Raw genomic sequence first — 269,951 nt, 5'->3', positions numbered from 1 at the left:
TTTTAGAGTTGCATTTTGGGGTTTTGTTTTCAAGGATGTTGAACATGATGGTGATGAATGTGGAATGTTCATAATATTCCAATAATCATGCGTGTTCTGGATTTTCTGGAATTAACTGTCACACCAGCTGGTTTATTCATTTATTCATGTTAAAAAAAAAAAAGTGTTTTTGATGCTAGTTATTATTAATAGAGAAACTGGAAACCAAAAGGTTATGGATTTTGTGAGTATAAGGATGAAGAATTAAAGAAAATGTGAATCTTTTGATATTGATAGAAAGCTGATGGAACTCTAGCACCGAAAAGATGGATGGAGGTGTGATAAGAAGCCACTGTTACGGATGAGGATAAGGCACAAATGAAGGGGAGAAGGGTGGTGATGGAAGATGATGTGGGAAAAATATAGTGTTGAGAGACCATGATAAAATTATGTTCCTTACTTAATCCAATGGTTAAAAACTAACTTTCCCATATGGTGGGAAAAGTTAGCCTTTCCCAGGCTAAACGGCACCGTTGAGTAGAGAGACCCACCGAGTAAGGGAACATGGGATACGAGAAAGTGGTTTGAAAGTAACAAGAAAATTGTCGAGCTAGTACCGTGTGTAGATTCTTTCGGTGTTTTTAATAAAAAAAATATAACAAATATTGTTTGTTTTGTTATTATAAGAAAAAAATGAAAAACAAATATGTTTTCTCTCACAATTTGTTTGGTTAAAGAGAAATATAAAAGAGCTTGTCTCCCGAGAATTTAGTTGAGAGTTTCTCTCTTCAACCTCGAGAAATTTGGTTCGAGATCTAGCACCCAGAGGAAAGAGAAATATAAAAGCGATAAGCGATAATATGTAAATAGAGATACTTACATCGTCTTCATCCAAAAGAAAAAAATTGTTTACATCATTGCAATTGTAGAACCGTTAGATTTGGCGTATTCTGAATATGCGTTTTCTTGACGCGGTCATGCAATTGAAAGACTTTCTATCGTAAAATTCAGAAGTTGGTATTTGTAGCTTCAATATAAACGTGATATTTTTCCGTAGGTTTGTTTTTTACTGTGATTTCAAAACGCGCATCCAAACAAGTCTTTAGTGAGAATTTTTTTTCTTTACATCCAATAAATTTGGATTAGTAAATGAATATTTGAGTGGTAGAAATTGTAAATATGTGAAAATTATAATAATTTACGGATTTAATTAACCTCTACAATTTCTTTCATTAAAGGATTTATTGGTAATTTTGGGGTGAAACTTGAATTATTTGGGGTGTGAGTAGTATTTGTCAAATATTTATTTCCAAAACATCTATTAAATTAATGAAAAATCATTTATTTTGTTTAATCTCTTGCGTATTAAAACAAAATATAGAGATTTTAAAATCATGGGTTGTAAATTTCGAAAACTGATTAACTAAAATTACATTATTACTATTTCACAACTTGAGTCATTAGATTGTTTGACCCGTCCTTCCCTCAAAAAAAAAAGATTGTTTGACCCGTCCTTTAAAAAATTGTTTGACCCGTATTATTTCAAAGACCAAGATACTGATTTTAATCTATTTTTGTAAAAAAAAACTATTTATTATTTAAAATACAGTGTAATTTTTTTGAGGGAAAAATACAATGTAATTAGATTTTCAGTTTTTTGTATTTCTATTTTTTATTTAATCTACTTTTTATTTTGCTAAAAAAAAAACAATATAATTAGATTCGTCAACTTGCCTTTGAGACTACATCCTAGTCAAAATATTACCTAAACAATTTTTTTTCCTAGTTTGACTTAAATGCATTTTTTGTATTCATGTTTGGGTCAAGTTAGAATTTTGATCTCCTCACTTTCAATTGTACAATTTTGGTCTTCTATTTCATAAATTTTGGTCAACCTATAATTTTGGTCATCCAATTTGATGACGTGGCAATAAATTATTCACTCAGGTCCTTGTATCATTTCAATCAATCTTTTTTTGTTGACTTTCTATGTTTGATCACAACTCAATTTAACACCCAATTTTTAAAGATTTTTTCGCAATTACGTCATTCATTTTCATGTTATGTCACCTAATTTATTGTCTCATCATCAAATTGAATGTCATGATTTAATCAAATCTTTTAAAATGGGAGATCGAAATTTTGCAGTTAGAAATGAGGGAACCAAAATTATGATTTTGCTAAAATAGAGGGATAAAAATTACAATTAAACCTTTAGTTATAATCAGCTTTCCACTAGATTGTCCTCGTGAGCTAAACTCAGTTGGTATAGACAATGCATAAAAATATGCAAGGTCTGGGGTTCGAACCCCGGCCACTACAAAAAAAAGCTTTCCACTTTCCACTAGGTTATGGATCGAAACCAAATTATTGTTTTAAAAGGTAATCATACTATGAGTTGTCTCAAATTTTAACCAATAGTTAAATATTTTTAAATTCAGAAGTTAGTCTTTCCAGAAGGCAATGAATATTTCAATCGGGGATAAACTATCTATGTCGAAGAAATTTGGTAGCATGGCTTTTAAGAACTTATATCAGTTCCATATATAGAAAACAAGGTTGATAATTCATTATGCTCTAATGACAAAGTTGTTTAAGGCTACATATTTTTATCGTGGTGATTTTTTGAATGCCCATATCGGTCATAATCCTTCTTATTTTTGGTGAAGTTTATGGTCTACACCAGCTATACCGAAGGAATGTGATAGATGGCCTATTTGTAATGAATTATACGTTTCAATATGCAAAGGGTCTTAGTTACGTGATGGGACCATTCACGACTATAGAGGAACTGAATGTGAATCAATAGAACAAGGAGTTGATAAATGTGGTCATCCATGACTATAGAGTTTGGAAAGAAACAACTTCAAAAAATTATTCGGAGTGTCATTTGATGATGAATGATTTAATTGATAATAATGAATCAAGGGAGGATGGTAGCTGATTGTTTGTATGGAAATTGGAGATTTTATCAAGAGTGAGTTTGTTTCTAAGTTTAAAATCACAATCCCGTGAATATTATTCCTTGAAACATTATCATATCATATGGGGGTTCTGCCCAGTTAGATGGGGGAGGAGAATATTCTGAAGAATCTTGATTTTATAAGGACGGAATCTAAAAAAATAAATATTTATAAGGGTAAACTCGAAAATGACATATATTACGAGGGTAAAACACTATTAACCCTTTAAATAAAAAACAACTACCACTTCCAGGTGGAAATTTCTCTTCTCTCACACAAACTCTCTCTCTCATTCTTAATTGAAAGGTAATCTCTTGACTCTTTTTTATTTTTGATTTCAAATGAATTTTGTTGTTGTTTTCGGTCTAAATTATGTGTTACATGGCCAAAGAGTTTCTAAGAGCAGGGAGCAACATATTAGTTTTCTCAATAGCAATTGTGGATAAATTATTGGATTTTCAATATGTTTCAGCTACAATGGTTTGTTTATTTTATGTTATGTATCACTCCACATTGCATGTATATCACTGTCATGTATGTCGAATTTATGTTATGGATTCATCATCAATGATTCATTTTTTCGTTAAAGTTTCCCTTAATTCCTTTTATTCGATTTAATGAATTTTTAGATAAAATGTGGAGAAGAATAATAAAAGTTGATTGCGGTGTAATATGATTGATAATTGTTTCATAGTAATTTGATAAAATGTTGGTTTATTGTTTGACTTAATTCATTTGATTTGAGATTTCTCACCTATGTTGGTCAATTTGATATGTAGACTAGGATCTTATATTTAGGAATGTGCTAGTTTGTAATTGTTGAAGTATTGATTTATTTATTTTTGAAAGAGTAATTGTTGAAGTATTGATGATTTGCACTTAAATTAACATTTTGCAATAAAAATTTAAGGTCTTGTTCTAACTTCTTTGAATGTTTCTCTTCATGAGTTTGGTAAATGAACATTACTTGAGGTGGTCCAAGTTGGTAAGAAAAAGTGGTCCAAGTTGGACCAATACTTGAGGTGGTCCAAACTAAAATCACCCTTACTCCTATTATTCTAACATCTTATGTTGAAATTAAAAATTCATATGATAAGAGAGAAGAGTCATGTTGAATATTTTAGTTACTCCCTTCGTTCTTATATATAAACACTTTTTACATCTAATAAAAGGGTACTTGTTGGAAATTTAGGTCTTAGTTAAAACAGATTTCATAAAACATGTTCAACAATCATGAATCAATAGCGGAAGCAAACAAAACATTGAACATGATTATGAACGGATCTACGACATGTTTGATTTATCAAGATATTAAGAAATAGGGTATTAGGAATACCTGGATAAAGCTTTCATAACAACCCTCCTTCAACATCAACCGTAAATCAAGAGAGGAGGTGATAATCTGAAACACAACAAGGATTAGCGGCGGCTGATTTGGTTCTTCCTCAACCGGTATCTTTATGCCTCAAGTTCTCTTCAGATGGGGATAAGAAGAATGTTTGCCATGTACGGTATATTGGGGACCATAGCCTCTTTTATATTGGATGGCCATTAGGGTTTCCCATTATTCCGTTAATGGGCCATCCAGACATCCACTCATTGAGTCCATATCAACTAATTAAATATTTATTTAATTATCCAATTAGAAATCTAATAGTCTTATTACTTAATTTGATCACTAATTAACTAAGGCCCACAAATGATAAATAGCTAATATAATTATTGTTACGATATTTGCCCACATAATATTATTGGAATATAATAAATAATAAAATATTCCAACAATCTCCCACTTGGGCTACATATCTTAATAATTATATCAGAATTCTTTAGGCGCGCATCCGAATGCTATTTATCTTTAGATTTCAACCTTACAATCTGGTCCACCTCATACATTAATAATGGGACCACCGCGGCTGTCGTCACTGACATATAACGTAACGGAACCCCGACGACCACCATATCGATGCACTTGATGACATAGATTGATATGGATGAGTGGCATGGAAATTTCATGTAATGTGATCTCTAAATCATGCATATTTCCAACTGATCCAACTGAAAACTTTAGTGAGATCAAACTGAAGTTTGCAAAATATTTGCACAAAATGATACAGTAATGGTTATAATAAACATAACCTCATGAACTTTACTTCTGCAGAAAATCATAGCATAAGGTCTGTATCAATAACAAAACAAAAGTATAGAACATAAAATAAAGGAGACTCCCACTAATCCAAGACATCCTTAATGACAAAAACCATATGAAAAGACCTTAGGTGTCATGTCTTTGATTAGTGGTATAGCTAGCATAAAGTTTGTCTCTACATGCATGTTCTATCATTCAACAACAATAATCTATAAGGCAATAAACTTTATAAAGGTTGTTGAATAACTATAAGACTGAATTATGTCATTATATAACTTGAGTGGTCTTTCAATACCTTTAACAATATGCAACCAAGTGACATAAATACTTACAGTAATTTCCTGAATCAGGATGTGTATTATATACAGACATCCAAAAGCCAGAGTCTGACATACTAATGATCTCCAAATTGTCAGATTTCTAATGTGAGCATAAGCTCTCTTGTTCTCTTTAATAATCCTTATGGTTGCCTTTTTAACAATTCAAACTTTGAATTGCTCAAGTATCTGCCAAAACAATCTTATTATATCCGCTATTTCCAAATGCGTATAATAAAATCATATATAAGAATCCTATAGGCAAAGCTTAGGAAAATACTTAAATTTCTGAATTCATATACTTCTTAATGGGCAATATTTGAGACTGAAAAGTCTCTCTCGGTGATTGAGGTCATCCAATAATTATGTCATTTCATTTTCAACTTTATTGATATAACTCTTTTGTGATATCCGAATAATACCTTGAGAAGAATCTCTAAGTATTGAAATTCCTAATACAAAAGAGGTGTCCCCAGGATCTTTCATCACTAACTTTTGTTAGAGATTTCCTTGGTTTCACATAACAAACATATATCATAGTTGACCAAATAAAATAAAATTGACATATTAAACTAGGAATATAAACTTACTCCCACTGAACTTGCTAAATCCATAATTCTCCATAATATTATCTCAAAACCAAATGAGACAATTACTTTATGAGAATTTGTGGTAACACTAAAGAGACAAATTTCTTAACATATAAGTGGATCATGACTTTGCAAATCATTTACTCTGTATCAATTGACACAAAAGTTTTATTCGGCTGCACCATATTGTATCATTAATGTCACCATTAAGAAACACTATATTTAAATCCATCTTATGCAGCTCCATAATTATAATAAGCAAATTAGTATCATGACTGTCTTAATAGAGTCTTTCAAATATACTAAATAGAATTTCTCTTTTCAGTCAATTCTTAATGACACTAGAATCCCTAGTTCTTGAGGGTGTTGAGTTTGATCTATATGAAATAGTTTCTTAACTTGATTGAGAGGAAGAACAATAATGTCCTCATGAGGATCCAAATATACTATAATAATAGTAACTATATGAATTAGTTTAGAACTAATTCTTCCTCATTTAATTTTGTTCTATTACCATATCTCTCCCCCAAACTCAATATCCTCAAGAAAACTTAACAATTTATGTCTCAAAATTTTCTTAATTTGTGGGACGAAAACTTATAGTATTTAAAACCTTAAACAATATAGAATGTCACAAGTCATAACTGAATTGACTCTAATAATAGAACTTAAAAGACACATTGAATCATCATAAAATAAAAAACTTAAAATATCTTGATTCATTCAAAGAGAGAAATTAAAAAAAAAAAAAAAATCCAAGCAATGATTCACCAAATAGTCTTTTAAATACAAAAAAAAATAATCCATTAATGACAATCTAAAAATAGTTCAAAAAATAAATAAAGCAATCTTTATCGACTTTGTCCATTCTAAATTGATATATCTTTCAACATCATCAGACATAAGTCAGTCAAGACTACTTTTCTTTATTTGCCCTTACCTTTTTTTTTTTTTTTGAATGAACACTATTTTATTTTCTCTTGCTTCAACTTTTCTTTATTTGCACACTTTATGAATTGATCATTTAAATGATCATTTCTAACTGAAATAGTTATAAACTTAATTGTGCAAAGAGAATACTAAATACTGAATTCTCGAACAAGTCATATGATAGTCGAAATTACTGAATTTTCGAACAAGTCATAGATAGTCGAAATTATAGTGTCTTAGCAAGATTAAATATTTACATAATGTGCTTCTTACATTTTCTTTGCCTAATAATCTTCATGAAATACCCACTCTCCAATGAGAGCTTGTCTTTCTCTATATTGCTTTAAAAGTACCTTAGTTTAAGCAAAGAAAATATGACAAAAATTTTGTCATCTTAAATAACACCTCTAATCTATATGATATTTCAGCTTTATGATCACATATGACCTATTTGAGAGTTGGTGTATACTCACTTGTCAAACTTGATTCTCACATTAGATACTGAATTTGTGAGAGAATGTGAGTTTCACCACCCTTATCTAAGGTCTAGATCCAAGGATAATGTTAATATTATTCTTTAATTCCTAAAAGTTAGAACTTTTAAGATTTAAAAAATTTAACTTAAATTAACAAATACATTAAACTATATTAGCTTAAAGAGAACAAGAGTAGCAAAAGTACTCACCAAAATATACCTAGTGCACCATCAATATCAAGTCTTTAAACAATAATATCAATTGCTAGTGGTATTTTACAGGAATGATCAAACAATGACAATTTACTTTAACAAAGAATAAATTCTTATAATTGTCATATGTTTATCATAATATATGTGAATGTAAACTCTTAAATATTTAAATAAGTTTACACTAACACAATATCATCACACATGTCAATAAAATACTAAAGAAACGTGCTTCTTTATTTGTAAATAAAAGACCTTAACAAGATACCAAGCGCACCATTAAAACACAATCTTTGGATTGCTAAGAATTAACTGCAAGCGGTACTCTCAATGCAATGATCAAATATTGGTGATAAGTCCTGTCAAATAATAGTCACCTTTGGGCATCCTATTACCCACATGGATAATTACGTTATAATCACCACATATTTACCCTCGCAAGTGCACAATTATCCGGCCAAGTTGCGCCGTCCTTGGGGCCGAACAACAACTCGCATGAATAATTTTACACTACATCTTTTGTAAGCTTAATTGAAATCAATTTACACAACAGAGGTTACTTGGGTAACATTATTGTTTCAACTGACTCAACTAATTTTACTAGACAATTTTAATATATATTAAATGGGGTGATAAATCCTGTCAAATAATAGTCACCTTCGAGTATCCTATTATTCACATGGAAAATTACTTTATAATCACCACACATTTACTATCATATGTATGTAACTATCCGGTCAAGTTGTGCCTTCCTTGGGGCCGACGACAACTCACATGGATAACTACGCCTTTTGTAAGTTCAGTTGAATCAAATCTACGCAACAGAGGTTACTTTGGCAACATGTTGTTTCAACCAAAACAACCGCAATTACTAGACATTTCACAGTAAATTAAATGGGAATGGTCTTAAATTTACAAGACACTACTGACATAATGTAGGCCAAATTAGTTCTTTATGTTGTTGTGTAACTATTAGGCCACTCAACAGCCCTTAAGTGTGAAGACAAATTCACAATAATTGAAGAGAAGATGCAAGTCTCAAAAAAACAACCACACCAATGTATGTATAACAATACATTTACAGATATCACAAAAAAAGACAACAACAACCATAGCATGAAATATTTTCAAAATGCATGATAAGAAAATATTATTGTAGAAAACTTGATAACAATAAACTCAAATATGATAATCATGCTATAACCAAATATTCAATTTCAAGCCAAATGAAAATTGAATCTTTATATTCCAAAAACATTCATGCTATAATTGATTCACAAATATAAACTGAATGATTCTTTAAACAAAATAAAACATAACTCTAGCATAAATATTTCCTAAATAAAGGAAACAAACTTTATATGTCTATAAATAAACAAATAAAATTAGAATTATTATTTCCCAAATTTAAAAAATCAAATTCTCACTTTCTGTACTAAAAAAAATTTCTTCATACTATTTTGAGATTTATTATTAAAAGGCAACATATATATCACAAATATATTTTAACTCTTTATTTGCCTACTTCTCAAAATAAACTTTATGTACAAAATCTTTGTGAATCAACTCTAATTTCAAATATAAATTAAACTGCAAGATATGATAAAAAATGAAAAATTATTTTGACCAAAAGATTTAATATAGAATTAAATCATCAAATTCACGATAAAATATCCAAATATTTATCAGTGCCATATTCAAATCCTTATTTCATTTTGGAAACCGACAATCAAATGCAAATAAAGCCAAGAGCAAACACAATTGATTTCACAAATTCGAAATATGCAAAATGCTTACTTCTAAAAACTTCAAGTATGTGAATTCAATTTCATCAATGTATCCTGCTTTCGAAAGCTGCAGCAAACCAAATTCATATCCAAAAAAAATAGCTCACAAAATTACATGCATTTGAATTGAAATATTCATGCTGAAAGAATACTTCTTCCCAAATCCAAATATTCACCCTGAAGGAATATTCCCAAAAAATGTATATATACAACCTAGAGGATGGAATATACTTATGAAACAAGAAAGAAAGAAGAGAAAAACATTTGCTGTCAAAATTGTATCCACAAAACATGAAGAATACAAAATTATCGATTTCAATCTGTTTATGATTCCAAAAGAAAAAAAAATTGGATCAACCCTTGAGAGACTATTTCCTTTCAATTTAAACTATTCACCGAGGTCATTGCAAATTTATACGCCACCAATGAAGCGGCCAAATTAGAGGCGAAATAGGTACAGACTTATAGTGAATAATCAATTAAAAAAAAATTGGAAACAAGTCAAACCAATGAGATCCAAAGTGTAATATACAAAAGGATTGCCAGATTGCAAAAAAAAAAAAAAGATTGAACTGGATCGATGACTGATACCGAACCAAATTTTAAATTATGGTTCAAACAAAATTGGAAAAGAACATAAAATACATTCAACAACCAATTTCAACCAAAATTACATTAGGGTCACAAAGTTTCAAGCAACACAGTAGCATGATAAATAATAGTGATAACAATCAAGTTTACTATTCCATACCGATTGAAGCCATAATCGATAAGTAATTGAGTGCAAAAATTTAAATCAAAAGGTGGAGGATTCGATTACCGAAATTAAAAAAAAAACATATTTCTTAAGCCGTAAACGTAACCGAAAAGCTCCAAATTATAATTAGGTCAAAGCAACAAAATTTTGAAAATCAATCAATCCCAATAAATCAAACATGAAGTGGCTCTGATACCACTTGTTGGAAATTTAGGTCTTAGTTAAAACAGATTTCATAAAACATGTTCAACAATCATGAATCAATAGCGGAAGCAAACAAAACATTGAACATGATTATGAACGGATCTACGACATGTTTGATTTATCAAGATATTAAGAAATAGGGTATTAGGAATACCTGGATAAAGCTTTCATAACAACCCTCCTTCAACATCAACCGTAAATCAAGAGAGGAGGTGATAATCTGAAACACAACAAGGATTAGCGGCGGCTGATTTGGTTCTTCCTCAACCGGTATCTTTATGCCTCAAGTTCTCTTCAGATGGGGAGAAGAAGAATGTTTGCCATGTACGGTATATTGGGGACCATAGCCTCTTTTATATTGGATGGCCATTAGGGTTTCCCATTATTCCGTTAATGGGCCATCCAGACATCCACTCATTGAGTCCATATCAACTAATTAAATATTTATTTAATTATCCAATTAGAAATCTAATAGTCTTATTACTTAATTTGATCACTAATCAACTAAGGCCCACAAATGATAAATAGCTAATATAATTATTGTTACGATATTTGCCCACATAATATTATTGGAATATAATAAATAATAAAATATTCCAACAACTTAGATATATGGACGGAAGGAGTATTATGCTATGTGGTAAGTGAAGCGGATTAATCTCTTTATATGCAGGTGGACTTAGAATCTCAACTCTATAACTCCACTATTACGTCATGCTATATTGACCGCACAAACATTAATTAATATTCACTACTATTTTCTTTGGCACACAAGATATAAACTTCCAGACAATTGTATTTTTATACATGCAATGGCAAATTTTGCAATTCCCTCGTTAAGTCTCGGCCCGAGTCTAGACTGATGAGCCCCAAAAGTAGGAGCAATTAATGGTGTGATTTAAAGAAGAAAAATAGAACCAATTGGGAGAATCATCAACATTCATCTTATTGATGTTGGAGTCTTGGACATACATGTTTTGTCACACCATATTCCATGTTTTATTTCATTATAAAATAAATTCATTTCTCTTTTGTACCAAAAAAAAAATAAAATAAATTCATTTCAAATCGAACTTATATTGTGAATGCATTTATTGATCTTTCATTTCTTCATTTTGTTTTTTCGCGTCATTAAATAAGAATATTTTGAGTCCTCAAACCCAAATTGTTCTTATAGTAGCCATTATAAATAATATTTGGGTTTTGTTGATATTTAGTCGATTCAACAATTAAGTTAATTAGATCAGTCACTAATATGATCTTAAGTTTCTACACCTTTGAGTGGAAAGTGCCTCCAATTCTTGAAGTCGTTTGACATCCTTCTCCTTGTGGATGGTTTAAAGTTAACATTGATGAGGTTGTTGCTTCTTAAAAAAAAAAAAACATTGATGAGATTGTCAAGGGTGTCGTTGGTTTAGCGGGTGAGGGTGTGAATTTTTTGGGATAAAAGTCGTACGTTTATAGGGTGTTTTATATTGGAATTTCTAATGCTTTCAATGCATAGGTTGAGTTTTAGTGACTTTGATGGGTGGAAATGATTGGTTAGGGCATTATGCTTATTAGGGGAATGACATCCCAGTGTGGATGTTCTAAATGGTTATGACATAGACACACATTTATATTACCAAAATATCTCTATGTAATCATATATTTTACTATTTATTTATAAAAAAGGAAAATGTTAACTTGTGCCTTCAAGGCACAAGTTAATGAGTCAAATGTAGAATTTTTTTATTGGAATTCGTGTATTGCATTTAATTTGTTAATATTTAATTGGTTGAATGCACAAATATTAATGAAATATTTCTATTTTAGGATTGTTTAACATGTGCCCTTAGGGCACAAGTTAACATGACCCTATAAAAAAACAATATAGGTTCTAAGATGCCATGTAAGATTAAATAACATATTGTGTAGAATACATGTTGTGTTCGTTATTTCTAATTGATTCCATGATAATATAATCCAACATTATTTCTTACCTTTAATTCCAATATGTAATTTGTAGGGTTACAAGGGGAGTCTAAAAGATTATTTACAATAGGTTGAGAGTAACCACTTAGGGTCCGTTTGGTTCGAGAGTTTTGGAGGGGAGGGGAGGGAAGATTTTTAATTTGAAGTGTTTGGTTCAATTTTTAGAAGGGGAGGGGAGGGGAGCAAATTTTATTGCACTGCCAAAATTATCCTTATATTAATTTAAAATCTCAATATTATCCTTGTAACAACATTTATTATTATTAGGTTATATTATTTTGAAACAACTTTTACTGTTATTAGGTTATAAGTTATATTATCTTGTAACAACTTTTATTTCATATTGTTAACAATTTTTCTTGTAACAACTTTTTATTACTACCTGTAATTGTAATAACCCTATTACTAATCCATTATTCCATCGTCTACATTGTGTTGTTATCGATTACATCGTTATTGTTTCGTTACTTTATTATCCTTATTTAATTAAGTTTAAGGGTAAAACGGTAAAATAATTTTAAAATCCCTCCCCTCCCCTTGTGAACCAAACACACTTTTAATTAAAATATCTCCCGTCCCCTCCGTTAAAATTCCTCCCCTCCCCTCCTAATTCTCGAACCAAACGGACCCTTAAGGGAGTTAGATATCACACTTTAACCTAAAACTTTTATAACAATGAGCTTATAGTCATCTCATTTATAAAACGGTTAACCTTCATTTTATTTTTCTTCCAAATAATGTAAGGCTTTTAACTCACACTTGCTACACGACACCATCATTCTTCAAGGTTCCAACGAGAGAATTATTCTCCATCTTACTCACCACATAAGCAAAGTCTAATGGTGTGAAAAATAAGAGCTTGGCTATTAGAACACATAATTCAACATATACACTCAACATCATACATTATACTTCCTCCGTTTCAAAATGAGTATCGTTTTAGGTGTTTACACACATATTAAGAAATGCAATGATTAAAAGAAAGAGAATGGTTATTTTACCAAATTATCCTTATTAACTATTGGTTAGTTTTAAAAGTAATACTTTGGAAGTAGTGTGCTGAGTATTAATTGGAGGGTACAATTGAAAAGAAAAAGTTATTATTGCATTGGAAACTGAAAGTGACATTCATTTTGAAACAAATTTTTTTGGCTAAAACGACACTCATTTTGAAACGGAGGGAGTATAAAATGTGGGCCACACAACACAATCATTTCTTGGCACAGACCTCGAGGAGAGGAGGAAATGATAACAAAGCAACAAACCTTATAAAATAAGGGTAACACTTTGGTGACTTTGAGTTCGATGACTTTGTTGACTTTGTCTATATCTCTCTCCTAACCGATCATTATCTCTTATGAAAATAACTTATTTTAATCATTCATCTATCATCCTCTCTCATCTAAAATACACTAAAATCATCAAAGTTACCGAAATACAAAGTCACTCAAGTACTCCCTCCGGTCCTTATTATAAGAAAAAAATAATTTTTTAGGTTCATTGTATAAGTAATGTATCTAGCCTATATTTATAACCAGGTACATTAATTATTATATGAACTAAAAAAGTCAATTGTTTCTTATAATAAGGACCGGAGGAAGTATTTCCCATAAAATAGGGTGTTGAAGTTAGTCACTCTGTTTCTCTCAAAAAAAAAAAAGTTAGTCACTCTGTTGGAATAACTTCTCAAAGAAAATAAATGAAGTGTTTTATTTATGCATTGTATCTAACACAATATAAAGTATGATTCATATGTGCGGTATAATAAATAATCGATTAGAAAGAAAGAAAAAAAAAGTCAAAAACCGTATGTACACATAGATTTTGTTTACGAGTTCGGAGGTGAACAGAGAGAAGAGTTTTAGAAAGAAAAAAAAAATAGAATGAATAAATGGAAGAAATATAAGACATTGAGATGAAAGAGCTTTGCTGTTCATTTTTCTTTATAATACAAAGAGAAATGATAAGTGAACACAAAAATTGTATCAGATGAGAGTTTTGAGAGGTTTTAGAGGATTTATATAAATTTTTCAAATTTAGTCTATGATGTAATAATATTCTTAATTTGTTTTTGAAAGAATAATATTCTTAAAATTAAAAATATATTAATTATAATCATTAATTTATCATTCTCTGAAAAAATACAATTTCAAAAAATGTCAAATGTTTCTCTATTTTTCCCCATATTTTTATCTCGGAAGCTCTCCCTTCCATTCATCTCCAAACTCCAAGTCAAACCATACTCTGATATCAGATTTTGTACCTATAAATATTTTCCAAAATATAAATATATTTTATTTTCAAAAACTACCCAAGAATCATCCCCCCAAAATGACCTAACAAATTGGTTTATTTTCAAATACCACCCAAAAATCACCCATTAGAGATATCCTACCATGTACTTCAATTTGAGGAATTTGTTTATAGTTTAAAAAATTCATGACTAAATTTCTTATTGTCATAATTTTTAGTATCATATACTCCCTCTGTTTCTTTTTTAAGTGTGTTTTTAGAAAATTAACATCAAATTAGCTATGTGTATTTTTGCACATTTTCTTTCTATTATACCCTCATTTTAATCCACCAATAAATTCCTATTTTTTTTACACACACTTTATCTTTCCAATAAATTTAATATGTTATCTTTCTCTCGTAACAAACAAGTGTCAATTATTATCTTTTTCTCCAACAAATTCCAATTTTTTTGCGCGCTCTCTCTCTCTCGTAACAAACAATTGTCAATTTTCTAAATATTGTGCACATCCTTTTAATTATTTTAAGTCAATATAAAAATTATGCAAATTTCACATTAATCAAAAGTTAAGAAAAAATTAACTTTCTTCCAACTCCTTTAAACATCATGGAGTCTTCCACATTTTCTTCCTTTTGAACATCTTGGAACCATTTTTTGTAACAAAATTTTGGTTAAATTTGAAGACAATAAGAAACAAACTTTGTTTAAAAAAAAGAAAACAAACAAACTTTGTTTAAAAAAAAACAAATTTTAATTTTTCAAATAGATAAGGTTGACATGACAAATCAAAATTCAGACATCTTCTCTGGGTACTCTATTGGGGTGCAAGACTCAATGACTGTTTCTCATCTTCAGTTTGCAGATGACACGCTTCTTGTGGGAGTTAAAAGTTGGGCAAATGTTCGTGCTTTGCGGGCTGTCCTTCTTCTTTTTGAGGCGATGTCAGGGCTAAAAGTGAACTTCCACAAAAGTCTGTTGGTGGGGGTGAATGTTTCAGAGTCTTGGTTGAACGAAGCAGCGGCTATGCTTGGTTGTAAAGTAGGAAAGGTTCCTTTTTTGTATTTGGGTCTATCGATTGGTGGTGATCCGAGGCGTTTGTTGTTTTGGGAGCCGGTGGTGGACAAAGTTAAAAAGAGACTATCAGGGTGGAGTAGTAAATTTCTATCTTTTGGTGGTCGTCTGGTTCTCCTTAAGGCTGTCCTGTCCTCTCTTCCTGTCTATGCCCTTTCCTTCTTCAGAGCTCCATCAGGTATAATTTCTACCCTTGAATCTTTATTTAAAAACTTTTTTTGGGGTGGGAGTGAGGATCATAGAAAAATTTCTTGGGTTGGTTGGAACAATATTTGTGCTTCTAAAATTAATGGTGGTTTGGGGGTGAGGAGGTTGAGGGAGTTTAATGTTTCTCTGTTAGGAAAATGGTGTTGGAGGCTTCTAGTCGATAAAGGTAGTTTGTGGTATAGGGTGTTGCTAGCGCGTTATGGTGAGGAGGATGGGAGGTTGGCGGTTGGGGGCCGGAGTGCTTCTTCGTGGTGGAAGGAGGTAGCGAGTATTCGGGATGGGTTAGGTGAAGTAGGTGAAGGATGGTTTAGGGACAATGTTGATCGTGAGGTTGGCGATGGGGTTGACACGTCATTTTGGGTGGATCCGTGGTTGGGAGGTACACCTTTGAGCGTTCGATTTGGGCGTTTGTTCAACTTAGCTGTCAATAAATCTATTTCGGTGGCAGATATGTGTGAGTTAGGATGGGACGAAGGGGGGGAGGCGTGGCAATGGCGCAGGAGGTTGTGGGCCTGGGAGGAGGAGTTGTTAGGGGAGTGTAGGATTTTATTGTCTGACATTTCCTTGCAGCATAATTCTTCAGATCGGTGGGTGTGGAGACTTGATCCACCGAACGGTTATTCAGTTAGCGGTGTTTACCAAATGCTCACCAGTCAACCGGACCAGTCATCAGAAGTTTTATCGGATTTAATTTGGCACAAACAGGTGCCCTTGAAGGTCTCTATTTTTGCGTGGAGACTCCTTCGGAATAGACTACCGACAAAGGACAATCTGTGCGTGCGTCGTGTTATTCATCATGATAATCAACATTGTGTAATTGGTTGCGGCGACTTTGAGACTGCGCATCATTTGTTTAGCTCTTGTCCTTTTTTTTCTGCCTTGTGGGGGCTAATTCGGTCGTGGCTAGGGATAGCTACCGCCGAGCCTTTATGTTTGCCAGATCACTTTTATCAGTTTGTGTACTCCGCAGGTGTATCTCGTTCTGTTCGCTCTTTCTTGCAACTTATTTGGTTGTGCTCTATGTGGGTTATGTGGAATGAAAGAAACATCAGGGTATTCAAAAATAGGGACCAAACTGTTCACCAAGTGGTAGAGAAAATCAAATTACAGTCTTTTTGGTGGATGAAGGCTTCTAATGTTTCGATCCGTAATAATTTTCATATGTGGTGGTCGAGCCCTTTTGTTTGTTTGGGTATTGGCTAGTTTGTTTCTGTTTGTCTAACTAATGTATTTGTAATTGTATACTGTTGAGTTCTTTCTAGCACATCTTGTGCTTGAAATTTCTCTTTGTGTTTTAATATATATTCCATTTTCGCTTGTTCAAAAAAAAATTCAGACATCTAAAAAGACAAAAAAAGAACGAGAGAGGTGTTATAGTATTTTTTTTCTTCCTTGTATATTAAATATTTTTTCTGCTGCTATCTGTCTTACTTCACAAGAAAACAAATATTGAAAAAGGAGAGTCATTCTTCAAAGAAAAGAACATTCGTCGTTTTCGTCTTCACGGTACGCTCTCTTTTCTTCATACATACTTAGGGTTCATCACATTATTCAATTATTCCTATTCCAAGCTTTTTAATTCTTAAACCTTCAAATTTAATTAATCTAATTTTATTATTACATTATAATTACTGATTAGTGTTCTTCAATTTGCAGATTGAACCGTTGATTCCAAACAATGTCATTACTGTATTCTTTCAATTTCTGAGCTCTTAGTTTGTTTAACAATGTCTGCTATTAGGTTTTCTCATGTAAAATCTCTTCGTAGTTCAATCAAGGGTTTTTCCAATTTCAATGTCCAAAATGTTCAAAATTATCACTCTAACCCTAATGGGTCATTGAATCTTGCAAGAATTTCAATTTTTTGTACTGATTTATCGAGCCGTCGTTATTCAAAAAATGGGTCTAAGTCACCTAAGATGTTTGCTCAGACTCAGTTTAGAAATTTGGGTTCTTTATCAGGTCATAGGGGTTTCAAATTCAATGCTGCATTTGAAACCCAAGGGTTTAATTCACCTAGGGTATGTTTCAGTGTTGTTAATGTTCCTTTTGTTTCTAATTCGACGATGACTAATGGGTTGAGTTCCCGAATGTATTCATCGGGTCTGGGAGGGGAAGGAAGTAAGAATGGTGAAACAGAAGTGGGTGTTGGGACTGGTGTGAGTGATGTGAAGGGTGGGGGTGGTGATTCGGTTGTTTCGGGTGATTTGGTTGATAGGATGAAAGATACATGGAAGAGTGTTGTTGAGGCAGTTTCATATGCTGGTGATAAGGTTAAGGAAGGTTCTGATGGTGTTACTCCATATGCTCAACAGTTTCTTGATTCACATCCTTATCTTAACATGGTGGTCGTTCCGGTTGGTGGTACTTTAACTGCTACTCTAGTAGGTTGGTTCATCTTGCCGAGGATTTTGAGGAAATTTCACAAATATGGAATGCAAAGTCCGGTTGCTCTGCTTCAAGGAAACTTGTCAGGGGAGCCAATTCCTTATGAAAAAAGCTTTTGGGGTGCTATGGAATACCCAGTGCGATATTTGGTTACCTTTTTGGCATTCTCACAAATGTTAGTGTATTATTTATATAATTAAAGATATTATTGATCCTGTTTTTATCTCTTTTTGTATTATGTGTTTAGGGTTTTAAATAGTTGTCGAGGTAACGGGTGTGGTCGCGTCAGAATCTTTGATATTATGGAGAATTGCAGCCGATGCGACCTCAATCGCGGTCGCATTGTGGCAACATAAAAAAATTATGTTGCGGCCCATATCCAAACCTTTATTTAAAACCGTGTGTGTATCATTTTTTGACTACATGTTCGATTGTGTGAAAGTTGATTTTATTTAATGCAGTGCTGTAATGGTAGCTCCAACAGCTATAGCTTCGCAATACCTTGCACCCACTTGGAGGGGTGCAGTGATTCTTTCATTTGTATGGTTTTTGCATAGATGGAAAACAAATGTTTTTGCACGGACTTTGTCGAGTCAAAGTGTACTTGGACTTGATAGGGAGAAAATGCTTGCTCTAGACAAAATCTCGTCTATTGGTCTATTTGTGATTGGTATAATGGCTTTGGCTGAGGCTTGTGGTGTGGCTGTGCAATCTATTGTTACAGTTGGTGGTGTAGGAGGTAAGTAGTAAATTTATTGACTATTGTTAGTTTGATTTTACATTCTTAAAACTTTTTGGTATTTTCCTTTTACTAGACTTTTGGTTTTCTACAATGTTGACGGAGGTATGAAAACTGTGTTAAGATTATATGTTCTAAGAAATAAAAGTTTCTTATAAGTATATCAATCTGGTTGAAAGTTGACACTATTAGATTCTAGAAACTGCGTGACAAGTTCCAGTTTGCTTATATTAAAGAGCAGTTCCAGTTTGCTTATATTAAGCATCAAATCTGTCCCTATGAGCTTAGCTCATTTGGTAAGGGATAATGCACAATATGTGCAAGGGCCGAGGTTCGAACCCAGACACCCCACTTATTCATCTTTAAGGTGAATTTCTCTAGCCACTAGGCTACTTGACCCAAAAAAAAAAAAAAAGCATCAAATCTGATAAGTTAAGATTGTTTTGTAATCCTTTGGTGCATTCTATCTTTGAGAAATATTTAGTGTTTCCTATTGAAGGATCGAATGAGAATGTGCTGGTCATGCTTTGATCTTAAAATGTCTTGAGTTGGGACTAAATATTGTATAACTTGGTTTCATGAAAATGTTGCCTCAATCTTTGAAGAGATAGATAGTTCTAGAGCTGTAAAAGTTATAATATCAGTTATAAGAAAAATAAAGGAATAAAACACAGTATTTTCATGTGTTCCAATTGGTGACTGAGACATGTGAAGTTCCAGTTCGTGAGTCTTACACTAACACATGTGAAGATCTCTCTGAGTTTTGCTCATTTATTTATAAACTTTTTATCCTGTTGCTTATTTATTTTTATGCTTATAAAATAAGGGATGGAAAATTTTCATGGTTTTTTATTTCTATCTTTATACAGGAGTTGCTACTGCTTTTGCTGCCAGAGACGTACTTGGCAATGTGTTTAGCGGTTTATCCATGCAGTTTTCTAAGCCCTTCTCAATTGGAGATACGATAAAAGTATGTTGATTTAATAGATGCAAATTAGTGATCGTTACCGGTTTACTTTTTACAAGAAATATGATTTTTTGAACCATGGATTCGCCATTTGTTTTACACATCTATGCCTTATTTGCAGTTATGTTGCAATTATGTTTTTTAGGGAAGAATGGCAATTATTTGTTTACATCTAGGGGTAACAATCATATTATACTCATTATTTGTGCGCATGTAGTGCATATATAGATATTGCATGTACATTCAAGGGTAGAATCAGGGTTAAAACATTTGAGGGGCCAAAATTAGAACAACGTTAAATAAGGGTTTTTTTAATGAAGTAAAATAAAATTTGGAGGACACCAACAAATGTATTACTACGAGATGAGACTATCAGACTGTCACTGATATGCAAAGAGAATTCTATGAAATTCGAAAATTCTGGAATATTTGGTGAGTTCTATGCTTCAATAAAGATGTGATATTTCTTGAATGTGTCTGAGAAATTGTGCAAACTGCAGGCTGGATCGATAGAAGGTCAAGTGGTGGAAATTGGTCTTACTAGCACATCATTGCTGAGTCCTGAGAAGTTCCCAGTCATTGTGCCGAACTCATTTTTTTCTAGCCAGGTAGGCCTTCCTTTTCCCCTTTTTTTTTTTTTTTGTTTTTTGAGGGATTCTGTACAGGCTCACTTTCCTGCAGTCGCTTCAGCAAAACAGAGAAGTAGGTCCCACAATTTAGAAGTAGTCAGTCCTACTTTATTGCTTTGCTTCTTTCTTTCTCTGACTGCATACATGCATTGAGTTTGAGAGAGCCATATCTGTTCTGAACACTCAAACATTCCAAATCAATCATGATTTTCGTTGGTACAAATTTATCATACAAAAATAGAAAATACAACTCGTTGCAAAATTCCCACTGCATGTCTGTTGTGTATTTAGACCAAGAGTATTCTCATGCCTCACTGAGTTATTATTCTGTTGTTTGATTTTCCAAGAAATAGTTTGAGCAGGCTTCTTATAATCTTGTACTTAAATCTATGTATAAATCTGTTGTTCTATCTTACTAGATTGCAGGAGTCCTGTTCTCCTTGGTGTTTTTTAAATCATAATTTTTATGTTAGTAAATAGATAAAATGAATACATTATGGAAGAAACAAGTGTTGTGTGTGTATGTATATCAACCAATATGTTTGTTACTTCTTATTTAGTGGAATAACAATGGTCAAATGATTCAACAATGCATTACCATTCGACTGGGAAAAAAAACAATGCATTACTATGTTATGCTCCTTCATGGTCTGATTTTGATTCTGTCTTTACATTTGTCTCTGAACGTTCTTTTCATCAGTTTTCAAACTGAGGCCTTATTTGATTGGCTTACTTGATTGCACATGTATTTTAAATTCATTTATTTGGGGTTTGAAATTTGAATATATCTGTGAGGAAACTTCTCCAGAGGATATGTAAATTTTGAAGCTGATAGCTCAAATTTACAACCGATGCATAAGTTGTTGCCTTATAATCTCAATAATATTTTCCTTGCTTATGCTGTTGATCTTATGATTATGACAACTTGCTGTTTCAGTCATCATGGTTACAACTTACAACCCTCTTTTCCATGCTAACTTTGTAGGCAATTGTGAACAAGTCCCGTGCCGATTATCGTGCCATTCTTACCAAAATCCCTCTTCAAATTGAGGATTTAAGTAAGATTCCCCATATATCGAATGATATTAAAGGCATGTTAACATCAAATGCAAAAGTTTTCTTAGGAAAAGATGTTCCCTGCTGTTTCTTGTCACGCATAGAAAGTAAATATGCAGAACTGACTCTTGGATACAACCTCAAGAACATGGTACACCACTCATCTGAGTCTGAATTAATTTTTATCCATATTATGCTTGCTTCACACTAAACGACTCAATGATTCATTTGTTTTTAAAATGCTTTGGGAATAATTATTCTCGAATTACTTTATGAAAGATTTGATGTACAAGCATATTGATATTTGAAACGCCAACCTATTACCTCCGGCGTGTGCTAGTCAGAAAGTAAACAACAGAGATATAATTTTCTATCAATTTTCTTTGCTTCATCCTTTATTGCATTTGTTTGGCTTTCCTGCTTGTTATTTTTTTCTATTGAAAAGGAGTATGCAAAAGATATCTCACTGTCTCTTAATTGGAATCATCAATTCAGATGATAATATAGTTTATCTAATTGAAAAGCATCACGTAGAAGTAATGGCACTGCCAAGTAGCCAAGAAGGTATAGAAGCATAGCGGTTTAGACATATATATAGAAAACTATTAGAAGCACAATATGGAGGGTTAAAGTTTATATTTTTAGTATGTTGTTTTGTTTTTTTTTGTTTGACAAACTCTCGATGTTTCATGTTGCATCGCGAGTTTGAGGGGAAGCATTAGATAGTAAGTTATTGGGCCCTTTAGATTTCTATTGGGACCTATGTTATTGAAACCCTAGTTGTCATTGTTCTTTTCCCTGAAACCCTAGATTTTTAACATGATAGAAAATAGTCCAATAATTAGAGGTTGAGGGAGACCATGGAAATAATAGACTAAACCATTTAAAAAAAATTAGAGGTAAATAGTCTATTTTAGGACCTAATTTCACCATATTTGGTTGTACATCTTTTTAACTCTCTTGTTTTTCTTATATTATTCTTTCTTTCAGCGCAAAGATGAGTTCTACTCTGCAGAACAAGATATTCTCCTGCAAGCAGTTCAAATCATTAAGAATCATGGTGTTGCTCTTGGAAGCACATGGAATGACACTAAGTAACATACTCAACACAAGGATAATTTTTAGGATGCTTGATTTCAAGACGTGATAAGCTTTAGTTTTAAAATGTACAAAGTCTGGAACTACACTAACTAGGCATCATTTGCAGCCAAAGCAATTTTCTAACGTCAGTTGGATCTGTGTAGTCAGATATCATTTGGCTTCAGATTTTTTATTTTGATTTATTGAATGATATAAAAAGTTATACATTTATGAGCAAGTTATATGAGCCACAAAGTCTAACAAATGAGTTAAAGTTGAAGGAAGTTCAGGAAGCCTTTGAATGTTTGTGGTAGTTGATACATAGAAGGTACACACACCAAACTATAGTATATGCAAGTTTTATTCAAGTATCAAATTATATCTCACCATTTTATTTCAATGTAAATCATAATGTCAAAGATGAAGAAATATGATTAAGTGAGTCTAAAATTTGTTCACACTTTCAACACATATAACCATTATTGTTTGGATTTTTCGAAACTTATTAATTTGCCAAATGCAGTAGGGAGAAGAATGTCCTAACGTGAAAATAATAGAAGTTTATAACCTCTTCAACTACATATCTGTTTCCTGATTCCATCCTTGAGAAACTGGACAAATGCTGCTATGTAATGATCGTGATGCAGCTTCAAGTTTCCAACAATTGCAGCAGCTTGTCTTGTTTTTACTTTGTTGCTTGTCCAAGTGAAGTGATTTCATTTCTAGTGAATGTTCCATCTTCATTTCTTTTAACTTCAATAGCCAAACCCTTTTCCACCAAAAGCCTTGCATTAAGATGCTGATCAACAATGAATGGTAACACAACAAGGTTGTTTCCAAATTGCAATGTTTCAATTGCTGAAACCCATCCAGAATGAAACAATGATCCACCAATATATGAATGTGATAATATCTCTTGCGGTATCCATCCCATGCAAACAAGTCCTCTATCACTTCTCCTTCATTGAAACCAATAGGTAGAAAATCATCATCATTAAGCTATTTCAAGTTCCATAAGCTATTTCAAAAACTTGTTCCTTGCTCAATTTGCATTCACTTCCAAACCCTACAAAAACAACCGATTTTGCTGCTTGCTGATCAAGCCACTCAAACATCATAGTCTCTGATCTTGATCCTATTATTGATCCCAATCCATCAAAAATTCCTCTTTGTGGCATCTCCACAGCCAACAAACCTATAGGAATCACAGGCTTCCCAACTAGTTTCTTGTATAGATTCAGATATTCACTTTCAATCTCATAGCAACTGCAACATATTACAACTTTAGCAGCATCAATTACCTTGACAAGCCTGTCAATACCACTATGCTCGGAAGCATTGTTTTGATGGACATTCTTAAAAAATGCAACTGCCTCATTTCTTGTATAAGCAACTGATGATAGAAACGTCACCTATTGGGTGGCGATGTTAAACTCACTGGCAAGAAGCGAGCATTCGTTGTATTACTTGGTGGTCCAAGGAATACTAATGTTGCGGTCGACACAACAAAATATTATATTAGCTTTACATGAAACTCTTCTGCAATATCTACTATCCAATGAGGATTAATAATCACATATTATCCAATTAGGTAACCTTTTGGATACTAATTGTTTCACTGGATTTTCGAGTTTATATATGCTTGTTCTAAGTATTGAATCTTATCAAATGGAATGTCCATAATTGCTTCAGCACCTTCTGGCAAGAGATGTTTGTTTAATGACTGTAATGGAATTTCTACTACATCTTAAAAGTTTTTCTCGACCATCTAATCATATCTCATCATAGTGTCACTTTGTGTGAGATATAATTAGATGATAATGTAACATTTTACACTAGTGATAGTACATATATTTATTTGTGTCCCAAAAAAGATAGTACCTATTTATTAAACTCAGTTTAATTATATCAAAAGTTGTTGATTGAAAATGAATGAAAAGGAATTATACTTCAAAAGTGATAAATAATTGCTTCTATTTCAATTTCATTTTAATGACAGAATTAAGGCTGATTTATCAAACAATAGATCAAATTCTGAAATTGTTAAACTAAAGTGGTTAATGAGTTTCAATTAAAGATGAATTATTCGAAAGAATATAAGTTCAAACCATGGTTGTAACGATTTTTGTTCAGACTTTACTTATTTCTTCACCAAGCTTCAAATGACTAGAGTCACCAAATTCCTTTTTTATATGAAAGTGGAAAAAAAGGAACACGAGAAAAGAAAACCAGTCCCTCAAAAAGACACTCTGAAAGCATCCGTAAGCATAACTGTGGAAAGACAATAGAGAGGTTCATGAACAATGACCAAAGGTTTCTCCCATTTGCTCCAAGTTTTGCTAAAATATTTGCACATTGATTCCCTTCGCAAGGAATACGATGCAAGGTAATGTTCCAGTCTTTCGCCAACAACTCATGAATATCCACTAAAAGGTTGGCAAAAAAAAAGGTTGGCAAAATGATGAAAGCCGTATAATTGGTTATAACTGCTAGTTTCCTATTTTACGGTGCAATAATGACATTGTTCATGTGCGGCTCTGATACTTACGTCACATCATTTCATTTCTCAAGGATCAACAAATAACACAACGCATGAGGACATTTGCTTACCCCTAAAAGTAATTATATTGTCAGCCGATCACGATAGATAGGCGATTAAATTTTATGCGAGGAAACCTCTCTCAATCGAGGAAAAGTTACATTCCTAAGGATGCATTTAGCATGGGACAATGAAAGATTTTTCCACCAAAAAAAAAGTTTGATTTTTACCTCCACGTGACCGTCAAACAAGTTGTTTTTATTTTGTTTGCTTTTTCAATGATTACAAGAACTAATGTTTAATAGTATTAACAAATATGCTCCTCATCCCATGTTTTTATGAAATCAAATATCCTCCTCACCCATTTACACATAAATGATCTTACATGTAAATGATTTCTTTTTGTTGATATCTAACTTTTTTTATTGATGTTTAAAACTTTTTTTCCTTAAAAAAAAATGTTTTAACCACATTTGCTATTAATTTTTTTTAAGGACATTTGCAATTAATATTTAATTTGTATACGTTCCATTATAGTTTTTTTTTTGTTTACAACTGTTCCATGATAACTTATAAGCATGTTAAATCACCAAAGAAAAATTATATGTTCCAACAGTTGTTTAAATTTTTTCTAACTCCACCAATTCTCATTTGACATGAAATTGATTTTTTTTTATTGATACAAGTTTAATTAATGTTTGTTTAAACAATTGACCGTGATTTGCTTCTATTTTTTTATAAATGCTTATTGAGGAGATTGTTGAGTGAATCGAAGTTGCCAAACATCGGCGTTATTAAAAAAAAAAAATGAAGTTGCATGCATTGTTATGAGACCGTGAGCAAAGCTAACTTAGCTTGAATAATTCAAAGATAACTATGATGACTTGATTGTGTTCTTAGAAGAACGAAGAAGAGCTGGAATTTTTATTTCAACTATGCCACCTTGAATGCACCCCATTCCTAGTAAAGTCGGGTGATGAGAGTTGCAAAAGCCTCACACTGTGTCAAAACATGCACTAAAATCACAACTAGTGTAAATTGTATATTTTTTTTTTTATTAATTAAAAAGTTGTGACATATGTATGAAGAGTAAGACTTTGATGGATGTCAACCGATAATATAAACAAGTTTTTCACTACTATCTAAATCTATAATAGTATCACTTTGTAAAATATAATTGGATGATATAAACTATCGATAGTACATATTTATTAAAGTCGAAGTTTAATTATATATCTAAAGTTGTTGATTGAAAATAAATGAAAAAGAACTATACTTCAAAAGGGATAAAGACGAACTAGAGTCCTCTTCCTATAGAGGATTATGACACACAAATATTCTAAAATTCATAAGCAGTGTTTGCGTGTAGCAAATGTGTTTCAAAACGTTTAATATACTAATCGCATGAAATGTTAAGATTTTCCCAGATTACACGATAGCAACTTGCTTCAACAATAAATTATCAACAAGTACATGAACATTCACAAAATTATCTAAGAATAAGTTTCTGGCTTATAAAGGAAAAATTCTCAATTCAACACAACAACATCAAGCCTTTGATTCTCTATGGCGGTTTCATGGATTCTCACTTTCTAAATATTACCTTTTATATCTTTCAAGAAAAGTATTACCTTTTATAGACATTTTTTTTTTTTGGCTACATGAAGGAAAAAACGAACACGAAAAAAGGAAACCAAGTCTCTCAAAAAAGACACTCCCAAAGCATCTGAAAACATAGTGGTGAAAATACAAGAGAGGTACATGAACAACTACCAAAAGTTCCGCGCCATTTACATTGTAGTCATGTCATTTGGCTAATATGCAATAGTTTTACCATACATACTCATTTCATACATCGTAATTAACACATCAAATATATCAAACAAACTTATTTCACATAACCAAAACGACCATACCTAATGATCTACTAGAGAAGTTAAGAAACACACAAATAAGAGACATAGTTCCTCCCTTAGTGTCAATTTTTTAAAGCAAAGGAAATCAAATTTAAGGATATTCAGCCGAACTTCGACTAAATTATTTCTCCATCAACAATATCATAATCTTATCGAGGTTTAGAATGCTTGTTCATGTTCTACTTGTTTTGAGGACTGAATTCGTATTTTTAACATCTGGACACGGTTGATCAATTTAATTTGAAGTTGGAAATTAATCATTCATTTTTTTATTAAATTGCATTTTTTTTTCCTTTGTATCCTTGTCCGGGGATTGTTGTATCGCATTTGTTTTCATTTTAGTATCTTTCAGATTTTCCTTATTATTGATCAATTGCTTACAGGTTAATACAATTATAAATCTCATGAGAAAGACAAGAAGAAAATGAGAGAGATATATTATTTTGTATATTAAATTGAAAATGGGAACCGGATCCTCTCCTTCAAAGTTGTATCCTACTCTCTCCTTCCCCAATCTTTAGCCATATGATCAATCTAACGGTACACAAATTAAATGACAGAAAATAAAAATAAATAATCAAAAACTCAACACTCTGAAATTTGTTGGGTGATATATTGCACCTCAACTCAACAAAAATTACGGTAGTACAATAGACAGGTGTGGAAACAATACAATCCTATGATGAGTAATTTAGTAGAAATATCTCTTATTGTCCTAAACTTAGTCTCCATTCCCTCACAAATTCTGAAAGAAAAAAAGAAGATATATATTGATTTTTTTTTTTTGAAACTCAAATTTTGATTTTTCAAATTTTTTTAAGGGGATCAATTTTTTTATGAAAAATCCAAATGTAAATTTTCTAGGACATAATTAAATAAGTATAAATATTTTTAAAATTGCTAGGATAAAATGATAATTCCATATACTACTTAGGTTAGGAGTATGATGTGTGACTTAAGGGGGTATATGGGAGATAGTATTTGATAATTTAGAAAGCCCATTGAAATACAAATACAAATAATTTAACCCGGTCCATTTTGAAGAGGTAAAACGGTGCCGTTTTGGTCCCTCTCTTCTTCAACTGATTCGTGGTGTTTCGGTCGGTCACTCCGTTTCTCCGTCGTGTCTGTGAGTACTTCTTCTTCTTCCCTTCAACCTCTCCGTCGTGTCTGTTACTTTCTGTTAGGGAAAAATTACAGTGAATTTTCTATGCTTTATATGGTATGGTGCTTTCTTAAATTCATCATACATTACATTGCTCTCATGTATCATGCGGATCAAATTTTGAAGTTTAAAGTAACTTCTTGCAATGGTTTTTTTGAGTGTTGGTTTATTCAGATTAGTTTCTGTTAGGGTTTATCATTTTATTCAATTATTCCAAGTTTTTTAATTCTTAAACCTTCAAGTTTCGTTACTGATTCGTGTTCTTCAATTTGCAGATTGTTTAACAATGTCTGCTACTAGGTTTTCCAGTTTCAGTGTCCCAAATGTTCAAAATCATCACTCTAACCCTAATGGGTCATTGAAAATTTCAAGAATTTCATGTGTTTGTGGTGTGCCTGTGCAATCTACTGTAAGAGTTGCTGCTGTAGGAGCCGGTGAGTATCTTGTCAAGTTTGTTTTTAGTATCTTTCCTTTTACTAGACCTTTGGTTTTCTATAATGTTGATGGATGCATGAATATTCTTGTTAAGATTGTAGATTTAATAAAAGTTGACACTTCCCATTAGATTGTAGAAAGTGATATATAGTGTGACAAGTTCCACTTTGCTTATATTATTAAAGAGCACCAAATCTCACAAATTAAGTTAAAATTGTTTTATAATCCTTTGGCACATTCTATTTTTGTGAAATATTTGGTATTTCCTATTGAAGGATCGAATGAGAATGTGCTGGTCATTCTTTATCTTTCTTTGTCTTATACAGGACTTGTTACTGCTTTTGTGGCCAGACACGTACTTGGCAATGTGTTCAGCGGTTTATTCTTGCCCTTCTCAATTGGAGATACAATAAAAGTACGTTGATTTAGTATATGATTGATGACTAGATGCAATTAGTGATTTTTCCCGGTTTACTTAAATATGGGAAATTTGATTTTCTGAACCATGGACTCGCTATCTGTTTTACGCTGGTATGCCGTATTTGGAATTAAGTTTTCACTGTCTGTTTTACGCTTGTATGCCGTATTTGGAATTAAGTTTTTTTAGGGGAAGAATGGCAATTATTTGTTACATTCAGGGGTAACAATCATATTATACTCGTTATTGGTGCCTTGTTCTAAGGGTGTGTTTGGTAGCGAGAAGAAAGTGTGAAGAGAGAAATAGGTGAGAGAGAGTATGAGGAGAGAGAAATAGATGAGAAATAAGATGGATTTGATGTATTGTTTGGTATAAAAGAGAGATGAGAGAAATTGATGAGAAAGAAATGTTGATTGTTTATAAAAGTACTAAAATGCCCTTGATTTTATTTAGGTCCTAATAATATTTTTGAAAAATTTAAAAGTACAAAAATTATGTCAATGTGTTGATTGCAGCACTCCCACCGCCACTGTTGAGGCATACACACCATTTCAATCCCTCATTATTCATTCCCTTGTCCACTGTTGTTCACCGTTAAGGCATCCACCACAATAATATTTTTTAATTATATTTTATTTAATTGAAAAATCAAACCAAGCTTACCTCTCCTTCTTCAACTCAACAACCAGAATAATTTATAGACATGAGTGTGTGGTTCCTTCAATAAAGAGTGTGTTGTTGGTCTTCTTCCTGTTTAAGGTGTAATGGTGGCCAAACAATTCCCCTGAAGCATTGAGAGCTTGAGAATATTATGTTATTCTTCCGGTGAAGAAAACAAGGGTATAAAAGGAAATATATTAAAAAGAAGAGCTTCTCTCCTCTTTCTTCTCAGTTTTGCGAAGAAGAGAAAAAGCATGGGGCCCACGTCAAATAAGCCTCTCTCCCCTATTTCTTCTGTCTCCCAAACAGGAGAAGTGTGATACTTCTCTCCTCTTTCTCTCTTTAATACTTCTCTCCTCTTTATTTCTCTCCAACCAAACACACTGTAAGTGTAGATTTTGTATTATAGAACTAGTATGTAGTGCATGTATAGATATTGCATGTACATCCAAGGGTAGAGTCAACGTTAAATCATTTGAGGGGCCAAAGTTAGAACAGCATTAGGTAAGGTTTTTTTTTTTTTTTTTTAAATTAAGTAAAATAAAATTTGGAGGATACCAACAGATTTATTACTAGGATATAAGACTATTAGACTATCAGTGATAATGCAATGAGAATTTTTGAAATTCGGAAATTTTGGAATATTTGGTGAGCTCTATTATGCTTCAATAAAGATGTGATATTTCTTGAATGTGTCTGAGAAATTGTGAAAACTGCAGGATGGATCGATAGAGGGTCAAGTGGTGGATATTGGTCTTACTAGCACATCATTGCTTAGTCCTGAGAACTTCCGAGTCATTGTGCCGAACTCATTATTTTCTAGCGAGGTAGGCCTTCCTTTTCCCCTCTTTTTTTTTTTTGAGGGATTCTGACAGGTTCACTTTCCTGCAGTCGCTTCAGCAAAGCAGAAAAATAGGTCACACAATAGTCAGTCCTACTTTATTGCTTTGCTTCTTTCTTTCTCTGACCGCATATATGCATTGACTTTGAAAGAGCCTTATCTGTTATGAACACTCAAACATTCCAAATCAATCATGTTGTTCTCTGGTACAAATTTATCATACAAAAATAGAAAATACAACTCGTTGCAAAATGCCCACTGCATGTCTGTTGTGCATGGTTGAGTCTAGTATTTTGACCAAGAGTATTCTCTATTCTCCAATGCCTCTTTGACTTATAGTTCTGTTGTTTGACTTTCCAAGCAATAGTTTGAGCAGGCTTCTAGATTCCAGGGATCCTCTTCTCCTTGGTGTTTTTTAAATCACAATTTAATAGTTTGAGCAGGCTCATAGTTCTTATAATATAAATCTATGTATAAATCTGTTGTTCCATCTTACTAGATTCCAGGGATCCTTCTTCTCCTTGGTGTTTTTTAAATCACAATTTGTATGTTACTAAATATATGAAAATGAATACATCATGGAAGAAAGAAGTGTTGCATGTGTATGTATTTCAAACAATATGATTGTTACTTCTTATTTAGTGGAATAACATTGGTCAAATGATTCAACAATGCATTACCATCCGACGAAAAAAAAATGCATTACCATGTTATGCTTCTTCATGGTCTGATTTTGATGTTGTCATTACTCTTGTCTCTGAACGTTATTTTCATTAGTTTTTAAACTGAGGCTAAGTTATCTTATTGCACCTGTATTTTAAATTCATTTTATGATTCATTTATTTGGGGTTTGAATATATCTGTGAGGAAACTTATCCGGAGGATATGTAAATTTTGAAGCTGATACCTCACATTTACACGTCTGTATGAGCAAACTGATGCATAAGTTGTTGCCTTGTAATCTCAATAATCTTTTCCTTGCTTATGTTGTTGTTGATCTTGTGATTATGACAACTTGCCTCTTCAGTCATCATGGTTACAACTTACAACACTCTTTTCCATGCTAATTTTGTAGGTAATTGTGAACAAATCTCGTGCTGATTATCATGCCATTACTACCAAAATCCCTCTTCGAGCTAAGGGTTTAAGTAAGATTTCCCATATATCGAATGATATAAAAGGCATGTTAAGATCAAATGCAAAAGTTTTCCTAGGAAAAGATGTTCCCCGTTGTTTCTTGTCACGCATAACAAGTAAATATGCAGAACTGACTCTTGAATACAACCTCAAGAACATGGTACGCCACTAATCTGAGTCTCTGAATTAATTTTTATCCATATTATGCTTGCTTCACACTAAACGACTCAATGATTCATTTGTTTTTAAAATGCCTTGAGAATAATTATTCTCGAATTACTTTATGAAAGATTTAACGTAGAAGCATATTGATATTTGAAACGCCAACCTATTACCTCCGGGGTGTGCTAGTCAGAAAATAAACAACATAGATATAATTTTCTTTCAATTTTCTTTGCTTCATCCTTTATTGCATTTGTTTGACTTTCCTGCTTGTTATTCTTTCCTATTGAAAAGGAGTAATGCAAAAGATATCTCAGTGTATCTTAATTGGAATCATCAAATTCAGATGATAATATAGTTTATCTAATTGAAAAGCATCACGTAGAAGTAATGGCATTGCCAAGTGGCCAAGAAGGCATATAGAAGCATTGTGGTTTAGACATATATATAGAAAACTATTAGAAGCAAGGTATGGATGTTTGATGATATGTTAAAGTTTATATTTTTAGTATGTTTTTTTGTTTGACAAACACTCGATGTGTCATGTTGCATCGTGAGATTGAGTGGAAGTGTTGGATAGTAAGTTATTGGGTCTATGCTATTGGGCCATTTAGGTTTCTATTAGGCCCTATTCTATTGAAATCCTAGCCGTCATTGTTCTTTTATCTGAAACCCTAGATTGTTAACATGATGATAGAGGTTGAGGGAGACCATAGAAACAACAGACTAAACCATTTAATTTTGTTTAGAGGTAAATAGTCTATTTTAGGACCTAATATATAACATGAATTTATTAACATTGATTGCTCTACATGTCAGACTTTACCTAACAGATTGCTTTTTGAACAAAGGTCCGCTATCATGTTTTCTATGTTTTGCACTTTGCTATGTAGTTCTGTTATATGCACTGGTTTGTTTATGTCAGACATCTTTATCCTTTAATTCCACCATATTTGGTTCAACATCTTTTTAACTCTGGTTTTTCTCATATTATTCTTTCTTTCAGCGCAAAGATGAGTTAGGCTCTGCACAAGGGGATATTCTGCTGCAAGCAATTCAGATCATTGAAAATCATGGTGGTGCTATTGGAAGCACACGGAATGACACTATTTAAGACGTGTTAAGCTTTAGTTTTAAAATGTACAAAGTCGTGTGTTTGGTTTGGTTTGGATAAAATTGATTCTGGCAGAATTGATTTATGTTTGGATACAATAATACAAAATTGATTAAACAAATTGAATGTTGTTCGGATAGTTTTGATCAAAGTTGCTTATGAAAGTATAATTACTAAAATGGACATAACTAAATACAAGTAAATGGACATAATTGAATGTATATGTAGATCAATACTAAATGTAGATATATTGTTTAATTTAAATAAATAAATTTTCTATATATTAATTTAAAAAAAATACTAAATACAATTATTAAACCAATTTTTTTTACAAAATATTTGTTCATATATTTTATGATTTTTGATAAAATATATTTAAGTTAAATAATACTAGAGCCAGTTGCCAAAAATGATAAAATATAGCGTAATAAAAGGTAATTTGGTTCGTTAAGTTTTCTGATTAAATTCGGTTCATCAAATTAATTACAAAGCAAAAAGAAGGAGAATTGATAAAAGGCAATAAAGGAAAATAATAGGTTGCAATAATTAAAATATAAAATCTATTTGAGAATTGATTTTAGTTAAGCCAAAAGCTAGGAATTGTAGCTTCAACCAGAATTGCTATTGGAGGATAGAAGCAATTCTTAAAAGACAAACCAAACAACTTTAAAAAATCAATTTTCACTTTTCAGGTCTATAGAAGCGCTTCTTGCTGCTGAAAAGTCAAAACAAACAGACCCTAAGTAGGCATCATTTGCAGCCAAATCAATTTTCTAACATTAGTTGGGTCTGTGTATTCGGATATCATTTGGCTTTAGATATTTTTAATTTTGATTTACTAAATGATATAAAAAAAGTTATACAATTATGAGCAAGTTATGTGAACCACTAAATCTACCAACTGAGTTAAAGTTGAAGGATGTTCGAGAAGGCTTTCAATGTTTGTGGTAGTTGTTACATCGGAGATACAAACACCAAAATGAAGTATATACATGTTTAATACAAATATCAAATAATATCTCACCATTTTATTTCAATGTAAGCATAATTCCAAGATGAAGAAATATGATTAAACGAGTCTAAAATTTGATTACACTTTCAACACATATATAACCATTGTTGTTTGGATTTTTGGAAACTTATTAATGTGCCATACGATGTGGGGAGAAGATTGTCCTAACATGAAAATAATACTAGAAGTTTATAACCTCTTCAACTAGATATCTGTTTCCTGATTCCATCCTTAAGAAACTGGACAAATGCTGCTATGTAATGATCCTGATGCATCTTCAAGTTTCCAACAATTGCAGCAGCTTCTCTTGTCTTAACTCTGAGCTTCTCACCATTGCTTGTCCAAGTGATTTAGCCATTTCATATCTAGTGAGTGTTCCATCTTCATTTCTTTTAACTTCAATAGCCAAACCCCTATCGGCCTATCCACCAAAAATACTGCATTAAGAGGCTGATCAACAATGAATGGTAACACAACAAGGTTGTTTCCAAATTGCAACGTTTCAATTGCTGAACCCCATCCAGGAAGAAACAAAGAACCCCCAATAGATGAGTGTGCTAGTATCTCTTGTTGTGGTATCCATCCCATACAACCAAGTCCTCTATCACTCATTCACTTGTCCTTTCATTAAAACCAATAGGTAGAAAATCTTCATCATTACATGCCCAATCAGGCTTTCTTAATCCCCATAAAAATGACAATTTAGAATCTTCAAGTCCATATGCTATTTCAAAAACTTGTTCCTTGCTCAATTTTCATTCATTCCCAAATCCTACAAAAACAACCGATTTTGTTGCTTGTTTATGAAGCCACTGAAATATCGCAGTCTTTGATCCCGTTCCCGATCTTGTTATTGATCCCGATCCATCAAAATGGTCCTCTTTGTGGCATCTCTACAGGCAACAAACCTATAGGAATCACAGGCTTCCCTACTAGTTTCATGTATAGATTCAGATATTCACCTTTGATCTCATAGCAACTGCAACATATTATAGCTTTAGCACTTAGCAGCATCAATTTTCTGTTATAAGGAACCGATGATGGAAACGTCACCATTGCGGTGGTGATGTTAAACTATCTGGCGAGAAGCAAGCTTTGTGGTCCAAGGAATACTAATGTTGCGGTGGAGACAACAGAGTAGTATATTAGCTTTACATGAAACTCTTGTGCAACATTCACTATCCAATGAGGATTATAATCACAGATTATCCAATTATGCGACCAATTGGATACTAATTGTTTCACTGGATTTTTCGAGTTTATATATGCTTGTTCTAAGTATTGAATCTTATCAAATGGAATGTCCATAGTTGCTTCAGCACCTTCTGGCAAGAGATCTTTGTTTAATGATTGTAATGGAATTTCTACTAAATCTATCAAATGTGATGAAGTTGACGGAATTTTGGGAAGTCTTTGAATATTTTTGGGAGTTGATATGTAGGAGACATGAACACCAGTTTTGGCTAAGGCTATTAAAAGTATAAATAAGCCTCTATTTTTTTTTTCTTTTTTTCTTTTTCTGATGAAGGATTACCATAGGTCTGCTGAATCTGCAAGCACTTTGCTTCTGTATAAATAGTTACTCACTCTAAGTTGAGTAATTTTATTCCTTCAAAAAAAAAAGTTGAGTAATTTTATGGACATTTACTTTTTTTTTTATTAGTTATTACTCTAGTGTAAATTGTATAAATTTTTATTTATCAACAAGTTGTGACATATAAGTTTGATGAATGTCAACCGATAATATAAAAATGTTTTTCAATACTATCTAAATATCTTATCATATCTCATTATAGCGTCATTTTATGAGATATAATATCATATCTCATTATAATTATAGTGTCACTCTCTAAGATATAATTAAATAATATACACTATCTTATTTGTTTGAAAAATAATTCGTACATATTTATATATTTTTTTGACAAATAGTACATATTTATATTTATTAGTCGAAGTTTAATTATATATAAAGTTGTTGATTGAAAATAAATGAAAAAGAACTATACTTTAGGGATAAATAGTTTTTTTCGAAAAATTCAGGGATAAATAGTTTTTGTTGATTAAAAATAAATGAAAAAGAATTATACTTCAGTAGGGATAAATAGTTGCTTCTATTTAAATTTCATTTTCAAAAAAGAATTAAGGCTAATTTATTAAACAAGAAATCAAATTCTGAAATTGTTAAACTCAAATGGTTAATCAGTTTCAGTTAAAGACGGATCATTCAGAAGAGTAAGAGTTTAAACCGTAACTATAACACTTTTTTTATCGGACTTTACTTTCTTTTCACCAAATTCCGAATGACTAGAGAGGAATAAGAGTATTAGGACACATAAATATTCTAAAACGTGTAGCATATGTGTTTCAAAACGTTTGAAATACAAGCTTTGTTTGTTAAGATCATGATACCATACTAATAGCATGAAATGTTAAGATTAGCATGAAATGTTAAGATTTTCCTAGATTACACGCTAGCAACTTGCTTCAACAAAAAATTATCAACAAGTACATGATCATTCACAAAATTATCTAAGAATAGTTTCTGGTTTACAAAGGAAAAATTCTCAATTCAACACAACAATATCAAGCCTTTGATTTTCTACGGCGATTTCATGGATTTGCACTTTCTAAATATTACCTTTTATAGACCTTTTTTTTGGCTAAATGGGAGAGAGAAAAGGAAAAAAGGAACACGAAAAAAGGAAACTAGTCTCTCAAAAAGGACACTTCCAAAGCATCCGCAAGCATAGCGGTGGAAATACAAGAGAGGTTCATGAACAACTACCAAAGGTTCCGCGCCATTTACTCCAAATTTCGCTAAAAGATCCACACATTGATTTCCTTCGTAAAGAATATGATGGAAACTAACGTTCCAATCTTTTGTAAAAATTTCATGAATATCCACTAAAAAGTTGGCAAAATGATGAAACCTATCAGAATGGTGGGGGGAATAAACAAGATGAAAGAAGATATCTCGACTAGAGTTATTTAAATGAAACATTGACCTAATGATTAGAAGAGATATCACTCAATTAGTTGAGAAAGTCAAGGTTATTGTCGGGGTAAGTGAATCGGCAATAGTTAGTTAAAATCCGACATATCGCAAGCCGGATAAAAGGTTCTAACCTAATTTGCAGTGCAATGATGACACTGTTCACGCACGACTCCGATATTTACGTCACATCATCTTATTTCTCAAGGATCAACATATAATACAACGCAAGAGGACATTTGTTTACACCTAAAAATAACTATCATGTTAGCCGATCTCGGCATATAGGCGATTAAACTTTATGCATGGAAACCACTTTGCCGAGGTTTAACATGGTAGTCATGTCATTTGGCTAATATGCAATAGTTTTACTATAAATACTCATTTCATACACGGTAATTAACACGTCCAATCTATCAAACAAACTTATTTCGCATTTTTATCCCTTTATAATTATCTCTTTATCTTAATTTTTTATGCATTTCTTAGTGTAACTCAAACACGCCAAAACGACCATACCTAATTCTCTACTATAGAAGTGTGGGAACCCACAACTAAGGGACATAGTTTCTCCCTCAGTGTAAATTTCTTAAAGCAAAGGAAATCAAATTTAAGGACATTGTTCATGATCTACTTGTTTTGAGGACATTGTTGATCACTTTTTTTTTTGGTTACACATTGTTGATCACTTTAATTTGAAGTTGAAATTAATCACTCATTTTTATATTAAATTGTATTTTTTTTCTCTTGTACTCGTGTTCAGTGATTGTTGTCCCGCATTTGTTTTCATTTTAAGTTTTTTGATGTATTATATTATTGGAGAAGTCGTGTGAATTGTGTCTTTCAGATTTTTTTTTATTGAAGGATTTTCCTTATTATTGATCAATTGCTTCCATGTTAACACAAATATAAATCTCATGAGAAAGTCAAGAAGAAAAAGTTTGTATAAGAGAGATATATTATTTTGTATATTGCATTGAAGAGACTGCATGTATAAACATGTGTATAATGCAATAAAAATAATATTTTTCGACCAGTTTCCTCAAACACCTTGAATCCCAGACTGGAATTGGTGATTTGATAGTTTCAGAAGGTAATTAAAATCGGACCGAATATTAAACCGGTGTATGTATGAGTTTGAGATTTAAAGGTTCGACTGGGACTGAATCGGGGTTGAACTGGGTATATAAATATTGTTGGGTTTGATTGTTAAGTTTCTTAAATAAAGAAGGAGGATAGAAAATATTATTGGTGATTATGTCCCACACCGCTTAGTTTAGTGAAGCAAGGGGAAGGCCAAGGCTATATATTGAACCTAGTTTCTTTGTTTTTAGATGCACCAGTGATTAGCACTTTAAGCTTATATCTGACTTAGTTTAAATATTTGATTTGTGAGAGTGTGGGTGTACTGGGGCACTGGGGTGAGAGAAGTTTATGTGTTGTAAAAAAATTCACATAATAATAATTCTCTGTGGTTTTTTCTCCGGTTTTGGAGTTTCCACGTTATATTCTTGTGTAGTGATTGTGTTTATTTTTCTTCTTCAGCCCTGTTATTTCCTAACATAAATATAGGGTCATGTTAACTTGTGCCCTAAGGGCACATGTTAAGGAACCCAGAATGAGCAACTTTGCTTTGGAAAACATGATAATTTAACTTTTAAAAAAGTTGACTGACTTTTGATACATATATTTCGGGTAGTGTTAACGTGCCCTTAGGGCACATGTTAAGAAATCTAAAAGAAGAAACTTTCTCTAAAATTTTGTGCATTTAAATGATTAAAAAGTTAAATATTAAATGCAATGCACACATTCCAATACGTTTTTTCTATATTTGAATCATTAACTTATGTCTTGAAGGCACAAGTTAACATTTCCCATATATTTCTATAATGAGTTCCTTGACATGTGACCTCAAGTTAGCATTTGCCATAAATATATTTTTTAATAATTTTTTATAACATTTTATAGCATTTGCCATAAATATCACGTAAGTTAGCAATTAAAAAAAAAAAAAACTTGTTTCTTGGTTTGGCTTGATTGTTAGAGATTTTGTTTAAAAAAAATGACCATGCAATTCAACATGATGGTTTTCTATAAGTTCAAGTTTACGCAAAACACATACATGATGGTTTTCTATAAGTTCAAGTTTACACAAAATCACAATAGCTCTCACTTGGCAGCAGTTTCTTTCCCTTCATTATCTTTTATGTTCTATTTTATTTTTATTTTAAGAAGATCCTTTCCTTTCTTCTTCACTTATATTTTTTATTCAAGATCTATTATCAATTTTCCACTAAGATTTGGATCTTTTTATTTTTTGAAATGGCAAATATTATTATATTTATAACCGAAACTCTTAACAAGACGCAAAGAGATGGGGAAAAGTACAAAGATACTGCATATAGGCGTAACATCCACCAAAAACCCCTACAAACCACCAAAGGAGAAAGACCCACAAAAAACAACGGTTATGACTCTGAAATCCGATTGGTTCATCTTGCCTAGGATTTTGAGGAAGTTTCACAAATATGGAATGCAAGGTCCTATTTCACTGTTCCAAGGAAGACCCTTATAAGAAAAGCTTTTGGGGTGCTATGAAACCCTGTCCGATATTTAGTTACCTTTTTGGCATTCTCACAAATGTTAGTCGCTTATTTACAAATTTAATGATATTCTTATTAGTCCTGATTTTTTTATCTCCTTTTTGTATTATGTGTCCATGGTTTTTAAAAAATGCCACGGTAATAGTTTGGTCGTGTCAGAATGTTTGATATAGTAGAAATTGCAGTTGATACAGCCTCAATTGTCGTCGTTACATTGCAGTTTTAGCGATGTAAACATTTGTTATGACGTGGCCCGTATTGTGGTTGCAGACCTTTATTTAAGACCCTGTATGTGTCATTTTTTTAGGCTAAAATATGGTTTTGGTCCCTGCAAAATAGGTCAGTTTTGGTTTTAGTCCCTACAAAATTTTTTTATAGCTTTTGGTTCCTGCAAAAATAGTCCAGTTTTGGTTTTAGTCCCTGCAAAATTTTTTTATAGCTTTTGGTCCCTGCAAAAATAGGTCAATTTTGGTTTTAGTCCCTGCAAATTTTTTTTATAGTTTTTGGTACCTGCAAAAATATGTCAGTTTTGCTTTTAGTCCCTGCAAATATTTTATAATTTTTTTTATAGTTTTTTTTTTTTTTAAATTCTGGAAAATTGAAAAATTAATAAAAAAATTAAAAAAATTCTGGAAAAATTAAAAATTAATAAAAAATTGAAAAAAATATTAAAAAGTTCTGGAAAAATGAAAAATCAATAAAAAAATCTGAAAAAATAATAAAAAATTGAAAAAAATATTAAAAAAATCTGGAAAATAGAAAAATTAATAAAAATAAAAAAAGGAAAAAACTAAAAAAAAATCTGGAAAAAATAAAATTTCAAAAATTTTCTAAAAAAATTAAAATTCTGGAAAAATGAAATTTTCGAAATTTTAAATTTTAATGAAATTCTGGAAAATAAATTTTAATGAAATTTTAAATTTTCGAAAATAAAAAAGAAATTATGGAAAAATGAAATTTTAATGAAAAATTTTTGAAATTTTTGAAATTTTCATTAGTATTTCTCAAAAAATTTCCGGGAATTTTTGTGTATTTATAAACCGAGAATAAGGGAAAAAATATGTGTATTTATAAACCGAGCTTAGGTTTTTTATGTATTTTTCGAAATTTCAAAATTTTCATTAGTATTTTTTCCGGGAATTTTTGTGTATTTATAAAGCGGGAACTTTTGGGTATTTATAAACCGAGAATAAGGGAAAAAATACACTGAAAAAACCTAAGCTCGACATATATACTAATGAAAATTTCAAAATTTCGAAAAATACATTTTTTCCAAAATTTCGAAATTTTGACATATATACTAATCAGAATATTTTTTATTTTCCAGAATTTTTTCATTATTTTTCATTTTATTAGATTATTTTATTTTTTTAATTTTATTAATTTTCCATATTTTTTAAATTTTTTCCTTTTTTTCAATTTTTGTTCATTTTTATTAATTTTTCAATTTTCCAGAATTTTTTAATATTTTATTTCAATTTTTTTATTGATTTTTCATTTTTCCAGAATTTTTTAATATTTTTTTCAATTTTTTATTAATTTTTAATTTTTCCAGAATTTTTTAATTTTTTTATTAATTTTTCGATTTTCCAGAATTTTTTTAATTTTTTTATTAATTTTTCAATTTTCCAGAATTTTTTAATTTATAAAAAAAAATTATAAAAGATTTGCAGGGACTAAAAGCAAAACTGGCATATTTTTGCAAGGACCAAAAACTATAAAAAAAATTGCAGGGATTAAAACCAAAACTGGCCTATTTTTACAGGGACCAAAAGCTATAAAAAAAATTTGTAGGGGCTAAAACCAAAACTGACCTATTTTTGCAGGGACTAAAACCAAAACTGGCTTATTTTGCAGGGATCAAAACCATATTTTAGCCTTTTTTTTTTATTAGATGTTCTGTTATGTGACAGTTGACTTTGATTTACTGCAGTGCTGTGATGGTAGCTCCAACAACTATAGCCTCTCAATATCTTGCACCCACTTGGAGGGGTGCAGTGGTACTTTCATTTGTATGGTTTTTGCATAGATGGAAAACAAATGTTTTTGCACGGACTTTGTCAAATCAAAGTGTACTTGGACTTGATTGGGACAAAATGTTTGCTGTAACATCCCGGATTTTGATCCAGGACATTACGCCTAATTCATTTTCATTTTTTCTAAAAAGACTACTGTTCTTTTTTATAGTCGATAATAAATTCTTAGCATAACCAATACAAAATTCTTAACATAATTTTAATAAAATTTCTTGAACTAAATATCCTTCAAAATTACTTCTAAAATCACAATTCAATCAAAAACCCAGTTTCGTCCCCGTATGCGCTTCAAGCAAACACCAAAGCAAACACATTTCCTCATGGGTACCTAAAATGTTGGTGTAAGGGGTCAATTTTCTTATCCAAATTGGTTCATACTCAAAGCACAAGAAACGATGTCATAAAATAGATAATATCAAAACTTCTCAATCAAAAAGAAATAAGAAAAATACAGTCAAGTCATATGCTTTAAGTAAAGTTCACACACTTTTCCTTTGTATTATAATAGTTTAATCACTTATCAACACACAAATGCATAACATACCCAATGCAATGCAATTATGTGTAAAGTGTAGTCCGCCACTAAGGCACCACATAGAAATAACCCGCCACTAAGGCACCACACAGATGCATATGCTAATGCATGATCATGAAAATGAAGACTAAATCCCACCACAAAGCAATATAACACGACCCCGCCACTAAGGCACCACACCGAAATAATATATATCTCACATCACCATGAACATGATCAAAGACAATATTTCCAATAAAACTCACACTTTCATATTTTTCCTTTCTTTAGTTTATCAAAAATATACATTTCATTCCAACATCACAAAAATATATCAAGCATAACAACATAAATATATCATTACACTCCACATTATCATACTCAAATATCATATAAAAACATAATTAAGACTAATAACTTTTATAAAAGATTAAATTTTACCATGTAACTACATAATTTATTTTATTTGTTTTTCTTTTCAAAAGACAAGAATTGCTACCATTATTTAATAACACAGACACTTAGTATGGACATATGGGAAAAAACCCTTACCTCGAATGCTTTCCTTCCTAAGCCACGACTCTACCTCAAACTCACAGCTCCGATGCAGACACGTTTCATCTTGCTCAAGGAATTATTTTGACGATTAGACCGTTGAAAACGAAGAACCGCATGTTGTGAACATGCAGTCCAAAAATTAACCCAAATCAGGTGAACGAAGCCGTAGTTGCAATTCTCCAAAGTCAGGTTTAGTGAAAACGAAAATGGCTTAGACTTAGAATTTCATAATGAGACAAGAAATAAAATGGAAGAACATATATATAAAAGGACTTACACGAAAATTATTTGACAAGATGATAGCATAGGAATTGATCGATGGACTTGGGAAAATACGAGAATGAAATATGAGATAAGAAAATGCCATGATTTATCTCTTTTCAAACTTCCTGATGCAACAATTATGGTCTTAGGCAATTGTGGACTTATGGTAGACATGTAACTTAGTGAAAGAAACAAAATGTGTACTTTAGTTTTCCTTTGTGGCTAATAGAAATGAACAAGAATAATTCTTTGTCTAATGAGTAAAATTGGAGGTTTGGCTCTATCATTTCACTTTCTTTGTAAACAGTGAATAATCCGAATAGAAAGAAGTGGTTTATGGCATTATCTCAAGATGAAGAAAGGAAACACTAAATAAGAGGTGTTATATTCTTAATATTTGTGAAAGGTAGTAAAGTGAGAAAATAAAAGATAATTAATTAAAGTATCGTTAGGCCAAATCATATGTGAGGAATGATAAGACATGTAAGGTTTCCTAGAATGAAAAATAGAGCAGAAAGTTACAGTTAATTAAAATAGATAAGGTTGGGAACTAAATTATAGGAACAGACCGATTTTAAATTCAGTTTCAAGCCTGGAATATAAACGTGGAGCTATCTTACAGGAAGATCAGTACACTAGAAAGGCACTTAATATAATGGCAACATTGAATTAGTCAAAGAGGTGCATATCATGGAGAATGTGTGATAGAAATTGTCCTGGTGGCAAGTTAGTGGTTTGAATGAGTGGAAAATTAGTTTTGAACAATCCTATTTAATAGGAGTAATTACTTAAGGCTGGCTAAAACCAATGACGTGAAATAGTAGAATTTATAAATAAAATTTTGACTTAATATAGACTTTATTCATGAAATATGTAATCAATTAAACAATGAATAAATTATTATTGTCCCTTAAAAAAAATATTATTGTCCCATCAAATTGATTAATGAAAATGAGATAAATGGAATAAAATTCTAGTTAATTAATCAAAGTAGCGAACATAAGATTTTTCTTAAAAAAAAAAATTCGCACATTTAATCAATTGTTAAACAACTAAATGACAAATCAAAACAAATCATTTATATAAAATATCGGGATGTTACATTTGTTCTAGACAAAATCTCGTCTATTGGTCTATTTGTGATTGGTATAATGACATCTATCGAGTCATGTAGACTGGCTGTGCAATCTATTGGTGTAGGAGGTGACTCTCGTTAGTTTTATTTTACATTCTTAAAATTTTTGGCATCTTTCCTTGACTAGAACTTTGATTTTTTACGATGTTGGAGGCATGAAAACTGTAAGATTGTATGTTTTACCAAATTTCAGTTCCATAGCCCTGCCGGAACAGCCTACACACCAAAAACCTGCAGCTGCACTAAAATGGGAAGAAACGCACCATATATTTACAAATTTCATCTTTGGTTTTTCTTTTTTAGACTGGACACAACCGGCAACCGGCCGATTTTCCCGGTTTTCCACTGGTTTACGATTTTTTTGCCGGTTCATGACGGTTTTCACGTGCATCGGGACCGAATTAGTGTTCGATTCCTAGTTGAACCGGTTGAACTAGCTAATCCAATTCAGTTTTGACTTATTTGACTTTGACTATGTGTGCTATGTGAAAAATTTCCATTAACGTTGTTCAAAGTTGATGATAGTGTGATATGTGTCGATTTCTGTTTATTTTCATATGATATCTTTAAAGCAAATTATTTTTATATTTTTTAGAGCAAACTATTTTAGTATTTAATTGTATTTATACAAAGTTCTTAAAAAATTGTATTTATTTGAATTTATGCTTTATTAAGTCATTGTTCATCATTAAAAAAAGCTATTATTCATCTTAACAATAAGTTAAAATGTTTTTTTTTTTTTTTACAAAACAATAAGTTAAAATGTTATTATGTTGTTAACCAGTTATACAAAATAACTTGATAGACATTGAAATGTACATATATTAATTAATCAGATTTAGATAATCATAAATGACATATAAGAATTACTTTAGAGGTTGTCACTAAATGTGAGAATGTCAAAGGCCTCGTGCATAAATATAGTATATTTATTATTGAGTATATATAATAATTATATAATATAATAAATCTATAATGAAAAAAATCTAAAATAAATAAATATTTTATTAAAAACTAGCGAAAAGACGAGCACTCAGGTGTCCGTCTTTCTGGTTGTTTTTATTGTGTTAATGTTTGAAAATTATGAACCGTATTTTTTATGAAATTTTGATTTTCATTAAAACTAAACATATAAATGTTTGTTGCTTTCATGTTATAACAAACGAAACTAACTATTATTATCTATTTCAATGACACCAACAATATAACAAAAAAATATAATCTAATTTTTTTTTAACAACACCAACAACAATCTTTATTATAGAAAAAGTTGTTTAAGGGTATAATTGGGATAATGAAAAAGTAAGTATAAATATACTCATCGTGTTTGTTATATTTTATTTAATATTTTTTGTCATATTTTATTTAATATTTAAATTTATTCTTATCTATTTGTTACATGTGTTATTTGTATTGAAAATTGATGGCATTTTTGGAAAGAAAAAAAGTCAGCCCAAAAAAGTTGAAAGAAGTTATTTTCTTTATATAATATAGTATAGATAATGAATGTAGAAGGAAATATATAAATATTTCAGGGATGCTTTTTTTTTTTTACAATAGTATAGGTTAATAGTTAGAGAGTCACATTTTTTGTACCTTTTAATAAAATAAAATAAAAACATTTTTGTACCAGTACGTACGCTAAAAAAAAGGACATACAAAAGAATAGATGAAGACAAATGACAAACCAAAGAAATAATTATTACCAAAGAAATAATTATTGTTGTTCATTCCCTAAAAAATATATATTGTTGTTCATGTTTTCGTTGAATTTCAAAGTGCTAACTGATGTAATTTCTAATTTGTCTAAAAAATAATAGAATGTTGCAAAATTTATGTGATTATTTTTAGAAGAAAAAAATATTTGATAGATAATAAATACATAATAAATGTAATATGAGTTAAAATTTACAATCACTTTGTATTTCTAACATATATAATATTCGTTCTTCATTGGAATGCATGACTCAAATAGTCATATTTAACACATGAATATTGAGGGAGATATGTATTCTTTGCAATATATAGTTGTGATTTGTGCATGTAGTTGATAGCGTTGTTTGTGATTGAAATGCTTGACTCCAAAAATCATGCTTAATTCATGAGAATGAACGAAAATCAATTTTGTGTGATTTATCTAATACTTAGTTGATTTTTTTAAAATTTAAAATTAATGATATATTAATTGTGGTTTTATTTTTTCTTTAATTAATAAAACACGCATTGAATAAGGTCCGCTAGGTTTCGCTATGTTAATTGATTCAGTTAAATTGTCAATCAATTCACAATAACATAAATCATTATAATGACTAGCTTATTATGAGGTCCTTAAAAAAAGTTTAATACGAGGGTTTAAGTTGTTTACTTTTCGGTTCATATTGTATTAACAAAAAAAAGTTACTTATTGAAATTGGGGTTTGGTCGGTCTTGAGAAGAAAAAAATAGTTGTTTGTATTACCTAGTGATGTTTCTTAGATTTACTTATCTACATTGAGATGTTTTCCTATATTTTGAGTGCTTGTATATATAGTCATAACACGGTCGTCTATGTGAAATTGGAGGCTCGTCTCTTGATAAGCCGCAAGTGTACGATTATGTATGTTTTAGTATAAAGGGTTGTTGAATCCATAGAGACCAATTCACAAGTACCGTTATCTGTTGTTTCTTTGTTTATCTAAGGCTAGTTCAAAACTATTTATTTCGCGGGTAAAAATAAAATAATGAATTTAATTTAATAATAACAACGAGAGGCTGGAATGTAGTTTTTGTCGACCGTTGATACTCACAAAACAGTATTTTTATAATTAAAATAAGATAAGTTTCATCAAGGAAAAAAATTAAGTTAAAGATACTGCTTACTCTAACGTACATGGTGCCAGAAATCGAACCTTGTATTTTCTCGCTTTCGCGTGGTACGAATTAAAACTTCGAAGTCATGTTTTGAAAAATAATTAATTCTTACTTGGAAAAGTGATTTTTAGTAGAAAATCAATTTAAAGGTACCGTCGGCTTTCGCGCCCCCATTATCGGATTTTAAGCTTATAATTGCGAGCTTTCGCGTGCACAATTACAATTCTAAAATCTCTTTTTGAAAATATGAATTTTCTAAATTAATTTAAAAAGTGCTTTCGCTGTATTTAAAAATTAATTTCCGAATTTTCCAAAGTCAGATACCTTCTTCACTCTTTCGATGTGAAAGAGGTATCACAACTTTTAATTTGAAAAATATAATTTATTAGAGTATCATTGGTGTGACGGTCCACACCTCCAAACCTATTTATTATGAATTCATATTAAAGAGAAGTAAGAGAAATAAAAAAAATAAAAAAATAAATCAAAGCTCGCTAAGTTGAAAACCTGAAAAGGCGGCTTAGGCTAGCGTTCCGGTGGACTGAAAACCCGAAAGGACAGTCCAGGCAAAAATTAGGGGCACAAAAAAGGAATATATTCCCGGTGGACCGAAAACCCGAAAGGGCGGTCCAGGAAAAAGTTAGGAATTTTCAAAATATACAAAAAAACTGCTGAGGCGTACCAGTGGAAGAACACTTTGCGCCGGTTTACAAATGGCGACTTCTTCCAGACTTTTTGGTTAACAATGGGCTTTATCCCCAGGAGGCATCAGTTGCTACCTTGTACCTGACTTCACCCTGTTGACGGCTCGATTTTGTTCACAATAATATCATCTCCAAGGAAGTTTGCCGAGTGTTTGTACTACGATGTCAGTCCGCTTCCCATCTTACCTGTCTTGTCTCTCTTCTCTCCTTCTCAAACCCTAGTTGTCACCCATTTCTTCTTCTTTTTGTCAGAGGGGTGATTTAGGGTTAATTTTGACCCAAAAATCACTCCTCCGAGTTGTTTTTTCTTCTATCCTAATTGAATAAGTGATTTCACATATTTTCTGTTTTCTTTCATTTGTTTTTGTGATTTTGTCGTCTCTGCACGACTCTGTTTGTTTTGTTTTCCCGTCTTTGTGCGGTGTGTTTTTGATTTTCCGTCTTAGTTCGGTGTTTATTTGATTCAGGTTGAAAGATTAGCTTTGAGCAAGTGCAGATCCGATCAATGACAATGACTTTGGCGTCGTCAATGTTGCAGATCCAGAGACATGAGTATTCCGGAGACTTGAATATAGTCATATTAGTCATATTTATAGGCATAGGTACTTTGCCATTTTATGCTATTAACATGGATGTTGTGAGTTTGTTCACAGATTCATCCTTTTTGTTTTGGGAAATGTTATCTTGTGCCCTCAAGGCACAAGTTAAGAAGCCAAAGATAGAAATATTTTATTGGAAATTGTGCATTCAATATTCTTGAAATTTGAAATCTTATCTTTTCAAGACAAAATTGATTATTTAATTCCATTTTTAGATTCTTAACATGTGCCCTGATGGCACAAGTTAACACTACCCTTTTGTTTTTAGCGAAGTTGAGTTTGTATTATATCGATGTACTCTATCAATTTGAATGAATGAATATCATTTATTTTTGTCAAAAAAAAAAAAACCTGTGATTGATGAATACTCTAAATAAAAGGAAGAGGCCAGAAAGCAATTCTAAGCAATTAAAATCCGAATGGAACAGCGGCAGAAGAAATAATATGAACAACAACAATATTCTTTAATAAGCAATTGGAATCGATAACAGCAAAAGAAATTAATAGGGATTGGGATTGAATGGACACGGCAATGGAAACTAACAAGAATCATACTTACTTTAAAAGCCAATTAGGTCAAGCAATTGGCTTAGCCCTAATTCTATGCTAATTTCCCTCCAAAGTACTTAACCAAAGAGTGCTTTGCAAGCTAATGGGGACTCATTAAATGTTGGTGTGTTGCAAGCTTTTGGTATCTCATTAAATGCTTATTTCAAATTTTGAAATTTGAATTTCCCTCCTATATGCACATGTCATCTTGCCAACTACTTAACTTAATGATTCATTATTACTACTCTTTGTTGTGGCCAATAGAACACTTTCTCTTTGTTCCCTTGCTTCTACCCAATTGTATTTTCTTGCATCCTTATTATTGTAGTTCACTAATAATGAGTTTAACTCCCCGTTCTTCAAACTCACTTCTATGTTATTTTCTCTGCACAAAAATTTCATCTCATCCTTCAAACCCACTACATCCTCATATTTTAAATGTGTCTCACTCTATTAACACAGTACAACACTACCGTCAACAACATCTACGACAAGTTTGAACCTAAGCTTCAATTTGATTGCATGGTGTCTGGTTTTTTTCATCTTTTTTTTTTTCTTTCTCTACGAAGCTTCTTTCTTTCTTTTTGTGATTTAGGTGTTGTGCTACCTGAGTTGGGATTAACCGCATATAGAGGATTTTGATGATGATTGGGGTTCTGTGTTGCATTCAAGGATGGAATTTTCAACCAATCAATGTATTTATAGTACATTAGGGATTTTGATTTCAGATTCTATTCACATTTTCTATTTTTTCAGGATTTTTCATATGTCTTCTTTTGTTTCAAACTATCATCTTTGATTTGTTAATATGGGAAACAAACTTTTTTCACTGTTTAAGGATTTTGCTGTTTTGATTTTTGATTTTTTTTATTCATATTTGATATTTCCTTTTTTTTTTTTAATGATTTTGGAGGATTTTTATAATTTCAAAAATAAAAAATGTTACCATCGATCAGGCACCGTTGGACAGGCCGATATGAAGCTCATTTGTGGGACAAGAATTGTTGGAATGAGTCTCAGAACAAGAAAGGGAGACAAGGTAATTTCATACTCTTTTTCATTGATGAAATTTAAGACCAATATATGATGAAGTTAGCTAATGTTTTAACTTCTTTTCATGTGGCATTTCAATTCTATGGTGGTGATCTTTGTAATGGATTGTTGCAGTCTACCTTGGTACGTAGATACATATTACAATGAAATGAAACCAAAAGAATCATTTATAATTAAGTACTTAGTATTGACCTTGATGTTAAAATTTCAGGTGCTTATGATAATGAGGAGACGGCAGCACATGCTTATGATCTAGCAGCATTGAAATACTGGGGTCAAGATACCATTATTAATTTTCCGGTACTTTCTAAACCACTTTTATGGAGAAAATCAGTTTGGTACATATTTGGGGGTAAGTTGTTTTTGCAGGATATTAATCAACTTGAATTGATTTGAGAAGGTATGTTCTGATCTCATATTTCACCATTGTTTATGGTTAAACCGTTGAGTGGTTATTAGTTTGTTGATTGATTGAATTGTTCTGATATAGTATTTCACTTCTGTTTCTGTTGTTTGGTTTGCTGTTTGATCTTAAATCCTTATATAGTGTCGATCTTATGTTTTACTCTTTTTTATAGTCAAACCCTTGCATGATTATATTGACTAAAAGGTATATACTTATATTGTTCTGATCTTATATTTTACAATGTTGCTTAACCTAATGATGTCTTTAGATTGATGCTTGGAACAACAGTTCCCTGAATTAGCCAAGTGTTGATCATTTATCTTGAGTTCCTTTATTTAGAGTATGCATAGGGGATTTGTGACCGAGACACTCACATCCATCTTCCTGTTTTATTCTGTAGTTGTTTGTCTTTGCGTGTTCAAGTTCAACTGATTTATGTAAAAGATGAAAACAAATAAGCACTTTGATTTTCAATAGAAATTTTGTGCTTCATAGATAGCATAACTGGACAAATATTTTCTAAAAAAAACTACCAGTTTTTTTTTTACTTTAGATAATTTATATATATATACACATGCAGATATGTTTGGCTTATAACATGGTACTGGCATCAGAGGAATGACACTTTTGTTATAAAAAAAGCATAATAATGACACTTATCGAGTTTTTCCTGTGTATAATGTTCTATTGGTGTATTTTGCTCTTCCCTCTGATTTTTTTTATTGAATCAACAAATATAAAGTTATGATAATGCATATGTTGATTTACAAATAATCATTTACTCAAATTGTAACTTAACTATTAAGTATTGTGAATGTTTCTTTGGGGCTTTGGGAATATACTGTTGTTTATGGTGTTTTTGGTTGATATTTTGCAAATCTGATAAAGGCATATACATGTTATGCGTATCTCTGTTGCGTTTTATAAGGGTAAAAGTAGGCTATACTCATTCACATAAACTATGCATGTATCAGTTTTGCAATGTTTTTCATTAGTTGTGTATAAGTTTTTCTGTTAAGTTAAGTTGATGATGAAATGAATTCTCCCTTCTCCATTGCATCTCTATTTTTATGTCTTCTAGATTATTAGGTTGCTTTCAAGTTTTCATGATAAAATTAAAGTGACTTATTATTAACTACCTGTTTTTTTTTTTTTTTGCCACAATTTAGAGACGTTTTTTGTTCTGTAATGCGCGTAAGTTGTACAAAGGACAAGGCATAAAGCTTGGAGCAAAAGCCAGAGGTCGTACTTATGTGCTTTATGTCGTGTTGGACAAATGAGTTCCACGTTCTATTTGGAATGGGCATAACGTTGATCTTTTGCTGATATTTTGATTTCTATGTATATTACTCTTTCCTAATTCATATTATGCTTTAGTACTATGGTTTTGTATTAAGGTTATACTTTTTATTCCAATGCTACTGTTTTTTTTTTTTGACAAGTTTCCAATGCTACTGTTAACTTCCACAAGTTCATTTTTTATTTTTTTTAACACGGCAAGTTCATTTTTATATATAGTTAATATATATTATAGGAAATTTTTCATATGTCTTATCAATTGTAAAAAAAAAAAAAAAAAAAGCATATGGCCAACATTAGCAACAATAATGATTTATGTAGATAAAAAATGAACTGTTAAGCAAAAAATTGAACGCGGATAGACACCATCCTTTTGTTAATACAAGTGTTCAATTAGAAAATAAGCTTAAAACACAGTTTGGATACAGGTTCTGGAACACAAACAAGCACTTAAACTTGCATTTCACTTAAACTGTCACGACAAAGAAAACAATAGTAACTCTTCACTTTTTTTTGTTTTTTGTTTTTTTTAAGTTCTGTGTTTTCATATGGTCAGTTATATGTTGCAATATCAAGGGTTACCTCAAGAGATAGATTGAAGATGCTTATAACGGATCGAAATGATCAATATACCAATGTGACCTCAAATGTAGTATACCAAGAAGTATTTCATAATGTAAGATAAGTTGTGCTAAAAATCAACGATTTTTGTACGCTATTGTGATTTATTGCATTCCGATGGTAGCAAAAATCGTTGAGCATAACCAACTCCCTTATTAATATAGGAAGGGAAAATAATCGTAACTTTAAATGCGCATGTGTAAAGCTGGTAGGACCCGTGCGGAGCACGGGTCGATGGTCTAGTTGAAATTAACTAAATAATTTTAGGTTTGTCCTAACAAAACCCTAGGTTTGCCCTAGTTTTTTTTTATTACTAATTACTAAAATGCCTCCTTTTGGGCGCTAAATTGCATAGCTTTTAGAATGATAAAATGACAAGTATACCCTTCAACCAAAATGTATTTATTAAGATGATCACATGAAACTTATTCTCTCTCATAACATAACTTCTTCTATCTATGTGTCTCTTCTCATAACTAGAGCTTCTTCTATCTCTCTCATAGCCAAAGCTCATTCTTCCTTTTCTCCAAACCCATTTCCAATATTCCCTTCACAAACGCAGACTTTCTTCCTTTCCTATGTTTTTCCATCATGTTGTATTTTTGGTCGTAAATCTCCGATTTTTATGTGAATGAGACTTTAATGATCCAAAATTTTGTTGGAAGACAAGTAAAATCTAGCTAAGTATAATTTCGGTCATGAATGGAACCAAGATGTTCTTGGTCGATTCAACCTTAAAAAAATACTTATTTGAGCTCAACCACATGATTTTTCTACCATGGTGTTGATAATACATAAACATATAACACAACTAATGAGGAAAAACTATTAAATAGAAAACATATTTGCATATTATAACTATTATAAAAAGTTGAATTACAAAAGAAAATTAGCAGCAGAAAAAATGAAACTAGACTCTAATTTTTCACATCTCCAAGGCTTTTTTACACTGTTACACTTGTTTTGAATATTAAGTACCAAAGTACCATTGTTTTCAAATTAAGTACCAAAATGCCACTCTTTTTTGTGACTTTGACAATCCTTCCACTAAATGCATGACATGTGTACTTGGCAAGTGGGAGAATAATTCTGTTTTGTCTTTTGTGTAGCTATTTCATTTGGTTTTCAAATAGTTTTTTTATTTCTTCTTTGTTCCATTTTCATTATACGTTGTTTTTTTTTAAATTTTATTAATTGTTTTGTTATAATAAAAAATGTAATTAAAGTTCCTATTTTATGTAATCATTAATTGAAGTTTTTTAATTGATTAATTAATTAAACTAAATTTTAATTAAATAATTAGTTATTTAATTAGTGATATTAAAGAAAAATGGAAAATAAAATTTGACACATAAAATATATTATAGATTACAATAATTTGACCTTCCAATACACTACTTATCAAAAGAAGAAATTGGTATATAACAACAGATCAATTTCTTTGAGGAACATTAGTATTGTTAGGACATTTTTTCCTGCTGTGTCCCTCATTTCGGCAGATACTACATCTCTTTGGGTGTCTACTACTCTCCCTTTGATCCATTTCAGTATGAATTCGAGCTGACTGCGGACGACCTTTCGGATCCCTCCGCATGATTGGATTGTGGCACAATTCAATTCCATCATACTCTGGCCAGTAGGATTGATGAGGAACTGGTTGAAACTCCACTTGGTAAACGTTGTAAACATATTGTAATGTGTAACAGGGAGACACATACATCATGAAGTCATGGTGAATTTTCGAACAAGCAGCTATAACATGTGAGCAAGGATAATGTAATGCCTGAAATTCACCACAATCACACCATTTTTTGTCAAGGTCTACCATGAATGTGCCTGTTGGTCGGCCGCTTGGTGGACGAACTAACTCTTGAACACTAAAAATACTTTGTCCCCGATTATGAATGTAGACTTGATGAGTGTTTGATATTGCTCGTTCTTTGCTGATGGAAAATTTTTATAGGGACTAAAAATGCTGACGGAAAATTTTATAAGGACTAAAAAGTGTGATTTTATTTTGTAGGGACTAAAAATAAAATTCTGAATATTTATAGGGACCATTTACTTAACTAATCCTTAATTAAATAATTAGTGTTTAATTAAATTTGAATTAACAATTTAATTAATATTTAGTTTAATTAATCAATCATTTATTTATACTTAAATTAAATGAAGAAAAAAGAAAGAAATTAGACGTAATAAACAAAAAAACAAAGAAGGAAGAAAAACTAAAAAACTAAATGTAAACAAAAACAAAAAGAAATTTTACACAAAAAGACAAAACCAACTAATTTTCCTCACTTTTTTTTCTTCTTTCCCACCACTTCTCAATTACAAAAAGAGTGGTACATTGGTACTTAATTAGAAAATAGTGGTATTTTGGTACTTATTTTTCAAAACAGGTGTAACAGTGAAAAAAAGCCCATCTCCAACACCTAACAAAATTAGAGACAAATTTCATACTATTCCATTGCTAATTTTTCATGCTAATTCAACTATTTTTCAAGTATAAAGAAAACTATGATTATGCATAATAACTCACAGTATTCCATGCTGCAAAATCACAAAAAGTTGCTACCAAACAAAACAAAGCAACCACAGTGGTGGTAGCTATTATAACTTTAGCCTTCTTGGAAAACAAACACCTCTTAATCTCTTATGACGTTTAGAACCACCCCAGAAGAGTTTCAGATATGTTTCATTGTCCTTGTTCATGTTTGAGTTGAATCAAGCTTCTTTAACTCTTGCTATATGAGGGACTTGTTCACACATGAGAATCTAAAAAAGTATATATGAAAGAGAGTGTTGGAGGGGAGAGAGAAGCTATGGATGTACAATGAACATGGTATTTGAATTCTTAGAATTTCTTTGATCTTAGTTTTTAGTCGTTTGGGTGAGTCTACCATTGAGGTGATTTATTTAAATCTATTTATTTAGGTTGAATATATTTGTATTTTTTTAGGAAAGATTAATATATTAGTATTGAATTGTCTTTATATGATCATTGAATTTATTGGATACTAAAGTATTCAAATTATTTTTGGTGAATTAAAATATTCAACTTATCACTAATATTGTATAGTTTTTGTTTGACGGACCTGATTGTCTTTAGTTGGATCATGCAATGGTTTGCAAGATACTTCAAAAAAAATCTAATATAAAAACTCTACAAAGAAATCAAATAAAAAACTAGATGCACTAAAGTTGGAAAAGGTAAGCCAAGATTTACTATATTACTTCAAAAAAAATCTAATATAAAAACTCTAAAAAGAAATCAAATAAAAAACTAGATGCACTAAAGTTGGAAAAGGTAAGCTAAGATTTACTATTTTCGACCAAAATTTAGTGTAACTACAAATTTTCAAACACGATGCAAATTAGTAGATGACTAGATGCAAATTAGAAATTGTTCCAGGTGGAGTATTCTCTATTCTCCAATGCCTCATCGAGTTATAGTTCTGTTGTTTGAATTTCCGAGCAATAGTTTGAGCAGGCTTCTTATAATCTAAGTCCCCGTTTGGATTGAGCTTATGAAAAAGAGCTTATGCAAATAAATAAATTGTTATCTTAATTCATAAGTTCTCACTAACGAAAAGTGTACCTTGATAAGTTGTTTTTTCATAAACTACATTAACAAGCTTATACATATACATAAAAGCATATTTATTTGCATAAGTTGTTTTGCACAAGCTCTGAAATAATCTAATCCAAACAAGCCCTAAATCTATGTATAAATCTGTTGTTCCATCTTACTAGATTGCAGGGGTTCTTCTTCTCCTTGGTGTTTTTTAAATCATAATTTGTATTTTAGTAAATAGATGGACATGAATACATCATGGAAGAAAGAAGTGTTGTATGTGTATGTATTTTAAATTCATTTATTTGGGGTTTGAATATATATATGTGAGGAAACTTCTCCAGAGGATATGTAAATTTTGAAGTTGATACCTCATATTTACACATATGCATGCACAAACTGATGCATAAGTTGTTGCCTTGTAATCTCAATAATCTTTTCCTTGCTTAAGTTGTTGATCTTATGATTATGACAACTTGTTGCTTCCGTCATCATGGTTACAACTTACAACCCTCTTTTCCATGTTAACTTTGTAGGTAATTGTAAACAAGTCCCGTGCCGATTATCGCGTCGTTCTTACAAAAATCCGTCTTCAAATTGAGGATTTAAGTAAGATTCCCCATATATCGAATGATGTAATAAGCATGTTAACATCAAATGATAAAGTTTTCTTAGGAAAAGATGTTCCCTGCTGTTTCTTGTCACGCATAGAAAGTTCATATGCAGAACTGACTCTTGGATACAACCTCAAGAACCTGGTACGCCACTCATCTGAATCTCTGAATTAATTTTTATCCATATTATGCTTGCTTCACACTAAATGACTCAATGATTCCTTTGTTTCTAAAATGCTTTTGGAATAATTATTCACGAATTACTTTATGAAAGATTTGACATACAAGCATATGGATATTTGAAACACCAACCTATTACCTCCGGGGTGTGCTAGTCAGGAAGTAAACAAAAGAGATATAATTATCTTTCAATTTTCTCTGCTTCATCCTTTATTGCATTTGTTTGGCTTTCCTGCTTGTTATTTTTTCCTATGGGAAAATGAGTAATGCGAAAGATATCTCAGTGTATCTTAATTGGAATCATCAAATTCAGATAATAATATAGCTGATCTGATTGAGAAGCATCGCGTAGAAGTAATGGCATTGCCAAGTGGCCAAGAAGGAATAGAAGCATTGTGGTTTAGATCTATATATAGAAAACTATTAGAAGCACGGTAAGGAGGGTTGATGATATGTTAAAGTTTATATTTTTAGTATGTTTTTTTGTTTTTTTTGTTTGACAAACTCTCGATGTGTCATGTTGCATATCGTGAGTTTGAGGGGAAGTGTTATATAGTAAGTTCTTGGGCCTATGCTATTGGGCCATTTAAGTTTCTATTGGGCCCTATGCTATCGAAACCCTAGTCGTCATTGTTCTTTTCTTTGAAACCCTAGATTGTTAACATGATGATAGAAGATAGTCCCATAATTAGAGGTTGAGGGAGACCATAGAAACAACAGACTAAACCATTTAATTTTTTTTTAGAGGTAAATAGTCTATTTTAGGACCTAATATATAACAGGAATTTTATAACATCGATTGCTCCACATGTCCGACTTTACCTAATAGGAAAAACCTAAAAAGTTAATTGTTGTGTTTATTGCTTTTTGAACAAAGGTCCGCTATCATGTTTTCTATGTTTTGCAGTTTGCTATGTAGTCCTGTTATATGCACTGGTTTGTTTATGTCATACATCTTTATCCTTTAATTCCACCATATTTGGTTCTACATCTTTTTAACTCTCTTGTTTTTCACATATTATTCTTTCTTTCAGCGCAAAGATGAGTTCTACTATGCACATGCACAACATGATATTCTCCTGCAAGCAGCTCATATCATTAAAAATCACGGTGCTGCTCTTGGAAGCACATGGAATGACACCAAGTAACACACTCAACACAAGGACAATTTTTTGGATGCTTGATTTCAAGACGTGTTAAGCTTTAGTTTTAAAATGTACAAAGTCTGCAACTATACTAAGTAGGCATCATTTGCAGCCAAATCAATTTTCTAACATTAGTTGGGTCTGTGTATTCGGATATCATTTGGCTTTAGATATTTTTATTTTGATTTACTAAATGATATAAAAAAAGTTATACAATTATGAGCAAGTTATGTGAACCACTAAATCTACCAACTGAGTTAAAGTTGAAGGATGTTCGAGAAGGCTTTCAATGTTTGTGGTAGTTGATACATCGGAGATACAAACACCAAAATGAAGTATATACATGTTTAATACAAATATCAAATAATATCTCACCATTTTATTTCAATGTAAAGCATAATTCCAAGATGAAGAAATATGATTAAACGAGTCTAAAATTTGATTACACTTTCAACACATATATAACCTTTTTTGTTTGGATTTTTGAAAACTTATTAATGTGCCATACGATGAGTGTGCTAGTATCTCTTGTTGTGGTATCCATCCCATACAACCAAGTCCTCTATCACTCATTCACTTGTCCTTTCATTAAAACCAATAGGTAGAAAATCTTCATCATTACATGCCCAATCAGGCTTTCTTAATCCCCATAAAAATGACAATTTAGAATCTTCAAGTCCATATGCTATTTCAAAAACTTGTTCCTTGCTCAATTTTCATTCATTCCCAAATCCTACAAAAACAACCGATTTTGTTGCCTGTTTATGAAGCCACTGAAATATCGCAGTCTTTGATCCCGTTCGCGATCTTGTTATTGATCCCGATCCATCAAAATGGTCCTCTTTGTGGCATCTCTACAGGCAACAAACCTATAGGAATCACAGGCTTCCCTACTAGTTTCATGTATAGATTCAGATATTCACCTTTGATCTCATAGCAACTGCAACATATTACAGCTTTAGCACTTAGCAGCATCAATTTTCTGTTATAAGGAACCGATGATGGAAGCATCACCACATGAATTGTATCCTCATAGCAACTGCAACATATTAAAAGTATAAATAAGCCTCTTTTTTTTCTTTCTTTTTCTGATGAAGGATTACCATAGGTCTGCTGAATCTGCAAGCACTTGCTTTGTATAAATAGTTACTCTTACTCACTCTAAGTTGAGTAATTTTATTCCTTAAAAAAAAAAGTTGAGTAATTTTATGGACATTTACTTTTTTTTTTTATTAGTTATTTTACTCTAGTGTAAATTGTATATTATTTTTTTTATCAACAAGTTGTGACATATAAATTTGACGGATGTCAACCGCTAACATAAAAATGTTTTTCACTACTATCTAAATATCTAATCACATCTCATTATAGCGTCATTTTATGAGATATAATATCATATCTCTTGCTCAAAAAAAAATATATCATATCTCATTATAGTGTCACTCTCTAAGATATAATTAGATAATATACACTACCTTATTTGTTTAAAAAATAATTAGTACATATTTATATTTATTAGTCGAAGTTTAATTATATATAAAGTTGTTGATTGAAAATAAATGAAAAAGAAATATACTTCAGGGATAAATAGTTTTTTCCGACAAATTCAGGGATAACATGCATTATCTCTTGTCATGATTCTCTAATAGTGTAAGTAATGTGTAAGTAATGACAGAGAACAAGATCATGAATGAATGCCAATGTGTATAGTGTGTAATAGTGTAAGTACTGATTATATTTAGTTATAGCCAATGTGTATAATGTGATTATATGGTGTATAAACCTTGATTAAGGACTGATTATATTTAGTTATAGCTTGGTTCTCCCTAGTGAATGATGCAACCTGCATCTGGAAAATGAGACTCATCCTTGATTAAGGACCGATTATATTTAGTTATAGCTTGATGGCGAGGTGGCGGTCACCCCAAACTTTTTTGTCTGGCTTCGCCACTGATCTTATTTGTGCATTTTTCATCTCATGTTAACAGTTCAAGGTAATACTGGTCCAGAGATTGACAAAGGTGTTAGGAGGGACTTAATTAACCTGCGAACCACTCACACGAAGTATGACATATGCTTTGTAACTTGTTCCTAATTCATGGAGACAACTGAAACTGCAACAAGCAAATCAACTGGAAAAAGGCTAGCTGCGAGTTTGGAAGGGCTAGATTCAATTAACATTGAGGGTGGAGAAATTTCTGCAACTAAAGAGCCAAAAAATGGTTTGTTTGAAGATTAAGGATTTGAAGTGGATCAAGCCAACAAGCTTGTATGGTGTGATATATGTGACTCCTATGTTCTACTCCTTTATTTGCTTATGCTTCAATTGAGATCCGCAACTTCTCGCCATTGTGTATCTCAAAGAGAGTCTATAGTTTTAGGTCTAGAAAACCTCTAATATATGCAAATTTTAATGACAAGTGTAGGCATGATCAAAAAATTACAAGTGCTCTAAAAAAATAAGAGAAAAAATTATATTGTATTTTTATTTGTAAATATGTAGTCGTATAGGTTGAGGAGTTAAACTGAACTAGAGGGAGAAGAAAAGGTATTCAGGACGACTAGGCATGGCAACAAAACCCATACTCGTGGTTACCCACCCGAACCAAACCCAATTTGACGGGTTTTTCCCCATTTTGACTGGGTTTGGGTATGGGTTTGGGTTTTCCCCGATTTCAAAACACGGGTATGGGACGGGTAACGGGTATATAGGTACCCACCCGGAACTCATACCCAAACCCGTCCCAAATGCAGAAAACTATTTTATGTTGATATGTCATGTTATTTTCTTTGATAATTGTCGTGTTATAAAAGGTACCGTTGATATTTAAAGGAGCAACTAAATCAATCGGTCTAAAAAATGTTAAAGTGAACATATTGTGGATAATGCATTACAATATTTCACTAGGGGTTGCAAAAAAACTTATATTTTTTATTAAAAAATATTATTCAATGTGGGGACGGGGATGGGGCGGGGATACCCGAACCCGTTGGGGACGGGGATAGGGTTCAATTTCTCATCCCCGTTGGGTATGAGTAGGGTAACGGGTAAGTACATGAGAATCGGGTATGGGGAATGGGAATGTAAAACCCGTCCCCACCCCGCCCCATTGCCATGCCTAAGGACGACGCTTGCTTTTTTGACTTCTAGAAGTTCATGATAACACATGGAAATGACAAAAAAATCCAGTGGTAGTTAACTACCGCCGATTTTTTAGTTATAAGTCAGCGGTAGTTAACTACCGTTTGATGTATTTTAAACATTTTCATGTGTTATTAGGAACTTCTGAAAGTCAGAAAAGCAATTTTCATTGAGGACATATATACCTCAAATCTATAAAAATTAGGCCCAAAAAGAGGTCATACCATGTTGGAAAAAATATTTAAATAAAGAAAAAGAACATGAATCCTACGAGTCAAACCTAAGACCACAAGAATATCAAAACTGAGTTCAACCACTACGTCATGTCTTAATGTCATACTTTACATGCATTACATATAACAATAATAAATAAAAAATTGGGCTTTAAAATTTTGGAGGTCCAACTTTACAGAGCTATTAACACCTCCTCAAGAACGATCATGAATCTTACTAATACTTTTTGAAGAAGGGATCTTTTTTTTTTTGACGGAATTGAAGAAGGGATCTTACTAATACTATTATACATTTATGAAAAAAAAATTCCTTAAAAAAATTGCAACTATTTTTTTTTCTTTAACTTCGACGCCTCCGACTGCCGTTACGAAGAGACGACAACAACAATAAAAAATTATGTACGTAGTGATCAAATTAAAATAGTATTTATTAATTTACAAAGAATTGGCACTTATAGACAAAAAATATTTTTTTAATTAACCTTGTTTATTATTTATCATTCATGCCATGATCGAGAGAGTGGGATTAGTTCATTAGAATAATTCTAACATGCACTGCCAGTTTTAATTGTGGATTATGAAACTAGTCCTGAATTAGTATAGAGTAATTTTAAAAAGAAAAAAAATATAATTAGTATAAATTACAGTAGCTAGTTTCTATAAAAATATATTAATTGGTAAATTACTTCATAAAAAGATTAGTGTAGGAAACAATTGCAGTTGGAATAAATGGTGGATGGACTTTTCTGCTCACTCACACCTTGTGATTACTCTAGTTCAGAATTTTGCAGTTGATGGTTATATTTCGTCGTAAATCTTCAATGAATTTGATGATTTTTTTTTACCCTGCAGTTGTTGAAAATTCACATAAATAAATGAAAAAGTTTGGGTTCGAGTCTCGATCACGATGTGTGACCAAACAATTTTAAAATATTTTAACACTTGAGCTAAAGTTCATGAACTACTCTTAACTTAAATTTTGTTTCCATAAAAAAGTGAGTAAAGTTTATAATTGTAATTACTTTGTATTCATAGGTAAGATAGTGAGACCACCCGTGATAAAAGTTGAGTGAATATGAAGTGGGTGCGGTAATGGCGCGGTAATGGCGTGAACGTGAAGGGTAAGAGAGATTCACGACACCACCCAATAAGATAGATAGAAGTGAGAACTCCAATAAAGGGTTCAGTGTGTAGGGTCCCTTTAACTATATTCCAAAACAACAATAGTCCAAAGTAGCAACCACACTAACCCAATTACCTACCCTTCTCAACTTTTTCACAATCCTACATTTTATCAAACAAACAAAAATAACATCATTAGTTTTCCCTTCACACTTGAAAATGGATTTTATAAGGACAAAGATTGTTGCAATGTTGGACTTTATATAAAAATAATTGCACTCACATGCATCAATGCACCTAATAGAATGTCAGAGTATGAATATTTGTGTGAGCATAATTCAATTTGTAAGAATATTACATGTAATATACAAAGATTGATTTCCAACATCAGACTTCTCACTCAATCATCTTATAAGAAAAAAGAATCAGAATATGAATCGTTTGAACTTCATCTAACAACTAACGACCGGAAATTGTTGAATTGTACCCTAAATGTCATCTTATGCGCATACTATGTGATCTTTGATATATCAAAGTCATTATGTGAGTCATGTTATAACTTTTTAATGACTTGAATCAACGAGGGAAACAAATTCCTAACAATAGTGGCTCGTACTTGAATTCTTTATAGTTTCAATATAATAATGCAGTAAGATAATACTACAATGTGGCACCATACTGGCCGTAGAGGGTCCAAACACACAGTGGCTCCTCTCTTTCCATGTTCATTGCATAATGTTTGTCTCTCTTTTGATATTATGCAAAAGACAAATCTTTTTATGTATAGTTAAAAATGCATGTGACATAGCATTTTTCTTTACATTTGGCATTGGGTTACGAACTAAAAACTTGTGTGCACTATAAGGTTAAGAAAATCCTCTCGAAAAAAAGTAGGGTAAAGAAAATGACATTTGAAATAGTTGGGTGATCATGTGCAGTTAATAATATTTCACAGTAATGTAAGTCATGTCATGTCATGTCATGTGACGGCAGCTATAGAGTCAAGATCCTCTCCATTTACAATTGTTTCAATTTCCTCCATTTGAAAATATAAAGACACAAGAAATCTTGGAAAAAGTATAAAGTAGTTAATAATGGTGGAACTCATTTAATTAAAATATTCATTATCTTTTTTTTATGCATATCTCTCTCCAAATTGTATCCTCAAAAAGACACAAGAAATCTTGGAAAAAGTATAAAGTAGTTAATAATGGTGGAACTCATTTAATTAAAATATTCACTATCTTTTTTTTGTGTCTATCTCTCTCCAAATTGTATCCTCAATTTATTTAAACAAATAAACAAATGGAGATGATTTTAACTCATTAACTAAAATATTCAATATCTTTTTTTTTGTGTCTATCTCTCTCCAAATTGTATCCTCAATTTATTTAAACAAATAAACAAATGGAGATGATTTTAACTCATTAACAAGTGACTATGAAGTATCAATATTTCATGTGTGTTACCACAATTCTCAGAAATGGTTGAGCCTAACAAACCCCACAAAACCAACTTGTGAGGTGAGAATTGTCCTTACTTATAAACACATTGTCAAATCATCTCATATCTGATGTGGGACTCTTAACACACTCCCTCACGAAGAGACTCTGATATCATCTTAGAAATTGTAGTTGTGCCTAACACAACCCCACAAAATCGGCTTGTGAGGTGAGGATTGCCCCCACTTATAAACACATTGCAGACTATCTCCTATCCGATGTGAGACTCTTAACTGCCGAATTATGAAATCGGCTGCAGTTAACTACCGAGGAAAACTTCGACAGTAAATTACCGAGGAAAACTGAAAACTTCGGCAGTTAACTGCCAATGAAACCTCAAACCTGTTTTTTTTTGTTGACAAGTTTTGACAAAAACCATAAATTGTCATTATTAATATTTATTGATTTTGAATGTTTCAATCATTATTTTGGTACGTTTCAAACAATTGCAGTATTATACTTATGCGTATATATCTTAATAAAAATAGCATTTAAATCCGTGTAAAAATTAAGCATTTGAATATTGTTTTGCACATTACTTAAATAAAAATAATAATTTGTACAAAAAAAAAATTCTTGTAGAATAACTTGGCTTTGACTTCTCTTAATAAATCCTTTTATTTCCTCTATATATGCACGTTGACATGGATGGAATCAAGAGAATTAATTCTGATTGATGTCATTCAATTGGTGAATTAATTCTGATTATTGCCAAAAAAAAAAAATCAATTATGACTTTAGTAAGTAGAGCAATGCTACTTAACACGAAAATTAATTCACGGGATTCACGAAACATTCACAATATAACTACAATAAACATCAATATAATATCCCTTACTCTTTAATGTTATTAGGTCTGCAAACACTAAACCCTACATTTTTCCTTCTAAATCTGATGCATTAATTGCTGTTAGTGTTAACCTTAAAAAATTCCCTCTATATTCCACCAGATGAATTTCAAAAATCTTGATGTTAGCAATGAGAACATTTTATAACGTGCCATTTTGTTAAATTTTTGGTACAATGAATTGCATTAAATTTGACCTCTTGCTGTCCAATTTAAATTGCATTAACTTTTTGTTAAATTTTTGATAGAATGAAATTCAAATTCTGGCTGCCTATTGTTGCGTCCTTTCCTATTCTCATGCCACATTAAATGCATTCTTTTAGGAAAATTGGAACGGCTTCCTCATTGAAAATCAAATCCAGCCTTCCTCAGCTTTTAATATCCACTCAACAATTGTTTGTGCGTTTCCAATGCTGAGAAAGGTAGCTCTTCACACACACTTTATCCCTTTGTTATATTTCCCTTCCTCTTCATAGACCAAAATTCGTGGCTTCCTTTCTTCCCAATAACATCAACAACTGGATCTAGAATGGTGTCATACTGCTGCTCTTCCTAATACGTTGAAATCGATCCTGGGTTGATGATCTACAATGGTGTCATACTGAATTGGTTTATGTTCATTTTCCTTGGAAAAAATTCAATATTTTCCTTCTCTCGACAGTAGTCTCCACCTTTCTCATTTGTTTCTCCAATTCATCTTCTTGAATGTTCTACCTGTGTCTTCCTTTTTTTTTTGTGGAAGGAAATCTCTATATGATCCAAGTTAGTAGATCCCTTAAGAAGAAGTTTTGTGCGTGGTAGCAGCTTGCAGTGGTGAGCCACCGAAGACGCTGACACTATTAAGAAATTTATAGACAAACATGGCTTAAGAGTGAGTACATAACCCTTACATTTGTTTTCGTATCATTTTATGTTGAGTCCTGTTTTTTCACATCTTCATATAGACATTTGAAACTGCTGTGCAGTTGTCAAATGAAATACGTGGTGCTGAATATGAGACTGATGTAACCAAAATACATGCTGGAAATTTAACTGTGGTATGCATTCATTAAGTTACTATATTTTCGTTATATTACAGTCTATTATAACTTTTTTTAAATTGTTAATTTAATTTATTTATTATATAGGGACTATTGGAATGTGTTGATTCTTCCAACCATACTGATTCGAATGAGACTCTGCTGAGCATAAAAGGCCCAAAGAGATCGTCTACAATGGATTTTGTTGAAACGGATTGTGCTGATAATGGCCAATGTTCTACCACAAAGAAGCAGACAATTGTTGGTGTCAACTGTCAAGGTTGAGCCTCCAGATGGAAAATGATTTGTGCCAAATAAAACTGTTTTTTATTTTATTTTGTGATTCAATTTGATGTTAAACTCTGTATGAGAACATTTATTTCTTCATTTTGTTTCGTTTTTTGTTTGGCATGTTAAACTGAATTCATCTTCTGCATAAACAATGACAGCGTGGGATTACTTCCTTTTTTATAATGGTCATTTGCTTTGTGATTTCTTATATAATGAGTTCTCTATGAGTCATGCATGTTAGCACAAGTGATACGAAATTAGTAATCTATAACTGACACGTGCCTTTTAAAACACTATCTTGCATTTTACGTGTATAAATAAGACACCAATGCTTGATAGGGTCAATTTTATAAAATATCTACCTTATTTTTTTCATTTTAAAGTTGAGACCATTTTCTTTTTGTATTACGCACTCTAATGATAACCAGCGCAAATCTCACATGTTGAATTACATCTTTCAACGTTAGTGTTTTTACATGGTCAACTGAATGTTGCAATGTAAAAAATTACTACTTTAAGAGGATGTTTGAAAATATTGATATAAGATGAAGATGGTAATGATACTAATGTAACTTTAAATGTGCTTTAAAAAAAAGTTTTTCGAAATGTATGATCATTATTGTTACAGGTTAATTATTGTCATTGGATAATTTTATGTACATTATTCTATCAACTTACGCATTCCTATATTACTACCTCCGTCCCTAATTATAGGGCCCTTTTGAAAAAATAACGGGAATTAAGATAGTGGATATTTGTATTAAATATGTTTGTAATTATTATTGTTTTTACAATTTTATCCTTTAAGAGATAGGGTTGGTTTATGTTTTCAACATGTTATTTATTGTTGATTGAAGAAAAAGATGTATAATAAATAGGGGCATGTATGTAAAGAAATTATTAATGTAGTTGGAAATAGCAAAGGGGTCTTATAAAAATGGACAAAAAAAATTCTCAAAAGGGTCTTATAATTAAGGACAGAGGTAGTATTTACTATATTTCAATGTCATAGTTATAGCTAAATAGACCCGTGCATCGCACGGGTGGAGTTCTAGTTAAAATAAATCAAAGACGTTTTTGGCGGAAAAAAGGGCAAAGGATAGTGTTATTCCTAGTAAATAATATTAAAATAAATTTTTTAATATGGTCAAATATGGTTCATGTTTTTATTTGTATGTGATTTAATTGTTTTTTAATTAATGATTTAAATCAGCAAAGATATACAGCCTTGATTGATAAAATCGAGTATTATTTCTTTGAGTCAAATTTTAATTTCATTACACAATTAAATTGCTTTTATTGTTGCTTCTTTTTAAAAAAGAAAAAGAAAATCATAAATTTCTTGTTTAATTTTTTAATGTAATCCAAGACATTAAAAGAGTGTTGACTATGTTTCCTCATAGAATCACAATGAATTAAATAGTATTAAAATCAATAAATATTAATAATGACAATATAAGGTTTTTGTAAAAAAAAAAAAAATTAAGGTTTGAAGTTTTCTCGGCAGTTAACTACTGAAATTTTCCTCGGTAGTTAACTGCATCCGGTTTATGAATTCCTCGGCAGTTAACTGCAGAGGGGGTATTTTGGTATTTTACTAGTGTTTTTCAGCCTTATCGAATGTGTCATCAGCAATTTTCCTACAACATTACCAGACCTATGGATAAAATGAAATCTACAGCAATCAAATTGAGTTCAACCACTACGTCATGTCTTCAGTTTTGCAAATGTTACGACGTTGTTAGTATATATTTTATGAATTCTGCTTTTTACCCAAATGGTTTCACTCATTTCCAAAGTAAAAGTCCAAAATGCCCCTATGCAACTTAACGTGTGTAGCGTGAGTTAACATGCGCTAGTTATAATAGAAACATAACTTAAGTCACGCTACGTGCTGTAATTAGTCAATGCAGAACCTCATTTTGCCTCATTTTCAAACAACGCACACACAAATCTCAATTTTCTCTCAAATTACCCAACTCCAAAATTCCTTCAACTTCAAATCAAACAACACTCCAACAACAAGAACAAGTAAGCTTTCACTTAAACTATGTTGGTATGATAGATTTTTTCACTTAATCTAGAATTTTTTAGGTTTAGTGTTTTGTTAAAATTTTAATTTTTTTTGCAAGAAATGATAGAATGTTACATGCAAATGACTTATAGTGCTTAATTGTTATGATGTTTAGATGTTTGCATGACTATGTTAGATTTTTTACACTTAGATTAGATTTGTTTAGATTTACGGTTTGTTTAATTTTTTTTTTTTTGCAAGATATGATACAATGTTACATGCAAATGAGTAATATTGCTTAATTATTTAGATGTTCGCATGTTTATGTTGTAGTTATCATTTTTAGGGTTTATGTATAATTTGAACTCCAAGTGTTTGATAAAATGTCGGAATGAGTTTTTTATTGATTGTGTTTAATTTCCTATTGTGTAGATTTGAAGCAATGGTCGGGTGGATCGACGTTCATGCAGAATTCAACGGCGGAGAACCTCAGAGGTTGAAGGTTCAGTGCATTGGTGTAACGTTAAGAGGTCTCAAGGATCAACTGAATGAATTCAACCAAGGAGTCAACCTCAGAGACACAAGGACGGTGGAATACGTCCGGTATAAACGTCCAACGCTCGACGAGGGGAGGGTATCATTCACTTGGGTGGAGTTAAAGAATGACGAAAACGTGATGAGCATGTTTTGGGAGCACAACATGTTCTAGTGGATCGATATGCGGGTGACATTGTTGAGATCAACTGAAGATATTATCAAAAGTCTGATTCCGCTAAAAGATCGTCATTAGTTAGGGTAAGGTGCATTCCAACTACAACAATTGTCTTACCTCTGTAATGGGGTAATTCAAACTTGCCAAACGGCGAGGACTCAAGCATTTCGCTCGGCATTCATGTTTTTCCTTTGGAAAGATTAAATTTTTGTTAGGCTGGTTTAGATGAAGGTATTAAGTGTCAAGGAATGGACCTCATTTCGTTGGCACTTGAATACCATCATCTAAAGCAAGCCTAACAAAAGTTTATTCTTTTCAAAGGAAAACATGAATGTCGGGTGAAATGCTTGAGTCCTGTTGTTTGGCGAGTTTGAATTTACCCCATTTCAGAGGTAAGACAATTGTTGTAGTTGGAATGCACATTCCAACTACAACAATTGTCTTACTCTGGATGGGGCAATTCAAACTTGTTAATCGGCATGACTCCAACATTCGATAAGCATCTTGAATGCTGGTATTCAAGTGTCAAGGAATGGACCTCATTTCGTTGGCACTTGAATACCATCATTCAAGATGATGATCGTATGTTGGAGTCATGTTGCTTAGCAAGTTTGAATTTGCCCCATTCAGGGGCAAGTCAATTGTTGTAGTTGGAAGGTGCATGTAATGTAATGTAATTGTTGACATACATGTGATTTATGTAATGTAACGAAACCTTAATTCGAATTTTTATTCGAATTCACGCTATCACAATTTTTATTCAAATTCACGCTATCACGATATTTATTCGAATTCACGTTATCGCAATATTTATTCGAATTCACACTATCGCAATTTTTATTCGAATTCACGCTGAATTTATTCTAATTCAATACGCAATCAAAAAAAATGCAAAAAATTAACAAAAACGTTACATGAGTCACGCCCAGGTTAACAAAAAGGTTTAACACTAGCGTGACTTAAGTCACGCCTGTTTGGCAGGTGGTTAGAAGTGAAGAACACGTTTTTTAGACTTTGGTCGGTTATTCAACCATATGGTTTTATTGAGTTTTACAAGTTTTTTGACTGCATTTAGTGCATATAAAACCTATGCACTAAATTATTTTCAATTAGTTCTTTTTAATCTTTTCTATTCTAATTTATTTTATTTACTTTATTGTAATTTATGTTATTTACTATATTCCAAATTATGTTATTTACTTTATTCCAAATTATGTTATTAACTTTATTCTAATTTTTTTTATTTGCTTTATTCTAAATTATTTTGTTTACTTTATTCTAATTTATTTATGCACTTGAAATAAATTTGAAATTATAAAATAAATTCTATTTTATACCAATTCAATTTTTATTCTAATTTATTTATTTATTCATTCAATACAAAATTAGAAAATATATTCGATTTTATTTATTCAATATTTATTTATTCAATACATAAGCATAAACATAAAATAAATGCAAAAATAAATACAAATAGAGAACAAAATTTATAAAAATAACTCTCATTTTATTAATATCATTCAAAGATTACAATAAGCAATACATATATTTTATTCCAATTCACTAATCTACTTACTTTCTTTTTACCCTCTTGAGGTAAAAACTTATTTTTACCCTCTTCGGTATATGTCAATAGCTCTTGGGGAAAATAGTGATATGTCCTGTTGGGGAAAACGACATCAAGATCCCTTAAGTTAAATTTAAATTTGGTTCCTTTTATACCCCCATGATGATTCTTTTTACCCACGGTAAAAAGATTTTGGGAGTAAAAGGAACGAAACCTAATTTTACCTCAAGGGATGATGTCTTTTTCCCCAACCTAACGGACCACTATTTCCCCCAAAAGCCACTGGTATTTACCTAAAGGGGTATAAGGAGCCTAGAGGCTATAGAAGCAAATAAGAAGAAGAGAAAGAAGGGGGAGAGAGTGGGAGGAGATAATGTGAGGAATATAGGAAGTATGTGAGGGTATTTATAGGTAGAAATGGGAACCTAGGTTGTATCTAACATAAATGTGGTCAAAAAAAGCGTGTGAAAGTGATAAAAAACGTGTAGATTGAATGTTGAAAACCTGACCAAAATTGAAAAATTGTTTGTTCTTCACCGGCCAACTAGCGTGAGTTAACTCACGCTAGTGCTAAGTGGTGTGACTTAAGTCACACTCATAATACACTAGCGTATGTTAAGTCACGTAACATGACTTAACATAAGTACAGAATACACTAGCGCATGTGAAGTTGTGTAGGAGCATTTTGGACTTTTACTTTGGGAATGAGCAAAACTGTTTGGGTAAAGAGCAAAATTCATATATTATTACTTTACATGTATTATATAAAAAAATAAAAAATAAAAAAATTAGGCCCGGGAGTTTTGGAAACCCCTCCTCAAGAACGGCCCAAAGTCCTAATGGTACTGTTATACATTTTTGAATTTTCTTCTTTTACTATTATACATTTATGATTTTTCTTCATTTTTTTTCTTAAAAAAATTGTAACTATTTTTTTTCCTTATAACTTCGACACCCCAAACTGCCATTAATAACAGATGGCTACAACAATAAAAAAATTATGTACTTAGTGATCAAATTAAAATAGTATTTATTAATTTAAAAAGAATTGGCACTTACAGACAAAAAAATATATTTGTTTAATTAACCTTGTTTATTATTCATGCCATGATCAAGAGAGTGAGATTAGTGCATTAGATTAATTCTAACATGCACTGCCACTTTTAATTTGGATTATGAAATTAGTCCTGAATTAGTAGAGTTATTTTAAAAAGAAAAAAAGAATTAGTGTAGATTACATAGCTAGTTTCTAAAAAAAATAGGTCAAACTGCATTTTTCGCCCCTTGAATTTTAAAATGTTGTATTTTAAGTCTCTATTAAAAATAAAAAATAAAAAAAGTCTCTATTAAAAAAAATGGCAAAAGTGACCCCACATGTTTAGGGAAATATGCTCTTTTGACCGCCTAACATAAGGGAAATATGATATGTTGACCTCTTATCTTCTAAAAAAGTTGTGATTATGGCCCCTATTTTAGAACACGCGACGTCTTCTCAGCAATTTTGGAATAAAAGAGACCAAAATTGTCATTTTTTTAATAGGAAGCAAAATCGCAAAATTTTAAAACTTAGAGGACGAGAAGTGCAGTTTAGCCCTCTAACTATATTCCAACACAACAATAGTCCAAAGTAGCACCCACACTAACCCAATTACCTACCCTTCTCAACTTTCTCACAAACCTACATTTTATCAAACAAAAAATTATATCATTAGTTATCCCTTCACACTTAGAAAATGGATTTTATACGGACAAAAATGGTTGCAATGTTGGACTCACATGCTACAATGTAGCTAATAGACTTCGGTTTTTTATGAAGATTTGCATTTTAAATGTGATTTGTGAAGTAAGAATATGAATGTCCCCGTGAGCATGATTTAATTGGTAAAATTGTTGCATGTTATATAGAGATCGATGTTCGAACTTTGGACTTCCTACAATCATCTTATAAGAAAAAAAATTGAAATATGAATCGTTTAATCTTCATCTAACAACTAACGACTAACAACCATCTTTAAAAAAAAAATATGTAACAACTAACGACCAAAAATTGTTCAATTTGTAAAGTCAACTAATTCCTAACCATAGTGGCTCGTACTTGAATTCCTTATAGTTTCAGACACATAGTGGCTCCCCTCCTTTTCCATGTTCATTGCATAATGTGTGTCTCTCTTTTGATATTATGCAAAAGACAAATCTTTTTATGTATAGTTAAAAATGCATGTGACATAGCATTTTTCTTTACATTTGGCATTGGATTACGAACTAAAAACATGTGTGCACTAGAAAATCCTCTCGAAAAAAAGTAGAGAAATGATATTTGTACAACCATTTTTGTACAACTTTTGAACAACTTTATCTCTCATACTCACATTGTGTTATTATTCTCTCTCTTCCTTTTTCTCTCTCCATTATTTTTGACCAATAACAAAAGAGAACAACAAGGTTGTCCCAAAAGTTGTCATGAAATGGTTGTTCAAATATCATTACTCAAAAAAGTAAGGTTGAGAAAATGACATTTGAAATAGTTGGGTGATCATGTACAGTTAATAATATTTCACAGTAATGTAAGTCATGTCACGTGACGGCAGCTATGACGAAAATTACCTATTATTTCATGTGTCCTCTCGTAAAAGAAAAATAGTTTTAACCATAAATTGACTGTTGAGTGTGTTGACAAGTGACTATGAAGTATCGATAATGTATGTCCAATATTTCATGTTACATATTAACTTGAACAACTCTTCCGTGTGTGTTTGATTTTAAAGGGAAGTTTGAAAGAAAATTGAAAATAATATATAAAAAAAATGTATTACTTGGTATAAGATATAGAAGAGAGAAATAAGAGAGAAAAATATATTATTTTTTAAAAAAAGACAAATATATTGTTGAGTTAAAAGACAAAATTAAGCAACTCACATCTTTAATTTATCGATGTGATATTAAGCAACTCACATATTGTTGAGTTAAAAACTTTATTCTTATTTCTTCACTTTTTCTTCTCACCATTTATTATTTTCTCTTTAATTTATCTTTTTTCCAAACAAAAGAAGTCTTTGAATAGACGGTTAGATAACTTAATTCATTTGAGTTAAGGCATAAGGAGTTTGATGTCACGTGTTCAAATCTCTCTCTCTCAAACAAATGATTGATTCTAGAAGTGTGAAATTTAGTCTGAAATGTTTGGTTGCTCTTGAGTAGAATAATTTTAGTTGCTTGAGTTAATTCCACGTGAAGCTAGAAATTGGAGTTTTTGCTTCTATAATTGATTTTAACACTCAAAATTGTATGTTTGGTTTTACGGTGACAAAAAATTATTTTGAATGAATCGATTTTGTAAAATTGATTTACTTAAAATTAAGTTGAATGTAAAGTGGTTTATATCTCTATACATTTAGGTAAAAGTGATTTGAACAATAAATTTTAGTGAAAAAAATACTTTTAAAAGCTACAAAATTTAGCTTCAAGTTAAAATCAATTCTATAAACATAATCAATTATACTTAAGAGTAAACAAATACTTTTAAACTTTTTGAATCACTTCTCGCTACTCCAAATGTGGAACCAACTATAGGCTAATTATCCAAGTCATTCTTACATAAACGTATCAAAACATAAAAATAAATACAAATGATACGAGAGCCTATAGTTGGTCTAAAATATAAAAAACAAAAATCACAATTGATATGCATGTATTTTATGTAGGGGTGTTCAAAACCGAATCAATCCAATAGAAAAACCGCAAATCGAACCAATTCAAACCGAAACCGCAAAAAACCGCATTTGGTTTGGATGTATTTGGATCACTTTTTTACTCAGACGCATGGTTTGGTTTGGTTTGCGATTTTCATTTTACGAACCAAACCAAACCAAATCAAATCAAACCGCAACATATGAAAAACTTTAATTAAATCTATGTCACCTAAACCAATACTCATAGAAACTAAATGAAAACTTTTATAAAATGACATGTTTTTTTTCTCTTGTTAAGTTTCTTCTTTGCTTTTTATTTCAAAAATGTATTCATTTGCTACTTGAACTTTTAGCGAATGATAACATCTCAATCTTTTATATTTCTTACATAATAGAATTACTTTGTGTCCACGTTTTTAATTTGGTTTATGTTGTTTGGTGAAAATGAAATTGTAATGTCAAATGAAATTAAAACCATTGTCGGAAACATTGCTGAAAATATGTTGTGTTTTACCTTTTTAACTCTATTTTAATGTTAAAAACAAAAAATTGTATTGCCCCGAAAAAAAAACGCATTAACCGATCCAACCCAAACTGCATTGGTTTGGTTCTGGTTTGGTTTTAGAAGTCAACCAAACCAAATCAAACGGCATGTTTTTTTATCTTACGGTTCGGATGACTTTTAGCCTTAAAACTGAATCAAACCGCACCGCGAACACCCCTAATTTTATGTCTTAGTATTTTTTTTTTAAAGAATGTCCCAATATTTAATGGTAAGCTTTAATTTTGATTTTCCTTTTAATTCTCAGGACATGCTCATAACAAAGTTTTTAATTTTTAATTTATGTCCAACTCATTTTTAGGAGAAAAGCATTTAAAGCAAATTATTGTACATTAAACACACTTTTACCCAAAATTTAATTTTTTCAACTTAAAAATCAAATGCACTCTTCATTACATGAATTAAATGTCAGCATTTTCTTATAAAAATAAATGCTTGAACCGATGAACTCCAATTCAAAACACCCAATCATGGATCTGGAGAAAAAGTAAATAACTTATACTCAAAGTTGCAACTAAAATTTAAGCCTTGCAAGCAACAAAAAGACATTCATTCTATTGTTATATCATGATGACTCCTAGAGAGAACCAAAACAATTTTGGACCTATATGTTTTATGTCCAAAAAAGACAGTTTTTACAATATATTTTTTCTCCTAACTTAGGTACTTTAAAGTAAAGGGTATAGCTATATATAGTATTTACCAATTTATTTATACATAGAGATTATGTAATCATTTAGATTGGTTATTTTGTTAAACAATCCATAAATATCCATCTTTTAATTTATTTAGAATTCATTAACCTATTAACTATAATAAACATTCCCTATATATACTTAACATTGCTTCACTCTCCACATATACACCTTAAACAAATACCAAAGTAACTTTTTCTTAGGATGGAACTCTTGTGGAAATCTCACATGAAGATACATGTAAGACCCTTTTTCCTTTGTGATTCTAGCTATTCTAAGAAGCATTTTTGTCCTACACTTGCAAATCTTTCATGCATGTTTGAATTGGCAATAAATTTAGTAGAATCACAATGTGTAACCGTGATTTTGGCATAAACTACCTACCTACCTTTTAAAGCCTCACTAAAATCACAGTGTCATCATGGTTTCGTTGAATTCATTGTGATTTAGCAGAATCACGATGTGTCATTATGATTTTGGTCGAAACTATACTTTGAAATTTTGTCAAATTTATTGTAATTTCATAGAATTGTAGAATCAAATATACCTTAATTTTCTACCAATTTTTTTCCTTACCATTGGTGCTTTTTATTTTGCAGGCAATGAAATTGGTTTATGCTCTCGTTTTGGTGACACTGATGAGTTCTAAGGTAACTGAGTGCAGAAAAGGAAAAATTATAAGCACTTCTTTTGAGTACAGTGCTCTAAATTGTAGGGCACATAGTGTTTCATTGAAGGATTTTGGTGGTGTTGGAGATGGAAAAACATCAAACACAAAGGCTTTTAAATCTGCAATAAGTCATTTGAGTCAGAATGCTTCTGAAGGAGGGTCTCAATTGTATGTTCCTGCTGGAAAATGGCTTACTGGGAGCTTTAGTCTTATAAGTCACTTCACACTTTATCTACACAAAGATGCTGTTCTTCTTGCTTCTCAGGTATTTATCTCATTTATGTTCTTTGTTTGAAAATTAAGTAACCATAAATTGAGATCCAATACTTGGTTTATAATTCATTTTGTGAATTTTCTTTCACCCATATTGATTACTAAGTAACCAAAAATATCAATTTTTTATCCCTATAAATTGACAATTTTTTATTTATTTTTTGAATCGGACATTCTCTGCGCGCAACTGCAAAGACTATCCATTGAGTTGGATATGACCGCAATGAACGGCAAAACTCTCCGTCAAAATATTTAATACTCCTGCACCTAGGCTGTATTTAAACCCAAAACTTTTGATTTAGTCAGAAGAGATTCCTTAGTTGCTCTTAAAAAAAAATTATTCTTTCGGTCCCTACTTTAAACAAAAATAGGTTTTTTTTTTTCTATTACTCATTAGTTTTTTATCAGGACTTACATACAATTTATATACATTTTTGGAAACTAAAAATTACAGAAAGAATTATTTTCAAGAACAAAAATCAATTTTTGGTCTATTTTATAGTAACCAAAGTTAAGTTTAAACCAACATATGATTTTCCACAATTTTTCAGTATTTCATACATAACTACTGATTGTAGTGTTTGAACTACTGTTTAAACCAACAAAAAACAACATATAATCCACTGATTGTAGTGCTTGAACTACTGTTTATTGTTCCAATCAATTGGACTCATCTACCCTTTTTGGCACATTTTTTTTAGAAATTGATCCTCTAATTTGTATGGTAGAAAGATTGTATTAATGGAAAATTAATAATATATTCTTGGTTTAGTACTCTAACTAGAATTACTTGAATATCAATATAAAATGTAAAATAAGAGTAACCTATAATTTACTCTAACTTGGTTTAGAATTCTAGCTAGAATTCATAAAAGTGGAAATGAAAGTATTTCAAGGGATTCACTTGAGTTACAATTGAGGAAATATGTCCAACAAATTATATACAAATTTGTCACAATGTTCATTGCTTCATACTATTACTAGAAAACTAACCTATCAAAGCAAAATGTTAATTAACTCCTGAAAGCAATATACAAACTCCTAAACCTTAGATCAATTGTAGTCCAATCTCAAAATTGAATTACATTTTTTTAGAATTTATTTTATTTGTCAATTTTACATTATCACATTTATTCAAAAACATGTTTGACAAATGATCACCAAACCACACACCAACTTTGTGAGTAGTACAATAATGTGACACACATGTTTGGCACTTTAATGGTTTAGGATATTAATGAGTGGCCTGTGATCAAACCACTCCCATCCTACGGTAGAGGAAGAGATGCAGCAGCTGGAAGGCACACCAGCCTCATTTTTGGAACAAACCTCACTGATGTTATTGTCACAGGTATGAAAAAAAAGATAGTAGTTTAGGGTTGGTGTAACATTTTCAGCAAACATGTGCTACCCATCAAAAGTTTGAATTCCAATTCCTAAAGTTTACTAACTCTAGTCGAATATAATTTGAATCTATGTATCATGCTTTACTTAACTCTCTTTAGCAAATTCAAAATGTTAACCGTATGTTTGATATCACGATAGGTATGTCAGAATCACGACGATCCACTATAATTTTATAGAAGCTGCACTTTAGTGTAGCTTTTGGAAAATCATGATGGATCGTCGTGATTCTTACGTACTCATCATGATATCAAACATATGTTAACTTATAATCTTAACTAAAACTGTTTGCTAACGGTTTCTCTCTCTCAAATTTATAGTTTTTTTTTTCTCACTAGATTATAGCGTTCTTTTATTTGTTATTTCAAGTAACGTTTGATCATACAACTTTTAATGTATTATTTCCTCTCTCATTTTTACATTCATTATTTTAATTGAAAATTTAAAAATATTAATTAAAAGTATTTTTTTTATATCATTTTATACTTATCATCTAGTTTAATGGTTAGTTTTTACCTTATATCAAACAAAAAGAATACTAATCTATCAAATATTTTAAATTCAATCAACTAATTTATCTGCTATCACTGCATAAATTAGTTTTTTTTTTTTTTAACAGACCGCATAAATTAGTTTATCAACTAAGTTTCGTATTTTTATCGGTGTTTTTTAGTAAAAGATGAAAGAATAGTTTGCTACGAACTCATCGCACGACTCAGTCTTTACTAGTGTTTTACTTAAATTCTTTCATCATTACATTTTATTATGGATCTATCAAGTTTCCATCATTACATTTTAGTAGTGTTTGTGAGTAATAATAGATGATGAGTCAGGTCTCATAGAAGTAGTGGTTATGAATATAATGATATTCTAATATTATTAGTGTTTCTAAATTAACTTTATACAAATAAAATCATGACATTGTGGTAACTTGGTTACAGGTGATAATGGCACTATAGATGGTCAAGGATCATTTTGGTGGCAACAATTTCATAACAAAAAATTGAAGTACACACGTCCTTACCTGATTGAGTTAATGTTCTCAGACAACATTCAAATCTCTAATCTAACACTCCTTGATTCTCCATCATGGAATATTCATCCTGTTTATAGCAGGTAACCATGCTCTTATCACATGTCATTTTCATGTTTTAATGCCTTCTATATCACATTTGACATTTATGCTACTAGATTATTACATTACACCTATGAAATTCTATTCCAATTTTAAGGATTATAACAAAATTTTGAACACTATGCAGCAATATTATAATCAAAGGCATAACCATCATTGCTCCTATAAGATCCCCAAACACTGATGGCATCAACCCAGGTCAGTATCTGAAGACCAATTTTAGAATATTATAAAACTAAATACACCAAAAAAGAAATTAGAAATTATTTTTGTTTGTTTCCACAAAAAGAAACAAACAAGCATTATGTAAATGTTGGCATTGAGTGGATAATAACAATTTATCATTCTTGTTTTCTGGCATTAGATTCATGTACAAACACAAAAATTGAAGACTGCTACATAGTTTCTGGAGATGACTGTGTGGCAGTGAAGAGTGGATGGGATGAGTATGGCATAAAATTTGGGTGGCCAACAAAACAACTAGTGATCAGAAGGTTGACATGCATTTCACCATATAGTGCAACCATTGCCTTGGGAAGTGAGATGTCAGGCGGAATACAAGACGTCAGAGCCGAGGACATCACAGCCGTCCATACCGAATCAGGTATCAGAATCAAGACAGCTGTCGGGAGAGGAGGGTATGTGAAAGACATATATGTGAAGAAAATGACCATGCATACAATGAAATGGGCATTTTGGATAACTGGTAACTATGGTTCACATGCTGATAAAAACTATAATCACAGTGCTTTACCTGAGATCAAAAACATCCACTATAGAGACATGGTAGCTGATAATGTGAGCATGGCTGCTAATTTGGAAGGAATTTCTAATGACCCTTTTACTGGAATTTGCATTTCCAATGTGACAATTAGTATGGCTGCTAAGGCTAAGAAACAGCCATGGACATGTAATGATATTGAAGGGATCACAAGTGGAGTTACTCCTAAGCCTTGTGATTTGTTACCTGAGCAAGGGAAAGAGAACATCAGAGATTGTGACTTTCCCTCAGATTATCTACCTATTGATATGTTGCAGCTGAAGCAATGTACTTACAGCATTTAAACAACATGCATGAGTCATTTCTTACGAAGATGTCTCATTAAGTTATTTATTTACTGTTAGTCTTTTATCATATATTATTCGCAAATCATTGCTCAAGTTGAGCAAAGTATTGTATGTCAATGACAATGTCAAATTATAGCTATAAAATGAAACAACTTTCTTTATTTCTCTACAAGTGAAAGATATGGCTTGATATGCTGCTACAAACCTAAGTGTTATGATGTTGATACTCCCTCCGTTCCTTTTTAGTTATCGTTTTAAGGTTATTTAGACGTAGCAAGAAAACCAATACATTGTGTTAAAATTGTTCATCTTTTTGCTATAATACTATCAACTATTAATCATCTCATATTCTCATTCCATCTATTTCTCTCTGCAATAAATAGTTAAGAATATTATTATTGATAAAACAATAATTAATGTTACAATAAACTTTGAAAACGACAAATAAATAGGACCAAAATTATTCTACAAAACTGACAAGTACAATATAATGGAAGGAGTATTAAAAATTAAAATGACTGCTGAAACCATTGAGAAATGATGCTCATCAGAAGATTATATAAGAATCTGAGATGAGATTAAAATGAAAAACACCTTGCAACAATTTCAGTATTTCCAATATGTTACATATCTTATAGAGATCTGCAACTTCTTGAGCACCGTCATAACGCATAAATTAGTCATCAAATATTTTACTAATCATATACAAAGAGTAAATACAAAATCTCAATTAATTGGTGGATCAGGATTGAACCTCACAGACTCTTTCCATATGAGTTCCTTGATATCTTCTTCAGTGAACATTGGTTCCTCAAAGTCAAAACTGAAAGGTCTGGCACATACAGGTTCCTCATTGATATCATGCAGAGGTGCCATGTATGGATGGCACAATGCTTCATCAACTGCAAAGCATCATGATGTAATGTAAAAAACAATTAATCAAAATAAGACAGAATAGACAAAAGGATACAGATATACATTGTCAAAAGAACATGAAAAGAGTAGAATTTTGAAGAAGTCACCAAATTAGTTGTATTTTATAACATATGGTGACGCTATTACGCAGTGGCTAAATGATGAAGGGTTAAAGTTTAAGCTATTTTACCTTTAATGCGCTTGCTTGGATCAAAGATGAGCATCTTCTCTAGCAAATCAACAGCACCTGGAGACATGTTGGGAAACCTAGCGGAAAAATTTTGTTTTGGATATTGTGGAAGTTGTCTTACGTATCTACGAGCATTCTCACTGCGTAGAAATCCAAGGCTGGCATCATCAGGTGAGCCTATCAGCTGTTAGACAGAAAGGACAATTGTCACACTTCCGTTAAAAAAGAGATGGCATGAAAAGGATCAAAGAAATAGAGAACTTTTTATATTACAGAGGAACCACATAATCTGAATCTATAAGCATTCTTAATTTACTCATTGTAATTTATCAAGCATTTAACACCAAAAATTCACAATCACATAAGGTTATAGAAGCTAGAACTCTAATTTGTAAGTAGATACAACATCAGGACCTAAAAGGGTCAAAATAAATACAAACAAATGAAAACATAATATAACCCTGTTTGGATAAACAACTTAATTAAATGCTTTATAGTATATGCGTTTATCATATAAGCACTTGTGTATTAGCTATTTTCATATGCTAAAAACAGCATATTGATAAGCTGTTTTGATAAGCTCTCCCAAACAGTCTTACAACTGCTTATGTCATTAGATAAGCTCACATAAGTCAATTCAAACAGGCCTCAAGTCCAAGTACATGTTTAGCAATTAAAGAGTCTAGCAGAAAATTCCATTTAAGTTATCAAGTGAATAGTAAATACCTCTGTGACCAGTCTCAGCTGATGAACATAATCTCTTCCAGGAAAGAGGGGTTGTCTTGTTACGATTTCACCAAGTATGCAACCAACAGACCATATATCAATGGCTGCTGTATATTCTGAACAATTAAGAAGCAGTTCGGGAGCTCTGTACCACCTAGTAACCACGTACTCAGTCATGAAATCTGTTTCTGATGTAGTTCTGGCAAGACCAAAGTCACCAATCTTAAGATCACAATTGGCATTCAGTAGCAAATTGCTAGGCTTGAGGTCACGGTGCAAAACATTTGCTGAATGTACGTATTTGAGTCCTCGTAACAGCTGATACACAAAATACTGGAAAAATAGATCTCATTAGTGGATGTGAGAAACAAAGTATAAGACTTGTGCTAAAGTGTCTAAAGCGTAAGAGACCACACGGAGCACATAGTGTAATAGGATGTTCCAATGTATACTTATATTTTAAAAACATCTATGGTTACACAAACCCATGAATGTCAATTGCTAATCTTGAATTAATGCCAGAAACACGCTGTTTTTGACACTCTAGACGACACAATCAAGCAACCAGTATTTGAAGCCGAAATCAACCATTCAAATCTTAACCAAAAGAAGATACACATTATTATTTTTGTAACACATGTATGGTTATCAAACTTGCGAGACAGTCAACTTAAATTTGTGGAATCACCACTGGCTCAACCTGTAGACTTGTAAAAGTTTACTGAACATAAAAATACCGCTTAAAACCTTATTCAATACAAAAATGCTTAAAACATCTATGATAGTTCTAAAGTCTAAACATAATCTTATATACTGTGTGCATAGTAGACCAGACTAGACCTCATCTCACGTCACCTGACATTGATGAATAGACTAAAAGATCACAAAATAGGTACACAATTTGGCCCATAAAAAAGAGAAAACAGGGTCAAAACCGATGGATAAATTGACAAATTACAGGGTTCAAAATTAAAAAATAGTGAAGGATGATTTGGCTGGATTCCCTATGCCGAAGTTGGATTCAGCTTAGTAGAGATATGTTTTAGCTCATTGGAAGTTGAGTTCATTCACTTTGTAGGCCTATTGGATTCACAGAAAACTTGCAATAACTGGTTTGTTCATGTGTTTTAGTTTGTGATGACTTATATTGAAAGCTAATAGGATAGTGACACAGTGAATTGGAATAACTCTGTGAATTGTATTAAGAACTGAGAAACAATTAAAGAATTAACAAATGATAAATCTGATAGAAAATGATCTATCAGCCCAATAGCCAAGATGGCTCCTCTCACCAAGATGAACCTGATGATCTCACTCTCTTTCTGTAACAGAAAATCTTCGATACCATTTTCTCACTACCCCTTTATTTCTCACTACCACTTTCAGCAACATTCTTTCCCTTATATTGTTTCCTGTGATAGACTCTTCATATATTGGGTCTAGTTTCTTTGTCACCTAAAGATTTTCCCAATTCATCATCTGCATTCCTATCAAAAGCTACAGGGTTGAATCTCAATACAGTATCACTCACCTCCTTTGCAGATGCATTTGAAGAGTTGAGTGCTAAACTGTGAGGTTAATTTTTTGTGCACTGACGAGCCTTATCATTTCTCGTAGACTTATTCAATCATTGTCAAACTCATGATTCTATGTGATTATACCCGGGTTTACAAAGAAACAACTTTGTAAGCGATATAACTAAGCCATATCTCGTTACAAAGAATAAGAAAAAAAAGGCAAAACCTAAAATAAAGAGTGTAATGAGTTCCAGCCTTAAAAGGGTGTTATAAACATCTGTGTGCTCTAAGTAACAATTCCAATTTTTTCTTTACGGACTTTTGAGACATTAACATGACATTAACCATAAGGCTCAACAAGGTAGATTAAAATTCATATGCTAAAATAAATAGTTAAAGTTCTAACCCGACAATGATCATCTGTCATTGGTTGATTGGAACGTATTATTTGATGCAGATCTGTGTCCATTAACTCAGAAACAATGTACACATCATTGAAGTTCTCCTTCTGTGGAGGTCTTATAATATCTTTAATGGACATCACCTGCATTGGAGAAATAACTGATGCATAAGAACTAAAAGTCTACATTTTCGTAAATTGAACATCAACCACAATCTTAAAATCAAAATCCAAGCCCGGAATTTTATTAAAAATTACATTTTCATGATCCATATGGCGAAGAAGTTTGATTTCCCGTAAGGTCCTTTTAGCATCTATTCTGTTGTCAAATGCATTGCCAATCTTCTTAATGGCGACTTCCTCACGTGTCTCAGCATTTACAGCAGCACTGAAGGAAATGAAAAAGCAATATTGTCCATCAAATTCTTGATGACAGAAATCAAGGTCACATCACATGGATGATGAGAAAATTGAACTTTTTTCCAAACCCTAAATAATAAGCATCCATCAACAACATACACATGGTGCTAAGTTTAAAAAGTCTAAAAAATACAAAGAAATGTGCTATCTATAGTTTCAAGGTATCAATATCTCTAAACACGCAAATATATCACAAGGTTGACCCATCGTTGACTCAGAGAAGAATCATAGTATCACCACTTTCACTTGGATAACAACACATACTGAACGAGATATTAATTCGTAAGACATGTCGCCAAGAACTTACGACTATGAACTTGGTTGCCACTGAAGTAAAAGATCTATAACAGGATTATCTAAGGTGTAGTACTAAATGTGCAAAACTGGAAACAGTTAAATAAATCCCACAGGACTAAATTTTGACCCTCATTCATTTCATATATCCCAATCTAATTGAAACAATGGTTTTCACTTTTTAGTGCATTTTATAGTCAGAAATCGCGATAATCAGCTTATCAAAATAACTATAACATGATTCAGCTCATGAACTCCAGCAAAAAATGTCTTCATCATCACACCAAAACATCTAATTCAATCATCATTCACTCAACAAATAGATATTGCCAATCAAGCAAAATATCTTCATAAAAAGGCAAAAAAAACAAATGGACAATATTTTTGAGTGAAAAATAATTAACCACTAAGGCCCCGTTTACATAAACAACCTAAATAAGCACTTATAAGCTCTTATCATACAAGTGTTCATGCATAAGCTATTTCTATAACAAAAGGAAAAATAAAGTCAAACTATTTTCATATAAGCTATAAGTTGTTTTCATAACCTATCCTAAAAAGCATATGGGAATAAGCTGGAATGCCATAAGTTGTTTTCATAAACTCTCTCAAACAACCTCACAACTGCTTACCATATGAGCTCAAGTAAGTCGATCTAAAATCTAAATAAACCCTGAATGAAGTAACAACCCCACTTCATGCTTAAATCCAAATTAACAAAAAAAAAAATACCTGATTTGTAGCAAAAACTACAATACAACTTACTTGCTTCCAAATTCAGATAATCCAAAAGTACAAGAAATTAAAAAGAAGTACAACACAGTTTAAGGACTACCCTTTACACAAAAATGCAAAAACAACAAACTAATTCACAAAAATGTAAACAAAAATAAAAAATACAAACCCTCTTAAGAAAGAAAAAAAAAAAGTGATTTTTTGCTTACCAAACAATACCATAAGCACCTCTACCGACAGGACGAATAGGAGGAACATACTTTCTAGAAACCTCAAAGAGGTTACCATAGATATTGTACTGCAAATACCTTCCACCATGAGTTGGTACTCCTCTGATGTTATTCTCAGCTGATTCAACAGACATGTCTTTGTTTCTTGTTCTTCAAAGTTGAAGTTATTTCAATTTATAAAAGAAAGAAAGAAAAGGAAGTGACCCAATATTGAAAGGATGTTTCAGAGTAGAAAAGGAGAAGACTTTAAGGTTGCTGCTGCTGTTGACATTTCAACTTAGAGAGAGAGAGAGAGAGAGTGGTGGGGTATGAGTTATGAATGAGAGGGTTTAGTACAACAAGTGGGTATGCTTGCTTGTGTCAACTCTCGTGAACAAAATTCACTTTTCTCATCTTCTTCACTTTGTCTTCTTTTATTCAACGTTGGTGTGCTGTCTCTTAATTTCCTTTCTTCTTGCAATGGTTTTTATCTTTTCTTGTATGAGTGAGTAAATCATCGATTTTCTTCCTAAAATTTTGTACCCCACAAAATTTGCAAATGACCAACATAAGTATGATGCGTATATCATAATCGCGGTGATTCATTTTTATTTTTTAGAAGTTAGAAAGTGTAGTTTTTTGAAAATTATGATGGATCAGGATTCTGATCTAAAATATTCATATTCACTCAGATACCAAACATATATTATAAATCATTTTGTAAGAAATTAATGATTATTTGGAATGACTGTTTGATATTAAGTGACTATTTTCTAGTAGTATCATTTTGAAAAAATTAGAATTTACCAACTTTCATTTTCTCGCTATTACACACTTTCTATTATACTATAGAGGAATGCCAACGATACTATCTTTTCAACATACATTTATTTATTGGATGAAAGCACTATTCTCTTGTGAATTAGAAGAAAAAAATGGTCGAAAATATGTGTTGGTTGTGTAAGTGGTTAGAGTTAGTTATGATTGAGTTAAATCTTTAATATAGAAGAGAGAAGACTCGTTTACTTAATATCTTCTCTGAAAATGTGGTGTCATTTTTATTTTTTTTGCGATCTCAAATGTTGCTCTCGATACTTCCCAACATCCCATGCAATATTTAATCAAATCGACGAAGTACCATAGTAAAAGCTAGTACCAAAAAACTTTCTCCTTCTTGAAACAATAGGATTAGTTTTATCTTATTGTTTGTACTTTTTCACTTGGGCAAAATCGTGATTCGCAGTTAACAAATTTTGCAGTCAATATTCATTTTTTGTTTCAGTCAAAATCTGTGTTTTTTTTATGTTTCACCGTCAATCTTCGTTTTTATCTTTGTCGTATGTTTCTATTCTTTGATTCCTGGCCCCAAAATTGGTCATCTGAATAGAAACTTCCTAGAATGCAGTCCAAAAGCATACCAAAAAAATTCCAGTGGTCAAGTCTTGGAAATATAGGTTGTCCTTAAGCTCTTGTTGTGTGTCATGGTCCTTTGAAAATTATGTGATGCTCTTGATATTTTTGTCTAATAGACACCATCATTAATTTCATGATTATATAGCTGTACAGAATTTAATGTAAAATGTCAACAACACAAGATTGAACCATAAAAATCATATCATGATTATTGTTCTAATTTACCAGTACTATATATTATTACCACGTATTATTCTCTTGGTTCATACCATATTTGTGTCATGTAAAAATGCAATATGCAAACAAGGATTAACAAATTCCCTTAAATCCAGTCAAAAATTCAACATGGTGTCCTTCTTAGACATTAGTATCATTTATTTAGCCTCTATCGTACGCGTGAGGATACTTTAGTTCGAAAAAAATAATCAGTCAACAAACTTAACAAAATTACAACTATAAATTATTATGGTCCACATGAAACAAGTCAAATCAAGTTAAACCAAATTTCGTAGAAAAAAAAAATAGCATGCTTACTATTTAGGGTGCGACCGTGCATTATCAATTTGAATTTTAGACAAATAGAAAGTATATCATTAAATTAAGAAAAAAAACTTGTTACTAAAAAAACGAGTGCCCTAAAGACACTAGTTAAACAATTAAAAAAATGGAAAGAAAAGACAAAGATAGCACTAAAATGAACATTTTTTCAAGTTTTAAAAAGTAAAATACACAATTTTAAAAAAAAAAAGTTTCATTTTATACTTAACGAGTGTGTGAGGCACCGGTTACCATTTGCCTATAGAGCGCAAATTCAAATACTAATTTTTTAACTTATCAATATACTAAGTATGTAGTCTATTGAATCCAAACAACAAGAACAAAAAAAACTTGAATTTATTCAAAAAAAAAAAAAAAAAAAACTTGAATGTTTTTTTGGGATTTTTTTTATAAACTTATAGAAAATGAAAATGAGACACATTTTCTCCTTGCTAAACGACGGTTTGACAATTCCAAGTTCCAACGCGTAAATAATAAACAAACCATATGGATCATAGTTTTATCACTTTCCTGGAAAATTCTCACATTGGATTTCCTCGTGATTTCTTGGGAAAGTTCAAATGTTCAATCAAATGCATGAACCCAACTACTATCATCTTTGCTAAAATAGAAACTACCCTGCTACTACAGTGCTTGGATTCTCTTTTGCATTTTGTTTTCCTTTGTGAAATGCACGTGCGTTGATTATAGCATTGGAAAATAATACTCCATGTTTGAATATTGTGTAATATTGGATGTTCTATTATTTATTTTTATTTTTTAGGGGAAAATATTTTTGAAGGAATTTTTTAGGGGAAAATATTATATGTTCTATTTATTTGTATTTCAATATTAATGTGTCGGTATATTTTTTTATATTATTAATCAAATTAAATAAAAAGCTAATAATATTTGTTTTCTTATAAAAAAGCTAATAATATAATTAATCAGATAGTAACTAATTAATTGACTTGAGCTCAAATATAAGTGAGTTATTTGAGCTAAGAAACATGCAACACTTTGTTTTGAGAGTTTATGTCTAATAAAAAGATTAAGAGAGAGATTATAATGTTGATTTGGTGGTTGGAGTAGAAAAGACGATGAGTGAAGTGATACTTGGTTTTATGTTCGATTCTCAACTCATAAACTAAGGCCCTGTTTGGGTAAACAGCTTATTTTGATGCTTATAGCATTAGAGCTTATGGCACTAGAGCTTATATCATAAGCTCTTATACTCAATAAGCTATTTACGTTTAGATATGTACACTAAAAAGTACTTACATAAATTGAAGTGTTTGGATGTGACATTACATAAGCAATTATTAAAATTTTAAATATTTTTAATTTAACAAAAAAATCAAAGAATCGAACCACAATTATAAAAAAAAAAATTGATAAAATTAATCAAGTTGTAAAAAACAGTATTATAATATATTAATTTTTTTTGAGGGAATAATATAATTAATATAATATATTAATTTATATATATATATATATAGTATAATCAATATTCGTCCTTAAAAAAAAATATATAGATATTAAAATACAGTTTGTTACCAAAAAAAGATAAGTTAAGTTTTTTTTTTATTCAGTTTCAAATTTATACGTAACAAAAAAATAATAAAAATCTTCCTTAAAAAAAAACTTAGTTACGTGTGTTACTTTTTTTTTTTTTTGACCAAAAGTTACGTGTGTTACTTTAGTAAGATAAGTATATAGCAATTTTGTTACTTATGCACCGCCAAAGATAATAACATTATAATTAAAATATATGTTTTGAAAAAGTGGTTCCAGAGAGAATCGAAGGAGGTTACATAAATTCATAAGCTCCTTGTTAAGCCGGAGGGTAAGCTGAAAATTTAGGCTTATTAAAATATGGCATAAGCAGCTTATCAAACTACGATAAGCTATTTTTATTTATTTACCCAAACACCTTTAAAAAGGCTTATGGGAGTAGATAAGCCCACATAAGCTCAAAATAAGTCAATCCAAACGGGGCCTAACACATTAACAAGGAACGTTGTTTGTTAAAAAAAAAAAAAACACACAATAAAGAGTTATTGAGAGCACATTTGGAGAGTCTTAGACTCTTAGAAATTCAATTTTGTCTTTCGTTTTCCAGGTTAATCGATTTGATAGTGTTAAGCAATAAGCAACATAATCCATTAGTTTGTATTTTTTCAAAAACACTAAACATGTCATGTTTCCGTAGATTTAAACTCAAATCTAAGCTTATCATATCTCAATCTTTTTAATCAGCCCACATGTCCTTGAAAATCTAATCATCTTATTTCTTCTAATCAAGAAACTAAACTTAGATCATAAATATCGATGTTGGCATCTTAAGTTTAAAGTAACTGTCAGTGGTAATCGATAATTTATTCCACATTGGGTGGCATTACTCACCCATGATGATGCCAAATGAGGCATTTTTTTACAAAACCTTTTTTTTTTTAATCGACTAATATTATTCACGACGAGATGCACAAAAACTGTACCGATCGCGGATAAAAACAAAAGGAAAGAAATTTTTTTACAAAACCTTTTGAATTGAAATTATAATTTTGGGAGTATATAATGAGAACATTGGGACTCATTTTAAAGTTTTTAATGGGTGGTATGAATATTTTAGAAAATGTAATTGAGTTTAAATAATTTTGAATGGGTGAAGTAATATAAAATAATGGGTGGGATTCATTGATAACAGCAAATAAGATGTTTTGAATGTGTATGCTCTTATGACCACAAATCCCCCTCAAAGCTGCAACAGCCCTAAATTGAGTAAGAGATAATTAATCTGCTTTTGGTCCCTTGATGCCCATTCTTTTCTTCATCCTGGTTCTAAATTATTTCTGTTTTTGTGAATCCTATCATTGAAGAGAGGTCCTTAGAAAAACATTCCTCATTTTTAGTCTTGCTGCTGCAATTTGACCAGGTTAATGAGGACTCTTTGTATGTAAGTTATTGATGGATCAAGTGGTGCACAGCAGAAGTATATTTCTATAACATGTATATGATTTTTTTAAAACAACTTGGGGAAAAGAAGCTCTCGTAATGGGAGAGACTAAACTTGAACCATACCCTTCGTCCATAAAGTAAATCAAACAACTTATAACCAAATTATTTTGGACTCAAGTGATTAATAAGTTTACTCTACAATGAATCGGAAGAACCAAGTTTGATTTTTAACTGGAACAATTTTTTGTTCGACTTTACTTACCTCCAAGGTAAACTTCTAATTACACCTTCCTCCGAACTACCCCATCCTTTGAGTACCGGATGGTTAACTGGAAAAAATATCAAATAATCTATACATCCCATCCATCAGGGAGAGAATCAATAGTTTCCCTTACCTAACTTTCAATCAAAGAGATGAAAAAGTATAGAACAATATAAACATTTATATGCAGATGAAGATCATACGAGCAAAATAATTAACAAGGTACTGTAGGCATAATAAAATTCTTATATATTTTATATTGTTCGACATCACAGAGAACACCCCACTCACACATATACATTTAAGCTCAACCATACTATAACCAGAAAACCTACCACCCATGCTACCCTTAAATATAACAAACCAAATAGGACCAAATACTAAAAATACAAACAGAAAATCCCCCCAACACATTAACAACTACCAGAATTAGACTAGTGTATTATCAGTAAACTACTTGCTGATCTATGTTTCGGCCAACGACACGATCATTTACAGTTTTGCCAAACCTCAGAGACGATAGCAAAGTGTCACGACTAGTCAAAACTGCTTGGAAGAAACCATCCACTCCCTTTGCAAGGAGATCCATTCCTTGGGAAAGCTTCTCTGCAGCCACGCCTAATTCCTCAACAGTCTTCAAATGTGATTCTTGCTCAACTTTGTCTTCGGTATTTACACCACCTTGGATAGTGGGATATAACTCCTTCACAACAGCGTCAACAGCTTCCAACTCGATCAATACAGAAAATTTCCCACCGGAGAACCTAACTCTAATTTCCTCATTTACAAGATTCTGTAAGCCTTTAAAAGCAGGCGCCCATGAATGCATGTCAGGCACATCCAAGTCTAGCAACTTCTTTGAAGAGCCAGAGAATGCTGCAGAAAACACACTGCAAACAAATACAGTCTCCACCTTGACTCCATACATAGCTTGCATCAAAACCTTACCTTTGGCAGAATTTTTAACCTTAGGAAGATCAAGTGATCCTACAAGACCATCTAGAATGGTGCTACATTTCTCAATTCTAGGGTTCTTAGCATTAATGTGGCGCCTCCAGTCATCGAGTAAAGAACATGCCCGAAGAAACGACTTTGATGAGGCTGGGCCTAAATTGTGCAAGGCACACTTAAGCGGAAGATTGCCTTGATTCAGACGAGAAAGCTCAGAACTAAATATGTTGCAAATGTCTAGCAACTTTGTGCTTATGTCAAAGTAGACATCAACCCATTTGTCATCCCAAACACTCACGGGTAGCTCAAGATCAGTTATAAGGGTTCGTATGTCATTGTGAGTTTCACAAAGTGACTTCATAGCCGAAGTCATCCAAGACAAGCTGAGGATTTCATCCTTGCTTTCAGGCATAAGCTTCCTTAGCCTCTCTGCTAATGTAGCCTCGAAACCATGTAGTACTGCAAGTAACTGTGGGGACATGTGAGAGCCGCCTTTATGTGACTTTGTCCGAAAAGGATTCCCAAAAGGGAAGAAAGAACGGTTTGGGTGTGGATCCTGGGAACGACTCATTTACTGCATCAGCAAAATTAGATGGTAAGAGATCTTATAATTACAAAATTCAGACAAACACACAAATTGACAGTAAACCATGACAAAACAACACAAACCAGTTTCCAATGAAACCCGTACGCAATGAACTTATTTCTAAACTACAAATTGAAATATCAAAACTAAACTTATTCAAAACAGCACTTTAAGCCAGTTCTTTTTAACATTGAAATAAACAAGCAAATATAATCAAACCAAATTCATAGCTGCTCGAAGCAAAAAAATTCTTATAGTATGTTTGTTTTGTCATCTATAACCAGTTCACTAGAGCATATACATGTTCCGAAAGACATTGTTGATTGTTGTACATAGGGCTGGACAAGAAGGCCGTTTCGAACCGAATCCGATAGACCCGCTGGAATTTTGCAGCACGCGGGCGGGTAATATTCGGGTTTCTGGTCAACGGGTTACACAATTCAGTTTGGAAGAGTTTATCGCAGGCGGATGCAGATGTTAAAAACTCATCCAACGTAACCCACACCCAACCGCAAAAACATAGTTTTAATATTCCCTACCAAAACGATATCGTTTGGCAGAATAGGGATAATCTCAAACAAAACCCATCTCTCCCTCTCCCTCTCCCTCTCCCTCTCCCTCCCTCTCTCTCTCTCTCTCTCTCTCTCTCTCTCTCTCTCTCTCTCTCTCTCTCTCTCTCTCTCTCTCTCTCTCTCTCTCTCTCTCTCTCCTATTCCAAACCCATAAACACCATTGTTGCTCTCAATCTCTTCTCTCTCGCACTTATAACTTATTTCTTGTCTCTCTCTTCCCTTATAAGAATGGTGGTGTGTAGCTGTGTGTTAAATCTAACGGACCAACGATTTGTGATTCATGCAATGGGACATAGCTTCTAGATCTATTAAGGGTGGCCGCAAGTAATGGCATATTTGACCGTCGTAACACACCCGTTGCGCCCGAAACCCGTAAAAACGTCATCCGAGTTAACCGAAACCATGAATGGACAGAGATGTGTTGGAATTTATGGACCGTCTGTTCCATCGGATTGAGGATTTACGGCCGAATCCACCAGCATCCAACCGGTTGTCCACCCCTTTGTACATGCTAATTTCCATTTCCAAATCAAAAATCCAGTCAAAATCATAAGATTTAAACAAGTTCAAATTGGTTTGTAGCACCATAATCTCCGAAGTTTGTTTCAATTCAGTTTGGTTCTAATGAATTGAAACACAACACACACAACCTTAATTAAAATTCACAAGGCAATAAAAAACCAACCACTTCAGGAACCATAGACCAAAATCTACCTTGATAATTGATTTCAAAAGAACATCATCAACAATAACAACAACATCAACATCAACAACAATAATAAGAAGTAAAACACAAGATCCATAAAAAAATAATCCGTTGACCTTCAATTTTCCCATAAAACCTTTTCAGATCTAAAACCAAAAACCCAATCAAGTATTAAAAACCAAAAAAAATAAAAACTTTAAACAACAACCATCAAATTCAAACCTTATAATCATCAAATTAAAATAAACAAAAAATAAAAATCATCAAAAAAACTACTCAACCTAATGAAAACCAAAATACAAAAAAGTCAAACCATCAAAATCTGATCAACCACAGTTAGATCGTCGAATAATAAACAAATTAAACCAAACAGAATCATAAATCATCAAATCAATTCACAAAAAAAACAAAAAATTCAATTAATTTTTCATAAACAAGAAAACAAAGAATCAAAGAGAAGTTGTATACCTGAGATTAGAGAATCAGAAAGGGAAAAGGTTAGAGAGAAATTTGGTGTCTAAAGAAATTTGGGTTTGTTTGAAGCGTTTAGAATAATTTGTGGTTGGTGAAGTTGTTGATTTTTGTTGAAGATAAGAAGGGGGTAGTTTTGATAAAGTAACGGGGTTTGAAGGGTTTTTGGGTTACGGGAGGACACGTGGGGGTTTATTATTTGTCTGTTGTGGAACTGTGTACCTTTTTGTTTTTTCTACTCGTTAATTATAACGCCGTGGACGTGGTTCAGTGCTGAGAAACTTCATTTTTCTCATTTTTGTTCTTTTTCAAACCACTTGATGTTTTACGCGGACTATTAATTAATTAATACTCCATCCGTTTCAAAATACATGTCCAAGTCAACCACTTCACACATGCCAATGCACAATTTTGACTGTTAATATCTTTAATTATCTAAACTAAAAAATTATAAAAATTTAATATTTTGAAAATATTTGTCGAGACAAATCAAACAACATCTTACATGCTAATATTTGTATTTATAAATTAGTTAAAAAATATGGTCAAAGTAAGTCAAGTGAATAGTGCACATTGCAAAAAAGGGACATGTATTTTGAAACGGAGGGAGTAATTTTTTTCCTGTCCAAAAAAATGGGGAATTAGTCACTTTAGTCCCTGAATGGGGAACGATTCGTCAATTTAGTCCCTGAATGCAGATAAATTGCAAAATAGTCCCTGAATGTAGACTTTGTTAGTCAATTTAGTCCCTGAATGCAGACTCCGTTAGTCAATTTAGTCCCTGAATGTAGACTTCGTTAGTCACTTTAGTCCCTGAAATTGACCATGCAGGGACTGTTTTGCATATTATCTGCATTCAGGGACTAAATTGACTAATCGTTCCCTATTCAGGGACTAAAGTGACTAATTTCCAAAAAATTAATATTTTTTTTGGTCTTTATGAATTAAAATAATTACACGAAAATGATTTTGAAAGCGTGTAAATAGCATAATCAAAAAAATTAAAATCTCCTTTCAAAAAAGAAAATTAAAATGTGTTTACGTCAGTGACGTCACGTTCACTTTTGGCTTAATGCTATGCGGTAATTAGTCACTTTAGTCCCTGAATAGGAAAAGAGTGGTCGCTTTAGTCCCTAAATGTAGATAAATTGCAAAATAGTCCTTGAGTTTAGACTCGGTTAGTCAATTTAGTCCCTGAATGCAGACTCCGTTAGTCAATTTAGTCCCTGAATGTAGACTCCGTTAATCACTTTAGTCCCTGAAATTGACCTACATGGTCTACATTCAGGGACTGTTTTGCAATTTCTCTGCATTCAGAGACTAGATTGACTAATCATTTCCTATTCAGGGACTAAATTGACTAATTCGCCAATTCATTTTTGAACCGTCCATTTATTTCTTAACATTTTTTTAAAATATAAAATAGCTTTTGGACGAGTGCAGATCTGCTCCATTTGCTTACTTCCTCCAGTTTCCAATTCTTTGTTCAGATGTAGGACACGTGGCAAGTAAAATACCAACGGTTGAGATTAACAGCGTTTCACTGTTCCTCTCCCTTTCACGTCTTCTACTTTACTGAGTCGTCATCTTCCTTTTGTCGCGTTACCTGGAAGCTGTTGTGAAGGCCAATCGCTCCGACGTGATTCGCCACCACTGCGCCATCTACCTTTTGTCGTGTTACCAGGAAGCCACCGTGAAGGCCCATCGCTCCGCCTCGATTCGCCGCCACTGTGTATTTGTTCATGAATTGATTACATTGCAAACTAAACTCTGCATAAAATCTGCAACATTGAGCATCACAATTGCATAATAAAATTTGCATTATTTCTTGAATTGATGAATTCCTAGTAGACCTTAAATTGATTAGTCACCATATAACTTCACAATCCTAAACTAGGAAAGGGGCAGATGCAGTGGAACTTGAAAAGCTGATTCCACAATGAAATTAAAACAATGATTCAGCGGCGGCGTAAATATGCAGCGGCAAAACGGCGGAGTTATGGCGGTGATATGACGGCGAGAGTGGAGATGACCAAGCAGGAGAATTGAAAGGGAGAAAAAGTACGGAGGATACAGTTGAGAAGAAGAGGAACAGTGAAACATTGTTAATATCAACCGTTGGTATTTTACTTGCCACGTGTCCTACATCTGAACAAAGAATTGGAAACTGGAGGAAGTAAGCAACTGGAGCAGATCTGCACTCCTTTTGGACGACTATCTACTTCTGTCTCTTTTTATTTTTTGTTCAATAAATAATATTTTTCCATGACATTTTAATTTTTATTAAAATTATATATAAATAGATATTTGTGACTTTTAAATAGTAACAACTTTTTTTAACTTTTAACAATAATTATAACAAATATAATAAAAAATATTAAGGATAAAAATTATTATCCTTTTTTTTTTGAAAGAAAATTATTATCTTTTTAATAACACCTATACTATATTATTCTTAAAAACAAATTTATTTGATATTATAATTGAAATAATTAAATTTAGAGTTTAATTGTGGTGGGTTGACGGTTTTAAACAACTTTGCACACACAACCAATCAAAATATTTAGAATTGTCACCTCAATTAATGATTTTAATTTATGTGGGTCAAATGTGACAATTCAGAAAGTTTTGATTGGTTGTATGTGCAAAGTTGTTTTGGACTGTCAACCCACCACCATTAAACTCTAAAATGTAACCAAATTTTGTTTGTATTCCTTTTATATTTTTACATATTATTGTTGTTGTTGTTGTTGTTGTAACTACAATATTTTTTGAAGGAACTATAATTCTTAACATCTTGTTCATGATTGATTCATATTTATTTCATATGAATGTTTAAAAATGTAGTGGAGGGATCGTGACCTTGAACCATGATAATAAGATAATTACTGCCATAAATCGGTGAGGATCAAAGCAAGTGGTTATTGCCATTTAAGGTCATTAGAGCATAGGGGTAGGAATAGGTCGCATAGAGCCGGATTTTATTTAAACAGATCAATCTAGTTTAAAAATTATAGTTTAAGTATGATCTCTTAGTTTGTTAAAGGCTTTATTTTAAGCATGATCTAGCCTTTTTAAATCCCTAAACATCCACATGACACTGCAAATTCTTAGACGACCGCACAACAGATCAGTCAACGCTATGTGAGGTGCCTTGATTATGTGCTAATATCGCAGGATTTAGGTCTGCTTGCTTCGACCGGTGATGAGACAGTTGTTGGATACATGAGATGTTTTTTTTGCCATTTCACATCCATACATCATAACCCCGTTGGAGGATGTGCATATCTCGAGGCCACCTGAGCATGGGACCCTTAATGAGATTGTTGCTGAGGAGCATAAAAATCATCAGTGGCTAGACATGACCGGAAGGTTAAGGCGTATCAGAGACCATGTCTTAGTCATCATAGGTGGTAGTGTGGTGGAGCGAGAGAGCGCAAAATGACAAAGTTTGAATGCAATTTTGCAAAAGCTTTAGGGAGGTCAAATTTATCATCGTAGGCATCATATTGGAGACAGGGGTGCTAGGGATACCTAGTAGTTTTATTCTATTGATGTAACAGCTAAACAATCGATGTTTTTAATTTGTATTTGCATATTTTGATGCAACCTATGGATACTGGTGCTACTTTGTACAACATGTGTCTAATTTGTGCTATTTCATATTGTTTACCTATAAGTATTTGCATATAATTTGATTGTATGGATGTTTAAATCAATCCAGATTTGTTGTTTTGCAAAACGAAGGTATCAGCCAAAAAACAATTGTTATGTTCTACACAAATCCAAATTGTATCAAACGCTTGACTTTTATAATACAAAAATATGTGCAATTTTTACTTATAATAGTGCCATGAGGGTGTATATAGGAAACAATTTGGGCCTTGCAAAGAAGTCCATAAGGAGAAAACAGTCATTGCGTACAATTTACGAACCAAAAAAGGTATAAACACAACAACTTCTTCACTCTCCTCATTCACAACTCATTCAATTCAACTTCTCTCCAACAACTCTCATCGTTCCTTCGGATTCTCATCTTTATCGCTCTCAGGTAATTCCAATTTCGATCAATTTTAGGGTTACGATTCAACCTCTTACCATGGATCATCGGCAACAATACGTGTTCCCGGCGAACCTTTATTTGCTTCGTTACTTCAAATTTAGGGTTTCAATTTTATGGTTTCTTTTATTTTACTTATTAGGGTGATGATTTGGGGGTAATCGAGATAACGATGGTAAATTATCGGTATTTCCTCCAATTCTGTATGGTTTTTTGTTTCGTTGTTCATTGTAAACTTTATAATTGGGTATTATAAAGTTTCGTATTCAACATCTTTTGCATGAGGATACAGTGTTTGCATGAGGATACAGTGGCTGATTTAGGGTTTACGATTCGCGACATTATGGATCGACTGCTGCAATTTGTGTTCCTTGGTTCAATTTTAGGGTTTCATTTATTTTACTTATTAGGGTTTTCAGGATTAGAATTTAGAGATACAGTGAATTGGGGTTTTGGGTTATTCAAGATATAGCGTTGATTGAATCGTCCAATTCTGATATGGGTTATTCAAGATATAGCGTTGATTGAATCATCCAATTCTGATATGGGTTTTTGCTATGGAAGTTCTGCAATGTACTACTTTTTGTTTCTTTGTTCATTACAAACTTTAGAATAGGGCATTATAAAGTTTGGTAATGAACAATTTTGCATGAGGAGTTTTTCATGTTCTACTCTTCCTGTTTTTGGTATTCGATTGTTGTTGGTAGGATAAAGTGGCTGATCTTGGATGTTATTGGAATGTATTATTTTTGTTTTTTAGAGTATAATCAATCATGGATGTGAAAGTGGCAAGGAGTAGTAGAACTGAACAAGTCATCGGGAAAACATGTGTTTATTGGCTCGCTGGGAAATGCAACAGAAATCCTTGTAGGTTTCTTCATAGTGCAGCGCCGGCAACTGCTTCTTGTAATGCTGCCAACGCTGGATATCATAATGCTGCATGGAAGCGGCATTACCCATCGCACGGTGAAATTGCATCTTATCCGTCTTCATGCAGAGCTGGTACTGGATATTATAATGCTGCAAAGAAGCACCATTCATCGTATGTGTATGAGAAGCCCCTTACCAAACATAACACGAAGGCTGCATCGTATGTGTATGAGAAGCCCCTTCCCAAACCTAATGCGAAGACATTCTTGAATAGAAAGATTGGAGATAACAAAGGCACAGCTCAAGTTGTTGAGGCTTCCTTTTCCAAACATAATACGAAGACTGTCTTGAATAGAAAGACTGGAGATAACAAAGCAAGCACAGAAGTTGCTGAGGCTTCCCTTCCCAAACATAATACTGAACCGGTCTTGAATAGAAAGATTGGAGATGACAGAGATGGGACAGAAGTAGATGAAGTTTCTCAGAAGCCTTCACCGAGTATCTGCAAATACTGGGTGAATGACAGTTGTGTTCATGGTGATCAGTGCCAGAATTTACATTCGTGGTTTTATGGTGATGGGTTTTCCTCAATAGCAAAGCTTGAGGGACACAAGAAGGTACTTAGACTTTATAATAATACTAATAACCACCTTATGTTTTTGAGAAATGTTTGAAACTAGGCTTCTTTTCTGTGTTGATATCTCTGAAGTAGTTTAATTAAAATATTTTTGAACAGCTTATCACTGGAATGACAATTCCGGATGGATCAGACAAACTTTATTCTGGCAGCACGGATGGGACACTTCGGACATGGGACTGCCGTACTGGTCAATGTGTTGATGTAACGAATCTGGGCGCTGAAATTACCTCTTTGATCAGTGAGGGCCCATGGATTTTTGTTGGTATGAAGGACACCGTCAAGGTAGGCTCTTCTTCTTACTACAATCACTGTTTTGTTTCATTGTGTGTTCTTATCAATTATATATGACCATAATATGAAAGCTGATTTTGTCATTGTGGTATTTGTGAAGGCATGGCATATTTCAACTGCCGCACCTTTTACTCTTGATGGACCTAAGGGACAAGTCCATGCTATGATTGTTGCCAAGGATACTCATACACTCTTAGCTGGAGCAGAGGTAGCTACCCACACATTGCTTTATGGTTGTTATCTAGATAAATCAGATTTTTTACTCTCTAGTTACCACTAGTTGTATAGTATATTTTGTTCTCTTACTTTTGAAAATAGATATTTGTGTTGTCTATCAATTAATGTCAAATTTTTATTTAAATCACAGGATGGTGTAATTTCTGCATGGAGAGGCAGCTCCGAAGCCAATTCCCCTTTTAAACTGGTTGCATCACTATGTGGCCACACTAAATCTGTTGTTTGCCTAGCTGTTGGGGGCTCCAAGATGTTGTATTCAGGATCCCGGGATCAAACCATTAAGGTATTTCTATTGTTTGGAAATACGGACTCTAATCTATGAATCATCTTTGGTGGTCTTTTGTTCTTTTACGCTAGATCTGCACTTGCTTGTTGCTTTTTTATGTTTTTTCTGAGAGTTATCTTTTATTGTTTTATCCAGGTTTGGGACCTTGACACATTTGAGTGTACAATGACACTCAATGCACATACAGATGCAGTCACCTCCCTTATTTGTTGGGACAAGTTCTTGTTATCCGGTTCATCTGACTGCACCATCAAGGTCTGGTTTCAAAACAAAGCAGGGACTTTGGAAGTGGCATATTCACACAATGTGGAAAATGTAAGTTACTTAGCTTGTATATATAGCATTTGTGCATAGGTTGAAGTTTTTTATATTATGTTGAACATCATTTGGTTGTTTTTTGTTTGTAGTGATTAAATTGGTAGGAGGTTGTTCATGTTTTTTATTCTGATTATTACAGGGTGTTGTTACACTCTCTGGGATGACTGATCCAGAAAATAAGCCTATAATATTCTGCTCTGCCGGAGACAATTCAGTTCACCTCTACGAACTGCCATCGTAAGTAAATTTGCTACCATCATCATCAGGTTGTTATGTAAACTTGAAATGTAATCTTGAACTGGCTCTGATCAAGTCTCTACATTTGCAATCTATACAGATTTGCAGAGAGGGGTAGATTGTTTGCAAAGCAAGAAGTTGGATTAGTTGATATAGCTCCAGGCGGTCTCTTCTTCACTGGAGACAGAACTGGTTTGCTGACAGTCTGGAAATGGTTGGAAGAATACAAGGTTGTGGCATCCTCTTGAGTCACGACAAAGTGGATTCCTCTTTCGCTTCCACCAGGAATCAATTTATTTTTTCCATTGATCATTCAACAATACTTGCAAAAGCAAGCATGTATATATTTAAACAGAGCAATTCCAATTGCATTTTGCTCTCCTGCTATTTGTTCATCATTATTGTAAAGAGCAGTTTATATTAAATGGAAAATTTTAATTCCAGTTTTCTCTTTTTCTGTTGTTAGCAAATTGTTACTTAAAATAGAAGTAAAAATATAGCAAGACTGTTCAAAAGCAAAATACTACGAAACCAAAGGAGAAATTTAGTTTTATTTGAATTGATTATGTTGCAATAGCAGCTCTCAATTCATGTTCTTAAATATCTGATCACCAAGGTTAGCTACATGTATGTGTTTAGTTCGATTTATGGATGGAACAATTCTTGGTTAAGCTATATTTACCTTGTGACTGAACTTCATATTATGGCGCACCAAGAATAAAAGTGATGATTATAGAACATGAGAAATACCGAAGAACAAAAGTGATGATTATATAACATGAGAAACAAAAGTGATGATTATACAACATGAGAAACAGTGAAAAGTACATGTCAATAATCCTCATTTTCCCATGAGCTAAATTTTTGCATTTGTGTTCTATGTATAAGACGCAGGTTTGACAACCTTTATTCTGAAATTATGATATGTCTTTACTATAAACAAAGTATTGATGATGTCTTTACACTAAAGGAACATAACTCTCGCAACATAGATCAACGGATGTGAGATGAAAACAGCCACAAAACACTTCATATTGTTAGATATTTTAACCTGTATGTACAGGACATGAAGACATCCCTTTTTGTTTTTCTTCATCTTGAGATTGAGCGATGAGTTTCAATGTTTGATACTGAGTTGATTTCAAGATAGTGAGAACCTTTATCGTTTTTGAGGCAAAGTAAGTGTTGTCAATGAATATGAAGATAAAATGAAACTTGCAATGAATGTAACATGCATAATGAAGTAGACTAAAAAATTGCATTACATATGTATCGTTGATATTCATAGTACTGAGTCTGATATTTTATTGTTTAATCATCTTAACTTTACTTCATTGTTGTATTAGAAATGTTTATGAAATTTTCATCTCATTTTGTGCGTTTTCAGTTTTGTCGTTGCTTATTTCTATATTAATGATTTAATTGAGACATTTTTTTTTAAGTGTAATAGAGATGTTGCAGTATGTAGGAATTAGATTCGAACTCTAAATTCTTCACTTATTTAAAAGTTAAATTTCTAACCGTTTGACAAAAAAAAATCAAAATATTATTATAAGGAGTGTGAGAAGTAGTTGAGAGTATACATCAAATTGAAAAGAAAAAAAAAGGGAAGAATATGAAACCAATTGATTGGATTCAAGTGATTGAGCTCTCTCTAAATCAGAGTTTACTTATCTCACGTCCGTATTTCATATTTCTAGACCTAATTTTACCTAGAAACCAGAGGATTAACACTAAAAAGAGAGAATATATATCGAAGAAAAAAAAATTGTATTATTCCTCAGTTGCTCAACATTCACTATCTTATCAGAAAAATTGAAATCATTCCTGAACTTTCAAACAAACTTCGCAACAACGATGATAAAAATGAAATCATAATCTTTTTCCTTGATTTTTTTTAAAGGAATCTTTTTCGTTGATTAAATTTCGTAGAAGTTAAGAATTTCACACTTGAACAAACTAGTTTGAACTCAATATACCTCGTTGGTCTAGGAGGCAACCATTCTGCAAACATTAAGGCTGTGTTTGGTAACACAAAAAAGCTAGCTTATAGCTTCTTGGATTAGCTTATAAGCTTGTTAGATGGAAACGTGATGTGTTTGGTAACAAGCTTTTCTCACGAGCTTATAGCTTTTTTTGAAAAGCTATTTCAAGTAGCTTTTGAGCTTATAGCTGGTAGCTTTTTATATTTTCTTCCAATTGTAACCCTATTAATTTAAATTAATTATTTTTAATAAAACAACTACCCCATGTTCATGTTAATAACTGCCACGTTTTATCAATTAAAAAAAAATAAAAACTGCCACGCTTTTATTTAAGGAACGTTTATATATATGTTTTTTTTATAAAAGAAATGCTTTATTTATTGTTATAACTAGCCTACTTAGCTTCCCTGTAGCATTTGGTTTCTGCTTTTATCTTTTTTCTTGTTTATTTTTACCTTGTTTTACCAAAAAAAAAAACTATAAATAACTGGCATATTGTATGCCGTAAAATTTTATATATTCTAGCTCACATTTTGTCTCCACCTTCCTCTTATTTTTGAGATTCATAAAAGCAGAGATCAAAATTTTCGGTTAAATTTCTTTGAGGATTAAAAGTCGAAGAAATTTTTTATGGAGACTAAAACCAAAAGTTTGAATATTTATAGGGAATTAAGACATATTTAATCATATATTAAAATATTTAAAAAATAAATACATTAGAAAAATGTGTGTAATATATATATATATATATATATATATATATATATATATATATATATATATATATATATATATATATGGGTTATGATAGAAGACACCTTTTGTGAAGGTGTCTTTTATCAAGTTACTCTATGAGCATTTGTTAAAAGACACCAACTACTTTTTATGAAGGTGTCTTTTATCAAAGTTATAACTAAAAAAGTGAAAATCACACCTTGAGGTGTGACTTGATAAAAGACACCACACTACTTTTTATGAAGGTGTCTTGTAGCAAAGTTATAACTAAAAAGTGCAAATCACACCTTGAGGTGTGACTTGCTAAAAGACACCACCAAAGGGTGGCTTGTAGCAAGACCCATATATATATATATATATATATATATATATATATATATATATATATATATATAACTTAAAAAAATGTCCTTTTATGTCATTTTATACTTATCAGCCACTTCAACAACTAATTTTACCAAACACATTATTTTTAATAAGCAAGCTTTTCAGATATAAGCTATCAGCTATCAGTCACCAGCTATCAGCTAGCTTTTCAGCTATCAGCTAGCTTATAGCTTATTTTTACCAAACAGAGCCTAAAAAGGCATTAAGATAGTCACATGATCATTGCACGATTATTCAACCCATGATCCACGGGATTACCGGGAAATTAAAATTATTTTAAACAAGAGCTGACTTTTCAATGAAAGATCCAAGAGAAAAAAAATGCTGTTGACAAGACAAATTTTGTGTTTGACAAGACAAAAAATGCTGTAACAAAATTATACTAAATAATAACAGAGCAAAAGTACAGATTTTACTTGGTGTCTAAATATAAAGAAATAAATTTTAAAATTAATATTTTAAATTTACTAATAAGAAAAAAAATCACAATGATCTATAAATAATAAAAATGTAAATTAAAAAAACACAAAACAATTTGACAATAACTATTCAAAATAGTTGAATTCGACAAACACTTTATGGAGTAAAATTCATCAATATTTTGATTTTCTACTAAACAAATTATTAGTAATATACTTTTCGACAAAAACAATTAAGTCATTTATAAGAAATTCATGATCTATTTTATTTATGAATACTGTCTATTTTTTTTTATTACTAACAAAACCATCCTAGTATATGGTAGAGACTGGAAATGTTAAAAAAAGACACAAAAGGCCTAGTTGAATCACAGTTAATATTTGACATTGACTTTCCTGTTTCTACTTTTTTGTAAATGGATTTGAGTATATCACTATAATATTTAAAAAAAATAATAATTTTAATGAAAAAAGTTGCAACAAATTGGCCTTTACATTTATCATATAAAAATTCATAAACCATAATTACTTTCAAATGGAACAAGTAGTTTTCATATTTTGCAAAAAATAAGTATGATGTTACATCTACTAAAAAAGTAGTATGATGTTACATGATAAGTTTTTTTTCTTTTCAAGATTTATTCAAATATTTGAATATTAAACTATATTCAAATATGTGATTCTTAAGTGTAAACAACTATTTTTTTATTCAAATATTTGAATATTAAACTATATTCAAATATGTGATTCTTAAGTGTAAACAACTATTTTTTCAAGAGAGCGATTCTATGGATTAAAAAATTCAATGCAAAAGATGCTTATCACTAAACAATTCTACTAAATTCAATTGGAGATTTTGGGGAATGGAACCGTTGAGACTTTGAGAGATTCTGGTTTCAAATTTCCAATGCCCATTTAATTCTTGAAAGGTTATAAAAATGACATAACAATGTTAGAAAAATGGGAACAATAGTTTATCCAAAGAGGGTCCACACAAGATAAAAAATCAGCAATCATAAACTTTTATCTTTATTTTTTTGGAAATCAAAACTTTAATCTTATTCTGACAAAGCTTTCTTGCTTGAAATTGCTACTGACCAAGTCAATGTCAGGGTCCAAAGTGCATAGCACTAGTAATTTCTTTACATATGAATGGCAGTGAAGAGGAGCACAATCAAATCTTAACAAACTGACCAACCAACCATTGATTAATGAAGTAAGATGTAAAACAAATGTGTCCCAATGCTACATTCACAATTAGCCAACTATCAGTGCCGGTTAGCTTGCTTTAAAAGGACAAAGTATGTCCTGGCATGTCTGATGTTGATTGTGAAACATAAATCTATGACCAGATTTTTGCTTTTTTCACATCACATGCATTTTTTTAGAATAGAAAATCTAGATGAATCGAGTAACTCAGCTTCACCACAATATAGTGAAAGCTAGAACCACTAGATCCGATGGTTCGGTAAAATTGAACCAAACCGTTAATAGTTCTTCCCAAGCCGAATTGATTTAAAGGTTCAGTGCACCAGTTATGTGTTTCCGAATCGGAACTACATTTACGGTCACTAAATTATACCCTTTTGAACCAAATTGATTCTTTGTGAACCGAACTATACCAAATTGTTATTAGTAACTTCTATTAGCATCCTTGAAGAATGATTTTTATTCACAAACAAAACATTGCTTGCATTTTCATTTGGGAAACCTAAGCATAATGACAAGAAATTGCTGATAAATTTGATCATGATTAGCCGGCCAGCAGGTCCATTTCTAACATGCATCCAAACAACAAAGTTGGCAATAATGAGCTAATGAAAATAAAAAGTTAGCAATAATGATAATACAATGAAATTGATTCAATCAACATAGCTGGAGTAGCATATAAAAGGGCCACCAACCAATTAGCCACATAAAGTGCCAAGTACTTCAATCCAATTTAAAATGGGACCAAGATATGCAATACCAAAAACAAATTACAGCAGAGAAAAGGGAATTGATCATATATATATTGAATATTATGAAAGGTACTAGTTTTATGTAAAGCTTATCCTATCTTGACTTGTAAACATAGAGACAAGTAACTATGATTTTTATGATAATGAATAATAGAGTATGCAAAATTACAGATGAATAACAAATGAGGAAGAAAAAATGATAGCTTGTTCCCTCATTAAGGTAGAAATAAATATTAAGAACAAAAATAATACAGATTGCTATCTCAATTATCAGACTATATATACTATCATCTCAACTTAGTTGGCTGATGGTGACTTCTACTACTACTATCATCTTCACTTTGATCAGTGATCTCTCCACCTATCCGATTTTTACCTAAACTCGAACCCTTATGCTCTCGTTGATAATCGCGATTGGAATGAGAAGATTCTCCGGCAATCCTTCGATCCTGCATACAAGAACGAGAAAGAATCAAGTGATAATATTAAATTACAGCAATGTTGAACTTTTCGGCTTGAAAAATGATGCGTTAAACTCTTATTGTGTTTACTTCTGCGTGTGACAAAAGATTGATTATGAGTTGATTGATTCTGTAAATTTGATCTTGACTAAAAGTGAGTTGAAGTAAAATGATTTATGTTAGGGTACATTCATGTATGCAAAAGTAGGTTGAACAATACATTCATGGCCAGAGAACAATTGTAGAGGCAAATACTCATTGTAGAGGCAAATACTCCAAATTCACTCTACTTGAGAACATCCAAACATGTCAAAATCAATTCTATACCTCCAGAATCAACTCTGTCTCCTCTACAAGTGAAAACAAATATACGCCTTTTGGTCCATTAAAGTACATTTTAATGTTTGAGAAGGAAAAGAAGCATACCTCACGAAATAAAAGGTCGTCAGCCTCAAGCATGTGGATCACATGTCCCATTTTAGGCCTTTTTATGGAATCAGGATCAACACATCGAAGAGCAACCAACAGCGCACGTTTTAGAGCCTTTGAAGACGGCTTCTCTGAAATCTTAGGATCAACTACTTCCTCGGCTCTTCGACTCCCGACCATATTTTTTAACCACTCAACTAAATTAACCTGCAACAATTCAAACTACCTCAGTAAGGGGGAAAGCGGCAGAACTGCATAGGCAAGTGTAGAATGAGAAATCTCAAAACTATTGAATGTTGTTTGTAATGTCTCTAACCTCTCCTTGTGGTCTGCTATAATCAACCGGATTTCTCCCGGTGATTAATTCCATGATGAGTATCCCAAAGCTATACACGTCACTCCTTTCGGTCAGCATTCCAGTGCACGCATACTCGGGCGCAACATAACTGCAGAAAGTGAAACAGAGAGAATCACCGTCAATTGACCTCAAATTTGAGAGCAAAAATAACTAGCAATACATTGATAAAGAAAGGAGAATGCTTTGTTAAAGCATACTAACCCAAATGTCCCCATCACTCGAGTCGTGACATAACTGTGGTCAGAATGCAGAAGCTTAGCAAGACCGAAATCAGAAACCTTAGGGTTCCATTGACGATCAATGAGTATGTTGCTTGATTTCACATCTCGGTGGACAACTTTTGGTTCAAGACCCTCATGAAGATAAGCCAATCTAAAAAGATACACAAAAATCACTGTGAACAAAACATTTCAAGCATCAATTTGATTAACAAGTAACTAGTCTGCAGTCAGGCATTGCCATGTTCGTCTGTTCACTTGTCTCGATAAAAATAATGGAATTTACAATGTTTTTTGAAACTGTTTTAAAAAATTCAATTACTTGACTGAGAAATAAGGATAAAATTGTAAATAAAATAATTTAAACGAAGAGTAAAAATGGAAGAAAAGCTGAAAAGGGTTACGCCAAAATTTAGTATCCCTTTTATATATACATATAGATACCAATGTATGCATATTCAATCACGAACACATATTACCCTTTTGCTGTGCCCAATAAAATGTTCATCCGGATATCCCATGTCATAGGGCTTATAGGTCCAACATCTCCATGCAGCCACTGGTCTAGATTGCCATTATCAACAAATTCATACACAAGCATCCTGTAATATGAATCCACAATTCAAATCATAAATCTCTTCAAGAAAAACAACATTTTAGCTTCCATGTTTGAAATTCAACAATTTTAAATTTGAATAAAGAATAATGAAAACTACCTGTATGCGCCTTCAACACAATATCCGAGCAACCTAACTAGATTCTTGTGCCGAACACGACCAATTACTTCTACCTCAACTTTAAATTCTTTCTCAGCTTGGCCTCTGAAAATGAGTTAAACACAAAATGTCAACTTCTTAGAGAAAGACAAATACAAGAACACACAACTTTCATTAACTAGGTAGTAGTGAAGTAACAGTAAGTAATAAAATAATGAAAATCAAAACAATGTATTACATTATTAAACCCTTGAAAAGTAACAACATTGTTGATTCAGTTGCAAGAAAACAAGGACTTAAGGAGAAAAATGATTCTTTTCTTCACACAAGTGAACCACTTTACATAACATCTCCAAACAATACAAGACAAGGATAACTCACAGTCTCACACACAGAAACACACAAAATGGTTAAAAAGTATAAAACAATAACAAGAGTAAAACATAAGAAAACATTAATATATAGTCATAGAAAGCAAATCACTGCTCATATAAGCATTAGTATAATTCAAGCACAACCTAAACTTATGATTCTCCCAAATCAAATAAAAATAATACAAAAAGAGAGACCATGGAAACTGGTAAAGTTGTTGTCATGTGACTGTACGGTCACGGGTTCAAGTCCTGGAAACAGCCTCTTGTGTAAAAACAGGGTAAAGCTGCGTACAATACACCAAATGGTGGGACCCCTTCCCGGACTCTGCGTATGCGGGAGCTTCAGTGCACCGGGTTGCCGTAGAGACCATGAATTTTTACATATATAAGAGAGACCATGAATTTTTTATTCTCTCGCAACCAAATTAAGAAAACACTAAACAGTCATTACACTATTACCAATCACAAACATTACATTTGTCCGAGTGAAACTAGACTCAGATTCCTTCAACACTTTTCAAATTTAAGCCTTGTAGATGGAAAAAACGTAGTTGGGAGTAGAGACTCCATTAAAAATGACCAGCCAAGTTCACAGAAGATTAGTCATGGACAAAGTCAGTGGAAAGTGGAAACTACGCACCAATAACATGCTTAACAAAAAACCGATTACCAAACATTTCTACACAAATTGACATAGACCAAACAACAGAATGAAACAACAATAGATCACAAAAAAAACACATCAAACATAAATTAAGGAAAGTAAAAAAAGATTAAGAGTAACATAAACATACTTGTTATTCAAAAGATTCTTAACAGCAATTTTGGTGCCATCAACAAGAACACCACTATAAACAATTCCATAACCACCTTCACCAATAACATTATCTTCACACAAACCATTAGTAGCAGCTTCAAGTTCTCTTAACGTATACCATCTCCCCCACCCAAGATGCGAAACTTCCGGTCCAACACTTCCAATAGAAGACGCAGTTTCACACACACTACCTCCTCCTTTACTCTCTCCACTGGTGGAAACACGGTGATGGTGAAGCTCTAGTTTCACTGTGTCTACGTGGATCTCTGGCATCGGTGGCGCGTGGATGATCTCTTGGATTTCCTTGGAGACTACGGGAGTGAAGTGGGTGAGCTTGGTGGGTTTATGGTGGTTTTTGCGGCGGCGGTGGGAGGTGAGACATAGAGAGAGAAGGAAGAGAGTTAAGACGATGAGAGAACCGACGAGGATTCCGATGACAACCCAGAGACGGAGACCGAAGATTGATGTTTTTTTGGAGAGTTGTGTGTCGATGAATGCTGCATCGTATACTGACATGATGATTATGATATCAATATCATATGATGTTTTTTTTCGTAGTTGTTAATGTTGTTGTTTGTGTTTGTTTTTCGATGAGTTTTAGGAATTGGATTCAGTGTGAAAATGGAGAGCGAAAGAAGAGAGAGTGTGAGTGAGTGGAAGATGGAGGTTTTGTTTGAATGAGAATGGAGAAGAGTGAGAGAGTGTGAAGTTAATGAAGAAGAGGTTAGAGAGAGAGAGTGTTAAGGTAGGATTTAGGAACCTTGTTGTGTTTTATGTTGTTTGTGTCTGTTTTTCTTGTTTCTTAATATGGAAAAGAAAAAAGAAATACTAAACAAAAAGGAAAATAGAAAAAAATAGAAAGTTGTGTGGTGGATAGATAAATTATACTATAGGGTGGCACAAATTTGGTAAATGTCACCAAATTATAGTGGTATAATAGTGTGTGACAGTGTGATGGTACAGTGGATCCGGATCTATCTTCTCTGTTTTTTTAAAGATTATGATCATGTCGTTCATCACCTTCCCAAATTGGCTACACATTAAGCTTATGTGTAATCTAGTTATGATCCTATATGTAGGAGGACTGACTTAGAAACTTAGTTATGGGATATGATAATATTTTTTGAGAAATGTTAAAGACTTCCTTTATGATTGGTTAAGAAGGCAGAAATAGTAAATATTGTAATGAGAAATGATGAAAAATGATAGATTTAATTTTTAAAAAATTAAAAAATTGTTGAATTCAATATAAATTTACTACTTTTGTTTTTCTTAACAAATTAGTAAGTTAAGGGCACTTGTTAGCACTTTTTCTACGTATATTTACTGTACTATTTTATAATCAAAACAAATAAATAATTTTGAAAATTGTATATAAGTTGGCATGGCAGTTGGGATAAATTGTGGTTACCTACCTTGCAATGCCAAAAATGAAACTTTAGACAATCTAGTTGGGAAGAAATTTGTATGGCTTAGCATGAAATTGCATCTTACATATCTTAGGATATCTAACATGGTATTGATGTAAAATTTTGGAAGGATGGGTTTGTTCTTAGACGATTATCCAGTAAAAAAATATTTACATGAAACATTTATTTTTTGTTGATAGTTAGTTGTTAAATTAAATAATAACTTTGTTTAAGTATAAATTATAATCTGCATCTCTTTTATCCTTAATTCAAACTAGTTGAACCATTTAAACAAAAAATTGACGAATTGTATCAATACACTGGAGAGTGACACTAGCTAGAGTGAAAAGTGGCAACCTTACTAATATACTATAAGAAACAATTGACTTTTTAGATACATTTGATAATTAATGTATCTAGTCTAGAATATAGATCAAATACATCAATTATTCAATGCATCTAAAAAGTCAATTGTTTCTTATATATAGGACCGGAGAGAGTATTCAATATTATTACTTTTTTATATTCCAAGACAAATTTGATAATATTAATAAGAAGAATATTTTACAAAAAGAATTGTATATACATCTAGAAATTCGTAGAAGATTTTATATTTAGGGACAAACAATTTTTTTTAAATGATCTTATAGTTAAGAACAGAGAAAATATAGGTATTATATATATTAAGTTTCGACCACCATTTAACAATAATTAATTTATGTCGAAAAAGTCGTAGAACACTTATTGTGAAATTCTTATTAAGATACAAAATGTACAGGAGAATAAAATACGCTGCTAGTGGAGAGCTCTTTATGACAAAGACATCATGATATACGACCAAAAAAGAAAGACATTTTCTTTATTACTTATCTTAGGACATTTGATCTTTTTTAAAGAGTATGATTGCTGAATCCTACACTCAAAGATGTTCTTTAGTCCTTTTTATTACTTTCTCTTATACATCTTTTAACTCGTGACCTTGATATGTTGGAATAGTGGAGAACAATTTATTTATTAATTAACTTTAACTACTGCAACTTGAAAAAAAATTCTTCTAAAGATCATAGTAAAATATTGAAAATGGAGAATGGAAGGCTCAAATCTATACCTCATCATATCAAATCTTAATGCAACATTTTAATAATTAAGTTGTACTTAAAGGACGTTTAAAAATATCTTATGATGAAAATAATTAGTAAATAACTAAAGACAGATGCATCATAATTTTTGGACATTAAATTTAAAGAAGTGAGCAAAAAGAATAAGATGCATCATAATTAGTGGTGTAGATATTTTGTACGACACTATCTAATAAAATTGTATTTTTTAGATATAACTATAGGATCCTTTCGAACCTAAAAAAGAAGATCCGAGGATTGAGAATTGTTGCGAAGAGGGAGGAATCTGTCATGGATCCTCCGTGAGTCCACTGCAAGTCCTTCTTCACTAAAAGAGAGTTGTGTACATGCACGTGTTCCGACACTCAAGTGAGACAAGCCAAACACAATTAGAATGCGACACTTTTTCGCTAGGAACAAATACTACCAAGGATCTAGGGGTTGGAATGAAAGATAAGAAGGACATGTATTCAACTTCTAAATAACAATGAAAAACTAACATTTTCATTGCCATTAAAAATCAAAATCACATGTCGATACTACAAGAACGGACAGGAGTGCAGATGAGCATTCAAGCTCTATAGCAAAAGCATCAGCCTGCATAAGATGATACATGTAAATACCAGATTCGGAGGGAGAGAAAGTGAAGAAGTGAAAGGACAATATGCAAGTAGTAAATTATAGAGTACGAACCAAATTATCCGAATAACATTAAAGCATGCGGCTATATTGAGCTGAATAGGTAAAGGAAAGTAACCTGAAATTCATATACAGAATGTTTCGACCAAACATAACTATGTGGTTGAGGGGAGCTGCAATAAGCTGCAAAGAAAAGTGAAATAATGTCATGTACTTTCCAACAAAAATCTTGGTTTGCAATAATCATGCATGTTCAAACCTAAGTGCTAATACTCTCTTCCTTCCTTACAAATGGTAGAGGAAGTTGAAGTTTTGGATTCAAATTCAAAAGAAGAAGAATTTGTAATACGAAAAATGCTAAAGTGCATGAATAACTTGTCTCATACACTTGTTCAAATACTAATGTCTTTTTATTCCAATCTGATTCAAAATTATAGTTTAACAATATGATAAATAACTCTCGTACAAAAAAAAATTAACATCCAATAATGACATCACTTCCATGAGCAGCTCTATTTATTTATTTATTTATTTATTTACCACTAAAAATTTATAGCCTAAAACCCATTTTGATACGGAAAAAAATTGAGAGATTCACCAACAATGAATTAGTTTGAGTGGTATGAGATTAAGATCCTTTAAAGAAGTTGTCATGAGTTTGATTTTTGACTTTTGTGTATAGAAAAAATCAAGTCGGATTAAGAGATCACATCTTATGTGTCCCATATAAGTTCTCCTACAAAAATTAATCAAACGTTCATGCTTACAACATACTAATTAGAAAACTGAAAGTGGATAAATTGGTCTCTATAAGAAGAAAAGAAAATTCAATCAAACGTTCATGTTAGGACCAACAAAAAAATAGTCTTTCCAATGCAAAAAAAAAAAAAAAACAGGTAAAGGAAAAAAAAAATACACGATTGATCAAGTAAAAGACTATCTAGAGATTTTTTCTGTTACATGGACCAATTTGTTTATTTTCCCCTTTTAATTATTTTCAGCGATATAGACACCTCTTTGGTCTATTAGAAACAAAAATATCAATTTGTTCTCGTGAGCTTAGCTCAATTGGTATGGATAATGCATAATATATGTAAGGTCTGAGGTTCGAATCCCGACCACCACAAAAAAAAAATATCAATTTAGTCTTTTGAAAATTTTAATGAGCCAAATTACAGTTTAAGGATAATTTTTTTTATAAGGTTTTTAGGATAATTTGTATAGACATTATTTTTGTTTATATATATATATATATATATCTGTATCTACTTTGACAATGTTGTAAGACCAAAATTGCTTGCTTAAATTCTGAAAACAAAACCATAAAAAAGTCATGAATTTTTCTTTTTGACAAATGAAAAAATATTTTTAATGACATTAACTACTAACATTTTTCTATAAAAAATTCCAATTGAATTTTAATAAAAATTAAACAAATTATCAAATTAAGGAAAATATCCTATTTATTTAAGTCTTTCTTTGATTATAATTTGAGATATGTTATATAGTGCGAACAACTTCCCAAAAATATGACGATAATAGTGGAAAACTTACCATACAAGGATAATGGGTCATATAGAAATTTAACAATTGATAAGATAGTAATTACAAGTCAAACTTAATACGTTCATTTTGTGGAATTTCGATGAAATGTCTTTGGTAACATCAAGTGTTTTCCTTATAATTTTTTTTTTGTTGTGAATGTTTCCTTATTAATTAAGATATTTATTTAAACTACTTTTCGTTCAAACTAGATTTTAATTTTTATCAAATTGCTTTTAATTAATTTTCTTTTACATTCCAGATAAATCCAACTTTCAAATATTTATATTTTAAGTTTGATTTGTATCATCAATAAAGTAATTTTAATTTTATTAGGATAAGAAAACTTGAAAAACACCTCCAATTTTTTTTTTTTGAACAAACTAAAATGAGATATGATATTAAAAACACCTCCAAATTTAAAATGCACTTACAAATTATTTTACATTTATCCTTCTAAAATGATGGGTGAGAAATCCATCAAATCAAATTAATCTTTAAATATTTTGTCGACATTCCTTCTGTATTTGAAAATACTTATAAATGTACATGTTGCTAATTGTTCCATTATATTAATTCTAACTCATAATATTCCTCATCCATACGAGTAATTGTCTCTTCTTCTCTCCAAACAATTAAATTTGCCACTTTCACACACCACCCAAAAGAAAAAATAATATGGCTCATGATGTTCAATCTACAATAAGGTTATTGTTGGAGCTATTATTTATGAGCTTTATTATGATTTGGATTTTGATAATGATGCCCGCAAATACTTTCAGTCTAACTTGCTAAAATCCATGCAAAGACTGATCCTACCTATTTTGGTGCACAAGGTCTATTTTTTTTATTCAAATATTATGCATTTCACTTTTTGTATGCATGCTTGCGTAAATAAACTATTTTATGCTGATATAAACATAAAAATATTCATATCATATCATATAATATAATATTAATTGTTCTTATTTCAGGTGAAACGATCCTTATGTACACTTTTCCAGTCTTGTTAATAGCTACTTTGGGATGTGTCTATCTACACATTGCCAAAAAATCGTCAAATGAGAACAACATAGAAATGTAATATTTTGTCACGTTAATCTAGCTATCACTATTTGTGCTATTGTATCTAACTATGTACGTGTGTTTTTGCATCATCTAGTGGCAATGGCAAGAAACATGAGGCAGCAACCATATGGAATCGTCCAATGCTTGTAAAAGGACCTCTTGGAATTGTTTCTATCACAGAAATAGCATTCTTGCTTATGTTCATTGCTCTTCTTGTTTGGTCATTTACAACTTATTTGCATAATGGTTTTAAAACAGTCTCAAAAACAGCGACAGAGTACGGCAATACAGTGTAATTTTCCCCCCCGAACAATATTAATATCTTATAAAAATGTTTTTGTAATTATAAATAATTTCTTAACATGTGTTACGTAAAATAATTTTGTTTATAAAAAGGACTTATTAAGTATCTTATCATACCTATTAAATTGGTCTTGAATCACGTATGATGTTGAGAGAGTTGGCTCCATACTTTCAAGAGTACTAGCAACACATATTTTTTTAACACTTTATGGATTAAATTTTATATTGATGCATCAAATCATGTGGATTATTCATAAATTTGATGAGACTCATAAATTTTAACTAATGAAAAATAATTATTTTGAAAAGCGTGTATTAGAGAGTGTGTAATAATATTTGGAAAATGTTAACAAATATTTTTAGGACATCGTTTAAGCAACTAAAAAGAATAACTTTTGTATAAAAAGTGATATTAACAAATATTTTTAGGGTATTGTTTAGGCAACTAAAAAGAATAACTTTTATATAAAAAGTGATATAATTAATACTTTGAGATTACTTTGACTTGTATTTCTAAAACAATTTTTCTATTTGTATATATATTCCTTATTTTGGTGTTTTTTTGTTTTTGTTTTTACAGTGGGCAAGAGAAATTGTATAGTGTGGGAACATGGTTAGGTCATATTGGGAACATATGTTTGGCATTCTTGTTTTTCCCAGTGACTCGTGGATCATCTGTGCTACCAATATTTGGCCTCACTTCTGAAGGTTGCATCAAGTATCATATTTGGCTTGGACACATGCTCATCTCATGACACTTTCCACAGCTCATGGAGTTTGTTACATCACCTATTGGGCATCTACTAATCAAATTTCGGAGGTTAATTAGTCATCAATTATAATCAAGACCAAGACTATAATCCCTGCTTACTTATGATTAAAAAAGTGTAAATGTTTTGATTTACTTTATCTAGAATATTAAGGTTTAAATATATCATTCTACAAGAATTAACCCAATAGTAAGACTAAGACTAAAACAATACATTTTTGAAACCTTAAAGTGTGTTTCTCTTAAAGTTTCACAATCGATTCCCCCGATGCCAATTTTGGCGGGCTATGGAGAACTTTGTTCAGGTTTTAAAGAGGCACCGCAAGTCGACAATGAGATTGGACCATCGGATAGTCGGTCCTTGGATCGAATACTATTTTTTTTTTAAATCATATTTTGTAAGGATGTGAGTTCAACTCCCGCTAACAGTAGGACGACATCTTTAGTGAGTGATAGGTAAGTACATCTATTAACGCTCGATGAACTTTGTTGTCTGTTTTGACCCTAGTTAACCCGGAACCCAACTCACATAAATATTTCCTTATTAAAAAAAAAAACAAAGCCTTAATACAAAACCTTGCTTTGACTTTAAATGCCCCTCACAAATGGACGGTGGGATTGGACCATCGGATAGTCGATCTTTGGATCGAATACAATTTTGATGCCAATTTTGTTTTCGATTTTTCCGATGCCAATTTTGTATTCGATTTTTCCGATGTCAATTTTGATAGGCTAATCCATACAAAGCCTTTTGCTTTGACTTTAATTGCCCTCCTCACAAATGGACGGTGGGATTGGACTATTGGATAGTCCGTCTTTGGATCAACAGAAAGACCTTTTTATTGAATGATTTGTAAGTACATCTATTAACGCCCGATGAATCCTAATGTATGTTTTGACCCTAGTTAGCCTGGAGTCCAAATTGTATAAATTTTTCCTTATTAAGAAAAGAAAAGAAAGTCTATACAAGTCTCATGAATGCCTTTTCACGTTAATATTTTTGTCTTGAGTATTGTATTTAATTCATTGCAGATGTTGACATGGACCAAAGTTGGAGTATCAAATTTGGCTGGAGAGATATCTTTGGTTGCTGGTTTGTTCCTGTGGATTGCAACCATTCCAAGAATTAGGAGAAAATTCTTTGAGCTCTTTTTTTACACTCATCACCTCTACGTAATCTTCATCATCTTCTACATATTTCATGTTGACATTTCCTTTTCCTTCACTATGCTCCCTAGTTTCTACCTCTTCTTGGTTGATCGTTTCCTAAGGTTCTTACAATCTAGGCGTGGAGTTTGTTTGGTTTCATCTCGTATTTTGCCTTGTGAAGGTGTAGAACTCAACTTCTCTAAGGGACATGGTAATTAACATCAACTTCAAGTAAACTCGTAGGTCCTATTCGAATTAATTTATTTGAGCTTATCTACTAACGCAACTCTTTGAGAATAGACATTACTTATGACATATTCAGAAGTTAATTTAAGCTTAAAATTTTTAAGAGCTAATGTGATATGTTTTTGGCAGGGTTGACTTACAATCCAACAAGTGTGATGTTCATAAATGTACCAAGCATATCAAAGTTGCAATGGCATCCATTTACCATTACTTCTAACAGTAAATTGGAGCCAGAAAAGCTAAGTGTATTCATTAAAAGTGAAGGAAATTGGACAAAAAAGCTCTACCAGTTGCTTTCAAATCCTTCGCCTATCGATCGCCTTGCAATATCTGTTGAAGGTCCTTATGGACCTGCTTCAACCAATTATCTAAGGTCTAACACAAGTTTAAATTTAAAATTATTTTGGAATATATGTAAGATTGCCTTTTGATTTGTAAGAAAATAATTTCATTGATTTTATAGTAACTTCTGTTTGTTCTTATATATCAGGCATGACACACTTGTGATGGTGAGTGGAGGAAGTGGCATCACACCATTTATCTCTATCATTAGAGAGCTAATATATCTTAGCAATACATTCAAATGCAGAACACCAAACATTGTCCTAATTTGTTCATTCAAGAACACTTCATGTCTATCAATGCTAGATTTGATCCTACCAATTTCTGGCACATGTGACATTTCTAATATTCAACTCCAAATTGAGGCATACATCACAAGAGACAGAGAGTTTAAACCAGATACTCCAATTCATCCCCAAACTCTATGGCTCAAGCCAAATCCATCCTGTGAACCAATACATGCTATGTTAGGTCCAAACAGTTGGCTTTGGCTTGGTGCAATAATCTTATCCTCTTTCATCATCTTCCTTATTATAATTGGGATCATTACTCGTTACTACATTTTCCCTATCAATCATAACACGAATGCAATATTCTCGGATCCTTTAAGGGCATTCCTAAACATGCTAGTAATATGTGTGTCGATAGCTGTTGTTTCAAGTGTAGCTGTCTTGTGGAACAAACAAAATGCTAAAGAAGCAAATCAGATTCAGAATGTGGAAGGGTCATCTCCAACAGTCTCACCAAGTTCAATGATTTACAATGCTGATAGAGAATTGGAAAGCCTTCCATATCAGTCCCTAGTTCAAGCTACGTATGTGCATTATGGTACTAGACCTGATCTTAAAAGTAAGTAATTTATCTCTAGAGAAAATATTTTTGACATATTTTGAAGTTGTAAATAGAGTACAGATACTAATTCGTTTAAATAGACTATTCTAAATCTAATAGGCCTGATTAATGGACCGAACACGATTATTATATATAGATAAACATACGCTATTTACAACAATCTCCATTTTCTTTAATTATGGTTCTGAGTCCTTTATGTGAATTCTAATTTACTCATATATATATATATATATATATATATATATATATATATATATATATATATATATTTTTACAGGACTTCTAATTGAAATGAAAGGGTCAAGTGTGGGAGTTCTTGTTTCAGGACCTAAACAGATGAGACAGGAGGTTGCATCCATTTGCTCATCTGGTTTAGTAGAAAATCTGCATTATGAATCAATCAGTTTTACCTGGTGATTTTACACATTCTAATTCAAAGGGTGCAAATCATTCATGATCAATTTCTATAGAAGGATCTAGTGGTCTCAGCTAGCCTTGAGGTTTTCATTCTTATTGCCTCGATTAAAAAATCTGTAAAATTTGTTTGTCAACAATAATTTTGCCTAATTGTTTAGCATATATGATATGAATGAAAGTTTAATAATATCTTGATTCTCATTAGTATCAATCCTCTCCACAAGTAAAAAAACATTACATCATTGACATGACACTAGTGTCAAGGACTAAACAATATAAAGCCTATTAGTAATTTCTTTAAATATCACCAACATCTTTCTTACACCTAACAAGGCGCCTTTTTAAAGAATATGATTGCTGAATTCTTACACCCAAAATATTTTCTCTTATACATCTTTAACTCACGACCTTGATATGTTGAAATAGTGGATAACAATTTATCTATTAATTAACTTTAAAAATTGCTCTTCTGACCCCTTTAATGGTCATCAAAATTGACAATGTAATAGATGGATAATTGCAAATTAAATATTGAATCAAAGGTAAAATGGATAGATGAGAACTCAACTAGAATTGTTGTTTTAGCACATAAATTGAAGCATTAAAGAGAAATATAGAAGACGACTAAGTCTAAGACCTAAGTCATAACTCTACACGAGAGTATCAAAGGAAGAGAGGAGAGACTTCATCAATTTCCTTCTCCCCCCATTATTCAAAGACGGAGCTAGAAAGGGGACACACGCACACACACATAACTCTACACGAGAGCATCAAAGGATGAGAGGAGAGACTTCATCAATTTCCTTCTTCCCCCGTTATTCAAAGGCGGTGCTAGAAAGGAGACACACACACACACAAGCTAGAAAGGACACATACACACACTTGGTTTAATTGCAGTAATATTAACTAAAATCCTTAACAGCGGAAAAAGAAAGTGAGGTTTTGTCTGAAATTTATAGAACCCTAATTAAACTTTAACTGGAATCTCAATATATGATTTCTCATTCAATTTTGTTTAGAAATATAAAATCACTGCATGCAATTTTGTTTGCGCGCTACAAACGATTCATTGGTCGCGGTTTCGTGAATTCATTCTCATATGCTTGCATTTTCGTTGTTTCATAATTTCTTTCTTTGCTATATATTCAAAAATCGCTTTAGTCTAGTCATTTTCAGGCAAGCCTCAAGGTACTCTCATCTTTCTTCTATTCTTGAAATTTCTTATAATTTTGAATATATCTTATAATTTTAAATATCTCACCACTAAATCATAGTTTTAACTTGGCCCCCCCGCAAGCATAATTCCTGCCTCCGTCCCTGCGATCATTGATCATCAATTCCCTATTTTTGCACAACCTAAGCTTCCCTGGTTTTAGGAAGATTAAACACATGTGCATTATGTCAAGAGTATTTTCTTATATGCTATTTGAATTGCTCATATATATAACTCATGAACTGTATTCGGGAGATAACTCCTGAACTGTGTTCGACAACACTTTAAATGAACAAACATAAACAATTATTATATTAAAGATAGAATATAATTCAACAACACTTCCAAATTGACAAATATTACACGAATCGACAAACATTACAAAACTGACACCACAATTTTAAGAAGTGAGCAAAAAGTATAATAGGGCTTCTCTACAGAAGGATAATAACAACCAGTGTAAAAAAATGGAGGCATTGGATGATAGATTAGTGGTGTAACTCTACTGTATTGTGTATGAGTATATCTCCAACTACATGAATAAAACTATCTCTTCTTATTTTACAATTTCTCTTCTTGATATGCTTTACTTTTCACTCTAACCCATGAAGTTGCAGTACAATGAAATTATCCTGCTCTTCATCTAAAGGTTGATAGGCCTAGCCTAATCTGCCTTCTTATCCAATTCATCAATTGCAGTCAATCTTAAAACTACAGGAGGCTGAGTTGCGCGATAAGCATAGTACCAAGGATCCACATTAAACTCCATCAGATTCTCCATCTGAACGACAAACCAAAAACAATTAGAATGCAGCACCGTTTCGCTAGGAACAAATACTACTCACTACTTAAGTACCAAATAATGAAACTGAACAACAAAATCACCTGTTTCTTCACAAGAACAGACCGGAGTGCAGATTTATATCCAAGCTTTACAGCAAAAGCATCAGCCTGCATTAGATGATATTGATACATGTAAGTACCAGAGTCCGAGGGAGAGAAATAGAAGAAGTGAAAGGACCAGCGCTAAGGTTGGTTTCGGTGAAAATATGCAAGTAGTAAATTATAAAGTATGAAATGAATTATCCGAATAACATTAAAGCACACGGTTATATTTCATTCCATCATCTTCTCTCAATTATTGAGCTGAATAGGTAAAGGAATGTAACCTGAAATTCACATGATCGAAACAGATTGTATCGACCAAACACAACCAGACAGTTGAGGGGAGCTGCACAAAGCTGCAAAGACAGGTGAAATAATGTCAAGTACTTTCCAACAAAAATCTTGGTTTGCAGGTTCAGCCCTAAGTGCTAATACTGTCCTCCTTCCTTATCTAAAACTCAATATCTTCAACAAGCCCTTTGTAAGTGTCACCTTTAGTATTAGTACAAAAATTTATGGATATCATGTATATTTGACGTTTAAAATCATGATTAATTAATTATCTTTAGTGCATGATTAATGAGATTTGAAATCTCGTTATATTTATTAACATCAACATAACTAACAACATATATGCATTGTTGTCAAATTTGTGTGTCAAAATATCATTTATGTCGTTATTTTTCTTCTCTTCCTTGCATTCTAAATCCATAATGTCATCATGGTATCAGAGTGGTATTAATCTCCTTGACCACTTATTCATAATGCATACAAGGAGTCAACGTCCCACGTACAAGGAGTCAGAGCGGTTGGTGGTATTTTGCTGTGAATGTCTCAAGACTTTGCTGAGTTGATAATTGTATCTTGCTGCAATTTTCAGTCTTGTAATATCCTGTTTTGGTTATTTTAGATCGTGTGGTTTTTCGTTATATGGTGGCTGCTCTTTTCATACGAGAGCAGAAGACTCTCTTTAAGAGAGTTATAGCCCTCATATTCGTTTATTTCGTGAGAGTCCTAGTGTTGTATCTTAGGTTCTGTTTTGGTTTTCGTTGTTCCTGCTTTGGTGCGTGCAGGCTCGTTGTTCCTGCTTTTGGTTTTCTTTATAACCCAAAGAATAAAGAAATATAGAAACCAATCCCTAAAGTTAACTTAAAATACTCTAACATACAACCGATGATTACGAGATATTTTTCATTTAATTTATTTAGGATCACCACAAAGCTAAAAACATAAAGGCGGATTGGTTCCCTACCACTTGTAGATTGTGGCTATGCAGATTTATACTTTTATTTTAATGCAAATGTAGTTAATTGTTAGATTAAATAAAGTGGTTCTTATTTTCATTTTTGGTTTCAATGGAAATAACTTGTTTTTCTTAAAAAAAGATGGAAATAACTTGTTTTACTGCCATCCATGCTAGTTATAATTTTAGAAAGTACCAGATATATGATGAGTCCAATGATGACTGGCTGTGAATCAAACCCAAAACTTTGAAACAGATCTGTCGAGTTTCTCGCAAGAGTAAATCCTCCACCATTCAACAGTGGAACAAACTGTATCAATTGCAAGTGAATATGTAAGGCAAACACCAACAGATTGAAGTGTTACAAATCTCTAGGTCAAATATTGTAATGTCGTAATGCCTATTCCACCAAATCATTTTCTCGACTCCATAATGAATAGCTCAAGAAACGCAAGGGATGGCATATTCTAATCAAATTATCTTGAGCTAATCTGATTGAAAAATGAATTTAAGTTTCTAAAGATATTCTATAAAAGATAACTTCACTAAATTTACAAGTTCATTTCCTTGCCATATAAATTGCTCAGTTACATAAAATGCCAACAATGTAGAAAAAGTTTCTAATATATTTCAAAGGCGTCAATAAAGTATATGCACTAATTCGTTTAAATAGACTCTAAACCTATAGGGTCTGGTTAATGGACCGAATATTCTTACTTCTTCAAGTAACTAGATTTCGCAAACATAGACGTAATATCCAGTTGTGGATTTTCTGTCAGTAACGGATCCTGCCTAATCAACACAGAGGCAATCAAGTATTTACTTACAAGAACGTTATTAAACAAACCTGCATGGCAACATAAAATGGCACATAGTGATTGAGCTTCCAATGCCCCAATTCGTGGGCAATAACAGCTAACACTTCCTCATCATTTTTGTCCTGCAATACAATATTTGGTAATGTAAGATCAACCATGGGTTGCCTTCACTTGTAAGAAGGCCAACAGTTCCCCCAAATGTATTGAAAATTTTGTTAGATATGTACATTTTGTTGTTTAAATATTGTGACTTCTTTTTACTTTTAAACCGAACGCCGTATAATATTATTTTGCAATGCAGCAGTCCTATATGCAAGAAATGCCAAGAACATGAGTATTTTCAGCAAATTCATGCTGCTGAGGGTGTGTGTCGGGAAAGGTTCGCATTTTAATCGACTTCTTGGAGTCCACTGACTATCTTTAACAATCAAACAGTTTTCCTTCTTTCCACTGAGATTGCTAGACACCAAAAGTCCAAAAAAGACGCAACGCATTAGAAATCAACATTCGTCAAAAAATTTAAATCACCAGCCATTATGCATGATAAATGAGCATGTGCACATTTTGGTTCTCCAATGAAATGTGTGACATTACATTGGACCTCACATTTTCCCCATCAAGTTGGTGCTTAAAATGACATCAAATTAAACCTGTAATGGGCATTTAACTACCATTGAAGGAAAAACTTGATGTTTTTGATGATGTTTTTGATGATGTAGGATCAATCTGATATATGTCGTTTGAGAACTAATATCAACTAATTTGAACAAAAGCTTGAACTATACTAGTTTTCTAAAACCAACCCTGTCCTAGATTTTTAAATTTGGAACTTTGTGATTGAGGTATTTGAAATGAAAGAGATGTGGAAAATGGAGAACAACACAACAATTTTCGCAGATGGTTCGAGAATGTAGTAATAAATAATTACTCGGAGGTTACATAGAAAAAAAGCCTCACAAAAATTTAATATATGAACTAGTAGACCCAAACCTGCTGAACTATTTTGTCATTGAGTAAAATTCCTGTTCTGTGGAAGAGTCCAGTCATTTGGACCTGCAATACATGCTTAGAAATGTCATGTCAAGCAAATTTGATAATAGAGGTAAGATATTAGTGACATTTTTGAGAGACTTTATTTACTACCTTTTTTTATGAAATGAGAAATTCAACAAGAATGAAAAAGTTTTTTAGATTAGTAAAAGTTTTTTTTACTATTACTAATCCGGCCGAATATTGCCAGACAAAAGTAAACACACTCTCCGGTAAGCCATCTTCATGAGTTACATCACCATAAGCATCTTAAATATTTGATTGTATAAATTGAAAAATAAAATATTTGTCTAAGCACACGTAGCTTTATTCATGATCTTACTCAAGGTTTAGATAAAATGTTTGCTCGTGCAGTTAAATGTGTCTTTCTCAGTGATTCACGAGTTTAGAAAGGATATAAGTGCTATTGTCCATCAACGCATAGCTTCTACATGTTTGTTGATGTTACATTCTTTGAGGATACACCACTCTTTACATCTCCCATTGTGTCCGAGTCTATCTCTCAGGGATTACCTATTCCTTTCCTTGTTTTGGTAATTCAATACACATCTGTCGTTGATCAGTCAGCTCCACCTTCTCCTATGAAGCCTCCTTATCCTCTTCCCCCCGCAAACTTATCTGTTCCCTCCATGTCTCCCTTCTGCAGATCCATGACCGACAGAAAGTCCAAGTGACTCATCTCCTTCCCCGGTCTCCTTTTCTACTTCGGATCCGTCTACCCTGTTAGAGAGCCATCCTATTACACTACGTAGAGATACAGGTTCCAGCCATAATCCTTATGCCATTTATAATTTCCTAAGTTCATGGCTTATCACCTACACACTACACTTCTATATATGCTCTTTCTTCTGTCATTATTACTAAGTCTCCAAAGGAAGCTTTTTCTCATCATGTTTGGCAACAAGCTATGATTGATGAGATGATTGCCTTGGAATCTAATCTGATGTGAACTCTTTTGCCTCCTTCTTTTATGTAAATATTCTTTATTTCCTAGTATATATCTCTTACGAAATTAGGTCAGATTTAATCCCTATTATCACGGGATTTGTTTTGTACATCTTTTCATCATAAATGCAAAATGCTAAGCTAATCTATCAAGCAATTCAGCACCAAAACCTTGTTCTTGACAAATTTATGTATGCATACATTAAATATTAATTAAACAGATATAGTGCAACCCAAAATTATCCTCAATATCATCCTTGACTGAATATGTGGTTATAATGTTGGCTAAAGCAAAAAAAATCAAACCAGATAACCAATAATCAACAAGTAATGGACACTTAAACAAGAATAAACATTAAAGTTGTTCAAAGAGTAGAAAATAAGAAAACCATTTGTTATGTAAGAAAATATATGCATAATAACGTTATGAACTGTGTTATAGTTACAAAAGTCCCATCCTTACATTGCTGTGTTTATTTGACCATTTAGATCCATCGACGACAAACAACTTCCTTGCTGGAAACTTGAGGGAGGCAGCAAGTTCCTCAATTTTCTCTCTGAGTTGACCTTCAGGCAGCTGGTAACCAGATCATTGTGAGGGGAATGATATTATAAACAAATAAAGTACATGTGTACATTAATTTCAAAACGATTAAAAGGACAAAGATACTAACCGGAGTGATCTTTTTGAAGAGCGGAGCTATTAGATGCTCGTAGATAATAAAGACATGCCCTAATGCCCATACATAGATGGCCAAATAAGGACCTCCTTTCTATAAATATTCATATGAACATCAAAAAAGAAAATAAGCACTTTGGCAGGAAAAATACCATGACGACAACAACATATGAACAAAAAGCAGAAAATGCACAATCAAAGCAAGTACTAGTAGTGATTAAATATTTTAACAGTATCCAATTCTGAATAAAGTTTGTTTGCCGTGGTTTTCTTAACAGAGAATAGAATCTTACCGGTACTAAGAAAATAATTGCAGCGACAATAGGAGGACCAACTAATAAAGCAACAATTATTCCTTTAAGCATATTTCCAAAGAGCGCCCCAGCGGCATAAACAGGTGTGGACTTGATATGGGAAACATTATTACATATCAGCGTTTAGTAAGATGAGATGTTAAATTAAACTAATAACTTGAACCAAAAGAAGAAATATTCAAACTACACAAATAACTATAAATAGCGTAAACCTTATTACAATCATGACGGGCTTCAAGCACAAATACTAAGTACAAAGAAAGTGGCAACTTTGTTATCTGCAAAACAAAAAGTACAACATTGATTTCATTAAAATATGAACATTGATCTCATAAGTTAGTTCCTTACTCTCCTTGTGACAGTCATTGGAACACAGTTGTTTGAATTCTTAAGCACATCAAAAGAACATTTGGAAAAAAACTTGTTTTCACTGATAGAGGTCAGACTAATAACGTTGGGTATTCAGATGTTGATTGGGCAAGAGATGCTAGTGATAGGCGGCCTACTTCTGGTACGTGGAAATCTGATTTCATATGAAGAGCAAAAAACATATTGTTGTTACCCAATCGAGCACAGAAGTCAAGTGTCGAGCTATGGTTCATTTTGAAACATTTACTGAAAGAACTACATTTTTGAGGTTGGTCAAATGGAACTTGTATGTGATAACCAATCATCTTTACACCTCTCCTCCAGTCCAGTTATTCACGAGAGGACAAAGCATGTAGAAGTTGATTGTCGTTTCATTAGGGAAAAGATCTTCTCTAGAGTCATCAGAACTTCTTTTGTCAATTCTAAGAATCAACTTCCTGATATCTTCACGACATCCTCGGATAACTTACATATGTGACAAGATGGATGCATGTGATATATATGTTCCACCTTGAGTGTGAGTGTTGAGACATTGATATTTATTGTAGTATGATTTTTTTTTGAGGAAATTTATTGTAGTATGATTTGTTAGTATCTTTCGGAATTATGATATGATTACATTCATATTGATTATATCTCTATTGTATGTAGATAGTTGTTTTAACTTTTTCAATACAATGAGAAATATTCATATTCAAGTGTGGCCTTGAAGACGGGTTTGTTTCTCAGGGGGAGTCTTCTACTATGGTTTGTCAACATTACAGGTCTCTCAATGGTCTTAAGATCTCTAACATCTAGTAGAAGGCAATGCTATGAACACATTAGAGATGTTAGAGTTACACATACCTGTAACAAGATCATGCAACCAGCTAAAAAGGCAATGCTATGAAATATTTCATTGTCTGCGTTTAGACCCATTAATGTCACAAAATCTTCTGATTTCTGCAATCAAGTATTGTCATTAAACGGTAATGATGTGAACACGGTTATAAACATGAGATTCATAAACACCAAACAAATCCTCACCTTCCAAAACCAGGGCATTACTCCAAAGAACAAAATTGCAGAATCCCTCACTATTGTCACAAACTCGCAAGCAAAATGGAAGCGACTGAGATAGTAAACAGCCGTGTATAAGAGTACTAGCAAGTAGCAAGACATACCGGAAGATAACTTCATCAATTACACATCAACATCCAACAGGGTAAGAGATCTAAATAAAACGAAATAAAACCTGTGATCAAGACTATAGGATCTAGTTTTCTGAAATGTATCTTCGCTGATTACTCCTTCTAATGTCTTTGGAAGAGTAGTAAGTTTGTTTGCCCTAAGTTGCCGCACTTCCAAGTAAGTTTTAAAAAAGTACATTAATATCCTAAACCCTGAAAATGGATTAGAAGAAAACAGAAGATCAGGTAAATACTACATTTTATTTCCAGAGACAACACATCTAATAGCTAGTCTTAATCAATCAAATTTACTGAAAATAAACTACTTAGATGAATTGACACAATATGGTCTTGTAAAATGTAAAAAGAACCCTCAAATGTTCCGGTCGACAAAATTTGATCCTATTAATTAGTCAGCCGACCATCATTGGCCACCAAAACAGCTTTAGGTTGAGACAAACTTCCATGATTCTTATAGCAAGTATATCTTAGTTCCTTCTTGCTTAACTCTTACCATCCATAATTCCATATAGAATGAAAGTCTGAAAAACTTCCATTCTTTAGATTGAGCTGCTAAACTTCCATGAATGCAAGTATTAAATGAATTATGAGTTTTAATCCCCATGTTTTGTTTCTTAATTCTTATCATCCATGTTTCCATATAGAATCAATGGTTAATTTTTCTTATTCTCAACTGATATATATTTCAGGAAGCAAAATCAAAGTGACCACCTACCATCTAAAAAACAAAAATGTTTAATTTTCCCTACACCTGCTACACCTAGTTAATCACATGCAAGATTATGGTTAATTGAGTTGAGTATATGGTTAATTTAGATCAAGTTGAAAATGGTGGTTAAACATGTAGTTGAATTCAATTAACCACAATTTCGACCGTGAATTGAATTTATAATCTAATCTACTCAACCGAATTAACCATATTTTTTTTTAATGTGATTCGCCAGATGTCACTGGAAAAAATTAGTGTTTGAATATCATTACTCATCTAAAAAACTATGTAATTATTTTCCATTCTGACATAAGAAAGTAACAAAACATCATCCTAAACCCTAGACTCAAAATCCAGCAAAAAGATGAAGAAATCCAAAATTAATAACAAAATCATTTCCCTAAAAAAGTAACAACTACAAATTTCAAAATTATAAAAGATAAAAACTGATACAACAATGCAATGCAAGTTAGGCATTGTAGATAGAAGAGAGACATTCACCTATAACAGCTTCCAAGTAAGGAAACGCCATTGATTGAGTGTTTAGCAAGGAAATGAAAATGAAACAAGATGAAGTTGAATTGGATTGAGGTTTTGGGTTTTAGTGATTGGTGTGTTTATTATCCATAATGATACTATTTAATTAATGGTGAATGTTATGAATGATAGAGAAGCAATTTCGAGCAATGTATGGCTCCTACAAAGATGGGCAAGGAGTGACTATGGCTTACGGTTAAAGTAACGGTTATTTTAGTTTGGTATTTTGCAATATTATATCAGACTATAGGACAAATTAATATCAGTTAGATTTCCTTTCAAAAAAAATTTACATCACTTAGAATAATATAATTGTTTTATAATGGTCAGATTGCATTTTTAATCCGATTTGGTGACATGTCTTTACTATTTTGATCCATTTGCATATTTAAGTTTTAAATCTAAGATTTTTATGCAAACATGAATGGAAGATCATGGATTTAAAGATTGAGAGGTTACGAGAAAATAAAGTAATAGATTTGAAGCTTGAAATTCATAAGTAAATTAATGAAATAAAAAAAATATAAAGGACCAAATCGTTATTTGAAATTAGATTAAAATAAATTACCAAAAATGTAATTTTGCTTTTCAAAATAGTTTGAGAGTCTCGCTAATAAGTGTCTTGTCATCTTTCAAGAAAAAAAAAGTGTCTTTCCATAAAGGCATTTGTTAGGAAAGCAAAAGAGTTTAGTTTTTACCCTTTTTCTTTTTTCGTGTTCCTTTTTTTTTCCCTTCTCATAGAAAACAAAAATTGGTGACGCTAGTTATTCGAAATTTGGTGAAGAAATAAGTAAAGTCTGAATAAAAATCGTTACAACCACAATCTGAACTTGGATTCTTTTGAATGATTCGTCTTTAACTGAAACTTATCAACCACTTTAGTTTAACAATTTCAGAATTAGATTTATTGTTTGATAAATCAGCCTTAATTCTTTCTTTAGAATAAAATTTAAATAGAAGCAATTATTTATCACTTTTGAAGTATAATTCCTTTTCTTTCTTTTTTTTTCAATCAACAACTACTTTTGATATAAATTAAAATGAGTTTAATAAATAGTAACTATCTTGTTTGGGACACAAATAAATATGTACTATCACTAGTGTAAAATGTTACATTATCATCTAATTATATTTCACCCAAAGTGACACTATGATGAGATATGATTAGATGCTAGCGAAAAACTTTTTAGATTTAGGAGAAATTCCATTACAATCATTAAACAAACATCTCTTGCCAAAAGGTGCTGAAGCAACTATGGACATTCCATTTGATAAGATTCAATACTTAGAACAAGCGAAATATGGTCGAAAGTAACAACCGAAAGGTTTATTGAAACATTGCAATTTGGAAACAACCTTGTTGTGTAACCATTCATTGTTGAGCCTCTTAATGCAAAGCTTTTGGTGAAAAAGGGTTTGGCTATTGAATTTAAAACTAAAGCTTAACATGTCTTGAAATCAAGCATCCAAAAAATTGTCCTTGTGTTGTATGCTTTCAAAATCAACACCATGACTCTGGATGATTTGAACTGCTTGGATGAGAATATATTGTAGAGCAGAGTAGAACTCATCTTTGCGCTGAAAGAAAGAATAATATGAGCAAAACAAGAGAGTTAAAAAGATGTACAACCAAATATGGTGGAATTAAAGAATAAAGATGTATGACAATAAACAAACTAGCTGCAAAAATTTACTCTGTTACTCTGCCTATTGATCATCTCTCTGACAAGTTAAACTGGAAGCATGCTACTGATGGTGAACTTTCAAATAAATTGGCTTATACTTACCTGACTGGAACTGGTCAGAGAGTGCCCTGGGCCAAACTCTTGTGGAACACATATACCCCTCCCTCTAGAGCCTTCATAACATGGAGGCTGCTTCATAATAAGCTCCCCACAGATGAAAACTTGAGAAAGAGGGGATGCTCTATTGTTTCAGTCTGTTGCTTCTGTATGCAAAACAATGAAACTTCCCATCACATCTTCTTTGCCTGACCTGTTACTCATCAGCTTTAGGATTGGTTGATTAAAGGGACTGAGCAGAGTTTGGACCTTACTGATTGTGCTACTCTCCTTCTGGGAAGGGATGGTTTGGGGAGCAAACGGGTGCAGCAAATTCTCAACTCAGCTATACTTCACACTATATGGGTCATCTGGACTGAAAGAAACATGAGATACTTCCACAACAGGCAACAGGCCATGACAACTCTTTTTAATAGTATGCTGGCAGAGGTAAAGCTCAGTTACAATCTTAGCCTGGTTCATGGAGCATCTACTATGCAGGACTATAAAATCTCCAAGCTGTTCAATATTTCCTTTAAAGTCAAAAGGGTCAGAGTTATGCAGGACATTGTCTGGAGTTCCCCCAGCTATGGAACTGTGAAATTGAACTGTGATGGCTCCTCTGTGGGGTCTCAATCCTGTGGTGCTATTGGTATTGTGATTAGAGATCACAATGGTATTTTCATGGGTGCTATATCCAGCAATATTGGGCATGCTTCCCCTATAGAGGCTGAGTTCAGTGCCTGCATGACAGCCATAGAAAAAGCTATGGATATGTGTTTGAGTAACATCTGTTTGGAAACAGATTCTCTTAAAGTTGTTAATGCTTATCACAAGAATGTGGGGATACCTTGGCAGATGAGAGCTAGATGGCTAAACTGTTTACGGTTTTGTAGAAGCATTACTTGCTCTTGTGTGCATATTCATAGGGAAGGTAAAATGGTTGCAGATTCTTTGGCTAAACATGGACAAGGGCTTTCTTGGTTCTCCTCTCAGTGGTGGCCTGCCCCTCCTCCCTTCATTCTATCTCTGCTGGAAAGGGACAGATTAGGGATGTCTTTTGCTAGATTGGATTTGCCTTAATTCTGTACTGTTTGTTTGTTTGTTCAGTTTTGCTGTTTTGATGTTTTTTAGGTGGATTTTGAATTGTTGGTTTGTTTTGTTTTGTTGAATTGGTGTTTGTATTAGGTTCAGGCCTCTCCTGGCTTATAATGAATTCCTAGCTTTATCAAAAAAAAGACAATAAACAAACCAGTGTATATAACAGGACTACATAGCAAAGTGCGAAACATAGAAAACATGATAGTGGAACTTTGTTCAAAAAGCAATAAACACAACAATTAACTTTTCAGGTTTTTCCGTATTAGGTAAAGTCGGACATGTAGAGCAATCGATGTTATAAAATTCCTGTTATATATTAGGTCCTAAAATAGACTATTTACCTCTAATTTTTTTTAAATGGTTTAGTCTATTATTTCCATGGTCTCCCTCAGCCTCTAATTATTGGACTATCTTCTATCATCATGTTAACAATCTAAGGTTTCAGAGAAAAGAACAATGACGGCTAGGGTTTCAGTAGCATAGGGCCCAATAGAAACCTAAATGGCTCAATAGCATAGGCCCAATAACTTACTATCTAACACTTCCCCTCAAACTCACGATGCAACATGACACATCGAGAGTTTGTCAAAAAAAAAAAAAACATACTAAAAATATAAACTTTAACATATTATCAACCCTCCATATTGTGCTTCTAATAGTTTTCTATATATATATGTGTGTGTGTGTGTGTGTGTGTGTGTGTGTGTGTGTGTTAACCACTATACTTCTACGTGATGCTTTTCAATTAAATAAATCTTTTGTTTACTTCCTGACTAGCACACCGGAGGTAATAGGTTGGTGTTTCAAATATCCATATGCTTGTATGTCAAATCTTTCATAAAGTAATTCGTGAATAATTATTCCAAAAGCATTTTAGAAACAAAGGAATCATTGAGTCATTTAGTGTGAACAAGCATAATATGGATAAAAATTAATTCAGAGACTTAGATGAGTGGCGTACCATGTTCTTGAGGTTGTATGCAAGAGTCAGTTCTGCATCTGAACTTTGTATGTGTGACAAGAAACAGTGCGGAACATCTTTTCCGAAGAAATTTTTTGGATTGATGTTAACATGCCTTCTAAATCATTCGATATACTGCGAATCTTACTTAAATCCTCAGTTTGAAGATGGATTTTGGTAAGAATGGCACGATATCTGGCACGGGATATGTTCATCGTTACCTACAAAGTTAGCATGGAAAAGAGGGTCGTAAGTTGTAACCATAATGACTGAAGCAGCAAGTTGTCACAATCATAAGATCAACAGCTTAAGCAAGGAACAGATTATTGAGATTATAAGGCAACAACTTATGCAACAGTTTGTGCATACAGATGTGCAAATGTGAGGTATCGGCTTCAAAATGTACATATCCTCTGGAGAAGTTTCCTCACAGATATATTCAACCCCCAAATAAATGAATTATAAAATGATTTTAAAATAAAGGTGCATGCAATCAAGTAAGCCAATCAGATAACTTGGCCTCAGTTTGAAAACTGAAGAAAAGAACTTCAGAGATAAATGTAAAGACAACATCAAAATCAGACCACGAAAGAAACGCATTTTTTTCCCAGTCGAATGGTAATGCATTTTTTAATCATTTGACCAAATGTTATTCCACTAAATAAGAAGTGACAAACATATTGTATGAAATACATACAAATACAACACTTCTTTCCTCCATGATGTATCCATATTCATCTATTTACTAACATACAAATCATAATTTAGAAAACACCAAGGAGAAGAAGGATCCATGCAATCTAGTAAGATGGAACAACATATTTATATATAGATTTAAGTACAAGATTATAAGAAGCCTGCTCAAACTATTACTTGGAAAATCAAACAACAGAACTATAACTCGATGAGGTATTGGAGAATAGAGAATACTCTAAGGTCTAAATACTAGATTCAACTATGCACAACAGACATGCAGTGGGCATTTTGCAACAAGTTGTATTTTCTATTTTTGTATGATAAATTTGTACCAACGAAAATCATGATTGATTTGGAATGTTTGAGCGTTCAGAACAGACAAGGTATGAAAGAGAATTGATTAGAGAGAATTGAGTTTGAGATAATTGAGTTTAGTTAAAATTGAGTTGAATGTAAATTGATTTATGTTTGGATGCACTCATTTAAAAGTGATTCTTATGTATTACTCCCTCCGTTTCAAAATGAGTGTCGTTTTAGCCAAAAAAAATTGTTTCAAAATGAATGTCGCTTTCAGTTTCCAATGCAATAATAACTTTTTCTTTTCAATTGTACCCTTCAATTATTACTATGTTACACTACTTCCAAATTATTATTTTTTCTTTAATGAAAAACAAACCAATAGTTGATTAGGATAATTTGGTAAAATTGCTATGACATTTGACTACTTTATTTCATTCCTTAATTTGTGTGCAATTGGCTATAGACACTCGTTTTGAAACAAAGGGAGTAATGATGTTTGGATATGTTGAATCAAAATTGCTTTTAAGTGCATAATTACCAAAATAGGTCCAAACTTAAATTTCATTACTTTTATATTTAACTATGATTATTTTCCTTCAAAATAATTTATTAAGTAAAACGTTTAGACCAAAAACTATATATTAAGTAATACGTAAAAAAAATTATATGTTTATCAACCGATTTCTTTTTTCATTTAATTATTTTAACTTTTTTTAACAATAAAAAAAATCCTCTCACCAAAAGAAGAAAAGCAAATCAGCACCAAAAAATTAAAATAAAAAAATAATAGAAAGCCTATGTAGAAATTTAATGGGCCAGTGAGTTAAACCTAACAAAGAGCCCAAGAGCATCTTCTTCAACCTATCGTCAGTTTGCACAACAACAGTAAAGCGACAGTAAAGCGGCAGATCTTTGAAAATCAGAAAGCAAGTTGCAGATAAGGCAAGGGTAATATAGGTAGATAAACATGTCACACATCTTTAAAATTCAAAATCGATTCAGTCCCACAACAAAAGCTCCATATTGTAGCTTCAACTGAAATCCCGTTTTGGGAGTAGAATCAATTTTCACTCAAACAACCCAAACATCTTAAAAAGCAAAAAATCACGTTTTCAGTGCTCAAACCCACGTTTTCAGTGCTCAAACGCGTTACCAAACACACACTTAGTATAGTTGCAGACTTTGTACATTTTAAAACTAAAGCTTAACACGTCTTAAATAGTGTCATTACGTTTGCTTCCTCCAATAGCAACACCATGATTTTCAATGATCCGAATTGCTTGTAGCAGAATATCCTGTTGTGCATAGTAGAACAAGTCTTTGCGCTGAAAGAAAGAATAATATGAGAAAAAAAAGAGAGTTAAAAAGATGTAGAACCAAAAATGGTGGAATTAAAGGATAAAAATGTATGACATAAACAAACCAATGCAAACAACAGGACTTGTTAGCAAAGGGCAGAACATAGAAAAACATTATAGTGGACCTTTGTTCGAAATGCAATAAACACAACAATTACTTTTTAGATTTACCTATTAGATGAAGTCGGTCATGTAGAGCAATCGATGTTATAAAATTCATGTTATATATTAGGTCCTAAAATAGACTATTTACCTCTAAAAAAAATTAAATGGTTTAGCCTGTTCTTTCTATGGTCTCCCTCAACCTCTATCATCATGTTAACAATCTAGGGTTCCAGAGAAGAGAACAATGACGGTTAGGGTTTCAATAGAATAGGTCCCAATAGAAGCCTAAATGGCCCAATAGCATAGGCCCAATAACTTACTATCCAACACTTCCACTCAAACTCACGATGCAACATGACACATCGAGTGTTTGTCAAACAAAAAAAACATACTAAAAATATAAACTTTAACATATCAGCAACCCTCCATACCGCTTCTAATAGTTTTCTATATATATGTCTAAACCAAACCACAATGCTTCTATATGCCTTCTTGGCCACTTGGCAATGCCATTACTTCTATGTGATGCTTTTCAATTAGATAAACTATATTATTATCTGAATTTGATGATTCCAATTAAGATACACTCAGATATCTTTTGCATTACTCCTTTTCAATAGGAAAGAATAACAAGCTTGCATTACTCCTTTTCAATAGGAAAGAATAACAAGCAGGAAAGTCAAACAAATGCAATAAAGGATGAAGCAAAGAAAATTGAAAGAAAATTATATCTCTGTTGTTTATTTTCTGACTAGCACACCCCGGAGGTAATAGGTTGGTGTTTCAAATATCAATATGCTTCTACGTTAAATCTTTCATAAAGTAATTCGAGAATAAGTATTCCCAAGGCATTTTAAAAACAAACGAATCATTGAGTCGTTTAGTGTGAAGCAAGCATAATATGGATAAAAATTAATTCAGAGACTCAGATTAGTGGCGTACCATGTTCTTGAGGTTGTATTCAAGAGTCAGTTCTGCATATTTACTTGTTATGCGTGACAAGAAACAACGGGGAACATCTTTTCCCAAGAAAACTTTTGCATTTGATGTTAACATGCCTTTTATATCATTCGATATATGGGAAATCTTACTAAAATCCTTAGTGTGAAAAGGGATTTTGGTAGTAATGGCATGATAATCAGCACGGGGTTTGTTCACAATTACCTACAAAATTAGCATGGAAAAGAGGGTTGTAAGTTGTAACCATGATGACTGAAGAGGCAAGCTGTCATAATCATAAGAGCAACAACAACATAAGCAAGGAAAAGATTATTGAGATTATAAGGCAACAACTTATGCATCAGTTTGCACATACAGACGTGTAAATGTGAGGTATCAGCTTCAAAATTTACATATCCTCTGGAGAAAGTTTCCTCAGATATATTCAAACCCCAAATAAATGAATCATAAAATGAATTTAAAATACAGGTGCAATAAGATAACTTAGCCTCAGTTTGAAAACCGATGATGAAAATAACGTTCAGAGACAAGAGTAATGACAACATCAAAATCAGACCATGAAGAAGCACAACATGGTAATGCATATTTTTTTTTTCGTCGAATGGTAATGCATTGTTGAATCATTTGATATTGTTTGAAATACATACACATACAACACTTCTTTCTTCCATGATGTATTCATATTCATATATTTAGTAACATACAAATTGTGATTTAAAAAACACCAAGGAGAAGAAGGATCCCTGGAATCTAGTAAGATGGAACAACAGATTTATACATAGATTTATATTATAAGAACTATGAGCCTGCTCAAACTATTAAATTGTGATTTAAAAAACACCAAGGAGAAGAAGGATCCCTGGAATCTAGAAGCCTGCTCAAACTATTGCTTGGAAAGTCAAACAACAGAACTATAAGTCAAAGAGGCATTGGAGAATAGAGAATACTCTTGGTCAAAATACTAGACTCAACCATGCACAACAGACATGCAGTGGGCATTTTGCAACGAGTTGTATTTTCTATTTTTGTATGATAAATTTGTACCAGAGAACAACATGATTGATTTGGAATGTTTGAGTGTTCATAACAGATAAGGCTCTTTCAAAGTCAATGCATATATGCGGTCAGAGAAAGAAAGAAGCAAAGCAATAAAGTAGGACTGACTATTGTGTGACCTATTTTTCTGCTTTGCTGAAGCGACTGCAGGAAAGTGAGCCTGTCAGAATCCCTCAAAAAAAAAAAGAGGGGAAAAGGAAGGCCTACCTCGCTAGAAAATAATGAGTTCGGCACAATGACTTCGAAGTCCTCAGGACTAAGCAATGATGTGTAAGTAAGACCAATATCCACCACTTGACCCTCTATCGATCCATCCTGCAGTTTTCACAATTTCTCAGACACATTCAAGAAATATCACATCTTTATTGAAGCATAATAGAGCTCACCAAATATTCCAAAATTTCCGAATTTCATAAAATTCTCTTTGCATTATCACTGATAGTCTAATAGTCTCATATCCTAGTAATAAATCTGTTGGTATCCTCCAAATTTTACTTTACTTAATTAAAAAAAAAAAAACTTACCTAATGTTGTTCTAACTTTGGCCCCTCAAATGTTTTAACCATGACTCTACCCTTGGATGTACATGCAATATCTATACATGCACTACATACTAGTTCTATAATACAAAATCTACACTTAGAACAAGGCACCAATAATAAGTATAATATGATTGTTACCCCTGAATGTAACAAATAATTGCCATTCTTCCCCTAAAACATTCTTCCCCTAAAAAACTTAATTCCAAATACGGCATACAAGCGTAAAACAGATAGTGAAAACTTGATTCCAAATACGGCATACAAGCGTAAAACAGATAGCGAGTCCATGGTTCAGAAAATCAAATTTCCCATAACAAAGTAAACTGGAACAATCACTAATTTACATCTAGTCATCAATCATCTAATAAATCAACGTACTTTTATTGTATCTCCAACTGAGAAGGGCAAGGATAAACCGCTGAACACATTGCCAAGTACGTGTCTGGCCCCAAAAGCAGTAGCAAGTCCTGTATAAGACAAAGAAAGATTAAGAAATGACCAGCACATTCTCATTCGATCCTTCAATAGGAAATACCAAATATTTCACAAAAATAGAATGTGCCAAAGGATTATAAAACAATTTTAACTTAATTTGTGATATTTGGTGCTCTTTAATAATATAAGCAAAGTGGAACTTGTCACACTATATATCACTTTCTACAATCTAATGGGATCAAGTGTCAACTTTTATTAAATCTACAATCTTAACAACAATATTCATGCCTCCATCAACATTATAGAAAACCAAAGGTCTAATAAAAGGAAAGATACCAAAAACTTCAATAAATTTAATACTCACCGACTCCTAAACCACCAACTCTTACAATAGTTTGCAAAGGCACACCAGAAGAACATGTAATTCTTGAAATTTTCAATGACCCATTAGGGTTAGAATGATGATTTTGAACATTTGGGACACTGAAATTGGAAAACCTAGTAGCAGACATGGTTAAACAATCTGCAAATTGAAGAACACGAATCAGTATCGAAACTTGAAGGTTTAAGAATTAAAAAACGTGGAATAATTAAATAAAATGATAAACCCTAAGTACGTATGAAGAAAAGAGAGGGTATGGTACAAAAATGACGGATGTTTTTGATTAATAGCTTATGTGAACTTACACATAAGCGATTATCAAGCTGTTTATCCAAACAGGCCCATAATGAAGCATAAATAATCAATAACCTATACAAATCTATATGTTTCATGTTAAGAGCAAGTAATCTGAATAAACCAACACTCAAAAAAACCATTGCAAGTTACTTTAAACTTCAAAATTTGATCCGCATGATACATGAGAGCAATGTATGATGAATTTAAGAAAGCACCATATAAAGCATAGAAAATTCAGTGTAATTTTTCCCTAACTGAAAGTAACAGACCCTAACACCCAGATTTTGGAATCACAAAAAACATTAATTTCACAAATCCAAAGGAAAACATGTATGAAGAAGCATAAAACACGAGCATTTCAAGTTTCCTTAAAAACAAAGTGGAATCAAAAAGAATAAGGAACAAAAGTAACAACCAAAATTAACAATTGAATTAACAATCAACAATCAAGAGTGAATTAACAAACAAAGAAAATGAACAATTAAATTTACTAAACAGAAATATATAAAATCAATGATTCAGAAGCATGAGGAATCAATCGAGAAGCAGAAGAATGATTGAAGACAAAAGAAATGTATGAATGGAAGAAGAAATAGGGTTCTGCAAAGGAATGAAACGGAATCACGAAGCAGAAGGTTCAATGGACAAACCTAATTGTGCGAAGGTGAATGGCGTGGCGGCGTTCGACGGACGAACTGCGAAATAGAGAAATGGCCACCGGAAGTGAAGGGCGTAGTGAACGGCGACGACGGTGTAGTGTAGGGTTTATTTTCTGGGAAATGAAGTGTAAGTGTAAAGTGAAGAAGGCCAAAAAATAATTGTAGTTTTTTGGTAGATAAAAATTATTTGAGTATTACTTTTTCCACCTATGCCTTTTTTCGCGCGCCCTATTTTTTTTCAATTTTACCCTTGGTCCGGATTTCGTATTCCGGAACGTATTGTTAGTATTCTTCAGATGTTTCCGGATTTTAAATCTGGAATAGTATTTTAGCAGAACTTTTGCAATTTTAAGCTCTACAATTCGTAAAATAAAATCCGAATAAAATAAAAAACAGAAATAAAAAGACACAAACATAAAAACAACTCATTTTATTAATATATGAACAATACATTACAATAATTTTCAAGCTTTTTAAGCTTATTACATAAGATCCTAAATCTATTTCTAATCTCCTAAGAGCCTAATTCTAATCTCCTAAGAGCCTAACCACTGCTATGTGATAGGACATAGCAGTAGCTTGGCTATTGGAGGAAAACCGGAGGAGGAGGGAAGAGGAGGGCGGGAAGAAGAAACAAATGCTCCTGAGGAAGGTGGGGGGTGCTCAGACTTACGCCCAGACAGGCGGAGCTAAGAACCACACTGACCCACATGACCCTCAGATGAATCGCCCTTCGTTGCAGCGCGGTTCCATCCTCATTGACCGTTCATACAAACCCTGAAAGTTTTTAACGAGGCCCTTATCTATGAAAGGTCAACGATGGAAAACCACGGTTATAGAAGGAAGAAGAGGAGGAGATGGATGGTGTGAGAAATGGTGGGGTTTGGAAGGGTATTTATAGGGAGGGGTGGGTGAAAAATGGTTGGGAAGCCATAAATGCAGTCAAAAAACGTGGTAAAACACGTTTTTTTTACTTGACCACTGTCAAAAACTTGTGGGGCAGACCACCGGCCATGACACTGATGCGTTCCGGAATATACAATCCGGAATGTACCTTTGGTTTCCTGAATATACTTTCCGGATTAATGCGATAATGGTGAACGAGGGGAAAGTTGGCACTTCCTGTAGGGCTAAGGACATTCCGGAATGTAAAATCCGGAACGCTTCAGCATTGGATTCTTTTGAAAGAGAATAATTAATTTGGGTTTGGACGGTTACAACCACTAACACGTTTTCATTGACTGTATTAATGACCTAGGACTTGTTTAAGGCTATAAATAGGCTTCCATCTTCAACAAATACCTCTATTCTTCACTTCACCTCTTTTCTTCAATTTTCTTCAAACTTTTTTAGTTTTTTAGGGGTGTCGGTGGTGTCATGGTCATTGTTGACCGTTAATATGAACCCTGCAATAGCATTTCAGCTTGTGTGTGGTTCATATAACGGTCAACAGAGACTCTTGACATCAAAGAAAGACACAAAAAAGCGCACAACATCTGATCCAGATTTTATGTTCCGAAAGTAACTAACAATCTGGTTCGGAAAACAAAATCCAGACCAGGGGTATTTTTGGAATTTTTGCAGGGCGCGCGAGAAGGCAGTAGGGTGGGAAAAGTAATACTCAAATTATTTGTATTTGTATTTCAATGGGCTTTCTAAATTATCAAATACTATCTCCCATATACCCCCTTAAGTCACACATCATACTCCTAAGTAGTATATGGAATTATCGTTTTATCCTTTTAAAAATATTTATACTTATTTAATTATGTCCTAGAAAATTTACATTTGGATTTTTCATAAAAAATTTGATCCCCTTAAAAAAAAATTGAAAAATCAAAATTTGAGTTTAAAAAAAAATCAATATATCTTCTTTTTTTCTTTTAGAATTTGTGAGGGAATGGAGACTAAGTTTAGGACAATAAGAGATATTTCTACTAAATTGCTCATCATAGGATTGTATTGTTTCCACACCTATCTATTGTACTACCGTAATTTTTGTTGAGTTGAGTTGCAATATATCACCCAACAAATTTCAGAGTGTTGTGTTTTTGATTATTTATTTTTATTTTTTGTCATTTAATTTGTGTACCGTTAGATGATCATATGGCTAAGGATTGAGGAAGGAGAGAGAAGGATACAACTTTGAAGGAGAGGATCCGGTTCCCATTTTCAATTTAATATACAAAATAATATATCTCTCTCATTTTCTTCTTGTCTTTCTCATGAGATTTATAATTGTGTTAACCTGTAAGCAATTGATCAATAATAAGGAAAATCTGAAAGACACTATAAAGAAAACAAATGTGATACAACAATCCCCGAACAAGGATACAAAGGAAAAAAATGCAATTTAATAAAAAAAAATGAACGATTAATTTCCAACTTCAAATTAAATTGGTCAACCGTGTCCAGATGTTAAAAATATGAATTCAGTCCTCAAAACAAGTAGATCATGAACAAGCATTCTAAACCTCGATAAGATTATGATATTGTTGATGGAGAAAGACTTTAGTCGAGGTTCGACTGAATATCCTTAAATTTGATTTCCTTTGCTTTAAAAATTTGACAGTGAGGGAGGAACTATGTCTCTTATTTGTGTGTTTCTTAACTTCTCTAGTAGAGCATTAGGTATGGTCGTTTTGGTTATGTGAAATAAGTTTGTTTGATATATTTGATGTGTTAATTACGATGTATGAAATGAGTATTTATAGTAAAACTATTGCATATTAGCCAAATGACATGACTACAATGTTAAACCTTAGCAAAGAGGTTTGCATGCATAAGTTTAATCGCCTATATGTCGAGATTGGCTAACATGATAATTATTTTCAGGTGCAAACAAATGTACTCTTGCGTTGTATTATCTATTGGTCCTTGAGAAATAAGATGATGCGACGTAAGTATCGGAGTCGCGCGTGAACAATGTCATCATTGCACTGTAAATCAGGAAACTACCAATTATAACTTTTTATCCGGCTTGCGATATGTCAGATTTTAATTAACTCTTGCCAATTCACTTACCCCAACAATAACCTTGACTTTCTTAACGAATTGAGCGATATATCTTCTAATCATTAGGTCACTGTTTCATTTAAATAACTCCAGTCGAGATATCTTCTTTCATTCTGTTTGTTTCTCCCTCTATTCCGATAGGTATCATCATTTTGCCAACTTTTTAGCGGATATTCAAGAATTTTTTACGAAAGATTGGAACATTAGTTTCCATCATATTCTTCGCGAAGGAAATCAATGTGTGAATTTTTTAGCAAAACTTGAAGTAAATGGCGCGGAACCTTTGGTAGTTGTTCATGTACCTCTCTTGTATTTCCACCGCTATGTTTTCAGATGCTTTGGGAGTGTCTTTTTTGAGAGACTTGCTTTCCTTTTTTCGTGTTCGTTTTTTCCTTTACGTAGCCAAAAAAAAAAGTATATAAAAGGTAATACTTATTCTTGAAAGATATAAAAGGTAATATTTAGAAAGTGAGAATCCATGAAACCGCCATAGAAAATCAAAGGCTTGATGTTGTTGTGTTGAATTGAGAATTTTTCCTTTATAAGCCAGAAACTTATTCTTAGATAATTTTGTGAATGTTCATGTACTTGTTGATAATTTATGGTTGAAGCAAGTTGCTATACTGTAATCTGGGAAAATCTTAACATTTCATGCGATTAGTATATATGGTACCATGATCTTAACAAACAAAGTTTGTATATTAAACGTTTTGAAACACATTTGCTACACGCAAACACTGCTTATGAATTTTAGAATATTTGTGTGTATGGTATCCTCTATAGGAAGAGGACTCTAGTTCGTCTTTATCCCTTTTGAAGTATAGTTCTTTTTCATTTATTTTCAATCAACAACTTTAGATATAATTAAACTTCGACTTTAATAAATATGTACTATCGATAGTTTATATCATCTAATTATATTTCACAAAGTGACACTATTATATATATTTAGATAGTAGTGAAAAACTTGTTTATATTATCGGTTGACATCCATCAAAGTCTTACTCTTCATACATATGTCACAACTTTTTAATTAATAAAAAAAATAATATACAATTTACACTAGTTGTGATTTTAGTGCATGTTTTGACACAGTGTGAGGCTTTTGCAACTCTCATCACCCGACTTTACTAGGAATGGGGTGCATTTAAGGTGGCATAGTTGAAATAAAAATTCCAGCTCTTCTTCGTTCTTCTAAGAACACAATCAAGTCATCATAGTTATCTTTGAATTATTCAAGCTAAGTTAGCTTTGCTCACGGTCTCATAACAATGCATGCAACTTCATTTTTTTTTTAATAACGCCGATGTTTGGCAACTTCGATTCACTCAACAATCTCTTCAATAAGCATTTATAAAAAAAAAAATAGAAGCAAATCACGGTCAATTGTTTAAACAAACATTAATTAAACTTTTATGAATAAAAAAAATCAATTTCATGTCAAATGAGAATTGGTGGAGTTAGAAAAAATTTAAACAACTGTTGGAACATATAATTTTTCTTTGGTGATTTAACATGCTTATAAGTTATCATGGAACAGTTGTAAACAAAAAAAAACTATCATGGAACGTATACAAATTAAATATTAATTGCAAATGTCCTTAAAAAAAATTAATAGCAAATGTGGTTAAAACATTTTTTTTAAGGAAAAAAAGTTTTAAACATCAATAAAAAAAAGTTAGATATCAACAAAAAGAAATCATTTACATGTAAGATCATTTATGTGTAAATGGGTGAGGAGGATATTTGATTTCATAAAAACATGGGATGAGGAGCATATTTGTTAATACTATTAAACATTAGTTCTTGTAATCATTGAAAAAGCAAACAAAATAAAAACAACTTGTTTGACGGTCACGTGGAGGTAAAAATCAAACTTTTTTTATGGTGGAAAAATCTTTCATTGTCCCATGCTAAATGCATCCTTAGGAATGTAACTTTTCCTCGACTGAGAGGTTTCCTCGCATAAAATTTAATCGCCTATCTATCGTGATCGGCTGACAATATAATTACTTTTAGGGGTAAGCAAATGTCCTCATGCGTTGTGTTATTTGTTGATCCTTGAGAAATGAAATGATGTCACGTAAGTATCAGAGCCGCACATGAACAATGTCATTATTGCACCGTAAAATAGGAAACTAGCAGTTATAACCAGTTATACGGCTTTCATCATTTTGCCAAACCTTTTTTTTTTGCCAACCTTTTAGTGGATATTCATGAGTTGTTGGCGAAAGACTGGAACATTACCTTGCATCGTATTCCTTACGAAGGGAATCAATGTGCAAATATTTTAGCAAAACTTGGAGCAAATGGGAGAAACCTTTGGTCATTGTTCATGAACCTCTCTATTGTCTTTCCACAGTTATACTTACGGATGCTTTCAGAGTGTCTTTTTGAGGGACTGGTTTTCTTTTCTCGTGTTCCTTTTTTTCCACTTTCATATAAAAAAGGAATTTGGTGACTCTAGTCATTTGAAGCTTGGTGAAAAAATAAGTAAAGTCTGAACAAAAATCGTTACAACTACGGTTTGAACTTATATTCTTTCGAATAATTCGTCTTTAATTGAAACTCATTAACCACTTTAGTTTAACAATTTCAGAATTTGATCTATTGTTTGATAAATCAGCCTTAATTCTGTCATTAAAATGAAATTTAAATAGAAGCAATTATTTATCACTTTTGAAGTATAATTCCTTTTCATTCAAGTCATCATAGTTAGCTTTGAATTATTCAAGCTAAGTTAGCTTTGTTCACGGTCTCATAACAATACATGCAACTTCATTTTCGTATACATATAATTTTTCTTTGGTGAATTAACATGCTTATAAGTTATCATGGAACATTTGTAAACAAAAAAAAAAAACTATCATGGAACGTATAAAAATTAAATATTAATTGCAAATGTCCTTAAAAAAAATTAACAGCAAATGTGGTTAAAACTTTTTTTTTAAGGAAAAAAAGTTTCAAACATCAATAAAAAAAAAGTTAGATATTTATCAACAAAAAGAAATCATTTACATGTAAAATCATTTAGGGAGCCCCTAATATAGACCCCAAATTAAAAGGACTATGGGTGAACCTCAACAGTCTGTCATCTTTTTTTGGGAAAATAAAATTACTCAAAAAACCTTTCATCTTTTCAAACATTCAAAAATCAAATACAACCCATCTCTCAATTCCTCCATCTTCCACTGCCATGACCCATTCCTTATCCCTGAGAAATTAAAAGTTACATCGGAAACTCTCTTCCTCTTTGTTGTAAGGATTCAAACTCTTCACTTCCACTTTGTCTCTACTCCTAAGGAATCAAGAACAGAACTCGTTCTTTTTGGTGCATTAACAAAACTTTATTGGAGTCTATTGGATTAGGAACCGTTTTAGGAACAAATAGCTCCACTTTTGTTTCAACAACAACGACATTTCTCTTTCCAATGCCACTCCTTTTGTTCAACAATTTTGATTTCGATCCAGTTTCCATGTACAACATTTTTGAACAAAGAAGCTCTCATGAAACCAACCCGATATTGTGAGAAGAATAAAAAATTGATTTTCTTTGTGTGGCTGTTCAGGCTCATCTCTAATGGTTTTTCAAGCTTCAATTTTTCAACACTAGATCTTAATTAAGAAAATTTATAATGGTTGTCTTTCTCATGTTTTTTTTTTATCGAAGATTAGTAAATCACATCCTGAATAATGGATTAAGATTTACAACTTTAACAAATAAAGATCGAATACTTTGATATTTTCCATCAATAAATTTTCTAGAGAAGAAAGGAGTTTTTCCCAGAAAAAACAATAAATGTGACTGGCTGGTGTAGGTCATTTGTTGAGGTTCATCCATGGTCCCTTTAATTTGGGGTCCATGTTAGGGGCTCCCAATCATTTATGTGTAAATGGGTGAGAAGGATATTTGATTTCATAAAAACATGGGGTGAGGAGCAAATTTGTTAATACTATTAAACATTAGTTCTTGTAATCATTGAAAAAGCAAACAAAATAAAAACAACTTGTTTGACTGTCACGTGGAGGTAAAAAGCAAACTTTTTTTATGGTGGAAAAATCTTTCATTGTCCCATACTAAATGCATCCTTAGGAATGGCCTAACTTTTCCTCGACTGAGAGCTTTCCTCGCATAAAATTAAATCGACTATCTATCGTGATCAGCTAACAAGATAATTACTTTTAGGGGTAAACAAATGTCCTCATGTGTTGTTATCTGTTAATCCTTGAGAAATGAAACGATGTGACGTAAGTATCAGAGCCGCACATGAACAATGTCAATATTGCACCGTAAAATAGGAAACTAGCATTTATAACCAGCTATCCGACTTTCATCATTTTGCCAACCTTTTAGTGGATATTCATGAGTTGTTGGTGAAAGACTGGAACATTACCTTCCATCATATTCCTTGCGAAGGGAATCAATGTGCAAATATTTTAGCAAAAGTTGGAGCAAATGGGAGAAACATTTGCTCATTGTTCATGAACCTCTTTATTGTCTTTCCACAGTTATGCTTACGGATGCTTTCAGAGTGACTTTTTGAGGGACTAATTTTCTTTTCTCGTGTACCTTTTTTTTCCACTTTCATATAAAAAAGGAATTTGGTGACTCTAGTCATTTGAAGCTTGGTGAAGAAATTAGTAAATTCTGAACAAAACTCGTTACAACCACGGTTTGAACTTGTATTCTTTCGAATAATTCGTCTTTAATTGAAACTCATTAACCACTTTAGTTTAACAATTTCAGAATTTTGATATATTGTTTGATAAATCAGCCTTAATTCTGTAGTTAAAATGAAATTTAAATAGAAGCAATTATTTATCACTTTTGAAGTATAATTCCTTTTCATTTATTTTTAATCAACAACTTTTGATATAATTAAACTGAGTTTAATAAATAGGTACTATCTTTTTTTGGGACACAAATAAATATGTACTGTCACTATCACTAGAGTAAAATGTTACATTATCATCTAATTATATCTCACACAAAGTGTTGTGAAAGTGCCTCAAAATTGAAGAAATTGGAATTCTGGAAGATGAAAATCGGTGGCCGATTTTCAGGGCACGGTGGCCGATTTCCGATGTTTGGAACATATAATTTTTCTTTGGTGAATTAACATGCTTATAAGTTATCATGGAACATTTGTAAACAAAAAAAAAACTATCATGGAACGTATAAAAATATAGACCCCAAATTAAAAGGACCATGGGTGAACCTCAACAAATGACCTACAACAGTCTGTCATCTTTTTTTGGGAAAATAAAATTATTCAAAAAAACCTTTCATCTTTTCAAACACTCAAAAATCAAATACAACCCATCTCTCAATTCCTCCATCTTCCACTGTCATGACCCATTCCTTATCCCTGTGAAATTAAAAGTTACATCGGAAACTCTCTTCCTCTTTGTTGTAAGGATTCAAACTCTTCACTTCCACTTTGTCTCTACTCCTGAGGAATCAAGAACAGAACTCGTTCTTTTTGGTGCATTATCAAAACTTTATTAGAGTCTATTGGATTAGGAACCGTTTTAGGAACAAAAAGCTCCATTTTTGTTTCAACAACATCGACATTTCTCTTTCCAATGCCACTCCTTTTGTTCAACAATTTTGATTTCGATCCAGTTTCCATGGACAACATTTTTGAACATAGAGGCTCTCATGAAACCAACCCGATATTGTGAGAAGAATAAAAATTTGATTTTCTTTGTGTGGCTGTTCAGGCTCATCTCTAATGGTTTTTCAAGCTTCAATTTTTCAACACTAGATCTTAATTAAGAAAATTTATAATGGTTGTCTTTCTCATGTTTTTTTTAATCAAAGATTAGTAAATCACATCCTGAATAATGGATTAAGATTTACAACTTTAACAAAAAAAGATCGAATACTTTGATATTTTCCATCAATAACTTTTCTATAGAAAAAGGGAGTTTTCCCCAGAAAAAACAATAACTGTGACTGGCTGGTGTAGGTCATTTGTTGAGGTTCATCCATGGTCCCTTTAATTTGGGGTCCATGTTAGGGGCTCCCAATCATTTATGTGTAAATGGGTGAGAAGGATATTTGATTTCATAAAAACATGGGATGAGGAGCAAATTTGTTAATACTATTAAACATTAGTTCTTGTAATCATTGAAAAAGCAAACAAAATAAAAACAACTTGTTTGACTGTCACGTGGAGGTAAAAAGCAAACTTTTTTACGGTGGAAAAATCTTTCATTGTCCCATACTAAATGCATCCTTAGGAATGGCCTAACTTTTCCTCGACTGAGAGGTTTCCTCACATAAAATTTAATCGACTATCTATCGTGATCAGCTGACAAGATAATTACTTTTAGGGGTAAACAAATGTCCTCATGTGTTGTGTTATCTGTTAATCCTTGAGAAATGAAATGATGTGACGTAAGTATCAGAGCCGCACATGAACAATGTCACTATTTCACTGTCAAATAGAAAACTAGCAGTTATAACCCGTTATCCGGCTTTCATCATTTTGCCAACCTTTTAGTGGATATTCATGAGTTGTTGGCGAAAGAATGGAACATTACCTTGCATCATATTCCTTGTGAAGGGAATCAATGTGCAAATATTTTAGCAAAACTTGGAGCAAATGGGAGAAACCTTTGGTCATTGTTCATGAACCTGTCTATTGTCTTTCCACAGTTATGCTTACGGATGCTTTCAGAGTTTCTTTTTGAGGTACTAATTTTCTTTTCTCGTGTACCTTTTTTTTCCACTTTCATATAAAAAAGGAATTTGGTGACTCTAGTCATTTGAAGCTTGGTGAAGAAATAAGTAAAGTCTGAACAAAAGTCGTTACAACCACGGTTTGAACTTCTATTCTTTCGAATAATTCGTCTTTAATTGAAACTCATTAACCACTTTAGTTTAACAATTTCAAAATTTGATTTATTGTTTGATAAATCAGCCTTAATTCTGTCGTTAAAATGAAATTTAAATAGAAGCAATTATTTATCACTTTTGAAGTATAATTCCTTTTCATTTATTTTTAATCAACAACTTTTGATATAATTAAACTGAGTTTAATAAATAGGTACTATCTTTTTTTTGACACAAATAAATATGTACTATCACTATCACTAGTGTAAAATGTTACATTATCATCTAATTATATATCACACAAATTATTGTGAAAGTGCCTCAAAATTGAAGAAATTGGAATTCTGGAAACCGATTTTCAGGGTACGGTGGCCGATTTTGACCTGTTTTATTTGAGCTTCTGGTTCGACATTTATCGGTGGCCGATTTGGTGAGCACGATTGCCGATTTTGACAGCAGGAAATAAAACAGAAACGTATTTTTGGGCCTAGATTTGTTCCAGTTTTATTGAGGATTCTTTTACTATAAATATAGACTTTGTATCAGAGTAAACCTTTAGATAGAGGGGGCTGAAACAAGGGTTTAGAAAGGCATCAACAAAACTAGGGTTTGTATAGAGTTTGTCTCTTGGCAACAAACACTAGGGTTTGAGGGTTGATTCACCTTGGGAAACACTATTAGGATTGAGTCTCTTGGTCACGGGAAGAGATTGAGGCTTTGGGTAGAATTAGGCGGGAGACTTATTCTTGTAACCCATTGATATCTCTTTTGTAAAGTTACTCATGATTATAGTGAAACGGAGGGCTGCTCTCTCCCCCAGACTAGGTCAATTTGGACCGAACTGGGTCAACAAATTCTTTTGTGTTCTCTCTTCTTTTCTCTCTCGTTGTTTTCTACTTTTGTTTGTGATTATAACTTCGATAAACTTTGTTTTGGTTGCCTGATTATCACTTGCTCCACACATCAAGTTTATTATTGGTGTGTTTCTCATCGAATTCACAACACAAAGTGACACTATGATGAGATATGATTAGATGGTAGGGAAAAACTTTTAAGATTTAGTAGAAATTCCATTACAATCATTAAACAAACATCTCTTGCCAGAAGGTACTGAAGCAATTATGGAGATTCCATTTGATAAGATTCAATACTTAGAACAAGCATATATAAACTCGAAAATCCAGTGAAACAATTAGTATCCAATAGGTTACCTAATTGGATAATACGTGATTAATCCTCATTGGATAGTAGATATTGCAGAAGAGTTTCATGTAAAGTTAATATAATATTCTGTTGTCTCGGCCGCAGCATTAGTATTCCTTGGACCACCAAGTAATACAATGAAAGCTTGCTACTTGCCAGAGAGTTTAACATCGACCCCAAATGGGTGACGTTTTCATCATCTGTTGCTTATACCAGAAATGAGGCAGTTGCATTTTCTAAGAGTGTCCATCAAAACAATGCTTCCGAGGTTAGTGGTATTGACATGCTTATCAAGGTAATTGATGTTGTTAAAGCTGTAATATGCTGCAGTTGCTATGAGATTGAAGATGAATATCTGAATCTATACAAGAAAATAATTGGGAAGCATGTGATTCCTATAGGTTTGTTGACTGTAGAGATGTCACAGAGGAATTTTTGATGGATCGTGATCAATAATAGGATCAAGATCAGAGACTACGGTTTCGAGTGGCTTGATAAGCAAGCAGCAAAATCGATTGTTTTTGTAGGGTTTGGGAGTGAATGCAAATTGAGCAAGGAACAAGTTTTTGAAATAGCTTAATGATGAAGATTTTCTACCTATTGGTTTCAATGAAAGGAGAAGTGATAGAGGACTTGTTTACATGGGATGGATACCACAAGAGATATTAACACATTCATCTATTGGTGGATCATTGTTTCATTCTGCAGGATGGGGTTCAGCAATTGAAACATTGCAATTTGGAAACAACCTTGTTTTGTTACCATTCATTGTTGATCAGCTTCTTAATGCCAAGGCTTTTGGTGGAAAAGCGTTTGGCTAATGAAGTTAAAAGAAATGAAGATGGAAAATTCGCTAGAAGTGAAATCACTAAACACTTCACTTCAACAACAAGCAATGGTGTTGGAGAGAAGCTGCTGCAATTGTTGGAAACTTGAAGATGCATCAGGATCATTACATAGCCATATTTGTCCAGTTTCTCAAAGATGGAATCAGGAAACAGATATGAAGAGGTTTACTTGAATCACTTATTCTTTATTTTTATTTTTCTTGAAGGATTATTCTTTATATTTTTTGTTGCTTAATTTGATTTGTAGGCTTGATTGACTAATTTGAATCAGTGTTCAGTTCTTTGGTAGATTTAATAATAAATATTTCTTTTTCATTAATTTTTTCAAGCTGAAGCCAACAGCAAGCTTGATTGACTTGTAAACCTCAATTTATCACAGATTTGTCCACAGGAATGTGATCTTCATGAACATATTTGAGGGAGGGAAGGAGGGAGGGAGGGAGAGGGAGAGAGAGGGAGGGAGAGAGAGAGAGAGGGAGGGAGGGAGGGAGGGAGGTAGAGAGAGAGAGAGAGAGAGAGAGAGAGAGAGAGAGAGAGAGTTACAATTTCAGTTTTTATATTTTAAATAGAACCGGTCGCTTGAACTAACCCACATTTCGTCGTGTTGGTCCTGTTCGGATTCAATCACAAAATTTGCATAAAACCAAAGTAAACCGAAACTTTTAATTGATTTGAATTTTTTCCACCAAAAGTGGAACAAAACCAATCCACTACCATAACAAAATGTATTCTACCAATAACCATCAACATTAAAATTTAGGAGATATTCTATTTTGTAATGACCAGTGCAAAGTGCATCCTCTTGTCAAGGTCAGATTTGGTTGTATCAGCCTTATTCAAGTATCCACACTGCATGAAAACAAGAGTAAAACTTATCTACATAACCATTTTATTAGTTTATATACAACACAAACGAACGAGCACCTCCTAAATCCTAACATTGCTCTTCCGTACTAATATTAGAAAGAAGCTTCCAGGCATAACCCTTCAAACCACTCAACAAACTGTACAGCATAGCCTCCACAAGTAACCTAAACAGGACACTCATTATCCTGCATTCTAAGCACAACCATCTTCGTAAATTTTACACGTAGTCCACACGAAACACTAGGATACTATTAACTATCTAACCGATGCCTGGGACAGACAGACAAGAATTCTATCCAAAAGGCATGCATATGGGTTCCATGTACATGCATGATGCAACCATCTACACTCTAAATTCTTTCAGCAAAACCTTTTGTCCTCTGCTCCTCATTCTCCTACTTCAAGACAAACCGCTGGAAACACCCTAAGTAGACAGAACGGCATTTTCAGATTTTACAGTCATGGATTTGCTGCTTGGATTAGCAAACTTTGCCTTCTCGCAGTCAGGATCATATGATGACAGTAGCCTCTTCTGCATAGATTAAATGTTCGGGGAGCAAATCAATCAGTAGAGTATGATGCAGTTTATATTTAGAAAAGTAAAATGAAACGATGTCGTTATATAGCTATATTACATATGATAAAAACAGCAGACTAAAAGGGATGATAGAGGCATCTGAGTTAATGTGTGCAGTAACTACGTTGTCTGATGGTAAAATCCTAAGAGAAAAAATACTATGGCTAGTGAAGATAAATCTTACATGATCCTCAAATTCAGGACTCGTTAAATTAATGGAGAGGTTTCTCATCAACAACAGTGCCTGCAAAATAGAACCATGTAAATTATTCAGACATTAGAAATGAGATTAAAGAACAAATATTAAGACCCCCTTTTCAACCCATGGACCAGCGCAGGCCGAAAAGGAGAAAGAATGATATGGAGACAAAGAAAAGACTTCATATCAATTACCGTTTCAACATTTATTGGGTCCATCTGTTTTAGCCTCTGTAGCTGATTGGTTGAATTTGGATCAAATACACTGCCAATGAAGCGGTATACTTGTGCAAAATCTGGCATGACTGCACATAGGGGTAAGACAGGAATCAATGAAACATGAATATCCTAGCAAAATGTATACTTAACAATCACAATATCAGACATCCAGTATGCCAAAACATACTAACTTAAAAGTATTAATATTGTTCATAAACATTGCTAGTTACTCACACATTAGATTATGAAATAATCAAACGTTCTACTTCGATATAAATGTTAGGAAAACTGACAAGAGCTTATTATATGCACTGCTCACTCTAGACAGTGAATTTATATCACTTCAGGGGATGGAGGTTTCCCCTCAATTATAATCACTACTTTGGCTATATCACTTGGCAACATGGAATCTCCAACACACACCTCTTCATGGCCAAACAACAGATATAGAGTAAGCTATAATACCATCTTAGAATTTACTCAATTCCCAATACCTCACAAAATAAGTTTGTAAATCGATAACTTCCCAAACATTATAAGCACTACCTAGGTCATATGTGTGGTCAATGTGAAACTATCTAATAGTAACTTCAAAACAACTCTTATCTGTATCACTTTTAAGTGAGCAGGAGCACTGCCTTGCAGAAGCCTGTATAATTTTACTTTTTTCTCCCTATCCCACAACAAAACAGCAGCAGCTTTAGGGTTTATGTTTTGTGTGCTTCTTAGAAAATTTGAGTATTTTAGCAATACTTTTACATCCTTAAAACTGAAAGCTTCAAGGAACACCATGACACTCCTTATGCATGTTTCCTATTATTCTCATGATTGCTATTCACAAGAACCCATTCCAAAACTTATGATTCGACATAATTGCTGTTCCTTGATCATAGATACATTTAATTGAAATCCATAATATCTTTGGCCAGTATTTTTGGCCAGGGAGAATTCATCCTTCAGTTCAATTTAATAATGATTGTACATGCATAGGTCAATGTACTGAGCCTAACATGCAGATCACAATAAAATGAGAAGTTAACACTCAAGTACTTAAATGGCCCACTCGCTCATACCCTGCCACTCACCCCTCCCATAGCTTTATGAATCTATTAAATTTGTTGTGCAAGATTGAGACTTTTCGAAGACCGCAATTTCTTTGGCCAAGCACATATGAGTTCAGCATGGATATACTAGATTATGATGAAATAAGCCTAGTCTAACTGATAAAAACCATACACACCGGTTCATTCCTCCATTTGTTATAATCCTAATAAATGAAAATATTTGTTTTCCCTAGTTGATTCTTGTAAAAAACTGCCACCACTGCATAAGTATGACAGACGATTGGGCGATGTCAAAACAATAGAACTATGGTTTTCAGAATTTGGTTATAGTTGATTCAATCACATATCAAGAAGCACAACACTATTACAAACAATCATAGGATCCTTTATAAGATTTTTTATTAAGCTATTGTGTCAAGCAGAATCAAGTACAAATTAGAAACAAAGAAGCCTCCTAACCTTTAACAGGCTTGCCCGAGCAGCCTTGATTAATCCCTTTACTACTTTGCTTCTCATTGCTGCTGCTATAGCAACAATTAACAGGAACAGCTTGTCCAGATCCAGTCCATCCTGTGTCGTCTAACAAACAAAAAACTTTCCTAGTTAGCATAACTTTCCTCGTGGCTAACATTCATCCGAGAATAAAGTGAAAAGGTCCAAAGCATAATGGCGTTCAGAACAAACAAACCTGTAGTCACTTGTGGCAAACCGGTTGGTGGTGGAGCGTTAAAATTCAGAGATGATAAAGGCAGATTAGTAACTGGTGTACCAAGCACAGATGATGAATCTGTGCTATAAATGTAAGTTGGGTCAACAAAAGCAGGTGAAGGTTGCAATGGCCCCATGACTTGGGGGGATGCAGTAGGAGCTGATAATGCAAAAATAAAAACCAGCGTTATTCATCAATTCATACAAAAGAAAAAGGCCAGTGGTAATTAAATGTGATTGAACATAATCACCATTTTTGGGAGCTTTTTGAGGGTATGGGTGAGCAGCTTTTCTCTTTGGCCGAGGAGGAGGGACATGTTCACTTGTTCCACTCTTCTGAACTTTGAGAAAATACTTCTGTGCATGACTTCGTATCTACAAAAAAAAAAAAAAAAAAAAAAAAAAAAAAAAAAATACACAGAAGGGTAAAGATGGGAAAGTGTGAGGAACCTAAATGAATGTCAACATATTCATCATAATAAAATTGTTAAAATAAACACTATACTCATTACATAATTCAAGACAAGGTAATAACTTTATCTCCATTCTTTTCTACTTAATTAACCATACAACAAAAGTAACAAACCACGGGTTTTACTTTAATGTTGTTAACCCATCATCTGTCAGATTTTTGAAGAAAAGCATAGGAAGAATAAATTACATTTCCTTCTGATGCAAAAAAATCTATATTTAACTATGTACTTTTGTTCATTGTTTCTCTTTGAATTTAATGATAATTACCTGGATAACTGTTTTTGAACCAACAAAGGCTTCAATCTTCTTCCAATCACGATCGAATCTGAAATCAATCATCAGAAACACAGAAGAAAATGAGCAAAAATAAGCCAACAAATCAGATACCACGATACATTGGCTTTGCAAGCAATCAACAGGGGTGGCCAGGGGGATGTGAGCTTGTTTATTATTTATTAGGCACAAAGGATGCTATCCACAAAACATGGTATAGCACTTATTGGAGAACATAATCTATTATAGCCGACACTCGAAAATGGTAGAATGCCAATGCTATGGATTGCCCTAAACTCATATCCTTGACCATATTTTTTCTGATACATTTCTCAAGGTGATGAATTATACATCGATAGAATTTCTAAAGAATCTAAACCAGAATTCTTTCAATTATTAATCATAAGCTATAAAAAATAGTAGTTTCAATGCAGATGAAATGAAGTTCATTATTTAAAAGTAGATAATAAAACAAACTGTTTGAATCATAAATTGAATCAGGTGTTTCGTCACATCCCCATTCACACACATGTGATTTAAGAATCCATCTAATTCCTCTAAAACACATTTCATTGCAGAATCTGCACTTTGCAGCCTGTTACTTAAATGAAGGGAGCAGCCTTAAAACTCGGATAGTAACACTTGTTTGATGAGGGATCCTTGGCAGATACTATTTTATGGTGGTTGAAAAGTTTAAGCAAAAATGTTGTAAATAAACCATATACACGTGAAGCCATAACCTGAAACAAAAGGAGCATTTCTATTTCTATAATACTCACAACCCCGCTTTCAAATCATGAGCTTAATTCACACCTTGAGTAGTTGGATTAACTGCTCTCCCATCCCACAATAGTTTCTTTTTTTAAGACACGTGCATCATCTTAACTAAACTAAAATCTCAATACTTGTGAATAGAATACCAGGAACAATCCACTAAATAGAGAATGCATGACCAGGATCAGAATAAAGATAGTAATCAATGCAAGAAGAACGGTGATAGTGGTAGACAAGTAATTGAAGCAATAAGATGTGGGGAGAAGTCTAAATTATCATTCCATACTAGAATGCAACCCACGCCTTTTGTTACAACCCCTTTGATTTAGAAGAAGTTGCGAGTGTCACAATGCAATAACTAAGCAAAAGACAGGGGCCATCTTCATTATTATTTTTTTGCCTTAAAAACTTCAAATCACTGTCACTACTACACAAATCTACATTCTTCCAACTCAAACCTTTTACTATATAAACATCATTTCCTTGCCATTCCAGTCTAAGTTTAAGCAGAGAAAGATAAACCCAAAAGAAAAACATGCAAATTTTCTTCACATACTGAATGAAAAATTTAAACTTTGTTGTAAACAGATTGAAAGACGTTTATATTAGCGCTTATTATAAGCTATTTCCATAACAAAAGATAAAATAAAGTCAAATTGTTCTCGTATAAGCTATAAGATCCTGGAGAGCTTATGGAAATAAGCTGAAGACAACTTATGAACATGTCATAACTCATAAGCAATTTTCATACGTTCTCTAAAACAGTAGATAAATTCAAATAAGTCCCTATTCAAACAGGCCCCTAATCCTTTCCCCAATAAATAATCCTAAGTGAATGTAAATCCAAACAGACCCTAATTCATTCATCAAGAAAATTAAGCAAACCAAAATTCCCGACATAATCAATTTCCACAATATTCAATAATAATCCAAACAGAACCTAATTAACAACAATATAAGCAATTTCTTCAATCCAACTTACAATTGAAGAGCTTCTAGAAACTTATCATGTTCCTGATCAGTCCAACTCTCTCTAGATTTAGTAATCGTATATGGTTTCCGGATCTTCTTATTCGGATCCTCAGAAACGGTAGATGCTGCCGCGGCGGTGGTAGATGGCGGCGGCGGTGGAGGAGGAAGATTGTTAACACCGGGAAGACCCATAGTTGAAGGATCGAAGAAGTAGAAACCTTGTGGTGTTGGATTAGGGTTTATAGATACCATAACCAAAACCGTAATTTCGATTATCTCGCGTGCGTTGGATGTGTAGTTTACTTTACTGTTGTTCTTGTCTTTGTTTTGTTTTGTTTTGTTCGCAGTGTTTTTGGTTTTGATAAACGACGAAGCGCTGTAAAGAGAGATTCTAGAAGTTTGTTGAATGGTGGTTAATGACTGTATGTACACGTGGACATCGAGGAACGATGTCGGCTGCTTTTTTCACTCCCTTCCCTAGTTTTACATTTTTTTTTTTTTTTGGTCTTATACCTGGGGTACTGGTCAAGAAATATAAAGATAAAAAAATTGTGTTAGAAATATAAACTGTCTACTTGTGACTAACTAATTATTGCACCACTTTTTAATAAAATCTTATCTTACCTCTTTTAGCTGTTTAACTAATGTCATGGGACACTGGTTAACATTCTCCTATTTTTTTTATACAATATGTTTTGATGTGTATCAGACCTATGAAGCCCTCGTACCGATACGCGCGTACGATACGATACGGGTACACGGATACGCAATTTTCTTAAAATTTATGATACGATACAGCTAAGATACGTCAACAAATTGTTTATAATAAAACTTATATATATATATATATATATATATATATATATATATATATATATATATATATATATCTGTGTGTGTGTGTGTGTGAAATACTTGAAGAAAATAAACCTGGAGTATTCTCCATTATATTAGAAAAATGTAAAAAAAATTTAAAAATAATACATGTGATCAAAATAAAAAAAATGTAAAGTTTTCTTATAAACCGTATTATATTTTCATATGTTGGGATGTTGCGAGAAACATCATTATAAGAACTAAATACAAATTTTATCTAATGTTGATTAACTGAATCACCTCTCTCTTGTTACTTTCATCCACAAGAAATATAATTTTAAGTGGTTTATCAATAAACAATTTTATCAATACATATCTAAAATTGAATCATACACATATCTACTACTCCGTCCTTTCCTTTTTAAATGTATTTTTAAGGTGAATTTTTCGTTCCTATTTAACTGTCTTTTTGGTATTTTTAAAGGTACGTATTGTCAATTATATCCTTTGTCAATTACTCTTATCTTTTTCAATAAAACTAATTAATGCAATCTATTTGGAAAACTAAAGTTTTTTTTTTAAACAAAGTTTGTTTCCTGTTATCTTCAAATTTAAACCAAATTTTGTTACAAACAATGGTTACAAGAAAAGTTAAAATTATATAAATAAGATAAGTAGTAATTGTTAAAAATTTCAAGTGCAAACTAAAATAACAGAATTGAGAGAAGAAAAATAAAAGACTCCATGGATGTTAAAAAACTAAAAGACAATTGTTTTTTTTTTTGACGTTAATAAAAGACAATTGTTTGTTAGGAGAGAGCGCAAAAAATAGAAATTTGTTGGAGAAAAAGATAATAACTGGTAATTGTTTGTTACAAAAGAAAAATAACATATTAAATTTATTAGAAAGATAGAGTGTGTGCACGAAAGTAGGAATTTATTTGTGGATTAAAATGAGGGTAAAATATGAAGAAAATGTGCAAAAATACACATCGCTATTTTGGTGTTAATTTTCTAAAAAGACACTTAAAAAGGAACAGAGGGAGTACATTTTTACAACATTGTCTCACTTTTTTACCCTTCATCTTTTTCTATGATACGTATATGTGAAGTATCTTATAAGTATCCTTGTGTATCTGTTGAGTATCATATAAGTATCCGTTTAATTTTTTTTTAAATTTAAATAATTAATTCCGATACTTCGTGAGTGCGTATCCGCGAGTATATGTGAAGTATCGGTATACGTATCCGATACGGGTACGTCTTCGTTTTGGAGTATACGGGCTTCATAGTATAATGATATTTTGCTCTTTTTATTTCGCTAACGTTTGAAAATCATTAACGTTTTTTTTAAAAAAAATTAATTTTGAACCCACTTGGGTTGGCCTGGTGGTATTGGCTTGGGTCTTGGGAGTGTGCTCCTCCGCAAGGTCTCAGGTTCGATTCTCTCCGGTGCCAATTTGGGTGGGCTATTTAGCTTCTTAAAAAAAAAATTAATTTTGATTAAAAGTAAAAATATAAATGTGTTTTGCTTTCAACTTATAACAAATCAAACTAACCATAGTTATCTATTTTAATGAAATCAATAATATAACAAAAATATATAATCTAAATTCTTATTTTTTGAATGACACCAACAATAATTTTTTTATTAGGCTTAATTACACATTTGGTCCTCGTGTTTTGGCCTACTCACGAAACTGGTTCTGCCCCTTTTAAAACAGAACAAAACTGCCCTTTAATTATCATTTTTGTTGCATTTTTCATCATACCCCCATCTTATCCTCCAAAAACGCAGAGAAATAACAGTTTTAGACCTACCCCCTATGCTCAACCATGAAATAAACAAGTAATAAAACATTTTGGTACAAAAATTCACTTTATTCCACATACTAACCAAAAAAACTCTAAGATATGTTTTAAATTAGGTTTTTTTTTGTTAGTGTGCTGAATAGAGTATATTTCTTGTACCCACATGTTTTATTCCTTGTTGATTTCATGGTTGAGCATAGGGGTAGGTCTAAAACTGCCTAAACCTGTCATTTCTCTGCGTTTCTGGAGTTTGAAAATAGTAGGTAGGACTAAAACTGCAAAAACATGATAGTTTAGGGACGATTTTGTTCAATTTAAAAGAGGCAGGACCATTTTCGTGAGTTGGTCAAAATGCGAGGACAAAAAGTGTAAAAAAACATTTTTATTATAGAAAAAATTGTTGCTTAAGGGTATAATTTGGATAACGAAAATGAAAGTATGTATACACTCAAATAATATGTTACTCTTTTTAAATGATAAAGGAAAATAGTGGACATTTGTGTTTTTTATACTTTCATTTTAATATTTTAATTTTTTTTCGTCAAGTAGCCTGGTGGCTAGAACTCACACAATTTAATTGTGGAGAAGTGGGGTGTCCGGGGTTCGAATATCCCTACCAACTGAGCTAAGCTCACGAGAATATTTTGATATTTAAATTTACTAGACTTTTCACCCGTGCTGCCGCACGGGTCATATACAATGTAAATATATTTTGGAAAAAAAAATACATGGTATAATTCCAACTTAATATTCAAATGTCATAACTTTAAATTTAAGAATAATGGAAGTTTTCCGTGTCTACACATTTCTGAAAATTTCTTTAAGCACTACATTCAAAGTACTATCAATGCAAACACTTTCTTCATATATTAGCAAAACTATTAGTCAATTTCTTGAGGTAACCCTTGATATTGATACAAAAAAATTGGCCATGCGAGAACACTGGTTGTAGAAGGTATATGCTGACTTGTTTTAGTGTCTGTCCTTGACGATGTTGCAATCAAAATCTTCCTAATACACCCTTTAAGGACACTTGGATAATAATAAATAACTTCAAAATTATAACAAACAAACACAATTGACAATAAGAAAGTTACAGTAACAATGACGACGATGTGATATGTAACAAAAACAAAAAACAATTACGATGTGATGTCATTTTTATAATTAAACATTTCAGGAAGCTTCTTTATATACTACATTTGAGGTATTGTCAATGCAAACACCATCTTCATCAGTTAACAAAATTTTCAGACCATGTCTTGATGTAACTCTTGATATCGCAACATTCAGTTGGCCATGCAAGAACACTAATTGTGGAAGATATATACCAACTTGTTTGAATGAATGTCCTTGACTTTTTTAAGTCATTACAAAACATACAGATGTAGGAAACTGTCTCCGTTTTCATTACATATATTTTAGACCGATGATATAAATTTTAATAAGCTTTGTAAAGAGTGATGTGCATGTCTGCTATACAAACATGCAGCATGTTGTAAACAAAAAATATAATACACAAAGAAAATATAATAAACAGCATGTTGTAATTTGACATCTTATTTTGAATTTTCAAAATATGCTACAATTTTTTTTTATGCCAGATGAACTGCAAAAAATAAAAAAAAAATTGGTATCATCCATGTCTCTTTTTAATGTCCAACAAAATTGAAGTGGTGGCTAAGAGTTGGAACACTATCCACGTGAATTGGGATTAATCACGGTGACTTTAGTGTTTCATGAGAGATAAAGATGAAATAGTAAGTAGTTAAGGTGAGAAACAATAATATATATAAGTTTTATATTAACAACATGTCTTCAAAGTTAGCCAATCTCAATCCATATCCACAGCATGTCTTCAAAGTGTCTTAACACAAAATCCCTTACAGTGAAATGAATGGGAGAATCACTACATCCTGATTCCTGAGTTGGTACTATAACAGAAGCCTCCGAGGCAAAAGAACTTTTGCAATATCGCAAAAACTTTGCCAAGGAAATAGTTTTCTGGTCCATTTTTTGGGAAGAAATAATCATTGAGAGGCTATGCTTACTTGCCCATGATGGCATAAACTTATTATTTGGTACATCTTCATCTTCATCATCATCTGATCAATATGGAGACATCTCGTATGATTGCTCTTGAAGTGAGTATTTGATGATAGTGTCGCTGTCTTCAACAGCTTTGATCAAATCAACCATTTTGTCTTTCCTTTATTGGCACATTAGCTCACAGATTCTGACTTACCATAACAGCTTTCCTTGGTTTTGTTATTGGCTGAATCGCTGATGGTCAAAGGTTCAGTTTCTGAAATTTTCTGCACATTGCCTTGTCTATTATTCTCTTGCAGTAGCAAGTTGTTACAATTGTCTCTTAAAGATGTTCATTTTTCATTATGAACTATCTTAAAACACAAAGTAAAGAATAGTTGGTCCAAAAAACACAAAGTAGAGAATGTGAAAAACGACCTTCATCCTAGCTCTGCTGTAAACTATTTAGAATTTTGGTAAGCAAGTAACATTAATGCAGAGCCAAATTATCATATGCCTTCAAACATCTTGACGAAGAACCAAGATAGACCCTGAAATGCTCACCATTATTGTCCTAATTTGCATTAGAAGATAAATGCCTAAAGCAGTGACCTAAAAGTGATACTAACTATAGAAATTATACATGTGTTTCAAATATTAACAATGCAGACTAACTAAAAGGTGAATGCCATCTAGAATGAGAATAACAACAAATAGTAAACTTAACTATTAAATAATCCAATAAGTAAACCATTTGTTGTCAGCTGTAAACCTATTAGATGTGCTTGTGCTCTTCATCAATACCTAAGTAAGAAGAACATTTGAAGGAAAAAATTTCACATAGATCATGAAAGTACTTAAAAACAAAACGTGCAATAACACATATAATTGTGAAATCGAAAGTGTGAAAAACATTTAGAAATCAAAAGCTTAAATTTTAATGTTGAGGGTGAACATATAACATCCTTGTAAAACCTTTGCTTATATGTTAAGGGTGAACAAATCACAGAGACAACACAGTCGAAGATAACATAAACTTAAAGGATAGAAAATCAGAGACAACAAAGTCGAAGAAGACGTATTACCTTCAACGTATGAAAGTCCATTGACAATTTTCTGTGTGAAAACACCTTATTTATGCCACCAGCCCCAAATCAAAATTCTCATAAACTATAGATCAATTAGCTTATATGACTAAGATCAAATCAAGAAGTGATAGTTGATATCAAATCGCAGAAAAATGCAACCCAAATGCAATGAATTTATGACCAATCTAGCTGCATCAGTTATATAAAGTAACAAAGAATTAGTAACAGAGACTAATGCATAAAATAAAATACCAATGATAGATACACACAATATACAATTCCAATGATAGTTAAACAAATAAACAATAAACAGTTTACTTCTATAATAACCTATTGACTGTTGAATTTTGAAGTAACAATAATAAAAAATTTAATTAAACCCCAAAGTTCACAACAAATATAAGTGGAAAGTGGGAAAAAAATGAAAATTGAAATAGATAGGATAGCTAAAGGGGAAGATGGCTTACACGACTGGGGATTAGAGGAATGTGGCTAACCCAAACAAACAAACAAACAGGGACGTCAAACAAAACCTCGAGCCATTGAATTAAAACTAAAACAAATTAATTACACTTGATTAACAAAACAAAAAGGGTTGATAGATTGAGTACTTGTAGAGAAAAATTCAATGTGCTACCACAGATTGAAACCAACATATGGAGAGTAAAATTCAATGTGATAGGTTTTCAAATTCCAATGATAAAATCGATCTAAAATATCAAGAGAAGAATAATAGAAGAAATATAAAAAATATATATTGGAAATGATTGACCCGTTCGACGAATTACCATACACCTGAAACGGCGATTAACAAAACAGTAGGTGAACCATTTCAGAATCCTTAGGCTCAATCTTCACACATTTTAGCTTGACCGGCTTCGTGGCGGATTCCTCGCCATCCAGCTCATAGACCGTCAGTTCAGAAATTCCTTTCTCAGCGGACATTTTCCCCACAACTTTGCTGAAGGTGTCTGTTTGTTCATCCTCATTCTCATTCACTTGGTTAACAACACCTGCTTTTTGATTAAGGGCAGACTTGGATGAATCAGCGCACTCAACCATCTGGATCTGAACACAAAATGAGTGTAACATGAGCATTTAAAATTTACAGGTTCATCACGATTATACCATCTTCATAAAAGTCAACCAAAAAGCAATTTTTGTTTTTTATACAAATGATTTGGTTGTACCTTCCCATAATTGCAAGAATATGAAAAAGACCCAAAATTCAAGCATACCCTAATTCAGAGAACAAACTGATAAATCATTTTTTTTTTGCAAAATTGAACAAAAAATTCATTCAAAACATTTTTGCGTTGAACATGTTTGATTTTTTTTTTTGCAAAATTAAACATGTTTGATTTTTTTTTGCAAAATCAAACAAAAAATTCATTCAAAACTAATCACAAAATTCATTCATGTACCGGCGTTCTCCCCTTCTGCTCCGACAACCAGTATCGCGGTTGTGACCTTTGTCGCGACCGTTTAAGCCCTATCTTTTCAACAACTTTAAACCCTATCAGTTCTAGAAACAACAATGGTGAAAAGAGAGTGGAGGGAGGAGACGGTAGTACTGTTGCCAGAAGTGGAGGCGGCATGCCGAGAGGATGAGGTTGTTGTTGCGGTGGGAGGTGAAAAGTGGGAAGAAGAACTTTAAACCCTATCAGTTCTAGAAACAACAATGGTGAAAAGAGAGTGGAGGGAGGAGACGGTAGTACTGTTGCCAGAAGTGGAGGCGGCATGCCGAGAGGATGAGGTTGTTGTTGCGGTGGGAGGTGAAAAGTGGGAAGAAGAGAGTGGTTAAGTTGTGTGAGGACGTGTGTGGAGCAGAAGGGGGAAACGTCGGTGGACTGATGGAGAGGTTTGGTGGTCGCCGCCGATGGATGGGGGGAGAGGGTTGGTGGTGGTGATGATGATAAGAGGAAGAAGAAGAAGAAACGCGTGACCTTGTTTTGGGGAAATAGGAGATTTCTGCAATTTGATATTTTAAACAGGGGTAATACAGTAAAAGCAAGCTTTAGGGTTAGGTTAAAATTAGGGCAAAAGTTAGCTTCGGGTTAACTTTTATATATAGAACTAGATAGCCGACCCGTGCTCCGCACGGGTCTGATGAGCCAGAATAATTTGGTGTACTTTGTAAAAGATGTATGTAGGAATGGAAAATAAAAAGTGGCATCAAACCGACAAATTTTAACAGAGTCATGAAATCACAAATTTAAGTTAGAGAGAATATCGTATCACAAATATAAAAGTACATATATAAACTGTTTTTAAAGAGTATTAAACATTTCGAAACACCTCCTCATACACAACATTAGATGTGACATCAACATCTTCACCGTCTTCATTGTTAATCAATATCTTCAGTCCTTCTCTGGATGTGACTCTTGAGACAGCAACATACAATTGTCCATGTGAGAATACGGATGTTGGGAGATACAATCCAACATGTTGCAATGATTGCCCTTGGCTCTTGTTAATAGTCATGGCAAATGAGACGGCTAAAGGGAACTGTCTTCTTTGAAACTTGAAAGGAATTCGGATGTCTGAAGGTTGCAGAGATAAACGGGGAATATATACCTTTTCTCCAATGTTACTACCAGAAATCACTTTACCCTCTAGTACGTATTTTCCCATTCTAGTTATGATCAACCTTGTTCCATTGCATAAACCATTCTTCAGGTCTAAATTTCTCAACAGCATGACAGGCACTCCAACCTTTAGTCTTAATTTGTGATTTGGAAGTCCGGAAGCAACAATTGTGTTTAGGAATTCAGGTGTGTGCACGTCATCGGTACCATCGTCACGATTGTTGCGTGTAAGCGTTGAATCATAGCTCAAATAGACCTTTTCTTCGCCTGGTATCATATCTAAAACGTACTGGTTTATTTTCTCAACCAAAGAATTCGTTGTTGTCAATATAGCTCTATTTTGGAAGTAGTCTATGTCATCCAAGTTCTGCAATAGATTAGGATAAGTGTTGTCTACAATAGATGCAAGGGGATCACCTGAGCTTGGTAGTAACAAATCTGGTGGGATGATAATAGTTTTGTCAACCTCATTGTCCTCACCAATTCGTCCATCACCTATAGCCAAAACCCATTCAGAAAATAACCTTCTTCCTTCAATTTCAGACTGGGACGCACCATTCAGAAGTCTCATATTTTTCGTCAAAGTCAGCACCTCACAAAAACTCCAAAGGTATGAAGAATTGATAGTAGCATGGACCACGTCTGGTCTCGTAGCTTGGGGCATTACCGGCAAAATCTGTCTGAAATCTCCGCCTAAGACGACGACCTTACCTCCAAATGGTATGTGCTGATTATTTTCGTCAACACCCTTCATTATGTCTCTGAATCCTCTATCAACAGCTTCAAAGCAAAACTTGTGTAACATTGGAGCTTCATCCCATATTATAAGCTTTGCCTTCATTACTAACCGAGCCATAGGGGTATTTGGCTCCAAACCACATGTCGAACACTCGTCAATCATAAAAGGAATGCCAAACCTTGAATGTGCCGTTCTGCCACCTGGTATAAGTAGTGCAGCTATACCACTTGACGCGACTATTAGGACTATCTCACCTCTAGACCTTATTGCCGCTGCCATGGCTCTCCAAATAAATGTTTTTCCTGTCCCGCCATATCCGTACAAAAAAAATAAACCAGGTCTGTTTTCGTCGACCCTACTCATTATCCTATCATACACTTGATGTTGCTCATCCGTCATTGTTGACATTAAACGCGAATGCTCGTCAGCCAACACTCCCCTATTATAGTTCATCTCATCATGAATTAAACGATTTTCAAGATCAGGTATTAGAGCCGGATCAGCTCTTGGCATTGGAGGATAGTCGGCCAGACTCTTGCCAGCACTAAGCAGATTTAATTCGATATCTGCTAACGCGTATATCTTCAGTTGATCCTCTGTCAGAACCAAATCTGCACAACATAAATAATACAAAGTCAAAAATTTGTGAGTTGATATAATGACGCTATATTCATGTACATATGTTCAGGTGTATGTTATAACGGGTTAAATATAAATAAGTATGCCCTTTGGCCAATCATAAGTAATCAAGACATAACACATATGATCATAGATAAATTAGTCATGCTAGTTGAACCTATAATGCTGTGCTGCTGTACGTATATTATTTGACCATTATACTTTACAACTAATAGTTTACAAATAATAATTTCTCAACATCATACTTCACAAATAGTGATCTGCCATAAAGATAAAACAAACAAACAAATAAATGTATGCCATAAACATGTTGATTCCTGTGTAATGACAGTGGTACACTTTTCCATTAATTATGTTACCATCATGCTTGCATCATTTGAAAATTTATTCAGATGTACATACAAATTACAAATCACTTAATGACAACAAATGACAATTTATACAGCTTTATACCTGGAGCGTCAAGCACTCGTCGTTGTATGCGCAAGATGTCGTCGATTAAATTATCAAGGGTATTATTCCAGACATGCTCAGGCCTCGACAATTGGCCCGAAACCATAAGCGTTGCAAACAACCTTCTCATAAAGGTTCCAGAACCCCAATGGCTTGCCTCATTTATCGCATTAATAAACTCTTTATCGTCTTCTAGTAGACCCATTGCAAAGCACGCATCCCTGAATGTGTCGTATTTTACACCATCCACTGTTTTGATATCATTGAAAGACGTTGGACCTTTGACATAATTGAGCAATGTCCTCAAATAGAACTTTTCTCCCGAACCTGGTGGTGCAAAATAAACTCGTCCTATAGAAAATCCTCTTTGTCTGGGAGTCCATCGATGTTCATCCGCTTTCCAAGTAAACTTTGTAGGAAACTGATTATAGGTTAGGGACCTTGCTTCTGGATACTTCATGTTTGCCTCCATCCAAGCTAAAAATTTTGTTGTCTTAGTGCTTGGCTTATCAAGAACATCTTCAAGGGCCTCATGATCCTCATATACAATGGATTGCTCATTTTCCAAATGATAATTCAATCTTTCAACAGAAGGTTCCCTGTAATGTATGTCGAACGCAAAAATCCTCCAAGCTGCTTCACAGGCAGACAAATATCGGCAGTCGTAATACGCCTTGATTTCATCAAAACATTCAGATCGGTTACCTTCATTTCTACCTCTATAAAAATTAACTGTCACTCGATCATGTCCTTTATTGACATACTTGAACAAATACTTTATAGAACGGGTTTGGTTGCACCACTCTACGTTGATGTGTGCATTGTACTTCAGAAGCAATTGTCTATTATAGGGGACAACATACCTATTGTCTACAATGCCCTTTCCTTTGTTAATCGAGACACCATTGTCCCTCCTCCTGTATACCGGATAACCTTGATCATCGATGACAGTGCTAGCCACAAATTTTTTAGGAAAATGCTTGCTGCACTTCTTAGTGTTTAGCATGCAGGGAGAACTTGGGTTTTGATCACCACATGGGCCATGGATCATCAATTTAGTGACTATTTCGAACAATCGAGGATCTGTGTCCTTATCTGGAATCTCTGCCGAAATTATCTTGTCTATGTCCTTTGGTTGAACCGGCCTGAACTTTGGCTTCAGAAAAACCAAGATATGGGCATGAGGTAGTCCGCGCTTTTGAAACTCAATTGTATATATAACTGTTCAAAAAAGCATGTTAGAATGTGAATGCACAACAAATCTATTAATAAATAACACTTATTAAAAAAATAAAATTACTACCGTCTTAATAATTGCTTAGAACATTGTGTGTATGCTATTAAGCATGAATTGAAATAATAAAGTCAAAGAAAATTACCCGATCTGACATCCCCAAATATATCCCCCTTCTTAATCTCTTTTAAAAGATGATCCAATTTTAGCTTGAATATTCTGCACGATAAATCAGGTCTGTCTGCAGGACCAAGACCGTGCAACTTAAGAAAATCCACTATCTCTGGCCACTTATGGTTACATGTGAATGTGATGAACAAATCCGGATAACCAATCCATCCACATATTGCCATCGCATCCTGATAATTTTGAATCATGTATCGCGGTCCTCCAACAAATGTTGATGGCAACACTATTCTCTTCCCTTTCGATGTAGGATCAGTCTCCCCTCTTAATACCGCTTCAGATAATCCTCTGTACATATCGGCCCGTAACTCTTTCTGGTGAGTTCTTGCATAATTTATGCGAGCATACTCTATCATACTATAAGCATCAGTCAAAAATTGATGGAATAATCGTTTTGAGAACACAATTGTTGATTTATTCCTTTCCCTCTGTTGTATTCTGTATGCAACCCATTCTAGTTGCGTGACATATTTCCTTTGCAGTTTTGATTTTTTATCTGTCACAGTGTACTCTATATCCTTACGATACCCGTCCTCACCTCTAGGAAAAAGCAGTGGATACTGCAACGGGAAATACGCAGGCTCGAAAACTGATATCCGCTTCAATAACCCAGAATGCTTTTCAACAATGACATCTCGCTCGCATTCAGATGAATCAAAATCACCTACGATCAACGCGGCGACTTCTGATGCCGTAGGCAAGTTATACCTTCTGCCATCACGATTCCTCTTTCCTATAATCCGCAATTTCATAGAAGGATGCTCGCCATCTTTGAATTTATCACGAATCGTTCTGTATTTTTTGACATATTCATTAAAAGAATCCAATGTATCACGTATCTCCCTAACAATGGTCGATCTGACAGCGTCATTGTCGTCCTCCATACTGCAAATTGGCATAAAGATAACCAACCACGATTTTTTATGTTTGATAAACTTTGCTTAATTAAAATAGGTGAAATTATATTGCATTATAAAACAAAACACTGAAGTATAATGTACCTGACCGCACGCATACGATTTGCAATTTCATTGTCGGTGTCATATACATACAATTGAGCGAACTTAGGATCCTTTCCAGGCTGAGGTAGCAAACTACCAATCTGGTGGTAGTTCTCTCCATTCATGACAAACACCGGTGGTGCATTTCCCTTATTCATTTCTTTGTCTATTTTTGCTCCCATTGATGTGAAAGAAAACATACTGTTAAACGATCTGATGTTTTCCAAGAACAACTTGCTCTTTATATCGTTTTTGAAATACAAATCACTCAAGGCCTGCGGCAAATCAGGGTATGCCTCGATTTTGACCCTCCCTTGCTTGCAGCACATGGAAAATAGTGGTTCAGAAGCATTGTAATCTTTCTGAACACGTTCTCCATAAAACATCATTGCACCACATTTAACGCACACACAATCAGGATGGCCGAAATGTATGTATTCATCATCTTCATCTGCATATGATGATGAAAAGTATTGTGAAGTGCGGTAAGCTAAAACATACATGCATTGCTATATACACAAATAAATAGCAGATTGATACCTATGACATCTATCGCATGTCCGCCTTCCACATTCTGGTCTACTATGACACTCTCCACCTCTTCACCAATGTCCTCGACATCATTATGAAATACTGCAATTCGTATGTATGGCACATGTTGTTAAGGTGGTCTATGTTTGGTATATAAGCTATCAAATAAATTGTTAGACTTACTTGAATTCGTTGGTATAGATGAACTTTCTCCGTTTTCATGACAATCAAGATTTGGTTCTTCAATGGACTCTCGATCATTCGACCACCCTCGGCAATAATCAAATACATAAGTCTTCGACCCACCATGGATTTCTTGATTGTTCATACCAGGTATACATCCTACCGGAAAGTTGGTTAATGCTACACATAAAAATATTGGATTAAAACATGCATGACCACTAAAATGCTCGATTTTAAATAATAGATGGTTTTGCTAATATACCGTCAGTAATATCACGTAGATGATTGCTCTCAATATCAACACAGGCTCTTTTCGCAGCATGTACCTCGTCGTCTTCATCAGTAAATTGGATAAAAATTAAAAATGTACGCCAACATGAATATGAAGATTAAACAACTAATTAGTTTAAAGTAAATTGACATTAAATACCTGTATCACTCGGTATATAGTTGTCTTCGAAATTTTCATAGCAAACCGTGTTGTTGCCCAATTTTAAGATGGTATTTGACTGCATCAAACCACCATTTCCAATGATATAACTTCCAGGACAAAGTCGCTTTCGACTGTTCTTTGATTCTGACACGTGACCTTGGGGCAAATGGATGACTGGAAAAAAAAGAAAGGCAAAAATATCCAAACAGATGCCACTGAAAAATACTTTTTGTGATGTGTTTTAGAACTTTAGCATAATTTATTTGATGAATATCGAAATTTGTAATTTTCTTATATACAACATACAGGTTTGCCTCTCAAAAATCAAAGAATCTGAGCCACTTTTAAGTTGCATTTGAGTAATAACTACCCTCCTTACCTGGGCATGGTTGATCACATTTTTCATTCCTTGCATCATTGGGATCTAAAACATAACAATCATCTAAGCGATTATCAGTATTTGTAAAGTTTTGATCTGTTAGGACATGAGTCTTGGGTCCAAGTAACGTACTTTGGGTGATATTTTCAGCATTTGTCTTACAAAACAATTCTGTTTCTGTAAAAGAATTTCAGAAGTCTTAATAATGCAAAAATACAAACATGTGTAAAAGAATGTCATAAGTATGTGTACCTGGCGTTGCTCTATGATAAATGTGTTTTCTTGCTTGATTGGTATCTGTCACATGCAAAAAACAAACGTGTAAAAGAAGCCAAACCAAAAGATTTATCATATAGTTTAAGTACTATAAGGTCTGCACATGTACTTGTATGAGGAATAAAGACCACAACTAAGCCTACAACCTGTGAAACTAAATACATAGCTCAATAGGAAAAACTTCCATTTCTTTTATCCAAGAATTATCTATAAGGAATAACACTATTGAGCAAACAATATATGTCAAGGAGATACATTCATGAAATTTTCAGTTACCTATAACAAACCATGTTTGCCATCGAAGATAAAATTCAGGTAACATAACATGTACTTACAGTTTGTGATATCAGTGAGTGGACCATTTGACTTGGAGCTGCAACTACCTTGATTTTGAATTAATGGGTTCTCCTTTTCGGTGGCTATTGAAGGTAACTTCTTTTTTTTTCTCGGCTCCATTGAGTGTAAGCTACATGTAAGTGTGAAGATTGCAGACAATGAACAGATGGAAAAAGGACGGAAATAAAAGGGTAGAACGTTGTTTTATGTATGTGACGGCTCCAACAAACAGCACTAACACTTAGGATGAGCTAGCTTAAAATTCCGGAAAACAGGAAGAAAAAAAAACAGAATGCAATGGCTAAAACGTTCTTTTATGAATGTGATGCTGCAACAAACACCACTAACACTTAGGCTAAGTGAATGCTGCTGAAAAATAGGAAAATAAAAAAGAGAATATTTTTAAATAGGAAAATTAAAAAGAGAATATTTTTAGGGTTGACGCTGCAACAAACATCACTAACACTTAGGCTAAGTGAATGCTGCTGAAAAATAGGAAAAAAAAAAGAGAATATTTTTAAATAGGAAAATTAAAAAGAGAATATTTTTAGGGTTGTTTAGCGTTGTGATTAGAGGGAAAAATTAGGTTTAGTTATAAGCTAGACCTAATAAGCTTTAAGAGTAAATAGATGATTATTATCTATTTGTTACATGTTTTATTTGTATTTTTGACAAAATGTTTTATTTGTATTGAAAATTAATCGTATTTTCGGGAAAAAAATATTATAATAGAGACTATATCAAAAATATTATAATAGAGACTATATATTAGAACCTAATAATAATCCAACTCTGTACATTTGTCTTTTCACATTTTACGATTACGATACGATGGCGAGACTCTCCTCCACCATCGAAACCCCTCACCAACGCCAGAGACACAACGACCGCCGCCGCACACCTGACTCCGATGTCTCCAACGATCGCCCCCGCTACCGTCGTAGCCCTAGCTACGACTCCTACGACGATCGTCACACAGACCGCCACCGTCGCCGTTCAATATCCCCCCAAAACCGAAACCCTAGACACCACGATAACGGAAATTCAAACGGCAACCATCTTCCAAAGAAATTCGGCAATCGTAACAACGGTTCCTATCTCGACCGCAACGATTCTCGGCGTAACGAGTCTGAATCTGATGAAGAATTGAAGGGATTGAGTTACGAAGAGTATCGCAGATTGAAGAGGCAAAAGATGAGGAAATCGTTGAAGCACTGTATTTGGAATGTTACGCCGAGTCCTCCGAGACGCGAGAACGATGATTTAGAAGATTATGGAAAACCTGAAGAAATTTCTGAGAAAATTGATGTGAAGAAGGATAAGGAGATTAAACTGAAAGCAAAATCTGAGTCTGAATCGGAGGAATCTAAAGGATCTGAATCGGAATTGAGGAAGAGGGGAAAAAGTTCTAAGAAATCACGCGAAAGCGATAGTGAATCTGAATCTGAATCAGAAGAGGAGGATAGGAAGAGGAGGAAGAGTAGGAAGTATAGTGAGAGTGATAGCGATTCGGAAGAAGATCGAAAGAGGAGAAGGAGAAGGAGAAGGAAGAGTAGTAGAAGGAGAAGGAAGAGTAGTAGGAAGAAGAGAAGGTATAGTGATTCAGAAGAGAGTGAAAGTGATGATGAGTCTGAATCTGACTCTGATGATAGTTTAAAGAAGAGGAAGCGATCAAAACGTAGAAAAAGTAAGAAGAAAAGTTCTGAACCGGTTAGTGAGGCTTCGGAGGAAATTGAGTTGGGTTCTGATTCGGCTGTTGCGAAGATTAATGAAGAAATTGATGATGTTGATGAGGAGAAGATGGCTGAGATGAATGCTGAGGCTTTGAAGTTGAAGGAATTGTTTGAGTCACAGAAGAAACCGGCTTTGGATGATGAAGAACCACCGGTTGGGCCAATGCCGCTTCCAAGAGCTGAGGGGCATATAAGCTATGGTGGTGCACTTAGGCCGGGTGAAGGAGATGCTATTGCGCAATATGTTCAACAAGGGAAACGTATTCCTAGGAGAGGAGAAGTGGGTCTTTCTGCAGAGGAGATTTCGAAGTTTGAGGAACTTGGTTATGTGATGAGTGGTAGTAGGCATCAGAGGATGAATGCAATTCGTATTAGGAAAGAAAACCAGGTTTATAGTGCTGAAGATAAGCGTGCTTTGGCTATGTTTAATTATGAAGAGAAGGCTAAAAGGGAGCATAAGGTTATGGCTGATTTGCAACGGCTTGTGCAGCGTCATATTGGTGGTCAGGATGTTGGTCCAACTCATGATCCTTTTGGTGCAAAAGATGGTTCTGATTGATATTCATGTATGTTAACTTGTGTTCTTTCGCTTTATTTGTAGTTGTTTTTGTTTTGCTGACAATGTTATTCAGACAATCTCTTTAGACTGAGAAAATAGAGATACAAGAACTTATTGTCTTCGTTAACTTAGCAGTTGAATGAATATTCAGACAATGGTTTATGTTTTTTTTGATAAATGATTAAGTAACTAGTATATAAACAGCTTGGTTTGGTTAATACTGTGTATATCTGATTATGTGAAATTGCTATAGATTGGTAGATTTATCATTTATTGCAACTTGTAAAGCATGTGGAGTGGCTTTGGTTTTAGAAACTAGTTGTAAAGCATGTGGATTGGTTTTGATTTTAGAAACTAGTTATTTGCTGCTGTCGTGTTTGTGGTTGAGGAAATGAGATTACCCAATTTCAAGTTTCCCTTCGTGCTTTTTGGCTGCGGATTGCTCATGTTCGTTGGTATGGTTTATAATGATATTTTTATTGAGTTGGGGCCTCACCTTCCTGGAGACTCAACAATATTGAACTTCTTTGTTAAATCAGGGCCAAAACACCATTCTTTTGATTGCTGCTGTTAATTTTTTTTTAATGGCAATTGTTAGTGGTTAGCTGTTAGATTAAATTTTTTCTCCTTCGCCCGGGTTTGAACACATGACCTCCAACTCCTTATCCCTTAGGTCAAACCAATTGAGCTACCCAACCCCCTGGTTGATGTTATATGTCCAGATTTGAGGTTGTGTTCTGATACAAATTAGATTCTTTTCACATTGTTCAAATGTGAAAAGACGAGTATTTTGCTAGCCAAGTTTTTTGGTACCTTAACCCTTACCTAGTACATTCAATTCACACTGTTATTTGCCTATCTATTCCTTTCATACCAAGTCACTCTTTTTCTTTCTATAATTATTATCCCTCTCTTACATCTCTTGGCACAACCTGCACTTGAAAAATCTATATTGTTTTATCTGTAAAACGTTATTTTTACTTTTTATATTCCAAGAGGTGTTTCAAATATAATGGATCTTCTTTGCATGTTGAGGCTGTTACTTGCATGTATCAAATATTCATCCTGTTATCTTTTTGCTTGTAACTCGTCTACGGCTTTGCTAGCTTTGTGAGATGCAACCTAGCAAAATGAGTCTCCACAATGTTCAGAGCATTCTAATTTTGTTTATGGTCATCACATCATTCTAGTAGATACCTCAGAAAAACTAATCCCTTATTCTACTAATATTTTTGCTTCAAAAGATCCATGATGTAAAAGCATTTTTTTTTTTAACAAGGTGCAAGTGCATAATGTCACAATTGAGTGTGATGAATCCATGTTTGGGAGAACAAAAAAAGAGGGAAAGACTCTGGAGATTTTTAAACCCCCAAAAATCGCGGGGGGGGGGGGGGGGGGTAAATTACATTTTTTACTGCACCTCTCTCTTGTAAATGCCACTCTCCCTCGATTCTTTCTTTCACTCTCTCCATCGTTCTCTCAGTTGGTCACTTTCAAGATTAAAAAAATTCGCTGTCTTTTGCGATTTCTCTCCATTACCTCTCTCCTTCCATAGTTGCTCCATTTTTTTTGTTGAAATTGATTTTTGTTTCTTCATAAATCGTGGTGGACAAAGCTTTTGCTTGAGTGAAGGCTTGGACCAGTGCTGTGAGTTGTTTTTGTTGAACCAGCACAGAAACGTGTTTTTGCTTCTTGCTTTACAAAGTTATCTGGTTTAATGCTTGAGTGAAAGACTTGTAGGGTTTGTTTTTTATTTCTAAGATTGGGTTCTCAGTCCCATCTGTTTCTGGTTTTGTTGATAGGCCGTTAGTAAAAAAACTAGTTTTAGATTCCTTTGAAATTACCGGAGTTGCCAACTGCTCTAATTTTTACACATAACAGAATTTTATGAATGAAAAATTTCAGCAAACATGAATCTAGTTTTTTCTGTCACCGTCGTAAGAAATCAACTAGTGTCATTTCATCTTGTCAAATGATTTGTGATTCAAGAAGACTTCTTCCATTTCGATTGTATCATAATTTGATTGATTTTTGCTTTCTCAGAAGGAAAGCTCATATTTAGAGTGTATCTAGGGCTTTTGATTCATATATTATGACTGCTTCATAGAAACAGAATAATCCTTTGCACACTAGGTGGTGCAACTATGAACTATATATTAAATCTATGATAAATGGGTAAAAGCACTGCCATTTTCGGCAAGCCAATCATTAGGTTAATATAAAAAGTCAAAATCCCTATGCTCTCGTTCCAATATTCTTGCTGCAAGCAAGACTGCCATAAGTTTTATTTGGTTTAGGTTTATGTGATGTATTTATGTCTTACTATGAATTTTTCTTACCCAGAGAAACTCGAATACCAACCAAACAGAGGATGAGACAGTAGATTTTTTTATAATGTTGCTTGGGCTCAATTCTGGGACATACTCTTTTGCGTAACTGTGAAAGCTAGGGGAAAGATATATATCAATATTCACTATCACATCATACCCGAGTTTCTTCTTCCGCTTCTTTTTATCTTTAACTTGACAACCGTCGTTAGTTCAAACAATTAGAAACTTGGTTTGTTGTTGGACTCGTTTTCTTCCTTTGTTCCATTACTGTCCTCTGTTGCTGCTGTTGTAGCTTCCATTGTCTTCTCTAGGCTTTTCATCTTCTAACAACTCTCTAATAAGCAGGTGATGAAGGAAAGTGAGATAGGAGTTGTGAAGTGACTATGGAAGAAAACGTCATCAGTTGGAGATAAATCGATTGCAAAGGATGATTGAGTGTTTGATTTGTTATGGACTCTTGTGGAGCAAGAATGGAGAGGAGGAGGAGGATGGTGAAGAAGGATGTTTTGGTGATGCAGCTTCTAACTGAATCGACTGATTAATTTTTCTGCCTTCAATTTGTTTTTCTACATTGTTTTCTCTGCCCTTATAGGTCTAAAACTAAACGAGAAAGTTTTTATTTTCCATTACCAACTTTAACCATATTCACAATTATACTGTTGCTCTAAAGCAATGAAATTTGTGTTTATCACTTTTTTTTTTATCGTTGTAGATGTATATAGCTCATGGGTATGTCTTTCTCATTGGTTCACCGATAACAAATGGGTTGGATAGCTCAAGCATACTATATAATTACTAATTAGGTAATTTAGAGGCATTATATCGTTAGAGGTTAGTTTTGAAAGTTGACTATAGATATTGTCGTTAGTTGTTTGAAATTTGATTGACGAGTGAATGTGTGTAATGAAAACATGGAAGAGGAGGAATGAATGAAATGGAGACAATTGAATGAATATAATTTGAAATTGGTATCAATATACCAACTTGTATAAAATTATTCTCTTTTATCCCTGCTCTCTTGTTCTATTCATTCTTAATTTCGTATTTTCCTGTTATTAACAGGGCCGTTTTCAGGGGCGGTTTTACCCCCCAGCTAGCCTGGGCACACGCCCGGGCTCAACCCATACTCGGGCGGATTTCTTTAGGGTCTGATGGAGCCATGGTATCCCCTAAATAATCTATAAATATTATATTAGCCCTGGCGCATCATATGTTTCCATGCGTTGCAGTGGTAAGCGAAGTCTTTCTTCTCCACAAGGTCGCGAGTTTGAGCGCTGTCGGCTCCTTTTTTTTGAATTCGGCTCCTTTTTTTGAATTAAAATGTATTTTTGGTCGCGAGTTCGAACGCTGTCGGCTCCTTTTTTTGAATTCGGCTCCTTTTTTTGAATTAAAATGTATTTTTATTTTTATTTACTAAAAAAACGTTAAACGGGACTCGAACCACAAACAAAATGGTGGAATCATGCAAACTCAACCAATTGGACTACTTACAGTTTGTGGATGCTGTATGTAACAGTTTATATATATTCTAAATATATTTGGCACCCCCAAAATTATCTTTTTTATTTTGATTTTTGACTATTTATATTATTATTTTTTACAAGATTTTGACTATTTATATATTATGTCACATGTCAATTTACGGTCAAAATTTCGCCCAGGCTCTATAAAACTTCTGGCTCCGCCACTGGCCGTTTTCTATAACCAAAAAAGTATATTTTTATTGATCTTTAAAAATGAAAATATAATCCATTGAAAATAAAATTTTATATCATTTTGATTTAATGACAAGTCCGGCTAATTTGTAGAGAATAAAAACTTAATGAATTTTATAATTACAGGGGGTAAGGAGAGAGGAATATTCTTCTCTGTCTTTGCTCAAATCATGGTAAGGTGAAGAAAACAGTTCAAAATTTGTAGCCTACCAATTAGAGGGCATACCACATGCTAAATATCTATGAACTATAATCTCCACAACGTTTATTAAATTTGTAAATTGCTTTGCTCTATCCGGTTGTTATAGATGATCGATTTGTCTGACATGCATAAGTAAATTAATTTTGCATCGTGTATAAATTTATTTTTTATCATTGAATCAGTAAATTTTTTATATTTAATCTAATTAATTTAATATCCAATAGTGGATATGACTTTGTACATGATACAAGACATGGTGTGTAATGCAAGACATGTTTTACTTGTGCATCATAGAATTGGTCAATGAAATATGAAAGAAGCTTATGATAAAGCTTATAAATGAAGTTTTAAACCGAAAATAGTTTTTTCTCTTGTTAATTTTAGTCCCATAAATATACTGTTATTATTTACTTATTACTTTTCAACCTTGTAAGTTATTTTTCTTTTGCTTCCCGGCACTCCGACGTGATATCATACATTGGATGTTGAGGCATCAAGATAGTGTTGATGTTGAAATAGATGATATGGAAATGCCAAGTGGCAACGCTGATGTGCCCATTAGTGTATGTGACGCCATTATCCATGTGGTCTTGGAATGTTAGTACATTGGAAACAATGGTGTATCTGAAATTGTAAGTCAAGGTTCAAAACTTTTGACTTCTTCAAGTTATAGTAATGATCCATGCAAAAACTAACGGTGGTAAAATACTAACTATGATAATTCTTATGTTATTTGAGTCTGCTTCTTCAATATTGATAATGTTAATAAGGAAGAAAATAATTACAAGTAAAGTGATGCAAATCAGAAAACACTTAGCCATTTTTTGTTGTGTGAATAAAGTATTTTTGAATGGTGTGAGGATTGTGTGAAGAAGATGATGTATTTATAGATTGTATTTATGGACAGTGTATGCTAATGCTACTGTTGCTGCACATGGCAATGTTACTGTTTTGTTACTATTCATGCTACTGTTCATGGCCGTTGGTCAAATGGTCAACAACTTTAGGTGTTTTGGGAGGGGGTATCTTGCAACTTTTGATGCTTTTACTTTTCCTAGCTGTTGACCACTGAGAGGAAATGTATTGACAAATTACCAGTTTAGGAGGTAAATTTGCATGGTCCCAATACAAGAGTAGTCCCCATAACTTTGGTGAAAAATTCTTGGTGATTTTGTACTGCCCTATTGTGTCTGTGTAGTGTGCATGTCCTGGGTGGCCCATCGTTGGTCGTAATATTTAATTTGGTAATCTTGACCAACTTAGTCTTGAAAAAAATATCTGTATTCGTTTTTTATTTTTGTATGTGAAAATTAATCCTAAGGTTGTTGATAATCGGTCAAATGTGTCGGATGCGTAGTTGATAATCAAGAGTGTAATTAAGCCTATAAAGCCTATAGCCTATTTTCAACTATAGATATTTCTCTCTCCTCTGTTTCTTTTCTAATTCACAGATTAATAACATGCATCATTAGAAACATTTGCAACAAAGAAACAAAAGGCAGGGTCTGTTAAAAAGATAATTCAATCAAGAACAAAGATACAAAATGAACATGTCATTATAACTAGATGAGTAACAAAAAATTATCTATGAAAATATGGTTCTAATTCATCTTGACAGTAACAATAAATTCTACATTCTTTTCAATCAAACTAGAATAATCTTGGTGAATGAGCACAACAAATTGTGAACCAGACCTAATCTAATGGTGCACGTAGTTGCCAAATTCTAATTTGAACAAAGGAAACACCATCCATGGCGGATAAAATATGATCACCGTTCGATGTTGAACCAGACCTAATCTAACAGTGCACAATCCATATCAACTGAAAATTCATTTTCTTCATGTTCTTCCCCTCATCGACCATCTCCGGCCACCATCACCTTCCACAATCCCCACTGGCCACCACCTCAAGTTGCCCATCTGCATTTGAAGCCACTGCATTAATTGCATGCAAAACCAACAGCTCCAATCACACGGGAACCCTACGATTTTGGAAAAGTCGGACTAGTTTGAAACTAGCAGCCCTCGACTGTAATAACCTTTTGATCTCAAGGCTCCCCCTCTTCCTTGGCTGCCATGTGGCAGGTTTTGTCTTCCACCACCAGATCTCACCCAAAGATGGCGCGTGCTTGGACAGAACAGATTGTAGGTCCATTGTGAAACACTTCTCAGCAGTCCCATCGTTGCAAGATCAGAGCAGCTCTAGGCGATTCATGCACGACTAAGCAAAGAGGCGGTTTCACGGCTGGCTAAACAGAATCACATATATACAGTTTACAAAGTGAATCTTCAAATCCTATGGTCGGAGAACAACCTTACTATTACTGACTTAGCTGAATATAACTCGTAATCATTGAATCAAATTGAAAATGAAATTCACTAAAAAAGGCACAGTTTTAAAAAAATAAAATAATTTACCATGAGAACAGAAATATACAAATCAAAATTTGCATAAAATATCTACAGGAAAACGAACAGTAAAATCTCGGGACATGTTTACACTTCACATGTTCACACTTAAAACCTCTCTCAAGCATGCATGCCATTTTTATTTTTTTTAATGGCTGATGCCGCCTATTGAACAACTTGTTCCTGTTGGCACACTACATTATCCATCCTCAAAGCTGTGCATTATTTTTTATAGATACTTATTGTTGTTGGAGGATCAGATACAGCTTATATAAAATGCAAATCTTCACGTCTACGCGATACACGAACGCATCCGCATCAACCCTACAAAAACTAAACAATGCAGAACCTTTCACTCATCTACAAAACTAATGGTTCATGCATTCAAGGCGTTGTTGATCCAACTCCAGTATATCTTATTCGGTTTCTCATTGAACGAGAGCAGCAAATTCATTCTTATCGATTAGAAAAACCTTCTCCTAAAATTCCTGGTTGTCGTTTGGTATGAACGCATGAGTAATCCAACGCCAATCCCAAGCCCTACACACACCCCAAGGCCAATTCCAACACCAACTCTAACACCAGCATTGAACCATGTGAGCTGTCCGTCCTCGCCAAGATACATTTCTTGAGAGTAGAAACCGTTCGCCATCTTACCATCAAGATCATAATCATCAACTGCAGACCCTGTTATCTGCAAGATATCATTATTGTGAAACAGTCAGCATTTAAGAAATTCTAAGACTGAAATAAGATAGTGAAGCTAGACCACTAAGACTGAAATAAGATAGTGAAGCTAGACCAGTAACTACCGATATATTGACAGACTGTGAAATAAACAATGCACTTAATAACCAACAAAAAGTAGAAAGTTGAGTAATTTTACGGAGAAGCGGAGTCAGTATAAGAATTTTAACATAATTGCATAATGAAGGCAGTGTTACCGATCCCAAATAGCAGAGCAGAGCAGAGCGACTGACTCAATATTGGTATAGTGAGGTAGCAAATGCAAAACTGGTGCGATAAAATATTACAGTATGAGTGAGACAGAGTGAGATAGGCCCAAGCACTGTTATGATGTTTTTTTAACTGAAAATTCCTAAAATACCTCAATCAAAAATCTGATGTTTAAATTTCAAGAGATTTTGGAATTTCCAATCTCATCAGAAGGCGTGGCACTATAGCGGCCACAAACAGCTGTTATTTGGGATGTCATAGCAGATGCTACACTAAACTGCTCTACCAATACATGTTTTGTAAAGACTAGGGCCTGCTCTGTTACACTACACCACTACAGCACCGGTATAGCGCACTATTGACAACATTGACAGAAGGTCAAATCCTCAGCCTTTCGATTAAAAGCATAAGGAATAACTGAAAGAAGGGGTACGATTTCTATACATTCAACAATAATGCTTCAAGCAGCAATCACAAAAGAGAATAGGAACCAGTTCAGCATACAACACTCAGCATGAAATTTGTATAACAGAGTTTATCACTATCAGCATTGGATAACTAATTATTATGATACCTAATTATCTACTAAGAGCACCACATAAACCAAGGGGGATGCACAGCTCCCAAACTTAATCCATGATAACTTATTTTAGGGTAAATTTTATTTTTGTCTAATTTGACCACTTTCGGAGAGCTTTTGACCAAAAAAAAATGGCAAATATTTTTTCTCCAAAAAAGAAAGCTTTCCAGCTTCCAAAACAGCTTTTGACCCTTGAAGTGTTGCCTTTGTTTGTAATCAAAGGGGATTCTTCCCCATCTTCGATAAGAATATGGCAGTTGGCTCTATCAATACCCTCTATTAGCAAACATATCTAATTAGTCCTTAAGAAAAATATATGCCTAAAATTAAAAGATATTGATTACAAATGTCAAATAAGGCCTCGAAAGTGTCAATTAAAACTCAAAATGCTATGGAAAGGATCATAACTTCTGAACCAAACGATTGACAATTTACAGGTTCGTGCCTTTTTTATTGCGAGACTCTCTTATTTAAAGGACTAACATTACAATGACCTACAACTGCAGAAACCAAATCGGAGATTCATTCTTACTAGGTAGTGAAAGTACTAGACCGGATTGTAGTATAAAAATGTTACGAACTGACATTAGAAGAAAATAGAAGAAAATAAAATCCATAAAACTATCGCTCCATAAAGGATTCATTATGAAACAAAAAGTAATCAAACTTCACATATTCACTCAGCATACTTCCCTGATCTAAACAGCTTATTAGAAAATGAAATATCAAAACTTTATTCTTTACAGTGTAGCCAAATAGTTAGAAGTGTGTTAGTGTGTAAGAAATATGCAAACTATATGCTGTAATGTTAAAACTTTCAGGGTGTCGTTTCTGAGCTATGACTTTGACATGCTGAAGATCCATCCTAGTTCTCCATGTGTCATGCATAGCTCAGAAATTAGTGTTTTCAATCACCTATAGCACGAAATAGCTATTTGATCAACTTCAGGTACGCGGTACCGTGCTATAGGTGTAATAACGCCACTATTTGACAAAACTTTGTACTAAATAGCATATCACAGAATAGAACAATAACAATTTGTTCAAATTCCGCAATGCTAAAACACCATTATAGTCACCATTTCAATCAAAAGTGATTTTTTTTATCTAGAACATTGGACTATAGCCACCATTTCAATCAAAAGCGACATTTTAAACTACAACATTCGACAAAAGTTGATAATATCATAATCACAATAAGATACAATTGGAAGCACCACAAACTTTTTTACAATTCAATGCATAATCATTAAACTCAACAAATAAAACAATCCTACTAATTTAAATTGAGAAATTCATACTAAATGAATAATAAAACGCTTCTCGGGAGAAAGAAACAAAAAAAGTACCTGCAATTTGGGGTGTGGAATTAATCCATTCATAACACTAACATGATCCTTCTCCATCATATTCATTTCCTCATCTTCAGGAATAGCATCCAAAATAGCATGCCTAGGAACTCTCCTCCTAGGACTCAACGAAATAGTCTTACTCAAAATCACAGGCACACCAGAACAACATCCAGCAACATAAACTTCAACCGATGGAGCCGAAACACCGAGCTTCGGCCTAAAAAAAGCCGAAGAACCCGATCCAATTGACCCAACTGCCACATGACAATCCATATCCCAACCAGACCCATTTCCCAAATCAACATCCAAACGTTCCAATGACCCACAAAGAAACAACCCATCTTTCTCATACACCTCAAACTCAGCACCACCTGTGATTCTCACATTATCAGTGCTAACATAGGTAACCTCAGCAGACTCTTTATCGACACGGTCACGGCGGAGCGGAAGCGGTGGGGCGGAAGAGGGTGCAGGGATTGGTGAACCGTTGATTACAAGAGAAAAACCGATTTCACGTTTTGGGTGACATAGTGTTAAACATTCGGGAACACTATCGATTAAACAAGGTGAAATTCGAACGTAGAAAAGACGAATTTCGAGCCATGATCTATGACTCTTTAGGGTTGAAAAGCTCAATGAGTTTTCACTTTTTGAAATCGCTTCTTCGTTCTGATCCATGTAGAAATAACTTCAAAAATTTCAATGACCCTTTTGCTTTTTGATGAAATTGGAAATGACCCAGATAGAAAAAAAAAAAGCGACTTTTGATTGAAAAAATCGCGTTTTGATGAAATTGAGAATGACCCAGAAAGAAAAAAAAAAAAGTGAAATTTGATGAAATTGGGAATGACCCAGATGGGAAAATAGTGAAATTTGATGGAAAAATTTGTGTTTTGGTGAAATAGAGAATAGAATTTGATGAAAAAATTGGATTTTGTTTTCCCTGAGAAGGGAAAAAGTGGAGAGGAAAAGAAGGGGGTTTAGATTGAAAATGTAAAGGGAAATGAAATGGAAAGAAAGAGAAGGAAATAGGGTTTTGTGATGAGGGGTGAAAATTAAAAATAGGAGTTGAGGTAGGTTATTCTTGGAAGTGGTCAACTCAAAAAGGTGAGATGGAGAAGAACGAAGGACTGGACAAGGGTGGTCTTTCTTTCCTCCGTAGTTATCTACTATCTAGGGTTATTACACTAGTTTTTAAAAATTTAAAAATAGTACATTTGACTTTATACCATTTCACTAAACTAAATCAAACTAACCTAATATAAAAGTTTGATGCCTTGTCTATGCCACTGGGGCTAGATGATCTGACCTGGATCGATGAGGTTGTTGTTGACTTGGTTGGTGACATGGCGGTTCAACATCATATCGTGAGGGCATTCGGGGTTGATCCATGAGGGATGGTGGCGGGGACCTTTACCTCTCATGAATTATCTCGTCTCCTTATGTGGGTTGTGGAGAAAGGGGTATAAGGACACAATGTGATCTTACTCGAAGTTGACTTTGGGCGGCACTGTGGGTCGCACATATGAGTAGCAATAACTTTCCACGTGTTTCAGGCGTAGATTTAGGTCTTCAATGATGCGATTCGAGTTCTAGAAAACTTTAACTAGATTCTAGAGAATATACTTCTTGCCACCGTGGTTCGTGGTGGTGGAGCTGTCACTGTTAGTGCTGGTGAACTTGTCAATCATGAAGTGCAAACTAGTGACGACAACTCGATTTTTTCGTCCATTAGTGTGGTTCAGAGAACAATACTAGGAAGAAGGTTTTACTGTTCTTTAACCTTGTAAATAATGCTTTGGATTTTATGTGTTTTGATCTTTTGATAAAAAGATTGGGAAACTTATTTTCCCACAAACGACACCACTAATATTGGGTGATCAAAATGCAGGCTTATGTCGCGCAACAACCACCAAGATGCGAGTTGGGGTACCTGTAGTGCAAGCACTCCAACACTCAAGTAAGCATGAGAGCAAATAGTGAGAGGTAACAAAGAGATAAAAGTTGTGTACCTTGTGTTTGTGACGATGAATGCCTTTTATAAGCATAGGAATGGAGTTGTTGGATGGTTGATGGAAGTCGTTTCACCCGGTGCACCATCAATGTCAAGCTCGCGTCTGTTACATGTCATTGAGTCATTAACGAATGGAAGATCCTCAATTATCCATTTGATATTGAGGTGTTACTTTCTTTGTTTCCTTTAGAGCTAAGAATTCGACTTTTTAACCTTTAACAAGATCTCAATTTTTTCTTCTCTTCACCCTAGTTCACAACCCCCTTTGATATTGATATTGAACTCTTCACCCTAGCTCCCCCACCCCTTTGATATTGAACGAACAAACAATCATTGGATAATCTTTTCATCCCCATTTGATTCAAAACAACATCCTCATTTCCTTCTAAATCAAATAACCTTTCCATTATCATTATCCTTTCTTAATTGCTAGTCACGCCTAGGTTCAGCCCAATGTTATACAACCTTTCAGCCTCCACTCTCAATTGTTTGGATTGGAAGTCAACATAACCTTAGCTTCTTCTTCAACAAGAACCACCTTAATAGATGAAACTGGAACAAATAAAATACGATTGTCATTTCATGTATGCAGCGTCGGAGGAGGAGAAAACACGATTTCAACAAAGACATTTGATGAAGGATGAGAAGCAGGGACGGATCTGGGATGAAATTATCAGTGTGGCTAATTATTTTAGCAAAGTAAATTACGCTAAAAAAAAATAAATATTGTTCTATTTTAGTGACAAAAACAATAGCCAAGGCTTGAACCTATGACTATGAGAACCTATGACTATGAATTAGGAAAACATGCACTTGACAACTAAACCAATGCACCATATGTAAATATATCTCTAAATTGTAGATATAATATAAAATTTAAACTTGAATATTAAAAAAAACAAAAGGGGTTTGGACTGGGCTGGTGTGGCAATAGCCACACCCAACCTTGAACACATCTGCCCCTGATGAGAAGACTTGTTTCTGAACGAATGAAGTATACGACAAAGATTAATACACCAATACTACTTGATAAAATTATTTTACTAAAAATATTATTTTCTCTATTTTATTTATACATTTTTAATATTTGTGAAATTGTCAAATATTATTCATTTTGGCACGTATGGAGGACTATTTACTCATCTTTGCATTAATTTAATGAATTGACCTTTTCTTTTGGTCACTAATGTTGTTTTTATTGACCTTATTTCAACTAATCGTTCGTGGAAAACAGCATTTTCCTTTAACTAATCCACCGCACTGGAAAAATAAATTATTAGAATTCTCACGAAGTAAAGAAATTGGAATCAAAGAAGATTCAAAATCGTTCGCGCATGATGACCAACTCAGTCTATGTTTGTTGGGTCGGTAAAGAAAGTTTCCTTAAATAACTCTTGAAAATTGGAATATCCAAAAGGTTTTCAACGAATGTTCTTCACCTAAAATTGCTGACGTATAATTCATTCTTATAATAAAATATTGGGAATTCATTGGTAAAAAAATAGCACTACTACTCTTACTTCCTTTTTTTTTAAGGAAAATACTACTCTTACTTATCGTGATAATGCAAAGGTTAAATTTTTTTTAAATAGTTCTTATAAAATATGTCAACTTTTCGTTTCAGTACCTTTAAAAAATTTCTTCAATTTTTAGTCCCAAAAGTTTTTTATCTTCACTTTTGGTCACTCCTTTAAAATAAACTCATATGTAGAATTCATATTTTTGAATAATATTTTGCAGAAATATTTCTAATCTTATAAGAACCTCTCCCCAAAAAATTAGAATTTTTTAATAAATCATGAATTAAATATGAATTTTTATATTTTTGACGGTTAAAATTCATATTTAATTTATGTTTTGTTAAACAATTCTAATTTTTTTTAGAGAGATTTTTACAATATTCTACACATTTATGCACAATTTTATTAAAAAATAAAAAATATACTTAAAAACAGGGATCAAAAGTAGTGATTGAAAATTTTATATGGACTAAAAGTGGAAGGAAAATTTTAGAGGTACCAAAACAAAAACTTGATATATTTATAAGAACCAAAAACATATTAACCCTAATACAAAAAATACAATTTGATAAAAAAAATTACTACTCTACTTTTGTTTATAAATAGTTCTTCAAAACATACTCTAAATACAAATTGTATAAAGAAAATGCGGGGTAATAGTCACTTTCGTCCTTGAAATTGTAATGAGTAGTCAAAATAGTCCTTCAATGTATCAAAACTTCAAAGTAGTCTCTGATTGTACATTTTGTTAGTCAAAATAGTCCTTAACGTTAAAATCTTTCATTAATATTGTCAGATTAGTCCTCCAATATACTTACTTATTGTCATATTAGTCCTTATAAGTACATGTTTATTGTCATTTTAGTCCCTATATGCAAAGAGTTATTGTGAACATTGAGAGGTTATTTTAGTGTCAAGGACTATTTTGACTAACATAATGCACAATCAGGGACTATCTTGAAATTTTGATACAATGAAGGACTAAAATGACTAATCATTACATATTGAGGGACTAAAGTGACTATTACCCCAAAAAAATGCACTACAAGAACACTTAAATGAGACGACACAAAGTCATATTTTAAAGTGTATTGTTTACTTAAAAGATTTTTTACCCTTATTTACAATGTTTGTTCTTTTAAATTAATGTATTAATATTTCACAATTTTCGATGAGCTATTTTCTTCGTTCATAAATACATGACGCATTTTTATAATGTACGCAATTTTTAAACTCGGTCTATCTTACTTTCTTTGAATACAAAATGCAGAGTCAAGATTCTCTCAATTTATTAGTCTCTGTATTTCTTCTATTTCAAAAGATAAAGACACAAAGAAGTTTGAGAATAATTAATAGTAGTGGGGTCCACTTAGTGATAGAGTTACTAGACTTTTTTGTATTATCTTTCACCAAATGACATTATCTATTTATTTTTAGCAAATGAAGAAGATTTTAACTCCAAAATGCATGCACACAGTTTTTAAATTAATGAATTACTAACTTTGATCATATTTTTTTAACCAATATATAAAAACAAATGTTAACATGTAAAATTTTTATTCGATTTTCTTCCTATAAAATCAGAGGTAGTAACAGGATACTCCTACATGTATATGAATCTACAAATAAGAATACCTTAACCATTGAAATATAGAATTATTCAACATAAAAAATATTTATTTATTGATATATCTGCAAGCATTCTATTAATCTATTTTCACGTGTATTTGGTTGTGCGATGACGAGAAATTCTCACAACTAAACATTAGTCAAAAGTGATTGACACTAAATGTCATTCATGTTTGAATACATTCATATAAAAGTAAATTGAACTACAAACCTTTATGTGAAAATCAATTTTATAATCATAACTACAAATCATAACTTCAAGTAGAATCAATTATCAAAAGAGAATCAATTTTACTTGACAACAACCAAACGTCAAAATCAATTATACACCCTCAAATCAATTCAAATCCTCTAAAATTGCAGAGAATTTTATGATACTTAAAAGGCTTAAATAAGAAAAACGTCCCTGTAAGTTCGCGTGTTTTTGGTTTTAGTCCCTGTAAGTTTTTTTGTTGCGAAACAACCCTTGTATTTTCATAACTTTTTGAAATTCGTCCCTGCCGTCACCATCCGTTAAAAAAACGCACATGTGGCTAACAGAGGCTGACGTGGCGACCTGTGACGTGGCGAAATTGGTTGATGTGTCCATCCATGTGGCCAGTCACCAAGTTTCAGGGACCAAATCCAAAAACGAAAATTACGAGAGGGACCAAATCCAAAAACGAAAATTACGAGAGGGACTAAATCCAAAAAAAGACGGTAATCACGAAAAATTCAAATTAAAAACCAATTTCTCTTCCATCTTTTTCCTCACTTCCAGCTTCTTCTTTATCTTTCTACTTCTTCATTTTCCTCGTTCTTGTAATCACACGCCTAAGAATGTCTTCATCATCCATTGCTAACTCTTCTATATTTGATTTTCTAGAAATTAAATGCATATATAGTTTTCCAAAGCTTGGAATAATTCTAGATGTTGGTAATGTTCCTTCAATACCTTCCAACTCATAACTGGATTCATTAGGACGTCGAGACTGTTCTTTCCCAAGCCATTTCGCTAGCTGAGCTGACAATTGTGGTTATCTGAATTTAGCTATCCAATGAGTTGTAAAATTGAAAAGGGTTATACTCACAAGCTTAAAAACCATTCTCATTACAGTTCATATATATAACTGAAAAAGGACTGATCAAGGTAGAAAAACCAAAGCATTACAATAGTAATTGTTTCTTTCTAAATGTGGCCAATTGACTATAATTTTAATATCGCACTCCAACACCTTATTAGGCATGATTTGGATTTGCAGCTATATATCGAAAGAAGACATAACAACTCTAAAGAAATCAATAAAAATGAAAGAGAGAAGATACACACCGAAGAAGAAAACAAGTCGACGCTAGAATGGTTCTATGCGCTATTAGGATTGTGTTCTGTTTTGTGGAATGTGTTTGTTTTAATAATTTGTTCTTTCAATTTTTCACCTGTTAGATTAAATTAATGTTTGGATTTTATTGTTGAGAGGATTGAGAGAAAATACAGATTTAGAGGATCCGGATCCTCACCTAAGAGTTAGCAATGGATGATGAACACATTCTTAGGCTTGTAATTACAAAGATGAGGAAGGTGAAGAAGGATGAATATAATGAAGAAGCTGGAAGTGAGGAATGAGGAAGAAGATGGAAGAGAAATTGGTTTTTAATTTGAATTTTTCGTGATTACCGTCTTTTTTTGGATTTAGTCCCTCTCGTAATTTTCGTTTTTGGATTTGGTCCCTCTCGTAATTTTCGTTTTTGGATTTGGTCCCTGAAACTTGGTGACTGCCACATGGATGGACACATCAACCAATTTCGCCACGTCACAGGTCGCCACGTCAGCCTCCGTTAACCACATGTGCGTTTTTTTAACGGATGGTGACGGCAGGAACGAATTTCAAAAAATTATGAAAATACAAGGGTTGTTTCGCAACAAAAAAACTTACAGAGACTAAAACCAAAAACACGCGAACTTAGAGGGACGTTTTTCTTATTTAAGCCTACTTAAAAATACTAATGACACCATCTTTCTCATAGAATTGAGTTGTGTTTTTGTCATATTACGTGAGATCAGCAAGAATTAACCACCATTAGTTATCTATCTTTGAATACAAAATGCATGTATCTATCATGCTACAATCATTGAAATAATAAAACTTTATTATAAGCATTTAATAAAAGTAAAACTTCTACAAGAATTTAATAAGAGAACCACCTCCCTATTTCAAAATTGTGGCAGTCTTCAACCATCCAGTCAAAATCAAACCAGCTACTGCTATGTTCTGTGTGGGGTGTGTTTAGAAAAGGGTGATTCATAGCTTACTTCATGTCTATAGCTGCTCATTCTGACTCTTAAGCCAACTACTTCACCACTATTTTTCACCTCTTCAATATATATAACATTTTCATATATATAATAATAATAACAATAATACTTCACTATCATAATTCTCTTCTCTCATTCTCTCACACTATTATTATCTCTAAAGTCTAAACCTTCCTTTCAACTCAACATACCATTATTTTGTTTCTCTTTGTTTGATCTGCTTATAGTTTCATAATAGAAAAAAAAATAAAAAAAAATGAAGGTATGGTTCACACTTTCTATCTTTGATTCTTGCATATTCTTTTTACTTATTTATTCTTTTTATAGAAATGGATAATTCACTTGTTAACTTTGACTGAAAATTTTGATTCCTTTTTTATTCTCCAAGAACTTTATGCATCCTCTATTTATTTTTCTTTTCATCATATTCTCTGTTTTTTTTCTCTGTTTCTCTCCTTATGTAAAGATCTAGGGTAGTCTGAAAATGAATTTGATATAGTATAGAGATTTTGGTTGGTAGAAAAATATTGGCTACAATTTCATGTGTATTTACTCAAGTAATATATATATTTTTTATTTTTATTTTGGGTTGGTTAAGAATTTGTTTTATTTCTTAAATTTTCTTCAAATGAATTAGGGTTAAACCAGTTTATGATTTTCATTGCAGAAGTTTGTACTCAAGTTAGATTTGCATGATGACAAGGACAAGAAGAAGGCTCTTAAAACAGTCTCAACACTTTCAGGTACCAAATCATTATTTTATTGTTCATTTTGGGTTGTTCTTTACAACTATGCTTTCTATTCTATTAAAATATGAATTAGAGAATAATTTGATATCGATATTTATTTGTTTTAAAATCTCCACAATCTTAAGTATATCATATTTATTTAGTATTTTGAGACATAAAAAAAATGTCAATTTAGAATTGAAATTTTATACTAATATATTTTGTGGTATTGATGATTTTACTAACTATAGAACCTTCATTCCTTATTAAAAAAAAACTATTGAACTTTCATGATGATCTGCCTGATTTTAACCCTTGATCCTCTGATTCTTTGGTTATACTTCGGTCATTGAATTAATTTAATGAATTAGATTCTGTCGTTAGTTTAATTCAATAGTCAAAGTGATAAGAGGTCATAAGTTCAATTTCTAATTCTAACAAAATTACAACAAATATTTGTCATTTTCAAAAAATAACTTCAATGATCGAACTTTGGCTTCAGATGCCACAAAGGGTCATCAACTTTCTCCCATTGAGGAAAAGGCATGAAACTTTATTTTTAGGCATAAATATTTTTAGGAAAATGTGTGTAATGTTTTAAAAGTGTGTAGGAAAATGTTTTAAAAGTCTAGGAAAATGTGTGCAATCAATGATTTAAAAGTCTAAAAAATGCATTTTTCAATATAATTTTTTTTTTTTTTATTCTTTAAAAGTGCCCTTAGCATGACCCATATTTTTATACCCAATATTTTGTTTTTGAGAAAAGTTTTGCGGACACACAATTTGACATCCGTATATACATACATTTTGACGCCATATAGACACCATATAAACGTACGGTTCGAATATAGTTTGCATTTTAAATCATTCTTTTCCCTATGTCATATGAAATACAAACTTGATCGAGAGTGTATTTTGTTTGGTGTTGGATATGGTGTCACAATTTGTGCGTCCAAATAATATAACTCTTCGTCTTTGGATGGTTTGAATTTGGTCATTTCGAAATGATTCACTAGGCTCTCATTATAAATCATATATGTAGGCATTATTTAACAAAGCAAAATGTTTGGTGTACACTTGTATACCTTGAGTTGAGAGAGATAAGATAAAGTGATGTGATGAATTAGTGATGTGATGAGATGAGAGAAAGAGAAAGATAAAATGATGTGTTGAATAAGTGCAGAGAAATATGTGATGTTCAAATATCCACTACAAGCAAATGACTTGCATAATAATTTGTGGCTATGGCTAATCTTATTTGCATCTAATAAACTCTTCATATGAATTCCTAGCCAAGATAATTCTTGTTTTGATAAGGTTGTTCTGATTGGATTGGCCTCTTTTCACATTACTCAAATTTGCAAAATAGTAGTTTAATTCTTTAATATCAACAACATCAATTCATTTAGTTGTTTTTCTAAATTTTGCACAACATTTTAAAGGTTTTATTTCATCAACAAATAAAAAAATTTGAAGGTTCTATTTTTATCTTGTTGCATTAAAAGACTATTCAAGTTTTTATTAGGCAAATGTTAGCAATGTTAGTAGGATGTTAGTTTCTCGGGATTGAACCACGACCTTCTCCTTTAACCTCCTTCAAAGTTCCTTAACTTACCAACCAAGCTACCGAAACATGTATAGATCATTCATTGTTTTTGATGAATTTTAAAATAGGGAGGGTAAAATCCAGTTTCAGTCAAAATAGGGGGGGGGGGGGGGGGGGGGGGGGGGTAAAACTCCATTTAAGCCTAATATCAAGGATTTCTCATGTGATTAGGGATTGATGCCATCTCAATGGACATGAAAGAGAAGAAACTGACAGTGATAGGAACAGTAGATCCAGTAAATGTGGTGAGCAAATTAAGAAAATTCTGGCATACAGAAATAGTAGCAGTAGGACCAGCCAAAGAGCCTGAAAAGAAAGAAGAAGCCAAGAAAGATGGAGAAAAGAAAGAAGAAGGAAAGAAGGAAGAGGGAAAGAAAGAAGAAGGAAAGAAAGAAGAGAAGAAGAAAGAAGCACCCCCACCACCAGATCCTATTCAAGAATGGATTAGGAATTATAGAGCATATAATCCCTACATGACAACACATTACCATGTTCAAAGCATGGAAGAGAATCCCAATGCATGTGTCATTTGTTAAATAGCAAAATGTCCAAACATGAGGGAAAGTTAAACTTTCTCAGTATGGTAATGAATTAAATTATATTTCTTATTATAGTCTCATATCATAGGTGGCCACATGCAATTCAACAATGTAGGAGCTACTTGTATATATCATATGGTGGGTGATGCCTTGTTGAGATTTTATTAATGTGTAGAGAGAAAGAATAAAATTTTGGGGATTTTGGTTTTGAAAAAAATTGTTATTTATACTCTTTTTCTTCAATAGTAATTGGATTTAATTTATATGAACCGTAAGCGTAAAAATAAAAATAAAAAACATTTTTAGCAATCATATATATATATATATATATATATATATATATATATATTGATTGTGATCGATTGACTGTGTTAAAAAAATCCTATGGACTATCGAAATTCAACTCATAATTTTTTTTGGGAGGAACTCATAAGTTTTTATGAATGTGTCAACTTCTAAAATCAGTAATCTACATTTTAGAAATAGCAATAATAATATTTATTTAGATACAAGAAGTTAACACAGTGTATAGATAAACTATAAACAAAAAAAAATCGTTTTGGACAGATTCTGTTTACACACACTCAACCACTCCAAACCATAAAGATATTGAGTCTGATAGCATTGTCATGTCCTTCTAGTGGGACATGGTGGCTGAAAAAGCATAGTATCCCATTAAATATGAGGTTGAGATCTACTTTTGTTTTCAAAGTTGTCTTTGTATGTATTTTGTATCACAGATACTATGTGGTAATAAAAACACATGGGAATCATGGGATTCGATGGCCCTGAGAGAACATCTACATGGAGATGTGTCCATGTTCATGTTTCTGATCTGCACTTTATTTTTGGTGGTATATAATTAATAACTATAGTGATTCTTTTACCTCACTCTCAAACAATAATTTTGTTGTTTAGTCTTCATTCCAAAAAGTCAGAGCAATAGGATGGGATAGCAATAAGAAATTTGCACACTACCAGAACTACACTCACCAAGAAGTAAAAAAACAAAGACAATTTACAAGTTTAATTTGGTTTGGTACTTCATACATGACGCATTCTAGCGTGATAGAGTTTGATAGGTCTCCTATCGTAGTCGGATGAGCTTGCAATTAGATTTGACTACACTATAATCCCTCCTTCAACTCTTTTCTCTCCCTTTTAACTAATCTTTGTGCCAACCACTCGTGCCACCACCAATTACCGACGATGCCACTGCCACCATCAATTACAGCCACTAACTGCCGTGTACCACCACCAACTACCTACCGGTGAACGATGACCAGAAAGATAATATTTTCTTCTTTTCCTTGGCCAATTGTCTTCGTCTTCCTCTTTCAGAGCATCTTGGCTCCAAAACAATTCATCTCGTTGGACTTCGTTGTCGAGAAGCTTTCAAAGACGTTTCCCTTTTGTCGCTTGAGATGCATGATCCATGAGTAGAATCGATCTCTCATCTTCTATTGAATTCTTCTCCTACATTTTCCAAATTCACACAATGTTTATGTTTAGTGTTTGCACCTAAATATTCTCAAACTCTGCTATCAAGAGGAGATGATTGCGTATGTATTCGTTGTTGGCGAGGAAAATTAAAGATAATGATTTAATATTGGAAGAGAAAATAAAAATTAGTCTGTTAAAGTGCTAATGGACGACGTTGGCTCAATCTAGAAGGAGCGCCATCGTGTGAGAGATAATTATGTGTGAAATATGGTGTTGTCAATATAAGGAATCAATCATAGAACTTCACCATCCAACAACTAAAATCTAAATTTACAACTTTTACAATGAGAAAGTTGCATACTCTCAAACCATTGCAATTTTTACATGGAGAAAGCTACAAACCTTCGTATAACACACAACTAACCAAACTCTCAATTAGCGGTGGTGTCAGGAATTTTATTCACGGGGGACCAAACTCAAAAGTAATTTCAGAAAATCTAGTAAATAGTGCTATTTTTTATTTTTTGGTAAGGCAATGTGCACACATCAAATTGATTGTAAGATATCTCATCTATATTGGCACCCTAAGAAACAAAAATCTTCTAAGAGAAAACAAAAGAAGACGAAGGGAAGTGGTAGGCTGATAAACCAAACCGATCCCGAAAAAGAAATCCTCCCGAACAAAAGGAGGAAGCTCATGCCACAAAGATGTACCGACAATATAGTGAAAATTGTTTGCTAGCTTATCTGCACACTAATCTCATTTCCTATAGTGAAGATTACATATAGTGAAGTTACATACCAAGTGGATTAATTGTTTGTCGTGTAATCTTCAATATATCTCATGCCACAAAGATGTACATAACAATATAGTTACAAAAGGTGAATAACTTGAGGATTACACGACAAACAATTAATCCACTTGTTATGTAACTTCCAAGGCAATATAGAACGATTTCCAATTAGAGAGCCAAGATGATGCCCATATATTCAATGTAAATTGCGGTTTCCAAACCCAAGTTGGAGGCAAAAGAACCTAAATAAGAGGCAAGATGATCCTTGGAAAATTCCTCCATAATCTGCTAGGGAAGGATGACCATTAGCTTAACCATATGTGTTAACTTTAACCCAATTAAATAAAGGAGTCTCCCATAAAACATAAACATCCTTGAATTTTCTATCCTTCGATTGAATAAAAAATAGACTTAATTGCACTTTTAGCCCTCTATCTTTCCAAAAGTTGCGATTTTGGCCCCCTAACTAATTAAAATACAAAACAGCCCCCTATGTATTGGATCTTTGGCAGTTTTGGCCCCAAGGCCAATTTCGACTGGTCTTCCCTGACGTGGCACCCATAAAAAATTTACACGTGGCACCTCACTTAAGTGATGTGGGTGCCACGTCAGCGAAAACCAAGTCAAAATTGGCCTTGGGGGCCAAAACTGCCAAAGATCCAATACATAAGGCGCTGTTTTGTATTTTAATTAGTTAGGGGGCCAAAATTGCAACTTTTGAAAAGATAGGGGGCCAAAAGTGCAATTAAGCCCAAAATGGGGAGATGTTCATGGTGATTATGAATCCAACCTAACGCTAATTTCCCTCTCATTGACATGTCCGAAATAATTTTCATCTTTGCCAAATGAGAATTAATATTACTATTATTACAACATCTCATTCTTTATTTGTCTCTTTTTATCACAACATCAACTTATCACATCTATCACATCATTATCTCTTATATCTATTTCTCATGGTGTATACACCTTTGAGGGTGTCTAACAAATATTTTTCAGAAAGCACAAATTAATTTTTCACATGTATAATAAGTAATAACACTTCACTTCTTTTTTCTTCACACTACTTGATGCGACACATAAATGACTACCCACTTTGACACAAGATATCATAGTCTGGTTTGGCTTGGTGTTGGAACATGAGTGGTTTCTGAAGGTGAGAAAAACACAAGAGGGGGGGGGGGGGGGGGGGGGGTTGAATTGTGTTTTGAAAAATTCTTCGTTTCTCCTAAAAACTGAACACACTGATCAGAAGCTAAGTGATACAGCTTCTGAAGTGATAAACAGAATCTGAACGCAGCGGAATAAAACAGAGAGAGAGAGAGAGAAGAAGAAGAAAGACACAAAGCAATTATACTGATTCCTTCCACAATCCGGAAGTAGTCCAGTCCCCCTTGCACTTCCAAGGAGATTTCACTAGAATGTAATATCTGATTATAATTGCTCAAGCACACAACAAGAGACTTCCTTTGCTCAAGCACACTTTGCAAGAGTCTTCCTATGCTCAAGAACACAATCAAGAGACTTCTATGCTCAAGCACAATTGCAAGAGACTTCTAAACAAACAAGATTACAAAGAATAATGTTTGAGATTGAACACTTGATATACAATAAGAGGTGCTCACAATACAATCAGATACAAACTCTAAGACTTAAGAATTTCTAAGACTAGAACTTTGAGAAACAGAAATTCTAAGTGAATGCAGAACAATTTCAGCAGAGGTTTGGCACTTGTAAAAATGTTGAGAGTCTTTCGTTCAGCATTGCCAAAATTCTAAGTCTTCACTCCTTTATATAGAGATGTGAAAGAGACGTTGTGAAATTGCCAGCACATCAAAGAGTCGTTGTTGAAGCTTGATCTTTCACCAATGATCTTTTGCCTGATTTGGTTGTTGTTGAAGCTTGATCTTTCACCAATGATCTTTTTCCTGATTTGGTTGTTGTCCTATGAAGAACCAATTTGAAATCCATTCCCATTGTGAAGGAACATCTTTGCAGGCATAGCTGTTATTCTGGAGCTGTTTTCTTGTCTTGTAGCGTGGACACAAAACAGAGTAGTGGAGAAGGTGGTTGTACAGTTCGTACAAAGTACAATGTCAACGCTTTTTGAAGATAAGCGTCCAAATCCTTCAAATCTTCACCAAAGTGACCGTTGCAAGGTTCCACTTGCCTTCTGCAATGTTTTCGAATCCAATAGATAGCTTTTGAAGTGTTGATCCTTGAATCTTCAGCTTGTGGTGATAATCAGCTTCTGATGAGCTTCAGCTTCTGATGAAGTCGCTTCTGAACTATCAGCTTCTGATGACTATCAGCCTATGAAGCCCGGATACTCCAAAATGGTGCCGTACCCGTGTCGGATACGTATCGGATACCGATACTCCGCGGATACTCCGGATACCGTATCCCAGAAGTATCGAAATTAATTATTTTAATTTAAAATATATATTTTATCGGATACTTAAAAGATACTCGACGGATACACACAGATACTTATAAGATACTTCACACAGACGTATCCAAAAAAAATGAAGTGTATAAAAATGAGATTGTGTTGTGAAAATTTAAGATACGAATCACTATAATTACTTTTCAATTAACAAATTAAATATTATGATTTTGGTGGATGAAAGTAACGAGAGAGGGGAGATTTAATTAATCAACATTAAACAAACTTTGTTTTGAGTTCTTTTATTGATACATTTGTCGATATCCTAACATATGAATGAAAATAGAATATGATTTATACAAAAACTTTACATTTTTTATTTTGATCATATGTATTTTTTTTTTTTTTTGTAAATTGTAACTTTTATGATTATGTAGTATGAGTAATCAATGTTTTTTTAAGTATTTTACACGCATATAAATTTTAATATAAATATTTTGTTAACGTATCTTAGCCGTATCGTATCCTAAATTTTAAAAATTTCGCGTATTCACGTACCCGTATCGTATCGTACCCGTATCGCACTACGTATCCGGGCTTCATAGCTATCAGCTTCTGATGACTTTCAGCTTCTGATGACTATCAGCTTCAGATGACGTCATCATTCTTCAGATGCACTTCTTCAGATGCTTTCAAGCTTCTTTTTCTTGATTCCTTAGCTCTCTTTTTGTTCTTCAGAACCTTTATATGATGTAAATTTTTAACTATGATCCTGTACACTTGAACAAATATTAGCTAGTCCAATTTTACAATTTTTAATACCTTGTTATCATCAAAACTCTTTAAGGTTCATTGTTAAACACATTTTGTTCCAACAGTTTCTGATGTCGGATAAAGGTTGTGGAGAGGGAAAGTCTCACACTTGATGGAGATAATGACGATATGTCAAGTGTAAGTTAGAACTTAGAAGTATCACATTAAATTGAAAAATATATATTGAGTTACACATAAGTAAAAACACATAAACCTAATAAGATGATTCAGTTTTGTGTTTTAAAGTTTCCCAAAGTCTCAACACAATAAACCTAAACCTAGCTGATCCAAGGTTTTCTTTTGAGCGTGTAAACCAAGCAAAAACATGTGATTATTCATTAATTATAATGATGCAGTGCAATTCGGATTGAGTAATGCTATATATCTAGAGAGGAAGTTCACGAAATCATCCGGAATTAACAATCAACCAATCACAATTCATAGCTGGGCGGAATACATGGGACGGTGGCGTAAAACATGGAAAATCAACAAATAACTGTGCAATAAAACAATGCCACATGTATCTAGAAATTTTTCGCTATATACAATTTCGCTTGAAACAATGCACATATTATCTTTGATGCATATGAAACTAATTTTATCTTCTCGTCTTAAAAAACTTGTCTGCAATCGTGTTACGACTTCAAATATTGCTATGAAGTTTAGAAGACCTTAGTGACATTGAGACTTCAATTGCAGTTGTGCAAATTTAAAACCTTTCTATCCTACATTTGAAGTGTCAACTTTGGAGATGGTCTGATTGATAGTTAACTTTGGAGATGGTCTGATTAACCTCCCTTTCTATCCTTTCAAGTCATGCTTTTATTTATTTTTTTTCTTTTCTAAATCATATATTGTTGACAAAAAAATTCCATAAAAGAAAAATGGTTGAAAATTTTAGCCAAATTAATTATCTTTCCGTACCACAATAACCGTCGAATTTGCTTGTTCGGCAAGTACTAGGAAAAAATTATAAATGAAAATTATCCTTTTTTTTTTTTTGACAAAAACTGAAAATTATCTTTGTTATGCATGGAAAATTATCATAAGTGTTACTGCCTTCTCTGTTCCTAAATATATATATAACACCCTCTTGAGTTTTTTCTTTGTTCCTTAATTTCTATAAGTTCCTTTTCAAATTTTCAAATGCATTAATTATTGTTTTTATCAACATATCCCTATGTTACATTTTTTTCTCTACAATTTATAATAAAACTCTAAAATAAGCATTAACTAACTCTCTCTTTTGCTGCATAAACTTGTAAAAAGTACAATACCAATAGTATTATTCGTTAAATGTTCCACTTAATCACTCGCCACATTTTAAACTTTGCACACATGACATAAAAATTCTACGTGAGTTTGTCTCTCTTTCAGTCTTTCCTTTCCCTCTCTACATACTTCAGTCTCCCTCTATATGAAAAACTTGAAATGATGAAGAACAACAAAAGCATATCAATGGTGATAAATCAATTATGTTGAGTAAAATTTCTTATTCTAACATCAAGAAATAGCACAAATGAGGAATGTCAATGGGGGAGAGAGTACTTTTCCCATCCTTGCTCAAGAAATATTTTAAAATGAGACTTTCTGAATTTAATAATATTTTTGTAAAACTATTATATTTTTATTTAAAAATATTTTTAAGGTTTCTTAGGATGCAAAATTATTTCTTAAATTATTTTAATTGAGTTTATTAAAAAGACTATAAATCAAAAGAAGGGATCCTCTTTGACGTGAAATTTGACATTCTTAGCACAACAAAACAAAAGAAGGGGTAGCAATTATCAAAAAATAAAAAAGTAGAAGAAGAAGGGGATAGTTGTTGGGCTAGAACGGAGGCAGGAGATGACTTACATTAGGTCCAGATTGGTCATGTGAATTGTGAAGTATGAAGAATTCTGCTCTTTACCCAAATAGATTTGCTCATTTCCAAAGTAAATGACCAAAATGCCCCTGCTTGAGTTAACTCCCGCAACATAAGTTAACTCACGCTAGTGCAAATCTCAGCGCGAGTTAACTCACGCTAGTGTAAATCATATGTAAATCTCTGCGTGACTTAACTCACGTAGCGTGAGTTAACTCACGCAAATTTAACACTAGCGTGAGTTAACTCACACATGGGCATTTTGGTCATTTACTTTGGGAATGAGCAAATCCATTTGGGTAAAGAGCAGCATTCAAGTATGAACCCTTCACTTTTCTAAATTTAAACTATTTTATTTTGACACCTCCTATGTTTAAATTAATCAATTGCCTGTTTCTTTTCATTTTGGTCAAGTAACTTGGTGGTTAGAAATTCACATTTTTAAAATGAATGAATGGGGTATCCGATGTTCGAACCCTAGCCCATACATTTTATTCTCTACCAACTGAGCTAAACCCACATGGGAGGGCATAAATTGCATGTTTCTAAAGGTTGCATATGATGTCAAAATTCTTCACAAAAAATCACCTTTTATTGTCTTCAAATCAAGATATGATAAAAGTCAATAAGCAAAACTTGTACCACAAAGTTTTTCTTTGAGTAAAGGATACATGTATCATTTCATTCATAATCGATTGCACAATGCATGTTGGTACATCAATAAAAACATTAATTAAAGTTAGTTGAAGATGTGACTATCCTTATTAAAGTATGAACGACTTTATTGATTTCTCTTTGATTAAACTCAACATGAGAGTTTTCAAAATAAAAAAAGATAAAATAGGTTTACAATCCAACAACACATAATCAAACTTCTTGATACCATCCACTCCTTTATTAAAATAGTAAATGACATTTTTTTTCCGAATCGAGAACATAACCAACGTTGTCAAGATGTAATTCATGCATGCTACCCTTTATAGAACATGAAATAGGCCTAAAGTTTTCCCAAAATCCAAATTACAAACGAGTGATAGACATCAGGCATATAGTATAGTATTGGCAAGAACAAATGTACCTTCTAATGCATATACCGATTTCGATTTGATTCCATTGTGGTAAAAATGATGCATCAATATTACATTTGTATCTACCTCTTTGCGGTCTCTACCAACACACAATGTTCAATACTGTTGCTGCACCTATAGTAATTAAAGTTTACTCTATTTTTTAAAGATCAATTAAATTCTATTAAAAATGGTAAGTGTTCACATGTGACCCTTATTTAGAGATCCAAACTAATTAAATTCTATTAAAAATGGTAAGTGTTTACATGTGACCCTTATTTAGAGATTTAAATAAGGAGAAAGTGTTTCATGGACACGATCCTAAATTAATATTATTTGGGCAACCTCATTTGAAATGAACAAAATTTTTCAAAAAATAATTTAGTCACATCAATTGACATTATTCTATTTTATTGCAGTGATGGATCCAAAAAATTTAATAAATAGGGTCAAAGTTATATCATAAAAATTTATATAAAATTATATAAACGCATAAGTGTGCAAAAATTATATAAGTTATGTTTGTAATTCCTCTAAAATGTTGATTTTTTAAAAATATTTTTCCATTTCTAACAGAGTATAAAAAATATAACCATAACTAATTATTTTTTCAACCACCAACGCCAGTCACAAAGCCTTTTTCAACAAATATAAGAATAGTTTAGAATATAATAGTAATTTTATGGTTTTGCTAAGGATGTGCTCTAAGAGAATTGGTTAAAGATTTCATAAATGTTAATAATTACAACACGTAATAGTCATGACGTTCGACCTTGCAATTTTGACATTTGTCAGTTGAGTTAGGACTTCTAGACTACATGATTGTTTTTTAATGATGAGTTATACCTAATATACATAGTCTACCATTTTGGATCGCATAGTCTACCATTTTGGATTGCCTAACATTTATATACGCACACAAAATGTGAGATGTATTGAGAAAAACCTTAGTCCCACGTATAATATTGGAAAATCATAAAATAAGTTTGAAAAATGCTAATAACACACTTTTTGTTCCGCCTTTCAACACACTTTCTTTTATCGTTGAAATTCATATAAGACTCATAAGATGAATATAGACCCACATAAATTATGTGAAATCTATATGAATTTTAACTAATAAAAGAGAATGTGTTACAAAATATGTATTAGAGAGTGTATTTCTAACACTCCTTAATAAATTTATAAAGAGTGACACATCTCACTTTACAAGTAGGTACAACAATAAAATTATAATTATTTCTAATTGTAACTGTTTTTTTAATTGTGTACGTAAAAGAACACCCATAAACTAGAGGTAATAAAAGTTACCCATGTTCTCCTATTTCAGCACTCATGACATGCAGTAAACGGGCAAGAATAGATTTATGATTTTTTTTACTAAGCAATTTATTATGATGAATGTTAATGGCAATTCTTCAAGAAATATTCAACGACGTCATTGATGATGATATAGCAGTAGTATTAACCATTGACTAGATGATTTGGTCGGTGATGAGTAAGTGGTGATTAATCTTCATCAGCACATAATCATTCCAATTTTCCAGCATTGCACTCAAGGTCTAAAGGTAAATCAAACTACAGTAATCCAGAATCTTTGTTTAGAAGAATAAAAGAGAGAGAAGCATGTAGCAAAGTTCAAAATGATAAAAACAATACTACTAATAAAAGAAAGAAGAAAACAAACGTATATCGAAGAAAAAAAACACGCTAAAGTTACATAGCAGAAAAAAAATCAAATGAAGAAAAAAAACATGATTGTGTTGAAAGCATGTTGTCACTGTTAAATAAACGTGCAAGATATAAATAAATCCAATTTCCACTACACAAGTCAAAGGTCAAGCACCTCACAAAAAATGAAAGTCAAAGGTCAAGCACATTCCTTCCAAAAAACAAGGGTTTTTAACTTTATTTTTTTTTTTTAAACAAACTTGTCATGACTACATATGTGGCTCTAACTTGGGGTTGACGGCAATGAAACATGATGTATTAGTTTATATACATAAATTTGAAGCAATTATAAAGAATAATTATATTTTAGCGAGAATTTCACGAGCGTGTATTTTCTATGCACCTTTCCTAACTTAAACAACTCCCCCTCCCTGATTTTCGAAAAGAAAAAAAAAACAATTTTAATTGGTCAAAAACTGTTTGTGGCTGCCTCGGGATAAAATTTGTCTGGACATATAGCACTACTCTATTTTAAATCCTATGATTTGGAGGAAAAAGACTTTAGAATTTTTAAATTTGGACAAGATGAAGGTTGTCGTGATGCATTTCAACTACTAGTTTGGTGAAAGTCATATGAGACGTCGCATCAACTTTCACCAATGATGTTGAAATGTGTTTGAAAAAAAGGATCAATATTAGTTAAAAAGGTAATGTTAAAGGAACAAAGTAACAACTTTTAAAGTTAAGAGACCAATATAAACCTCAAAATTAAGTTAAGAGACAAAAATGGTTATTAAGCTTAATAATAATAATAATAATAATAATAATAATAATAATAATAATAATAATAATAATAATAATAATAATAATAATAATAATAATAATAATAATAATAATACTTTTTGACAGATTATTATAATATTAAATTTAGTTGGATTTTTTCTATTTTAAATGATGATTTTATCCTCATTCAAACTTGTTTTCTCTCATTACGAAGCTTCCGTCTCTTTCTTGGATAGTCTCCTTTAATCATACTTTGAAAGAGAACAAAGAATGTGCTGACTTAGTTGACTATGTTTGGTGTTAACACTATTGATTCTTTGAAGATGTGGATGTCTCCTCCTCGTTCTCAGTTAAATATCACTCTGCTTACGGATATCTCGGAGATATTTAGGTGGCGGATTGCTTACTCTTTTTTTTTATTCTTTTTTCTTTTTCCCCTTGATAAGAAAACAACATAAAACTTAGTAATGTTTTACTTCATTCCATTTGATTCATTTTTTTTCCATGCAAATGTGTTCAAAGTTTATTTTATTCCCAACTTTTTGGTCTCATTTTATTAGAATTGTGATATAGATCAAAATTTTGATTTATTAGAGAATTATGACTTAGGATGGCATACCGTGCACGCCCATAAGTACACTTGGGAACATGTCTCTTTATAATCACTGTCACGAGAGCAACAGTTAAACATGTTCCAAACGACAAGAAAAACACACAATTGCATGTCAATTCTTAACGTATCATAACAGTTTAGATTTAGATTTTTGTTTGCCACTGTAGCATATCTAACAATTATGGCACTATCAAATGAAAAAGAGGTTTGAGAAATAGAGGTTAATTTTAGTGGTGAATCAAAGTTTATGATGGAAACACAAGATATGTTCACATTGTGTAAGTCAATTGTGTCACCTTTTCATGGTAGAAAATGATTACCATAATTGAAACTTGAACATGTTAATAGACCATTTTCATTTTATACCCGACCAAATAAAAAAGGATGAATAAAATTGTTACCCTTTATGGCTACAATTACATGGAAATTCATAGACTAAATGACACAGCTCATGCAATCATGTAGTCAAACAATTCATATTGCTTACAATAATTCAAAGCCTGTTATTTACATGACCATTTTCGTTCACTACAAGTCTACAACATAAATTTGATTTTTGGATCCAAGCCTTTTGTTCGATGTTTTTTTTTCTTCTTTCCATACTACTTTTAGAAATAAAAAATTGTTGAAGTTGTATTCGAATCTTACATATAAGTGATTAGACATCATATTTCCTTGAGCTAGTTATGGACGACTTTAAAGTATTCCCCAAAATTAAACACCACACTCTTTTGTGGAGTTGATTCTATTTTGGCATGTCGTTGCCTCGGATGGTGGTGAATGTAATCAAGTTATCGCTTTATCCCTTAGGCTTTGTTTGGGAGTTTGGAGGGGAAGGAAAGGAAAGACTTTGAGGGGTGCAAAATATGAGGAAAAATGGAGAAATTTTTCAAATTTTTTAAAAGAGTAGTTTTTTAGATAATGATAAATTAATGCATATGCTTACTTTATTTTTAATTTTAAAAATATTATAACATAGATTAAATTTGAAGAATTCTTATTATCCCTCCAAAACCCTCCTCCAATACAATTTTTTAGTTCCTCCAAATGAGGAGGGTTTTGTATTATGAAGAAAAATTAACCCGCCAAAGCCCTCCTTCCCATTTTCCTTTATTTCTTCTACTTGCTCATTCCTTTTTTCCCAAGCCTTCCCCTCCCTTCCCCTGCAAACTCGCAAACAAAGCCTTAGTGAAAAAAGAAAGATCCTACACCTTACGGCGTCGCTTGTGACATTATTCATTTTAAAGGTGTCATAATATTCAAGGAAAATAGCAAGATGAAGATTTGGGTCATTTGTTGCTACACTAGAAATTTGATTTTCTTCACCATGGATAGCAAATATGGTTTTAATTCAAAATTGTTGAATGTGGATTTGTAACGGTGGATAATGCATAGCCTTTTTAAGATCAATTTTTATCCATTTGAAAACTAGTGATTGTTTCCTTAAACTTTGATGGATAAATCTCTCGATCTTGGATATTGAATGAACAATTACCGCAAGACTTTGAACTCTTCACATCCAAGCAAAGAAAACAATAACATAAAACAAAACAAAACAAAACGTAAGAAAATGAATGAAATTTTTAGGCTAAACAAGCTAGGGAAAATAAAATACCCTAATTTTCAACAAGTCTCACTTGAGCTGACATGATGGTGTTGGTTTGGACCTTGAAGTATACTTAAGGTTTCAGGTTCAATTATCCCGGTGCCAATTTCGATGGACTAGTCCATACAAAACTTTGCTTTGGCTTTAAATAGGGGTACCCACAAGTGGATGGTGGGATTGAACCCCTAAGTTTTGTCGGTCCTCGGACTGGATACCGATTTTTTTAATAAAAAAAAAGCGCCAAAAACTTGATAAGTTCACAAGTGTGCGATTTTATCTTCGTAATAAAAATATTGACCCACATAAACTTATGAATACCAAAGATATTTTTCCTAAGTGTTTATCTAAAATGATTTCAAATGTTTGATTTGGTTTGAAGATATACAATTTAATAAAAATGCCTTGAAATTATTGTGTTCTACGTAACAATGAACAATCCAAATTCCAACATTTTTTAATATTATGAAAGATCAAACCCTAAGAGAGTGAGGTAACTCTAAAGTACCATATTTACCCTCTTTCAAGAAACAAAGAAGTGCCTTACCAATATATCCCCTTTTCTCATGGTTGCTATGTTGCTTAGACCCATTAAATCCTATTACTCATTGTCATACTCTAATTTTGGACCTAAAAATACTAATTCAATTCTTCTTTTCTTGCATTTCAAGTCATTTGAAATGTCTCTGATCAATTACATCCTTCTCTGCATTTTATTTCAATATTACTTACAAGATTCACATGAAAGGGTATTTTAGTCATTTCCTATGTTAAAATTTCTTTCAGTCTTTTAAAAATTTGTTTGAGTCCTTTCAAATAGTTTGAATAAGTCTTCATTTCAATTCTATGTCAAAACCCATTTCAAAAATTGCATTTGAAGTCATTTTGAGTCAGTTTAGCCCCTAGGGGCATTTTAGTCTTTTCAAGTGTTAAAGCTCTGTCTAATCTCTTAAATTTGTCTCTGAGTCTTTTAATTTTGCTTGTATAAGTTCTTGCTTTAATTCCCTGTTAAAAATCCATTTCAAAATTTGCATCTGAGTCATTTCTAGTCGTTTTAGCCCCAGCGGCATTTTGGTCATTTCACACGAAATTTCGGCAGAGAGAGGTTACTTTAAAGTACCTCATTTAGGTAATTGGTTCATTTTAGTCCGTTTTGTCAATTTTAATCGTTTCACTTTACGTTATTTTCCATTTTTTGCCAATTTTAATTCAATTTTATTTTAATTTCATTTTAGTCCTAAAAATTCTAAAATTGCATTCAAGTCCTTGTCCTAGTTTCAAATTTTATTTTCTAAGTCCTTTTTATTTCGAAATTTCATGTTTTTTTTGCAGAGTAATTTTTTTAATTTTCAGGTTGGTCCTTTTAGTCTTAGAATTTGCAGATTGACCCTTTTGTCCAAGTTATTGTCCAAGTCAGCAAGTCCAAACACGTGGCAGTCATATATTGGTCCAGAGGTCCACATGTCAGCCTATATAAGGCTGCGTCATCAATGCAATAGTACAGAGGCCCATTCACTTTCTGCCAACTCACAAACACATTTCATTTTTCTCTCTCCCCATCAAACAGATCAAAAAGCCAAAATCTGAAGAACACGATGAAAAGCTTCATCATCTTCAAACCCTAACTGAATTTCCAGAAACATAATCTACCACAAAACCATCCAAATCCAATCAATTCACGCCAAATTCAATATCACAGAACCATCACAATCATCAAAACTGGTTCAATTTCACAAGAAAACAAGAAATCCACAAGAAATCACGTAAACCCTAATTTCCAGAATTAAGAAGCAGCAATCAATTGCGACGAATTTGAGTGTGGATTCTCAGAGATTCAACTGAATCATCATCATCGAATACCAGCCACTGCAATTCAAGCACGGATTGTGCGATCACAGTGACGAAGAGAAGAAGAGAGATCGAAAAGATTCGAATCAGGGAAGAAGAGGGAGCGAAGTGAACCTTGAACCGGTGAAAAGAAACACGAAGAACATCAAGCCAATTTCTAACCTAAGGGCTACTGAATTCATGCATAATCAGCAGTTACAAGACTTAATTAATAGACTTTGATCTTCCATCTTCCCTTAAATGATTGATGACGGTTCTTGATCTTTAAGTCATGCATCTTAAGATGTATCATAGTTGAAAATTTTGTTCATCTAAGTGGTTTTATAAATAGAGCGAAGAGATATATTGGGTTACAATATTCAAAATGGTGGGGGTAATAATCATGCATGTTGCTTGCAATCTATTTAAATTGTATTTTATGTATTGACAAAGTTAGAGTACTCCTTGTACTCAATTCAATACTAAAAATTTCTAAAAGAAAATGTAATACTTAGTGTTAGCCCTAGCAAAAAAAAAATCCTTCAAAAAGAAACCTTAATTAGTATGCTCATTAGATTTGTTTAAAACCCCACATTATTATTTAAGTCATCATCACAAACAAAAGAAAATGAAACTTCATAGGTAAAATAGCCACATCAGCCAAAAGTTACCCTACTTCACACACAAATTAGCTGTTTGTAAATAGAATAACACCTACACACAAAGATCACTTTAGCTAGCTAGAACACTATGGAAAAAAACCTCACTAGGAAGAAAAACAAAATCACAAATAGCTAGCTAGCTAGGTATACATGAATTTCCCTCTCACATCATTTTATCAAAATAAGAAAGAAAGAAAGAAAATTCCATAGGACATTCTAATTTACTCCATATTCATGTGGCTCGAACAAGTGGTGAATGAGGAGATATGATTATGTGATTGTGAGGTGACAAAACATTCTCATCAAACCTCCTTGAAGTGAAGCTAAGACTTAAATTTGGTTGCCAACGTTTGACTTCAACTTTCTTCTTTGTTTCTTTCCCTACAAATGCTCTTATCCTTTGCAATGCAATTTCCACCGTTTCATCATCAATATTAGCAAAACAAACCCTAAACCAACCAACCTCAGAGCAATTAAAAGAAGACCCCGGTGACACATTAAGCTTCACCTCATTAATAATAACATGCCAAAGCTTCAACTCTTCTTCAATTGTTTCCTCCTTAAGCAATTTTTTCAAGTTCATCCAGCAAAAAAGTCCCGCATTACTTGGAAATCGACTAATTTCAACCTCTTTGAGTCCCTTTGTAAATTTGTCATGCCTTTTTAACAACCTTCTCGAACTCTCTAAAAGAAACTTGTCAACAAATTTTTCATCAGAAAGCATTGAAGCAAGCATGTATTGAGTTTGAGATGAGACTAATCCAAAACTTGACATTTTCCTTCCACAATTCACCACTTGATCATTGTATGAATAAACTATCCCAACCCTAAAACCAGGAAACCCTAAGTCTTTTGATAAACTATAAATGATGTGAATGAGATCAAGGTTGCACTTCATTTCTTGTACAACTTCACTAACACTTACATAGCTAGGTGAGGTAAAAACCGTGGCTGCATAAATTTCATCACAAACTAAATGGATTGTTTTCTCATTGATGAAGGTTATAAGACTCTTTAGTGTCTCTTTGTCTAAGGTTGTACCTAATGGGTTGGAGGGGTTTGTTATGATCAACCCCTTTACATTGATGTTGTCTTCTTGTGCTTTGTTGTATGCTACTTCAAGTGCTTCTCTTGTTATCTTGAAGTTGTTGGAGCTATCACAATGGACAGGAATTAATTGAACCTTAGTTCTCCAACACAAGTCACGGACGAATCTGTAGTAAAATATGAATTAGGTTCATCACAATCAGTCAACTTAATAATATTTGTCTATAAAAAAAATTAGAAGTGTGTATATAATATACTAAACAATATACTTAATCTAGAATGAAAAAGAGAAAAATATTAACATAACAAATATATTAACATTTATCATTAAAAAAAATCATATGATGAGGCTTTTTAGGGTACCACCAACTCAATCACTTTCCGAAACGCGCTTGGCTGACATTAATTTTTGGTGACATTATGTATATCTCTTTTAATCAATCACTCTTTCATTTAAATAATTTATTTTAATCATTCATCCAACATTCTCTCATGGAAAATACATTAATGTCGATCACCAAAAAATATGTCACACAAATGAAAGGACCTGAAAGGACCTAGATTCCCTGCTGTAGCTGCAACACGTTGTTTCACGCTGTGGTAAATCTCAGCCATAAAACATTGATCCAACGGCTCAGATTTGTTCTACTAGTTTTCACACAGTTTGATCTCAACCACTTATTTATGAACGGACAGCTCACACGCCTTACAGCATCCTGCTAACAGCAGGAAATCTGCTTCCTGAAATCCATCGTGTTCCTTACTTTTCTTGCTCATTTTCTCGTTTATACAAGGTGACCCTACACAAAGATGTTTATGGTTGAGTGTTAATCACACTCTCTCATATATCACTTTCATACCTTTATGATATATTCCTTTCTTACGATACATCAATAGTCAAATTTTTCACTTTCTCTTTATTCCCTCGATATATTTCTATCTCAGCTACACCTCTATTGTCCTTATGATTTTGTTTTTCAAATTACGGTCAATGGTTTTATTAATTTCCACCAAGCTATGAGTCATGAGGTAGTCTATTTTGGGAGCAAACACACGCTTGTTGACTAATCACACTAGCAAAGTAATTATAATTAAACAAATTTTTATTTACCCATCAACAATAGATGAGTAGAACTATCTATGTCGAGTTGACTCTAATCAAAAATATTTATTTGTATTTCATTATCAAATGAATAATTTTGATTGGTTGCAACTCAACATGAATAATTTTATTCATTTCTTTTTTAACGAAACTCAACCTTTTGTTGATGGAATAGCTATATTCTTTGTATAAAGTTGGTGTAATTTTTTGTTTTTGACCTAACTTATGTCTGAGTCGTGTTTGAACTTTTATGTTCATTTTAAATGCTATTGGATCCGTGCAATTACCACATAAATGTGGGGACTCAAAAATGAAGAATCATAGGGTGACACCTCACTTAGATGGAGAGGTGGACAGAATTAACTTCATAGGTTTACTCGAAGAAAAAACATTGAGAAGAATGTGATTTGTATATAACAACTCACAATATATTATTCGTCAAAAACACACACAATATATTAATATTTTATTTTCAGTTACACATGCATTAATTCGAATAATATACGAACGCATGCTTCATCCCATTTGACATGTATGCAACCAAATTCAGATGGTGCCACGGCACATAGATTTTATCACTTTTATGTTTCAAACTTAATTGATAAGTGAGTGAAATAGTGATATATGTAATGCATGCATATACAATGAATAAGGACATAATAAATTATGAAAGAAAAGGTACATGCATACCCTGGATAGAAAGGGGTAGGAACTAGAAAAGCATCTCCTGGATCAGCCAAGCAAAACATGATTAATTCATTTGCCCCTGTTGCCCCTCCACTCATCAATATACGGTTAGGATCAAATCTCACCCTACCACCTCTCACTTTTGACATAAATTTAGCCATAGCCTGAGAAACAATATATAATAAAAAACTTATTTTAATATAACCAATATACAAAAATATGCCCAATCATTATATTAGTTTATTAAGCTTTTAAGTTGCTTTGTCAAAATAAATAAATAAATAAATTTAAGTGCTTACATTTGTAAACTCTGGCAACCCATGATAGTCTTGAAAGTTAGCAATATCCCTGAACTTACACACTCCTTCTGGAGTGCAAATTGAAGCCTTGGGATTATTCTTTATCCATTCTTCAATCAGATCAAAGCAAAGCTGAAAAAATAAATAAATAATGAACACCAATACTAGTATGATGTAACTAGTTATTAAAAATGAGTAAAATTCAATGAAATTTGTCTTGTAAAAAATTAATAATGAGCATAAATTTGATTCAACTAATTAATTATTAAAATTTGTTACGTAAAAAATAAAAATAAAATAAATAAAAAAACTACATCGCATTGTGGCATCAAATATGATAGCTTTTAATCTATTTTTTTCCACATATATACCTGATTTTCAGCAAGACCCATCTGAATTACACCCTGAGGATTTTTTTTAGGGTGGAATGGGTTTTTCTCATATGCTTTCCACCCATCAAAATATGGAGAATTTTCACCATGTTGGTCATTGGTTGCAATCTTAGACAGAAGTTGGTAACTCTCACTCCCCAAACTCATGTTTAATATAGTTTTCTTTAAGGTATAAAATATAATTAAGGTCACTCTATAATTTTAGTAATGGATCAATGTGAACTAATGTGCTTGCTAGCTTAGATTAACAAGTTTGTAGAAAATGAGAGAGAATATTGTGTAATTTATAGAGATGGATGTGGGCTTATGTATAGTAGTAGATCAATGACAAGGAGGACAAGTCAACTTGGAACTTCAAAATTTAGAGAAGAATGAAAATAATAATATATATAATAATTATAAGTGTTGAAATATTATGGATATATATGTATTGGTCAATGCAACAAATTGTTTGCGTGTATTCTTACAATTTTGTTAGTTTGTCACGTGTAGAAAGAAGCATGTGTGCTTAAGGGCCAAAAGGATTTTCATTTATGCAAACTTGCTTAGGTTGCACATATGTTAGGTATTTGTTCCTTCAATGAAGAAAAACAGTTTAACATGAAATATATAAAGGGAATTGTTATGCCGCAAAACGTTCCTTTGGGGACTAAAATGATCATGAAATATAGAGTCCAAAGCACTTAAAAAACTAGCTAGAACATATCCATTATATAATAGGGTATATCTTATGAGTTTGATTGATATATTCGAAATTCCTGGTACCACTCCATTTGATGCATCGCATTTTGAACTAGACTCCAATCTGCCACAATCCCTAATTTACTATCGGAAAGTGTGTAGTAACCACTAATTATGAATGAAGTTCAATCATATAGCAACCATAAATTTAAACCTTCAAACACTCCACAAAGTGTCGTATAAACGCTAAACACCCCAATCATATCGGAAAATGTAGAATCAATTCATCATTTTAATATGATTTTAAGCAGACAATAAAATTCATAATAATAAGAAATTAAGTAATGTAATACTTTATTAATTTTGTTGATATTTTAATGGTTCATGTTAAAACGACCCTATAAATTTAAGTAAAAAGAACTTTAGAATTTTTTTTTCTTCTACTTTTTACTTTTTTTTGTTGATATTTTACTAAATAGAACAGACAAGAATATTAATAAAGTTTTTTTTAGGGAATAGAATAAATTTATTTCCTCAAAAAAAATATTAATGACTTACTATAGGACTAAGGACGGATCCTATTTTGGTGAACCCCACTTGTGAAGTGAAATTCGGACTTGGATCCTCTCCACTGAGAATTTCACTGGATGCTCTGCAGTGAAAATCTGAACCTTTAATTGCCCTTTTAATAATTATAAATGCTTGCGATTAAAAAAATTGAATGGAGAGGATCTCACTGGACTCTCAAGTCACAGGAGAGAATCCCCTTCCGTGAAATTCATTCCTCTCTTTTATAAAAGTTATTTCGTTTGTTACATCTTTAAAAATATTTGTTGAGTAACAAAATATTTGTTGAGTAACGAGGGGAGCCGAGACCACCCATATTTAGGTCAAAGGACAATCACATGAGTGAGAGACGTCGCACACTTATCCAAAATCTTAAGACAATGAGTTTATCAGTCTTCTCACTTTTTTTGAAGAAGCTAAATAACCCACCCAAATTGACACCGGAGAGAATCGAACCTGAGACATTGCGGAGGAGCACTCCCAAGACCCAAGCCAATACCACCAGTCTATCAGTCTTCTCACTTATAAAGTGTTTAACCTACATTTTTTCATCTGATGCGAGACATATAACTTATACTTGCATACAACACATTTGAACATTAATCAATCGAGTACGACGTCTAATCTAAAGATTTTAACATTTTTAACAATTGAGTTAAAATTTATGGATTTCTTTTTACATATTTTGATTAACATATTTCAGGATAAAAAACTACATGGATCCGTATTCACATTTTTCACATGTTCTCTCTGTAACTAGCATCCCGTTAAAAATATATACCGTGGGAATGGATTGACCAAAGGGATACGAGTTATTAATCACCTAAAAGAAAAATGGGTGACCAGTTTTCATGGCCGGTGCATTAATTAGACAAAAAACATAAGAATTTTTTTTTGAAAATTAATAAAGATGCTGTGTTCGATCAGAATGGTTTGACCAAAGGATTAAATATACCAAAGTTGGTGTATTTGATCAGAATTTCAAAATATGAATGGAAGCACAAATAATTCTTACAAGTACACTGTCAGAAGAAATTTGTTTCACTATGGGAGAAGGGGTTTTAAAAGGTTGTTTTAACTAGTGCCCCTAAGATCATCTTTAATGGAAGAGTCTTTAACATTTAAGATTCGATACTTATTAGGTACATTATTCATCGGGAAGAATATTTTTTGGGTCTTGTTAGAGCATCTACCGTGCAAGAACAAAATTTTTGTTCTTAACTGCTAAATTGTGGGTCCAAATATGACATGTAAGATTTAACAACCATTGAGTTTTTTTTTTCCTCCAATGCTAGAACTCAACACACTTCTTGTTTTTCCTATTTTACTTTATGTAGGCCCCTCATATTTCTTCTCTCATTTTTACATTGCACCTCTTCTCTCTCTCCTTTTCTTACTTTTTCTGTACTTTTTCTGACGCAGCCCTACTAGAACATGTTCTAGTGGGGTGGCACTTTGGTGCCATTAATGGCACCATGCCATTAGATCAGGGCCACACATTGCCCCCAAGTGTGTGTGTGATGTGTGCCATTAATGGCCAGGATTTAATAGCACGGTGCCCTTAATGGCACCCAAGTATTGTCCGTTCTAGTGGGAGAACTGTTCTCCATACTGTCATCCAGCTCATTTATCTCCAATGCATTTAACATAAAAGTATGTTCTTGTTTTCTAAGAACACTAGGAAAGAGCATGCGTTGTGGGTCAAGATCCTCTCCATTTATAACTTTTTCCATTTGTTGCAATTTGGAGAGAGATAAACACATAAAAAATAATGATGGTGGGATCCACTTAGTGATAGGACCCACCACTTATTTTTTTTTTTTTGTCTATCTCTCTCCAAATTGCAATAAATAGAAAAAGTTATAAATGGAGCGGATCTAAACCCATGCGTTGTAGATGCGTTTAGGAAATTAGGGGTCTCACTTAAGACTCTCAATCTTAAGCGGGACCCACACTCTTTTAATATTAAAAAATTAAAGTGTAATGATATAAAATTATTGATAGTTGATTTGTGGGTCTCATTTAAGAAATTTGTGTAAGATGTTTGATTGGATGGATAGAGTACTTATTAGGTACGACTATTAACAAATTATAAATGAGTGATATGTACATGTGAAACTTATTTTAAGTATCTAAAAATGGATGTCTTCATTGTGGATGCTCTAATACACTAGTTAAGATAGTAAAAAGTAGAAATTTTTCACCACTTCATGAGTACTGGTTAATGAAGCAAAACAAAATATTTAAATTGAAAATAACAGTTTTTAGATTTTTGAAAAGTTGACTACACAATTTTTTATGTAATACTATATTTGTTTCATTAACTAGTATTAGGGGACACCGGTTTGCATTTCTCTAATAATATTAAAAGCTTTGAACAAAAACTATTTTAGTCAAATATTGAAACATAAATAGTTAAATAAGATTAAGTAAAATACAATAATTTAAGAGAATTTGAGTTCGAATTTTGATTGATATAATTGACTATAATCTTCCGTTAAACTCAATCACACCGGTAAACCTAAACTTTTTTTTTTCTTCCTCAAGTAGCCTAGTGGCTAAAACTCGCACAATTTAATTGTGGAGAAGTGGGGTGTCCGGGGTTCAAACCTCGCCCCCTGTATATAAAATGCAATATCCCTACAAACTGAGCTAAGCTCACGGGGATATCCCTAAACTATTCTATTTCTTGAACAAATATATATCATTTCCACACCAAAAAAACAATATTATTCAATTTTTTATTTGTTAATCCCATTAAGCTAATGTTTTGGACCAAATTAATGAAACCTCAACATCTCAATTGAAAAATTCGATGTTTTTAAATCATATTTGACTTTTATTTTATTTGGACGTAGATACAATCAAATCCAGACATTAAGTCGAATACTTGACTAGATGATCTCACTTGATTGGTTGTTAGTCCATTATGCATGGGAAAACCTTACATAAAATTGGAGTATCAAGGTTTAAGTGAAGCATTCCATTCCTCAACAAAAAAAGTGAAGCATCCCTAAAAAATATTTTTTGTTTTGACAAGCTCTACAAAAATGTTTTAGTGAAGCACAAAGATGTTTCTTTTCTTCTTCCTAAATCTTAGTAGTCACCAGTTTTTTATTTTGATCTACTTAAGGGAGGTGATTTAGGGTTAATTTTGACCCAAAATCACCTCTCTAAATTGTTTCTCTCTCTTTTAGTTAAATAAGTGATTTTCACATCTTTTCAGTCTTCTTTTGTGTGTTTTTGTGATTTCGTCGTCTTAGCATGATTATGTTTGTTTTGATTTCTCGTTTTTGTGCAGATTGTTTTTTATTTTCTGTCTTAGTGAGATGTTTATTTGATTCAGAATGAAAGATTAGCTTTGCTCTAATGCATATTCAATTAATGATTTTGGTATCATCAACGTTGCTTATTCTGGGACATGACTATTCCGAAAACTTTAATACAATCAAATTTATAGGCATAGGTACTGTGTCGTTTTATGTTATTAACACGGATGTTGTGAGTTTGTTCGCAGATTTATCTTTTTTGTTTTTACCAACTTTGAATTTGTCTCGTATTAATGTACTTTATCAATTTAAATGAATGAATATTGTTTATTTTTATCTAAAAAAAGGTGTGAGGAGAGACAAAAAAGCCAAGTAGCTCAAGTTAGGATTTTAGACCTCCAATTTTGAGGAAAAGAATCTAAAAAAATATTGATTTAGCTATAAAGATATATAATATGACAAATTAACTATAGATATGTTTGTCAAACTCTGTTGGTCGTCAAGCTAAGATAAGGATTATCACATCTTTTGTGATCCAAGTTCATACCTTGGACTAAGTAAAACTTGCTTTTTTCAAAAAGTCTTGTGTTATTTTTCATTTTAGTTTAGAATGATTACTTTTTTGATAGATAGAAATTTTATTAAAAGAGTGTGACCAATCCAACATCACGATGAGAAACACGCAATCCACCTTCTATGAATGTTAACTAGTGCCTCTGAAACACTATTTAAAGAGATTAATATAGAAATTTTCTATTTTTAACTTTCTTAATTAGTGTTCCGGAAGCACCGGTTAACACGACCCTTAAAATAATTACTATAAAAAACTGTTTTGACTCTAAATATATGTTGGGCCAAACTTGATAAGTGGTATATAATCCAAATTCTAAGAAATTGACTTATTAGTATTAAAGAATATGTAATTCACAAAAGATCAAATTTTAAACCTCACACCAGAGTATTTTTGTACACATTCTTAACTTACTACTCCCTCTGGTCTCAAATGTAAGAAACTTTTCACTTTTTAGATTCATTTAATAAATGATGTATGTGGTCTTTATTATAGACCACGTACATCATTTATTGAATGAACCAAAAAAGTGAAAAGTTTCTTACATTTAAGACCGGAGGGAGTACGATTTCTTGCTCAAAAGATAAAAACTTATTATGATTTCTTTGTACCAACCACGTTATATTGTACTCCCTCCGGTCATATTTACAAGAGAATGTTGACTTTTTAGATACATTGAATAATGTATGTATCTAGTCAAGAACATAAACCAAATATAGAAATTATTTAATGTATCTAAAAAGTAAATTGTTTCTTGTAAATAGGATCGGATGGAGTATATTGAACTCTATTCCAAAAAGGAATTTTGTTATGATTTCTAATATAGGAAAAAGGAATTTTGGCCGGTAATTGAACTATATTCCAAAAATAGTGAATTGGAGATGAAAGCAAATTAACCATTGATAGCCAACAATCAATTAATCAAAGTTTTGGCCCCCACTGTTATTACTCGATTTGCATGAAAGGAAGCTATCAATAACTTGGTACCATAGAAATTACTTAGAGACCTAATTCACCATGTATAGTAAGCAATGACCACAAAGCATTAATATTGAGATTTATTATGGTTCCCATTTTCCTGGAAACATCTTGAAAAATTTGACGTGTGTCTCATTCAAAATAACACATGGAACTCGTTGAAACTTCAATACAGCTCAACTATAGAAGCTTCACACGGTCATGTGAATTATGATTGTATCCTTTGAAAAATGGAGATCCTCTCCATTTTCTTAAAAAATGGAGATCTCAATTCCATTGCATATATGCTGGACATGTGGCACACGACGGGTATGCTCCATTTAGGCTAAGCTTCATTTACTCCATTTAGGGTTTGGATGCAAGACATGTTGCAAAAAAATATCTAACGGTTGAGATTTTAAATTAAAAAACAATAAAAGGTTGTTGTGATATGAGAGAAGAAGAGAACATGATTTGTTTGTTATTATTATGTGTTTTTATTAAACAAATATTTGTTTTTTAATTTAAAATCTCAACCGTTAGATATTTTTTTGCCACATGTCTTGCATTCAAACTCTAAATGGAGCTTAGACTAAATGGAGTATACCCGAACTCCAATTAAATTGAAACTTGAATTAAATTGGAAACTTGAATTAACTAAATCCTCCGATGGCAATCAATTATTGAGAAGGAAAATTTCTGATTGAAGAACGTCAGTGAATGAATTAAAGTCACAGTCAAAATCATCTTCCTTTTGATTGTCTTTGTGCGCTAGTGACAATCCAACATGTAAATTTGAATTGGAGTCTGACTCTGGAGTTTGAATCACATTTCCACTGTAGCAAAATTAAAGAGCTGGATTGCCAAAGCAGAAGGAAATTTTCCAGGGAAAAACTGTATAAAAATTTCATTTGAGTTCAGCCATCCTATTGCATTTCGTGCAGACATGTCACATGATATGACTTCAACCATAAACACCAACTGAATCTCAAATTAAATAATAAAACAGAAAGTATTGAATGAGAAACCCAGGCATATCAGTCTTTATTGTGCATATGCAACACATCGTTTTCTTCGGCTACGCCAGATAAAGCAAGGTCTATCAGCAGGGATGCCATGTAGTGTTGGGTAGACGTCTAATGGATCTCCAGCATTGACGTCCAAATCATTGGTTGAATAGCTGATCTTTCCATATAAACCAAATGAAAGCCGCAACAATACGGAAAATCAACCAACGTCACATCACACAAGATGACAAACAACACAACACTGCACTCAGAGACGAAATCACGAAGAAAAAAACCCAGATCTATGTCAAAATCACATATTTAGATTGAAATATACATTAAGCCTGTGTTTGGTTGAGGTGAAAAAGAGAAGAGAGAAGTTGGTGAGAGAGAAATTGAAGAGAGAAGGCCAACTTCTCTCGTTTGGTTTGAGAAGAAGTTGCAGAGAGAGATCATAAAAACACGGGCCCCACTGCTTTTTTGTTTCCTCCCTAATATGCGAAGAAAGAGCCGAGAAACCCACTATGGTTATGTGTTTCCTATATTACCCTTGTTTTTGTCCTATTTAAAATTTCCTACTTAGTTCTTATTCAGTTTAAAGTCATGAACCTTTCTCCAACAAAATATTTGCTTTCAGGCGTTGAGAATTGTTTTTCTTGGTGTGGTGTGTATATTAATTTGATAACATTAATTTTGGATGTTATTTTTGCTGGTTCTGTTTATTAATTTGGACTTTGAAATTCAGTTTAAAGCCAAAATTTAATTCGTTAATGCTATTGGGGTGGGGGAACGACCATATACACCATGCGGGGGAGAGGAGAGATTAAGATGGATGGGTTGGTACTTGGTTAGCAATGGTCATCGGAGGAGATAAAGAAAAGGAAAGATGAGTTGTTCTAAAATAAAATTAAAATATTAAATTAGTCAAATTAATTAATATAATAATTAGTAAAATTAGTTTAATTATTTTGTTCCAAAAAAATCTTAATCTAACTAATTATTTAAACTACTCAAAGTTAAATCTTGTAATTGAATTAATTAAATCATTTTTATGTGAGATTTTTTTATCTCAAGGGTATTGTTGTACTTTTACATGCAATCAACACTTCTCTCTTCTCTATTTCTTTTTTCTTTCTCTTATACCAAACAATCCATCAAATCTACTATATTTCTCACATCTTTCTCTCTTTTCAAACTCTCTCTTACCAACTTCTCTCTTCACAATTTCTCTTCTAAACCAAACACACCCTAAAAGATGAAGAGGGTGATGTTGGGTTAAAAGTTGACTCAACCATTCCGTCAATGAAGAAATCAAAGAGCGAAAATTTACTTTTATTGAATTGATTTTGCATGATCTCCCTTTTGCTTACTATTTCTTTTTATGTGTAAAAAATACTAAATACATTTATAATAAAAATATAAATGATTTATGTTTGAGTAATATCTTTGCATCAAAGTGTTTTATATCAAAGTTTTTTTTTTTTTGGTGTTAGTTACCAAAATGAGTTTTAAAATATATATGATTTTTTTTTGAAGGAAAAAAAATATATATATGAATTATTTTCTACCTTTAACTACTTTTGATAAAATTTACAATAAAAAAATAAAATTAGGATACTTGTACTTAAACATTAAGTATTCAAGTGAATAATACTTTTTAAACATGTATTATCAAAAACCATATTACAAATTTAAAACCATATTACAATTCTAATTATTTTTCTTGTGCTATATAATTTCATGTTGAACTGAGTCTCAAACATGATTCATCTCATATAAAGTATCTATATTTAAATTTTAGGATGAATTCAAGTTATTGGTCTATTATAATTATCACAATGTATTGAAGGATTGTATCTTCATCTTTGACGATTAAAATCGGCTTCCCTTTCAACATTTCTTCTATAATAAAGTTTTGTAATAAAGTTGTGTATATTTAAGCTTGTGGCTTAATTTTGAAGTAAGACATGTGACATCAAATTGCGAACTTATTATTCATATAAGATGGGAAACTAACAGTGGGAATTTTTTTAAACAAAAGCACGAAAATGTATTTAAAATAACCTATCATGAGTTTCTGGTATTAGTAGGTGGGTTTTGGTAACATTAGAGACTGAATAGTAAAAATGAATTGAGCTAACAAAGGTCAAAAAACAATATTAAAATGACAATTATTTTGAGATAGAGAAAAAAATATTAAAATGACAAATAAAATGAGACCGACGGAGTCTCATTTACTCCAACCATTCATGCAATAAGAATATGAAATGTTGAACATCAATACTGCTAATTTGAATTACAAGTTTGTTTTTCTCATAAATTCGTTGTTATTGGTCCAGGTTTTGTGATTGTATTGTTTATGCCAAAAAAAATTTATAAAACACTATACACTGTCTTCAACAACATTTACTATATCGCTATAGAAGTTTCATTTTTTAGGGCTTATTATACAAAGTGCTATTAAAAGATCGATATTAAAGCTTTTATTTGGAATAGTACACCCATTTTAGCCTAGTTTGGATCAACAATAAGGAATGTTCTCTCTTACAATCTTCCAGCAAGTTAACCCTTACGCCATTCAAACTTGGACCAATAACATTGCATAGGTAGCAACTTGAAAATATAGACTTTTATTATTGCATTACATGGAATGTTAGAATCAAATAGTATCAGGTAATTGGCATCTTAGCTTTGAGTATTGTTTCCTTGTTAGACAATACACTTCTTAGAGTTGGTTGGCGATTGAAGTCATCTCGGAGCAAAAGAGCTACCACTTTCAACCGTCGTGTTTCTTTTTCCTTTGTTAGGAACTATCGTTGGGCTAGGTTGAACCGCTTCTACAAAAATTTGACTCCAGCACATAGTTTTCCCTTTCAGTTTGAAACCTCAAATTCCATGTGCATATGTCTCTACTCTAATATGCAAACTTTGATATGATATGAGTTTGTTAAAGTAGGTACTTCCTTACATTGTTCTACTATGACATTTGTTTATGGAATTCATATATTGATATGAGTTTGCATCAAGTCAAATCAGATTCAACTATTACCTTCAATTCTAGGATTGGATAATAATAATAACCTATAATCATATTAAAGCTGCTAGCAAACAAGTTTTAAAATTTATGCAACTTTTACTTTCTTTATAGAGTCACGTTGTAACTGTATTAGCGTCGAAACTTTCACTTTATGTTCTAGTTTTGTATGCTTCTTGAATGGGTAAAAGACATCATTTGGTTTTCAAATATGTCATACTGATCAAATGGTGCCTATACTGATCTATGATGTTCATATTGGATGATCTATGATGTGAAGTGGATGGTGGGATTGGATCCCTCGAATATTAGTCTATCATTGGGCCGGACACCGAGTTTTGAAAAAAGGTTTGCTTCAAGTTTTGTGCATTGTTTTGCAGGATTTATTCTGCATATTAATGTTTAAATCAGCAATACTCTAATCTGCATATTAGTGGATGAATTGTTGAAATGATTTAGTGTGCTCTATGTTGCCATATATAGTAATTGCTCTTTGGTGACCTTTGCAACATATACATACAATGATAAAAATAAGTCCCACATCGAGGAATCAAGAAAACAACCGAGAACATGTCAGATATAAAAGCAACAGGAGCTCATGTTGTAACTCATACCTTTCTCGGCCTTTTGGGGTATTATTTTATCTACTAATAGTGGACAAATTGGGGTATTAAAAAATCATGCGCCTATTGCCACAGCTTTAGATATAGGTATTTTGAAAATACGCCTTACCAACCAACAATGGGTAACGATGGCTCTGATGGGCGGTTTTGCTAGAATAGGCAATAATGAGATCACTATTTTAGTAAATGATGCGGAAAAGAGCATTGACATTGATCCACAAGAAGCACAACAAACTCTAAAAATAGCAGAAGCTAACTTGAATAAGGCTGAAGGGAAAAGACAAACAATTGAGGCAAATCTAGCTCTCCGACGAGCTAGGACACGAGTAGAGACTATCCTAGAGGCTATCAATAGGTTCTAGTAACAAGTTGGTCCAGCAAAATAATTCAAAATTGAAAAAAATAGATAGAATAGAAAAAGATAGAAAATTCGAATAAAAAAAGAAAGGGTGAGTAGAAAAACTTATTAGATACCGGAATCAATGGTATCTAATAAGTTCTATCTATACCTTACCTACTATTGGATTTGAACCAATGACTCCTGCCGTATGAAAGCAATACTCTAACCACTGAGTTAAGTAGGTCATTTATCATCCTAAATAAAAAAAGTACCCATCTATCAGATCAATGGATTATAAATGTTATATTACTTAGAAACAATACCAACGCATTATCAATCAAAGAGATTCGATCATGTAATATTAATCTTGACAAGAATTTATTTATCGAATAAAATATGTATCAAAAGCACAAGGGCTATAGCTCAGTTGGTAGAGCACCTCGTTTACACACGCGCCAATGTTTTTTTTCATAGGAGTCCATCATGTAATTAAAAGAGTTGATCTTATTGAGAAATCCATGTCTTACTCCAGGAATAAAATAAGAGAACAATAGCCTGACAAAGGATTTAGATGTCAAATAAAATCCATAATGGATTTGAGATATTGATAAGGTGAATACTTAATCTATTCAATGCTAGGCAAATGAGTCTAGGGACCTCAAAAAAATTCTCTTTTCTTCCTATCTTAGGAACTTTAAGGTGTATGAAGTTTCATTTCCTATTTGATATTTTTATTTAAGTAGGTTGATAGAGAGTCCATTTAACTTTAGTTGATCCAGGCCAAAAGCAGACCTACGCCGGGATAACCTTCTTCTTTGAAAAACTTTGGTAGTGCTCTTAGATTAAAATCTAAAAAAAATAAATCAGAGCACAGGGAGTCATTTCCTTTTTCTTTGTGTAAAGAAAAAAGATGGTTGACTAATTGATATTTCTATCAGTTAATGAAAAAGCCCAATGCAAAAAAAAAATGCACGTTGGGTTTTTAAAACAATTCAAATCATTTGATAATAATAGTTTGATCTGTTTTACCGAGAAGGTCTACGGTTCGAGTCCGTATAGCCCTAATATTGCTACCTATACTACTCAGATTTATAGATAGTATAGATCCACTATCTATAATAGTAGATATATTTGATATAGTACTATATAGTATTTAGTACTATATTATATTAATTATATTCCATAGTATATGGAATACTAAATACTCCATACTTGTAATATTACTGGTTTAAATATACTATATTTTTTCATTTTATATATGATATGATTTCTCGAAGACTGTCCCTTCTTTTCTACTGGGTTTCGAATAGAAAAATACTTTTTTTGTCCATTGATATTTAATCTAGGTAAAATCCATTAACTTAATTGGGTTATTCCTTTCTATTCTAAAAAATTCCCTAAGTCATGAAGTCATGACGCGGGAATTGTCTTATGACTCGTAAATCCGATAAATAAATTTTTTAAAGAACTATTCCAGAAACAAATGAAATGATCGCTTTTATCACTTTTTTTTTGTTACCAGCAGATCCCCAGACATACTACTCTCCTTTTATCAAATAATATTAAATAATATTATTCTTGAATCTTGTTCGTGAAATAATAAAAAAAAAAGTTTTATATATTCTTCTAATTTGTATGTCTAGGAAACTACTATAGAATCCTATTTTTACTTTGTATTTTACTTTAATTTCTTTTATTGTCCTCTTTAGTTGTATTTTTCTTTCGTTCAGATTAAAAAAATTACAAAGTATACCTTTTTTGCAGATCGAGGTAAGAAATTCGAATATTTTTTTATCTATCTATTTTTTCTATCTATCAGATTTTTTAATATTGTATGGAGTTTTATTAAAAATAATAGATTCTAAGTGAAAGTTTCGTCCATTAATTGCTTTAAAAATCTAGTATGCATAGATATGAAAATGAAATATTGGATACTCGAAGTCATGATTTGATGGATTTTTCTATTTTTTTTTTTTATAGATATCTCATATCTTAAAGAAATAATAGAAATGTAATTTGATCTTTTCTTGTATTCGGAAAAAAGATATTTTGAAAGTAAAATTATGTTGGAACTTAGAATAGAATAAACCCTTCTGCGTGGAGAAGAGGAGTATCAATTGATTCCTAGGAACAATAAGATTTAATCCGAAATATTGACAGATTCTTGCGGAGTCCGAACGAAAGAGATATTAAAAACAAAAAAGATCCACTGCTCGAATTTCATTTCTATCCAATTTGAATATCAGAATAGTGGATATAGTTATGATTCAATAGGTTAGGTCCACTTACTTTTTTTTAGAATCTTTCCCTTTTTTTGATTGGAATAATAGAAAATAGGATAGGAATATCTTACAATTAAAGGAAATATCACAGTCTAAAAAAATAGATATATAGAAAAGAATACTCTTTCACTTTCTAACTAGAATGAGTTTACTCTATTCGAATTCATTCGAATGATAACAACAATTTAATAGAATAAAAAATCAATTTTTTAATGAAATTCAACTATTCCTTAGTTTTTTTTTACAAAGAGAAACTTCTTACAAATATCAAGAATATCTCTATTCTTCCTTCAAATCGGAATATTACTGTTGTCATTTATATTACTGTTGTCATTTTTTGACAAAAAAGCCCCTTATCAGATTTGAACCGATGACTTACGCCTTACCATGGCGTTACTCTACCACTGAGTTAAAGGGGCTCCATTTGAGTCAATTCCCGAATAAGGAACCATCCAATATGGATATGAGTTTAGTACATCTATTTGTTACTGCATATACTCAAATTATATATATAGAATAGATCTATTTTTTTTACATAGCAACTTTTTAACGAACAATAAATTGGATTTAGCTAGTGAGTATAGTTAAAAAAATGATTTTTGGATATTGGATTTGATAAATATCAATGGAATGGATTTTTTCAAAACCGATTCGAATTGAAATCATCTTCATCATAACACAAAATTTATTTCATTGATACATGTACCCACTAATTCAATCTTCTTAACACTGAATGAAAGTGAAAGAAATGAGGTGTTAATGCCGCGCCTGTTCCAGAAAATCAATCATTCCCTGAAAGGATTCTCTCTTTCTTTTGTTTTCTTTCGCATTATTTTTTTATAGTTTTATAAATTGGTGATTGGAATGAACAATTTCGAAATCTAAATGATATTTTAAGGAATTCTGAAAGATCCTTCTGATCGAATCATATCATTCCATTATATTGACAATTTCAAAAAATTGTTCATACTATGTATGAACATAGTAGAATGGAGGTCGGACAAGTATACCCTCATCGTCTAGTGGTTTAGGACATCTCTCTTTCAAGGAGGCAACGGGGATTCGACTTCCCCTGGGGGTAGGGTACTACAAAAGGAAATTGATCAGGGATTTTTAATAAAGACTAAAATTGATTCTTCCTGGGTCGATGCCCGAGCGGTTAATGGGGACGGACTGTAAATTCGTTGGCAATATGTCTACGCTGGTTCAAATCCAGCTCGGCCCAAAAATTTGCTGATCCACCATGAAATGATATAACCCATTTGGTGTTCTCTGAAAATCACCAATGGGCTCCCATACAGAAGAATAAAATCTCGAGTGCTATTTCTTTTTTCCATATTACATATTTTTTCCACAAATTCGGATTTTGAAAAATTCCTATCGGGATTTTAAAATATAAAGTCTTAGGAAAGGATTAAAGTAAAAAAAGAGTCTTTTTTGTTTCCTTGATTCATTGATTTTTCAATCAAGTTAGCAATAAGGAACGGATTGCGAATAATCCGTGTCGATTTCACTAAAGTGCAGACCCATAAAAATATCAATATATCAATATATAAGTCTGCCTCTTTCAGTTACAGTACATGGGTTCGAATCTAAAATAGAAAAACAAAGGGTTTGAATGAAATAGTAAGAATATGTATGCTATACAACTTTTTCCCTGGGATTGTAGTTCAATTGGTCAGAGCACCGCCCTGTCAAGGCGGAAGCTGCGGGTTCGAGTCCCGTCAGTCCCGATGGATACAAATCCAAAAAATATCAATTGATTTCGTATGTGAAAGGGAATAAAAAAGAAAAAAAAAACTCATTTCTAACAGGGATTCCTTTTTTCTTTTTTAGTATAATGTAAAGGTTCGGACGAAGAAAGAAAAAGGAATTTTTCATTGCATCAGAAAGTAATTTTTTTTTTATTTGGTATGGATAAAAGATCTTCCTATGTTATACTATTTAATTCTCGACGATGAATTGATTTGATAGCTCCGATATTGTTATTCGTGATATTGATCCGATTTTATATCATCGAGATAAAATTTATACCACTGAATTTACTGACGAAAGATTTTTCATTTCTATGGGATTAAATCCCGAAGTATTTATTAGAAATAAAAGAGAAAGAAAACATAGAGATTATGGAAGTCAATATTCTCGCATTTATAGCTACTGCACTCTTCATTCTAGTTCCTACTGCCTTTTTACTTATAATTTACGTAAAAACGGTAAGTCAAAGTGACTAATTTTAATTAAACATGACTTCTGATTTCTTATCAATGCGATGACAATGATTGAATAAAGAAAAAAGGGTTTCCATTTCGGGTCTTTCTTTTAAATAAAATGATCAGTAATATCTGTTCTTATCAGTTTAATATCTGATATGTGGACCAATGGTTCACACGATATTAAATTACTTTTTTGAGGGGGAGAAGCCATTTTAGTAGCTTGCTGCTAGGCTTCTCGAGTGTCGCCAATGCGTTGCACTATAGCATTGGCTTGGCGCACCCCACCAATCCAAGTTCTAAATATTTTATTTCGGTTGGCATCTTGTGAAGCAGGAGCTTGCTATAGCTGGCATGTGTTCATTTCATTAGCTGCTAATGAAATTTTGGAAAAATTTTAGTTATTTGACAGTTCCAAAAAGTATAATTTTAATTTGAAAAGAACCGATGTTTTACAAAATTATTATTTTTGGAAAGCGAAAATGTTAGGGCCCACGGACAAACTTTCGCTTTTGAAGACTAGTTTTTCTCGGATTTGTTTTAATAGAAGCTCTTTGCGTACGAGCACCCTTAATTATAAGATCATTTACAAAAAAAAAATCATGTCGTTAAATATGTTGGAACAAAATGTGTTTAACAATGAACCTTAAAGAGTTTTGATGATAACAAGGTATTAAAAATTGTAAATTGGACTAGCTAAAATTTGTTCAAGTGTACAGGACCATAATTATAAAGTCACATCATCATTGGTTCTGAATGAGCAAATAAAGAGCAAAAGAAAATGAAGCTTAGATGATTCTGAAGGCAAAGCGCTCCTGAAGTCAAGCTGCTCCTGAAGAAATAGCGCTCCTGAAGTAAAGCTGCTCCTGAAGAATAGTGCTTCTGAAGACAAGAGGTCCAGAAGCCACATCATCAGAAGCTGCGTCATCAGAAGCTGCAGAAGTCATATCATCAGAAGCTGCATCATCAGAAGCTGCCTCATCAGAAGCTATTTCACCAGAAGCTGAATCTCAACTGGATTTGCAAAAGATTCAAGAATTGAAGAATTATCAATGCAAAAGCTGTCCATTGGATTCGAAAACACAAACAAAGGATTAGTGGAATTTTGCAACGGTCATTTCAAAGGTGTTTGAAGGCTTGTGCTTGCATTTTGGACGAAAGCGTTGACATTGTACTTTGTACGAATTGTACAACCACGTTCTCCACTACTCTGTTTTTTGTCCACGCTTCAAGACAAGAAAACAGCTCCAGAATACGGTCTCGCCTGCATATATGTTCCTTTGGATAAGGAATGGATTTCAAATTGGTTCTTCATAGGACAACAACCAAATCAGGCAAAAGATCATTGGTGAAAGATCAAGCTTCAACTAACGACTCTTTGGTGTGCTGGCAATTTCACAACGTCTCTTTCACACCTCTATATAAAGGAGTGAAGACCTAGAGTTTTGGCAATGCAAGAACGCTAAACGAAAGACTCACAAGATTTTCACAAGTACCAAACCTCTGCTGAAATTGTTCTGCATTCACTTAGAATTTCTGTGTCTCAAAGTCATATCTTAGAAATTCTTAAGTCCATTGAGTCTGTATCTGATTTGTATTGTGAGCACCTCTGATTGTATATCAAGTGTTCAACCTTAAACAATTTTCTGTGTAATTTTGTTTAGTTAGGAAGTCTCTAGCAGTTGTGCTTGAGCAGGAAGTCTCTTGATTGTGTTCTTGAGCAAAGGAAGTCTCTTGCTTGTGTGCTTGAGCATTGGAAGTCTCTTGCTTGTGTGCTTGAGCATTTGTAATCAGATATTACTCATAGTGAAATCTCCTTGGAAGTGCAAGGGGGACTGGACTACTTCCGGATTGTGGAAGGAACCAGTATAATTGCTTTGTGTCGTTCTTCTTCTCTCTCTCTGTTTTATTCCGCTGCATTTAGGATTCTGATTATCACTTCAGAAGCTGTCTCACCTAGCTTCTGATCAGTGTGTTCAGTTTTTAGGAGAAACGAAGAATTTTTCAAAACACAATTCAACCCCCCTTCTTGTGTTTTTCTCACCTTCAATTGGTATCTAGAGCCTTGGTCTGTTGTGTAATACTTAACCGTGCAACAGTCAAAGATCTGAGAAAAACATGTCTACTCCTCCTCCTACTGGTTCTAGTGATACTAGCTATAAACATGTCTCACATGATTATAGTGATAGTAAGAAAACCAGTGTTGGAAAAGTTCCAAAGTTCAATGGAGATGCTGAAGAGTTCTCTTGGTGGAAGACCAACTTTTACAGTTACATCATGAGCCTGGATGAAGAATTATGGGATATTCTGGAAGATGGTGTTGGTGATTTAGTCCTTGATGAAGAAGGAGCTGCTGTGGATAGAAAGAAACATACTCCAGAACTGAGGAAACTTTACAAGAAGCATCATATTATCAGAGGAGCCCTTGTCACTGCCATACCCAAAGCAGAGTATATGAAGATGAGTGACAAATCCACTGCTAAAGCTATGTTTGCTTCTCTCTGTTCAAATTATGAAGGGAGCAAGAAGGTCAAAGAAGCAAAGGCTATCCTGCTTGTACATCAGTATGAGTTATTCAAGATGAAGGATGATGAAACTATTGAGGAGATGTACTCAAGGTTTCAAACCTTAGTTTCTGGGCTACAGATTCTAAAGAAGAGCTATGTTGCTTCTGATCATGTAAGCAAGATACTCAGAAGCTTACCTGCCAGATGGAGACCAAAAGTGACTGCCATTGAGGAAGCTAAAGATTTAAACACTTTAAGTGTCGAAGATCTTGTTAGTTCTCTCAAAGTTCATGAGTTAAGTCTTAATGAACATGAGTCTACTAAGAAGAGTAAATAAATAGCTCTTCCATCCAAAGGCAAGTCATCAAAAGCTCTCAAAGTGGTTGAATCTGAAGAGGAAGAACAGTCAAGTTCAGATTCTGAACCAGATGCTGCTGAAATGGCCATGCTCTCAAACAGACTTCAATATCTGGCCAAGAAGAACAGAAAGTTTCTCTCCAGAAGGGGTAACTCCAGAAGCTCAAGGAAAGAAGATCAGAAGGGATGCTTCAACTGTAAGAAGCCTGGACACTTCATTGCTGAATGCCCTGATCTTCAAAGAGAAAAGTCAAAGGACAAGTCAAAGAGGTCTACATTTAAACCAAGCAAACTCAAGAAGCAGATTAAGCAGAGTTTAATGGCAACCTGGGATGATTTGGGTAGTGAATCTGGATCTGATAAAGAGGAAGCTGATGAAGATGCAAAGGTAGCTGTTGGGTTGGTAGCAACAGCAACTTCAGAAGCTGGATCAGATTCAGACTCAGAAGATGAAAACGAGGTATATTCCAAAATTCCCAGAGATGAACTTGTTGAGTCACTTAAAGAACTTCTTACACATTTTGAAGTAAGAACCAATGAGTTGAAGGATTTAAAAGAAAAATATGCTGATTTGGTACAACAGCAAAAATCAACTCTATTGGATCTGAAAGCTTCTGAACAAGGACTTAGGGGCTTTGACTTCATGTGTAAAACATATGAAGATCAGCTCAGGTTCTTATGTCAGAAGCTACAAGAAAAGTGTAATGAAAAACCTTTAAGTAACCATGAAATTGCTCTTGAAGATTTTATTATATCTGGCATTGACAGAAGCAGAGTAGCTTCTATGATTTATAGCATTTACAAGAACAATGGCAGAGGAATTGGTTTTCCAGAAGTGAAACTTGAGAAAATCAATCTAAAATCTTGTTGTGAATGCATCAAGGAAGGTCTGAAAACATTCTTTGTACCAGAAGGGGCTGAGTTAGAAACTGTTGTTCAATCAGAACCTGAAGCTTCTAGTCCTAAGGCTAAGATTACTTCAACGCCAAAGAACTCTAAGTCAAAGGCTATGATCAAATCTGATTCCAAGACTTCAAAGGTCAGGATCCTGAAAAGATCAGAACCTATTCCTCAGAGTCTGGTGAAACCAAAATCTGGGGTTCTGAAGTCTAACTTTCAGAAGAAGATAGTTACTGCTTCTGAAGTACCAAAACCTAAGGTGATGGTTAATCAGAAGCAACCCAACTCACAGCACAAGGTACAAGAAGTGAAGAGTAAAGCCTTAAGTACTAACCTTCCAGGACCCATAGAACAATGGGTACCTAAATCTAAAAATGTCAATGATGCAGGTATGTCTAAGAGCAGTGCCAAAGCAAAGATCATGGTACCTAGACAGCGGTTGCTCAAGACACATGACAGGAGACAAGTCCATGTTCCTCAGCCTAACAATGAAAGAGGGAGGAAATGTGAAATTTGGGGGCAACCAGTCAGGCAAGATCATAGGTACAGGAACTATTGGTAATTCCTCTACCTCAATTAATAATGTATGGTTGGTAGATGGTCTTGAACATAACCTTTTGAGCATTAGTCAATTTTGTGATAATGGTTATGATGTGCTTTTTGAAAAACCCAACTGTACAGTAATCAACAAGAAAGACAAATCCATTGTGTTCAAGGGAAAGAGAGTTGACAATGTCTATAAAATCAATTTTTCTGAACTGGCTGATCAGAAGGTGGTTTGCCTACTATCAGTGAATGATAAGAAATGGATGTGGCACAGAAGGTTGGGACATGCTAACTGGAGGTTAATCTCTAAGCTTAGTAAGTTACAACTTGTGAAAGGGCTACCAGACATTGACTATCATTCAGATGCACTCTGTGGTGCATGTCAGAGAGGGAAAATTGTGAAATCATCTTTTAAAACCAAAGACATTGTTTCAACCTCAAGACCTTTAGAATTACTCCATATTGATTTATTTGGACCAGTGAGTACTGCATCCCTATATGGAAGTAGATATGGATTAGTCATTGTTGATGATTACAGCAGATGGACTTGGGTGAAATTCATAAAGAGTAAAGATGTTGCGTGTGATGTATTCAGTAGCTTCTGCACTCAAATTCAATCTGAAAAAGAATCAAAAATTTTGAAAGTCAGAAGTGATCATGGTGGAGAATTTGAAAATGAGCCATTTGAAGCTTTTTGTGAAAAACATGGAATTTTCCATGAGTTCTCTTCTCCTAGAACACCACAACAAAATGGGGTTGTAGAGAGAAAGAATAGAACTTTACAAGAAATGGCCAGAACCATGATTCATGAAAACAATTTACCAAAACATTTTTGGGCAGAAGCAGTGAATACAGCATGCTATGTTCAAAACAGGATCTATATTAGACCTATTTTGGAGAAAACAGCATATGAACTCTTTAAAGGAAGAAAACCCAATATCTCTTACTTTCATCAATTTGGATGTACATGTTACATTCTGAACAACAAGCTCTACCTAAAGAAATTTGATGCCAAGGCCCAAAGGGGAATCTTTTTAGGTTACTCTGAAAGGTCAAAGGCATACAGAGTGTATAATTCAGAAACACTTTGTGTTGAAGAATCTATGCACGTTAAATTTGATGACAAGGAGCTTGAAGATAAAACTTCAAAGCAAGGTGAAAGTTCTGCAGAGATATAGGTTCCTGAAGCTACTCCAGAACCTGATCAGATAGCTGAGTCTGAAGATAGTCCAGAAGTTGAACCCACATCAGAAGCACAAGATGAAGCTGCTTCTGATGAAGCACAAGATGGCTCACATCAAGCAGATCCTCCCAGAAACACATTCAAACACAAGTCTTCACATCCTGAGGAGCTAATCATTGGAAACAAAGATAGTCCAAGAAGAACAAGATCACATTTCAGACAAGAGGAGTCAATGATTGGACTAATCTCAATGATTGAACCTACAACAGTTGATGAAGCACTTTCAGATGATGGATGGATCCTAGCTATGCAAGAAGAGTTGAATCAATTTCAAAGAAATGATGTGTGGGATCTGGTACCCAAACCTCAGCACAAGAACATTATTGGAACAAAATGGGTATTCAGAAACAAGCTGAATGAGCAAGGTGAAGTAACAAGAAACAAAGCCAGGCTTGTTGCACAAGGGTATAGTCAACAAGAAGGCATTGATTACACTGAAACGTTTGCTCCAGTTGCAAGATTGGAAGCAATCAGGTTACTTCTTTCCTATGCAGTTAATCATGGCATAATATTATATCAAATGGATGTCAAGAGTGCTTTTCTAAATGGTGTCATAGAAGAAGAAGTGTATGTCAAGCAACCTCCTGGATTTGAGGATATTAAATATCCTGACCATGTTTTTAAACTGAAGAAATCACTATATGGCTTGAAACATGCTCCCAGAGCTTGGTATGATAGACTAAGTAATTTCTTAATCAAAAATGACTTTAAAAGAGGACAGGTTGATACTACACTCTTCAGAAGGACCCTTGGGAAAGATATTCTTGTTGTGCAAATATATGTTGATGATATAATATTTGGTTCTACTAATGCATCTCTTTGCAAGGAATTTTCTGAGTTGATGCAGGATGAATTTGAAATGAGCATGATGGGAGAGCTGAAGTTCTTCCTTGGCATTCAAATCAATCAATGCAAAGATGGAGTCTATGTTCATCAATCAAAGTACACAAAGGAGCTTCTGAAGAAGTTCAAACTTGAAGATTGTAAAGTGATGAACACTCCAATGCACCCTACGTGCACCTTAAGCAAAGAAGATGAAGGAGCTAAAGTAGATCAGAAGCTGTATAGAGGTATGATTGGTTCTTTGTTATACCTCACTGCATCTAGGCTAGATATTTTATTCAGTGTATGCTTGTGTGCAAGATTCCAATCAGATCCTAAACAATCTCATATGACTGCTGTCAAGAGAATCTTCAGGTATTTGAAAGGAACAACTAATCTTGGACTCCTTTATAGGAAATCCTTAGATTATAAGCTAATTGGATTCTGTGATGCTGATTATGCTGGTGATAGGATTGAAAGAAAGTCAACCAGTGGCAATTGTCAATTTCTGGGTGATAATCTTATATCCTGGGCTAGCAAAAGACAAACAACTATTGCTATGTCTACAGCAGAAGCAGAATACATTTCAGCTGCAAGTTGTTGTACACAACTACTCTGGATGAAACATCAGTTGGAAGATTATCAGATAACTGCTAACAGTATTCCCATTTATTGTGATAATACTGCTGCTATTTGTTTGTCTAAAAATCCAATTTTGCATTCAAGAGCTAAGCACATTGAAATCAAACATCATTTTATCAGAGACTATGTTCAAAAAGGAATTTTAGATATACAATTCATTGATACTGAAAATCAATGGGCTGATATATTTACTAAGCCTTTAACTGTTGAAAGATTTGATTTTATAAAGAAAAATTTGAACATGCATTACGTGTCTGATTAGATGTTTGCTTGCTCCTGAATAGGATTTTAGGTTCTGAAGTTAGTTCAGAAGCAGTAGTCCATCAGAAGCTCTTTATTGAGGTTCTGAGGAAAACTCGCTTCTGATGACGTCAGCATCTGAAGTCCAGAAGCTGGATTTATTGCTTCTGAATAGTTGAATTAGTGGAAACGTTGGGAGTTACTTTTTAAAAGTAACTTCTGGCCCACTAACTTGGTAGTTACTCTGTGAACTTCTTACGTGGCCTGTATGTGTTGGTGTATAACTAAAAAGGACAATGATGATTTAATAGCTTTGAAAGTACTTTTCACGCGCCCCCAATTTTGTCATTAATGTTATGTTTGTTTGTCTCTTTTGAATTGCAATCGTTTTACTTTTAACACTTTGACAATTCACACACTACTCACTCACAACAAACACATTTGCTCTCAAACCTCTTGCGAAGTAAGCGCATTCTCTCAACCTTAGAACCCTAAAATCTTCATCTTCTTCAAATCTTCGTCAATCATCAAATGGCATCATCAAGCTCGCAACGAGAAGTTTCAGTATCTACTTCACGAATGATACCTGAATATGACTACAAAGGAAGCAAGCAGTAAGGAGGACCAAGAACTTCCCTCATGTTTCTAAGAAGACTGAAGTTGCTACTATTGTGTCAGAAGCTATTGGAAAAGCTATGGAGATTGCTGCTGAGCTACAAGAGTCTGTAGTTTCAGAAGCCAAGCAACTGTTGCTGATGACCAGTGAGTCTGTTAAAGAGGATTCTGATCCTGAACCAGAGAAGGTAATTAATATATCATCAGATTCCGCATCCTCACCATTATCAGATTCTGATGATTCTGATGATGATATACCCTTAGCCCAACTCTTTCAAAAACCAGTAAAAAGCCAGCCAACATCAACCAAAACCAACAAAAAGCCCTCTCAGTCAACTACTTATGAACCAGTTGGTCACATAATTAATGAGAAGTTGGCTGAAATGGCTGTGCAGAGAGAAAGAGTCATTGAGACTATCTTTCGCCTTAACCCTCAACCCCTTAACATTCAACCTCTCAACATGATTCCTCCAGAAAATGTTGAGTTTACTTCAGAAAAGGCCTCTGAAGCAACTCCAGAAGCAGCTGCTTCTGAAAATGTTGTTTCAGAAAACCCCCATCAACAAACACCTGAACCACATAAACCCACAACACCCCCACAATCACCAACAGCTACCATTGACCCCCAACTCAACACTCAAACATCAACTTCACCACAACAACCACCAACTGAAATTGAACACTCCCCACAACCAACTCCCATGGATGTTGACATCTCTCTAGTCAATGTTCAAGCCTCAACCTCTACCACTCACATTGCCTCTGACCAGCCTTCATCTTCAAACACTCAAACACACTTTACCATTCCAATTCCTAACCCTTTTCAAGATTTGGAAATAAGTGATTCTGATCTTGAAATCCTTGAACAACCACCCACAAACATCCTGGAATCTGGATATATTAATTCTGAGCTTCTGACAATCCTTAGTAGATTGCATAATCTTGTGGATCGACGAAGGACAATTGATCTCACAAGTGCATATGAAGACTCCTGGGCATCTCTTCAGAACCGGGCAGCTGAGCTTATTGAAGAGATCAAGGCTAAATGCATCAGAGTCAAGCAAGCTTCAGTCAGAAGACTAATAGAGCATTTGAATCAGAGTCTCAGAGTAAGAAGTTCTACACTGCTCCTGGCAAACCAGCCTTTCTTCTTAGAAACGGATTACTTGACCAGAGAAGCAAGGTTGTGTAAGCTTCTGAAGAAACAGATGGCACAGCAGCAGCAAGAAGCTAAGGAAAGGGAACAGGCTCTTCTCCAGAGGCAACAACAGCTTGAAGAACTGTTGCAGAAGAAGATTGAAGAAATTGAGGAGATGAAGAAACAACATCAAACCAACCCTTAGTTGCACACCCTTGTGTTTTTCTTTTTGTTTGTTGTTTGTTTTAAATTCCTAGTCCTTGCTTCTGAAATCATCGTGTTTTATTTCTCTATGCTTCTGAATGCTTACTGATTCTGACTGTTTAGCTGCTTCTGATATTTTAGATATTCATGTTCATATATTTTTGATCTGATTTATTTAATTAATTTCTTGTATACTCTCTTTTGTTTGAGTTTTTCTCAAATCTTTTTGTCTTTTATGCTTATTTTTATCTTTTTTGATAATGACAAAAGGGGGAGTATATGTGACAAGTATTTAAAGGCTCTGAGCCCCATTAATGGCATTTGAATTTTTTTGAAAAACTTCTATCATTTTTTTTGCCTTATTGGTATAAGCTATGAACGAACGAAGGAGTATCAAAATTCAAGTAAAATTAATTGAACCATTCTTCTTATCTATAAGTTAATTCTTTCAATGATTCAATTTTGTTTTTAAGCTCTGATATTTTTTATTGTGCGAAAAATGAATTTAATTAACCTGGATAGAACTTAGGGGGAGCTTACAAACCTCACCTTAAATACTATCAGACTCAGGGGGAGTTTGAGCTTACAAACCTCAGATTCTGAGCTTACAAACCTCAGAACCCCAAAGTCAACTTGTTAATTAGATTAACAACAATTGATCAATTTTAAATACTTTTGTTTGTCATCATCAAAAAGGGGGAGATTGTTGGAACAAAATGTGTTTAACAATGAACCTTAAAGAGTTTTGATGATAACAAGGTATTAAAAATTGTAAATTGGACTAGCTAATATTTGTTCAAGTGTACAGGACCATAATTATAAAGTCACATCATCATTGGTTCTGAATGAGCAAATAAAGAGCAAAAGAAAATGAAGCTTAGATGATTCTGAAGGCAAAGCGCTCCTGAAGTCAAGCTGCTCCTGAAGAAATAGCGCTCCTGAAGTAAAGCTGCTCCTGAAGAATAGTGCTTCTGAAGACAAGAGGTCCAGAAGCCACATCATCAGAAGCTGCGTCATCAGAAGCTGCAGAAGTCATATCATCAGAAGCTGCATCATCAGAAGCTGCCTCATCAGAAGCTATTTCACCAGAAGCTGAATCTCAACTGGATTTGCAAAAGATTCAAGAATTGAAGAATTATCAATGCAAAAGCTGTCCATTGGATTCGAAAACACAAACAAAGGATTAGTGGAATTTTGCAACGGTCATTTCAAAGGTGTTTGAAGGCTTGTGCTTGCATTTTGGACGAAAGCGTTGACATTGTACTTTGTACGAATTGTACAACCACGTTCTCCACTACTCTGTTTTGTGTCCACGCTTCAAGACAAGAAAACAGCTCCAGAATACGGTCTCGCCTGCATATATGTTCCTTTGGATAAGGAATGGATTTCAAATTGGTTCTTCATAGGACAACAACCAAATCAGGCAAAAGATCATTGGTGAAAGATCAAGCTTCAACTAACGACTCTTTGGTGTGCTGGCAATTTCACAACGTCTCTTTCACACCTCTATATAAAGGAGTGAAGACCTAGAGTTTTGGCAATGCAAGAACGCTAAACGAAAGACTCACAAGATTTTCACAAGTACCAAACCTCTGCTGAAATTGTTCTGCATTCACTTAGAATTTCTGTGTCTCAAAGTCATATCTTAGAAATTCTTAAGTCCATTGAGTCTGTATCTGATTTGTATTGTGAGCACCTCTGATTGTATATCAAGTGTTCAACCTTAAACAATTTTCTGTGTAATTTTGTTTAGTTAGGAAGTCTCTAGCAGTTGTGCTTGAGCAGGAAGTCTCTTGATTGTGTTCTTGAGCAAAGGAAGTCTCTTGCTTGTGTGCTTGAGCATTGGAAGTCTCTTGCTTGTGTGCTTGAGCATTTGTAATCAGATATTACTCATAGTGAAATCTCCTTGGAAGTGCAAGGGGGACTGGACTACTTCCGGATTGTGGAAGGAACCAGTATAATTGCTTTGTGTCGTTCTTCTTCTCTCTCTCTGTTTTATTCCGCTGCATTTAGATTCTGATTATCACTTCAGAAGCTGTCTCACCTAGCTTCTGATCAGTGTGTTCAGTTTTTAGGAGAAACGAAGAATTTTTCAAAACACAATTCAACCCCCCTTCTTGTGTTTTTCTCACCTTCAAAATATAAGATTCTTTAATATCTAGATGCATTAATTATTCTTTTTGTCACACACACCCTTTTTTCTGGGTTATCTTGATATTAGTATGAAGTTTTCACCGTCGTTTAACTATGAGTAATCTTCGTTGGGGAATCTGTTGAACGCACAAGATGAGTTCTCTCTCCCCTCTCAATCGGATTTTTCCATACGCATGAATTGTTAATCAAATCATGACCACATGATTAAGAAGGCCAAGCCCCTTACCACTTGTATCAACCCATTGTTGGTTATACCCCTTATTAATACTATCAATTTGTCTTGGAATATAAAAATAAACATGGAATGTTTTTGTATATAAAGGGTAATTTAGTAATTGTCACACATATTTTAGACAAATTTATTACTCCAACATTTTTTCTTAATACCCATGATTTTTGTTACATGCTCTTATAAAAGGGACAAAGGGATTAGAGAAATGATATTTTGACAACCACTTTTTGACAACTTTTGGACAACTTTCTCTCTCATACTCACATGATATTGTTATCCTCTCTCTTCCTTTTTCTCTCTCTATTGTTTTTGACCAATAAGAAGTGAGAAAAACAAGGTTGTCAACAAAGTTGTCATCAAATGGATGTCAAAATATCATTACTCAAGGGATTATCTCACTGCAAATAAATAAATCTAAAAAACATCACAACACTAAATAATACAACCAACTATTTTTTTTCATCTCAAAACTGGCCAATCCCCATTTCAATAAGAAACTATTTTTTTTGTTGATACGATTTTAACAAAATAGTAAATAACTTAAATCCTCGTAATAAACTAGTCATTAAAATATTTTATGTTGTAGTGAATTGATTAGCAATTCGACTAAATCAATTAACATAGAGAAACATTTTAGAAACCTGGCGGACCTTCGTGAATGCGTGTTTTATTAATTAAAGAAAAGATAAAAAAAAAACACAATTAATATATTATTAATTTGAAATAAAAAATCAACTTTGAATATTAGATAAATCACACACAAATTATTTTCTTTCATTCTCATGAATTAAACATTACTCTTAGAGTCATGCATTTCAATCACAAATAACACTATCAGCTACATGCACAAATCACAAATATATATTTCAAAGAATACATATCTTCATCATTCTTCATGTGTTAAATATGATTTTTTGAGTCATGTTTTCCATTGTAGAACGAATATTATATATGTTAGAAATGTAAAATGATCGTAAATTTTAACCCATATTACCTTTATTATGTATCTATTTTTATCAAATATATATTATTTTTAAAAAAATCACATAAATTTTGCAAGGTTCTATTATTTTGTGGACAAATCATAAACTACATAAACAACAATAACTATTTCTTTGGTCTGTCACATGTCTTCATATATTCTTTTGCATTTTTTTCTTTTCTTCTTCCTTTTGCACACTTACGTAGTTAAAGATATTTTGACAAACACACGGGGTACAAAAAGGGTTACTCATTAACTATTAACATAGATTATTATTAAAAAAAAACTCATCACATATTTCTATATTTCCTTTTACATTCATTCAGGGTCGGCCCAACACATATTGAGGCTCAAGGCGAAATTCAAAATGAGGCATTTTAAGTTATTATTAGTTTGAATGTTCAAATTATGTAGCTCTTCACAGTTCCCCAACAATTGCCTGAGCCACAAGTGAAATTTTGTGTGAATGTCAATCTGTTTTGTGGTTTCCGTTCTCTGCTACAATAACATTTTTTAGCTTGGTTTTGATTTTAAGTTTCTGTTATACGATAAAACCTTATGGCGATCCATTCACCGTCGCCGTTTACAAGGATAAAACTTGGTTCTTGTTATTTCGGATACTTGCCTTGTAAGATCTTCATTGGTACCTCTTGGTTGCCATAGCTGTCTCTAGTTTTAATTCTCAGATTTTGATTCAACAGTTTTTTTTTTGTTGCAAATAATATAAATAAATTTCTGAAATTTGAGAAAAATATACTCATAAGTTTTTATTGAATGGATTTCAAATGTTGTCAAGTCTGAAATCATTGCATGTGGTTTTGTGAGAGTGTGTGTGTGTGTGTGAGGTAATGTTGCTTGAGAACAATTTACCACATGATTGGACTAAGTTATCATAGATCTAGTTCAGATTTGAAGGTCACTCACTGCTCATAAAGACCTCATTTGGCTTATGTTTAGCACTTATATGTGTAGAAGATACCAACTTTAGAAAATTAAGATGAAAAGCTCTCAAATCTTAAACTCAAGCTTGAAAAACTTGCTTAGAAACTTAAGATCAAACTTGAGCTCTTTATAGACTCAAGTAGGGAATATAAACATGTGGGAAGTGGTTTGAACTCAAAAGCTTATCAGGTTAAGAGATGATGTACAAAGTAACTTAGGGCATTTGTTCAATTCCTAAACTTCTACTCTTTCAAACTATAGTACATTGACACATACCTTCTAAATTTCCAATTTCTGCATTTATATTTTCTATTTCTTATAAATATCGGACAGGGTCTTCCATAGCACCCCAAAAGTTTTTCTCATATGGAACCGGCTCCTGAAACCCGCTTCCTTGGAATAGTGAAACAGGACCTTGCATTCCATATTTGTGAAACTTTATTAAAATCAATTGTGTGATGAACCAACTTAATAGAGTAGCAGTTAACACCGTAGCATCACCTCTAAATGATTTTCTTGATTTATGATTTATTCAACAATTTATTTTATGTGTAAGGAATTTTAGCAAGGAATTTTAGAATTTAATTATAAATCCTCTTTTTAGTCAAATTATTATAACAGTTCGTTCATTTTAAGTTATCTACTATAGTAATTAATAGAAATCTTAGTTGCCAAATCATTCCAATACACTAGCAGACATACATATATTTTAGGTTTAAATGTGTAATTGGTCCCTGCACTTTCAACAGATTTTGGCATTGGTCCCTGCACTTTTTTTTGTTTGGCATTGGTCCCTGCACTTTGTAAAAATATTGGTATTGGTCCCTGCACTTTGGACAAATATTGGTATTGGTGCCACGTGGCATGAAATGATTGGGATCAATACCAAAATTTTTACAAAGTGCAGGGACCAATACCAATATTTTTACAAAGTGCAGGGACCAATGTCAAACAAAAAAAAGTGCAGGGACCAATGACAATATTTTTACAAAGTGCAGGGACCAATGCCAAACAAAAAAAAGTGCAGGGACCAATGTCAAAATCTGCTGAAAGTGCAAGGACCAATTACACATTTAAACCTATATTTTATTTTAAGGTGCTCTTATGGGTTTTGTTACTCAAGTTTTCCTTTAGCTGATATATGAATTAGATATTTTAAATGTTCAAAAGTGGACCCAAAAATATTGTTTTGCACATGTTCCATTTTGTCATTCTTGTAACTACCTTTTCTTTTAGTATGTGGGTTAATGTGTTTAGTCCATGCCTATTTTTACTCAAATTATTCCTGCTTATATGACCAGGAGTTCCCTTTTGTTTGCTCAGTCAAGGACACATCTTTTTAGCCTAGCTTATGCCTTGCTAATTATTAGGAATCCATCTCTCACCAATACTACCTATAGTTTTGCTACGAGTGACAAAATATCCTTACGGGATCATACTTTTCTATTCCTAATTAATCACCATTTTCATTTCCAAATTATTGTCCAATTTGGAAATTTACATTTAAATTAAATACATCTAAATCCATGATCATCACAGTTTCCTTCCAAAATGATTCTTTTAAGTTTATATCGAGCCATTCTATCTCCACTTCTTAAAATATGTGTAAGTTCCAAGGTACCCTAGTGTCTCATTCTTCTTCTTAATTATTTTCATACTCCAATTTCTAAGTCTAGGATTATTTTCTTTGAAGCTTGTGCTCCTGTTGTTTGGTGAGTATCTTGTGGGTTTAGAGTTTGGCTAGGAAGAAGAGCTCTCAAGGTAAGGGCTTTTTCCCCACGTTATCATACTAGGCCGGATAAATGTTGTGAAATGGTAGTAGAATTCTTGTCCATTAAGAAGAGTTAGTTTTTCTATGTTTTATTCTATTTGATAATTTTATGTAATTTATATGTATGACTTCTTGTTTTGATTGAATATGGTGTTGATTGTTATGAGAATTTGATTATTAGATTTGACACGTTGATATAATATTAGAGGTTTATATAATATTAGAGGTTGGTGGGTTGCATTTTGTTGATGACATTGAGTCGCATAGCATATCAATGTGTTAAATACGATTTTGTTGATGACATTGGGTCACAAATAACACTATCAACTACATGCACAAATCACAAATATATATTTCAAAGAATTCATGTGTTAAATATGATTATTTGAGTCATGTTTTCCAATGAAGAACGAATATTATATATGTGAGAAATGTAAAATGATCGTAAATTTTAACCCATATTACCTTTATTATGTATCTATTTTTATCAAATAAATATTATTTTTTAAAAAAATCTCATAAATTTTGCAACGTTCTATTATTTTGTGGACAAATCATAAACTACATCAACAACAATAACTATTTCTTTGGTTTGTCACATGTCTTCATATATTCTTTTGCATTTTTTTTTCTTTTCTTCTTCCTTTTGTACACTTACGTAGTTAAAGATATTTTCACAAACACACGAGGTACAAAAAGGGTTACTCTCTAACTATTAACATATATTATTATTGAAAAAAACAAACTCATCACATATTTCTATATTTCCTTTTACATTGTAACCAAAAAAAATATTTCCTTTTACATTCATTATCTTTAATGAATATTTATTTATTTTTATTTTTTTTCCTTTTGATTCTTAATAAATCTTACTAATTTTTTTACTATAGATTTATTATTTTTATTTTTTGAAAAATACTATAGATTTATTATATTCTATAATTATTATATATACTAAATGTATAATAAATAGATTTATGTTTGAGAGTTACTTTTCCCACCCTATGCCTTTCCTCGCGCGCCCTATTTTTTTCCCAAAATACCCCTAATCCGGATTATATAATCCGAACTGAATCCGGAAAATATAATCCGGATCCATTAGTGTATTTTTGCACTCCATTCACCCTGATGGATGATGATACCAGGTATAAAAATATGGGTCCGGATTATATAATCCGAAAATGTTTGACCATACGCAAACCAGAAATCAAATTATAACATCAAAATTAACAACATAATATAATTTTTAAACTTTAATAAAACATAATTATCCAAATGGTACATAACATAATTATCCAAAATATTCAAACATTAAAATTACATAAAATAGTATCAGTCCCTAATAACTACACCTCTGCTACCACCCCTGCCACCACCTCTGCCACCACCCCTGCCACCCTCAGTAGCTTTCCGATGACGGTAAACTTTTGCATCATGCATCTCTCTCAACGCATCCTCCAAATGCTGCCATTCCTCACTCCCTTTCGGCACCATACCGCTTCTCATCACAACATAGATGTGGTCTCTGATGCGGGTCATCCTTCCGCTAAGCTGTAAGTACGCAAGGTCTCCATCATCTTGAGCAGCTCGGGCATCAAGGACCTCACGCTCTGGTGGCTGTGGCACCGGTACCGGCATGTCTGGGAGAATCATGCGTGGATGAGACACCTGGTAAAACCACTCGATGTATCCATGTTCTACCTCCACACCATGAACTGCAATCTGTCCCAACTCCTGAGGTGTCAGCATATAATCATGGACACGCTGAAAGCGGTTTGTGATCTCCGCCAAGTTAACATCAACAGGTGCACTCTGAACGGGATGTCTCGGTATTGTCTGAACCCACCCGAACTGGCGAAGCACCCTCTCCGGCAGATATCTCACCATGCGGTCTCCGCATCTCAGCCATCCAGAGTAAAGGCTGACCCGCTCAATCGGACGTGCCTGACGGTGTGCAGCATATGGGGCCATGACAACCCTCGTCAAATCCAACGCATCTAGATAGTTCCTGTAGTTGTCCACCGTGCCTAAACCATGCAGTGGCACAAAAAGCATCACGCGTGGATACAAATTCTCCACATATCCGTCCCAGACATCCTTGCTTCCCATACCTATGAAGTGATGAAACACCCAAGCCTGCACCAAAGACAACCACATATAAATATACAAATCATATACACTTAAAAAAAATAAAACATAGTTCTTAATTTATACCTGCACTCAGGTATCCTTCCACCTGACTGGTGTTCCAACGTGCATCATTGTTGAGCTCCTTATACAACTGAGTTAGTGCCGCAGCTCCCCATGAAAAACCGGCACAAATATCAAGGTCTCTGAAGTACTTCAGGTAGACAACATGGACATTCCACTGGCTTTTGTCACTGAAGATCGTGATGCCCACCAAGTACAGCAAATATATGCGGATAGCCTGGTCCCGCAACCTCTCCACCTCCTCAGTCACACCATACTCCTCCGCCAAATCCCTCTGCTCCTTCAACCGCTCCTTGAATATCCTCTCCAAGTAGTTAAATCTGCAATGTGCACCTTTGGTCTTCTCGACCTCTTCGAGTGCATCACCCAGATCAGACCCCAAGTACTCCACCATCCATTCCACCGCCTCGTCCCGTGATATGGACCCGTGGGACAGGAGCATGCCGTCAATGGGGATATGCAGCAAAGAGGCCACATCATCAAGTGTGACCGTCATCTCCCCAAACGGAAGGTGGAAGCTGGAAGTCTCCTCGTGCCACCTCTCCACGAATGCACAAATCAGCCCATGATCAATAATCGTGTAGCTCGTATCCTGGAGCCAACCAAGGCCTGTGCGACGCAATCTGCTCTCCCACCACCGTGCAGCCATGATAGGTATGGTGTCATCATCATGCATCGCCTCTATCTTCTTTCCGTTGTTGATGCATTTTAATTTTCCACGCCACTGCAAATATTTAAAATTAATAAAGTGAGTTTAAACTCATGGCTTCACAAACATATTTAAACAGTACATAACCAAGCAGTTTCAGATATAAAGTGAGCTTCATATATAAAGTGAGTTAAACAGTACATACCACGCCATCAGCTGCCTTCCTGGCCACGTGCACATGGTACCTCCACAGCAGGTCAGTCTGGTGTGGGCCACCGAGATAGTCATCTAGTGGCTCAGGGTCCACCACCTTCTCCTTCTTCTTTCGCCTTTGCTGTGGCTCGGCATCTTCCATGTCCTCGTCCATACCCTGCAGCTCCTCCTCAAGCTCTTGCTCCTCCGTATGCTGCAAACCCACATCAGCCTGCTCCTCCTCCATGGGCATATACTGTTGCTGCTCCGGCTGATCCTCGACATCAGGATCGACATCAGCACGGCGTGCTCTAGCACCCCGACGCCTCGGAGGAACAACACCTTCAGCCTCCATCTGTTCCCTACGCGCTCTCCTATGGGAAGCATGCCCTGCCTCCCTTACGCGCTAAGTATTAGACGTTGAACCTTCTGTAACATTCAAATTAGGGTAATCAAACATCACAATCAAACAGCACAAACCAGAAGCAAAACAACATTCTGGGTTTGTCCGGATTTCGTAGTCCGGATGAGAAACAACCTACTCCGAAATACATAATCTGGATTGCATTCGAACAAAATTAAAAAAAAACCGAACTAATTGAACTTGCATGTGTACAGAAATCGAACTTACCTTCCATGATGTTTGTCAATGGTTGAAATGTGGTGCTTTTGAGCAAGAAAACTCCAAATTTGGACAAGATTTGTGGTGTTCGGAATTTGGGATAATGTAGAGAGAGAGAGAGAGAGAGAGAGAGAGAGAATGGGAAAGTGAAAATGTAAAACTGTAAAAATGGGGGGTGAAGTTGCTTTTATACTTCGCAATTGTCCGGATTATATAATCCGGAATTTTCATAGATATTCCGAAATACATAATCCGGAGGGCATGTTGGTAATTTGCATAGGGCGCGCGAGGAGGCCATATGGTGGGAAAAGTAACCTCTTTATGTTTATGTATGAGACCTTAGACGGTCACATATCTAACCATGCTTAGGACCATTACTGACAACCTGATCTTAAACAATTCTTTTATGCCATGTATGATTTATATTTATATAACCACACAAAAGTTTAGAGGCTTAGCGTATTTTCAATTATGGACAACACAATCTCTCTAAGGTGAATCTTAATAGAAGAAGCAATGTTTTTCAATTATCTTGATCGTATTAATATATGTAACTTTAGAGGATTAACCCTCCATTCCATAATAGTGACACATTTGTATGTATTGGTCACACGTACTTCATACGCGCGCTCAAAATATTAGTGAAATCGTACTTTTGTGCACATGACCTTGTACCCGCGCAAGTGAACGAAAGTGGAATCAAGTTTTGTGTATCGTCTTGGATTGAATCAATCTACATTCTCTTCGGTCTAAAGATTCATCTTCATTCTTGAGAAATCAAAGATTCATCTATTGTTCATCTTTAACCTTTGATCTTTAACCTTTGATCAGTAAAATCATTTATAACCCAAAGAATATTAGAAAAATGCTAGATATCAAGAATGATTTTATCAAGAAAGATTCAAGAATGACATGGCAGAATAATCACCCTTAGATTTCAGTCTTATTTATTAACCTTTCATAAAAAAAAAAAAAATACATAACATCCATCACCCCATGATTTCCGGCCAGACTGAGATTTTATTGGCTAACATTAATTTTAGGACAATTTCTTGATAAAATCTAAGGGTGCCATGTCATTCTTGAATCTTTCTTGATAAAATCTTTCTTGATATATAGTATTGCTCCACACATTATTCATTCATCAACATCAATCTCAAGATTTTATCCTCTTTTGTTATCTTTTGAGATCTCTCATTATCACGCATCAACTTTGTTTGTTGATCTTAGTGATGAATTTTTAGACCGACATAAGGCCAATGCTACTTCCTTAAGAATACACACACACTAACCAAGGTAGGCATGATTATAAACCTCCTTAAGCATTACACTTACTTGGGCATTGGACTGTTCGTAGGTACAACCCCTTTGTCAGATGTCTATCTCTTCATGGATTCGAACAAAAACCTTGCTCAACGGTGCAATTTCTTCCAACGATCCTAAAACACTGCGAGATCATTTATCTTAGTGCTAAGCGCTTGATATTTTGAAATTTCATGAGACAAGTATAACATCATAGTCTGGCTAACAAGTGTCATTAATATATTAATTATAGAAGTTATTACGGAAATGTTATCTTAGAAGTATAAGATGTTACTTTTATCAATGCAATAAGTACACCACTTTTTTGAACAAACTTATTACTTTTAGTATTTTAAACATTGACCTAAAAGCACTCATTCGTTGATTGCATACTCCATCAAATGAGAGCTAATATAGTTCATGAAACTGATGTTATTGAGAAGCACGAAAATATCAGCGATTACTGTTATTGTAGCAATTGTCATGTTGGGGTTGGAATCGGGAAAAAGCTGAAAATAGAGACGGATCTAATGTCTCCCTTGTTGTTGAATTTTGAATGTATATGATGATGCCATTTCAAAGAAGAGTCGAGCTGAGTGGTGAAAGGGTACTGTTGTGTTTAGAGGTAATGGCCAAAGATTTGTTGGCTATTATTTTGAAGGTTGGAATGTTCGAATTCAATGTCAGGTAAGAAAGTTCGACCCTGAAATGTGATATTATGGGATGAACCACAAGCGACCAAATAATTATCGATGGGATTAATGATGCAAATGATTCCTGGCAAGCAGTGTATGGTAAAAGAATTAGAACAAAAGGGGTATACTTAGGAACTTCATGCATTGCCATATTTGTTCCTTTTATAGAATATATTGATTGTAGTAAATCACTAAAATAACATTGATTGAAAGCTTGAAGCCTAACTCCCAAGTTATTAACTACTAAAGCTTTTGCTATATAGATTTTGTTGAAGTATAAGTGAATTATCAGCTAGAATGGATTAAATTTGAAACTAGTTACAATAACTTCTTGTGCAAGGAATTTCTTACTATGTAACTTAATAATTGTCAAAGTTACTTATTGGTTACAAAACGGTTATATGAACAAGATTTGGTAATGTAGATACATCTGCTACTGTGTCTGCATGTGCTCTCAAACATCTGCAACACTGGGCAGAAGTTCGCAGCAGCAACTTAACCCCAATTCTGTGATGGACAAAACCTCATCTAGGACTCTACAAATGCAATGTGGATGCAGCCTTTTCGGAGCTTCACAACAAGGTTGATATTGACATGTAGTAGATTTTGCAGCTTGAGAATGTGGATTCTGAATTGGATTCAAAGTGTGTGGCTGATCAATTCCACAATAGGAGTCTAGAGGTGTCGGATTTTAATGATGTTATCCGAGCCCGGAGATATGATCTTGTCCGTTGTAAAATCTAAGATTGAACTTTTTAGGAGATAAGTCAATGACGTTGCTCATGTGTTAGCAAAGGCGGCCTTATTTTTAGTTAGTTTCCGCATTTTCAATGATATTCCTACGTGTATTCGCGATATTCTAATTAATCAAATGCTATATGCTATTTATTATAAAAATAAAAACAAATGATTCAAGTATTACAAATAAATAAGACAAAGAACTATGAAGTAATTTTGCCAAAAATAATTAATAAAATTTAAAAACTTTTATACTATCAGCGAAACATATTTGACAACTCGCAGTAATAACTTAGTAACTCATCAATCCATTATTTTGATTTATTGAGTCCATTATTTTATTTTTTTGCGGGTTTGAATTTTAATAATGAAAACAAAGGTGCTAGAAGAAGAATTGCCCCTAAGAAGATTAATATCATGATTAGTAAATACAAGGATACCCTAGTGAGTTCCTTCCTAGTTTCATTGTTCTTTAATTCTTTATTTTCTGTGAAAATTGGGTGTTTTTGTTTTTTTTCATTGTTCTTTAATGCTATCTATCTTTACAAAAGCATCTTCTTGCTTTGATAATGATTTTGATTTGCTGTTCTAACTACTTATGGTGTAATCAGGGTTGTGATGCTTCCTTGCTATTGGAGGACAATGGTGATAGAAACAGTTCCTATGATAAGCAGGCTATTCCAAATCAAACATTGAAAGGCTTTGACAAAGTTGACTTGATTAAGGAGGAGGTGGAACCAGCATGTCCCGGCGACGGCGTTGTGTTTTGTGCTGACATACTTGCTCTTGCCGCAAGAGATTCCGTTCTTTTGGTTTGTTTCTAACACCTATAAGTTTATAGCATATTTCTTCTGTTAAAAGCTCTTAATTCTGATGCATTTTCGCTTTAAATGCTATTTTGTGACTACTTTGATATGGTTTATGTTGGGAATTTATAGCAATGTTTTAGTAAGTTAATAATTTTTGCACCTATTTATGGACATGGCTATTGCAGGGTGGTGAGTCTTTCTATCCAGTTTTAACAGGCAGACGAGATAGCCTGCAATCGTTTTTCCATGAGGCAATTGATCAAATTCCAAGGCCTGACGATAACATTACCCGCACACTGCACCTCTTCAATCTGAGAGGTTTCAACGCACGGGAAACAGTCAGCCTACTTGGTAAATTACTTTACACTTATGCATTTATGAATATAATATGATAAGGTATATTCCGTGGCTGCATTGCGAACTGTTGAGCCTAATGCAGCCTCAACTATGGTCACAAAGACATCAAAAACCCTGATGTCGTAACTGAGATTGTGATCTCACACGTTTTTTAAAACCTTCAATTTGACTAATGAGATCTGTTGGTTTTTTTATAATCTAAAGGAGGACACAACATTGGAAAAATCGGTTGCGATTTCATTCAGCAAAGGCTGTACGACTTTCAAGGAACAGGGCAACCAGACCCAAGCATACCTCTTGATTTCCTCAGTCAGATGAGGCAAAACTGTCCTGACAACAGTAAGAATAATATCAGCAAAAATGGCAGGTTTTCGACGTTTACAGTTTCAAAGCCAATGAATGTTCATCACTCTAGTAACAAAGGGATGTCATACATGCAAGCATTGTCATCTGCAGTTCCATCTGGAGCATCTTTTGACACTCACTACTATCAGACTTTGTTGAGAGGAAGAGGGTTATTGTTTGCTGATCAACAGCTGATGGCTCAAGAGAAGACTGCCAGATTGGTTTCTGCTTATGCTTCAGATGACGGATCAACCTTTCGTATGGATTTTGCAAGGGTTATGTTGAAATTGTCTAACCTTGATGTTTTGACTGGAAATCAAGGTCAGGTTCGTCTGAATTGCTCCCGTCTCGTAAGCTCTTAAGTGAGTTGGTTCATATATTTCATTCTGGTTTAGCAAATTTGTTATCTTCCTATGTAAGTTTCTCATACACATTTGAAGGTAGTTTTGGCCATTTAAAGTGACAGCTGTTACAGAATTTATTGATTTTGGTGGCACTGTGTTAAAAAATGTTTACTCTAGTGTCGCAAGGCTGTAATAAATATCTACAAATCAAAGTGTTCTGTTATGCTTTATTAAAAAGTGGATTCCAAGGTATTGAAGTATATTAAGACCACCAATTCTTAACAAGGTTGTTCGACAAGTGTAGCTATTGTTGCTAATGGTAACGTTAGAACACTAAACAAGACATGAGTGAAATATTTTTCCACCCAAGCATACACTACTCTATCTGTTTCTACATCACATACAAAAATGAGATTCAATACTTTCTTATCACTATAAATCTTATGCAAAAACAATAGAAACCAAACAATGAATTCAATAAGATAAAACAAACAAAACTTCGAGTACAACAAATCAAAGACAAAATTAAAGAAAGAAACTCCGAACTGACCTTATTAATCAAGGAAATCACAGTCGAAGTTAGCAGCATATGCAACTGACTATACTGACAACATGCATTATTGAACTGAGTTTTAAAAGAGAGGGTTCATGTAACATGTAAGAAAATAAGGTTTATAAAGCATCATTTTTAATTTTTTTGGAGTATTTTCTTTTTGGGTTAATATGATTTTGATCTCTTCAAATGTCTTAGTTTTTCATTTTATTCCTCTTAAAAAAAATTGTATAAATAAGTTTGCTTTGTATTTCTGTAAAAAAATTGTATTCTATTTTCATCCAACAGTTTGAGATATTTCGAGTTTATTTGTGCTTGTTACTTTGTCGTACCGTCAAACATTTTTCACCTTAAATTGTTGTTGCAATGTAAAACATTCTAGGTGGATATATATAAACTACTTTTCTGACATTAGTTCAATAAACTGCTGCTGCTGCTGCTAGATATAGCAGTCACAATTTTACCTATTAAGTCAACACATCGGTGGTAGTTAGACCAAAATCGTCTTGTTTTTAAGTCATTTGATCGCAGTCCAACGGCCACTAATTTGCATGAGGTTGTGACTACATGCAATCCAAATCTTTATAATGATGATCCTGTATTAATATGAACATACTTTGGTGCGTAGAAATGTGAATTCATATAACAAAAGTTCTTAAAGAATCTTGGGAGGCCAGCCTATCTTCACAATAAACATGTTTACATAGATATAGGCTAATTTAAATACCATTGTTGCCAAAATTTGGTCAAAGATAGAACCTAAAAGCAGCAGTCCAAAAATAAAAAATAAAAACATTTTGCTATTTGGTTAGATCCTGAATCAAATGAATCAATTTAGTTTATGAAAAGAAGTTTTGGATCCAAACTTATGAAAACTTTCTAAAACAAAAAACAAAAGATATACAATCTTCTACTGTTGTCCTTGACATTGGATGCATTCCTTTGGTCTTCGCAACAAAGACATCACAAGGCCAAAACACAGAACAAAAAATTACTGACTGACCCTTCCAAAAAAGTGTTCCATCTGCAGGCATCCCCGGGATTGCGAACTAGCTTTATTAGGTCCAAGCTTCAACCTTTTTGAAGCTACTGAAGTTTCCTTACCATCCTGCAAAACACAAACTTCTGAACTCAGTTACAGATCTAAGCAAATGAATGCGCAAATAAGCCCTTATGGAGTATTTGAAGACCAGAAAATACAGCCAATAAAGATTTAACAGCTTAACAATATAGTGCAGATACTACTGCTACCACAGTATAAAGGGAACTCCAAAAGTAACTACCAATTTTAATCTGATTAACTGACATTTCAGCTGGTAGAAATAAGGTTAGGGAGAAACTTTCATGTGTCTATTATAAATGAAAGATGAAAAAAAGTAGGTCAACAAACTTTAAGAGTGTAGATCATGACAAAAATGATAGTTGCAAAGGTAGATCAATAAAAGAGAAAAGTAATAAAAACTGTGGGGGATGAATCTTCAAATTCTACAGTAACAAAACTATATATTGATTGATTAACTCTTATAGAAGAGAATATACATGATCACGGGAAGATGGTACATCTAATCTAATTTCAAACAAATCAAGGAAGTGTGGATAAGATATAGAACATCTATAGAATTGCATTGCTTTAAAATTGAACTCTTCAACAAAAGTACACAACTCACCGAGAAGGCTTGGCTTGGATTTCTTAGAACTTTGACTGTGCCACCTCTACCATCAGCTCCTACAGATATCAAATTCCCTTTTGTGGATGTTGATTCACCATTTTGTCCACGCTTGCACCATTTACCCAAGAATCGTTGAGTTCCATCAGGACCAAGCAATCCACCAGAAAAGCAGATGTCCACTGGAGATTAAGGAGAATGAAAGAAATTCAATTTTAAGTTTAATTCAGCGTTTCACAACAAAATGCCTACTTGGATTGAATTATTTGAGTTTATCTACCTGTATAAGCACTTCTGAGAGTTAAGGAGAACTTTGGAAAACAGTTTATGACATGTTCGTAAGTTGTTTTCAACTTATATAAGCTCCCCATGATAACTAAATGAAATAGTTCCTTTATTTTATCTTTTGTAATAGAAATAACTTATACATAAACAGTAGTATAATAAGTGCTTGTGTTATAACTTATAAGCGTTGAATTAAGTTGTTTATCTAAACGATGTCAAACTCTACACAGTATGTATTATAAAAGGTGTAAGAAAAATATGCCCATTTTAAAAGTCAACTCGCAGCGTACCTGAACTTGAAGTTGTTAAAGGTGACTCCTTTCTAATGTTAACCATGGGTTGAGCTTGTTTAGCATTGGCTTGTAGAGTCACGTCTTCATTCGTAGTACCAGCAGTAACGGCAGCCATTTCAGTGTCAATATCAAATCTTGAAGACTCGGCCAAATTACATATTCCTTGCAATGACGTTTTAGTCTTTGTGGCAGATGCTGCTTCTGGCTTTCCTAGATCATTCTTGTCACGATCTTTGTATTCTTCTTCATCAAGAATGATGCAATCTATATCTTCATCAAGAGATAAGGTAGTTTTCCTTCCGTTGCTAATATTCACATCATTATTGTTTGCTGTTTTGGAGTTCTCTATCTTCAAAGATTGTAAAGATTTGTTGGTGTCATTCTTATTCAAATCCATTCCAGATCTGGGTGTTGTGCTTTGTTTGTTTTGCTCTTTTGAAGAAAATGTGTTAGCCATCAATACATCAGAATTAGAATTGATTTTCTTTTCAATATTCTTGGCAACTTTTAGATGCTTCAAATATTCATTCTCTTTTACTTCCATTGTTGTCTCCAGTTCTTGTAGCCTTGCCTAACAATGTCAACAAAAGTCTAAGAGTTAATAATCCATACAAATCTGCAAAATAATGAAATCATCAACTACTCCCTTTATCGCTAGTTTAAGATTATGCACAGCTCTTAAGAAAATCGTTGAATATATTGATTCATACGATGAAACTTTCCTACTTGCCTGAAATACCCTACTGATGTAGTAGTTAACGGAGTAACTAAGTAGAAAGACTAATTAATTAATATAAGCTTAGTTAAGATGCAGATAAATAACAGTATCATTAAAAAAAAAAGTAAATCGTACATGGTATTTTAAAGTAACCAATAATAAGACAAATAAATATTTCAAACAGGACACTTAATATGAGAAAGAGGGAGTGGCATTTATTTCACATCATGTGCTTACCTTCAGTTTAATAATCTTCTCATTAGCCTTCTCAAGCTTTTTACTATAACGAGCCTCACCTCTACCCAGAAGATTACACTTGGTCATTAACTCTTTGTAACTCCTGCCAAAATAGATGCAACCACAATTTAAATTCCGAGAAAAGCATAGAAAATTTTAAGCCAACAAATTTCAATTTGAAGGGCTAAATTTGAACTGTGGCTTCAACATACAGAATAGTACTACAGGCAAAATCCCAAAAATAAAACAGTTCTTGTTTTAAAAACCATGTCGGACCATCATAAAGTTTGCGGTTCATATATCTAAATTGGAAAAATTCCTTAAGCACTTAACCCTTACAGCCTTATGCTTGGGAGGCTGTGGACCATTATAAAATTGTACTCACCTCGGGCCATACTGACCGAGTAAACATGCATCTACGGTGTTCCATTGTACTTGGCTCATACTCTGTGTACCCAGTCCATTCTCCTATTATTGAGAATGAGCGGGTATAAGGGGAAAGGGGACCAAGGAGAAAACCTGATCTATCTAAATTTCACACAAACACCAAACCTCAAGCATGGCAGATCGTCGGCCAGGTCTAAATAAATTCCAGCTCATAACACATACGAAACTATAGTCCAAATAACTTTTCAAATTAGCTTTTTGTGAATAAATCAAGATTTGGAAGATTAACCTGTTCCGCAGGACAAGAGATCTTGTTAATGTGTCGACTGTTTCTTTACTGTTGGTCCCATTACCCAAAGTGGCAAGCTTCAAAACCTCATCTTCGCCAATGTCCAGATCAGAGACTCTACAGTGCAAGCAAAAAGTAGAAAAAATATGAAAAATATTATATCATAAACAAAGTATAGATACTCAATCATAATGCTGCTCCACTCACAATTTTAATGCTGCAAGTTCTTTAGCCAAAGCCATATTTCTCTCTTGCAATTTAAAACGTTCCAAATTTGACTTCTCAAGCTCCTAATTCAGCATGAAATCAATTGAAGTTGATTTGAGCTGTAAACAATCATTTTAGCACAAATGAACGGAAGGTTACAGAATAATTTACCTCTGATTTCACATGAAGCTGGAATTGTATGGATTGTTTTTGCTTCAAGGCTTCAATCTTTGATGCTATTTCTATCTTTTTCTGCTCCTTGCAAGTACAAAGCTGAAGGAATACCGTTACCAAAAGTATTATTTTTAAAATAGATTACTAAATGAAAGACATTTTCATATTCAATCACTATTGTTATTTGAAAGAAGTATGAAAACATCTATGGAAATAGAATACCAAGTAATTTTGTTGCTGGGACTTATTATTTGATGATATCAACTAATAATCAATTTGAATGTAAAGATGTACATTTTATTGAAAAGAATTACGTGGAACCAGTTTGACTCTCGTCACTTATTAACCCTCTCATTCATGTTAGTCCAAAGCTCAAGCATCAACATCTTGAGGTTTTACTAATTTGTTCAATCAAAACTTAAAATAACAAGTTACAAGAAAAAGCACGATTCTTGAACTTCTCTCTATAACTTTTTTCGGTGTGAATGGAATATCTCCCAAGGACAATTGTAGACACTAATTTCTCGAATCAGGTAAGGTCAGATGGACAGCAAAGCTTAACAACAAACGTTTTAACGCTGCTGCATGCCAGGGTTGGATTTCGACTCAAGACCACTGGTTGACCCTTAGCATCTTATCAAAGGGCTCTAGGGTATTTCTTTCTACATTTGAATCGTAAGCAATTTAAGCATTTAGGGTACTTGCTAGAACAACAAACCCAACTATAACGTAGACAGATAATAAACACATAACAAATAAAAAGATTGATCACAATGTTCGACTAATCGTTATAGTTTTTATTATGCAATACTTGAGGTTACAGAATACAGTCTAATTTAAAAGTTTATCCTTAAATTGGTACCAAAGAAGGCTTCACCCCCAAACTCTCCTATTTGTAAATCATAACCAACGATATGAATGGACCAGCCTCAAAGGGCAAGTGCTCTCATGTAGCATCTTCCCGCTTATCGAATATGAACCATACTCAGCATTAACTCAGTTATAGTAAAAATTATTCTCGCAGAAATATTAGAAATAATCATTCCCTTTTCAAACAAAACATAAATCTTCGCGTGCCTTTTCCATCCCAAATTTATCAGCGATTAAAAATAAATCAACAAAACCACCCAATTTATCCAACAAATTAAGCTAAATTTAAATAAATTAGAGGAAATTGGAAAATACCTCATCTTTAAGTTCATCTAACTCCTTTGTTTGTTTCTCTAAAACCGTACTAAGCCCCGAAACTTTCCCCTCCAATCTCTTAACTTCCTTCCTCAAAACACCAGCATCTTCTTCAACACCAACATTCTTCTGAGTAACAACACCTTCCTTCACATCTCCAATTGATTGAAAATAAAGCCGACACGCATCTTTTGCCTTACATCCTTGCTTGCAAATGGGACAAGTATGCTTCTTCGGTGTCTTACAGTACTCAAACCATTGCTGCAAACTACACAGTACAACACAAAATCAAACAAAAAAAAAAACACAAAATCAAGCAAACACACATTTTTGTATCCTCAAAAAACACAAAATCAAACAAACCCACATTTTTTTTATCCTCAAAAAACACAGTTAAACCAACACACACTTTTTTATCAAAAAAAAAAACACAATGAAACAAACCCACATTTTTTTATCCGAAAAAAAAAAACACAAAATCAAACAAATCCACATAGCCAAATTGATAAAGAACGAAACTTTGAGGTCACGAGGAAGGGAGCCCAATTCCCAACAACGAACACATGTCGAACACCAAACACACCTTTCACCAGAAGTGTAGGTGATAAAGACACAAAATCGAACAAACCCAACAAGACAAAATGGTAAAAAACGAAACTTTTAGGGTTTAAGGTTCGATTAACGTGAGAAAATTGAAGAGGGTTGTTAGAGATTTACCAGAGTTCATGAAAGACGTGACCGCAGATTGATACGCATTGAAGATCTTCGTTAACGGGGTTGAGAGATTCGTAGCAGATTGAACAAATGGTGCCGGAGAATTCGCCATCGTCGACCATGGGTTGAGGTGTGATTTTTCTCTGTGATTTTCTGGGTGGAGTTTCTCGAGAAAAAGAAGTGAGAAAATGAGGGAAATTTTGAAACCTGGCGCTGAGTTAATTTTTTGAGAGAGGGAAAAGTGAAAAAATTAAAATTTGCTAAAAAAGGGAAAAGTTCAAAATAAATTAGTAATAATTGAATCAAATAATAAAAACGATGAAAATAATACGTAATGGATTTGAAAATGATTGCCGTTAAATTGGGAATGAATGAATGAATGGGTTGGGTTATTCTTCAACAGGGAACAATTTTGTTTATGTTTGGTATCTTGGTATGTGTGTTTATCGATATGTAAAATCTATAATATTTTTTGAAATTTATAAGGTTCGTCATGACACTGACATATCCACCGTAATATCAAATATATGTTTTGATCGTTCTATTTTGAGTTATTTTACTTAGGTTATAGTTAAGCTTTGGATTATCGCGGATGGATTTAAACCTTGCATAGAGTTGTGTGTAGTTGTTAGAACATGTGTAAAAAATGAGTTAAAAACAAAACACAAATTCTCTTATTGGGTAGAAATAATATAGTGTGAATTGAAAAGTGGAAGTTCTGCATTGGATTGATCAGAACATTAGTAGTGTTTATATGATAGGGTGCATATTTATGTGAACGAATAAAGTAAACACTAGCGAAAAATATATATTTATATATTTTATTATTTGGAAATGTTTAATTAAATAATTAATTTAATCATTATTAGAAAGTGTTTTCTTAGTCACCAAGTTTTGCTAATATATTTTGGAGCGCAATTTGAAATATTTTGATGCACAATCTAAAATATTTTGGTATGCAGTTTATAATAAATTTTGTTACTTGATCTAAAATATATTTGATACATAATATTTGTTACTTGATCTAAAATATATTTGGTACATAATATAATATATCTTTATATTCAATATAATATATTTTGACACTCAATTTAAAATATTTTTGTACTAGATCTAATTTTTGGTCAAGTAGCATAGTGGTTGGAGCTCACACATTTTAAATGTGGAGAAGTGGGGGTATAGTAGATCTAATATGTAAATTACTTGTTTCCAAAGTTTCACATATATTAGTTGTGATTTTTTTGTATAGATAGAGAACTTACATAATTCATTCTACACACCGAAAAGTATTCTGAAACTTCAAATCTTTTTCTTCTCTCTCCATTTTCAACTTGTGTTGACGAGCATTTTTTTCTCTTCGTCTCCTTCAGAATTAAGAGTGTTCTTAATACCACGGACCCTCCTAGATATGATGTCCATTCGAAATTGAGAATGGTCATAAGAGCATAGTCCTTTCAATAATTTATATTCCTTCGGAATAAATAGTATTTCTAATATCATAGTCCCTCTTTGAGGTACAATATCTCTTCAAAAATTAAGAATAATCTTAAAAATATTCTTCTTCGTTTCTTGGAGAAGTTAGAGGTTAGAATAGTGGTAGCACCATATTTGAGTGGTTGAAATACCATAATGATATTTGAATATGTTAAATATTAGAATGGTGGTAACACCATATTTTAGTGGTCACAGTACTATCATAATAGAGTGGTCATAGTACCATAATTGATTGGTTTCAATGTTAAATTATGAGTGGTCTTACTACAATTTGGAAATCCAAATACAACAATTTGGAAAACCAAAATCAACGATTTTAAGGCAGAACAATTGCAATTTCAACAATAGTTTGTCGCTTCACCAAAGTTATTCAAACTACTTTTATTCTTTATGAAAGACCTTTTTGTTGATTTGTTTTTATTGCTTTACACCCTTCAATCATAAATATAAGATTTTTTTTTACAGATTCATTGAATCATTGATGTATTAGGTTTATATTATAGATAAGATACATTTATTATTTAATAAACTTGAAAAAAGAATCTTATTCTTATATTTAGAACCGAATGGAGTATTGAATTGTAGGAGCAACCGAAAAATTGAAGGTGTGGAATTGATGAGAATGAATTCCTAAAAAACAAATTTCTTCCATTAAAAGTCTTCTTAATTTCCTAATTTAACAATCAAACTCGAGACATTAAACAAACAATTTAGGTGAGACAACCCATAAGGTGTGTTTGATTTACTAAAAAAATAAAGGACGTGAGGGGACAAATCTTTTGGTGGTGTCCGGGGTTCGAACGCCGGACCTTGCATATATTATGCATTGTCCTTACCATTTGAGCTAAGCTCACGAGGACATGAGGGGGCAACTCTAGTTGTACAGTGTTTTATTTATAAAACTGTTTTTGAGTCAAGACAAACTGGTGACAAGTGACATGACAAAAACTGAAATTCTTGACCCTCACTAAACCACATACAAGTTGTCTAAAATACCAAAACAATCTTTGGTCCATAAAAAATTGCATAACACCAAAAAAATTCAATACCATAAAAGTCTGTCATGTGTTCTGCTTTATATTATGTTGTTCTTGTTGGAATATTTTATTATTTAATAATATTCAAATATCATTATGTGGGCAAATATTGTAATAATAATTATATTAGCTATTTATCAATTGTGAGCCTTAATTGATTAGTGATCAAATTAAGTAATAAGGCTATTAGATTTCTAATTAGATAATTAATTAAATATTTAATTAGTTGATATGGACTCAATGAGTGGATGTCCGGATGGCCCATTAACGGAATAATGGGAAACCCTAATGGTCATCCAATGTAAAAGAGGCTATGGTCCCCAATATACCGTACACGGCGAACTCTCTCTTCTCCCCATCTGAAGAGAACTTGAGGCATAAAGGTACCGGTTGAGGAAGAACCAAATCCGCCGCCGCTAACCGTGTTGATGTTGATGTTTGTTTCAGATCACCTTCTCTCCTTATTGCCGTTGCCGAGAGGGCTACATGAAAGCTTTATCCAAGTATTCCTAAAACTTCTTAATATCCTTGATAAATCAAACATGTCGTAGATCCGATCATAATCATGTTCAATACTTTGTTTGCTTCCGCTATTGATTCATAATTTCCAACAAGTGGTATCAGAGCGGTCTTCATGTTTGATTTATTGGGATCATGTATTCACATGTATATTTCAATGGCTTTGCTTTATTATATTTAGTCATCGATTTCGATTTAGAAGTAATATTGCCATGTTCTGTTCATATCGATGGCTTTACTTTGTTTATTTTAATTATTTATTTATCGATGGCTATGTGAATCAATTCTTTTCTAAATCGGTGTTGATTTTATGATATCAATGGTTTTGCTTTTTTTTGTTGTTGATCGGCATCCAATTTGTTTGTTTTGCTAATTTATTTTTTCGAATTGCTTTGCGATGCGTACCACATCTCGTTTGATTGAGATTTGTGATTTATGAGTAAAGAAATTTTACGATTTTCAATCGTGTAAGTGTTCATTATAAACCAGTGAGATGTTTGCTGTCAAAGGCTTCTACGTTTTTTTTTTCTTCTTTTGGAATCATAAGGTATCATTGGCTTTTAAGGCAATTTTAATTTGATCTCATGATTAATTGATAGTTTTCTGTGTGCATCCGGTGACTAATTGTGTGCGCATAACAATATAAAATTCCTGAATTTCATTCGGTTATTGAATTAGTGCTGGAAAAGTGTTGATAAATTCTTATTTGGTGATTGTTTTGGTTTTTCAAATCATTTGGCTTAATTTATTTAGCATATAGTTACAATTTTGGTATACTGATAAAGCCATTATTATAGCAAATTTATTTTAGTTGCTCAACAAATAAGAATATGAAATTTTGATAAAGATTTGAATTTTATTTTTATTTTGGTGATTTGATTTATATTAAATCTTTTGGTTGAAATAAATTTCAAATATCGTTATCATATCTTACAGTTTAATTTCTATTTGAAATTAATTTTGATTCACGAAGATTTTGTACATAAAGTTTATTTTGAGAAGTAGGCAAATAAAGAGTTAAAATATATTTGTGATATATATGTTGTCTTTTAATAATAAATCTCAAAATAGTATGAAGAAAATTTTTTAGTACAGAAAGTAAGAATTTGATTCTTTAAATTTGGGAAATAGTAATTCTAGTTTTGTTTGTTTATTTATATACATATAAAGTTTGTTTCCTTTATTTAGGAAAACATTTGTGCTAGAGTTATGTTTTATTTTGTTTAAAGAATCATTCAGTTTATATATGTGAATCAATTATAGCATGAATATTTTTGGTACATATAAAATTCAATTTTCCTGTGATTTAAAATTGAATATTTGGTTTATAGCATGATTGTGATATTTGAGTTTATTGTTATTAAGTTTTCTACAATAATATTTTGTCTTATCATGCATTTTGAATATATTTCATGCAATATTTGTTGTTGCTTTTATGCGATATATGTAAATGTATTGTCATACACACATTGGTGTGATTTGTTACTTGCATCTTCTTTCAAATTTGTGAGTTTGTCTTGACACTTAAGTATTGCCATACATACACACATTGGTGTGATGTGTGACTTTTATCTTCTTTCAAATTCATGAATTTGTCTTCACACTTAAGAGTTGTCGAGTGACCTTATGGTTACTTAGCAACATAATGAACTAATTCGGCCTACATTATGTCGGTAGTACCTTGTAAATTTAAGATATTTCCCATTTGCATTGTAAAATTAAGATCATTCCTATTTAAATTCATTTATTGAATTGTCTAGTAATTGTGGTTGTTTTGGTTGAAACAACAAGTTGCAAAAGTAACATATGTTGCGTAGATTTGATTCAATTGGAATTACAAAAGATGTAGTATAGAATTGTTCATGCGAGCTGTTTTAGTCGGCCAAAAGGAAGGCACAGCTTGGGCGGATAATTACATACTTGCGATGGTAAATATGCGGTAATTATTAAGTTTTTCCATGTGGATAATGAGGATGTCAAAAGACACTCATTATCTGACCGGACTTCTTAAGTTTTATCCATGTGGATAATGAGGATGTCAAAAGGCACCCATTATCTGACAGGACTTATTACCATATTTGATCATTGCATTGAGATTACCGTTTGCAATTAATTCTTAGCAGTCAAAAGATTGTGTTTTAATGGTGCTTTGGTATCTTGTTTTTGGTCTTTTAATTTACAACTTGTGATGATAAATATGTGGTAATTCTTAAGTTTTTCCATGTGGGTAATGAGGATGTCAAAAGGCACCCATTATCTGACAGGACTTATTACCAATATTTGATTGTTGCACTGAGAGAACCGCTTGCAATTAATTCTTAGCAGTCAAAAGATTGTGTTTTAATGGTGCGCTTGGTATCTTGTTTTTGTCTTTTAATTTACAAATAAAGATAAATTATGCATGTCTTATAATTAATTAATTTTGACATGTCTACTAATGTTGTGTGAATGTAAACTCATTTAAGTATTTAACAGTTTACATCTACACTTGTGATGGTAAACACACGACAATTATAAGAATTTATTCTTTGTCAAAGTAAATTGTCATTGTTTGATCATTGCTATAAAATACCACTAGCAATTGATATTATTGTTTAAAGACTTGATATTGATGATGCATTAGGTATTTTAGTGAATGCTTTTGCTACGCTTGTTCTCTTTAAGCTAATATAGTTTAATGTATCTGCTAATTTAAGTTGAAATTTTATTTTTCAACTCTTAAAAGTTTTACCTTTTAGAAATTTTAGAATAATATTAATATTGTTCTTGGATCTTGACCTTAGATAAGGGTGGTGAAACTCACATTCTCTCACAAATTCAGCAACTAATGTGAGAATTAAGTTTGACAAGTGAGTATACACCAAATCTCATAGGTCACGTGAGATCATAAAGCTGAAATATCATATGTATTAGAGGTGTTGTTTAAGATGACAAATTTTTGTCATATTTTCTTTGCTTAAACTAAGGTGGTTTCAAAAGCAATATAGAGAAAGACAAGCTCTCGTTGGAGAGTGAGTATTTCATTAAGATTATTAGGCAAAGAAAATGTTAGGAGCACATTATGTAAATATTTAATCTTGCTAGGACACTATAATTTCGACTATCACATGACTTGTTCGAAAATTCAGTAATTTCGACTATCATATGACTTGTTCGAGAATTCAGTATATAGTATTTTATTTGCACAATTAAGTTTATAACTGTTACAGTTAGAAATGATCATTTAAATGATCAATTCATAAAGTGTGCAAATAAGAAAAGATTGAAGCGATCATTTAAATGATCAGTTCATAAAGTGTGCAAATAAGAAAAGGTTGAAGCAAGAGAAAATAAAATGGTGCTCATTCAGAAAAATACCTCAAAAGATAAGGGCAAATAAAGAAAGGTAGTCTTGACTGATTTATGTCCAATGATGTTGAAAGATATATCAATTTAGAATGGACATAGTCGATAAAGATTATTTTATTCATCTTTGAACTATTTTTAGATTGTCGTTACTAGCTTATTTTTGTATTTAAAAGACAATTTGGTGAATCATTATTTGAATTAATTTTTGTTTTAATTTCTCTTTGAATAAATCAAGATATTTTGAGTTTTATTTTCAAATGATGATTCAATGTGTCTTTTAAGTTCAATTATTAGAGTCGATTCAGTTATGATTGTGACATTCTATATTGTTTAAGGTTTTGAATACTATAAATTTTTCGTCCCACAAATTAAGGAAATTTTGAGACATAAATTGTTAAATTTTCTTGAGGATATTGAGTTTGGGGGAGAGATATGGTAATAGAACAAAATTGAATGAGGAAGAATTAGTTCTAAACTAATTCATGTAGTTACTATTATAGTATTTTTGGATCCTCATAAGGACATTATTGTTCTTCCTCTCAATCAAGTTAAGAAATTAATTCATATAGTTCAAACTCAACACCCTCAAGAACTAGGGCTTCTAGTGTCATAAAGAATTGACTGAAAAGAGAAATTCTATTTGGTTTAATCAAAAGACTCTATTAGGACAGTCATGATACTAGTTTGCTTATTATAGCTACATAAGATGGATGGCAATACAGCGTTTCTTAATGGCAACATTAATGATACAATATGGTGCAACTGAAGAAAACTTTTGTGTCAATGGATACAAAGTAGATGGTTTGCAAAGTCATGAAATCCACTTATAAGTTAAGAAATTTGTCTCTTTAGTGTTACCATAAATTCTCATTAAGTAATTGTCTCATTTGGTTTTGAGATAATATTATGGAGAACTGTGGATTTAGAAAGCTCAGTGGGAGTAAATTTATATTTTGAGTTTAAATGTGTCGATTTTATTTTATTTAGTCAACTATGATATATATTTGTTATGTGAGACCAAGGAAATCTCTAACAAAAGTTTAGCGATGAAAGATCTTGGGGACACTTCTTTTGTATTATGTTTTAGATACTTAGAGATTACTCTCAAAGTATCCTTCAGATGTCACAAAAGGTTTATATCAATAAAGTTGAAAATAAACTGACATAATAAATTAAGGTGACAATCACTGAGAGAGACTTTCAGTCTCAAATATTGCCCATTAGAAAATTTATAAATTCAGAAAATGAAGTATTTTCCTACGCTTTGTCTATAGGATTTTTATGTATGATCTTATTTATATGCATTTGGAAATAGCATATATAATCAGATTGTTTGGCAGATACTTGAGCAATTCAAAGTTTGAATTGTTGAAAAGCAACCTTAAGGATTATTAAAGAGAACAAGAGAGCTTATGCTCACATCAGAGATCTGATAATTTGGAGATCATTTTTGTGTCAGACTCTGACTTTTTGGATGTCAGTATATGACATACATCCTAACTTAGGAAATGACTGTAAGTATTTATGTCACTAGGTTGCATATCGTTAAAGGCATTGAAAGACCACTCAAGTTATATAGTGACATAATTCAGTCGTATAGTTATTTGATAACAAAGTTTATAAGGTTCATTACCATATATATTATTGTTGTTGAATGATAGAACAAGTAGAGACAAACTTTATGCTAGCTGATCCGCTATTCAAAGACATGACACATAAGGTCTTTCATATGGTTGTTGTCATTAAGCATGTCTTGGATTAGTGAGAGTCTCTTTTACTTTATGTTCTATACTTTTGTTTTGGTATTGATACAGACTTTATGTTATGATTTTCTGCAGATATAAAGTTCATGAGGTTATATTTATTATAACCATTTCTGTATCATTTTGTGCAAATATTGAATTTGCAAACTTCAGTTTTGATCTCACTAAAGTTTTCAGTTGGATCAGTTGGAAATAGACATGATTTAGAGATCACATTACATGAAATTTCCATGCCGCTCATCCATATCGATCTATGTCATCAAGTGCATTGGTATGGTGGTCATCGGGGTTCCGTCACGTTATACGTCAGTGACGACAGCCGCGGTGGTCCCATTATTAATGTATGAGATGGACCAGATTGTAAGGTTGAAATCTAAAGATAAATAGCATTCAGTTGCGCGCCTAAAGAATTCTGATATAATTATTAAGATATGTAGCCCAAGTGGGAGATTGTTGGAATATTTTATTATTTAATAATATTCAAATATCATTATGTGGGCAAATATCGTAATAATAATTATATTAGCTATTTATCAATTGTGAGCCTTAATTGATTAGTGATCAAATTAAGTAATAAGGCTATTAGATTTCTAATTAGATAATTAATTAAATATTTAATTAGTTGATATGGACTCAATGAGTGGATGTCCGGATGGCCCATTAACGGAATAATGGGAAACCCTAATGGCCATCCAATATAAAAGAGGCTATGGTCCCCAATATACCGTACACGACGAACTCTCTCTTCTCCCCATCTGAAGAGAACTTGAGGCATAAAGGTACCGGTTGAGGAAGAACCAAATCCGCCGCCGCTAACCGTGTTGATGTTGATGTTTGTTTCAGATCACCTTCTCTCCTTATTGCCGTTGCCGAGAGGGCTACATGAAAGCTTTATCCAGGTATTCCTAAAACTTCTTAATATCCTTGATAAATCAAACATGTCGTAGATCCGATCATAATCATGTTCAATACTTTGTTTGCTTCCGCTATTGATTCATAATTTCCAACAGTTCTATCATGTGATGTTATGTCCAGTACTTTTCTACATATCAAACGCACCCATAGTTTTTACTTCCAATTATTCTTAATTTTGTTTTTGTTGGATGTATTTTTGGTGTTGGTTTCTTTTTTAGGGTTTCTTGCGTTATACTCTTTTAATTTTTTACTTCCACTTTGCTTTCAAGCATCAAGAACTATACTTGTTTTAAATGTAGGGGGTGAGAATGTTTTGAGTGGCTATCTTTTGCATTGGTTGGCTTGTTATACTCCCATTTGAAAGAAAAATAGATTTTTGCCATTTTTTTTTTACTCAAACCAAGCTACTAACTATTTTATTATCAAGGAAATCATGATTTTTGCCATGTTAGGAACCTTAAAAAGAATAAAAGTTTTATTTTAATGGGCCTTAATTTGTTTTTTCTTTGAAGTGTTCAATCGTAAGCCGATAATCAGGATGGAGTTTTGTGTTTGATATCTTTCTTAGACATTTGTTTCTATATCTGAGTTTTGAGTGTGTGTTGTAGGGGTTGTGCTTAAATTATGAATTGACACTATTCTTTGTTTGAGTAATATTTCTCAAGTTATACATTCTAGAAGTTCTTTTCAGACCATTCCAAAACAAATTTTATTTGCTTGCATGTGAGAATTTGGTCGAGGCATTCTAGGCACTTTTCTCATGCTCCATCACTTTGTTACCATATTTAGCCTAAATTGCATTTCCTTGGTTCCAACTCTTTCTTGTTAAATTGTGGTAACCTTTATTCAAATTAGAGTAATTAGCTGTGATTTTTTTCGTTGTAAGTTCCTGTAATTTTAAACAAATTGACAGTGTTGAACCACCCCCTCAACTACAAAGATATTCTCAAAAAGTGAAATATGAAAAATAATAGCCTTGAAAAAGTAAATAGAGGAATTTGGTGTATCATACAATTGCTATATCTATTTCTCCATTCAAGCCCTTGCATGACGTCTAATCAAAATCCGACCGTCATGATTTATGATATGAAATTTAGAATTATAAAATAAAAATTAAATATGTTTTTTCTTAATTGTCCGAACAAGATTAGATGGCCAGTAATGTCATGATGGTGTAAAAACTTTGATTGCGTTAAATGCATTTTCGTAAAT

General features: G+C 32.9%; 17 protein-coding genes, 6 long non-coding RNA genes, 3 other non-coding genes and 4 pseudogenes across 28 annotated transcripts; 15 read left to right on the top strand and 15 right to left on the bottom strand.

Annotated features, from left to right (window-relative positions):
* Positions 1-17,291: 17,291 nt before the first annotated feature.
* LOC146897700 (Mechanosensitive ion channel protein) lies at positions 17,292-23,010 on the top strand. The gene is made up of 7 exons (XM_085732145.1): positions 17,292-17,373; positions 17,524-18,430; positions 18,717-18,994; positions 19,864-19,964; positions 20,462-20,569; positions 21,576-21,797; positions 22,637-23,010. Exons 2-7 carry the CDS (start codon positions 17,595-17,597, stop codon positions 22,742-22,744), a joined length of 1,653 nt encoding a protein of 550 aa, XP_085588271.1. The 5' UTR covers positions 17,292-17,373; positions 17,524-17,594; the 3' UTR covers positions 22,745-23,010.
* A 130-nt stretch (positions 23,011-23,140) lies between these two features.
* On the bottom strand, positions 23,141-25,630 carry LOC146897699 (UDP-glycosyltransferase 91C1-like; annotated as a pseudogene).
* Positions 25,631-28,345: 2,715 nt separating this feature from the next.
* LOC146897698 (mechanosensitive ion channel protein 1, mitochondrial-like) lies at positions 28,346-33,252 on the top strand. The gene is made up of 6 exons (XM_085732144.1): positions 28,346-28,353; positions 28,622-28,780; positions 29,108-29,196; positions 30,579-30,686; positions 31,776-31,997; positions 33,006-33,252. The coding sequence occupies exons 2-6, from the start codon at positions 28,633-28,635 to the stop codon at positions 33,111-33,113; spliced, it is 675 nt and encodes a 224-aa protein (XP_085588270.1). The 5' UTR covers positions 28,346-28,353; positions 28,622-28,632; the 3' UTR covers positions 33,114-33,252.
* An 867-nt stretch (positions 33,253-34,119) lies between these two features.
* LOC146897697 (putative UDP-rhamnose:rhamnosyltransferase 1) lies at positions 34,120-36,930 on the bottom strand (annotated as a pseudogene).
* A 13,030-nt stretch (positions 36,931-49,960) lies between these two features.
* On the top strand, positions 49,961-51,861 carry LOC146897696 (uncharacterized). Its single transcript, XR_015021339.1, has 2 exons — positions 49,961-50,108; positions 50,197-51,861. It is a non-coding gene; the product is annotated as an uncharacterized LOC146897696 (long non-coding RNA).
* Positions 51,862-56,108: 4,247 nt separating this feature from the next.
* Positions 56,109-58,048, top strand: LOC146897695 (uncharacterized). The gene is made up of 2 exons (XR_015021338.1): positions 56,109-56,646; positions 57,717-58,048. It is a non-coding gene; the product is annotated as an uncharacterized LOC146897695 (long non-coding RNA).
* A 6,713-nt stretch (positions 58,049-64,761) lies between these two features.
* On the top strand, positions 64,762-66,196 carry LOC146897694 (uncharacterized). Its single transcript, XR_015021337.1, has 3 exons — positions 64,762-65,544; positions 65,639-65,710; positions 65,801-66,196. It is a non-coding gene; the product is annotated as an uncharacterized LOC146897694 (long non-coding RNA).
* Positions 66,197-75,385: 9,189 nt separating this feature from the next.
* On the top strand, positions 75,386-79,944 carry LOC146897693 (putative polygalacturonase). The gene is made up of 6 exons (XM_085732140.1): positions 75,386-75,462; positions 75,822-76,157; positions 77,396-77,516; positions 78,511-78,685; positions 78,832-78,902; positions 79,069-79,944. The coding sequence occupies exons 1-6, from the start codon at positions 75,427-75,429 to the stop codon at positions 79,767-79,769; spliced, it is 1,440 nt and encodes a 479-aa protein (XP_085588266.1). The 5' UTR covers positions 75,386-75,426; the 3' UTR covers positions 79,770-79,944.
* Positions 79,945-80,302: 358 nt separating this feature from the next.
* LOC146897692 (mitogen-activated protein kinase homolog MMK2) lies at positions 80,303-85,346 on the bottom strand. The gene is made up of 6 exons (XM_085732141.1): positions 85,179-85,346; positions 83,779-83,908; positions 83,527-83,664; positions 81,604-81,936; positions 80,878-81,061; positions 80,303-80,674 (listed from the first exon to the last, which is right to left on the bottom strand). Exons 1-6 carry the CDS (start codon positions 85,331-85,333, stop codon positions 80,499-80,501), a joined length of 1,116 nt encoding a protein of 371 aa, XP_085588267.1. The 5' UTR covers positions 85,334-85,346; the 3' UTR covers positions 80,303-80,498.
* A 5,230-nt stretch (positions 85,347-90,576) lies between these two features.
* Positions 90,577-93,727, bottom strand: BPS2 (BPS1-like protein). Its single transcript, XM_085732142.1, has 2 exons — positions 93,632-93,727; positions 90,577-91,873 (listed from the first exon to the last, which is right to left on the bottom strand). Exon 2 carries the CDS (start codon positions 91,868-91,870, stop codon positions 90,794-90,796), a length of 1,077 nt encoding a protein of 358 aa, XP_085588268.1. The 5' UTR covers positions 91,871-91,873; positions 93,632-93,727; the 3' UTR covers positions 90,577-90,793.
* Positions 93,728-97,608: 3,881 nt separating this feature from the next.
* LOC146897690 (zinc finger CCCH domain-containing protein 17-like) lies at positions 97,609-101,016 on the top strand. Of its 2 annotated transcripts, XM_085732139.1 has the most exons (8): positions 97,609-97,685; positions 98,455-99,181; positions 99,301-99,486; positions 99,596-99,703; positions 99,863-100,015; positions 100,154-100,333; positions 100,476-100,573; positions 100,674-101,016. In XM_085732139.1, exons 2-8 carry the CDS (start codon positions 98,468-98,470, stop codon positions 100,819-100,821), a joined length of 1,587 nt encoding a protein of 528 aa, XP_085588265.1. In that variant the 5' UTR covers positions 97,609-97,685; positions 98,455-98,467; the 3' UTR covers positions 100,822-101,016. The 2 variants fall into 2 exon arrangements, with proteins under 2 accessions (XP_085588265.1, XP_085588264.1); XM_085732138.1 differs by having other exon boundaries at positions 97,609-99,181.
* A 5,157-nt stretch (positions 101,017-106,173) lies between these two features.
* Positions 106,174-110,211, bottom strand: LOC146897689 (Protein kinase superfamily protein). The gene is made up of 7 exons (XM_085732137.1): positions 109,411-110,211; positions 108,243-108,347; positions 108,006-108,128; positions 107,510-107,680; positions 107,267-107,396; positions 106,948-107,157; positions 106,174-106,509 (listed from the first exon to the last, which is right to left on the bottom strand). Exons 1-7 carry the CDS (start codon positions 109,947-109,949, stop codon positions 106,348-106,350), a joined length of 1,440 nt encoding a protein of 479 aa, XP_085588263.1. The 5' UTR covers positions 109,950-110,211; the 3' UTR covers positions 106,174-106,347.
* Positions 110,212-112,081: 1,870 nt separating this feature from the next.
* LOC146897688 (uncharacterized) lies at positions 112,082-113,023 on the bottom strand. The gene is made up of 2 exons (XR_015021336.1): positions 112,718-113,023; positions 112,082-112,557 (listed from the first exon to the last, which is right to left on the bottom strand). It is a non-coding gene; the product is annotated as an uncharacterized LOC146897688 (long non-coding RNA).
* A 1,796-nt stretch (positions 113,024-114,819) lies between these two features.
* On the top strand, positions 114,820-119,437 carry LOC146897687 (ferric reduction oxidase 2-like; annotated as a pseudogene). The gene is made up of 8 exons (XR_015021335.1): positions 114,820-114,977; positions 115,116-115,221; positions 115,304-115,501; positions 116,093-116,332; positions 117,314-117,641; positions 117,806-118,049; positions 118,167-118,867; positions 119,148-119,437. The product of XR_015021335.1 is annotated as a ferric reduction oxidase 2-like (transcript).
* Positions 119,438-120,828: 1,391 nt separating this feature from the next.
* Positions 120,829-129,325, bottom strand: LOC146897686 (CAAX prenyl protease 1 homolog). Its single transcript, XM_085732135.1, has 14 exons — positions 129,204-129,325; positions 128,038-128,185; positions 127,830-127,914; positions 127,650-127,745; positions 126,647-126,712; positions 126,414-126,524; positions 126,116-126,214; positions 125,905-126,018; positions 124,437-124,499; positions 123,476-123,568; positions 122,825-122,938; positions 121,670-121,741; positions 121,386-121,451; positions 120,829-121,281 (listed from the first exon to the last, which is right to left on the bottom strand). Exons 1-14 carry the CDS (start codon positions 129,232-129,234, stop codon positions 121,165-121,167), a joined length of 1,275 nt encoding a protein of 424 aa, XP_085588261.1. The 5' UTR covers positions 129,235-129,325; the 3' UTR covers positions 120,829-121,164.
* Positions 129,326-130,231: 906 nt separating this feature from the next.
* LOC146897685 (uncharacterized) lies at positions 130,232-134,221 on the bottom strand. Its single transcript, XR_015021334.1, has 2 exons — positions 133,083-134,221; positions 130,232-130,817 (listed from the first exon to the last, which is right to left on the bottom strand). It is a non-coding gene; the product is annotated as an uncharacterized LOC146897685 (long non-coding RNA).
* Positions 134,222-135,032: 811 nt separating this feature from the next.
* On the bottom strand, positions 135,033-140,022 carry LOC146897684 (mechanosensitive ion channel protein 1, mitochondrial-like). The gene is made up of 6 exons (XM_085732134.1): positions 139,864-140,022; positions 138,899-139,057; positions 138,478-138,566; positions 137,765-137,872; positions 136,484-136,705; positions 135,033-135,403 (listed from the first exon to the last, which is right to left on the bottom strand). Exons 2-6 carry the CDS (start codon positions 139,044-139,046, stop codon positions 135,293-135,295), a joined length of 678 nt encoding a protein of 225 aa, XP_085588260.1. The 5' UTR covers positions 139,047-139,057; positions 139,864-140,022; the 3' UTR covers positions 135,033-135,292.
* A 943-nt stretch (positions 140,023-140,965) lies between these two features.
* Positions 140,966-152,025, top strand: LOC146897683 (UDP-glycosyltransferase 91B1-like; annotated as a pseudogene).
* Positions 152,026-152,507: 482 nt separating this feature from the next.
* LOC146897682 (protein REVEILLE 5-like) lies at positions 152,508-158,234 on the bottom strand. Its single transcript, XM_085731331.1, has 8 exons — positions 157,916-158,234; positions 156,154-156,211; positions 155,664-155,787; positions 155,393-155,572; positions 155,164-155,283; positions 153,617-153,726; positions 153,408-153,467; positions 152,508-153,178 (listed from the first exon to the last, which is right to left on the bottom strand). Exons 1-8 carry the CDS (start codon positions 158,155-158,157, stop codon positions 153,071-153,073), a joined length of 1,002 nt encoding a protein of 333 aa, XP_085587457.1. The 5' UTR covers positions 158,158-158,234; the 3' UTR covers positions 152,508-153,070.
* A 3,904-nt stretch (positions 158,235-162,138) lies between these two features.
* On the bottom strand, positions 162,139-164,925 carry LOC146897681 (uncharacterized). Its single transcript, XR_015021993.1, has 3 exons — positions 164,117-164,925; positions 163,647-163,838; positions 162,139-163,112 (listed from the first exon to the last, which is right to left on the bottom strand). It is a non-coding gene; the product is annotated as an uncharacterized LOC146897681 (long non-coding RNA).
* A 1,004-nt stretch (positions 164,926-165,929) lies between these two features.
* On the bottom strand, positions 165,930-172,750 carry LOC146897680 (uncharacterized). Its single transcript, XM_085736451.1, has 11 exons — positions 172,630-172,750; positions 172,338-172,433; positions 172,019-172,195; positions 171,637-171,813; positions 171,469-171,540; positions 171,207-171,386; positions 171,033-171,125; positions 170,493-170,943; positions 169,451-170,376; positions 168,072-169,292; positions 165,930-167,590 (listed from the first exon to the last, which is right to left on the bottom strand). The coding sequence occupies exons 1-11, from the start codon at positions 172,748-172,750 to the stop codon at positions 165,930-165,932; spliced, it is 5,175 nt and encodes a 1,724-aa protein (XP_085592577.1).
* Positions 172,751-173,425: 675 nt separating this feature from the next.
* LOC146897679 (Ras-induced vulval development antagonist protein) lies at positions 173,426-177,944 on the top strand. The gene is made up of 2 exons (XM_085738682.1): positions 173,426-174,929; positions 177,598-177,944. Exon 1 carries the CDS (start codon positions 173,462-173,464, stop codon positions 174,920-174,922), a length of 1,461 nt encoding a protein of 486 aa, XP_085594808.1. The 5' UTR covers positions 173,426-173,461; the 3' UTR covers positions 174,923-174,929; positions 177,598-177,944.
* A 3,621-nt stretch (positions 177,945-181,565) lies between these two features.
* Positions 181,566-185,605, bottom strand: LOC146897678 (Erythronate-4-phosphate dehydrogenase family protein). Its single transcript, XM_085738681.1, has 2 exons — positions 184,467-185,605; positions 181,566-182,274 (listed from the first exon to the last, which is right to left on the bottom strand). The coding sequence occupies exons 1-2, from the start codon at positions 185,145-185,147 to the stop codon at positions 182,044-182,046; spliced, it is 912 nt and encodes a 303-aa protein (XP_085594807.1). The 5' UTR covers positions 185,148-185,605; the 3' UTR covers positions 181,566-182,043.
* Positions 185,606-191,716: 6,111 nt separating this feature from the next.
* Positions 191,717-195,015, top strand: LOC146897677 (heavy metal-associated isoprenylated plant protein 39-like). Its single transcript, XM_085738680.1, has 3 exons — positions 191,717-192,187; positions 192,593-192,668; positions 194,431-195,015. The coding sequence occupies exons 1-3, from the start codon at positions 192,182-192,184 to the stop codon at positions 194,793-194,795; spliced, it is 447 nt and encodes a 148-aa protein (XP_085594806.1). The 5' UTR covers positions 191,717-192,181; the 3' UTR covers positions 194,796-195,015.
* Positions 195,016-210,241: 15,226 nt separating this feature from the next.
* LOC146897676 (1-aminocyclopropane-1-carboxylate synthase 1-like) lies at positions 210,242-214,111 on the bottom strand. Its single transcript, XM_085733629.1, has 4 exons — positions 213,834-214,111; positions 213,463-213,594; positions 213,167-213,327; positions 210,242-211,541 (listed from the first exon to the last, which is right to left on the bottom strand). Exons 1-4 carry the CDS (start codon positions 213,999-214,001, stop codon positions 210,560-210,562), a joined length of 1,443 nt encoding a protein of 480 aa, XP_085589755.1. The 5' UTR covers positions 214,002-214,111; the 3' UTR covers positions 210,242-210,559.
* Positions 214,112-228,326: 14,215 nt separating this feature from the next.
* TRNAY-GUA (transfer RNA tyrosine (anticodon GUA)) lies at positions 228,327-228,410 on the top strand. Its single transcript has one exon. It is a non-coding gene; the product is annotated as a tRNA-Tyr (tRNA).
* Positions 228,411-228,844: 434 nt separating this feature from the next.
* Positions 228,845-228,918, top strand: TRNAD-GUC (transfer RNA aspartic acid (anticodon GUC)). Its single transcript has one exon. It is a non-coding gene; the product is annotated as a tRNA-Asp (tRNA).
* Positions 228,919-229,483: 565 nt separating this feature from the next.
* Positions 229,484-229,683, top strand: LOC146897673 (U2 spliceosomal RNA). The gene has a single exon (XR_015024463.1). It is a non-coding gene; the product is annotated as a U2 spliceosomal RNA (small nuclear RNA).
* A 21,789-nt stretch (positions 229,684-251,472) lies between these two features.
* LOC146897672 (putative Peroxidase 48) lies at positions 251,473-253,095 on the top strand. Its single transcript, XM_085734536.1, has 3 exons — positions 251,473-251,911; positions 252,094-252,259; positions 252,470-253,095. The coding sequence occupies exons 1-3, from the start codon at positions 251,669-251,671 to the stop codon at positions 252,970-252,972; spliced, it is 912 nt and encodes a 303-aa protein (XP_085590662.1). The 5' UTR covers positions 251,473-251,668; the 3' UTR covers positions 252,973-253,095.
* Positions 253,096-254,188: 1,093 nt separating this feature from the next.
* Positions 254,189-260,114, bottom strand: LOC146897671 (RING/U-box superfamily protein). Its single transcript, XM_085734389.1, has 9 exons — positions 259,667-260,114; positions 258,950-259,217; positions 257,762-257,863; positions 257,591-257,673; positions 257,384-257,500; positions 256,708-256,810; positions 255,750-256,323; positions 255,175-255,356; positions 254,189-254,615 (listed from the first exon to the last, which is right to left on the bottom strand). Exons 1-9 carry the CDS (start codon positions 259,783-259,785, stop codon positions 254,499-254,501), a joined length of 1,665 nt encoding a protein of 554 aa, XP_085590515.1. The 5' UTR covers positions 259,786-260,114; the 3' UTR covers positions 254,189-254,498.
* Between the last annotated feature and the right edge of the window lie 9,837 nt (positions 260,115-269,951).

The sequence above is a fragment of the Medicago sativa genome, chromosome 8 (genome assembly GCF_051527215.1).
Source record: "Medicago sativa cultivar Bolivia chromosome 8, Bolivia_mono, whole genome shotgun sequence".
NCBI classification, from domain to species: Eukaryota; Viridiplantae; Streptophyta; class Magnoliopsida; order Fabales; family Fabaceae; genus Medicago; species Medicago sativa.
This window is presented reverse-complemented; position numbering and strand designations above follow the sequence as displayed.

Coding starts and splice junctions, on each gene's coding strand:
- LOC146897671 (XM_085734389.1), bottom strand. CDS start 259,785: ATGGTCGACGATGGCGAATTCTCCGGCACCATTTGTTCAATCTGCTAC. Junction 259,218..259,666: donor CACGTCTTTCATGAACTCTG/GTAAATCTCTAA, acceptor TGTACTGTGTAG/TTTGCAGCAATGGTTTGAGT. Junction 256,324..256,707: donor AGAAGATTATTAAACTGAAG/GTAAGCACATGA, acceptor TGACATTGTTAG/GCAAGGCTACAAGAACTGGA.
- LOC146897678 (XM_085738681.1), bottom strand. CDS start 185,147: ATGGATCAGAACGAAGAAGCGATTTCAAAAAGTGAAAACTCATTGAGC. Junction 182,275..184,466: donor TTCCACACCCCAAATTGCAG/GTACTTTTTTTG, acceptor GATATCTTGCAG/ATAACAGGGTCTGCAGTTGA.
- LOC146897677 (XM_085738680.1), top strand. Junction 192,669..194,430: donor AACAGTCTCAACACTTTCAG/GTACCAAATCAT, acceptor TCATGTGATTAG/GGATTGATGCCATCTCAATG.
- LOC146897689 (XM_085732137.1), bottom strand. CDS start 109,949: ATGTCAGTATACGATGCAGCATTCATCGACACACAACTCTCCAAAAAA. Junction 108,348..109,410: donor AAGAATCTTTTGAATAACAA/GTATGTTTATGT, acceptor ACTCATTTTCAG/AGGCCAAGCTGAGAAAGAAT. Junction 107,158..107,266: donor ATAGCAGACCACAAGGAGAG/GTTAGAGACATT, acceptor GAATTGTTGCAG/GTTAATTTAGTTGAGTGGTT.
- LOC146897684 (XM_085732134.1), bottom strand. CDS start 139,046: ATGTCTGCTACTAGGTTTTCCAATTTCAGTGTCCCAAATGTTCAAAAT. Junction 136,706..137,764: donor ACTCATTATTTTCTAGCGAG/GTAGGCCTTCCT, acceptor CTAATTTTGTAG/GTAATTGTGAACAAACCCCG. Junction 135,404..136,483: donor AATACAACCTCAAGAACATG/GTACGCCACTAA, acceptor TCTTTCTTTCAG/CGCAAAGACTTGTTCTACTA.
- BPS2 (XM_085732142.1), bottom strand. CDS start 91,870: ATGAGTCGTTCCCAGGATCCACACCCAAACCGTTCTTTCTTCCCTTTT.
- LOC146897672 (XM_085734536.1), top strand. CDS start 251,669: ATGATTTTGATTTGCTGTTCTAACTACTTATGGTGTAATCAGGGTTGT. Junction 251,912..252,093: donor CAAGAGATTCCGTTCTTTTG/GTTTGTTTCTAA, acceptor TGGCTATTGCAG/GGTGGTGAGTCTTTCTATCC. Junction 252,260..252,469: donor GGAAACAGTCAGCCTACTTG/GTAAATTACTTT, acceptor TATAATCTAAAG/GAGGACACAACATTGGAAAA.
- LOC146897680 (XM_085736451.1), bottom strand. CDS start 172,750: ATGGAGCCGAGAAAAAAAAAGAAGTTACCTTCAATAGCCACCGAAAAG. Junction 171,814..172,018: donor ATGTGATCAACCATGCCCAG/GTAAGGAGGGTA, acceptor TTTTTTTTCCAG/TCATCCATTTGCCCCAAGGT. Junction 171,387..171,468: donor TCTACGTGATATTACTGACG/GTATATTAGCAA, acceptor TTTTATGTGTAG/CATTAACCAACTTTCCGGTA.
- LOC146897700 (XM_085732145.1), top strand. CDS start 17,595: ATGTCTGCTATTAGGTTTTCTCATGTAAAATCTCTTCGTAGTTCAATC. Junction 18,995..19,863: donor TACAGTTGGTGGTGTAGGAG/GTAAGTAGTAAA, acceptor ATCTTTATACAG/GAGTTGCTACTGCTTTTGCT. Junction 19,965..20,461: donor CAATTGGAGATACGATAAAA/GTATGTTGATTT, acceptor TGCAAACTGCAG/GCTGGATCGATAGAAGGTCA.
- LOC146897682 (XM_085731331.1), bottom strand. CDS start 158,157: ATGGTATCTATAAACCCTAATCCAACACCACAAGGTTTCTACTTCTTC. Junction 156,212..157,915: donor TTTCTAGAAGCTCTTCAATT/GTAAGTTGGATT, acceptor GATTGATTTCAG/ATTCGATCGTGATTGGAAGA. Junction 153,179..153,407: donor GTCCTGAATTTGAGGATCAT/GTAAGATTTATC, acceptor TAATCTATGCAG/AAGAGGCTACTGTCATCATA.
- LOC146897686 (XM_085732135.1), bottom strand. CDS start 129,234: ATGGCGTTTCCTTACTTGGAAGCTGTTATAG. Junction 126,525..126,646: donor CCCGTCATGATTGTAATAAG/GTTTACGCTATT, acceptor TCCCATATCAAG/TCCACACCTGTTTATGCCGC. Junction 122,939..123,475: donor CATTTTATGTTGCCATGCAG/GTTTGTTTAATA, acceptor CAATTGATACAG/TTTGTTCCACTGTTGAATGG.
- LOC146897690 (XM_085732139.1), top strand. CDS start 98,468: ATGGATGTGAAAGTGGCAAGGAGTAGTAGAACTGAACAAGTCATCGGG. Junction 99,182..99,300: donor AGCTTGAGGGACACAAGAAG/GTACTTAGACTT, acceptor ATTTTTGAACAG/CTTATCACTGGAATGACAAT. Junction 99,704..99,862: donor CACTCTTAGCTGGAGCAGAG/GTAGCTACCCAC, acceptor TTTAAATCACAG/GATGGTGTAATTTCTGCATG.
- LOC146897676 (XM_085733629.1), bottom strand. CDS start 214,001: ATGAGTTTGGGGAGTGAGAGTTACCAACTTCTGTCTAAGATTGCAACC. Junction 213,595..213,833: donor TGGGTCTTGCTGAAAATCAG/GTATATATGTGG, acceptor TTATTTTTTCAG/CTTTGCTTTGATCTGATTGA. Junction 213,328..213,462: donor GGTTGCCAGAGTTTACAAAT/GTAAGCACTTAA, acceptor ATTGTTTCTCAG/GCTATGGCTAAATTTATGTC.
- LOC146897693 (XM_085732140.1), top strand. CDS start 75,427: ATGGAACTCTTGTGGAAATCTCACATGAAGATACAT. Junction 78,686..78,831: donor ATTCATCCTGTTTATAGCAG/GTAACCATGCTC, acceptor AACACTATGCAG/CAATATTATAATCAAAGGCA. Junction 78,903..79,068: donor CACTGATGGCATCAACCCAG/GTCAGTATCTGA, acceptor TTCTGGCATTAG/ATTCATGTACAAACACAAAA.
- LOC146897679 (XM_085738682.1), top strand. CDS start 173,462: ATGGCGAGACTCTCCTCCACCATCGAAACCCCTCACCAACGCCAGAGA.
- LOC146897698 (XM_085732144.1), top strand. CDS start 28,633: ATGTCTGCTACTAGGTTTTCCAGTTTCAGTGTCCCAAATGTTCAAAAT. Junction 28,781..29,107: donor AGTTGCTGCTGTAGGAGCCG/GTGAGTATCTTG, acceptor TGTCTTATACAG/GACTTGTTACTGCTTTTGTG. Junction 29,197..30,578: donor CAATTGGAGATACAATAAAA/GTACGTTGATTT, acceptor TGAAAACTGCAG/GATGGATCGATAGAGGGTCA.
- LOC146897692 (XM_085732141.1), bottom strand. CDS start 85,333: ATGTCTGTTGAATCAGCTGAGAATAACATCAGAGGAGTACCAACTCAT. Junction 81,937..83,526: donor TGACAGATGATCATTGTCGG/GTTAGAACTTTA, acceptor CTATTTTTCCAG/TATTTTGTGTATCAGCTGTT. Junction 80,675..80,877: donor TCCAAGCAAGCGCATTAAAG/GTAAAATAGCTT, acceptor GATGCTTTGCAG/TTGATGAAGCATTGTGCCAT.